At 42.4% G+C, this 256011-nt stretch overlaps 1 protein-coding gene across 1 annotated transcript; it reads right to left on the bottom strand.

Annotated features, from left to right (window-relative positions):
- Positions 1 to 23267: 23267 nt before the first annotated feature.
- robo1 (roundabout, axon guidance receptor, homolog 1) lies at positions 23268 to 179370 on the bottom strand (the record flags this gene model as incomplete). The annotated part of the gene is made up of 30 exons (XM_079225397.1): positions 23268 to 24491; positions 25245 to 25438; positions 25525 to 25800; positions 28218 to 28379; positions 28479 to 28981; positions 29651 to 29881; positions 30170 to 30314; positions 31491 to 31607; positions 32378 to 32764; positions 34787 to 34941; positions 36697 to 36739; positions 38278 to 38304; positions 41204 to 41404; positions 43396 to 43567; positions 45177 to 45298; positions 46088 to 46319; positions 47949 to 48070; positions 48182 to 48348; positions 48444 to 48612; positions 48825 to 48906; positions 50802 to 51007; positions 52686 to 52857; positions 53059 to 53183; positions 58178 to 58305; positions 58423 to 58561; positions 59831 to 59951; positions 64783 to 64940; positions 131199 to 131525; positions 161281 to 161370; positions 179244 to 179370. The coding sequence occupies 30 exons, from the start codon at positions 179368 to 179370 to the stop codon at positions 24477 to 24479; spliced, it is 5115 nt and encodes a 1704-aa protein (XP_079081523.1). The 3' UTR covers positions 23268 to 24476.
- Between the last annotated feature and the right edge of the window lie 76641 nt (positions 179371 to 256011).

Here is a 256011-nt window from a genome sequence, read left to right as displayed (position 1 = left end):
CGTCAGTTAGTTGCAGGTGATGTCATGCCCCCTGCTAACTGAACTTGTTGATCCTGGACCTTCAGCATACTGCTGCAGCCTTTGTGCCTCTATATATCTCCGAAAGAGCTCATATCCATCTTTTTGTTGGCACGACACCTACAGTGGCTGCTGCTGATGACATCAGTTCTCCCACACCTCCTTGTCTTCAGAGTAAAAACTCTTTCCATCCGTCCTCACTCCCCAGAAACACAATAGTCCTGTTCAGCATTCCAACAGGCATACTGACCAGGATTCTGCCAAAGTGATAAAAAACCCACTTATCAGCTGGAAGCGTCCGCAGACTCCAGATATATCCAATCTTTACACTTTTGATGCCAGGGTCACACCAGTATGACTCTGCATGGCTTACTGAACCCCCAGTGGTTACCCGCTCAAGCTCAAGATCTCATTACCAAATGGTGTTACTTCCTAATTAATTTTTCTCTAATCGTGTTATTTGTAAGTGTCTCACACTATTTTGGTTGAGATTGTTCTCCCAACAGGAACGAAAAATGTCTCTGTGGGATTTTTTTTCTTCATTTTTTTCAGAAAACAACTATGCAATCCATATTTTTTGTGGTTGATTTGGCAGTTTATTTCAGAGGCATCTAATAGGAATCTTAGTTGGTTCAGATTGGAAACAGTTGAGTGATAAAAAGCATGTGGTTTTATTTTCATTATTTATTTATTTCCTATTTAAAGGAGCCAAAGCCACAGTGGTAAATTAAAAGGTTTTTGCCTTCCTCCCACTTGACTGCAAGCTTCACGTACTACCTCCCACCTTGGGGTTGATTGCTGGACCTGTTAACATTCGATCATAAACGTTGCACGTATGTCATAAAGCTTTTGAAATTGTGCCTCAGTAGCATTGTTCTAATCGCTTTGCAAATATTGCCTCGGAGGAATAAAAATCGCATCACGCTTAGATCCAATTTGTGCTACACTCACCAATTACTTTCACGGTCCACTTCCAGTCTAATACAGAAAGGCCAGATTATCCGTTGAATGTCTGGGTGCTGCACACCCTAATTACAAACACAAATTGGAAAAACGCAACTTGTGACAAAAAATGTAACATGCGATTTGTCCTCTTTCCAAGAAAAATATTTGCACTAATTTACTTCGACTCTGTGTCCTCAAGGAGATAACTGGTTTTCTGAACGAAAAGTCCCACTTATGTATATTGTGAAGAGTGTTGATCCTTCTATTGGTCTTGTAATAAGATAAAGCTGTAGCATGGATGTGCTGTGTCTAATTGGGTTGATGTATAATTAATCTCAACAGTAAAACCAGCGTAGTTCATTACATGACTGATTAGGAGGATATACAGAGGAACAGACAGGACATTAGTTTATCAAATATAGTGTGGTGCTTTGAAGAGCTGTGTAAATCTACAAGGACTTAGAAGTAGTTTGTGCAGACTTTAAAGGCACCGTAACGCAGTGTTCCACTTACAGCTTGTTTTGCTCTTTACTGCTGCTGCACATTCTCATTCGAGCTTCGCCGTTTCTGCTGGCTGCACACATCTCATGGCTGGACTCACAGAGGACGGGGGTAGCGAGGAGGTCAGGGCCAGTTGTGGTGGAACTGAAAAGTGAACTAGTAACACTGAGTACAACATTAATGCCTGTGAACTTTGAGTCGCATCCAATGGATGCTTTGTTCTTAATGCTGCGTCTAGCTGAGGGACAGGTCCAACCAACAGAAGATGAATCTGTGACACAGGGGACTTGTTGGGATGTAGTGGATGTCAGATTACATATTATGATGAATGCATTAAAAGATTTCAAGAGATATGCCATTTTTTCCTAGTTTTTAAATCACACGAAGGACATTTAGGGCTTCAGCTAATTCTGTCTATAATTTTTTTTACCCCATTACCCATTTGATCATTTAAGTGTCAGAAGAGAGTAACAATAACCATTGCAATTGCCAGAGCCAAGGAGAATTCTTTAAATAAATCCAAAAATATTGAGTTTGCAATTATTTTAAACAGTAAAAAGCAGCAAACCCTCACATTTAAAAAGATGGAACCAGATCACGGTTGGTACTTTTTGGTTGATTAATTACTTTAATGGATTATTCAATTATTTAGCCAGTTTTTATAGAAGTCTGAGGAGTTAGCTCTATGCTTCTCATTCCACATAACTGAGTTCACACATGCCAAATTCAAAGCAAACTCTCATGAGGCAAAAGTGTTCAGATGGAGCCACAGAGGGCCCAGGGCTGCAGGTAAGACTGTGAGCGAGGCAGGGAGATGGTAGCGACAGAGCCGCACTCCTCAGCCATCCAGGAGATAGATGCGTCCTGCCACTGCATAAATTGGCTGTCGGAAACATTGTGCGAGGGAAAGCGGCAATTTCTGGGAAGTTACAGGCAGAGTGACAATGATGGAGAGATGAAAAGGAGGAAAAGATTGGGCGAGGGTCAAAAGGAAGGAGGTAGTGAGGTGAAAATGGAGAGAAGGCCGAGGTCAGTGTTACATGTTTCATAATGGGCTGAAGATTGGGAGGAGACTGTTTTAGAGCAAAATACCTTCTGAGGCATGACAATAAATGAGGATAAAGAAGGCTTAGATTCAATTGTGGCCAAAGAAAGCCACATGTAGCATGGTTATCACATTTATTTGTATACTGGAAATATATATATACACGTTTATATTTTACTTTATTTTTATTTTATTATTTGTATATATCTTTCATCCCTGTTGCTTCATTATATATGTTATCTTTTATCTTGTGTGTTTATATCTTCAAGTTGTACGGCGCTACTATGACAAGAAATTTCCTCTTGGTGATTAATAAAGTATCTATCTATCTATTTATCTATCTATCTATCTATCTATTCTACTGTACAGTCAACAACAAATGAATAATAAAGCTATAACTGAGATCATATCATTTTCATAATGACTGTTGTTTTCCCCCTGTGCCTTATATGCTTCAGTTGTACAGCATATTTCCTGTGAACTACATCATAAACATTACCACAACCTCAAGGCTGACCAATGACAGAACAAGAGAGGAAAGAGCCACACTGTAGAATAGCAATTATTCAACGATCTGGCAGGTTTGATAAAATGAATGAAACCTTATGATTTGGCAAACTAGCTTCATGGTTAATGCAGGACTTCCTGGATGGAGGTGGAAGTTATGGGAGGACTATTCCCCCTGCGGGATAGTAAAGTGATTTGGCTGTAGTCCACAGATGTCTGCCATATAGAGGAAGAGATAGTAGCTGTCTGCTGCAGGATGGATGAGATGAGGAAATGAGAGCGACATCGAGCAGGGATCAGCCTATGACTAGGATGCCAATGACATTATCAAAGGTGCAATGACAAGAATGGTGAGTAGAGGAAAGACGCTATGTTTTAATCTCCATTTCTGTTCCAGGTGCTGGCAATGCAGGATCTTATTTGACCAATTTAGAGGATCACCTTGTATAGACAGAAGATAAATTGGCATCCCTGTAATTGCCTGAACCTTTAACCTGGAGGCAGGAAGTGATCACTTTTCCCTGGGAGGTCTAACGTTTGGCCTCTATCATAGAACAGCATCAGCTATTGACACACTGCAGTAATGGCCTACCTTAGGGCTGGTAGCTTCACACAGAGTAATGATGACCCATGCTCGCCTGCAAGCCACTGCTTTTCTTCTCATCGATGCAATTACCTCACTGAGGCATGGCTGGCCCAAATCCCCCATAGCAAGGAGGAAGATCACAGTTCCCCGCTGTTCCTCTTACCACCACTCCTAAAGTAGAAAATACCAAAAGAACAACACTGCATTTTGTTGCAAGTGTGAAGCTAATTGATAGACCTGTAATATTGAAATGGATATGTGAGATATTCTGTGCACAGGTTGGCGTTATGCATTAATTATTGTTGACGCTCATGCACGTTTAGCCCCCACCAGTGAAAAATGAGATGACAAAAGATGTAATTTCCTCTTTCTCTCAAGATGGTGTGTAATTGTGTGAGTTACAGTGAGAGAGGAGGGGGGGGGGGGGTTATATGTGTGAGGCTTTTCCCTCCCCGTTCCTTCTGACAAAGACTTTAATTCACAGTAATTATACAGATGGATTGAAATATACAGCAAGACAGGGAATCACTCCAATTATGCAGAGTTGATTAAAACTTGGACCCCATGCAGGGTGCTGCAGGAGCATGGAGGGAGTCGATATGTGCACCATAGAAGCACGGAACACATACGACCACTGAACATCTGCATTGCGAGGACCAAAACACATACGAGTATTTTTGTATCTCTTGCAAGAGAGAGGGGTTTCACTGCCTCCGACCAAGCTGAAATGTAAGAATATTCAGTTTGATGGTGTGGTGCATAAGGAGTCTCCTCATGTTGAAAGCTCACCACCTCCTAATGAAGATGGATCAGTGCTATTCATTCACTGGCAAACGCACTGGGTGTGCAGCACAGCCCATCTCCTGTGTTGTGTCACTACATATAGCTACAGCATTTACAAGTAGTGGCGAGGATAAGTCCTTGGCATCTGGAGACCATGGTCAGTGGAGGAGAACGAGGAAGAGACAAAGGGAGGGATGAAAAAATGCGAGATGGAGAATAAAAGAGAAACAGACGTAGAGTCAAAGAGTATGAGGGGGAAAGAGAAAAAGATCACAGATAGGGAGGAACAGAGTGAAAAGGTCAAGACATTTGTCACCCTTTCATACGGGACCATAGGAAGAAAGAACAATATCATTAATCTCCTGACATTTCAATATTGTATTAACCTTTCTAGTGGAATTCTTTGGGCTCATTAGTCTTTTTTGATAGGGAGAAAAATAATAATCAATAGAACAAGCTCTGGACACGATCTAGAAATATACGGCAGTCAAATAACATACAACCTCAAGCCAGTCATATGATTCTGCCCTGTCTTCAGCAATCACCCCCAGTATCTACTTTAAACTAATTGGTTAGCATACAAACATATCAAATAAAAAGATAAATGGTGCAGCTGTTGCTCTCAAGTAGGTCACAGTCATAAAAGAGAAAAATGCCGGGGCTGTAACAGCTTAAGATGGCAACACAAGCTCATCAGCCATCTTATATGAAGAGAAAAAAGCCCCAAGGCCACACAAAGCGTGATGAACATCTTCGCCACTCAGTCAGTCAGCAGGCTGTCAGCAACAGAAAAATAGAACAACGAGCGGTTTGTATGGAGGCAAGATGGATCCTAAGGTGCCCACATCCTTTTATACTACACCGCCACAATCCTTCCCTCCTTGTGATACTTCTACAGACGGCTCACCCTTGTCCTCACGTTCTGTCTATCAATGCCTAAAGAGCACCAGCCATTCAAATCACCAGCACTCCCCAGGTCATTTGACTAAGAAAACACCCTAATTTATCCCCATTATGCGCCCTCGCTGAACATCAAGCACCGCCAGGCCTTTTGTCTATCATCATTTACATTTAGCCTCTATGATTGGTCGTGTCAGTGTTTTGTTGAGCGTGTTCAGCGATGCTGTTGAGCAAGGAAAACATGTCGCTTTTGAATGGTGTGATTTTATGTTTGCATTGGGCATTCCTGACCTTGGGGAGGAGTGGCATGGGTTCAAGGGTTATTTCAATACTGTCATTATAGGTATACCGAACACCTTGTCGAAGACAAGGGCCTACTAATGTGTTTCTTTGAATTAACAGGGAGCTGTGTGGGTGGTGGTTTTACACACATGCATTGTCTACATGTGGAAGGCTTTTTTGTGTGTGTTGTATTTCGTAATTTAGCAGAAATCAATTGTATTTGTAATTGAAGAAATATGGCTCTAGACAGGAGCCAACAACAATCCACAGTGGGTAGACTAAAGTACATAAACGCCTGATTAAAGAGGTATCGAAGATTATAGGGTTATCGATGTAGATATTGCTGCACATTCTATATCTATCCTTGTTTATTGTTGGTTATTTTCATTGTAGAATTTTTGCATCAATGTGATGAAGTTTCTTATCTAATATTTAATTTACTGCTTTTATGCAAAAGCAGACATTGCCATCCGGTTATTTCTTTCAATTGTTTCTCAATAAAAGTTTTTGAAAATGTGCATACATCCTTACGGTATCAAATATTATTTGATTAGTTTGACAGACAAATAATTACTTAAAATTTTGATCATCAATTGCTTACGTTATGTAGGCCTATTAAGCAAAAATGCAGCTAAATTACATTACATTTCATTAGCGACTTACAATAAGTGCATTCAACCATGAGTACAAACTCAGAACAACAAGAGTCAAGAAAGTACAATTTCTTCAAGAAAGCAAAACTAACTACAAAGTGCTCAAAGTAAGTGCCATTTAAGTGCTACTAAAGTGCTACTTTCTTTATTCAAGGTATAGTCGGAAAAGATGTGTTTTTAGTTTGTGGCGGAAGATGTAGAGATGTCAATGGGGAGCTCAAAATATCTGCGAGTTCCCGATTCTGACATGTGCAGACTTGCCGGTTTTCTTTATTCTGTATCAGTGTAGTGTTACAATCATATGGGAACGCTTGCCAGGCCAAGAAGACTTTTTTATGCCAAAATTAACACCAATTATAATACGGGTTGATCAAATCAAGCATTCTGATTGGTTGAGAGTGAGTCACGAGGTGTACTTTATTCAGCCATAAAGTACTGTACAGCCTGTTTACATTTAGAGAGTTCCATATCAGTGCGCACTTAAAATAACAGGTAGATTTAAATTGCGCGACCGTTAGTTGTCATTTCAAGCTTGACAGTTACCAAACATGTTCGTGTAAACTTTGATATTGTAACGTCCGCAGTAACGACTCACAGACGTTGGTTTCCTTAACTTGCAGGTGTATTGCTTGAGTGTTCACAGTATTGCAACGGGGCTCTTCGCTAACAGTAACGTTAGCTCAAACGGAACAGCTAACAAGCTCACTTAGCATCCCCCACACTAGCATAACGATCGACAACACACACGTCACTTCCTCCCTAAAATGAGATGAGGAATGAAAAGGGTTTGACCACAAAATCATGATAATTTCTAGTGAGAGATAATTACGTCGGTAATTTCCCGACGCGAGGCAAGTTCTCTAAACATCATGGAGGAGAAAAATGACGGAGAAAAGACGGACAGAAGCAGCAAAAGCACGGTGGCTGCATGTCATCCTCCACCCTGCTTTCAACCGGCCTGGTCAGACCTGGCAGTCAGTTTTATAGTCCCGTATGTGCGTCCCGACTATTTTCTCTGTCGCTGAAATGCGATACACAACGTTTGGTGGCTACAACTATTTTGTGCTGAAAGGGAGCTTACTATTACTATTTATAAAGTCACAGGTACCCGTATTATAAAAGCAATAAGGTACTCGAGGCAGTACTGTGTCTACAACAATGTACAGTTCAAGGGTTTGCCGGCCCTCCGCTGCGTGTCGGGCCTAACAACACCCTTGAACAGTACATTATTGCACGACACAGTACTGCCTATTGTACCTTATTGCTTAAATATTTACCCCAGTGTTTCCTCTATATTCAATCTGCAGCTGTGCACTGATGTGAACTGCAGAGAAGCACTGAGCACTGAGTCCAAGAACGAGTAGGGATGCACCAATTAAACTTATTTAGTTCTGATATAGAGTGCGGGTCCAATACCGAGTTACAGCATTTGTCCAGGGGGAGCCATTGTTATCCATCGGCTGTATGAGCGCTGTGTTGCTGTACTGTGGAAAAAGAAGAAGTTATTTTCATGCCCGAGTTGGTTGGAGTTTTGAAAAGTGTTGTAGTGTGTGTTAGTCGTCAGCTGGTCTTGTTTGTTAGTGCTGAAGTTATGTACTCTTTTAATCATCATAATCATTTTACATTCTTTTCTGAGAGCTGCACCTGCAATTTAGCCACAGCTGATCGGCCACTTTGGATTTCTTTTTGGTGTCTGATATTGCTTCTTTAGCTTATGAGAGTGCTGAATATAAGAACTATAGCAGTGAAGCTGGTAAATGTATCCCGCTAATCAAAGGGCTTATAACAGTGTTAATAATTATCATAAGCACCTTTATGGAGACGATAACTCATTGGTGGTATTAAATGTTAGATGGTGAGATCAGCTTACAGATGCAAAGAGGACAGCAACGAAAAAAGCTGAGGGAGGGAAGATTCCAGGAGACGGCACCAGGAGGCCATATTCCTCTGGGTTAATTGTGCGGACCCCATCGGCACTAAATAAGGATGGTTAGAACGACTGGCTAAGTGACAAATGGATGTACAAATCACCCAGATTACTTCTCAGTTATTACAAAAAACCTTTATTTTGGCTGGCTTCCACACTCCCTCTCTCTTCTCGTCTGGCAGTATCACCCCTGACGGATATTTTTTACAATAAGTCCTCTCTGCTCATTTTTCACAAGTTGAAACAAGCCAAAGCGTTTAACATTGATTAAAAACAACTTTTTGTAATGATGTGAAATTGTGATGAGTTGGTTGGTGAGATCATTAAACGTAAATGAGTTTTGATTGAATGTCTGAAGAGGTGGCGTTTGACCTGCAGCTGTAGTGTAAATGGCTGTGGAGAGGTGCTGGTAAGCTGTCTACACGCTGTGCACCTGTGATGGCGGCGGGTTCCTTGCTGGCGCTCTCGCGGAGGATGGCGACAGTACGAGGAGTTGTCAGACAGTGCACAGCTGTACACTTAATTACCTCCTAGTTTGGGAAGGAGGTTAATGAAGCAGTTTGGTGTTCAGAAATGAGAGACAGCCTGAATGTGCACAAAAGAAATTAGCTTCTGGCTGCTGCAAACGGGTTGGAAGCAGCAGCAGTTCAAATTATCGATTTGGATAAACTGAAACATTGATGGGATAAAGAAAGAGGATGCTTGAAGAGGAGTCGGGGTTACTGTGGATTACACATGTGTACATGTTTATTTCTATTGAGAGTAATTAGGCCTCGTAGTGACATTTGTATATTCGACCCTGAGTGAATTCTTCAAATGTTCTTCCCTCTGAGAAATTAGACTCATTCACTGTTCGTGGGAAGTCGGTGCAATTTTGAGCAAGTGGTATTTTCAATGCTCAGAACCTGTACAATGTTCTTAAGGAAAAGGCTTATTATTTTTTAGCCTCCTTAGTGCAATCAGTGGTCCACTGAGGATCGCTAGTTCTTTTGAGGTTTATTAAGATTATTAAATAGGTTTTAACCGAGACCATGATACATTTTAATTTTAATATACATTTATTATTATAGTTTAGTAGAGCAATATGTATGCATCCTCATAAAATGTGCCAAGAAAATGCACTTTTACAAACTTTACTGAAGCAGTCTTTAAAAACATTATTGCAACCAGTTGGTGCTGTAACTTCATTTAAATGATTGACTAATCTGCAAATTATCTTCTTAATCAATCCTCTAATTGTTTGGTTTTATATAATGTCACAGTAGTTAAATATGTCCCTAGCTATTTCCTAGAGCCCAAGGTGATGTCTTTTTTGATCCAATGAATAGTCCAAAACTTGAAAACAAGTAATTAGTTATTTAGATAGGCACTCATTGGTTTTAGTGAATTGATTAATCAACTAATAGTTTTAACTTTATTACCAAGCATTATACTAAATGCACACAAACACCACCCTCTTTTTCCATTCCATTCCATTTCCTTCACCCAGTTTTACTGCTGTAGACATGGCACTACACTTGTGAGCCTTCCCCAGAGCACACAGGTAGAGTAACTGTAAGGACCAGACCAAAGACCATCCAGCCTCATTGTGCATATTCATGCCATTATGGGGTGAATAACTGTGGCAGCCAGTGTATCCGCTTAATATCTTTAATCACCTGCATCTCATTGTGGGGCCTGGACACACCCACACTCATTAAAATGATGGATGGAAGCATAAGGGGATGCTCTCCCCTGTTCCAAATGTGTTCTTGTTTAGAAAGGTGCTTATTAGTGAATACCTGGGGGAATGAAGGGGGAAGGGAGCTCCAAAAGCTGGGAGAGAGCAGAGGAGGAGGGGGGTGGGGATTCTGAGACCACAGTGTCTCAGCTAAACCATAGAAACATGACTGAATTATACTGATATGTTTTTAATTACATTTTTTCTCAAACATCCAATGCTAGCACTAATTACATCATTTCATTTCTAAAGATAGCAATGCATATCAGATGTAAAAATGCTGTAAAATAGGTTGTTACGCTTCTGATTAGATTACATTTGTACATTCCTTCTAAAGTGTTCCATTTAAAAATTGACATCAATAATAATAGTAATACTTTAATTTTATATAGCGCTTTTTCAAATGCTCAAAGATGCTTTACATAGGACAGAGACAAACAGCACAGAACAAAAATAGAAAGACAATGGAGCAAACAGAACAAACAAACAGAAAAATGTTGATAAAAAAGGTAGGGAGCAGGGGTTAGCAGGTGAAGGCGAGTTTGAAGAGGTGTGTATTGAGGGCTTGCTTGAAGAATGATAGTGTGGGAGCCTGACACAAATTAAATGTATTTTAGAATGGACAATAATATCCACGAAGTATTGCAATACATTAATTCAGTGGACATAGAATCTCTCATCGCCCTGATGGCTTTGAGCAAAGGAGTTGGAGCCGTGGGTCTCTTGTGGCTCCAGGATGTTCAGTTGTGCAGCCAAAGTCATTAGCTTGTAGAAACAGAACTTCTATTCCAGTTCTTTGAGGCTCAGGAGGAAGTATGAAGGGGAGGAACTGTCTCTCTTTCTTCATCACTGGGGTTTCAATAAGCCAGACAGACAGCGGTTCACATTAAAGACTCCCATAGGTCAGGTTATTGCTTCTGTGAGAACAAGCAGTAGGCAGGATAGATGTAATAAACTGGAACACATTTCTTTTGGTCACTAATTAGGATAACTTTTCTGTCTCCAATTCCCTGTGTCATTTCTGATTTTACGGATATTTTGTTTTGCTGCGTCAGTAGTAATCCCACCTGTATGACTGATATTAAATAAGATGAGTACTGTGTTTGCGCTCTTATGTAACCTCATTGAAGCCTCCTTACGCCTAATTGGCAGCAATCTAGGCCTGTCAAATTGAATATAATCCCTTCACCATTAGTTTTAGCTCCTCTGTATGGCTCCAAATGCCTTTACTGAATGACATGGGATACTGATATTGTGAGTAATGGCTAACACTAATGGAATTGGCATTAGGTAATGCATTTGAATAGCTATACTGTACCGAACAGAAATGGCTGTTTAGCCTCTGAGCCAAGGATATTGATAGTTACCTCCTCGACTGTTGTTATTGAAGTACATTGTGTCCTCTCAGGTGAGGCCAGGTAGGATGATTTTAAATCAGAATGCAGTAGATGCATTGACATTGAGCTTTATTGTGATGCTTTTCAGTTAAAGCTATCCCACATGTATTTGTACAGTACATGCATTACTTGTGTGAATAGTTCCACAAATGTTAGTGTCATGCACTTTTGTTCTAATGGTTAAGAATGACCATCCTGCTATATTTTATATTGTTTACCAATCACATTAAAAGATCCAGATATTGCATGTGTGACCAAAGCCATACAGCTTATTGTGTGTCTCTGTGTCATACACCTCCATTGTTGTCAAAAAACACATTGATTTGCCACAGTTGCATTTGGTAACATGTTCTTTCATTACCATGAACATGGGACAGGTTCTTTTTGTTGTCAACCCCCTGTTAAATGCCGCAGGACCATTTGTGCATGCATTAAAAACTTTTTCCCATGCATTAATTGTAAGTCTATTTTGATATTAGTCACATAAACTAGATCATTGATTACTTTGAAGGTTATCAATAGGAGTGGATACCACTGGTAAATATACATGGGATACATTAATGATACAGGCCCTATAAATATCAGCTGCTTTAGCATTGTCGTAATGCCTCGCCGATGCAACACAACCTGTGAAATTGATACGTCTATGTCATCCTTTTTATTGACAGGTCTAAGTATTGCTTTTCAAACAGGTGATTAGGGATGTAATGAATTCATGGTATGGCTGACATTTTACCCAGTGAATGACAATGTGTATGCATATGATATATATCTGTAGTCAACCGTAGAGTTCCTCCAATGGTGCTATAGTGCCAAGAGTACTACCAGTGCAAACAACAGCAACAGTGCTGACAGAGATAACAGTGTTTACCTGAGGGGAAACCATAGGGTGGGCGCTACACAGTCACAACGACGACGTCGGGACATCATTATGAGCTTTAAACGGCATATCAGAGCAAGAGGGAGGACGGGAGATCTACTGAAGGGCTCACTAATAAGCGATACCGTTGTGTCCGGACTTAGACCTACAACCGGATTTATAATTGATAATTACATTTTAACAATTGCTTCTATTTTAACCAGTGCAGCTTTTCTGGCCTTTACGGCACACGTTCACTGGTCCAGGAAACACACAGACCAATTACAAGCGCTGCATATCGTATCACGTGATGCTACTCAGCCAATCAAATATATCTACTACGATTAGCGTTGTAACTCCAGTGACATATACACACACACACACACACACACACACACACACACACACACGCACACACACACACACACACGGGAGGGAAGAGAGAACCAACAATTAGATAAGCACGTGAGTCGAGAAGTTATTTCATATTATGATGTTCTCCAAAAAGAGGAATTTGGACAGCAAGATCAGAGTTTTTAATCAAGAATGTACATACTCTTAAATCTTCATTCTTTTCTACAGTCATTCCTACACCCAGTGTGTCTCATAAGTTCAGAGACCGTGATGATACTTAGAAGCGGCAATGTGAAGTGCCACTACGAGGTGAAGCACAACTCTTTTGAGCAAACGTAGCCACTCAAATCACAGAAAATAAACCTAAGAGCCCAAAATGATCAGAATCCTAACACATTAATTTACTGCCCAACAATGATGTTAACAGAGGATTAGAGCTGAAACACATGCTTGCAATAACCACAGATAAAGTCCCTGCACACAAATTGTTCTTATTAGAAGATGAGGGGAATATAATATCATGGCTTTTTGTATTGACCACTTCACACCGGCATTCACTCAATTTAAAGCTGCAGGGTAAAGAATTCTGTGAAATTAATGTTTCTAAAACTTTATTTTAGGAGTCACATTGTTTAAAAGCTTTCTATTATGCATTTTATAATCAAGTCCTTATTTGACTTGACATTCATTTATTATTATAGTATTTTTTTTTTATAATTCATCCAGTTCAATTTGAAATTTGACAATAAATATGGTTGGATACTATTCAATTGAACTTTCTTCATTTGATTTGACAAATAACATAGCATACGGACAACTGCTAGGCTACTTTAATATATATTGGACTAAATCATAGCCCAAGTTAGACATTACTTTGATGTTCCGGACCGTTGCATGAGGAAATTCGCTCTAACTGGACCTCGCTGAATTTGAATGATCTACTGGTCAGTGCCTACGGTGCCGCTATCGGCTGTCCTACACACCCTTGGATGTATAGACTGACATGCTCTGCAGGCCCTGGCTTTCCTCTCACCTGCCATGACTGCCTCTCCAACCCTGGTAAAGCCTCTAGAGAGTAGAGGAGGGTCATAAGCACACCCAGTAGTCAGTTTAGTCTCTCTATACATCCAATAATAATGTGTGATTCCATATATAAAGGCAGGCTCCCATGCCAATCTGGCAATGCAAGCACATCTGGTACCTACATAAATGTATGATTAAGTGATTGAAAGTCACCTAGCTGCTGCTATAAGCACTGTCTCTTCTCTAGCACGTCTATTGTGAGTGATGCCAATTAACTCTTTGTGTTCCCGCTGTCAATCTCTTGCATGTAACATGAAGCAAAACATTGCTTCCCTTTTGGTGTGAACACAGCACAAGGGTTGAGGTTAGACAGGGCTTCCCTAGATTCCTAAATGGAATGAAGCAATCCAATAGCAAGTACAGTAGACACAGAACCAGAACAGGGTCTGCCTGAAGTGACAACTTATTTGTAAATTACTGAGTAATTTCAAATCAAAATGCCCTAAAATGGCTATTAAGTATAACAAAAGTAAAAAGTGAAAAAAAACTGTTTTACCCATAGTTAACCATGTGCTGGTTATATGTGGCCAACAAAGTTGCATTGAATTTGAGGGATGGTGAAATTTTTTTTTGCTGCACTCCAGAAGGAAGTTTCAGCCTAAGAAAGCTATTTTAAAAAAAGGATGTGGTAAAGAGAAGAGAAGATCAATAGAAAGCTGAAGAAATATCAAGTAAAGAAATAGGCTCTCTCCATTTACTGGGGATTTGAAATAATTTATGTTGTGGCAAGAAGGAGTAAATAAAGACTATGGAAGCAACCAAGCAAGCAGCAAAAGCTTTTAATTGGACAGGGAGGGGCTTCGAACCAGGCTGTGCTGGATCTCAAAATAGGTAGATGTGGCCACGCCACAACGTCTTAAGCCACAAAAAAACCCCAAAAGGAAGAAGACCACAATCCTCCAAGTACCCCAAAAATGGTCCTGGCACAAATCCAGACCTCACCGCTTTCGCTGAATACCCCCAGGTGCTTGAGCCAACACCACTAAACAAGACTGATGGCGAGATCTTGGTCCATCACACTTTCCAGCTGTGGCCAGCCAAGGACTCTAGCCTGAGAACACTAGAAGCAATACACCAATTGATCCTTATATATATATATATATATATATATATATATATATATATATATATATATATATATATATATATATATATATGCCAATGGTCAAACCCTTTTCATTCCTCATCTTTAGGTTTGGGAGGAAGTGAGTGTGTTGTCGATCGTTATGCTGGTGTGGGGGATGCTAAGTGAGCGTGTTAGCTGTTCCGTTTGAGCTAACGTTACTGTTAGCGAAGAGCCCCGTTGCAATACTGTGAACACTCAAGCAATACACCTGCAAGTTAAGAAAACCAACGTCTGCGGGTCGTTACTGCGGACGTTACAATATCAAAGTTTACACGAACATGTTTGGTAACTGTCAAGCTTGAAATGACAACTAACGGTCGCGCAATTTAAATCTAGCTGTTATTTTAAGTGCGCACTGATATGGAACGCTCTAAATGTAAACAGGCTGTACAGTACTTTATGGCTAAATAAACTACACCTCGTGACTCACTCTCAACCAATCAGAATGCTTGATTTGATCTACCCGTATTATAATCTTGATTAATAAGCTTGACTATTATCCGTTTCATGTTTGGCTTTTCATACTTTATTTATGATGGATTCCCCATTTGTAAATTAAGTAATATACATTACAAACAAATTAAGGACTTATAGATGATGTACTAATGGTTAACACGTGTTTCATACACTTTGTTTTAATACTGCAATTCATGATTAATTCAGGTAGTTACTAGTCGTTAAGTATTAGTTAAGTATTTTGTGTGACTTTATCTAAAGTGAGGATTATCTATGCTTTACAACGCATTAATAAATTACATTGAAAGGCCAGCTAACACACATCTGAAGATGACCATGAAGTCTGATCCATCTTGTCTCTCACTTTTATCTGGAGTAAACTCAGATCCTGTGACAAATATTGAAAAGACTAATAATTCCTAATTACTGTAATTATAATAAAATAATAATAATAGCTGAACTGAAGCTAACTGAAGCTAGCTTGAACTATCAGTAAAAGTAACACAATATCAATATATTACTGGCAGAATAATACAATCAATAATACAATCAATACAAACAATGTCTGGAGGCAAAGTTCCCACTGTGAAGTACAACTATGTTTTTTCTACTTCTACTGTACTACAGTTCGAAAAAGAATACTGTCCACTTTACTTCACTACACTTATTTGACGGTGAAGAAAGTTACCCAACAATACATGGTTTATCATTTATTTCACCTGTACAGCAGGCTACATTTAAATACAGTTTATATGTTGATGAATCAGTATTCCATCCATCCATCCATTTCCATCTGCTTAATGTTGGGTCGCAGTGGCAGCAGGTCCAGCAGGCTGACCCAGGCTTCCCTCTCATCCATGGTCCGTGGTTCGGGCATCCGAATTAGATGCCCGAACCACCTCAGCTGACTCCTTTTGGCATGAAGAAGTAGAAGCTCAACTCCAAGTTCCCTCCTGATGTCCAAGCTTACCCTTTCTCGAAGAGGAGGAAACTCATTTTGGCCATTTGTATCCGAGACCTCGTTCCTTCGGTCACAACCCAGAGTTTGTGACCATAGGTAAGAGTTGGTACGTAGACCGACCAGTAAATTGAGCCAAACCCTCTTCACCAAGACGGCCAGGTGCAGCGACTGTTTTACTGCTGCAGCCGCACCGATCCGCCTGTCGATCTCCCGCTCCATCTTACCCTCACTCGTGAACAAGACCCCGAGATACTTGAACTTCTTCGCTTGGGGTAAGCACTCTGTCCCCACCCGGAGGGAGCAATCCACTGCCAGAGCACCATGGCCTCAGATTTGGAGGTGCTGACTCTCATCCCCGCCACTTCACACTCAGCTGCAAAACGCCCCCGTGAATGCTGGAGGCCACGGTCTGAGGAGGCAAACGGGACCACATCATCTGGGAACAGCAGAGAGGCGATCCCGACTGGTTGAGCAAACTCCCAGGACCCCTCTAGTAGTCTTGTAAGGGTAACGAGCTGGTCCACTGTTCCATGACCAGGACGAAATCCGCACTGTTTGTCTTGAATCTGAGGTTCGACAAACGGGCGGAGCCTCCTTTCCAGCACCATGGCATAAGCTTCCCCGGGAGGCTGAGTAGTGTGATACCCCGATAGTTCGAGGACACTCTCTGTCCCCCGTCTTGAAGATAGGAACCACCACCCCGGTCTGCCAGTCCAAAGCACTGTTCCCGACCCCCATGCGACATTGAAGAGGCGTGTCAGCCAAGACAGCCCAACAATGTCCAACGCCTTCCGCATCTCAGGGCGGATCTCATCCACCCCCGGCGCCTTGCCACCAAGGAGCTTTTTGACTAGCTTAGTGGCCTCTGCCAGGGATATGGGTGCAACCACCCCCAAGTCTTCAGGCGCTGCCCCCTCTCCAGAGGACATACTGGCTGGGTTTAGGAGTTCCTCAAAGTGATTTTTCCACCGCCCAACGATATCCCCCGTCTGGGTCAGTGGTTCCCCTCCCCCGCTGATAACATCCTGGGGTAGGCCCTGCTTTCCCTTCCTGAGCCGTCGGATGGTTTGCCAGAACCTCTTTGAGGCCAACCAAAAGTCCTTCTCCATGGCTTCCCCTAACTCCTCCCATGCCTGAGCTTTAGCATCCGTGACCACCACAGCTGCAGGCCTTCTGGCCTGCCGGTACCGGTCAGCTGCTTCAGAAGACCCCTGGGCCAACTAGGCCCGAAAGGCCTCGTTCTTCAACTTGACGGCTTCCCTCACCCTCCGGTGTCCACCACCGGGTTCTCGGGTTACCGCCACGTCAGGCACCGATGACCTTACGACCATAGCTCCTAGTGGCCGCGTCTACAATAGAGGCTTTGAACATGGTCCACTCAGATTCCATGTCCCCAAGCTCCCTCAGGATGTGTGAGAAGTCCTTCCCGGAGGTGGAAGTTGAGGACCTCCTGGACAGGATCCTCCACCAGACGTTCCCAGTTCACCCTCACTACACGTTTGGGCTTGCCAGGTCTTTCTAGCCGGCTCCACCGCCATCTGATCCAACTCATCACCAGATGGTGATCAGTTGACAGCTCTGCCCCTCTCTTCACTAGAGTGTCCAAGACATACGGACGCAGATCAGATGATACGATTACAAAGTCGATCATTTATCTCCGGCCCGGCCAGTATTAATAATCCAATATTATAAAATATGATATAGAACTTTGAAATGAGCCAATCTGCATGATAAGTATTCAATTGACAGTTATTGTACTGATAATACTTCTGAAACTTAGTTTCTTTACTTTATTAAACAATTATTTAAGGTGAACAATTTGACAATTCACAGACCAGAGAAAATATGTTTCTGTAAAGTTTAGAGAGATAATAAAATCGACTTCATGAGGGTCTAACTTTAACACATCGCTACATGGCTAATAAGCTGGTTGAGTCCTTACCTTGTTGTGCACTGACGCTTGAGTTAGGTTAGCTTGCTAGCTTAGTTGTTGAAGTGGTACAACAAAGGCATAGCACAAAATGCCCATTTTATCAGTAAACTGAATAGGGGTTCATTCATCATAAATCAAATGTTTCATGCAGCACAGGTTTTGTTTGAACCTGGTATGTCTGCACAGTTGGAGATAAATAATAAGATACACTTATAGTATTATTAGTAGAATTAGAATCCCGTTGTGACGGCTTAGGATTGTTTTCTTGTGGAATTCAAATACTTCCCAAAACTACAGAGCGTTGTAAAGTATAAAAGTGATAATTCTTTGAAATATATAGATTATTCACAACATGTTTGGATCTAACAAAATAATCTGCCTGAATCTTTGTTGTTGTTAAGCCTTTCAATAACCAAATGTTCACTGCAAGTCTGTAAATGAGGGCGCCATTGTGTGTAGAATTGTTTCCGATTCTTGTGGTAAGGACCCAGACGCAATACAACGGAGACGGGGAAGATGGCAGGAATCTCGTGGCCAGGGACAGATGGTGGTTATCAAGGAAAAGGCAAGGTGGAGAAGTCCAAACAGGCAGGGTCATACCTGGGGAAGGGGGAAGGTGGGGAAGTCCAAAAAGGCAGGGGCGTACTGGGGGAAGAGGCAAAGGGAAACCAGTCTGAGGAAAAAAGTGCTGGATGGTCTGGCACAACACAGATAACCATCTGGCAGTGAGTGTGAAGCTAGGGCTTAAATACTGAAGTTTAGTTTAGTTTTAGTTTATTTACTGGATCCCCAATAGCTGACGCCTTAGCGGCCGCTAATCTTCCTGAGATCCTCAGAAAGGACAAAATACATACACAAATGTGCAAAACATAACGTGAAACAAACAGTTAAAAATAATACAAACATAGTAAAAATAAAAATAAAAATAGTACAGTCAGATACCTGGTGCAGTTCAACCATATTTTATACAATACAAATCAGATGACTAAAAAGCAAAGGAAAACGTCAAGTGATTGATGTCCTTAGGTGCGCCTTGAATTGTTTTTTGAATGACAGAGTATTACCAGTATGCGTAAAATGAGGAGGTAGTGAATTCCAAGCAGTAATTGCACGAAAAATAACTGTATGTTTGAAGTAAGCAAGTGCAGGCGAGTGGACAGCTGAGTGTGATAGAGCGAACGAGGTGGGTGTGACTAACAGATGCACAGCGTGAGCTGACAAGGTTATATAGAAGGGAGTGAGTGCAGGTAGGTGGGCAGGTGAGAGTGATTGAGCTGACGAGGTATGACCAACAGGTGTACAGAATAAGGTGATGAGATGGGTGTGACAAACAGGTGCACTGAATGAATTGATTAGGTGCATGAGAGAAGGGAAGCTGAACTGTGACAGATTTGTGTGATCTAAACAATTCCAACCACTCCAGAGCGTTGCAAAGTTAAAAAGTACATAAATCACCATCCATCAAATGTATTTGCATCCAACAACTTGAAAATCCATCTATAGCACATTATTAAATGAAAAAAAAGGAATCCAGAGATGGGATCTGTTGTCGCAATTTTATTTTTAAGATAGAATGTCACAAATAAACTAACAAAGACACAAAAAGAAATGTACGAAACGAACAGAGCATTAAAAGACTTAAAGCACTCCCTACAAAACACGCAGACCTCACAAGACCAACCTATTTACACAGACTGTGATGAAATCAATTAATAAATAATGAAATGCCACCAGTGTTACTACAGCATGGTACCAAACTCAGACCGATAGCATATTTCTTGTCACAACTTGCCACAGAGCAACAGAGCTGCTTATCTGCTATTGCAGTGGCAGAAAAGGCCACTATGGCATCTAGAGACTTGGTAGGCTCTCAGAACCTCATATTGCTTTTACCACACTCTGTCAATCATTCTGTTGTCAAAATGTTCTATTCCTCTGCATTATGAGAGAGTTGAGATATCATGCCCTGCTGTTGGAAATGTCAAACATTACAATGTAATGATGAACTGTACCTGACCCTGAAACTCTTCTCTTTGTTTAAGATGGAGAGCCCCTTGCTTAGCTTATCGAGCAGTTGCACACTGACACCAAAAGTGTTACCAGGTATTGTGAGAAAAACTGTTTTTGACTGCAAAAGGGAAACCTTTGGCACATCACAGACTTGTAACAGATTTTCTGGATGCTGAAACATTATGTTGAAACATTATCCGAACAGCTGGTCATATGCAAATGCAGGTTGCATACAAATAACACAAGACTCTGTCTCAACAGGAAATGCAAACTACCTCCTTCTTACGGATGCTGAGCACAGACATCAGCAGCTGATTTCAAAGGATTACAAAGTGGAGCAACACCAGATATGTGAGAAAAAACAGGAGCAAAAACATGATAAATTATCTCTTTCCCTTCTATGTTGTCATATATCAAATCAGATTTTGTGCTGATAAGAGTCTGATTAAGGACTGAGCTGGACAAAGGTTCTCCACCTAGAGAGCATCAGACCCAAAAATAATCACAGTCACAATATTGGAATATTGCGCAAACTTGTCCTTTGTTCTTAGTCCACTAACAGGTGAAAGCGGCCCTACCTTAAGAAACAGGAAAGTTAGCTGGTGAAGACTTCAGTAGGAAAAGCTGGAACAAACCCAGGTGGATAAGACCAAACTAGGTTCTCTTCACCATGGCCTCAGCGGTGAAGATTGCAGAGAGGGCCACATTGGTGCACGCCAGCCACTGCAGACGGATCCCAAAACAAGTGGATGCCTTTCACATCAGTACTTCAACAACACAGCCTGCAGGACGAGCCAGAGGCCAAAAAGATCCAAGGACAGAGGAGGACCAGTAAAAGGATGCTGAGGACGGCCAGAGCAGCACGGGCACAAACTAGCCCATCTTGAGAAAAGGGATCTCCAGATCCTGCTCAGCCGATTAACTATTTTTGCATCAGTGGAATATGATCATATCGACAAAGAGCCAAAAATAATGCTCCCTAAGAAAGGTTGTGCAGTGGCAGAAGCTGTGGAGCTTCAGACCTCTTAGAAAGGATTTAACTTTTTTTTTTTTTTTTTTAAATAGTCTTAATTTGAGAAGACTACTTTTTGTAAGAGACTTGAATGTTGCAAACGTAAAAGATGCAACCATTTCAAAGACATGGTAAATCTGACATAGGAGACATGGGAGATATTTATGGAGGATGTTCTTAACATTGACCTGGCAAGTTCACTTGTTGTATGTTTATTCATGGCCTCCTAATTTTCAATTTTGTTAAAACTTTATCTCAGACTCACAAGAGTGTCCATAGCGATAGGAGTCTGAGTGCCTCAGAATATCTCCCCCTACTACTGGTAAGGCACAATGGTCTTTTTGACATTTGGGGGGGGGGGGAGTAAGTTTGTTTCGCTTACCTGTGACTGTGACTGTACCTGTGATCTCTCAGAACTTTTTTTAGCGACTCCACTTCTTTCAATCATCCTTAAAACCGGCCATTATCTTATTTTTTATTGGGGTGGGGGGGTTAAAGCTTTTTTACTTATGAATATATCATACTGTCTCGGCCTATCCATCTTTCTGCCTCCAGCGAAATCCAGCCTTTGGCTTCCCTGTCATTCTGTCAGAAGTAAAGTCATGCAAGCTGTGACATTCATCCTTCGGCTTCCAGCCAATGTCGGTTGATTCCCAACAGACAGAGGCAGAAAGAGACACTCTAGACATGAGGTCATGCATTTACAGACAAAATATGTGTGTTTAACGACAAAAAATATCTATGAATATCCGTATCTAAACTTCATTATCTCTCTCTTGCCAGCCAGCTGGGAGGTCTGGATTTGCAAATGTGTTTTATTCATGCAATAAAGTGCAAAAGGACAGCCTTGGTCTTTGTTCATTTTTAAAGTGCCACCACAGACACAAACTCTGCGAGGGGTCTTTTAACATTGCCTTATCAAGAAAAGAGACTCTTCTTTTCCAATTACTGACCAAGGTGAAAACAAGTGTAACAACCTGTCCTTTTATTTCTAAAAGTGGCAAGGAAAGCAATACAATAAAGCCTTGGTGGGCTGAAGTGAATGAAATGAGATTAACGAGTAACCACCCGTCAGGGACGGACACCCTAGTAAAGCAAACGCACCCGCAATGAGGTGGGGTCATTTAAATGCTCAACACTATACCTAACATTCTATTGCTTGAGGAGTTTTGACAGTTATTGCTTGAAAATAATCCAAGAGCAGTGAATAAATCTGAGAGCAGACGTTTCACAAGCACACAGAAGCAGCCTGAATGTGTGGAAAGGGCTGAAGCTGGCGCACAGGAAATCTGTTGCGAGCAAGCATAGAATTAAGTAGAAACAGAATAAATCCAAGCACAAGCAGCGGCTATTTAAGTATCAGGACAGGGTTTTGAGGGAAAGTATTACAAAGTCTGAACATGAAATTAATAAGTCGTGGTCTCAAATAAAAAAAATATGCTCTTGAATAAAGATAGGAAGAAAAGTTCCATACTAAGAAAGTCCAACTATCAGTAAACATGAACAACTCTCTTTCAAATCCCAAAACTAGAGAGCTCAAATTCATAAGAGACGTTATATCTTGCACTGAGAGCACCCAGGGGAATGTTCTGAGCATGTGGGTATATTTTCTGTTCCCGAACTGAGAACACTATAATAGAATAAAGCTCATTTGGGTTTGAAAAATAAAACACCACAAAATCCGTCTTCCGTTCATTGTTTAGGGAGCAGCACCGGACTTGATACTTACTTTTTGGGCTCCTGGCTTTAAAAGAAAGTTACTCTGTTCACAAATATTGATAGACTTTTCCTAGGCCATGGAAATAAAATATTGGAATTGCTAATTGATCCAGTTTAATGTCGAAGGGCCAGATAAATGTTCTTTCCCATACACAACTTGGTATTTCCTTTTTTTGGAAAGATTGTTTTGATATTATCCTTGATTCATTAGGAGCAAGCATCAGGGGTGACTGGGATATCCCTGGTGTGGTCAGGTGCACGTGATAAATGAATGATAAACGCTCTATAAAAAGCCACATATCTATGTATTGGTCGAACATTACAGTTGCGCTAACACTGCCGTAGAGCCTCGTTGTAGAGCACAACGTTCTTTTTTGATGACAGGCTTTTGTAAGAAAACAATATAATCCTGTTCCTCTCAGAGAAGGTTGACACAATACCAAAGGAACATGTTTAGTTTGATTTTTTTATTCATCTTTTTTTATTACTTCTTTTTACTTTTTTTGCTTTACGAAACAAATGCTTGCAGATGTCCTATGAATAAACAACAGCACCCTTCCTCCTTAAAAACAGGGGTCCCTCACCACTGCCTTGTCAAGAAAAGAGACTCTTCTTGTCCCATTACAACCTCTCCAGATTCCCAAAGTGACTCTTATTTCCTGTATTTGACATTTGTTTAAGTGCATTAGTAGACAACATAACCATTTGGATTAATGTGCAATAGCTGAGTTTATGGTCAATGCGAAAAGATATATACATTGCAGCTATGACTCACATTAACTGTCTTTCAACACTTGAGCTAGCGTCAGAACTGGAGAGGGAGACAATCACAACGCAAGGAGTCTCCTTTCAAGCCCGGCCTTCGTAAACAGCAACCTTTACCTACAACATCATCATCATCATCATCATCATCATCAGGATTAACTAGACTCTTTTGTCATACCTGTTTTCCTCCAGTAAGACAAAAAGGTTAATAGATAGAATGGTTTAAAATAAAGTTTAGTGATTGTGCTTTTAAAACCAAAGTAAAACAAATAACAAACATTGACATCAACACGAAACATAACAGTGCATTACGAAATACAAAAGAAAAGAAAAAAAAAATCCCAAAGTGGCACTTTCTTGGGGCAGCTAAATAATATAGCAATTTACAACATGGATGGAAATGATAAAATAATAATTATATTTACTGGCATAATAAAATTAGAATTCACAAAATAAAAAAAAGGAAGACAAATTTGAGGTACCACAGTGGGTAAAACAAGAGGACATCATGTATACACGTATATTTACAGACAGTCCACCCCTCTATGCTTGCAGCTATTTCACTACAGCAACAACTGACTGCATTGGCTCTCCAGAGTTCTTGTTGAGGCAAGCAGAGTCATGTCAATGTCTGGAGTAAGATTCGACTCCATATTGCATTGGAATTAAACGTAAATATACCACTGCGTATTTTGTTTTGAATGCACTCTTTATCTTCAGACACTCTTTCCTTTTTTTAAATGGACATAAAAAATGATACGGTAGAAAAAAACCCCATTGGTCTGTTTTCCAGATGTAAAGAAACACTACTGATGTACAGCATAATGGCAGCCAACATGATGGTGAAATACTGAGATATTTAAAATTGTAAGAGAAACAATGGTGCTCCACTCTTGGAAAATTCAGGACAGTTCCTCTTTTCCTCCTGTGTTCTTCAGCTTTCTACCATCTATGTGAAAAAGAAAACATTTGTGTTATAGATATTAGCGTATTGCAAATATATCTCTATATCTGTACATCTGAATCAATACGTAACAAGAAATTGCAGTATAGAAATGTGAGACTGGTTTTGAGGTAATTTAGAGACATTAAGTATTAGATCACATAGTTGGACAACAGAATTTCTTACAATGTAAAATATCATGCTTGTACTTTAAGTATCGATTAAAGAACCATTTCATTGATACTTAACTTTTCGATGACATTTTAATACGTTTTTATGACATTCTATGACACTTTTTCCGACATATTATACTGGGACTTTTTTCAATACATCTTTATGGCATGCTCTAATATAACTTTTTTTTATGACATATACGCTGATTTTTTGCGGACAACCAATACTAGGAAATGTTTTTATATTTCTATGAACAAACTACACTATGACTTATTTTGTGACATGTGACATCTAATTTACAATACCATTACTTTTCCATGATTAGTTTTATATTTTTATGCCACACTATAACTTTTTATGACATACAATACTGTGATGCTTTTTGACATACTATAATATAATGTTCTGGCTATATTCTGGCTTTTTCATGACAAACTACACTTTGATGTTTTCATGACATTTTTAAGACATGCTCTGTCATGACTGTTTGATGTTTGTATCACTGAATAAACTTTGACTTGATCACAAACAATACAATGCCTTTTAATTACATTTGAATCACCTAAGATACTTTGACATGTTTACCTCAAGCTCTTCATCTCCTGGTTGGAAGGCCCCCGTGGTGCTAAGGCCCATGTCTGCAGGGTTCCTGCGGCCTCCTTCTCCTCTTCGCCGACCCCCTGAGCCCCTCGAGGACATGGAGCTGGAAGAGCTTGGGTCCCGGGGGCTGTTGACTGTGGGGAACTGTGGTCGGCTATAGGGCAGAATGTCCTCTGAACCTAGGGACAAAGAGCAGTTGTAGGAGGACTTTAAACCACTGCACATTACATTGAGGGAAACCCTCACATTGTTGTTGTCGTTGTACCTGGGTGTTGCCGTGCCTTGTTGACGGTGATACCCTCATGTTTATTCCCTTTCCCTCCATGAGCAGTTTTTTGTCTCTCTTGAGCGTCTTTGCGTTCAGATGAGCTGTTTCTGGGGTCCGAGCCCTCTCTGGGCCGATATCCCCCCGTTCCTCCTCTCTTGTCTCGACCCTCCCCTGCTTTGGGGGAAATCACTCCCCGGCCCTCCAGGACTGCCTTGGAGGGGTGTGTAGGCGACTTAAGCCCTGCTGGAGGTGGGATGGGCGGAGGTGGGAGATCTGAAGGATAAACACAGGAAGAAAGAACATTAACCACAAACATAAAAAATAGGGTTTAGGTAGACACAACTGAGTTTTTAAACTTTAGTGTGTATCATCTTTCACTCAGACGTCTCAGACCTGCAAAGTGATACACAAACACAGCTGCCGTGTGTGTACATACAGTGCACTCAGAGCTGTACACAGAGCTATGCCGAACAGAAACTCCTCTGTACAGACAGTAAACAGAACAGCTGACATTAGAGAGGCCGAATCTGGATAGAGGCAAAAGAGGAGGAAGAGGTGAGCGTGACGGTCAGCAGCTGGCTCTCTGACCTGCTCCAACTCCCCTGTCAATGAATCAATGCTGCTCGTCCTTGAGCCATTATTCATACGAGGCCGGGCAGTGGGCCGCCCGGCCTCTCACACATCACACAGCCAGCTAAACAAAAGGCAGAGAGAGAAAAGCCTTGGCTGCCTGCAATCGATGGCTTTTCATCTTCTCATCAGCTTCCGACCTGAAGGATGGTTTTGTCAGCAACCACACTCATAATCCACACAGGATTAGAACGCTAATACATGTATCCGGTGACAACTTTACACTTTGCTTGCATTTCGACAGCAGCCTTAGATTTTTTTTTAAGATTGTGCAACACTGGACTTTGTGGAGAAGCTTTTTTTTTTTTTTTTTCAATAAAGGCTCATGGAGCAGGTGATGTCTTTGCTGTGTCTTGGTAGTAAAATCAGGCAGCTTCAATACACTCTTCTGATTATCCTACACCTCCATCCACTCCTCTCGAATACAAAAGGGTGGCGGTTAATATCATAAAGCAGAGAGGCGTCTGCAGTTTTTTAATATCTCTCTTTCCTCCTGAGTCATGCCTCAGTCCGATCAATACCACAGTCTGTGAGATATGCCTCACTACTAGGGAGGAGCAGAGCGCCTGTTCGATTTATGAGTGAATATCTGCGAGGACAGGACTCAGGTCTGAAAAGTGTCTCTGGGCTTGCCAAGGAGGGTGTATTGGAGTGCCTGGTGGTTAATTAAGCAGACAAGAATGAGACAGATCAAAAGAGACAGGAAAGGGTTAAGTACAGGGAGGAGGTAGACAAAGGCATTAGAGTCAAATTCAATATGAATCATGAGGGGATTTTACTTTGAGAGCATCCGCATCCACTGTGCGAACGAGAGTGAAATGAGTAGGTAAGAGAGGGGTATGGGGTAAGGGAGACTGCTGAAAACAAATTATAGAAACACATGTAGTGTGTGTAGTGTGTGTATTACAAACAATGTCAGGGTTATATTTCTCTACTGTCCTCCCTTCAACTAAATGAAATCCCATTCCTTCACCACAGCACCAGTCTTCCAGACCACAGAATGTTGGGGTGGGGGGATAACCTCCAAATGAAAAACAATCCATTCAGATCAAATGCAATCAGCAGGAGAACTGATGGACAGACAGAGCTGCAGAGCTGTCAGTCTACCCCCTTACAGCTCAAACAAAGACGGAGGAGAGGGGAGCTTGGGAGAAGAGGAGAGAGTGGAAAGGGATGGAGAGATCACTCCAAAGGGAGGGGCAGCGAATGGGGAAGAAGCCAGGATATAAGGATGATGGCAGGAGGCGGAGGTTCAGGGTGGGGGGTTGGATTTTCTGCAGTGATATAGCTGGTCTGGCTCCCACGGAGTTGGATATTAAATCTCCCTGTCAAGTGCTTCCAACACTCAAGGACACCTGACACTAAGAGGAGAGCCAGCTCTGGGACAGCACATAGTATACGTAGCAGAGTGAGTGCAGGTAAATAAATATATATATTTCCACACCATCAAAGCTGAGAGGAAACAGGCAGAAAAGGTGTTTTTCCACTGGTAGGATATGTGCTGTAAAAAGTAAATTGCTCTTTTGCTTAACAAGGTTAAAGCTTTTCCTTCGGTGTACAGCTGCTCCGGTATTTAGCCCTTGTTTAGTTTATGTTCGACTCGGACCGAGGGAAAGGTGGCACTTCGGTATGAGCCACAGCACCTGGATCAATTTCATTAGTGGCTCGAGTGGAAAGACATCACAGTGTCAGCAGAGCCAAGCTGGGCAGAGCTCCCCTGAGACAACCCCCCTCCACTCCTCCCCACCATGGCCCTGGCCTCCAGCCCACGACTCACCCGATCTGTTCAGCACTGCACAGATTACGACTAATGCGATGTTTGCATGTGCATAAACACATAAGAGAAGATGATTCAAGCTCTGGCATTTATAGAATAATAATAATTAATCATTATAGAAGTGATATTGCTCACTTGATATGAATTATCTGGATCAGAATCTATAACAACATGCAGTACATACTCCACTTGCATGAGTTTACAGGATATCTTCCTTTTTGAAAATATTTTTTTTATTTAATCTCTGTATTTTTGGTTAATACTGCAATTCATTCATGTGTACCTTCATTATAGGCTTCACGTCGCTGGTTCCCTGGATGAACTGCAGGATGCTGTTTCTGCTTCTTAGGAGGCCTCCTGTGTACAGCTGCCATACTCATGTTACTGTCTGAGGACACCGGGCTTCCAGGACGGTGTCCTGACGGGTTTATTTGGCATTTTCGTGCTGAGGAAAGCAACAAAGAAATAGTTTAGTTTGCTTTACCATTCTTTACATTTTTTGCAGTGACGTTACTTGTGGATGCGGCGACTATTTCAAACATACCGGAAGCTCCTCCAACTTCGTGGCCCAGTGTGTTGGGATATTTGGCCACCCTGACGCCTGAATACTCTGCAGCTGCAGCAACCGCTTGAGCAAAGTCAGCATCAGTGAAGAATGATCCGTCTGATGAGCTGACGGCACTGGACCTCCCTGAAGAGACATTATCCTCTTCAGAAGCGGAACCCCATCCGTTGATCATGGAGCCGGTCACCGAGCTTTCCAGGTCGCCCATGCTGGACGCAGGCGTCTGTTCAAGCCCTCGTAGCAGCAACCTTCGAGGGTGCATCTGGGGATGATGGGGGTGTGTGTGGGGGTGGGTGTGGTGGTAGTGCATCTTGGCCACCTCTGCATCTGTCTCATCGCCCTCCTCCTCCTCTTCCTCTAATATATCCTCCTCTTCCTCCTCCATACCATCAGTGTCCAAGGCCAATGGGCTGGTGATGTACCCATATGTGTGTGAAGGAGAGAGGGGCCTTGTAGGGGCTGGAGGGCTCACAGTGTGGCGCCTGCAACAGGTAAGAAATACACAGTATCAGAAACCAATCATGTTTTGAACAAATTATGTATAAAAAGTAAAATATACCTGCCAATTATCATGGGACAAACTGCAAATCACGTGTCATTTAAATTCATTTGAATGATTTTCTGAGGTACGCACAATAAACACTATTTGAGAGTTTGTGGCAAAATTATCCTTTTTCAGAACCAGATAATGAGGACACAAAAAACATATATGCCAACAATTATGTAAATTCTTATATTAAAATGGTTTCTGTTTGGCCGTTTAATCCTGAATTTATGATGCCTTCATTTCTTTGAGCCCTAACAAGGATGAATTCCTGCTCGCAGCTGGTTTACTACAAAAAAAATGACTTTCAAATCACTGCAAGTAGATTTATATACTGTAATGAAATGAGCTGAAACAAATGGCTCCCAAGAAGGTAAGAAATCAATCTAAAACCTAAGATATGTTTTTGAAAAATTGCCAAGAGTTTTGTGCAATACAGGCTTTGGAATTAATGGGCTAAAACATGGAAAACAGTTGTGCATTTAAAATACTTGGGATATTGTGATTCTCTATGAGGCTTCAAGGAAGTGATTTATTCTCTGAACACCTTTACACAGGCTGGCCACTCTCCTTTTGCTACTTATCGCTAGTAGACATGCAGCTATACCTGCGTTCATGGCTGTCAAGTGTGTCCTGGAGCATTGGCTGCATCTCCTCCAGAGGTGAGGGGGTGAGTGTGGCTGTAGACTGGTGACTGTAAGATACAGCTGCAGGGGAAGAGGCTGCCCCTCGGATAGGAGGGGTGGGGCCCCTCTCCATCTCCTCTTCCTCCTCCAGCTCATCAGGCTGCAGGTACATGTGAGAGTGGGGCATGGGGCACTGCATGTCTGGTTCACAGCTGCCAACGGAGGGAAACAAGCCTCGTTATCGTCATATCACTCACAAAAAGAACAAGAATGTGTTCATATACTGAAGCCAGGAAAACATAAACTGAATATTCATGGCACCCTTCTATCAAGGTTTGACATGAGCCTAGCACTAATAGATAGGAAAGCCTTGGGGCAAATGCTTCCAATAGAAGCGAGAAATAGCAGAAAAGGCAAAAAGAATGAACTCATATTTAAATACAGTGTGTGCATGCCTGTCAGCTTGTCTGTGTCTTTGTGTCTGTGTAGACATGTCCCACCTTTCTTCCATCGACAGGGAGTATTCCTCTGTGCTCCGACTTGGAGGTGGGTTTGCAGGGGGAGGGGGCAAAAGGTCAGCCCAATTCATTGTGCTCTGTTTGGGTAGTTTGGGGGTGCGCACTCCTTTCTTCTGACCCTGACTCCCTGCTCAAAAATGAAAATTAAAGCACTGTCAGTTACAAGACACCTACAGACACACATACTTATATTCATTCTGTCTCTGAAAAGCACATACATTATTAATGTTGAAGAAATCGCAAGGTAATGAGCAAGGAATTGACAGCAGATAAAATACATTAACAAGACTGGCTAACAAAGAAAAGATCATTTTACATGCAAGGGTGCAAAGGCTAATGCAACCCTCCACTTTTATGCAAGTGTGCACACATACCTATCAGCTATTAAATGATGGGAAATACTATAAAACACAGCCATTTCCCAGCAGCAGTATTAGCAAGTACCAAGAGGAAAGGTAGGAAGAAGGGGCCCAATTAATACCAAACTATTAGAATTGTGAACCAATGAGCTGTGAGGTGCAGCGAGCACTAAAGGCTTCTCCTTAATGGCTTGAACTTCAAATGCAATATCAGAATGGATACATGGCATTAAGGTGGCAGTGTTGCATGCCGTCTGCAATGTGTTATCATTTGTCCTTGTCCGCAGACAGACATTGAGGGCCTGATGAAATTAGGCTGCTCCATACTGGAATTAAAGTAGAACCAATTAAAAGAGAAACCGAAAAAACAAACCGAATAAATAAATAAAAAGGGTTCTTTTATCAAATTTGCTTTAAACATCCCTTGGAGGAAGTTGCACCCAGAAAACAAAAAAGGTACAACAAGCAAATGCCTGGCGTGGTGCTCATGTCGTTGTTTGGAGTCTTTGTTATCAGTTTCCTCCTCTCTTTTTGTTCTGCAATTTTCCACAGGCCTCTCCCTTTCAATTTCTATTTAATGTAAACTGACATGGAAATGAATCAAATGACTATTTTAAAGCATGCATTATTAGCATCTCAAAGTGATTTATTGCTTTTGAGCAATACTGGGAGTTTCACATAGAGCTTGGGGCTGTGTGTGATCATATGGTTCAGAATAACAATAAACTGGGAAAATGTGGCGATTAAATAAAAAATATTAACCACAAAACGCCAAGCAAACTAATTTAGAGAAAGAGTCACATGTTGATTAAAAAAATATAGAGAAAAAAGAAAAGAAATAGCATACAATATTAATAGTTGTATTGGAAAACTATAGAATTAAAAGTAATATTATTTAATTCAAAAGTTGTTCTCCTTTTTCATTGATGCCATAACTTTCTTACCGGAGGTACTACTGCTGCCTCGGTCGGAGCTGTTGTAGGAGCCTCCAGTGTGGCTGTCGTGGGTCTGGTTGTAGGGGATGGTGGCTGGCATTGGGATGTCACCTCCTCTGTAGCGGTCTGAAGGTGGGAAGAATGGAGTGTATAGTTAGTACGGCCCCAGGTAGACACATTGCCAACTGAGAAACGTTCAAGCAAAGCATCCAATGTTAATGAACAAGGAAATGAAGGATGGTATTTCATCGGTCGAACAAAACTATTGCACAATGGAAAAGTTAAATGCAGTATACCATGAAAATGCATCACACTGTGTACAATGTTACACACGACAAGAAGCATGCAGTTGGAGCTTTGTCATTTTCAGGTGAGTAGGTGAACACATGCAGCATCTGCACAAAAATCTCAAAGCTATCACACCAGATGTGGTTCCCTTCTGCAGGTACAACAAGGCGATGATAGCTTCGTTCAAAGCGGTTAAATATCCAAGAGCTATCTTTGTCTTTCCTTTAGAAATCCGACATCAAAGATAATCACTCACACCTGCTTTCATCACAAAAAGACAACCCAGATACCATACGACGACAGCGATTCAAGCCTAGCCCACATTTAGTGGAAAAGATTGAACATGATTGCATGGCGGATGATGAGGGGTTACATGAGTGCCATACAGACAGCCAGAAAGAAAGAGGGATGACGCTTATGTTGACTGAAAAGGAGCGAGAGACAGAACCGAGAAAAAGTTGAGCATGGAACTCTTCTCCAGGCTTCCACAGTGAGGCTGGAAGAGCCGGAAGAGAGAGGAGAAGAGAGAGGGAAAAATCAAGTGGCGGAAGATCATGGCTTGGAGATGAGCTCTTTAACCATGACTGCTGAGTAGTCCACACACTCACCCTTGTTCAGCTTGTTTTGCTCCATGATGTTGTACTGTAGCTGGGAGGCCATTTCCTGTTTCTGCTGCTGAACTGAGGTGGGCTTCCAGCTGTGTTTTTCATTCATCTCTCCTCCACCCAGGAGTCCTCCTCCACTCCCTCCGGTTCCTCTATCCGAGTTAACGTTGTTTCCCATGATGGAGGACTGGATGAGCTGGGTGGTGGCGTATGGTGTCGGCTGCCCCCCTGGACCTACAAAGCGGCCATCTTTCAGGTTTGGACTGTTGAAGGTCTTCATCTCATTGATCTTGTTGGACAAGTCAACGTCTCCATAGACTCCTGACTCTGGCACCATGAGGTTGGTCTGCTTGTTTTCCATCTGGTTGTTATAATTGGCGATGCAGTCGGCTGGAGAACATGGGGAGGTTATTTAGTCAATCTTGTCTAAAGCTGATGAATTTAGGAGCAGTATGCCAGTTTGGTAAAAGGTTTGAAACAATAGGGCATCTTCTGATCTACTGTGGAGATCAAAGCATTTACCTAAAGGATAGCAAAATATATTTACATAATAATTTCAAGCTTTTGAAAGAGGGACACTAGAGGGACATTTTTATTTCCTTTTAAAGTCTCAGTTTTATTTGCCAAATGTTATCTACTTTAGGTGACTGACACAGGTGGTATTACACCTCCTCATAGTCTCATCCATGACTCAATGTGGGTGTCATCTCTGATATTTTCCATCTGACGGTGGGAGCATCTTTGCTCATTGAGAGGGACAGAAAGACATGTCTGTATCAAAGACCTGGAATGAGGCACGCAGTAAAAGCACAGCTCCACTGACAGATCCAATTTTCCCTAGCTCATAAAATATTCAAATCCTCCGGCAGATCTAAGAGCCAGCCTTGCGGTAAATACCAAGGACGGCCATAGGTGCACGGCGCTTGTGCCACGCGCCTCACATTTCAGCAGCACGGAACAGTTCGACACTTCAAAGGTTGATGTGTGAAGGCGCCCCTATGGCTGAGATAAAGGGACATTAACTCCTATTTCTTTGCACTGTCACCTAGTCAGTGATCCTCTTAATGTTCACAGAGTTTAGTTTGGCACACACACAAAGCATGCGTCTGGCAAGCTCCTTAGTGTCATACAGCGGGGTGTCATGCGAAGAGTGAGGACTGCCTTTAGTCTGTTATTTCCAGTTAAACATCTTACACCATGTTAAGGGAGGGTGGAACACTTCAACCTCAGACAGCTGATTAGACCAAAGAAAAAACTAAACTTGATGGCTATAAAGTCGACAAAATGAATTATTAATCCTCATTGGGAAAGGTTTGAAGTGGGGAGAAACTATTGGATGGCTGGATGGATATTAGGCAGAACAGCTGGACAGGAATTATGGGCTGCCCTTAAAGGCATCGTCCCAAAGTGCATAATTTAGAACATAAAGCATTTCATTACAGTCCAAGTTTCCAAGGAAAGGGTTGTTTAAGACTTGGGTCACAGCTGAAAATTAATAACTAAGTCCTGTGTCATCCAAGCTGATGTTTTTGGCAGCAAGTTTTACTCTGCTTCTTTGATGTGATAGGCCACTTTATATGTGTGTGTGTGTGTGTGTGTGTGTGTGTGTGTGTGTGTGTGTGTGTGTGTGTGTGTGTGTGAGTGTGTGTGTGAGAGAGAGAGAGTGTGCATACAAAATTGTATACAGAAATGTGCATACAATTTCAAGGCCACATTTGTTCCTACACTAGTGCTGAATACATTAAAAGGCCACCTGGTGGCGTTCCATAAGTCACTTTCCCTTATTCCCTCTCCATCTATCCTACATTCTCACTCTCCACTCACACATTTCAGGGTATGTTTTAGCATGTAGGTATTCGTCATCACTCCTTTTGCCCCCATTCCATCTGGTCTTCCAGGTGCACATTTCTCCCTCTATCATTCTCTCTTCCTCTGCTTCTGGCCACCGTCTGCAGTACAGCCTTGACCTCTTCGCCCGCTGCACATTTCTTAAATAACTGAGCACTTAGGGGAAATTACATTACCGGCTATAACAACAGTATGGAAATCAGCAGAGCAATTCGATTAGCAACAGAGTAGAGCCATAAGCCCCTCTCAGTGTGCTCCTTTTATTTCCTGCCTAAAACAGCTCTACTTTAACCTCAGATAAATCAAACACACAAGCACACAGCCTCTCTTAATCCTAATATTTCTTCAGGTCTTTTTCTTGTGGAAACCTATAGAAAGGAGCGATACACAGAACAGCTCTCCAGGGAGGTAACCCAGATATCAGATTTTGCTTCTTTTTGCACCGTGGATTCCCCCAGCTCCTCCATTTCTTATCTCTACAGTTATTTTGTCAAGGACTGCGTCATTGCGTTTGAGGGAGTGTTTATTTTGGTTGTCTCCCACGTAAGTGTCGGCACTACATACCTGGGCGGCTGTACGTTGCCAAGTTGCTGTCGCTGTTGCCGTTGCCGGCAGAGCAGCAGTTGATGCTGCAGTCATTGTGGTTGGAGCAGGAGTTGGGCCATGTGTCTGCCAGCCAGGGCTGAGTGGCAGATTCCCCAATGTTTAGTAATCCAGGCCTGTAAAATAAATGGGACAAAATGGTTAACAACAGTAAGACACTAAGCCAACATCACAATAACATCCATCTGAATGAACTGAAACATCCACAGTCACACAAGATTTGAAAGGGAAGATTATGTGAAATTTATTTATCCAGCAGATGAGAATAGGAAACATCCCGCTTTAGTACTTTTTGCCTTTTGGACACACACACACACACACACACACACACACACACACACACACACACACACACACACGCACACGCACACACGCACACGCACGCCTGGGGAGCACATTAGAAAAAAGCCCAACTAAATAGATTGTGTGTGCTTGACATGCACATAGCCGATGACACTTTCTCTAAGCCTTCACGAGCATTAGCGAACTGCATGGATTAGACAGTCAGATAAAATTCACTCCCAATGTTGCAAAATGTGCATCCTGAACAGCCAGTGAACCACAAATGCTCCCTGAGTAGATTATATGATGTCACATAACATCTCTATCAAAAAACCTTTGTTTAGCTAATCAGGAGGAAACCTGAGCACCAGAAGAGAAACTCATGGGGACCAGTCCTTCACGTCATCACCTGGCCATTCGTCTCTATTGCTCCATGTCTTGCTCTCATTTCTTCGGCTTTATTCCCAACACAATACAAGATCACTTGTTCAACTGGATTCTACTGTACAACATGACCTCAGGCCAACCACTGTGTTAAAAGGGCTGAGAATAAATAGTCTTCTATTGCTCATGAAATGAATCAATCTAGCACACAAAGAGAATGCAGTCTACTCCACCAGGGCCGTATAATGTTTCAGTCTTCAAATGTCCACAGTATTACTTCCAGTTTGCATATTCCAACATGGAATTAGCATTGAATTACGCTTCCTCGTTCCCTCTCAAATGACTCATTTCTTGGATTCATTTTGGGTAATGAACACATTTGTCTTGCACAGCCAAATACAATCTCACAATAGCTCCTCAATCACTTCGGCAGTTGTATGTTGATATTGAATGCCCATTGTCTTTGTGCAGAGCTGACACAGCCATGCTGCATATGGGATTTAATCATAAAACTGGGTAATATAATGAATATGGATTTACTGCTGATGGCTCCAAGCTAACTATTTATTCACACATGAACAACGCGCACACTCATGTACACTTACAGTCAATACTGTGTATTCTGGACTGTCAAAACAGGGCAACAACTGAATACATATTTCCTCTTTTTGTCTGCATACTCAATTTTCACTATTTCCCCACTGTATGCAAACATGCCGAATGCCATAGAGTGGTTAGACAAATGAATGGTAGCAAGATGATGTAGTGTTCGCCATGTGCACAGTTTAAGCATTTGTGCACAATGCACCATTCCATAACATGAAGAGGTGTGTCGTTACTGCTATGTATGAATGCATGTGTATCCATTCATGTTTTAGGGTGACGCTTTGGCACAGCCTTGTGGTTGGATGTGGCTCTCCACCATATTAGATGAGGATGAGGATGGGCTCCTGGCAGACTACATGGGGCTTTGTTCCTGTTATCACAACATATTTAATGCACCTCCTTACCCCTCCTCAGCTCTCTGCTGCTTAAGAAAGTCACAGGACTCCCCCTAGTGTCCGTTGAAAGAAAGTACACTCGTCCAACCCTACTCATCTGTTCAGCAGGTTTAATATCTGTATGCGTTTGCCAGTAATCATCATTCAATTTCCCAAAATGTGGTTCACATTTTAAATATTATTAAACAATAAATAAGCACTTACCTTCCAGCGCTGCTGACACCTTCTCCTCCTCTCTGATATGCCACTGAAAGGAGAGAAAATACGTTTCCGACATGATTTTACCACAATTGCCACTGTCATCACATCATCATCATCATCTTTTCCTTCATCAAAAAAGGTCCAATTATTCAATTGATTTTGAATAGTCTGTTTTGTGAGGGATGATGGGACTACTTCAAGTGCGAGTTATTGTATCAGTTCAAGTGAGCATGTAAATTAATGTGTGTGGCATCATTTTGGCTGAGTCACACACACACACACACAGCAACAGGAACAGGAGAAGGATATGTAAGAGGCTTATGAAGAACAGAGATGCAGAGCTCTTTGGTTGTCTGGCTCGGGTTCAGTGTGTTTGAAGCTCCGCGCACTGAAAGTTGGACTCTTTCAAGGAGCTCTAAGCTGCCGGTGTGTGAAGGAGAGATAAACTTCCAACTTTAATTACAATCTCTTCCCTGAGAGGAGAGGAGGTGGAAGAGGAGGATGCCGGGCCTTAGTGTCGATTCCCTGTCTAATTTTCAAAACAGGAAGTGTGGCTTTGGCCTCCGCATGCAGACAGAGAAGTTCTTAGATTAGCTCTTTGATGCAAACCAAAGCATCACAATCTAATTCTAGATTAAAATCATAGCATAAGGCACTGCGAGGTCCTGGTTTTACACTGGCTACCAGCACAGGGTGTTTCTTGTTGAAGAGGAAAAAACTAACCACACGTGCAAGGAGTGGGTTTCACCTGAACGATTTCCAGCAGATCAAAAAAAAACAAGCTTGCAACTACAATTATTCTTCAAGTCTCGAGGCAGTCAGAAACAAAACTGCTACTGTTTATACATGACCTCTGCACAGACAGGATCAGCCAGTGTAACCACAAACTGTACAATATTTTCTCTTTCTCACTCTCCTTCTCCTGCTCTCACCTTTACTTCCTCTCACCCTTTCACTGTTTCACATTCACCATTTCCCTAAGCACTGCAAACACCCCTGACACACCTCTAAGGAACAAGAACTTCAGACGGATGAAAGTCCACGAGTGGAAGGAAAAGGTGGACGTTAAATACAAACTCACACAGAGAGAGACAGATAGAGAGGCACAGGGAGCTTTTCTTTTATCTTTTGCACTGTGTCACTTCAATTCAAAGATAACCTCCTTAGCTCCGCTACCGCTTGCCTATCTAATTGGTATGTTTGAGTGCTGGTGGTGTGTCATTCTCTTAAATCCCATCTGAAGTTGCCAGCAGCCCTTTGATCAAGTTACCACTAGTTTTAACAGCCTCTCAGTAGTGTGGCCTGCTTCTCTTGAAGCATTACGCTCTGACATGACCCAAACATTTGGTGAGACATTTATTTCTAGCAGGTAGCTCTCTAAACTGTGCCGATGTTTGACTTGTTTTTTTGGTGCACACCGAGTGTCCCTCGCTTTCTTTTCTACAGTTAACGGCTCTCATCAATGAGGACTGTGGCTGCTCCGGGTCATTAAAAGCAGAGATTCACATATGTAGTGTGCAGTGAATTAATTGTAATAGACATCCCATATTCTATACAAAGTAAATCAAGTAAGAAAGTGCTTACCTGTTGGTGTGAAAGTAAAGGATGGTACTATAGGGACAGAGAAAAAGAAAGAAAAGAAAATCATTGATTGATTGTGCATCAGCAGTGTCCGGAATACGTTCCTGGGACTTAAATTATAAGCTTCATCACCAAATGTTTTCTTTGAAAGTACACAAATCCACAAAAAGTATTTTAGCCTGTGTTCACACGCTACTCGCTGGCCCCAAGTCTTTGATCCCTGCAGACATCACTGGACCCCAACTGGGGGAAAGTGAGTGTTGAGCCAGCTGTTGGTTCAAATCCCGGCTCAGACTGTCAGAGGCCTGCTGGGCAGGGGTCACACACTGGGGAGATATCTGTTGCTATCTCTAACACTCACATCATCACCCATACAGCTCAATTACTCACACTTTGGCATGGAAGGGGCCCATGTGCAAAAGAGTAACATACAGTAGGCAGATTTAGATTCTGTATCATGGCGAGTTCGGGCTGTGGGTATCTTCTATAAAATACACTTTGTTTGTTGCTGCCCTCTTTGAAGAAGTGAAGGAAGCTAAAGTATGCAGCTGATTGCAGCTGATGCAACATTGCACCATGCATGCTGGTAGACATCCAGTACGCTGCCTTAAATATGTGCATTTTAGAAATGTCGCTGTCTGTCTTCAACCTACAGAATGAGACAACGGAGATGAGACACGGCTGTTGTCACATTTTCATTTCTTCAAACAATTCATTCATACAGTACCTTTGCCAACAAATGTCCTCTAAATGCCACAAGCTTCCTATCATGTTTGAATCTCTCCTCTTGGTGCTCAAACAAGTCTAAAGATATGAGCAGTTGGATGGCTTTTCTCTGTTTGATGAATGCCTTTGAAGAAGGGACAGACTAACACTCCAAAACATCGGTGAGAAATGCAACCGTGATTGAAATATACAAACTGGGTTATATTCTGAGAATGTCAGAGGCTGAATCCCAGACTAGATAGAGCTTCAATTGAGCTATGCCTCGTTGTTAAGTAATAATTTGTTTACTATACATTTTTTAGCTGATGCAGATTGTTTTTCAGGATTTCTGCAGCATGGCATAATACAAAATGTAACGCACTGTCAGCATATGAGCACCAGAAAGTTTACATGATAATTATTGCAAAGGAAATGAGAATAAATCCTCTTTTTAAAGTTCGCAAATTTAAATATTGATAGAGGCAACACGAACATACACTGTAGCAGATGAACACACACACATAAGTCTCAATCCAGCCAATTTCACCCTGAGTGCAGATTGTTGCTTCATGTGGTTGCAATTATATTCCTTTCAAAACATTCTTAGTAACCAGTTCCAACAAAGACCGTGGCCTCTTGTGGTCTGGGTGCAGGAGGAGGAGAAGAAGCGGGGGGGGCATGTCTGCCTACTGTGCCCCTGAAGAGCTTTGTGAGTTTATGTGAGTTAACATCAACATAAAAAAATCACAGAAAGTCAGAGGGTAATATCAGCCTCTAGTCTTCTCTGCCACCTGGCCATAGATAAAAAATGTCACTCGTAACGTCTTCAAAAAAGGTACTATTCTATATTAGCGCGTTGCCTCTGAATAACCCATTTCTGATTTACTTTGGTTAAAAGAGTACTAGTATTGTCTCTGAGGCTATTGGCTTGGATGATGAAATCTCAGATTGCACAACATTTCTTCCCATAGCTACACTAACTCTGTAACCAAACAACAACATCCAACAACATACAAGCATCAGTGTGTTATCAGAAAATACGATAAAATCAAGACATCATTTGAAATGTCATATTGGTCTTAAATAGGATGTTCAAAACAATATATTTATCATACCAAAATATGGAAAGCTACAGTTGAGACCAAATATAAGTGGACAAATTCTGAAAGACCACAGAGCTTAAGGAAGTGTCTCTCGCTTTCACATGACTCACAACCCCCACTTTTATCAGTGGACTCAGAACATGTATAGACTGTTTTCTGTATAACAGCAGCAGATTACAACAGCTACATCAGTCCATTGTCCGCGTGCGTCGAAAGGTTGGAGGGCGGATCTCCTCTAACCCTGGCAGTCAGCAGTAAAGCTGAGCCCGGGAGTAAAGACGGCGCAGGTAGCGCTCACAGGCAGCAGCTGCACAGCCCAAGGCCACACATTAAGCCAGCTCACACATAAATGAGACTCAGAAAGAAAGGCTAAGAGCTCTCAAAGGCTAAATACTCAAACTATTGTGGGCAAAGGTTGGTCATGTCATGAGCCCTGTCACTTTGACTCAAGTCAGGTATAAACCGACTGGGCTACTTTACAGATTGAAATGCAGCGTGGGTATGGATTCCTTGATTTTTCTAAACAAAATAAGTTGACACCATTAACCGGGTTGCTAAATGCTCAACTCCTTCATGTCTAAAAGTCCCTCTCAAAAAGGACAGTGAGAGCACTTCAAGCATGTGCAAATGTCAGCTTGTCCTTGATAAAGAGGTATTATGGTAAGACGTTCTCTCTTTCCCAACACAGTCAGAGCGGAGTTGCTAAAAGCGGAGTTGTTGGACCTCAAAATGTACTTTACCGAAAACACTCTTCACACACCCTTGCAGAATCAGCGTGACAGAAGTATGAAAAAGAAATAAAAGGCGTCTTCGTGCAGCACTCTCAGCGGGAGCTCACATCACATCCTAAAGCACCCTGTTGGACTTTCAGTTAGACTTCACCTCGGGCACTCTACAAAGACATCTCTGTGTGTGACAGGCAGGATGTGAGGTAGGATGGCAGCATTTGGGATGCAGAAGATAGAGGAGATTGTTTTTAAATAGAAATGAACACAGTACCACACCAATACATATTGCAAGTAAGAAAACCTCATCTCAGCCCAAACCAGCACTGCAAATCAGAAATTGAAGTAGATATTCCTGATAGTGTGAAACATGTACTGTTGCACTCATGTACTGACCCTTGCGTATGCCTGCATAGCTGCTGGAGAGACCATTTCTCTTCTTCCTGTGTCTGTACAACCAGATGCTGAAGACCATGAGGATGATCCAGCAAGCGGCTCCGATGCCTGCTATAAAGGCCGGCTGCTTGACCACATCTGAGATCTGCTGGGACAGGGGGTTCTCCTGGTTTAAGGTCTCTGTCATTCGCCCAGACGCATCTGACGATGGGGAATGGAGGAGATGCAAAAGCATGATTAGAAAGGACAGGAAAAAAAGGTACATTTGTTGGTAGAAAATTGGATAGTGTGAGTGAAATGGGGAGATTTAGGAATGTGGAAACAAGAGAGAAGAGGGAAAGAAATGTTGTTTAAAACCTAAAACAAAGTGGAAAAGCCTGAAATAGAGAAAATGTATTTGAAGTCAGCACAGTACATAAATATGAACATTCCACAAAAATATTGTTCATCTCAGCGGGTGTCTATGAGGCTGGGTTGTGGAAATGGAGTCGTTTCTCTCTATTATTCAAAAGGCTTTCATCTCAAATCCCAGTCAACAATGGCAGGTGAGCAGACGAAAGCAACCAAGACATTCAAACAGAGCCTGTGCGCCACAAACCTGATGGAGCCGGATAGGAAAACACCGAGAGGCACCGCTTACAGCGAGCAATAGTGGATTCATAATCATATAAATAAATCCAATGAGATCATCCTCAAATACAGTAATTAGCTAACTTGGGCACATCCGTGAGTAGCCGAGGTGCGAATGCCTTGAAGCCGTTTCTGCTGTGAAATGCACAGTGTTAAGGCACCGTCTGTACGGCTGCTCACAACAACTCACTCTCGGTCTGTTTTTCTCATCTGTCTATTCTCTCTGTGCTTCTCCCTCATGCGTGATACATGAAAGACTTATTTCGGGTTGCCCCAACCCCCGCCATTCTGAGATTTCTTCATGTTCGTGTTACTTTGTCTTCATCTCTTTTGCTCAAGCCTTTCATGTTGTAGCCACTCTTCTCCACCAACTCTCTAAGCCAGAGGCAACACAACTTCCCCAATGAAACCAGCTCCCTGCCTTTGCCTCTCCACATCCCTCTGTCTGTCTTTGTCTCAGTCACTTGGCCTGTGTCTCTATTCCGCTGCCACGCTTCTCACTCTGTCTTCCCAATTTGTGGCTCTGTCTGGCCAAGTGAACGAAGCATGGCAATGTGACTAAGCAGCCCACAAGGGACTGTACAGGTATCTAGGCTGGGATGACGCGTACAAGCTCAGAGTGTGACAAATGCATTTGGGCGAAGCGCTGGTCCCCGAGGCACATTGTTCCACTCCAGTGTTGGAACATGGCAACAATCACCACAGGAACTCTTCAAGGGAGAGGAATTGCATCAGTCACAGCCGATGCTTCTCCGTGCCCATCCCATCCCACTCGATCACACATTTAAAACCAGATGGAGTTCTCTCTCTTTCTCTCTCTCTGCCTTACCATGTTACTCATGTGTTTTACGTCTTTCTCCTGAACAGGACAGCTCATAGATTTGGGGAATAGAAACTGACAAAACATCTCAAAATATCGGTCCGTCTACTCTAGAAGGAAAGAACAAGAAGCACCACTGCCCTGTGTTTCTTAGTATTAATAACATGTCAAGTCCAGAGTGAAGGATTCATTTTTGCTGTTGCTAAAGGATGGAAATATTGCATCCTTGACTGGAAAGCAGAGCAGGGCGGGGCAGCGAGCTCAACAGCTGCCACAAAGGAATGCAATGTGCCCGCGTTGATCACACTGCCAGCTACCGGAGCTAAAAGCCATTTGCGTGCTCAAAAACTGCAAAAGTTCCCTTTCATTCAAACTCATCATACTCTTCCGTGGCAAGTTTGATGATGTCTCAATAACAGTCATCACTCCAATTGCTGTTTTTAAGGATCGCTGTTGATAAAGAAAGGGAAGACAGGCAGAGGCTTGGACATGTCCATTACAAAGAAAGGAATTACATAATTATCTGTTTACTTGGCAGAAAGTAATATTACTGAAAAGCTCGTCATTTGAGAAGGACTGGATTAATGCCGTGATTATTTGTCAGATGATTGGGTTTCATTCTGTGTGAAAGAATTGCCGGAGGACAAACGCATTGAAACACAGCAAATGTATCCACCGAAAGAAAAAGAAAAATAAGCTCATGACCTCCTGTGAGAGAGGACTAAAGGTTGTTTCTACCCACCGAGCTGGAAGAAGGTGACATCGCTCTTGACCCCTGGACCCGCCCCGGTGCTGGCTGCTACTTCCACGCTGTAGCGGATCCCTGGGGCCAGACTGGGAATCAGCACGGATAAGGCTGAGCCGTCAACTGTACGGTTGATATGGTACCTGCTCTCATTCCCCAAGCACCAAATCTGCAATAACAAAGACACAGAGAAAGTGGAGATTGAGGCAATGTTGTGACTGTTTCTTGACAACATTGAGTTTGTTAGCTGCCACCAATCTGTGTCCTCATAATTGGTTGGTGGTGCTATTGCAACATGTCGGCACACTGTGGGTATTGTGTTACATCTCTGAAGTAGGAAAACATTTTACAAAATGGCTTTATGTTTTACAGGCTGGGCTCAACACGGGGTCAGTATTAGCTGAGGTAGCCATAACACGTCTCAGTGTAGCCTTAAGCCAATGAAAAACAAATGGAGATCAGTAATCACCTCCATAACCCAATTTCTGCAGAAGCTAAGTGCTGTCACTCCCAGGAAGGAGAGTGGTCTCACAGGCTGACTCGAACCTAGTCCACAAAGAGAAGCATACATTCGCCTCAGCATGAGGCCTGAAGACCTCCACATCCTGAACCCCTGATATTATGCTTTCTTTACCCCACACCTCCACCCACCAGTTAACCAGGTAAACATACACACTTCCTCGGGTCTGTACTATACATCTACACGTGTTTGCACTTCTGTGATGGAACTACAAAGCCCTGACATTTTCTGTGTATCTTAAAAATTGCGGTAAGTGGAAGCGCCGCTAGGGAACAGAGCCCGGTAATGAGCAGGGAACGCTCTCGAGCTGGACTTAAAAACCATGAAATTACTCTAAAGCCCATCACCAGAAAACATTTACCTGGGAAAATAACAGTGGCTTAACTTTTTCACTGGCTCTGCCTCATCCCCCCTTCTGCCACTAACCTATATTTCCTGTGACGCAAAAAAGGCTTTCCAATTAAAGTACAGGACTGCCACAGCATAACGTGTGAGTGGATGCCCTGTCCAAAGTGAGGTCATTACAAAGGGAGCATACATTATCAACTAAGGAGGAGGAAAAGGGGACTCATTATCATTCCAAAGAAATGACTGGAATTATAATAGAGGTCTGTCTCTCCTTGGTCATTATTACAGCTTGTTACCCTTCACTGGATACACTATTACCTATATATGAATGTCTCCACGGAATCATATAATTACAGTAAAGTTCACCTTTATGTAGTTGGTACACTCAAAATAGTGCATTATCTTAATTTGCATTTGTATCAGTAGAAATACATAGTTAAAACAAATGATATGTATGGAACATGCCATAGGAGGCTGAAACATTAATCTCCACTAAACACAATGATCTTTAATCAGCAGGTACCGCCTCACTACCATGAGAGGGAAACAAATAAACTATCACTAATTACCACAGATATTTACTATTCACCTTTAGATGGCCACAACATGTGTGGGTCTACTGTCTCCACCAGATAGCACTGTTTCACCAGAGTTTCCACCAGCTCTGTGTTTTTGACTCCTTTCCTCTCTTGTCACTGAGCCTCTGTCATCACACAGAGGAAGAGCACTGGGGAGTACAAAGATGCGCCTCAACCAGGAATTCATTCTCTTTCCATGTCTGCGCATTGTTTCTTTCTCTGTTATCTGCTCTGTCGGCATCCCTGTTTGTGTCTTCTTTGTGCGTCTCTACAATACCAGTCCCACTAGCTAAGACCTGAGGTAGCTGCTGGCTGTTTTGTTTTTGTGTTACCTTGTACTCCTGGACCACCCCATTCTGCTCCTCTTCTGGAGGGGGTTGCCAGGAGACCACGATGGCGGTCCCATTGTCCCCGCTCTCCGCCACTGTAACCTCGCGAGGAGGGGCACTGGGGGCTGAGGGGAATTCACAAAAGATAAAAAAAACACACCTTCATACATCAGACATGCATGCAGTCTCTGCCTGTCTCCACTTTTAGCTGAATCTCTGGGACTGAAGCTGTGGTGAGAACAAAGGATGAATAATGAAAATTACGATACAAGCGCCTTTTGGGGGGAAATTAAAGCAAATAACTGTTTACTCAAAACAGACAGGGCTTTCTGATGCCGGGGCAACCTGCGGTCCAACGGTAATTAAACTGAAATAATTATGAATGCAACATGAAAGACGTAATCACAGCGAGAGTGAGTGCTCAAAAAACAGGCAATTTTTTGAACGCTTATGGGAGAACAAACATTATGTTTAGAGCTCGGAAAACAATTAATCAACAGAATTGGGAACAAAGGAGAAAAAAAAAGATCAAAACACTCCCACAACATGCAGGCACTCACAAGCAAGCGCTCACATTTCTCTTAACTGGTCGCTACAGATACAAATTTGCAGTTGGTTTCAACCAAACCTCATGAGACTGCCACAACCACACCCTACAAGACTTTAGTATCACACTTGCACTGAAGTGTTGTATTCGGGTTTCCATAGGGCCTTTTAAAGAGCTAAACATCCACCATGGCATGCTTGAATACACCACATTTGAACATAACATAATCCTGCCCTTTGCCTGCTGTGAACAGCTGCTGTATGCTCTCACACATGCAAGCTGTGCATACACAATTGTGTAAACATGAAAACATGCATGCACACATGCAGGCACTAACGCAAACTCGCACACATTCACATCCCCCCACCTTCTTCCAGCGTCTTGCCAATTTTGATATCACTGTCTGTTCCCTGGAATTCATTGAAGAAGGGGCGGATTTTGAAATCGTATGTGACTCCTTTCCGAAGCTGTGGCACAACGGCGCTGTCCTCTCCAGGGGTCCGCACCTCGAACACAGCCCATTCACTCCTCTGCAGCCCCTCCGGCGAAGGCCTGTACATCACCTTGTAGCCCTGGATGTACTGTGACTGTTGCTCCACCTTGTGAATGGCACAGGAACACAGACAAAGACAGTGTCAGCTTGACTTGATTAGCTGCTTCACAGTTCAGTGGAAACTGACACAGTAATGGAATAGAATGTAGCACGACCGGAAAGCTATGGATTTATGCAACTGATACGGCAGACACTGGGTTGAATGGGATGCTAACTCATCACATCAACCCTCTGTTTATCCATCCACATCTACATCTCTCGTTTTGACTGTCTCTCTATGCGCCATTTGGAGCAGCAGCGATTTGTGCGAACCGCAGTATGAGGTCATTGGCCAGAGGTTCCTCTAAGTCTGGAGCTGGTTAAATAGGGCCCAGGCTCCCAGAACAGCCTGTCTCATCCTGTCCTGCTCTCCTGTGTAGTGACTGGATGCTGAAGTCAAGGAAGAGGGGGAAAAGTAGGTCTTTGCAGAAGTTGAGTACAAGTTTAACAACATCTGCAGCAGCTAAATAAAGTGCTGCTTTGTGATCCAGCATGGTTGGAGAAAAGAGTAACGGCTACCTCGTATGCTTACATCCGTACGACTCCCCATGGAAGGCAAGCAGGACAAGCTAAAGATTTTATCCCATTTTTATTCCTCCCCTGTAAAACATGCTCAGGTGGTCTTCATTAGCCCGAAAACTGTGCAACCATTTACCACCACACAAAGGAAAATGTAAAAGCAAGAAACTCCACATTGGGAAAAGATTTAACCCCACAAAACAAGAAAACCATGGCACTTAACTGCAATGTCAAGTCTCCCTCAAGTCACGTTTTTTTTTTTGGAACATTCCAAGGAGACAGGGTAACTGGGCAGTAATGTTTTAAATCAGTCTTGACATGTCAGTATCCTTTTCACGTTTCCTCAGTCCCATTCATCACTCACTATGGCACTTAATACCTGGGAATGTAGGGGTGGCCTTATGTCAAAAGGCACAACAGGGACTGTCCTTCCACAGAACAATATCTACTATTAAAAAGATATAATTATATTTTCTCATAACATGAAAAAAGATACATGAACCAAATCCATCGCAGCTGGACTTTACATTCAGCTTGTACCAGCGAAGAAAAGCCACCAAACGCTTCCATTTCTACTTCTACTTCTTCTTCTTCCTCACCCACCTATCCGTTTTAACATCTGTAATCCATTTCCACTTAAGAGCATGAGTTGGCAGCCTCTTCTCTCTCACTTGTTTTATTTTAACAGCCTTCGAGTGTTTTCAATCGGGCACAGGCTGGCACGCCACACACTGCTATACGGTGCTACATGACCGGCAGAAGGCTGGACTCTGTAGTCTGGCTTTTGGGCAGTTGAGTGGTCCACTGTGGGCGAGGCCGAGAATTTTGGTCTCTGGCCAGCAGACCAGTTCAGGCTCATGCCAGATGGACCCTAAGAACACTTGGACAGTGTTCCAAGCTGCTCTGTAGTGTCCTTCCTCTGAAGGGTGCTAGGGTGTTAGAACATTAGCTCGGCTGAGTGCCCTGACAAATTGACCATAGGGCATATCACTAAACTAACCTCGGAGCTTTAGCGACCAGCTATACCAGTGAGCCATATGGCCATCTGTAGCTGGCTGCAGCTGTCAGAAGAAAAAAGAAGTGGCAATAGTGCATTCATGGAGAGAATTATACTCACTGTCCACTGCACTCTGACAGATGAGGAGGAGAGAATGGTGGGGTTGTGCAGGTGGATGAGGACTTCTCCCAACTCCATTTGGATCTGTCGATGGTCGACACCCTGACTGGTGGGAGGGATATCTGTATGCAGCAGCACAGACATCAAATATGAATCATCTCGTCCTAAACAACAGAAACACCATACCATTGCTTATATGCGTATATCAAAATCAGTAAGAAGGCAGTTCCCACCTTGTGTTTTCACAGCTTCAGTGATAGGACTGGGATCACTCAGCCCATAGGCATTGGCTGCCCGTACTAGGAAGAGGTAGACTGCACTGGGCTTCAAGCCCTTCAGTACAAATGACTCAGTTTTCACATGCTCTGCCAAGGTCTGCCAGCTGCTCCCTGATGCATGGCTGTGGACACACAACAGAGATAATCAAGATTTAAAAGATTGCATTAACGGCACGCAGTTATTTTGTTTACTGAGCGTTGAGCTGATTTGTTTTACCTGAAGGCCTCTATTATATAGGAGGTGGGTGTGGCTCCAGCATTGAGGTTAGGTCTCCAGGAAAGGGAGATGGAGGTCCGGGTAACGTCAGTGACCTCAGGTTTGGAAGGGGCACTAGGGATCAGGTTTGGGTCAGTAGGCCTGTTTGGTTGGACTGGGACTCCAAACTCTTAATGTGGAACAGTAAAAAGGAAAGAAACAGTTCAGAATGTCGTTTATTGCTATTTCCCAGGAAACATACAAAACATCATCAACCTTTACTACCTCTTTTATTTTACTTATTTTTTTCACAAAGGAAGATAAGACTAGTTAAACATAACCAGCAACCCTTGTCGTTAGAAAACTGATGGACACTAAACCTCACTATTGGGTAAGTCTTACCGTGGACCTCTAAGAAGGCTTTCCATGAGGCCTCTCCACTGGGCGTGGAGGCGATGCAGGTGTAGGTACCAGTGTCAACAAGCTGGAGGAAAATAGAGGAGGATACTTGGTTAAATGGAAATTATTCAAACATGTGCCACCGTTTTGTGAACTGGTGGCTGTCTCTTCCCTGTTTCTGCCTCTTGCTATCTCCCCCCCACTCACACACCACCACTGTTCTGCTTATTGACATTCTGATGGAGTCTGTCGCAGGCAGCTGTCATTGCCTGATAATCTCGATATCATCTCTTTCATTGCAGAAACTGAGGGGAAGCAGCTGGAAAGGCCAAGTGGCAGACCATTCCTAGTCAAATGGAAAAGATTTTCACAGGATCATTGACTAATTGGAGACCTTTTTCTCGGTCTACCATCCCCCCGAGCACCAAACATGGAAGCCACTCCTCTGTGCAATAGATGTGGTGACAAGCAGTACGAAAGATATAGGACCTTGACTATTCATACACTTTTAGTTAGATATCAAAAGGAAGTTCGGAAAAGTTGGGCTCATTGACGTTTTAGAGTGCAGTGGTGAACTAGAGTGTAGTCATTTGTAGTGTAGTTACATTGTAGTACAGAGATTACACAACACCCAAAAGCACTTAGAGAGCTTATACTTCTCTTTCTCTCAGGCTAAAGTTCGTTATTTTTAATAATGGAGAATGTAATCTGCATTAGATAGACAATAATGTGGCAGATTGTGCAGTAGTACTGTACATGAGAAAAAAGAGCTGGGAAAAGGGCCTTTCTCTCACAAAATTCTTGAACCAACACCTGGATTTTGGGCTCAGACCAATAACACATCATTTGTTTCTTGGCTCATGGTCTTTTAATTGAAATCAGTTTGCATGTTTTTGAAAGGGTCTGCTAGCTAACCGGCTAATAAGCAAAAAACAATATATGGTGCATTTGCACAGCGCTGAATTAAAAAAAAAATATCCGCTCTATCAACTGCAGTCAAAGTCTGTGGGTAAGAAAATTAATTCTGTTTTGGTTTGGTGGTGATGGATACTACGCTAAGGGCTACTGTGCTGGTGTGTAAACAAAACAAAGAGAGAAAAACATTGAGATAAATTGTTTAAACAACTGAGTGTGAGCATGTCCTGCCAATGACCCTCAAGGTGCATATTGTTTTGTCTGGCAGGCAAGGACATGTATTGAAACTCAGTAACGATAAAACGCACGCGATCACATGAATAAAATAAATTACCCCACACATCAAAAACATCTTCATTCAAATGTTGTCAGGGAGAAATGACAAGTTCATTAATGCAAAGTGCCTGCGGAGTTTACTCGGCTACAGCAAGAGATGGATTCAGACGCATCCCCTCCTGCATGCCTCGCACTGGCAGCCCAATCATACTGCAATTTTGTCACCACAAGACTGCCAGCATTCATCAGAACACCGCAAACTGACGGAAACTCTGACCCTGTGACGCCTCCATCTGGAAGACACGTCAGCACCCCTACATGTCTCTCCCTGAGAGTGTGTTCAGCATCGCGCAGCATGCCATGCCATCACATCACACATATGTGCTCACACTCAAAATTACACACACAACCCACTGTGCTAGCTGACTGACAAGAACTACGGACTGTTCGACTTCACAGACTCCATTTCAAACCTGCGACAACTGACTGACAGCCCACTGAGGGCTGTCTGCTGGCAGGGAACACATGCTGTATTTACCAACCAGCGGGGGTTTGACGAGCACATTATGGATGTGGTATGGACAACTTTGAAGTTTATTTAAATAGGTCGACATTAAAAGAAGCCAAATAAAGATAATCCTTTATTATTCTAAAGAAATAAAAGGCGAGTCCATCATCAAAGAACTTCAAATGCCACGAGCATGCCTGGGCCCTGTGTTGTAAATGTACCTTGGTTGATGTTAAAAAGGGATCCGAGCATGTTTGTACATGTGAGAGCAGGTGTCTTACCTTTGCATAGCGTATCTGCAACGCACTCGTGTCCAGCTGTTTGACCCTGGAGTCATGTGTGGAGACCAAGACACCATCCTTCCTCCACAGGATGGTGGGGGTGGGGTTTCCGGTTGCCACACAGTTAAGGACCACTGTGCCGTCCACAGCTACTGTTTGATTGGTTGGGCCCTGACGGATAACTGGGGGCGGGCGGTCTGAGATAACTGTGGAAGGACGTAGGAGAATGAGCAATTATGTGTAGTGGTGGGGTGGGGGTGGGGGTAAGGGGTAACTGGGAAGGTGTTCGTGTAACAGGGGCAGAACAAACAGTGGATTCAGACAAATACAGCTTGTGTGAGAAAGCACACAAAAGGCAGAGAATCTGCCAAACTGTATGTAGCAATGTAAGCATGTGAAAACTGAAAGGGTTGTGGGAGAGGAACTGAATCCAATTTTAGGAACTGGAAACAATTTTCTAATCATTCAGCAGCAGGAGTCAAACTTAGCCAAATAAAAGCAGCGTAATTACAATTAGACAGCCTCAGATACTTCGTTCTTCTTGCTACAGCTCTAACAGACGCCTGGCAATACCCATATGAACGCTCGCGGCCAACAATCCCCTGGCCCATCCCCCAACCATAAAACACAACACAGGGGAGAAAATGCACAAAAAAAACATCCACCCAGAAGAGACAATGTTATTAGCATGAGGGCGTTTAAACTCCTCCTCCCTGCCTCCCAGCCTGTGGACCCTGGGTGTTCAACGAGTACACAAAAACAACAAAGACATAGCGAGAAGGCATGTATTTGACAGACAGAGAAGGGCTGCAATGTGCTGAGAATAGAGAAGACGAGGAGGCACAGGGAAGAGCTGTGAGAGACACTGCAATTACATGCACCCGATAATTTTTCCTTTTTTATTTGGTCTCTAATGCGCTATTTCCTCAAATTCCTGCTATAGGTTGTCTGCCTCCCTCGGATTATTATTATCATTCATAGCACTATTGATGGCCATTGCTGTCAGCCCCACTGATTTAGTAGCGAGTTATATTCAGTGAGGAACAATCTAATTAATTCCTAACACAGTGTAACAGCAACACATGATGTATGTATGTGTTCATAGATCCTCAGAGCCATGCTGCGGTGTAATCTATTGGCCGCTTTGTCTTTGCTTTTGTGCTGGGAATGGCGCAATTACTAAAACATTGTCAGCATGACCTGTAATTACCAGATCTGCCTGCAGAGAAGTGGTGGCCTCAGAGTGGCCTGCTCACTTTAATAACTGTTATTATTATCCAGAGAGCTTGACAGAATGAGAGAGAGAAGAGGAGAGCGAGATGGAGCATAGCATTGCAGGCCTGAAATGAAGACGGATATTTGGTAAATGAAGGGATGAATCTAGGTGTGTCGTAGAGAAAATAATAGCTGCCCAGATCTCTGTGGGAATGGTGGAAATTAAGCCAAGGTTAGTCTACCAGGCGGACGGGTATTGGCTAGCAGAGTAATTAGAGGACCCAATCCAAACCTCACCACACAGCCACAGTCTTCCAATGGTAGACAGCAGCAAGCCAGCTATGGAATACCGAAGAAGACATTAGCCAGTGTGAAGCCAGCAAAGCCAAATATTGAGACACAGTCTGGGTGCACAGGCACCAGAGAGTCTCTACCTCTGACAGGAACACATTGAACAGGCCAGACCGAACCTCACCAACCTCAATTCGGATATTAATATGCTCTTCGGTACAACTACAGCGTTTCAGATGAACAGCATTATCCGCATGAGCCAAAGATTATCTGTAATACCAATATTTATCCACTTGAGTTTTTTTTCTTCAGTATTCCTCTAATTTCCACCGAGACTTTGCTGTGCGCTGAAACTGTGTCTAAAAGACGGTTGCTTACCATCAGTGATCTCCAGCAGAGCCTTGGTGAGGACACTGCCAGCAGTGTTGATGGCCTGGCAGCTGTAGTATCCCATGTCTGAGCGCTCAGCATCAGTGATGGTTAGGTCCCCAGACTGAGATACAGAAAGCCGGCTGGAGGGTTGAGGAGGTTGGTAGGAGAAGAGAAGGTTCTATAGGGGATTAAACACAGATCACAAACAGTCAGACTTCTATTAACAACAACTTCACTCCGAAATGGCATAATGCATGCAAGCATCTGTCTTAGGATATCAATCATCAAGTGAACTATGCCTACAAAATAGTTCTTCCCAGAGCTTTAAATGAGTATGCTAGCGTGTTTTCCAAATCAAATAAAGAGCGTTCTCATTTACCTGACTGCCTTCTCGCTGCCAGAAAATGGCTGGCTGAGGGTTTCCGGTGGCCTCGCACTGGAAGGTGACAGTTCTGCCAACCCCAACCACCTGGTTCCTTGGTCTCACCACAAATGCCGGGGGCACTGGAGGACAGCCATGAGAATGGTTAGCCATTGAATACATAAACACAGCATAGCATATTATTTTAGAGATCATAATTTTACAGTTACAAGTAGTCATTACTATTATTAGGTTATTTGAATGAACGACAAAATAAATTTGACTGCAGCTACTGCCAGCATTGAAAGGAAGACTGAATAATTCAGTCTTCCTTTCAAAACTTTGCACGTGTGTTCAAAGCAGATTAACCAGTACACTGGTCAAATTCTAAACACAGGCATATTATAGATGTAATGAATAGACAAAACAACGGTTTCTTCAATGCCCCCTCATTTGCATGGGCAAGGGCATAGACCGTTAAAATTTACATGGAAATGGGGAACAAATTTAAGCCATCTGTCCATGCTGACACCCTCCAATAGTGCAGGCATCAACCAGGATGCAGTAACCATGCATCTTAATGACAAATTCAATCTAAGACTAAGTGTGGCGTCATACCCCAAGGTCATCCAAGCAGCTCTGCCGTGACACAAGGCCTTTCTGGTCTACTAGGGCATCTATGTGAGGACCCACAGAGGCAGGCCAGTTTACACCTTGACTCTGGAAAGGTCCTCAAATTTTAATTTGTTCAATACAGGGGCAGTGTTTTACATAAAATCAGGCAGTCTGAAAACTGTCGTCTGAAATACAGAAACAATTTGGCCATGAATAAGATGGGGTGTTTGGTAATGCATAAAAGGGGGAAATAATAGAATGTAATGATACGGTTTTACCTTGGAGGCCCAAGCTGAGCATAATTTTTACCCATTAATGTCCTTTTGTCACTGTTGCCCATGACAACAGAAACATGATTGCTGATTGGAAGGTGGAGAAGTGATGGGAGGAGGATGAGGGGGGTTGTGACAGCTTCCTGTCTCGGTCAAGGCGGTGAATAGGTGACATTTCAACTTACCAGACAATACTAAAAAGGAAACAAAAACACAACAAAAAACCCAAAGATGAATAAATAAATAATAAACAGCATGACACAAAGAGGAGTGATAAGGAAAATAACAATGTGATGTACATGGATACAAATAATCGTTAATATTAATATTCTATGAGTAAAAGACAAGTCATATATCACCATCGACTCAAACCCTAGGGACCACATGAGACACGGAGTAAAACAATTAGCATGAGTGATCAGGAATGCATTAAAAATGCGCACACGCGCACACACACACACACGCACACACACACACACACACACACACACACACACACACACACACACACACACACACACACACACACACACCTTAGTCTTGGGACATATTCAAAGACAGGAAAAATTCTGGATTAGGTACAATTAAATTACAAAAAACGGTGCACAAACAATATGAAACACACAAGACAGATGTTTTATGCTGAGCAGACGTCCTGTTTTTTTTTTTTTTAAACTATTTTCCTCTCTTTCCAGGTGTGTGAAAGTGAGCATCCCTCTGTCCTTAATGAGGTTTAGAGCACCCTGAGGAGCAGCTGGATCTTGGTCCCTCTACACAGCCTTGCAAATGTAAACCTGGTTCATAAAACCACAAGGTGAATGTTAACTGTCACTCTTTGGACATAAATCTCCCCCAACCAATCAGTCACCTTATCTAATCTGTCTGCTTCAACAGCTCCCACGGAAACATAAACGCTGTCAGTCAGAGTAATGGCCGACCCCTCCCTCCTCCCCCTGCTGGCCTTTTAAATGCAGATAAGACTTGCATCAAGCGTTCCCAGAAGAAGACGCTCACTACTATCCATGTGCGAGAGGCTCTAGAAACACACAATCATGAGAACGTACACAGCCACAAACACACAAACCCCCTACAACACCTACACACATCCATTCATGAGCGTCTAAGCCTTTAATTAGGTAACCCTACCTCTCCCATGCCGTTGTGATCACAGTTGTGGACCTGGAGGGAGAGGTGAGCTTTAAATCTGATCAGGCTACTTTGTTGTAGACTTTCCGCTAGCTTACAGCGCAGAAGGGAGTCTCTATTAAGAAACCGATCAGAGGCCTCCAACCCAATAGGAGGCAGGCTATGTACCACAGCAGATATATTAATGGGGATTTCAGCAGTGTTGCTGTTCAGTGGGCCTGACATCAACACAAGAGCAGGACTGTATGCAGACGATTTAGCATGATTAATAGTGGCTCCCATTGGGAGGTCTGTAGCATGCTTTAAATTATCTGTCCTTCTCTAAAATTTTCTATACTGTACTTCAACTGAAATGTGGTTCTCACAACTTTGCGAGACAGTGAGTAATACACACTGAGGGAATATATGAGGGTTAAGATAAATCAAATGCAGAGATGCAGAGTATCTATATTACAGAGTAATAAAACGCATCAGTTCTATATGTGGCGCCTAACTGTGTTTTGGTATTTATCGTCACTGTAACAGCACACGGTGGGTTGAAAGGAAAGTTCTCTCTTTGGCACCAGTTCCAAGTCTCCTTCCAGACCCTTTCCATGGGTTATTAGCAACGCTGCTCTGGGGACTACCATTCCATTCAAGACCATTCTACACATAAATCACTGCTCACAGCAAACTTAACCAGCTGAGAAAAAAATAACACCCTGATTTTCTTAATTCTCTCCAATACAGTCTGATATAAAGCATTTGCCTTTCTTTTGGTGGAAGTTTAATTAACAAATCACTTCATAAACATTATCTAAACACACCAGACCCAGATCCAAATGCCTTTGAGTGATTCTTTAATCTTTAAATAACACCCACTCTCACATGCAGACTTCAGCAGACCAGCCGAAGAGCCCATCTCACTGCTACATTGTCACGTGACTTAGATTAATGATTTTGACGATGGAACTATAAATGCGGGTGGTGACTTGACCAATTATGCGTTTCTTCCATCAATCAATTCCATTTTTTCCTAAACATATTAATAAATCCAAAAGGAGGTGTCGTGAACTGACAAACGTGTGCAAGACAATAATTCACTGATTAAGTCGTAATGAGAGCAGAACACATTGAAAGAAAAATAGCCCAGGGCACCACTTCCACAATGTTGACATTGTTCACTGACAATGTGACCATGAAGCTCTGAAAATCCCCCCGTGTCCACACGGAGCTGGATTCTTCTCATTAACTGTCCAGCTCTTATTCGGGACGTGCCTTTCAACATATCTTCAAAATGGCATGCCTTGCTATATTTTAATTTTCACATATTGCAATAATAAGCAAATTGCGTAATGACACTGCAGGGAATTACTATTTGTAACCAGTGTTTTAAAGAAGAAACAATTCTAATATTATCAGCATTTTTGACAGCATTGCCCAGTAAACCCACAGATTAAACTCCTGCCCCGCACATTACTGTTGTATTCTCGTCATCAGCGTCATCTTACTACCTATGCATCGTTTCGCTACTTTGGACTGTTTAGACCTACAATTAGACGGCCTTTCTTTCCTTTCCTGTGCCCGCATCTGTAATTAGAAGCTTGTCATTTCCGGGCGTGGGACCTGCTTGTCTTTAATTAGCTGGACTACTCAGTGCCCACAGCCTCGCTGGCTTCCTCATGTCCTGGTCTGGATGACGCTCAGGGACCTGAAGGATGGATGGCAATGGTTCTAGGAAGCTTGGAGGTTCAGGCATTAGTCCGATCTAACCATGAGAGTAGAACGAGGATTCCTATTCTGTTCTGCCTTTAACTGCATTTTACACTCCAAGAAAGCATTGACATTTGTCCCCTAAATCCATGGCAGAAGTTCGTTCTCCATTCCTCTCTAACTCGTATAACATGGGGGTTGAAAGGCATAATGCATGAAAAGAGGGCTAGTGCCATACTTCTACATGCAGGCAACAGGGAATCGACCTGAGGTTAAGACATTTCATTTCCACTGAGGACAAGAGAGGTTTTAGCATTTCAAAGATGATTCTAAGCCAGGGGAACCGCTTATTGAACCAGCACATCAATGCTGTTCCCTTTCATTAACTACGCGTTCATCAGGGAGAGGGAAAGAGTGAAAGAAGGGGAGTAGATATATTGATGGGTCTATCGGCAGGTGTGGCTAATCTTACTCTTCAACCAATGTAAAGATTGCTGTGTTGAGGAGAAAATCAAGAAATAATTGCAAAGGTTAGCCATGTGATGATGAAGTATATGTCTTTGCAAGTGGGGGTTGGAAGAGGAATACAATTGCCTTCTCTCTTTATATCTATGCAGCATTGCTTGCTGGAAGTGACACTAATATGACTGACCTAACCACAGAAAGCTCTCTCTCTCTTCCCGTCTATCCTCTTCACCACAATTGCCCCCGGCCCTAATTCCCGACCTGTTCTGCATCAGTGGCAACCCGCCACCAAGACCAACATATTCACTGTCCTTCCATCCAATCCCCATCTCCAATGCACGAAGCCTCCTCCTTCCTTCCCTTCTTCGCTCACCTGCCTCCCTACTATTCCCATTAAATGGCCCCTGTGTTCCTCTGATTCTCAGGAGGGTTTAGAGGTGATCCCAGGCCCCAGTTCCTCTGAATGGTTTCTTTCTGAATGTTCACACACTGTGACCGGCTGCTTTATATTCCAACTGTGTTAATAAGACATTTGATGGAGAGGGCCACAGGAGACACAGAGATATTCCATAGGTTCAAATATAGTACTGCTTGTCTTGAAACATGACGGAAGACAGGCCTCCGGAGAAACGCCACTTGTATAGAGCAAATTAAATCGATTGCTGTTGAGCTCCCATGTGCACAACTCTACAGCTGTTATGGATTTTTGCGTTTCTTTTTATTAGAAATCAATCAGCTAATTGAGAGAGAATAGTTGAAAGTGATGACCGTGTAGTACTAAAGCTGAGGGCTATTATTGCAATGTGGCTGGGCTAAATTGCATTTGAATCAAGCTGCACAGTGACCCAAAATGGACATTAATTCAGAATAGCTGTCCAAGTGGCTGTACATGTGTTTGGCAGACTGAAGAGTGTAAAACTAACCGTCATAGCAGTATTCTGTCTTACCGTGGACGGTGAGCGTGGCCGATGCCTCCGCCTTGCCCACCATGTTCTCTACCACGCAGGTGTAGGAGCCGACATCAGCTGAGGTCAGACGGCGGAGCTTCAGGGTGTGGTCCTCACGAATCTCATATCTGGATTAAAACAGGTATCAATGTATCTAATGTTGTTACATACACAAACACTGTATTTACACAGACACAATGTGTCAGCTGACGACAAAAAAGAAAGCACCGATTGATGAGGCATACCTTCCTTTGGGCAGGTCACCATCGTCTTTCCTCCAGCGCACGGTGGGAACTGGGTCACCACGGGCCTCACACCTGAACTCTACACTTTGGTCCACTAACACCACCTGGCTGCCTGGGCGACGTACAAAGCTGGGACGCTCTGCATAGATGGAAACAGCACACACATGTATAATCAGAGCAAGGAACGGTGGTAGTGGAATAATGTTTTGATTGAGTGAAAGCCATTAGAAGTGCTGCTTTGATATACTCAATGAATCTCGGTCCTGTTCTTTGTTGTCAAGCTTTAGAGCTAAATTGGAAATTAAATTGAGAAATGAATGAAATCCATTTTATAAAGCCACCTTGAAGTTTTAGTTTTAGGCCCTTTGAGGTGTCCTGGAATGGAAATGATGACATAATGTAATCAAATTTAGTTTTTATACAGAGCCCAAAAAAAAGGACAAGGTAATTACTAATTTATGTTTAAGGACATAAGTTAAAAAAGGCAAAAATACAGTCTAGACTACATGGACTACACAGTGCACAGAAGTCACAAGACAAGATTAAGAAGAGAAAACAGTTACTATTTATGCTACAGTATATGCTTTTAATTACACATGACAGACACTAAATGATTTGAAGACTTGACAACATGCCCTGACACAGAAAGTCTAACCTCTTGTGTCATCTTGTTAACCCATCACCTTCAAGTCCAGCTCTGACCCTCTCTGGACAGCAACTCAGTACAGGGTCACCAATGTTTATTTTCTATATTATATAAGGTTAGATGCTAATCCTTCTCTTTACTCACACATACCATGAGACTTACCATGGTGGTTTATGGTTAACCAGAGTTCCTAGGTAACGGTGTTCACTCAGATGGCCTCGTTTAAGCCCTGATAGTAATATTTCAGTACTATTCTTTATCTTCATGAAGCCAGCTTTTTTGTTGTTCCTTCTAACAGATTATAAGAGGTCACTGAGGACAAGATGTGAAGAAGGTAAAAAAAAAGAAAGATGCCGATAAAATCAGGAGTCTGGACATGCTCTCTGCTCGGGACACATGAGAGTATCGGGGTCGGAGGTCATTCATGATGGAATAGGGTGCAGCTGGTCATAGAAAAGAGAAGCTGCTGGGGCCAGCGTGGGATTCATAGTTAAGTGTGAGATTGGAGGTCATCTCACACTCTATCTGATAAAGGTCAGTGACACCATTTAGATCCCTGGGAGATTGACAATCAAAGTTTAACATTTGGATTGGGTTTCTCACTGCAGACAAACAGAAACAAATGTGTGTGTGTGTGTGTGTGTGTGTGTGTGTGTGTGTGTGTGTGTGTGTGTGTGTGTGTGTGTGTGTGCGCATGTTTGTGGGTTGTTTGTGGACAGATTCGAGAAGACAGCACAGAGAGAAAAAATAAAGATTAATCACCAAGCACTGTAAGTTCAGCTATTTCACTCTCACGTTCTCCGACCATGTTTGTGCCGACGCACACATACTTTCCAGCATCACTCTTCCGGGCATTTGTGATCATCAGCTTGGCTCCGCGTATCTGAGGGAATAAAAAGAGGAGGTGAGAGGCTTATCCTGGAGAGGAAAAACAACAATAGTAGAGTGTGAGAGACACTTGGGGCCTCTGGCTGACACAGAGAAAACAGAAAACAGAAAACGGCGTCGCTCAAACATCACAAAACATTTCCTGATTGCATTTAAGAATGGCTCTGAGCACTTACTTTCCAAAAAGCCATTACAGCATGATGATGAGATGTACTCACAAACACATAATGGCTTGGTGCTAAAGAGGGCTTTTGCTCTGAGCTTATAGAGATAAAGATAAACTGGACTACTCTATCTCTCTAGCCGTTTTTTGCTGTTCCCACTCAGCTTCCACTTGAAGTCTAAATCACTATCAGCCTGTTCCTCCTCAGGGTAAGCTGAGCCAAAGTACGCTTTCCCGATCCAACACAACCACAGCTCCCTGAGGGAACACCTGAGGCACTGCAAGACTGAGAACAATTTTCCAGTTGCCTCAAAGAGCTGCAGGACAGTTTGGGCTATTATCGTGGGGGAATGTTTTAAAGAATAGGTTCTCTGGATATATTTTTTCTGTCTGTGCATACAACTACAAGTGAGAGCAAGTGAACATGCATTCAAGCACACATGAACAGCACACGAATGTGTGTGTTGTCCAGGTGAATGTCATGTCTGTTATTTCCCAGGGCTTTGATTACAGGCCAGAGGAGGTGCTTTGTTCTCAGGCAGTCAGAAAGGCAGCCCCGGCCCCACACAGGCCCCTCAACCCTTCTCTCAGCTCACAGCCATGCCAGTCAGCGCAGACACAGACAATAGCATGGCGCACCAATGATCTCTTAGCCTTGATGGGGGCTTAAGGTTTTAAATGCACATATCAGCCTGCGAGACCAGGACCACCACCTGCAAGCATGTAATCGATACCCTCATTAGAGTGCCACTGACAGAGAGCTTGACACACAATATTGCAAATGCGTGACTACCATGATAAACTCAAGCCCTCCCACATGTGTGTTCACTTGAGAGCTACGTTATGATACGTTTCTGTAAATCTCCATCGCTGTTCTTCACATGCAGCCAAGTTTTCATCACTCACATGTGACGAACAAACTTGTGTGTATGGAGTTTAGTTCCTTTAAAGTCGCCAGGCTAGGTCTAAGATTCTTGAAGGACAACTTTGCAACCAGAGACATTCTTCTGGTTCACAGGCATTCCTCAGCCCTTCAGCCCTGTTTAATATTCATGGTAAAGCAGGAGGACAGAGGGACTTGAAGAGACGGTGGAAGGCTGGCTTATTTAGGGCACCCCATGGTGCTGGAGGGGTTTGAAGTATCATTATGTTACTGTTTGTTTGAGGAAAGGCTTAACAGCTAAAACACTGTGACACTCACAAAGGCCCAAGGTCAGGGCAGACCATGCAGCAGAGAAAGAGGGGGGTGTACTGTTGGGTCCACAGAGCTTTGACATGAGGTTCCACTTAAGGCCGTGTCTACTCTATCTATATTCTTACTCCTGTGTGTCTGTGGCGGTTTCCCATTCTCTGCAGAAATACTTGGAGTGCCAGAGCAGCGGGGACTCCGAGAGCAAGTAAATGAATGCAGCAGCGGCCCACTTTTTCTCTGCGTGCATATCCTCTCCACACAACGCAGCAAAGCACACAGGCGGCGGAAATCCTCAACAATCTGACCATTATCCCTGCATTACAGAGAGATGGCTCTATCCTGTTGCCTTTTGTCTCATGTCATTTGGCAATGCTGATAATGAAAAAAAAAGCCTCTATTCAACATGCATTCTGTTGGTATTCACACAGCAGTTATTTTTACAGGCTGACAATTAGCCACAACAATTACACAAAAGGAGGGTGGACAATGTGCTGCATTGAGGTCGTTTATGATGTTGCCAACAGACTCTTGCTCTAGGCAGACAATGGTCTAGATTTGAATACTGGCATTTTTCCTGTTTCCGTTTATCTATCCTTTACTCATTGTTCCTGAAAGACCTGTTTGACCAAAGTTGAGAGGGATGAGGCCAGCTGCTGCTCGTGGCACAGCAGCATTACAGGGTAATAGCCCTGCCTCTCCCTTTATGGCGCGGTGGGAAACTTTTCAAAACCGCCCCACATGAAGTCATAAATATATGTGAGATGACACACAGCATGTCACTGTTTTTTTACACACAGCTGCCTACAATGAAAAGAAAACCGAAGGGTTTCTTCTGATGTGTCTGCCGCTCTCTGAAGTTCATTCCCCCCCTCTATGCTGCAGCCACCAAAGCCAAGCCGACCCATCCCAGTAAAGCTCAGTACAGAGAGAAAATGGTTTAGGACCTCGCTCTGATCACCAGTGATCACCAAGGAGACTGCACGTTCCAGCATGTTGCGCGGTGGGAGGAATGAACTGAACCAAACAACAATGCAGGCTGGATGAGGGGGCCCATTGACGAGCTCAGCTGTTCATCACATTATAAAGATTCCTCCCTCTGCCTCCCTCTCGAAAGTCACACTAAAATGTACTATACCGTAAACATCGGCCCATGATCGTCCTCTTTCTAATACAACTTGATCTGTTAACATGTATCCACGGGAGACCGTCCAGACTCCTATCTGTCACCGCAGTTGATTACACATACTTACACAATAGCATTACATGACGTCTAGCGCTACTTTAAAAGCGGTCTTTTGGGAAGACTCGGTCAGTGAGGTTTCGTGGCTGACAGGAAGTTTACAGTGAGCAACACCAGCTGGTCCACGCAGCTCTGTTAAATCTACCAGACCCTGTTTTCAGTTCCACAGAAGGCCCAACACCGCTGTAGGCTACATGGACACAACTCTGCTGCTTCAATGCAGGCTAAATGACAGAGCCTTCTGAATGTTTACTTCAAGGATTTCACCAGTCAGTGCAGAAAATCACATTTGCAGCATTGACAATAAGTCATCACTTCCGCCATAAAGTAGGATGCATGTTTTTGCAGAAATGATTTATAAACAACAGAAACATGTGTGTGTGTGTGTGTGTGTGTGTGTGTGTGTGTGTGTGTGTGTGTGTGTGTGTGTGTGTGTGTGTGTGTGTGTGTGTGTGTGTGTTCAATGGGGATAAAATGGAATTATGGGGAAGGACATGTTAGCGAGAACCATGCATAATACTGAGTTGAATCAGGGCTGCTGTGCTGTGTTAACAGCATGAGGTAGTTTGCCATTAGGTGATGAATAAAACTGAAAAGAGGTTTTTCCTAAATATTGGGCATTTGATCTTGCTCCTCTTTAAAATATAATATATTATCTCTTTTCAGTTTTGTTCATCACCTAATGGCAATGCTGTATTGTTTACTTTTGCCTAAAATAAAGTGTAACAGTAGGCAGGTAGCCAGGTGTGAATGCAGTAAATACACAATACATGCATGATCCAAATGTGTGGAAAAACAAGACAAACAGTGAATTCTAAGGCCACACAAGTTCATTTGTAGCATCGAGGTTCCGTGCTTATGAGTAACTACTGACTTAACTCAGGGACAGATATGATTTGATTCCCTTTAAACTAGATTATGCGCTCGTTTCTTTCAATTATGATGATCAACGGCCAGACACGGACTCTAAATCTTCTCCCTGTGCAGCTTAGAATAAAACACAGAGGAATAATACTCACGCTGTTTATGAGTTAGATTTTGCAATCAGGGCTTAGTGCATGCAACCTCAACTGGCCCTCGCTGAGCAAAACTGCGTTCAGTCATGTGCAGGCAGCCAACAGCGATAAATCACTGTTTCAACTTACCCAGTAATGAAAATGTATTGTGCACAACTAGTCCAACCCGGATTTCAGCATTATGCTACAGGCATATAGAGTTGAGCGTCTTTATTAGCATCTTGTATTATTAAAATCGGGGAGAATCTGCTTGTCCGTGACTGTACTGTGAAGTTCGCCATCGTCCGCATTTGCGGGGCCAAACCATTTGACTGCTCAACTACTTCACAATGAGCAGCCAGAACCTTAAAACCCCACCAGTCAGATTGTGAAGACGGGTTCCCGAGCCACAGCTAAGCACTCTCTCCTCACTACCTGTTTATGCTAGCCGACTGCTGAGTCAGCCTGGACTGTACTTCCCCAAAGCACACATCCAATCAGTACTGATGTCTAATGTATGCACCTTCCGCCTAACAAAATTCCTCGTTTGTGCAAACATTCCTGGCAATAAACGGTTTCTGATTCTGATTCTGATACAGTCGAAGGAAAAAAGTTTCCTCCTAGTCAAGGAAAACAACTATGGACCCAGAATTGTGTTTGTCTAAGACAGTTTGGGTTAGGACTATTCAATCCCTTTGGTAAGCAAGCATGTAGAGCTGATTGATGCTTCTGTGCCGGCTGTGCTGCTGTTCTAATTAAAGCTGAATAATTGGTGGTTTGGTTGTAAATCAAATGTAAAGTAAAGAGTTGTTTGGATCGTGCAGGCACTGCTGCTGCTTAGTGCAACTTTCTCCTCTTTGATTTCGGTCAGCTCATTCCTCCTTCCTGATCTACGCTTCTCCTGGTTGATTTCATCAGCAGGTCATCCCTAATCAATGCACTGCTGCTGACTGAGGGAGCGAGACTGATTCTATCTACCTCGGTCATTAGAGGTTGTAGCCACTGAAATGGAGAGCTCTGGGTTTTGGTAATTGCGATATGTGAATAATGAGGCAAACAAATCAATCTTTCAAGAAACACTAAAGTGGTGGGAAGGATTTAAACCGGCATCACTATCTCATACATTTAAACATATCATCTGTGTCTACAAATCAGTCTTCAGGCATTGAGTAGCCTACGTGTCAGCAATTACAATGTTAGAGTTGCACTTTGCATGTTAAAAATAAAGAGTCTTACAGTGATTCTCTCATCTCGGTCGTCGATGTTTATTCCTTCTTTTTTCCATGATATAGTGGGTTCGGGATGTCCACGTGGAGGCTGACACTCCAGCACCGCCGGCTCTCCTGCTGCCACAATCACATCTGCAGGGTTTTGTCTGAAGTCATCACGTAGTACTGCAGGAAAACAGAGAGAAGAGGACAATAACTAATTAACTAAATGTCAGTATATCCTCCTTTTGGGAAAACAAAGCAAATTGACAGTAAAAAAACAGAGATCATTTAAGAAACTAAAAAAAAGAAAAATGTAACACCTTAAGCTGTTTCTACATTTAGAAAACCAAAAGGCAGCTCGTAAAGCAGCAGGCCAGATGTTTTGTAACACATAATTAGTCCTGCACAGATGAGAAAATGTTAGGAACACATTACTATTGATTTGCCATGAAAGCAGTCGAAACCACCACAAAATGTGTTTACAGCATATAACATTGCTAAAAGAAAAAGGTTTGTATAGGGTCGGTACACACTAGGCTTAAAAAGTTGCTATTCAATGGCCTACTTGCTTACATATCCTCACTGTCAATAAGCTTAACAACAGCAATAGTGAACCAATATTTGTGCCCATCAACATCTCTAATAGCAATGCCCTTCCTCTTTGTTGATCGAACCACACAGACCTTCATGTAATACCGCACACGCACGCACGCACACGCACACACACACACACACACACACACGCACACTTCAGTATACAATGATGAGCACCTCTCCATCATCAGTTCTTCATCTCTCCCTGATAGTTCATATTCATCCCCACACTCATACACTCGCTCTATCTTCACTTTGATGAAAATCTAGATCTAATCCACCATCGCTGCCTTCCTAAGGACTTTGGTATGATGTGATTCTTATTTGCATTGATTTTCTCCCTTGGAGGTGCATTGAGAAAAAAAAAGACGACACAGCCATAGATTTTCATTATTCTACATAAAATATTCCTCAAATCCCTAGTTCTCATTTGTTGGTACAAATTTGATAGTGAATAGATGTGAAGGTTTAAATAGATGAACTGAGCAATTCAGATTTTCATTTGGGGCTTAATGCAAAATTACAAAACCAGCCGCACATAAAATCAGAAATCTTTCCCTGCCGGCCTTTTTCAGAATATCACATCAATATCATTACTAACCAGTAGTTAGTTGCATCAAAGCAGATCAATGCATATCTATTTTTGGAGGGGCAGAACAACAATATATCTCGGGACCCCATGTCTCCAGTGTTACAGATAAACTGAAGGTTTATTGATAGGGGAGCAAGTAATGAAAACGCCACAGGCTCCCTTCTGCAGACAGTGTGCCAGTAATCATTCCCCCAGCTTCTATACGTATAAAAACTTATGAAAATAGCGCTTGTAAATTTCAAGCTGAAATTCAGGCCACACACAAAGTCTGCAAGGTCAGTGCAGTGTGTGAACTGTTTTTACGTATAGAAGAGTAATGTGAAGAGGGTTGTGTCTGAGTTTTGGGGATGAAGCCGAGCTTTTGCATTCTATTGCCTCGCGCTCTTCAGCTCGCTCTAAAGTCACCGCAGTCACAGATCAAAGTCAGGTTCACCCCAGGACCTCTTACCTACTGACAGCCAACAGATTCCTGACTAAAACCCCTTAAGCACTTAATTGCACAATGTTGAGTCCAGATATTGCCCTCTGCCTCTCGTAACGTACAGTGGGAATTCTGTTCAACAGTAGGAATGAGGTGGTAATAGCTTCCTCAGTCCATTACTGCTTAATCACACACACACACACGCACGCACACACACACACACACACACACACACACAGCTGTAACATTACCGAGCCTCAATTCTTTAAAATAGGAACAGTTTGTACCAGAAACAATTCAAAAGGATTCCTCCGGTATTTTGCCACTCATCCACCCCCGTATGAGGAGGAGGTACAGATCTACAGACACATGCACAGATGAATAACACTTTAATGTGTGACCCCCTAAATCTTCTCTCACACTCACTCTGATCCAAGTCAAACTCAGCGGTGCAGCTGCGCGGTGTGTGAGCTCATTTGGTATGGTTAAAAGCAGATACAGTCATGCAGGAATGCAAACGTAAACACCAAACATCCGATCCCTGAGAGCAACAGCTCCATCTGAAGAAACACTGTCTCTATATGCATCAGCAATGTCCACCTGTTATTTAAATAGTTGGCCTTGAGAGTCAAGGTGAGGCCAAAAATGAAGATGCCAGTCAGCCCTGGATCATGTCAGATTTAAAAGTGCATTTTTTTTAATGTTCAAACATCTGACTTTCTTGGTTGTGAAAAGTACACACATTCTACATCGTCTGTTGACAATATCTGAGCAGAATCCTCTTAATCAAGAATACCTACACTGTAGTGAACATCATGACATAATTAACTTTCATTTATTCATTCATTCAATTTGTCCAGCATGGCTAATGCGGAGCTTGTAACATACGCTTGGGTGAGTGAGTTCAGTAACTTTAACTGTGACATTGAGTGCACACGGTCTCCTCTCAGTGGGTATCTGCCTCCCCTGCTGGCCTTACTGGAACCCTTTCATCTAATATGCAGATGCATTTGTCCCTCTGGAAAAATAAAAAGGGATGTGTCGGGAGGAAAAGAGGGAAGAAGGGATGCTGTATCGACTGGCTGGGGGCCCGAGGGATAGCTGGCATCATCCAGTGTTTACACCAACAGCGCAGTGAACTCCACCCCTCCTTAACAGCACTAGCTCCCTCACCTCGCTGCCCTCTCTCTTCCTCCACACCAACACCTCTTTGTTATAAACACAGCTGAGAGCGGTGCGGCAGACAGCCCCGAACATCTGCGTTCTGGAAAACAAAATCCTCTGGGATGGAGGGAAACCGAGGCAGCCAGACAGTCTGTCAGAGGGTCGGACGGACACGGATCTGGATGGGGTACAAAGCCCCAACACTTCCATCAAAAGTCCAGATCCGGAGCTGTGGTGGAATCGGTTGCCTCTGGCCCCCCTGGTTTAAATAAAGCATCCAGCCTTCCTCCTTCCTGTATACATACTGCATAAGGCCCTACTCGCCTGCCTCCAGAACTATTCCTGTTCTAGGACCCAGAATTGGGTGAAAAAAATGGGTAGAGTCTCTCTGCGTGCTGTCCTAAAAATGTGTGTGTGTGTGTGTGTGGTGTAGTCTGTGTCTGTGTTTGGGATAATGAGCCTACTCTGTCTCTCTAGTGAGCCTGCAGCTGTCCCTTAGCAGATAATATTTCCTACACTATTAACAGGGGGCCAAACTCAATGTGTGTGGATGTTTGTTTACGGAGAGATTTTCAGTTTGTGGCTTAATATGTGGAAATGGGCCGGAGTCACAGGTCCCAGCATGAAGACGCCTCTTTGTCCGTCCTGGATTTGCTCTAACATGCCACTGATGGGATGAAACAGAGTGAATATCCGGACCTGGACGGATATCAATACCCTTTGTCAACCTAAGGGATCTATTCTGCATTGCATTTCCTCTTTTCAGTCGGCCAAGAGCAAAACGCATCCTATCTCATCTGGCTGACACGCCTCGCTGCAAGACAAACCGACAACCGTCTTAAAACAACCATATATATCAAAGCAGAGTTTTGGTTTGCACTGGCATACATCTGTTGAGCCCTGCCAAGTCCAGTCTCACTACAATCCTCAGTACAGCTTAATAAATCACTCCTCAGGTCCACAGTAGCAAATTGGAGCTGTGCTGAGGCTAACGCAATTAGCTGCCATCATTTCTTACATCCAAACCCTCCGTTAAAGGTCAGCTGAGATAGCTGCTCTCAGCTCTGAAAAAAAACTCCCAGGTTCATCACCCCCACAAAGTATCCCCTGTGCAGCGCACACACACACACACACACACACACACACACACACACACACACACACACACACACACACACACACACACACACACACTCTTTTTCTCAGGAAATTGAAAACAGATGTTTAAATGTCAAATTAAAATGAGATTCCCGTGCTGCCCCTCCAACATTAATGAAAATGAAGACTTAATGCCACACACAAGTCTGGGTGGGAAGATCAGATGAGCTTTGTTCTGAGGAAATTAAACCAAGTACAACAAGCTTCCCCTCAAATCTTTGGAGGGATACAAAAACAGACCCACCAGGGAATTAAAGATTTATCAGAAGGCACCGGGAGTCAATCCTGCACAGAGACGCACAGCATGGGTCTCGCCTTTGGCTTTGGATTTTTCCTCGAAACAGAATGGGCATGGCTCGCCCCTTGAGGGACACAGAATGAATGATAACAGCAGGGAAAAGGAACCAGAGAGAGCAAGAAGAACATTAGAAGCAAGAGAATAGAAAGAAGCTGCTGCATATGATGAAAGATAATCTATCTCTCTTCCTTTTTGTCTCTCTTCCTGGTTTCCGGAAAATCGTTCTGCTTCTTCTAAACTGATCAAATTCCCTCTATTTGCTTTACAAGCTTCTACAATGTCAGGCCTCAAACATCATCAGATATTACCTGAGGTCGTACGACAGGGGTGAATGGACGGTGCAACAAACACTGAGGAAATAGCAAACGGCTAACCAGCTCCATATGTGCATGGATATGCGTGAGCCTCAGCTGCAATGGAATTGCTCTTTCTCTCCCATTCAAGGCTTCCCTATGCAGGAGACGGGTCAACGCCTGGATAACAACTAAATATAAATGAACATTTAAGTAAAGGGAATGGATGTTTCAATGCTATTTCGATGTAAAGAAGACTGTCACATGTTCACATATTATAATCTGTCCATTATGGCCCAGTGACACATGTATTAGAATAAGGCTTACATTGGCTGAGCTCCCCTCCAGTACATTTCTGCTTACTGTCCAACACAAATCCTCTTCCCCTTCATGTGTGTTGCTTATGCCATAAGCAAAACTCTGCCTTATTCACAGCGCAGCTAAACCCTCGCATATTGATGCCGCTCACCTTACCTCCAGCTCTGTCCTGTGGGACAAACACCTCTCATTCTCTCCCCTCCAGGTATCTCCCACTTTGTCTCTACATTTCTCTCTCCCCTCTCAGCATTTGACCCCTTATCTCACCGCTCTGACAGCTCACATACGCTGAGCAGCTTACATCAAAAACAAGCTCAGAGAGATGGTGCGTTAACCCATGCCACTCTATTGCAAAGGCTGTTGCAGGTGATTTGCCAGTGGCGTGCGTACAGTCTCTGTGTGTGTGTGTGTGAGGGGCTTAACTATGTAGTTTTGCTGGTTGGTGTGAAGCCGTAACAGGACCTTTACTGTATTTTGGAGAAGACTGCCTGCCTGCCTGCTCCTCCTCCTCCTCCTCCTCCTCCTCCTCTTGCTCCTTCCCCTTTCCCCCCCTCTGACCCCACCACCAGGGGGATGAGATTGGACACGGCAGGCTCCCCTCTCTTTCTCAATCTGGCTCTCGTTCCTAGGCTCTGAGCTCATGCCCTCCTGCCCACCATGCAGACACTCGATCCTATCCTGCAGCATAATACTGCCTGGGATGGATGATTATAGATATAAACTCCACAGCTCCACACATACACTAATACAGAGACCAAACTGACACAAAGGAAAGTTGTAAATAATAAAGGACAATCTCAATAAAGCCTTCATAGAGACACTCTCCAATCCAAAATGTTTTGATCTTTTAGAATTGAATTTATAGATTTAGAATTTACATCCAACTATTGCATTGATAAATCATGTAGAAAACAATGGCACCTTTCTAGACAACCGGGACATTCAATATGAGGTCACATCTGCAGAGTCACAGCCTAAGTGTCTGGTTCACCGCAAGACACCTTGTGGACACCATTAAATATGTCAACAAGAGCAGACAGACTATTACCCGACTGGCCTTTAGGGTTTGCACCTGCAGAGCCCTGAATGCCATGAGGTCATCCTCCAGATTTAGATGTGACATCATGTCACTGGACCAGACAGGATGCCCCTATTAGCTTCTGTAAACTATAGGAGTCTAGTAGTGAATAAACAAAACGCAGACATACATGTGCTCTCAACTCGTCGTACTTGGTATAAAAATTGGAAAAACACGATGTTATTGAAAAATGACCGTATCTTGACCACCGTTGCTGATCAGATGAGACCGTGACAGAGTGCTTTGATCAGCGTCCAGAACAGCCCATGTGCTACTGACTGCAGATGTATACAGATACAGATGTAAACCACGCCATGTAGGGGAATGAATCACACAGGCCCTGTTGGTGTGCGGATTAAAGCGCGGGTAAGGCGAGGGGGGGGTAAAGGCATTCACACTGAGCTGTGCCAGGTGATTACGGTCTATACCTGGCACTCGCACCAAGTACAGATGGCTTTGTGGACCTTTCGGTGGCACAGCAGAGGGCGTATCTGCACTCACTGCGGCCCAGTGAGGCAGCAGAGAGCCGAGTGCAGAGGGTTCAATCTCAGCGCTTCGGCCTCTACGTTACACACTTCGAGACACACATGTAGACCTCATGCGCATAAGTATCCAACAGCAATTATGCCTGTACATAAACAAACACAAACATGCACACACACACACACACACACACACACACACCACATAAAGGAAACCATTCCCCCACAGCCGCACAGACAGAGAGGCCATTGAGTGCCCGTGTTTGTTTAAATGGTCATACGTCTTTTCGTCAGGCTTGGAGAGAGAGAGAGAGAGAGAGAGAGACAGAGAGAGAGATGGCGTTTGGTGAACACGGCGAAAGGCACAGAGGGCAGCGTGGAGGCAGGTTTATGTGAGTGACTGAGTGAGTGAGTGACTTGGCACCTCATAGTTCAATAAACAGTGCCTGTGTGATTGGAGTGCCGGGCGAGCAAGAGTTTGACTAAAATAAAGAGTGTTTCGAGTGCTGGGACTGCACAGGCAGGAATGTCGGAGAAAAAAAAGAAACACAGAGCTTGAGAACGACTCTGTTCAAAAAATAATAATTGAATCCCATATAATTCTAATAGGAACACCCACCACCACAATGCAAACTGTGTAATACACATCTGTGTGGGATTATCACATTTAAACGTAATGACTGAACAACATAGACGAGCCACTTATGGATTAGTCAGCTTCTGACAGATCAGATCGTACACGCCGTCTGCATAGGAAAGTGATTTCAAGGCTGCTTTGATTCCGAAGGAGAGTGCGTTACCTGTTGTGGAAACACGGCATCAAGTTTTGTGGTTACTAAAATGCACTCAGACATTTATAGTTTTCTTATTAGCGGCAGGCTAAGCTAAATCAAATATTCCGTTGACACAGCATAGAGCTGATGCCAATAGAATACACTCTGTTTCCATCCAGTTTCACAATGCTGTAAAAATAATGAGGGAGGTGGGAGAAGCAGGTAAATAAACACATTTTACTACTAGAGAGCTGCCTTTATTTGCTGCACCACCGCAACAAAAGATGACTTAATGACTCAGGTATTGCAACACTGCAACAGTCAACACTGAAGAACATAAAAAGGGTATCTTTATGTCCTCATTTGGCAAGCCAGGTTGGTTTGGGCTCAAACTTCGGTACAGAGATGTGAGCTGTACGAGTAAAGCCTTCCGGTGGTGTCAGTCTTGTTCATAGGTGGAACTCCCTGAGGACGAGGAGGCTATGAGAAGCCCAGAAACATATCTCTCACCACTCACCGCAAAGTCTCTAGCCCGAAGGTCTTTTCATAGAGATACAAAAGGGCAGATGTAACACTATAGTGCACACACACACACGTACACCTGTACACTATGCTCTCTCATTCTCTGCCTCTTTCTCCCTTTCACACACGACACAGACCGAGGCAGTGAGCCTCTGATCTTAGCCCTCAGTGCCGTGTCAAAGGAATAAGCCGCTTCCTATGTAGATACACAACATGAAATGTGGCTGTGGCATCCAGACAAATCTAGAAGGCAGAAGAAGAGTCATTTTAATCAATGTAATATACAGCGAGTAGCACATCTCCACATGCTAAGCAACATTCTTCATGTCAGGAAAATGCAAAAGCGCTCTCACAAGCTATAATATGAAAAAAAAAACAAGTGTGTCTAATACAGTCTGTCTGCATGTTGTTTGCAACTTTCTTTTGGCATGGTGCATGTGTTTTCCTAATCTCATCCTATCACTTTAAGGACAACATTGTACTGAAAAAAATGTTCCCACAGAACTGCTGACAGTGTGTGTTGCGGATTGTCCAAAGTAATGGGAAGATTGATTCTGGAAAGAGAAGTTACTGCTGCATTTTTGCCCTTAAATGTAATTATTCAATGCTGGGAGCACCATGAACAACATTCAGGAGGTCGAAATCTCAGAGATGGATATCTCAAAACCTGGACATAAAACCAGCTATCAGCATGCACTTGGGGGAAGTGGGTTTTTATTTTATTTTTTGTATCTTTCTTTGCATCTAAATCTTTCACTCTTTTCTCACTGCAGTTCTCTCTTCGCTGTCTGTGCTCAGCGTTACTAGACTGTGGTAGTCTGTCTGAGTCTTCACAGTGTAATAGGATTTCACACAACGCAGTATATGCAGATCACACATTTGTCACCATAGAACGCTCATTACAGTAAATCCCTTTACCTCCAGAAAAGCAGGCATAAACACACCACGAGCCGTGCAATATCTTTATCCACTCGTGCCTTAATCCTGCTACGTGTTTTACACAGCTCAGTTTAAATTGTGTCAGTTATGTTTGCTGACAATCTCTCACTGTGAGCCGCCCTCCCGTCTGTGTGGCCCCACAGGCTAACCCTCTCCCAGCATCTGCAAAGATGAGGGCTTATTAAAACAATCTTCCCAATTAACATTCCAAGCCCCTGGAGCCCCACCAGCCCTCCCCCTGGTTCTCCTCCACGTCTGACCCCTCCTCGGCTCTGCAATGACAAAGAGGCTGTGTGGGACCAGCCACGGGACCCTTGGATATGACTGGCCTGAGAGGGGGATGTGAAGCAACTTGTTTTTCTTCTCGAGGAACCAAAATCTGTGTGGTTATCTGTTTTTACATGTGTGTTTGTTTCTGTGTGGCGTCTGCGTGTGTGAGAGGAAAAGAGAAGGTAGAGAGATGGATGTTACATGACTGGATAAATGAGTTACAACCAGCCAGGGCGGCACAGTCATCACAAACGGTCCTAATTTGATGTGACACGCCATGGTATGGGTTCATTTGCACAGGGTGGATAGCACATGATCCCAGGCAGGAAGGAGTACTGTAAGAGGAGCCTGTCAGCTTGCTAACTCACACCATCAGAGAAATTACATTCATAAACACAGCACACTTTCCTGCAGAGTGCCATTTGACCTGGCTCTTACCCCCATCTGAGCATTTTCGAACACACACACATCTGCTGCAGATCTTTTCCCTTCTCTATTAGCCCGAGATCTGTCGACCAGATTACAGGACGCTCCCCAGTCCCTCGCTCATCTTCCCAAAACAAAGATGTATTACCGACAAACAGCGGAGACTGATACAGTGTTATTCTATGGTGGTGCTGTGCAAACAGGACCAGGGCTGGTGAGGAGACCTCTTACAATGACTGGCTTCGCTTCATGTCAGAGATAATGTAAATCAAACACATTACACAGCTATTGCTTGCCTGGACCTTCCAGTGTGCAATATGTGGGTATGTAACATTGGGGAAATCAGCAAAAAAATTAAAAAAAACATTTCATTGATGCCAACTCTTTTTCAATAAAAGTAGCTCGCAGCACAAAGCTCTAAAAGCAAAATCTAGGGAGAAAGTCGGCAAACCTTCATCACTGTTCCTTCAGGCCTTCCTCTTCATGTAAACAGCATCACCAGCTCGTGGAAGACTTTGGGAGCCGCACTGAGTACAGGGGCAGAGTGCGCGTAGGTTGGCTGGCAGGTAACAAGCAGGTTGCTCGTCTGATCTTTTTATTTAAGCAGAATAAAATGATTGGATGGATTATTAACAGGCACAGAAAAACTTTTTTGTCACAGCATTTTACCCTATTGATTGTTGTTGGGGTGTAAACATAATTTCAAGAAAACAAAACAAACAAACAAAAAAAATTATATAATTATATATATTTTTTAAATATAGTAACCTCCCTAACTTTACAACAATCCCTCATGTGCAGGCAGGCGTGTTTGCTTGTGTTTTAGTTCCCTCTACTCAATACGCTGCCAGTCTGTTTGGGTTACACTTTATTAATGTGTACTTAATGACATCCAGTGGATGTGAGGTGCAAGGAAGTTCTCTGTAAAATATGTAGGCTAGTAAGGTCCTTTGCAGCAGCCTGGGTTTAAATCTAACCTGCAGCCCTTTGCTGCATATTGTCCCCTTTAGAGTCTATCTTCAACTGGAATTTCTAATACAGGCAAAAAAAAAGCCGAAACATAATCATAAAAAATAAAACTAATTCAAAGCGTAAGAGCTTCATTGTAAATTGGTGTAATGGAAATCTTAGCCTAATATATGTTGTTTCCAATGAAAATCTAATTTGAGAGAGGTTTCGGAAATAGAGGAGTGAGCGATTGTTGTAGAGAACAGTGCGTCTCAGTCGGGACGGGGCCATAAACTAGGATTACATCAGCGGCTGTTGCGGAGATGACTGAGGAAGAGTAATACGATAGTGCCTGTGTGGAGGGAAACAGGCAGGCACAGAGGAAACTGGGGAAGGAAAAAACACAAGGGGATCCAATGTAATGTTACAGCAGATCCCTCAGTCTTTCGTCATGGCCACTTTCATTTCCACCACGCTGATCCCTCTCCAATCACTTTACCAGGCACAGGGGAGACAGGGAGAGAGGCAAGGAAGGAGGAAGAGGGACAAAGGAGGAAAAGGTTGTAATGGTTAACTAAAAGTGTGTGTGTGTGGAGGGGGTCCTCCAGAAATATAGGGCACATGAATGTTAAAGAGAGGTGAGACAAAGCAAATAAGGGTACTGGGGTCCAAACATGTGCTGCAGCTCCAGAGGGGCACATCTTTCTCTGATCAGTTGCCGTCCCCATTTCAATGGTTTCCACATGGAACCTAACCTCTCACAGATGGACCCGAGGAGATGAAAAGATGCCCATATCCCTATCTAAGAGGGGATCTGTTACAGTGGCAAGAGATACGGTGCGAGGGGAATGCCGTCACAGATAGTGTGCCAGGAAGAAATAGAGAGGTGAAATATCATCTTTAGCACTTGCTCACCATGTGAGTGTGCACGCCTTCATGGTCATTGCCAAACACTTTGGTGCTCGAGCTTTTCACTACATTTGTCAAGCAGTCCAACATGCAATACCAAGCATGGCTGATGCCAAGGAGAAAGTGTTGTAAGTGTGCCAGAAATTACCCTGATCCCTGTGAAATTGACACTGTGTAAGGTTTCAAGACTGATACTAAGCCCTGGATTTTCCATCTTTACATTTTCATTAGATGAGGCACAGACACAAAAAAAAGGTTCCTTCATAGTTTTTTCTTCTTTGTTTTATTGTATACTTTGCTACTGTTAACATGGCTGAAACATCTTGGCGAGCTGATTTATGATCCCTCTCCCCAGGGGACAAAGCCAAGCCAAGCAACAGGGGAAATTTAAGGCTACCGCACCAACTCTGCTCAGAGAGGACTCTAAAATATCTACTAGATTTATAGAAGTGGGAGAGAAATATTTTCCTTCTCCGAAGTACTGCTTTCCTATTGCTTAGACCCCCTGAGTTCATGCTTGGCAGCCTGATGAATAGAGAGGAGTGTCAAGGTCCATATACTGTCTGTATGGTGATTTTGTTTTTTAACTGTATTTCGGTTTCAGCATTGACATGGCCTGGCCATTCCAAATCAATCTTCTCCATTGTTTGACCATTGGCGATGCTCTACTTTTTTCAATATCATTCTCCAGTCAAGTAATTTCTGTCAGATGAAAAGCAACCATACAGCTATCCATTGATATCACATCTTCTGAAACCATTTTTACATTTATAATGTAGTGTTATGATGTCTGTATAATGTAACACAATATATCAGAGAAAAAAATACTAAGAGATGGTGGACAACTGCTGGCTTAACTGGGACATATTTAAAGAGAATATTAAATACTGGTCTCACATCTTTTCAATCCCACCCTCGGGTGGCTCTCTCTTTAATACAGTTGGTGATGGATCTGCAAAACATTGACATCTGAAAAATTAATATGTGAACACCTAATCACATTGAAGACGCTTCCTCTGGCAGCTAATCCTCTTGGGAAGAAGACGCGCTCTGGCGAGGATGGTATGAAACCTATCAAATGTACAATATAATGAATTTATTAAAGATCAGCCGTTGGCATGTTTCAATTTCATTTTAATAAGGGCAACTTATCCTTCTGGTTCTACTTTCTATTTAATTTTGTCTTTTTCAATCCTTGTTTGCCAGTCTGCTGTGGCTATAAGTAGAAAACTCATATTTATTCCGACAATTATATACAGTATATGTTCATTTTTATTTTACAACGTACAAGCTTTGAACCCTGACCCTCAAATCTTATCTCTCCTCCTCTTCTGCACTGTTTTGCTGAGCAGGTGTCTGCAGTGACAACCAACAGAAGGAGCAACCTCTAGTTCACCCCTTCATAAAAAAAAAAAAACATACTCAAACATGGATGCCACTCCCAACATCCACAGGCATGTGGTCAGCCAAAAGCCCCTGTGAATCATAGACAGATTACTCTGAAAGGAAAAGAGGAACCCATCTGGGGCAGAGCAGGGGAGGGGGAGAGGCAATTTAAGAAATGGAGGAGAAAGAACTGGCTGGATGATTTGGAGGATAAGGGAATGCAGGGTCGAGTGAGTATTGAGTGAGTGGCAGATGTCTGAGTTTTTCGACCAAAGAGGAATGAGATATCTCTTCTACTAAATTAAAAAACAATGAAAGCATCAGTATGATGACACATAACAATACCATGCAGACGTTGGCTGCTGGGCGCTTGGCTGAGATAGCAGTGTGTGTTCACCTCCAAGTTCCACACACAGTTTTGAGGGAGTGACGGGTTCCGTGTGTGTTTGAGGTCAGTGGCCGTGTGTACACACACAGCGGTGTGTTAAGAGCGGCTGGGTTGTGTGGTCAGTGGTACATCTGATTAGCACCTGCTGACCCAACCGGTTCACCGCATTCCCTCAGAGCAGCAGAGCTGGGGGCGTACAACAAGCAAGCCTGAGAGCAAACATGAAACACTCTTCTGTGCCAGCAAACAAACTGTCTCCTGGCTGAAAGAGTATGAGATCAACAAGCAGGGGAGGAAGCCCCCAAAACCATCATCCTCTCCCTCAGTATCTCTTCAACAAATTGAACAACAGCACAGATAGGTCAGGACGCAGCCAACAGATAAACTCGTCCTAGCTCTCCTGAGATAAGACATGCCTAACATGGCCAGACAATTTACCACAAAATGCTGCCACCGCCTCCCCTCTGAGCAAATCATCAAATAAATCCATGTTTAGTTTATCCCCGTCCCAAATATGCCAACAAAGCCATGATAAGAGTGCGTGCAGCTAAAACGCTACATTGTGCTTAGCAAAGGGGAAAAAGCAAATCAGAGAGAGGATGTGATAGGACTTGTTGCCCTCTGGAGCAGAACATGAGGGTGTTCAGTTTGTTGTGGAGAAGAGCAAAATAAAATAGAGTTCACATCATACGGGTGAGACCTGCCTGGGAGCACAGGCCATATGGGTGACATCTAGATGACGTCAAATGTTCCTCCACTCAGTTGAGCTTAGTGTGATATTCTGCCGGGTTGTAAGGGACTGAAAATATCCCAGCATGCACGCAGTCTAAGTCTAATGTGGCGATCAGACTGCACAATATCAGCCCGATATCGGTCGTGCTGGTCTGACACAGTGATGCTCTCAAAATGCTGAAACACATTGTGTGGTTTGATCCTCAACACAACCCAGATTGCCAGACGTTTGACAAGCTATTGGAGTTTTCATTCCACCTGAATTGCATCTTTTTGGAATACGGGTGGAAACATGTGCACTCAAGCCACATTATGCCAGATGAAAGACTTGGCTAAACACTGCACATATTTAAACTAAAACACAAAAATGACATTCCTCTACAAGCATTTTGATCTGAAGTTTAGCAGTGATTACAAACCCCTACCTCTCCACCCCCTCCGCAATACCAGAGTCCACATGCCTTCCATTGTCTGAGTCCCCACCATGTTGTCTGTATATGGGAGAGATAGCATCTCAGCAAGCCCTCTCTGTGGCTTTTCTGAGACCTTCAGCGCCTGTGGGAGGCAGCACACCTGCACACCAGACAATAGCAGTGGCTCGCAAAGATTCTGCTGGTCTTTGAAGTGGCGATGGATGTGAGCTCAATACCTCAGCCCCCCTCTTTCATCACGCATCCCCCTGTGGTTTCAGCATGCAGCCTGTGTGACGAGCGATGGCTTTGAGATGAGTCGACCAGAGCTTTTAAGGACGTTCAAGTGTTTGGTTGACCAGACGTTCTACATAAGAAAAGGTGTTCATGTGAGACGTACACAAAGCAAAAGTTACGAGGATGTCTGAAGGGTGTACATGCTGTGGTACACTTCCACTGCGGTCTGATCTGCCAAAGTTTCATAGAACAGTTAGTTGGCGTGAGGTCAGGTATCAAAAATATACATGTGAGGGAGCGACAGATCATGGAAGATGACCTCGAGGCTACTGTGTGTATGCAGTTGAGTTGGGGAAAGAAAACACCACACAGACTTCACAATGCCCTCCAGGGTATCACAGCCACATCTAATATCGCTTCCTTTAGTCTGTGGTGTCAGCCCACTGTCTAACAGGCCTCATAAGCATAAACTAGCTGTGAAATATGAGATCATAAAAAGCAGTGGCTTTTTCGATTATGAACTATCTATGAATTATTCAGAGGCAACTGATGGCAATATTTCTTCTCCCCATCCTCCTGCTTCCATCTATGTCTCATAGTTATCTCTGTTTTTTTTTCTTTTCGATATTACTTCTGCTCTGATTTTCTCTATATATCAATTTATTACTCCTCATCCCTCTCCCTCTCATTTCCACCCTGTGGGATGAGCAGTGCTACTGTTTCGGGAATATCTGGGAGAAAAAAAATAGGAGCAGTGTCTGGAAAACAAGGGAGTGTAACGGTGTGATTGACTGGCGCTAAAGTGGACACCTCACCTCTTGACAGGGCTACAACAAAGTCAAGTGAGCGGAAACCTTGTGTGTAAACAGGGACATCCCAAGCATGCCAGACGCTGTTCCAATGGCAGCTATGTCATCAAGTGGCTAAAAAAGTGTGTCTGTGTTGTCCTTACAGTCCCGTCGTCTGACCCTCTATCTGTCACCATATATTTAAATATCCCTCCTTAACTAAACAACAGCACAAGGTCTTAGAATAATAACTCTCTTACTGTACATTACAGTGGTTTAGTTTGCTTGCCTAAGCGTAGTACTGTAGGGGCACTGGGGAATGAACCAGTCAAAGAAGTGCATCTCCCGTCAGTGGTGACAGACAATCTGTCTCTGCATAGTGACGAGTAATGCTCTCCCTGGGGTTCTCTGCGTCGCCACATCTCATACATATATGCATGAATATGTTTCACTGTACATACGGCTTTATAGCCATACAATTATGTGAAAAGAAAGAAAAGCAGACAGTTCTTGTTAATGATTCAACTACGTAGCCTACTGCTACTGTAAGTGCTCCATTCAATGGCTACTACAGGACCTTAAAGGGTGAGTGTGTAGGATTTGGTGGGATCAAGCCATGTGGTTGCACATTGCAACAAACTGAATACCCCTCTGCTCACTCTCACTGCGGTAACGAGAGCCGTAAAGTGTACCACAATATCGCACCCTGCGGCTCACATTACCGCAGTTTCATCAGGGGTTTTGGAGCTCTACTGTGGCCTAAGGTGAAAGCATGGAAGGGTCTATCTGGAGCCAATGTGTGGTTTGTCCATTCTGGGCTACCCTACACACATGCCGGTGCAACATGGCGGACTCCGTGAGGAGGACCTGCTCCCTATGTAGACATGAAGGGCTCACTCTAAACTAACTAACACACAACTATTTGTTTAGGTGATTATACACCAATGAAAATACAGTTTTAAAATTATATTCCATTTCTGCTAATAGATTCCCCAGAATGCTACACACTGGGCATTTAAAAAGTTTAAATTTAAGGCTGATTGGAATCAAGGATCACTTTTTAAACTGACTATCGACTGACAAATCTCTCAGTTGTGGTCAGTTTATAGTGTGAGCCAAATGGCCAAAAGGTCGAAGTTTGGATATGTGCTCCATTCTCAACACACATTTTACATGCTTGAACACTATTGAATATGTCAAACAGGCTTTTGCTTCAAACTTCTTAAAAGGAAGATAGATGCAAACACTATGTTGTTTTTGGCATATGATCTGAGATCAGTGAATATTTACTTAGGTCATCTAGGAAAAGTGCATTATATGAGGTTATCAAACATTTGAGTTTCCAAGTTTTCTCTACGTCTTCCTTCATATGGTGGAAGTGAATACTGGGCCAGAGGTGGTTGCCGCTCTTGAGTTGACCTGAGTTGCTCTCTCCTGTACCCTCAATGAGTTGCATCGTGGTGTGCCAGTCCAATATACACAGACACGGTGCCGTCCACAGAGAGAATACGATCCATGAAAACTTAATTTCCTGATCCAGAGCACATTTTTCCTTCTTTTCTGTAATGACTCCAGTAATGAGAAAGAAAATTAAATAACCTCGAGGAATAGATGAAGCATGACATCCATTCACCAAGTAGGCCACATGCTCTGGTTTCCCCTCTATTTCATCCAGACCTTCACACATGCACATTCAAGCATGCAGATACTGAATTACAAACGCCAGACAAGTGCTAGCAGGACACTACTACTGCAAATGTACTCCAAATTAAGTGCTTTAAATGAGTCATGACCACAACTGCCAAAATCCATTGTTTAGAATGGATGAAGAAAGGACTGGCGGTGATCAACCTGAATGGAGTAGTAAGAGCAATCCACGGCCACTCCACATGAGATAGAAAAGCAATGCCCAGGCTGAAGAGGCCCTCCACCTTCTCATCTGTCTACTAAAAGCCCTCTGTCACTGCTCCACACATGCATCCTCACCCACCCACGCCTTGCATAAGCCCACAATGAGCCCTGGGCTAATGCATAGAACAACACAATTAAAGCCAAAATGGACAACTCCCCACTCCAGTAAGGGCATGAGCATGCACGAGAGCACTCACTGTGCTGATGAGCTTGTGCCGAGTTTGACCACTCGTGCATGCATGTTGTGTGCCTCTGTGTGTCTGTGTGTGTGTGTGTGTTTTCTAAGAAGCAGAACAAAGTTGACAGCTCCAGCCAGTAGCCCTTTGACCTGTGGCCTGATGGGCTAGCGTAAGAAGGCAGCGCTGGTTTGCAGTAAGTTCTTCTGGCACAAAATCCTTGGCAGGTCACCATGAAACACAAAAGCCACAGGCACATGGATCGGGTCCAGGATGCCACGCTTGGTTTGGACTCTCACTTTACAAAGAGGAAAAAAATGATTTCCCTCTAGAAAAGCATGGAAGAAAGGGAACTGAGGAAGCGTTCAGCTGTGTGCTGCACTGTAGTCAAAGGAATATGAATCAGATTTCCGCTCTAACAGGCCAACCTCAGCTCACAATAATGGTCTCACAAGCAATATTTGCTTCCAACTACAATGTGCATGTTAAATTGCCTACACAATGGCCCATTTCGAATAGCCCTAATACAGTTTTCTTCTTCTGTCTATTTCCTTTTCTTTGGACCAAGAAGAAAAGCATTCTTGGTTTTTGTGCTACCTTCCCCAGTTCTGTCACAGCTATTATTTCATGAATTCTGACTCCTGGTGTTCTGTTTCTTTTCAATTTCCTTTTCCGCAAAGCCAAGCATTCCCTTCTCCCATGTCAACCACCTCTTAGTGCACAGCGAAATGTGCCAAAAATATCTCCGTACCAAGAAACAATTTTAAAGCTACATTCATTTAAATTTGCAATTCCATTTCAAAATAAAAGGGAATGAGCCTTACTTTTTCTCAAAAACACAAAGCCAATACTTTTGGTATTTCAGTCTGCCTTTGTTCTACTAAGCGGTAAGTCCGTTTATTTACTCCTCTAAGAGTGTTTGTCTTTGAGCAGCACTTGTTTGCGACAGACAACATGAGCTCAACAGTCTACCAAAGAGTTCCTGACAGCGCTCCCATCATTTCCTTTCCCCAAAGATAATATACACTCTAATGTAGACATAGAAAGAAGCTAATTGACCTCAATTTAAAGCTAATTGTCTTCTATTCAGCCTCTTCCTGTCCAAGAGCAGTACAGACTGGGGAAACATTCCCTGGCCCAACTGACAAAATACCACCAACAAACAAGCCTAATCAGCAATGGGAAGTGTAATACTGGACTGAATCTGCACCTGCAGGGCGTAGTGAACCCCTGGCTGAGCTACTGGCTACAGACGCCCTGACCTCTGTTTGGCTTCATGCTGCAGGCTTGGCTGATGGATATCTCTTTTTCTGGCAGTTCCCACCATAAAGCATCATGCCATACTTCATCGCAAGAGTTACCCTGAGACCTGCCCCCAGCTCCCCGTGGATCTTTTTCTTTCCGGAAAACACTTCCTGCTCTGTGTATGTGTGACTGCATTTATTCTTGGGAAGAGAGGGGTACAAATAACAGCCACTCTTTTGCATCTTTTCAGGAAAATATTCTGACATCAATATGTTTTTTTTTATTATAATAAGATTGATACAGTTTCAATCTTTGGTTTTATGAGTTCCTTTTTTCTCTCTCTTCTTTGTTAACAAATCATCCAGTTCATTGCCCCCCCCCACCCCCCCACTCCTGAAAGTAAACTTGTGCTCTATTGTGTGACTGTTTTCTCGATAATGAGTCTAAGGCCCAGGGAGAGAAGTTGATTTGATGTTATCTAAGCTCCACGGGTGCAGTGGAATAGGAGAGACAAAGTGGAGCAAGATGCTCAATTTGATCTACGAGGTACCAAGGCAGAAAATTCACGATACACAGTGATGGATAATACAACAAATGAAGCAAGACTCAAATGCTGCTTGCACCACCGTGGCTACAGTACATGACCTACATCTGTAGAGCGGAGGAATGCTGATCCTTATCGAATGTAGGATATGGCCTGAGGACAAGACAAGTCATATTGGCACACAAACCTCTGTTATTCACTGTAATCTTCTCATGCACAGCGATTTTCAACGGCAGGAGGGGGCTTCAGAGTCGGTGAGTGTGTCGCATTAATTGATGCGGCGATAGAGTCTGATTCATGTTACATTCTACAAGGAGAGCCATGAAGTATCCGATGAGAGCCTGGGCAGGGTTACATTAAAGGCATTCCCGTGAACCCTCACCACTCCACAGCACAGGATCCCAGTCTCTGTTTCTCCCTTCCAGACAGATGCCAGAGTCATTGTTTTTCTGAGCCTGCTTTTCAGAGAGAAAACCCGATCTTAGTGGCTACCAGTGTCACCAGTGGCCCCCCGTCCCCCCCTGTCATTCAATCCCATATCTCCTCCTTTCAGGAATGCACTTCAGTCACTCTTTCTTATTCTCCCTCCCTCTTCTCACCGGACCGTGGTGCCCTAGGCAGTCTGGGGGCAGTGTGTGTTTGGTTGTCCCAGAACTATTCATCCTCCCTGGTGAAACGGGATACAGTGACCTCCTCTGTGTCCGGTGGTCTCCATCCCAGGCTCCTGTCTGGTAAGTGTCAGGGATTGAGGACCTGTGAGGGGAGGGGGAGGTAACTCGATGGCTGGTCAGGAGACAAGCCAAGAACATGAGCCGGTCGGGCACCACAGAGAGATGATACTTGACCAGCAGGAATGCTCTGCAGCGAGTTGATGTTAACTGTGCCTCAACACTCAGAGCCGCCTGTTCTTCTGTCATTGTTTGACTCCCTCAAACAAAGCAGAGGAGTGGATCCAAACCATGACTATCAAACAATGCTGGACTGTTCCTCAGCAAGGGATAGGATATGTACCTAAATGTGGTCCATTTCATTTCTATCTCAACACCCGGTGACATACTTTAGCGCTGCGAGGAAACTGCTCGCGTTCCATTAACGAACAAAACTAGGGGCAATTACAGGTAGGGTTCCTCCATTATGGAAGGGGAATATATGACACCCCCTACCTCATGAGATATGACAACCTCTCTGAACCTCAAATTAGCATAATGTACGTTTACCACGTGAGCCGCAATTTGTCTGGAAAATCTTTCCCCCCACAGGTTTATTATCGGGAGTGTGTCCATTAAAAACAACTGAATTACCATCTCAATTGGCTCGCCATAAGGCTCAGTTTTGGCAGTCTATGAAAGAGTAATTGGATCTATTAAAGCAGGAAAAAATGCGAGCGACTGTAAGATTCATGTTCTTTTGTCTGCACGGTTTGTGTCTGTGTGTTTGTGTGCGGGTATGTGTCAGGGGATAGCTGTGTAAATGCCAGTGCATGCCAATGCTGCAAGAGCAGAACAATTGTTAATTGGGACCAATTAAGATACAATTTCAGGATTTTATTTAATATTCCTTGCATCGTGTTCCGGGCGGTAAGAACTAGCAGATAGAAGACTTTCTGTGATATTTATGTAAAACCACTTAGAATATGCATTCTCAATGTAGTTTTACATCCAGTCATTTCTATAAATTGTCTTATAAATCAAACTCTTATAATTGTATTGTTTTTGTGATCAGCTGCTGTGCCATTACCCAGTGAGGATTTGTATCAGGGCAATCATGCAGTAACACACTTGTGTTATCCGCTAGCTTGCGGAGGAAAAAAAGTGGAAAAAACAAGAGCTGGTAGATCCACGGGTAGACCGGTCACCTGTGTTTAGCAGCTTAGCGATGTGAATCACTTCACAGTTTAGCGTTAATAAAAAAAATCTTTTCACTTTGCAGCACCTGCAGCTCTGTACAGCTCATCTCGCTGGTAAAAAAGCCGAGCAGGAGTTGTGCTCTGTGATAAATCTGACCACAGCCAGATAAAGGCTCCTCCAAACAGACCTCGCCTTATGATAAATGAACAAGCCTGCAAGAGTCCTTGAAACATGGGGGTTACTAGGAAATACTACAAACCTATCCGTCTCAATTGTGTTCAACGGCCTGTGATTTCCATGGGTCCATGCAGGAATGTGTGTGTGTGTGTGTGTGTGTGTGTGTGTGTGCAAAAAGAATGAATGCTGCAAAGCCATTACCTGTCTGAAATGGTGGCCCAATTATGACAGTCTCCTTCAGCATGCAGCCTTGCAAAACCAAACTCCATGAAATTGATTACCCCCACACCTGGACCTCATTTGTGACTATTTTTTTTTTCTCTCTCTCGCTCTCTCGCTCTCTCTCTCTCCCCTGTCACTTACTCTCAGCTGGGCCCTGTTCATTTCCTCCCTACAGAAAATGCATTTGCTTTAAAGATGCATGCATATAAACTAATGGAATATTTAATCCTAAACACCAATGCAACAATTGTGTTGGGAAGCAAAAAATGAAGAGAATTAATTTTTGCTGAGATGTGAGAAAGTCCAACAATAGCTTTTTTTTCCCAGACCCATTTGAGACAAAGAGAGAGAGAGCATGGGAGGATGAGGAAGAGAGATAGAGAGAGCCAGAGGGGAAAAAAGAGAGGGCAGGAGATGAATTTCTAGATATTGAATAATCACCTTGGCTCCCGGTGTTGCCCTCCTTCCTGCTATCATTAGCAACCCCGACTCTTTTATTCCCTCATTGTATTCTGTACTCCTTCTTTAAAAGCTCCCCAACCCCCCCAGCTTCAGATTGACCTCCTCCATTAAGCTCAAGGTGACTGGGGCGAGCACAAGGGCATTCCTTTGAGAGAAACAGGAACGCTTGGCTGCCACTAAATAAATAGAGATGTTTTATGGGTGTGGGTGACAGTAAAACTGTAGGAATGACAAATCTGCCAGTTACGTTGTTCTTAAAACAAACAAGGGGAAAACATTGTACTGCTGAAGTAAGGATGAAGACCAAGAGGTTGTTCAATGCTGAATACATTTTTCAAAATATCCGATTGTTTCCTGATATTGTATTCATTAAAGGATGGGAATGGTTCAAATATCAGAGCGAGAGTTGTACGATATTGATTCAGCTTTAAAGCCTTACAGAATACACTGGCAGCCAGCAGAAAACCAGCGACCCAGCCTTTCACCGTCTAGCCCCTGGCTTTGGTCTTAGTGCCTCTCCTGTGCTTCGCTGTGGTCGGTTATAATGAGCTCTCAGTTCTCGGTGAATGATCGGGCAGGGGGTTGGATGAGGAGGGACTGTCGTCTCCCTCCCTCACAGCTCTTGGAAAAAAAAGCCTATTTGTGTTCTGCTGTTGACCTCCGTCTCTCAGTGGGAAATCTCTGGGGACTCCCTCCACTCTCCATCTCTCCATCCTTCCGCCTGTCCATGCCTCCCGTCATCGCTGACTGCCCGGTAGCTATGCATTTCTGCTGGTTATGTTACAAGGCTTTTTGCCTCACAGGGATATGTTTTCGGGAAGCTAGATGACAGCACAGTCAAAGTCAAATTGCACACAGATGGCTTGTATCATTGGCTGTTTTCAAGAATGCACAAATGTTGAGTTATTTTTCTCCGCGTCCAGGTTCTCTTTTTTTTTCTGAGATGAATTCAACATGCGCTGATACACTACATACGGGAAGACAAAGCACATTTACTAACAGAACAAAACTCTCCAGAATGTCATGCGGTGGTAGCATGAACTATAATGGGGAAAATAAATGACTCCAATACAAAGCTTTGACAGGGGATGTGTCAGATCTGTTTGGTTTTGTGTGTGTGAGGTAAGACAAGTAGTCGCGTGGTGGTGGGTCCCACATAGCAGTAGCTGCTGAATAAGCAGGGCTTACAGCTGACTGGGAGGCGACCTCTCCTGTCTCCCCTGACTGTTGTTTTGCATTCTTCATAATTAGAAGCGCCCAAGCATGCCAGGCATTCCTAATAGAGGTGTTTTACACTAGCGGCTGACACCATCACTCAATCTAAAGCCAATGGTCCTTTCCCAAAGGTCAGTAGCTCAGCCTTCTCCTCCTTCGAGCTGCCTCCTTCCCAGGGATGGGGGGGCCCACTCGTCAATGTGACAAAGCCACACGCCTCCTTCTTTTGTTCCCTCCCTCCTGAGCCTAACTGTAAACCCTGACAACCAACACTAAGACTGGGTACTAGATAAACCAAGGCTGACGGATGACTCCTCTGCTCCCTATACCAATGAAGACGAATGCTAAGCATGAATTATTAAGGGCCAGAGCAGAGCGGAATATTTTGATATTGAACCCCATATGAATAATTCCAGCAGGGCTACCCCAAAAAATGAATTACCTTGTTCTTCATGTACTGCAGAAGTATATATGCTCTTCGTCTCCAGGGGTTCTTGCAGTGAAGGAAGATGTTGGATGCAATGTTATGGACAAAAAATCCATCTCATACTTATAGTTAGTATTGTGAGCGAGGCGAGAGCCGCGATAAGTTTGGACAGTTCAGGATGGTATATTCTCTTTGATGTAGTGGTCAAAGACGGGTCCATAGAGAGACTCGCACTGGGATGAGAAGTGTGTGGAATGCAGAGGGTCTGGAGAGAGCCAATGATTGGGATGCGAGGATTGGGGTTGCATGTCCAATTATCGAGCAAGCATGGCGAGAGGGGAGCTAGCCAATTAGAGGGAAAGGGGAGAGACCTTTGGTGCAGACCTAGAGTAAACCCCCACAGAGAGAGACAGACAGGCAAGCACACAGAATCGCCTATAGAGACACAAGGAAGATAAAGTGGAAAAAAAAGTCAAGTCAAGAACGAGAGCGAGACAGTAATACAGATAAAATGTATTTCTCTCATGAGGTGAAGAGACAGAAAGGTGATGATAAAAGGAGTAGTAGTGATGTTGTACATGATCCTGGTGCTGCTGAGTCTATACAATAGTACTGACTACTGTATTATGAGAGGTTCATGCTATTACAGCCTTATCTTTGCATGATTTGGTTGAATCTGGGTAACATCCAGGGGTAAACAAAGAAGGCGATAGAGTCTGCTTTTTACTAAGACAATGCCATATTTAATTATTTTTTTTAAAGATATTTCAAGTGTGAGTCCTTCAGCATATCTGGAGCGAAGATGAATGAAACAATTAACAATCATCCATTCTCACCTTCTAATTAAGAAGATCAATAATTCATTGACCTTTAGAACATAACTAATTGTTCAGGTTAATGGTACTTAAACTCATCGAACGGCTTCTAATTTAAGGTAATTTAATTTGTTTGTTGGAAAGAAATAGGTTGGATTTTGAAAGGGTGGATTTCAAAGATATGCACTAAGGATGACTCCGTTTTGGTGCACAGGCATGAACAATGGAATCATGTATTTGCTCAACTAACTTAAGTAATTCGCTCAAAACACGCATGATTGAAATCTCTTAAAAACCTCAAGAGTTACCTTAATTCTTGGATAACTTTGTTTTCCAGTAAGCTCTATCAATATTGGTGGTAACCCATAAACCTGTGGCCTACTTTAACCATTCCTCAAATATTTGATTACATTCTTCTCTCAATACAAAGTGATCGCTCACTCACTTCAGGAATGTCTGGTGACTTCTAAATGTCTCATTTAAGTCAAAGCAAATTGAGGGGTTTTGAGTTAAACCGTGGCCAAGTCAAGTCCAAACAGCAGCTTTTGTCGTTGAAGACCGGGTGTATAATTTCTGACACCACAGGAATGGAGCCACAACTATAAACTGAAACAATGCTCACTCACTTTGAAAGAAGACGAGTAATGCCGCCCTGAGGTCTGGCTGCCATTCCACTATCATACACTGCAATACGGGGAAATGGTCTCCACCACAGTCAAGAGCTTGGCTTTCTCTCTCCAGGCATGTGCGCTGCAGATTATCATCTGCTTCCGAGACTGGAGGACATGCCCAATCATCATCAAAGCAGCAGCCTCCGTTTCTGACCTTCAGGAATGCTCCTCTCTGATACAGAGAACATTTAGGGTCTGCAAACAGGATATTAAATACCTTAGTCCTCTAGTCTTAAAGCTGGTTCCCAGTACAAAGGCTCCTGCGAGCCAATAATTAGCCACAGGTCCACTTCACACGCTCGCCTTGACCCCTGACCTTTTTTACTCACCACTGCTTCCTGTGAGCATATTTAGGGTCCTGTTGTAAATAGCCCTTTGATCAAGGAGCAACACAGATGTTTAATACATGCAAATCCATTAGTAGTCTTTTGTGCCTTAATACATCATAATTTGGCGTTAAGCAGACAAAGGCCAAGAGGGCACTCCGGCCCTGACCTGGGAAGGCCCTCAGCGCTTGATCAGTGGTCAGCGATTAACAAGCCGGCAAAGAGAGGGGTGGCAGGGGGCTGCTTGGCGATGTGCGAAGTAATACAATTTACTCCACATCAGAACAGAGATTAGAAGTAAATGGGGAAAAGACAGGGTCATCAGTCTTTTAGCCCTCAAGCCCACACCCCCTTTTTACATGACCACTTCCACAGCTGCTTTTGCATAACTGCGCTGAATAGAAATCATACAGAGAAGGAGCAGAAATTCAGCCTGCTGTCAGTCTGTCCATATGAACTTCTGGTGATGTGCATACTCATCGGCCGTAACCACAAACAAAGATGTTTTATCTTCCCCTTGATTTTCTCATTTCTCGACACATTCTACAATTTAGTATTATGGAAAACAAACTAATGTTAAATACTTTATAAATGAGACTAAATACATAGATTTTGGAGGAGTTAAGAGGCTCTCATTTATTCAACTGTCATCAATCAAACAAACAGAATATACGGCAGCCTTTTATATCAGATGCAATGTTACAAGTAGGCTACAATTATCAGAGCAATACGAACATGCAGGCTCCCTGGAAGAAACATGGAAGAAATTCTGCAAAATGATTTCACAAACCTAATAAGATCCAGCCTTGGGAATAACTGATTAAGGGAATACTGTTACAGGAAGGGCATGTAATGGGCCCTATTTGTTTTAGATCACATGAATAAAGAGTTGAATTATTGGAGGCAAACAGATGGGTCCAGCGTAAATCATCAGAGGAGCAACACTTTGTTCATTGTGCTGATGTGGATATCAAATAAGGACATCAATAAAAATTACTGCAATGTCTGAAAGGACATTATGCTTTTAATAAATCAATCTATGCTGTGGCAAAATAAACATAATAAATTAATAAAATAATGAATACAATTTATCTGCAAAGCTGCATGGAGGCATTCATCATCAAATACTATGATTCATGCAGAACCAAATAGCTCGAACAATTCCAGCCCGTTCCCCGGGCACTCAAAGGACACTATAAAAGCTTGACACAGATAAAACAAGATGTATTGGCAAAGCGTGTGGAATGGGTTGGGAAGATTGCAGGCTGGCATCTGGACAGATTAAGATGCAGGACTTTTACAGCCCCGCATCTGTCTTTTGTGTCCTCGGGCTTAAAGAAGACCTTGCACTGCGCATCTTTCTGATTGAAATCTGCGGGTGACCGCAATCAATGAAGACTTCTGTTTGCCAGATCAATGGAGGGCAACAGTAGGTGACAGGAATGTATCATGTTGGAGTGGTTTTGGGTGTGTGGGTACGTGTGTGTGTGTGTGTGTGTGTGTGTGTGTGTGTGTGTGTGTTACGTAATCACAACGCATCCTTACACACTATGAAGGCAGAAAAAAAGCCCCCCATCGCCACTAAACTGACTGACTGAAAGAAATGAAGGGTGATTGGCGATCGTCTCTCTCACTAATCACAGCCCTGGAGCTGCATCCATAATCATCGATCATGAGCATTCATGAGCACAAAGGCCCTTTTAAAACAGAACAAAAAGAGATATGCAACACAAAATGTAGTATACTGATCACATATTTGATTGATTTTGTGTATTTTTAAGTAGTGTGTGTCTCCAGATCACATCATCCATGAAGATGTTCAGGCTTTTGCCTCTTTTTTTTATCCAAACCTCAAACAACTAGATTTACATTAATTTCAAGGTTTTTTGGCAAGTGCAGTGAAAAAGCCAGAATGACTGTTTGGAGTCAAATAAATAGTCAAGGAGCAATGAAGGGAGTCCTGTCCATCCATAAAAGGCTGGCCTCCAAGAGATGAGAGGAGAGAATGTAGGTTACTAATCCTCCCAAATTAAAGGCATAAAAGAGATTATGTCCACCAAAGCTCTCACTTCTAGGCCAGTACACTCCAACCCCCTCTGCTCTTAGCTGAACTTATTCTATCCGTTTCTATCCCACTTAAGTTTTTAGCAATCAATGCAAAACAAAGAACATAGTGCAGATGTTTGTAGTGGATACACAGTAATGATCAAATCAAAGGGACAGAGACATGAACTGCACAAACACGTGTGCGCGCACACACACACACACACACACACACACACACATGCGCACACACATTATGCACACTCACCTAACACCACCATGCACTGCAATTTGCATAATTAACTGTTTAGAAATTGCCATAGAAAAGACACTGTTGATGATTTACCAAGGGAATATAGCCCATGGAATATGGTGGGTTCACTGGAATACTGGTGTAAACACTACTTAGACACACTTACCTCCCTTTAAACACCTGTCTAAATACAGCGCAACATTCAAATAGCTGTTTATGCTCCGGCGTAACGCCACTGACCTTGCTTTCCTCTTTGGGAGGATTTTTAAATAGAAAACCCTCATCCAGCTCGTACAAATGTTTAACACACATGCACATTGACCTAGCTTCAATGGCAAGCGCGCTTTAGAACCAGCTATTTAAGAGGAGCTTTAGCGTCAAAATGTGGAAAAGAACACCCCCACTGACCTGACTATTTTAAGTCATGAACTCTCACCTTTAGACAAGGACATGTCAGACTTTGAACCAAAACCAAACGCTAACTCACCAAGCCTGTTTTAACAGCAAACTTCGCAAGTAGAACACTTAATCCGACATACGTTAAAGCAGCCATTAATCACACAGTAATTACATCTGACTGATCAATTAGCAGGCTACGCATTCCTGTATCATATGCGGACCATATCTAAGCGAGCGAGAGAATGCCCCTCCAGTCTGCAGAGCATTGGCAGATTATTTTCATGTAACGAGGCAATGCAATGCAACTGCTCATGGTGAACAGTGCACAGATGAATGTAAATGCCGTTCACTCGTGGCCACGTCTGCCCGCCTCACTAATGGAGCAGCGGAGGGAAAATAGAATGCCAAGACCAGGGAGCAGACAACCAATAGCAGTGCTGCTGTAGCATGATAGTTATTTGCATGCGGGAGAGGAAGGAAGGGAAACTACAGAGTGCAGAACGCGCCATGAACCCACCTCTGTCCCAGGTAATGACAGAGCAGAGCTTCAAAATGAGTAGGTGGGTAGAAACATGTGGAAAGACAAGTGAGTTGAATAGGGGAGAGAGAGGAGGAAGGAAGAACTCACAGACAGATATTAAGTTGTCAATTGCTCTTCTGACTTTTTTATCTCAAGAGGAAAAGTTACCCAAAGTTTCCCTTTTAAAGGAAATGTTCAAAAGGAGGACATCTTCAAATGTCTGGCACTCTCTCATTGTGAGCCTAATTATCACCAACATATCTGTCAGAGAATAAGGCCTAAAAGTAGTGTTTTGTCAGAGGAAATACATAAACGATGAAAAGAATTGGGAATAGAGGAAATATTCACTTTGATGAGCCCACATTTACGCTTCTTATGGACGGCTCTCCCCGTGTTGTATTTCCATGGTCCTCCCTCGTGTTCGCTGAGATTTTAACGGTATTCTGGAATCTCCCAAATCTGTGTCGGTAGGAGGGCTGCTTTGAGAGCAACCACATCTCAAAGGGAAATGTTTGACGGGAATGCTTTCATCCTTCAGAAACCTGTGTCTCTCTCTCTGTATGAAGTGTATCATAACACCGCTGCTTCGGATACACAGAGAGACTGCCCCTGAACAGTTGGCAGGGTTCAGACTCTTCAGAACAAATGGATCGGTTGGTTCCCAAGGGGTGACTGTTTACAGGTCGCAAGTATGGAAGACATAAATTATTTTCTGTAAAATGCATTACTTCTGTTGATAGCACAGGGCTCATTAACAGCAGCACTATCATCCTGTATGATCATCTCGGGCCGTCTCATCCTTCACCCTTTCACCCCAGATTTTCAGAAAGGTTAAGTGGAGAATGATTTGTTATAAAGGGAGGATTAATCCAGCGGCCTTACTAGCACTTGGCTGCAGGACTGTGCTGATAATGGGTGCCTTTGTGCACTATGTTGACATAGACAAATTCACAGTATCTATATCCATTTATCTGGTAGAAAGGTAAGTTCAGACAGGAGAAAAACAATGCCACACAGATTCATCTTGTGTGAGTCCACTTATTTGCTATATTGAATAATACAGACAGATAGCTAAATGCACGTCACATACAAACACTCGGACCTGTGTAACATGTGCAATACACAGAAATAGCCAAGTACACATACGCTCTACTCACAGCTGACATGGAATCCCTTTATATGATAATTTTCGATGGTTGACAAGCTGGAACTTAGATAAGCCAAGTCAGGCTGGGAAGATAAATGTGACAGGGTTGGCAAGGAACCATGGCGAACATATATGGAGTTTATTTGTCAGGACATTCTGGCGTGAAAGTGAGGATATGGCCCAGTGCTCTTCCTTGTTCCAGGTGAGGGCTTTGACTATTACATTTAGTTTCATTACAGTAGCAGCAGCTGACATCCAAGCACAGAGATCCACCGCAAAGATCCAAAGCCAACTCACACAGGTGACAGTTTTGAATTGGTGTTAGATCACAATCTGACAACCCGAGAATATTTCTTTATCGAGTGGAAGTTGACTGGGCATGCACGCTCACGTTAAGCAGTGCTGTCACATTCACACATGTCTTTCAACAGTCTGTGACTATTGGCCATTGACCAGCACCACTAGTGTAGCTGAAAGTTAAGCACATCTCAACAGCAGCTGTTGAAAAAATGTAGGCGTCAGTGTAGTGGAAACAAAATCAAAATTGGCATGCTCACAGTGACAAAATAGCCTGTTTTCCTGCAGAAAGATTGAGGGGCTCAACCATGGTAAAGCGAGCCAGAGACTCATCTTTATTCTGATGATGATGGGTCAGCAAATACCGCTTAGCCTCCAGTGGTGAATCCCGCCGATGTAAGTTATGTGACTGAAACTGTACAGCCAGGTCATCTACTGTAGCAAGAGTGAATCATTACCCACTATGGATAACTGATGGCCACATAGCGCTCTAGTAGAGATGGCTCAGGTCACAAGGCCAAGCCTGGCATCCCATTTCACTCCTACATATGTATCAGTAAAAACAGGTTTGTGAAGAAATAGATGATACGGACGGATAAAAGGGTCCATGAGCCTGTATTTACTTCCATAGGTGGATTCCGCCATCAGTGTGTATTTTTTCCATGTCCAGGGGACATTTCACTGAAGCTAAGACATTACAGTCAGGAATAATGGCACGACAACAGGCAGGCAGGGAAGCTCAACGATCTTCTGTTGATAGATGGAGAGACTGTCAAGTACAGTGGACCACTGCTGATATGCAACTAACTGCAACCAAAGGGGACCAATTAGTTACGAGGAACTACAATCATTCACACTTACCTGAAGGTAGTGATTAAGCGTCTTTCCCCTGTTTGATCTCAACGTTTGTGTGTGTGTGTGTGTGTGTGTGTGTGTGTGTGTGTGTGTGTGTGTGTTTGTGTGAGATACAGAGGGAGGGGGAGAGGTTGCACACACATCCCATCAGAGCTTGAGGTATGGTGATGAAGTGTGGCAAACAGACCTTATTAACACAGAGGAAAGCTTTGAGGCCCTCTTTGCCCCATCTCCACCTAAACACAACAAAACAAACAGGGCGACCCCACTTTAACCCCGGCTCTGTCCATCCATCACCCCCCCCACACACACACACACACCCACACACACACACACACACACACACACACACACACACACACACACACACACACACACGCCACTGAAGCACATATCTCTTCCTGCATTGTCGACATTAGCCCTACCCTGTGGAGAGATTCATGCTGCTTCACGCCATTAACAGTTTTAGCTCACACACAGAGTTCACACCATGAGCAATCCAACAAATCTAACAGCTCTCACATATTTGAACAGGTTCATATCATATTTTTTCATTTATAGAAAAAAAGAAAACTGTTCAAATAAAGAGCCGAGTTTTTAAACTTTTAGATTTAATAGCTTTCCACCTGCTTGTCAACAGAGTTGGAACAGTAAATCCTCATTTCCTGGAACACATTTTGACAGAATTTTTTTAAACAACTTTTTTCTAAAAAAGGAGAGAAAGCTATAAAAATCTTCTGACAACCAACCAATCTCTTCAACTTTGTTTCTCAATCTCCGTTTACCATATTTCTAAACTATGAGTTTTCAAGCAGGGTAGATGGTATTTCTCTTCCTCAAGACACTAGACCGACAGATAAACGATAAGGGCTTAGACAGTCAGACGTGGTCAGTAAGGCAGAGGAAATCCCCATCATTTGTCTCAGGCCCTGCAGACGTATGTTCAAGCTCAAGTCTCAACCCCCCTATCTCCCTGTCTTCGCTCGTCTCTCGCTAAGGTTCATGTGGAGGTGAGGTGAGGGTTACCCCCCCTTTCCAGTGACCCCTCACCCCCTACATGTCTCAGAGCAACAGACCCCCTCAGGGATCGACCTCTTTCCCCTACAAACAAAACACACATACTACACACATGTTGCTTTTATGTGCTCCGCAGGTGTTGCTACACACTGTCAAGCATACACATTCTCTGCACATGCACACAGACACACCAAAAACACAGACAAAGGCCCACAGACAGAGTGATGGTACGGGCATTGTTCCTTTTCAAGAACTAAAAGATATCAAGTCTGGCATTGCTCTTACTATGCATGTTTTTCAAGTTGATAAGACCTCATTTGTCAATACCAATGCTGAGACTGAGTGAAAAATCGGGCCCTCCTCTCCCCCCGTTCTTTTTATTCAAATGGCAGGTACGGTCTGTACCCTATTGTTCACAAGTAGTGTATTTAGAGGATTTAGACCGTGCTCCATGTTCCAAAACCTTTTAAGAGGATGTAATTATTGTAATTTGATCTTGAATGGTGCAACAACAGAAGAAAACCTTGCATTGTTGCTTGGTGGGAGGGCTTTACGGGGCAAGGGGCAGACAGACCTGGGATGACCCTGATGCAGAGAGAGAACGATCAGTCAAAATGCCAGAGTGACTTTAAATCAGCAAACATTTCACTGCTACGCCTGTCTCTTAACACATGTGATGAGGGATGTTTCACAGTACTGGCCAAGTCGAGCGTGTATTCCCAGTTACCTCTCACCCATCCCCTCTGCAAATATATCCTGGTTTTCTGGGCTGTTCCCAGTCAATAAAGAGCTCCAAAAAAACAAACTCAGCAAAAATGTGTGTCATTGCGACAAAACCTGGCAGAACCGAATGCCACTAATGGACTGATAAATGTGTGCCGCCTAAAGCTGCTAATGACCAACCAGTCCTGAAACAGGAGGACACACTGTTACGCTATAGCTGCACATGAATGTACACACCGATACACACGGATAATGTTATGCTGGGCTGAGACACTCGATCAATTCCCATCAACATATAGTCAGTAACAGACAGCATTAAGTTTGCTCATCCATGAAAATGAGATGTGACTTTTTCACCATATATCTGGGTGTGATTGTGAGCAGAGCACTGTGGCCTGACCCATCTGATTCACCTCTTATTGCCCTGGCAGCACCCCCAGGCCCGTGGTGGTAATGAGAGGGCAAGGGGGCAGGCAGCCTGGGTTCACACATGGTGCACATGGACCAGGGGGCAAGCAAAAGCGGCCAAAGGATATGCAGGAACTGAGATGCATACTAAAAGGCATCAATTACAAATTCCATTGCCAGCATTCTTTGTTGGCCCCATCGCAGCTAATAAATTTGCCCTGTGATCCAGAAACCCTGCTGAGCAAAGAAAATCTAGAGGGAGACTTCTGCATATCTTAATCCCTCCGTCAAAGGCAACACATCTCAACATTAACGGCTCTTGTCACCTTTAGTGGGGGATGGTTGATAGGAGGAGGGGATTTCTTTCCATCATGGCAAAGGAGAGATGAGCAGAAGAGATGCAACTCATTTGAATATGTTAACATACAAAAAAGAATTAAAAACTGCATGCATATTCAACCCTAACATACAGATGTTCGCGATGGCGAGGAAGAGAGTGTGTGTTGTGTGCTTTACTCCTGCAATTGCAGTGGGGGTAAGTGACAGCTTGGGCCCATCTCGAAGATGAATGGTTCTGTCCAACACAAGGCCTTTTAATTAGCTCCACAAGCCTTTCATAAAGAGCACACGCACACACACACACACACACACACACACACACACACACACACACACACACCCGCACACACGTGGTGTTATGCACATGTGTTCACAAACATGAGCCCACAAGCCAATGCAAGGACACATATATCAGAGCACAATTTTTTGTTGTTTTTTGGGAAGTTAGATTGGATAAATATTTTTGTGAGATTTTGTCACTGCGTATTTTAAACACAGATACACAAAAACAAAAAAATACATGAATGATAAATAAACCCAAGCACCCATCTACGTATACACAAAACATGTGGGCGTTCAAAAGTAATTTCTGCTGAGTGCGATCAATCCATCATCATTTTAATGGCATAAAAAAAAGAGGGGGGATGTAGCAGTGGTGAATTGGGGGAGGCACCGGGAGAGGGACCGGAGGAGCGAAAAGCCTGGCAACCAGAATGGGTACCATCAAGACCGGGACAGGAAGCAAGAGATCACACTCCTCCTCCTCTGGCTCCTTCTCATTCCCTCCCTTTTCCCTTCTTCTGTTCCTGCAAAAATCTTCCTCCACACATGGTTGGGAATGGAGCGCCCCATCCACCATTAGAGCGGGTGGGGTTATAACAGGGCCCGGTTAGGCTACGACGAACCACCAGTGCTGTTGCAATTATAGACTGACTGATACCAGATGATGAAGCTTGCGGCATCTCACATTAACATCCACCATATCCGCACCATCTGCCCAGATGAAGGGCTATGGAGGGACAGCGAGTGCAGAGCAAATACAGTACCATCCAATTAGTGGGGCTGCCAGCTATCCAGCTTCATGTTGGTGGACGGAAAGAAAGGAAGACTGCCCGAGTGGGCCTCCGTCAAACCTGAACCACTGAGCAAAGAAGCAGTAATTGTGGTACGTGCTCTCATTAGCAAAAGGTCCTCTGTTGGATTGCTGCAAACTGACATATGTGTATGTGTGTGAGATCAAAAGAAAAATGGAGAGTCATGAAGAAATAAAGAGAGATATAGACATCATTTTTTTGTATTTGATTCAGAAATTAATCAAATACATGAAGAAATGGCTTGATCTGCCAAGCTCTTCCTCTGGAATGTTCCCCATTTCTTCCTCCTTGCCATACCCGTTCAACCACACACACACACACACACACACACACACACACACACACACACACACACACACACACACACACACACACACACACACAGAGGGAGAGAGAAAAGTAGCAAAGGGGCATAGAGTACATCTGTCACACTGCTGGGGCAAACACCGTTAGCCTCACAAGACACCACCAGCTGCTATGGCGCCTGACTCAAGGTTTGTTTAAAGCCCATTGTTTTCTCTGCTCTGTCTTTCGCTCCTCAATTTCAATTTACTCAGATACACACTAACAGAAAGGAGGGCAGTGTGTCAACGCCCACAGGCCTTTGAAGTGCAGGATGAATGTAAGTTTAGCCAACTGAGAGCAGTTTTGGGGTGAGTGCGCTCTCCCCTCTGCTCTGCACCAATTTTGCAAGATATAGGACAGTGGGGCTACATCCCCACTCAAATATTTTCGTTTGCATCTCCACTACTTCCAACTTTTGAAAACAGTGCTGAACCCGTTTTAGTTCGAACACTCTGAGTTTTAGTCAGGACAAGCTGAAACACGATGACACAGACCCGTCTTCAGCCATGAATTGTCTTTCCCTGACGACTGGTGACTCTTTTCCGGAAGAAAAACATCAGTCTTGACTATCGGTAGCTAATTCAAAATTAAATACTAATTAGAATTAGAAGACATGAAGGTGCAAGATAAGAATCCTAATTGGGCGAAAAAGTCAGGAAACACACAAAAAATAGGCACTAAAATATGATCTACTGTGTATTGAACACATTGGAGTAGTATCTGATTCTACCACACCTTTCCTAACCCCCTCCTGATGGAGATAAGATTCTTAATAAAATAATCATTTTTATCTGATCAACTTTAAATACTGACAGCCCTATAAATCTGTCAGGTGCACTGTGACTGCATTCCATTCACTCGAAAATGGTCATAGCTGCCGGGCAAGTCAAACAGATTTGATTTCACTCATATCTAGTAACAGTAAGTTTTCTTTCTCCTGTACTGTCTGTAACAGAATACGCCTTGTTCCCCTTGGCCTCGGGAGAAATCTTCTGCCTAGCAGAGCTAGAGATGGACAGAGCAAACCCTGACTAACTGTGGCTGGCGGCGGGTCTGTGGGGAGAGGGCTCATCAGCATTCTATTGGAGAGGGAAAGAGGAATGGATGGATAGAGAGGAGGGTCATGGGAGGTAGGGGAGGGATAAATCAATAAGCCGGCCAAGTGTATGCTTTCTGTGGTATGAGCTGGTCCAAATTTCCCTTTTTCCCCTTTCACATAAAGGGATGGTTCACAGCCCTCCAATCACAGAAACAATCAGAAAAAAAGATATCTTGAGACAGATATTATAGACAATCTTGGGAGGACAAAGAATCCAATCATACACCCAGTAAGTCGACAACTTTTCTTAGTTTTCACAGCAAACAGCCATCTCAAACTTATTATTGTAAGAAAGATATAGTGGTATATATATATCTACAGGCGTAAAAACACACCAAAACCAATATTACTGAAAGAGCCATGGGGTGCTTCTCCGAACACGTCCATATACAGCACTCTCCTAAGGGGGATTTACTCATTTAATTAAATACACAGACTTTCTCAATTGTCTTTTGTTTCCTCACATCGGCATGTCTTGCAGTGTGCATCTAATCCCTCTGTCTCCGAGTTGTCAGTGTGTGGAAAATATGGAGTCTTGATTATGATGAAATATAGAGGGGGAGTCGTGGAGGATGACGATAAAAGACAGCATCCCCTGACAAGTGCCCCGACACCTCTGTGGAGACAACTCAAGAAGACAGGAAAGAAGAGCTCTTTATCCAACTTATTCGGCATTTCAAGCTGCAATACACCCGTTTCTGACAAATTCTGGATCGTAATCCTACTTGTTGGCTATGTGTTCTCTGTTACCACCATCATTGAGAGAGAACGCATTAATCAAGCCGACATTAGGACACTTAACCTCTGCCCACAAAGTCAGCAAATGGCCTAATCGATTCCTTAAGATCAGTAAAGAATGGCAAACAATAGCGGACAATGACTATGAGCTCTGTGCGGAGGGCAAGGCTGAAAGCCTCTCCCACAAGGTCAATATTGGAGCCACTACACTGATAAGAAACCAATGGGTGATAAAGAGAGGGCAGAGGCGGTGAACAGTTGACACTGTGGTACTTTCCAGCTGGATTCATAAAGAAGATGACCTCATATCCTGTTCATTGTTGTCCTTCTAGCCAGGTTCAGCTTCCTGTATCTAGGTGGATGGATAGATGGTTCAACTTGGGCTGAAAGAGCTTTGACTTGAATTTGATAACAAAAATAGAGGGCCATGGAGCTGCCGAACACAACCTAGATCTCCAAGGCGGCAGCTAAAATCATTCATCCTGACTCCTGTCAACAAAACCATGTCACTGTTATTCAGGCTTCATCTATCTGAAAGGGCCATGTCTGATGAAAGGACAGCTGTCATAGTGGGGGACCGGCATAAGTAGTTTGATGACAGAGCGATGCTGAGAGAAAAAGAGGTCATGTAGTTGAGAGGCACTTAGGAGCCATGGACTAAGGGGGCCAGGATATTGTTCGTCAACACGACTAAACCCACGGGGCTCACACAAAACAGTCTGGCTCTCATTTAGCCTGTCCCTGTCTCTCCAATTGGAACCACAGGACAACAAACATAACAGCACATACAAATGGATATTCAAAATAGAGAGGCGCTGATATGCTGCAGGTTGTTCATTCCACATACGATAGGTGATAAGGTGATAAAAATCACGAGCATGTTGATAATAACTGGACGATTCAATCATTATCAACCCAATCTGCAGATTATAAAGCTTACATGACCATGAAAAGATGTAACTCAAATGGTCTCCATGGAGACATTGTGTAATATTTGTATGTTTACACCATATGAATGGGCCACAAAATAATCTAATTCAGATTTGTATTGGATCAACATCTTAAATGGAAACATCTGCTTAAAGTTGTACCAGACAATTCCTTGTGTGACACTAACTAACAGAATTCTACTGACATGAGAGAAGAGTCATTCCAACTGAGACGCTGCAAATGTAGTCTGTTTATCAGAGTAAAATGCATTTGTGAACGTTCTCTGCTCACAGGAGGTGACTAATAGAGACACAAACTATTTTTCTTCTTAAACAGAAGCCTCAAGTATGCCAAAAAGAGCTACAGTCCCCAGATACAGTAAAGCACCACAAACTGGTTGTTAAACATACACATGCTATCTACAGTTCACTGAGATTTTCCTGTCAATATTTCTGGGCATATATGTTTCATTTTTCCACTTTTCACTCACTACTATTTGAAGCAACATATATGTGAGTTGGCTAGTGTACCCTAAAGTCTAAAAATAGAGGACATGTGGAACGAGCCAAGACATTGAAATCAAACTTAGACAGTAGCAGAAGGAAACAAAGCAAAAAACGGCGTGTGTCCTGTTGGTTTAGAGTAGCATGCCATCAACTTGTTTTCTCCTTCTAATCTTTTTCCCGACAAGGGGTTGCAAACAAAACCGCCTCGTTCGAACAATAGAGCGATGATTATTGCGGGCATGAAGTGAAACTTATCTGTCATGTAGCCCTCTTCCTGTATGCAGCACCGAAGCTCTGAGAAGGAAAAGAAAAGCCAGAAAATGTCCTTCTGGTACAATGGCGGCCTTTGTCAAACTTCAGGCTGATATATAGCAAACAAAATGGTAAATGTTTGAGCAATGAAAATGAATCCCTCTTCGTGGTTCAAAGCAGGGTCTAACCTGTTCAGATGTTTGGCAAGCTTTTTATGTGTCTGGGGAGAGAAGAGGCGAGTAAAAGAAAGTGGTGGAATATACAAAAAGCCTTTTTAATGCTTTACAAAATGCTAAGCAATAGAAATGCTTTCTACCTCTATCAACTATATCACTATTCATTTTGTCTGGGGAATTGCTATGCATGCATTTGAGTTTTTATTGCTAACCAGATGAATCTGCAGTATTTCCACATTTAGTTCTCTGGTGACCATGTTTTTGCCTGTTTGTCATGTGCTTTGTTTGTTTCAGCTGGCCCATTGAAGGACCCTAGATTTGAACCTCCAACATGACTGGACTTTGATATTTACCTGAGGAAAGCCAGACCATTCTCCATATCTCAAGGGACAATAATTTTGTGCCAGTCTTTGACATACCGTGTTCACTCACCCACTGAGAATATCCAGATTTATCCTCTTTCACAAAATCTCAGGCAGGGATACAAATTGCACGTGACATCACATTGTAAAGACGTTGAGCAGAACTGCGGCGTGGAAGGAGGCATGGACAGGAGGAAGGAGAAGATGAAAGGAGGCACCAGGATGTCACAGTGAGTCTATTGTGGATTTTTTTTCAAGACCCAACGTGCCCTATTGTAGAGGGAATTCAACCATGCCTTCCTGTGCATGCCTGGTAATGAGGGTGTCCAACCAAGCTGACAACTACCACCCGAACAGACCAACACACATAGCCAACCATGCATTGTCAAGACAGTTTTACGACTGAAAGCAGCTTTGCTTAGTCTACTTATTCACATTGTAGCCCTGGTCCATAAATAGATGTAGCCAAATGGTGCAACGTAAACTTAAGACCGAGTTGTGTCTCTCAGCAGCATCTGCCACTGAGTAAATCTGCCCACAGCCTGCAGCTGTCAACAGGAAGCCCAGAATGACCTCCACAGACACACACACACATGCTCAAAGAGTCAAACACACACACACACACACACACACACACACACACACACACACACACACACACACACACACACACACACACACACACACACCAGTCTTTCATCTGTCCAGGATTGGCCCAAGTCCAGAATTATATATCTGTTCCACTCTCTTATAATAAAAGTACATATTCAGCCTTGTTCAGCACCGCTCTGGGTTATTATTACAGGAAGATGGAGTTAGTGAAATATAGTTTGTCAGGGCATCGTTAGAAATAAGCAAATTAAAGAGTGCTATTGGACATTTTGTAAACACATGCTATATTTAACTGCAGTGCCAGCCCATATAACCCGTAGTAGAGACAAATGCACGTTCTCAAAGGAGGGGAGGGTTTCTGCTATTCGTCAGTGCAATAGCTCCTAGCCCCTCAAGTGCTGTGTCTCGATTGTCAATTTGCTCACATTTTCCCCCAGCGTGTTGGCGGAAAATTTACAAGAACGTTTTTAACTGTTTGTTATTTCATGGGCTGGCTAAGTTAGTTTTGGTGAGAGCCTTGTAAATGTCTTTTAAGACCTCCGATAATCAGGGGGACTATAGGCACTTCACAGAGTGTACATGAAAGTAGCAGTTTCCTATAATCTATCACAGAGAGACAGAGGGAAAGGAAGGACATTGGTGTATGTAAGTGTGTGTTGTATGTGTGTGACCCCCACCCACCCCCCTTCAGCCTGATTTCGGAAGCATCATGTCAAGTTTAATCATTTTCAATGTTTCTCATCAAATCATAAAGACTACTTGGGCTGCTGCAGTATTTACTGTACAGATGGGCTTTAGAAAAAGTGTTGGAAGTGACAGCTGAAACAACTGCACTGTATATCACATCTTTCATCAGTCTTCATTAAATAGACAACTGAACTGAACAGAGTCAACTCCCTTGATGGAACAAAAGGACCAGAAAACATGTACACATACACACGCACCCTCACGTGCACTCTCAACACACACGAGCGAAGCTAAGGCGGACCAACAGCGATCCATTAACAGTAATGAGCGCATACTAGTCCATGGGCTCTCAGGGTCTGACAGCGGTAGAACGACTAGGGGTGTGCACCCTGTTTCAGTGCCAACCTGCCATCTGCGCCCAGTGCTGACTGAGTTAATGAGGGGATTAGGCCCACATGCACAGCCCTGGGACAGGGCCCCATACCCGCCACCAGCAGGAGCCCACCACACCACCACTTCAATATGGAAAACATGGCAGAGGCAAGGTGGGCTACGGAACACATGCAGAGCAGAAACCCCACTGACTGTCGACGTGCAAGGGCATGTGGGTTGTCTGTTTGGCCAGTCCTTTATGGATAAGATTGTGTGTTTGTGTATGTGCGAGGACGTGTGTGCATTTGTGTGATTATGTTTTGTGGATGTACTAATAAAGGACAAGAAATCTGAACATGATGCAAGAATAAGTCTGAACAGGGAACACTGGGGATCCCGGGGACTATTTCCTCATCTGGCAGAGACAAAAGAACTGCTTGATTAAAGGAAACCAGGAGGCAAAATAAATGTGTTAGACTAGAAAAGATGAATATGAAGAGAAAGGGATAATCTGTTGAACCGAGAAGGAATATGTTAGCAGCTCTGTTAAGCAGTGACCCCAGCTAGCACTGGGAGCACATCACTGTTTACACCCAACACACCTCCAAACCACCAGAGACTGCATGTCCTGAGGCAGGCAGCGACTTTACAACGGCCCACAAGGAACACAAGGGCCCTCAGGTCCTTCCGGCTTGTGGCGACACCTTTATGTGTCACTGGATTCTTCCTCACGGACATCACCACCTCTGCTCAACCCGTGATGCTGAGGTTGTGAGGAGCAGCAGAGGAGGTGAGGAGAGGAGGCCAACGGCAAACAGCGAGATAAAAATGACCTTAAACAGAAAAAAGGCTCATTGCAAAATAAACCAACAGATAAACAAATAAATCCACTGTCGTTGGGTGCAATTAGCTCTTAACTACTACACACTGTGTGCCCTGGGAGACATACATTAATTAAAAGAGGCTAATGGAAGGCAACAAGGGAGGCTTTGGGCAGGAATACCTTACCCAAAGCCTTCCTCTGTGTGAAGAATGCTGTGTATATGTATTGTATGTTATTTTGTGAATATTTCTTTTCGTAAATATTTACTGTATGTTCTTGGCTTTTGCAGTAAATTGTCTGCGTTTTTATTTCCTCTTAATATGATTATTATATGCACCAAAGACCAAGTCAGTGAAAAGTCATTCTGATTCGTGAGTATGGGGTTGGTGAGCTGGGAGAAACAAAAACAAAAAAAGTAAGTATACACCATGAGAACAGAAAGTTGGCATTGTAACCAACGCTCAAACCTCATGACGCTTGCATTATATTATTATGGGTTTGGGAAGTAATGAAATGTGAAATCACAAAAATACTAATATGCCACTAAAAATGCCTGCCATTATAGGTATTATCCACAAACATCAACCAGCACTCGCACTGGACATTTTATTTCAAACCGTTCATGCCCAATATTGCCTTCTGACCACAGCGAGGAAACTTTAACGAGTAGTCAAATTGGGTCTTGGCAAAAATGTTAATTTGCGTTGTCCCTCTCCGTGTCTGAGCTCGTTTTTGTCCACAAACTGCTGCTGGTTCTGCTCCCGCAACTGAGATGGACGTTCTTTCCTTCTTATGTCCTTTACGGCTGTGGAAACATCATTATACCGTGGCCACTACCCACGCTACAGCACTCCTTTGAGGGCAAGAACAGAGACAGAATCCAGTCCGCATACACATCCAAGGGTCAGACGTAAAACCATAAGCTCTAACATTTAGACCACAGTCGTTCTTTTTCCCCTTTGTGCCGTGCGAAGCTACAGCAGTCTTAACGATTGAGTGCCAGTCTTCCCATGAAACCAACGGGCAATTATGTTTATGTCCAGACCGTCCCTTTCTCCTCCCCCTGTCCTCCTCCGATCTACCCATCTCTCCACACTGGCTGATCAGGGCCCTGGGAACCCTGTAATAACACTCTGTTTAGACACTCATCACTGATTGTCAATTAGAGCCTCTGTCTCTAGTGACCCCCAACGCAGAGACTTTAAGGGCCTGTTGACAGGCTCAGTCGTCTCTACCTGGTTAGTCTCTGAACTGTTTAAAGCCCCCTCAAAACATCACCAAACTGCTGAGTGTCTCCAGAGCCGTTGTGACAGATCGCCACAGAAACAGAGTTAGCAGGCAACCAATAGACAGTGAAGCTACGGCCTGATGGCTGAATGCAGCATGTGTTACATGATAATAAAATCAAATCACTGGCACTCTCAGATATGAAAGGGGCTGTCACTATTTAACCAAAGCCTAATAAAGAAAAACAGAGCCCAGAGTACACTGACATGGAATGAATGGCATAGCTTTTCTATGCCTCATACACAGCCTATCGGACCACTGGCAGAGCTGGAGGAACATTGTCCAGCGGTGGTGGTTTATTGGAGGCTTGTATTTGTTAATGTGTCTGGGCTCCTGCACTGTTGAGAGAGAAAAAGCCGAAAACAGAGAGGCTGTTGTGCATGGGTCTGGCTGAGCTCCACTGTCCCTTACAGCCAAACTACCTTATTCACACTTTTAAAGCCTTATGAACTGGGAGCATTCTTTGTGGGTGAATAGTCACTCTACCTCTTCACACACATAGCTCTTTTTTTTTTTTTTTTAGAGTTCACAGTGTCAGCTGAGCTGAGAGCAATTGTTCAAATGAGAGTGCTTTTGCTTTACTTCCTTCACTGTTTCTTACCCAGCCGTCCTCTGTGTGTTTCAGGGTTATTGAATAGCTGCCTGCACCCTCTCTTTCATGGTGCCCTCACTGTTGCTGGAACAGTGACGCTTAGGCCGGGACTGGGTCTTAAATAAGGGCTCAAGGCCTGACACATGTGGCCTGCGAACTGACAGCAGCTTTGTGAGGCGAGGGGTGTGGGAGTTGGGGGGCCAGGGGCCAGGGACACTCAGGGAGGAGAGACAAGCTGAAGGAGCCCCTTGAGAAACAGCCGGGGCCAACAACCACAACAACACCTTAACAAGGGCTCCAGTCATCCACTGGGTTGGAGCTGGAAGGAAAGGAAGACACGGAACCACTGCTAGATGACAACAGGAATCAAGAGACTCTAAATCAGAGGGATAAAAGGGACACTAGGGCTGAAGGGAACCTGCAAGGAGGACTGGACAGATGATGGACTGGGGGTTGGAGAAAGGGAGAAAGAAGGTGAGGGGGGAGAATGGAAATAAAGAACCATATTGGTGTGCTAATAGCTTAAACAAAGTGTAATGTTATATTTGTCACAGAAAGGTATAGCTGGAATACATTCTGAGGTAAATAACCTGTGTGAAGGCAGCGTAAAAAGGGATGCTGTGAAGAAATAGGAACAGACAGGTGAGACGAGAGCAGCATGAAGGAGCGTTGCGTGTCACAACACATTGCTGCATATACAATATTACGTATTTGTGAAAAGGCCAGCAAGGAGATAAACAACTCGATAAAACATAGATGAAGAAACAGCCAGAAATAGTTTAATGGGACAGCAGGGAGTTGGCGTAACAAAGATTACAACAAATTACAGCGAAACAGCGGAAGAGAGTCCCGTTTTTAAAGCGAGATGAAGATAAGCAAAACCTCTCTTATCCTATTGGTTATCACCTACAGGATTCCAGCAAAAGTTCTATTAAGCTGAAAGAACTTCATTGCGAAGGAAAAAGAAAAGGCGAGGAGGAGGAGTGGGTGGTTTTCCAGAACAGCAGACAAAAAGAAAGACAATTACAGAGGCTCGAAAAATCCATTCAGTGCATTTTTCTGGGAACTGTTTCTCTCTCCCTCTCTCTCTCACTCTCTGAGTCACTGTGCACTCCTCTGGCCCGATCCCGGCCTAATCCTCCACTTTACCTCCATCTCAGATGATTTCACAGTTGTCACTGAACGCTGAATTTCTTCTTTCTTCCCACAGGTTTTGACTGGGGAACCTGGCAAGATGGCGTCCAGATAGTAAACTGGATAGAGGAGGTTGGTCTCTCAAACTGGCAAAAGCTTCCCTCCCGTTTGTGAGCATTCTCCACAGCAGAATGTTAAAACCTTCGTCAAAAGACCTTCACACAGCGGGGGCGTTTTTTGTGCAATTCATTCGCATATCAGAATATTACTGCTTCAAAATAACTGTTGTTTTTGTTATGAATACTTTCACTTTTCCCCCCAACAAGGTCAATTTAGTTTTTGCTTTTTGCCCCCCTGAACAAAAGCATCAACCAATCATGTTGTGAGTGTATCTTTTATAATAATTTTAAAAACAGCCACACGGACTTCAGGCATTCAAAACCACGACGGCAAACTGTATTATTCTATTCAAGGCTTTGCATATCAGATTCACTCCCTACGTTCTTAACTTCCACAATAAAAGCCCTACACATAGAATATATATTCAAATACCTTGAAGCTCATTTTCGCAGATGTGTTTGTTAGTTTTTTTTGCTCTTTCGTGTCCTGCCCCCAGTGCGTGACGGCCTTTGACGGTGTCTTTTAGCATGTTAAAACATCCAAACTGGAGTCGTTGTCTTTAAAGAACCAGAAGACGGAGAGCAAAATTTGCTTCAGTTAACATTAGAACCATCAACATTTCACTAACGAGACAACAGAGCCTCTGTGCTGCCAGAGATCCAAGCCAAAGGACTCCTCAGAAAGGCACACGCACACGCACACACACACACACACACACACACACACACACACACACACACACACACACACATTTAGCCTGAAGGTCATGATGACATCCCCACCTGTCCCCAACCGATCAACTCATGTCCACACATTGTGATGGAAGTCTGTGGCTGGTTTTGAAGGACTGAGCTGGAGCAGACTCCCTGTCTAATTACGGTGAGAGAGGTCACTGTCCGTCCTGCAGCTACTGTGGATTTACTGACACTAAATCCTGCCTTAACAAACCATGGAATCTATCTGACAGAAAGAAGAAAAAAAGAAAAAATTCAGCTGTGCAGCATACTTAAGAAGACAAGAGATGGTAGCTAATGGTTTAAAATCCCGCTGAATATTAAATCCCCTCTGTCATGTCCACAATTGTGCCCATTGATTCCCTTCTACAGCTGCAACTTGTTTTTCGACACTTCAGATCTCTCGAGCTTCATGCCATGAAGCTATGCCTACTGGTATGCGACTACCGCGGGCAATGGAGTGAAGAAGGTCTGAAACGGGGTCAGAATCACTACGCTGGGGCAGTGTTCTTGGCATAGACAGCCCCATGTGCTGCCCTGCTGGTTACCACTGCACACAGAGGAGTGAGGTGTGGTAAACAGCCCAGACACAGGAATTCACAGGGCAGTAAAATGCTATACAGCGCCATTCATCACAGCACCGATAGCTCAGCAGGGGCACAAATATCAGTGTTTCCCCCACACGCCCCGTTCCCCAAACAGATTTCAGCATACTTTCAGTCTCCCGCTGACTATAATTCTCCCCCATGTGCCTTACTGTCTATAACTGACTGTCCGACATTCTTGCCGTCTGTCGCTGACGTGCTTGTCAGTGTTGTCAAGTTTTTTTATTAATAGCTCTGTGAGTAAACCATTTGAGGTTTAGCGTAATGCCGCATAGGCCGTGGTGGTGGATGCCAGAGGGGTCACCTCTGGGACAAAACCTCAGGAAATGCCTCTTGAGTGGAAGGGCACAGCAGCTGAGGATTGAAAGTGTTTTGCATAAGAATGGGAAGCAGAAAATGTTTTCAGGAAGAGACAACTTCACATTGAATGACACTGCAATAAATTGCACTGCATTGATAGGCGATGATGATAATATATGAGTCAACATTTGTATGGACTAGCCTGGCATATTCAATAAAAAGTAAGTGTCTGTGACCAATGAGAGGAGGCGCGGTCCATATACACCGCTATGGATCATTTAGTCCAACATCAACAGAGTACAGCGGTGGAGCTAAAGCATGTGTGACATTCAGGAGTTGGAGGTGTCTCCGTGTGTGTTTGTACCGTGAGTGTACAGGCGAACCCAAAGCCTTTGGTGATAAATCCAAACATTTCTGTCCAACTTAAACACAACATAAATCCGTCCTCCGAGCTTGTCAGCAACAAACAGCCTCAGGGATAGCCTCATGTGTGAAGGCGAAAAGCAAAGAGTGACAGCCAGCAATCTATTCTCCGCTCGATGTGTTCCCCCTCACGACAAACACAATCACCGTTTATCTCACTTTAAGGGTTTAAACTTCCAGTCCCCGCTTTTTTTTTGTTTCCTAGAAGTCACCGCTTGGTAGACAACCGAGCATGATCCAGACAATCCTTTATTTGTAGGCAGGGATTCCCAAGGATATTGGGAAGGCAAATTATTTAACAAAGAGCTGGGATTAGAACAGCGTGGAACAAGGTGCTTGGAGCAACAACAAAAAAAAGGAAACAATAAGCGATAAGGAAGACTGCACGGGGAAGAAAATGAATAGCTGCGTCAAATAATACAAGCGGGAACAGTGGGACCTCTTGTCCTACTTCTGCTGCGTATTACGCAGACACAAAGACGAACGCACATAAATATGGGGGAGGAGGAAGAATTAGAAAGCAGTTCCAGAAGGAATTTACCAACAGACTTCCCCATAAAAAATGTCTGTAGGAAATAAAATATGAAACAGCCCGGTTTGTTGAGAAAGAAAATGAAAACAGAGTATAACTTGCAGACAGGAACATTCATACAATAATGATGGTGAAGCCAGTCACCAAAATACTGGTCAAACCGTGGTAACTTTCAGTGATGTGGGGGTTGGTTCAGGGATTTTGTCTTACAAAGAGGGTTTTGGGCTTTTATAAGTGAGGCTGTGTCAGCTAATCGGGGCCACAACGGAGACAGACATGCCCCCAAAAAAGTGGACAGAGCCAAACGGTCTAAGAACTATTTATATGGAAATCCTGAACACTATGTTTGAATTATTGATGCAAGTCAGACCAGGAACAATTATATATATATATATATACATATTTGGCAGATAATGAAACCCGTTCCAGAGGTGCATTTTTACTATAAAATGTGTAAATTATTTTTCCAGGAGGATTGCCAAAGTGCCTTATTTACGTGGTAGGTAATTGAGAGCAGTGATGTGAATAGACTGTCGGATATGGTGAAGGCCTGACTCTCCCCTCAGCGTCAATGTCTCTCCGAGGCCCAGGAAAGAAGCATTGTTCCATCAAGGGACACAAAAAAGGGATTAATTTGAATTTGGTTTACAATGCCATGCCTTTCAAGTTAATCCATCTGGCCTGTGCCCCGGAGTGGCCGGCTACTCCCTCCTTTCCCCATTCACTCTGCCAGTGCTCTTTGTCTACAGTAGGGGTAAATGTCAAATCTACCACTGCTTGGACAGACAGCCCAGAGAGATACGGACACAGAAAGAGAAAATGAAGACAGAAAGAAAATAACCCAACAGTTCGGGGGAAAAAGCTGTTTTCTCATTCATGAAGTTGATTTGATTTACTAATCAGGTTCACTTTCACTCCCAATTTGTGCTACATGTATGTTTATGCAATGCAATAATGAGAATATATCTAAATGTAGAGGAATTGTTGTAATTTGGCTTTAACAGATGGAAGGAGATCTGGCATTCAGATTCAGAACAGGCTGTGTGAAAAAAAAAGAAGTCACGTCCTTCCTTCCTGTGCAGTTACTAAGTGGCCCGAATTATCTGGCACCCCTGCTGAGAGTGTTAAGATGATTCTCCCCATACATCCATCATGTCTGTTTTCTTCCCCTCCCCCAGAAATACAGATTCTACCAAACTACTATAAAGGGTTGCTGAGGGACATTTCAGTTTGGTTGTTTCTTTGCTTTAATTACTTCTTTGAAAATGTAGTTTCTGCCATTTAAACTATCTCCGTCGTTGACATTTTCCAAATGCTGTTGCATTAAAAATGTAAAGCACGGCGGTGGAAGAATTGTGCCCCTTAAAGACAGAACTGCAATCGTTCATGCTGTCCTTTCTAAACTCACTGCTCACATATTGTGGTGGTTTGAAGAGAAGCATCCAGAACGTTTTATATATCGCTGGTCTACAGTATTCGGGACCCAAAATCATAAAATCTAATTTTACTGCAGAGTGGTTTGCAGAAGAGTGAGAGGGTGACTGTGAGGCTGCAAAGGGAGAAGCGTCTACAGGGAAAACTCAAAGGCACAAAATGAAAGACGTTTTAAAACAAACCTCAATACCATCACTGGCTAAAATAATAGCAGTGCCTTCCTTCACTCTCTCTCTTACTCTCTCTTACCCCGTGGCTGCTGCCAGAAGGACGGCCGCACCGCTGACCTCACAACTCCCACAACGCAGATCAACTGAGGACAAAACCGAACAGTTGCAGCAGACATCTGCATGCCGGTGTGATGTGGAGAAATGACTGAAGGATCCAGATTGGGCTTTTTGAAGTCTCTTGGCTGTTACCTAGTTAACAAGCCTTTCAATTAGCAGGAATGGAAATCTACAGCAACAAATATCACTAAACGCAGAAAAATGGTTCATTTGGAGCTGAACTTAATTAATGCAATTCATCTTGCTCCCAAGAGAGCCAAGTAAAACACAGATAATGTATACAACGAACAACGGAGAGCGAACAGAGATTTTAATTAGAAATGTTTTTCAAACAACTCCGCCGTCTCAGCTGATGTCCTCCTGGCGCCGTTTAAATAGTCTCCTGCATAAATCAGGAAGCTCGCTGCAGAGTTCATTATGCATAGAAATCAGTATAACGGTCCTCAGATTCTAAAACATGGTCCCAATTTTCTACTTTTTCTCCCTAACTTCACCTCCAATAACAGTACTTCTTATTGTCCTTATTAGAGCTGCAACTAACGATTAATTTAATAATCGATTAATCGATTGATTATTTTTTCGATTAATCGATGAATCGGATAAAAAAATGTTTTTATCAAAAAAGCGTTCATTTCCAACCCTTTATTCAAAAACAGAAGTGACAGTGCAAAACATCTTCAGAAAGTACACAAACAGGTTGCTCCTTGAACATCCCTGAGCTGTTAATTAAAACAACAAAATGGACTAACACTAAAAACATACACATCTATGCTTTACATCTGCCAAATGTGAGCCCTTTTTACTGTAATTGATCCCTCCAGAGGCTGCATTTACATACCCTGCTTTATCAATATGCATGAAATACTGGACAGAGGGAAGCTGTACTGCTCCATATAGAGCGTCCTATTCCTTAAACTCTTTCATTCTGGGTCTCTTATGACCACGACGTCACGTTGTTGGTTAAGCCCAACTACGTGATTTGCTTCATTCTACTTTGAGTCAAAAAAAAAAAAACAACCTGCAGCCAGATCCGCCGGTGTGCCGGTTTAACGTTAACGAGTGACAGCGTGAACTGAACCAGACCGGGGGGTTACGGCATGTTCCATCACGTTACGTTTTTTTACAAGCAAGACTGAACTGTAATGGAACATAACGTAACTTTAACGACAATACACAACCAAACACGTTAGCTAACGCGATAGCAAGCTGACTAGCTTCCATTAACAACAAGTTTGAGGAACATGAAGACGCTGATTGGCCAAGACTCGACTTGTCAAAGATCTTCTATTTTTGAGAACATCACAACCTCAGCTTTTCTCGTGTCTCACTCCAATCTCAGAAACGCTGGCCGGCCAGTTGCTCTGCTCCGCGACTTATTGCCCGGCGTAATAATCGCGCGACACAACGAATCGATAATGAAATTCGTTGCCAACACTTTTGATGATCGATTTTTATCGATTTTATCGATTCGTTGTTGCAGCCCTAGTCCTTATTAAAGCAAAGGGATTCATTTTTAAAGTAGCCTATAAGACAGGCCGAGCCACGGTGGAATAACAATTAACAAGTCCGCTCTGATATATTATTCATACGTAGCTGTTTGCTGCGCACAGAGATGTTCAAAGGGTGCAGAGCTAATGATGCCAGAAGATCTCTGCATACATATCAGATTGATCCCAACTTAAAAGGTATTGTCATATTGACTGTCAAAACATTACAAATGTAAGCAAAGCATCTTTAAAATACATCCAAAACACATGCAGCTATATGTCTGTTCCTTGAGAAGACCTTCCGATGATAACTGAAAAGAAATGAAGAAAATAAATTGGATAACCAAATTTAATTAGGATGAATACAAAAGCACAAGGCCAACTGTGATGCCTAAGGGGAGCACTGTACTACTCCAATTACAGATTTGTTTTTTTGTAGGTCAAATCTCAGTAGTATGGCAAGGATTTAACTAATATTCAATTACACAGTGGCTTAGTTCTAATATAAGCCAGTAGATTTAGCTGTCAGTCAAAGGTTGACAGCATGCAACATTTAAACTATAATATATGGACACAGTGTGGTGGCCACGACAGATGTGTTTAAGCTACAAAGATCCTGCATCCTGCTTGGACTTCCTGGTACACAAGCACACTGTCAACATTGTTTATGAGAGGTCTTTTTCACATGCCGCAAAACGGCTGTGTTCTGGCCAGTGTCAAAAGTGGGATTCATATTGCACGTTGCATAAACTGCACTGAGATTTCCACAATGCTGCAATTCTGTAGTGCTACATTTGAAAGTGAAAACATTGTGAGGCTTAGAATTGGAGAAATGCAGCGTGCAGAGCCCCCCCACACAGTAAAGAGGTGTATTGAGGTAGACAGCTCATACCACCCGCCTCCCATATAACATTAGTCCTGGCTGTGTGTTGCACATTCCAGCCCCCTTGATAGTGTCAGGGAAGTGGGGCCCCTCCACTGCGGATCCATCTATAGTGCTAATCCACCGCTGGGCCGTGCAGGACAGGGGACGACCAAACATAAATAAATGGGTCAAATCTCGGTCTACTTTTCCCATTTCAATCAAGTGCTTGGATGGAAACCAGACGGCACGGTCACCTTCAAGGGTCAGTCCTGGCTCAATTAGAAAGCCCCTAACTGAAGAAAAGCAAGTGATTATTTTTAAGCTCTTAAAGTGTCTCTCCCTGCTGGCTGAGAAGTGGGGATCAGGAAGATAAAAAAAAATTCCCCCAAATCTGCCTTTCTCCCCACACAGGCTGTCGAAATGTATGAAGTTCATAAACAGAGACGGACGGGATTAAAAGGTGCAAGGAGGGAGGTCAGAGACAAGCGAAAGGGAGATTGAGGACCCCCGACGACTCTGTCGGACAGATACCAGTCGACTCGACGGCCAGCGCCGAGCTGAGGCTCCACACCGCTGCAGGAAAAAAACACTGAGGACTACAGGACAAGTAATGTCTGGAAACGAAACCCTACTCTATTTATTAAAATAAAGAGTGGAATACATGGTGGGGTTAGTGGTCTCTATACCCAGGAAGCATTATCATGTAAATGGTAGTTACCGTACAGTAAAAACCCTACTTTTACAAATGATAGCAGCTCGGCCTCAGAGAGGGAGGGCCACATTCTACACATAAGTGCTCTTCAGGGACACTATCCCTGCTTTTTGTCTGCTACTCCAAAGAGAAGCAGCTGAAGAGCTTCCATTTCCATTGCTGAACACTATGCACTTTGTCTATGAAACTTCCATATCGCTTTCTCTCTGGCAGTATCTGTGTGCATGCATGACAGGTGCGTGAAAATAAATGAACCCCTATATCTGCTATGTCTTATTTCCTATTATTTCACAGACTAAGTCCTCAGCACAAATTGGCTTCCATAAATAACTGAGGAGTTTTGTAAAGCGGTGTTCTATTTGTGAACTGGGTATTTCATTAAAACCCTGCTTGATAACACAGTTCATTTGATTACCTTGATGACATCCAGCTAGTTTTATGCCCTACAGCTGTACCTCCATCTACTTTCACTCATCACCCAAAGTGCAATTCCACTCTGAGCAACATGCAGAGCACTACTAGATATCATTATCCAATCCCTGTAATTTGCGCAAATATGGTGATGACACTTCTTTGGATCGGGAACAAAGCAATAATATTGGTAAGAAAAAGACAGCTAGGGGCAATGGTAGTTCATCAATGCCGTAATCCTGGTGAGCGAAAATGTAGCCCAAGAATCTTTCCAAGTTAACCACTGTTTACTTTCTACGTCTCACTGTGTTCCTGACCCAGGGGTCATACTGTGGCGATGTCCATATCAGACTGAATACCTTCTCTTGGTCCAGTGCGGAGACATTTAACTCTTGTCAGCCATTTACAGGCCGAAATGCTGTCAGCAGGACGGAGTGATGCTGAAGCTCTCTGATGAATACAGGCATGGAGAGGATATACATCGGTTTCATATGGAGCATGTTGATACACCCAAAGTGCACATACAAGTACACACACATGCACACTTCCACACATCCACACCCGCACACATCACTGCTGAAAGATTTTTTCCTTGGGTCTCATCCGTTACACTTTGTTCCACAAACTCACTCACGATCATTTGCAGAAAAGAGAAAACCTTCACGAGCATCTGTTTAACTTAGTTCTGCAAGAGTGCATCTGAACAGCCTTTTAACTTGACATCAAAGCTGACCGATGAATATAGTCCATACAGTACTGAGCAACTATGAGCACTCAGGACAGTTCAACTGGAGATATGGGACTAAGAGGAACTATGATTACGGCATGGAAAAACCTGACAATAAGGAACTCCATTGTGCACTTGTGACCGGGTTCCCATAATGGCCTGGATGTAATAATACATGATTTTTCATAATTAGAATGAATCATTTGTAAATGTATGATCTAAAAACTGCATTATATCCTGTTTCATCCAAAGCTCTACAGTCTCCACTCCAGTCGCAACATCTAGGCTCGCTGAGGAGAAGATTGCCATCCTATGAAAACAATTGGAAAACACTGATATATTATTGTTACACATAATGAAATATGGTTTGACACTCCTTTACCTGTCCAGGAAATTCATCAAATATATCGACATTGGTCTCTAAAGATATTCTGAAAACCCCACGACCAACAGATAAAAATATTTTCCTATTACTTCCGAAAACCCCGATAGTCATGGTAATGCAGGGGTGTATTTAATGTCGTCCACCATCTCCATCCAGCAAACCTTTTGTCTACAGGACGAATAGATGCTCATTCTCCATCTGTGGATGAGAGGATTAACATGCAGGCGAAGGGAGAGTCTTATCTCACCTTGCAGAGATAAATCAGGCAGGGATACGACGCTGCTCTGGAGAGCAACAGAGAGGGAGACGGAGGCATTTAAACAGAGAAGCCACATAGTCTGCTCGCCAGACTGTTTGTTTAAAACCTGCTTTAAGGGTTTATGCTTTGCTCTGCCTGCCCTTAGGAATGAGCAGCCAATGGCCGTGGGCTCCAGGGTTGTTTGGAATGGGCAAAATGGTCACCTTGATCTCTTCTCCTGTGACAGTTTCCAGACAACGTGAGGCAGAAAAGCTGTCTGCTGACAACTTGGCCTAGTTTTTCTCTACAGCTGACCAAGCCCTGCTTTTTCACCTTTCTTGGGAATATCCTGACGCCTTCTCCTGTATGCTTGTTTTGTGGTAGCCAGAAGACACGCTTGTTTTAACAAGTCGGAAAATAAAAATCTGACCTGTGAACAGTCTTCAAATTCACACATGAACATCACTTGTGGCAGCAGCCAACCAGAATTGCTCTGCCTTCTGATTGCCATCCGAACTGTGACACACTGTTCTAATACACGTGTGCACAGACTTAAATAAAAAGATCAGAATGTCAGAAAAAAAATCAAATTATCTTGCGCCCAACAGTACATGGCAATGCAAACGTTATTGGACTCCTTACAGCTTTATGGTCAAGATGAATAACAGTTGATGTTCAAAATGAATATATTTATAGTATAGAGGACAGCTATAATAACATATGTGTGTCTGGAGGACAAAGCTGACTTTATGTGGCTTTGCCTAAGGGGAAATACTTGGAATCTTGTGCGGGATGAAAGGAAACCATATTTGCTGATACAATTCAAGCCTGAGAGGGCTGCAGCAGAAATTCTTTGTGTGACAAAGTGAACAAAAAAGAATCCAAGTAGTGGGTGATCCACAGGCATCGCAAAGGATTTGTTCTTGCAGCGTTGCTTTGCCACAGCCATTACTGCCATCTTTGAGAAAAATAACTTCTTAGGAAGGACAGACACTGAACATATGCCTCAAGTACAGGAGGAGACACTACTTAATGCATCTAAGTGGTAGATTTTACACACTATTTAAAAAAAAAAAGTAGTGTGTATGCGTGTATGTGAACCACCTAAAGCAATTAGAAATATAAATCTGCAGGATGGTCTCACCAATCGTTAATTACAAAGAGCTTCAGTAAATGAATACCTGAGAGAATAAACCATCAGGAATGTTGGTGGAGTCAATGTGCATAAATGATGAAATACATGTGCCTGATGGGCTGAAGATAAGTGTAATTCTAATTCTGAAGGGATATTCAATGTCCTTATGGGACTACTTTAACAACTGATTAGATCAGGACAGGAACACACTCGCATCACAAGAGTCATAGTGGAGGCTATAGCTGATAATAAAGACAGTTAGGTAATGGTATTTTTTTTTTTTTTTTTTAAAGTGGAAAGTGGATACAGATGGTGCTGGAGAAAATAGTTCTTTCATCTGAAAATGCTGTCATTAAGTTTTGCATATAAAAAAAGTTCACCGCCACAAAGAAGGCATCCTCGTCAAGGTGACCTCTGGGGGCGTGAAACATCAATGGCTCAGGTGCAGGCCAACTGTTCTATTGAAGGTGGGAAGCTGAAAGGAATCATAGCAACTTCAAACAAACCATTGGCAAGACCAAGAGAAAAAAGAGAGCACTTGTAGCAGTTGACATCAATCAATAACGATTTGGGGAAATGGATTCCCATTCTGTTGACCAAAAGCAGTGCTGGAGGGGAGAATAAAGATTCGGAGCCTCAACGAGAGCACGATGGCCATGAAGAGTTTAAGGGCATGAATTACATTTAAGAGCAACTCGCATTGTGAACAAACACTGCAGCGCCAAGGGATGAAAGCCAGCTGTCAGGCCACAGTGGCAACTGAGTGCTTCACCGCTGAGGACAGTGTCTGTTTGCCAACAGCAAATAACCGCCTATGGCCCATTTAGTACCATCTCTTTTTATATCCTGCAAACAAAAGCAGTCTGCCACTGAGATGATACAAGCTCTTCTCAGTGGCTAGTATGTGGAACGAGCCCAAAGCCAACACAGTAAAGTACTCTGAACTAACCCCAGTACATGAACACTGCATACTGCCAGGCCAACTCAGAGGAATTCTAAGTCCCTTCTGTTTTGGCTCATTTGTTATCCTGGCATCTGCCTGCTTTGCATGGAAAAGTGTTCATTGGTCAGGCATCAAGTTTAAGAGGAAAGCAAACGTATCACACAAAGACCAGTTTTAAAGTGACACAATTCCTGATACAATATTTTAGACCGGAAGTCATAACAGAAATATTAACATTAGTCAGTTCAACAGAACGTCCAAAGTCACGTTAAAAGGCTGGAAGGTAAGCAACAGACCTGGGTCATAACAGGGATCACCCTTCATTGCTGAAGCTCTAACATAGAGGAGGAAAAACCTTCTGGTAGAACAGACTGGTGTAATATGGCCCAAAGCCATGGGGCTGCCAGTGATTGCAAAAAAAGAACAAGGAAACGAGTAAAACAAAAAGAAAAAATAAGAGTTGAGACTTTAGAGAGATATCTCAGTTGGCAAGTGCTCAAACAACCACCGAATGCAGGCACATGTAGCTATAAACACACACACACGCTCACAAACAAATGTCACACAAACACGCACATCACACTCTCTGGGACACGCACACATACATTCTATGGCAGCGTGCTTATAGAGAGTTGCCAGCTGTCGGAGATCTTTGAGAGAACAGAACACCACCTGTCCCCTTATCTTCCCCTCAAGAGCCAAGAGAGCGTCTCCGTCCAACTGGAGCCACCTCCATCTACTCTCTCATCCCGTGCTTAATGGCAGCTTGTCCTCTATTTTCTCCTCAACAATTTATCCCTGTCTTTGTTGTTCCTTCCCATCTCTCCTCCTGTGCGTTTGATCTCAAAGCACTACATTCTGTGCAGTTCTTTTGAAGCACATGAAGGCTTTCTACAAGTGAGTAATCTCAATGTTGTACCAGGAGTCCTGGTGCTGATGAGGCCTGATGTTTGAGGTTTAGATTCAGGTTAGGGAGACATTTTCGCCAGATGTTGCTCCTGTTGTTGCCAGATAGGAATCTGGCCATCAGGTCAGTGACAGTGTGTGTGTGATGGGGTGCAAGGTCAACATTTTTCTGTCTCTGTGTTTACATTTCTCACTCTTTCACCTCGGTGCCAGTGTTTTGCTTTTGGCTTTGCTGAGCGTTTGGGTGAAGATAGACTGATGGAAGCCAGGCCAAAGCTTGGGCCAACTCCTACCATAGCTTTGCTGCGTTCTGTGTAAACACTACTCAAGGTGATACCCTCACTGAGAGTAAGCACAAATGATAGCAAAATCAGTCCTGGCTCTGGGGTGAAAACAGACTTACCAGGCTCTGCTACAGTCCATTTACTAATCTAGAGCAAAGTGTTAATGGAAGTTTTGCTCGTAGCAGTTAAAACCGGAGAGCTTGCTCACAATCTGTGTTGACAGCTAGAGGGACGCTCATCAAATAAAAGCAGCATGTGCAGTTTCCAGGTAACCAGCTGTGGTGAGAATGTGTGTATGATGGCAGTGCTAATGGGCCAGAGTTCCTCTAGGAAACAAACACAGACACACACACACATGCACGCACAGAGACCTGCCTGATCATACTGTACACACAGCACAGGAGCACTTTAGCCTGGGGAAGGCTGGGGGAAGAAATGAGTGATGGTCCAACCAGCCGTCTGGAAAAGATGGTCTGACTCGTGCAGGCCGGGCTGATGCTTTTCAGTCAACCTGAGCAGCACTATAACAGATGGAGGTCACCACTGGGTAGCACAGCTAAAATTAACCCAGCAGTTTAGCATGAATTAAGATGGGCCCCTGGGCAGGGAGCTTGCATCCCACAGGATTGAGGCGGGTGCTGGGCAGGGAGTACCAGGCCGGCAGGGACCAGACCGCAGCTGAGGAAAGGTTTCACGAAAACAGCAGGGTCGCTCTGTCCCAGAGCAGTCACTCCAACTCCTCTGAGGTTGAATGTGAATTTACATGGCAGTGGTGAACCTTGGGTAATGTGATTAAATCCTGGCAACACACTGAGCGATGATTAACTTATTCTCTCCCCTCTCTGTGCCCTTCCATGCTGCTTTTTGCATCTCTGTCAGGCAATCAATAAGCTATTATAGCTCCAAACAGTAGGGTAAATTAACTTACGGCTCCACCTGCAGAGTCGGCACTCTCCACTAATCCCATTGGCAGGGAAAAACGAGACTGGACACAAAGGCAAGGCCCCCAGATCATCTGCTATTGCACCTTGAGTATCGGCATGATGCTCACATAGAAACAGGTTCTGAGGACCAGACATGGCACGAGTGGTTACATTGGAGAGTAGGGGCGATTTGCAGTGTCTCATATGAGTGAGTACTGCACCACGAGTACAAGAAAGGGGTTGTGTGAAACACTGTGGAGACTGGTTAAATGTGTGTTGAAAACTGGTATATGTGAGTGTAAAATCCTACGCTATTTTTAGAGAGGTGAAGAACTCTGTGAAAAGGACAAGCTATATCCTGCCCGGTCACTGAAGGCTTTCTATCCCATCCATCAGATTGGAGCCAATCGGCTAAATAGAGCTGAGGCACCTCTGACAGATTAGAATCTGATATGAGTGCAAGACAGAAAAGGAGGGAGAGAGAGAGAGAGAGAGAGAGAGAGAGAGAGAGAGAGAGGTCTGCAAGGGAGAATAGAAATGTCACCCCCAAGCCTAACAGCAGCACTATGGTCATACAATACCAGGCCTCACTGAGTCAGATGTCAGCTATTTCAAACTCACCCACAGCAACCTACTACTGTTTGAATTTTGAATGGATCCTCTCCACTTCTCTCCTTTTACACATGACGTCCCCCTGTCTGTCTTTTATCCAACCCTCTGCAGTATATAGTTACACGGAGATCCTTTTGTATCCTGACCACACCCTGTTCAGAAAGGTCACGCAGGCACAAAGAAGAGGTGAGGGTGTATTTGTTCTATTCATCGCTTAGTCAGGCTGCCCTTCTCCTTATGCTCCTAATTAGACTATTGTATACGTTTACATACACTCCATTGACAATTATGTAGTTAAGCCTGGGGTGCGTAAACATCATTCTGGAAGTTAATAAGGAGAGACAGATGTTTCAAACTAAATCTTTTTCAGATACGAGCTGCTTGCTCTGTGCATCCTTTTCTTTTCATGCCCTTTGTCATTAGTGCATCATTACTGTGGTAATGGAGTCAATCCATTCATTTGTAACGTGAGACCTCGTAGGCTGAATAGCTGGGGCTTAGAAAATGAACTGCCGGCACTACAGAGAGGTCAAGAAAACTGAAAGCTTGCATAACACCGTGATAATGAGCAACAACACTTGCTTATACCAGGACCTATTTTAGGACACGCTCTTGTATCTATGGCACGGCAAGGAGAGACAAATTTTCTCCCAATTGTTGCTTTAATTATCAGAATAGCTACCACAGCAACCAAGGACAATTAGATGTCAATTGAATGTCATCATGTATCGCCTGTTGCCGTTTGTCATTGAGTGATGGCGGGGCTGTTGCTGTCCACAGTCTGCAGCAAGTAGACTGTATTTCCTTTGTAGTCAGACAGCACAGGGTAGATCATTATCAGTGTTTGGCGCTGCTGCTTACCTAGCCAGCTCTTCCTTCCTGTCTTATTCCAAGCTCAGCAACATGCTACAACTCTGATAACATTTCAGATGCCAACCCCCTGTTCCCTTTGTCCGTCCCTCCTCCTTCGCATTGGCCTTGGGAATAAAGCCTGTTTTGCCTCGATATTTTTCTCATCACGGGAGACAGTGAGGGAAAGCAACACAGTGGGGAAGAGGGATGAATATGAATAGAAAGGAGAGGGAAACACGAGATAGCATGTTGCGGAGAGAAGATATCAGATAAAGGCTGCAATAGCACAAGGGTGTGACAGACTCGGTTTCCCATGTTATCAGTTCATTGAACCTGGCTCCTGTTAAGCAACAAAAACTCCTCCACAAACCCAACAACTCGACAACTTAGGGATACATTTTATGTTAGGGATAAAAAAAATATACTATATGCCAAATTGTCAGGAATATCCAGAACCTAGTATGTGATTGTTACTGTGCCAATATACAGATGAGCAGTATGTCGACTCATGCTGGTTCATGGTACAGTGTACCATAAATTGCTTTGTTTCACTTTCACAAAAACAAAATAAACTCAGTATTTTTGGAGCGAGCTTGTCAAGTATGTGCCTGACATTTCACTGCTCTTGTTTTGTACCATTGCTGTGCTTTATTTCACAGCTAGATGTGTGCACTGTCTGCTGAGAGTTAGAGCATAGCTGAAAAACTATCAATAGGTGGCCAATTGGTGGTCTGTCTCCTGGGAGTAAACAGTGAAGATGAGGAAAGAACACAAAAAAAGGCCATCACAAGGTCCATGCAGGCTCACCTTAAGTGGACTAAGTCTTGAGCACATTTTTTTCCAACTTTGCCAAAATATGTGCCCCTTGTGCACATTTCTTCTAACTTCGCGAGAATGGTGTCTGAAAATCCCTGAAGTTCCAGTCTCCAAACCCGTTAATCCTCCCTAACTCCATCGTCTCGGATCGAGGAGCATGATAGAAGGTTTCAAGTGAGGGCTTAACCCAGGTTTAATAACCAGAGCATGTCCGCGGAGCAGAACGCCTTGTCATATGACCAGACACCAGAATGCAAGCACGCACAAACTTCACACACACACACACACACACACACATAAACACACAGCCTCACAGGCCACAGGAGTGGCTCAGACCAAGAGGAGATTACACCTCAAAACAAGAGTAATACCCAGGTCTCCGCAGAAGAAGTGGAGATTAAAGTCAGCAGCATACATTCATCTGGTTCTCACAAGCACCGACACTCAGCTTACCACCAAGAGCATTTATCACATAAGGAGCAAAACCAAAGACACATCTCAGACAAATATGGAAACAAGTTAATAAAAGATGCACATGAAAGAGAAAATACACTTAGTGCACACACACACAAACACAGATGGTTTTTAAGAGGGGCGAAGTGAAGGTACTCAGGTGCTATCAGTCGAAGTACAGGACTGCTGGACTCAAGTGCTTGCATACTGTATCTTATCTGCCCTAGACTAGCACTTCATAGTATTAATATCATACTTCACTATCCTGGGAGCCTGCATCCATCCTAGCCATGATCCTGTTCTGAGCTATAGCCAGAGGCAAGGATTACATAGAGATGAATAAGCAGTCACTGTGGCGACCAGAAAAAAAGAAAAAAAAGCTCTGACGCACACGAGTCTCGGGAAGTGTCCAGACACCCAGACAGAAAGCTGCGCAGTGGCTCTGCTTTTTCAAAGACATCCCGAGATATCTGGACAATGTCAATGTGAGTAAATGGACGGACTGCAAAAACCTCCACAGAAACAAGAGAAGAGGGCTTTAAGTGGACTCCATAAGTCAGCGTTCCCTTCCTCTTTAACGGAGACGCGCCATTTACTACATGGATGCACACTGAGAGAAAATCTGAAAAGGCAAGAACAAAAAGGACGTCAATGTGAACAGGCTGTGTTTAGCACATCTGACACATTTTACTGGTTATCTTTATAGAGAGAGATCAAACAGGGAAATATCAATTCCACTAAAGGGACGGACACAAGCGACGCCTTCTGAATAAGTATTTTACGTTGCGTTGAAAACCCTTGTTCACCAATGCTCTGTGTTTATCGCTTTGTGGTGCAATTTCCTCCCTAATTCCACCCGTTACAAAATGATAAGATGATAAGATACGGAGTGGGAGTCACCGGGAATCACATGGAAATCAAATTATCTCTCGCTCTGTTAATTTGGATCCTCCTTGTCTTCATCCTGTGTCTTCTGTATGAAGACAAGAGACAGACGGAGGGATGACAGGGGTTCTGATGTACTTTTGGAGGCCATGTCCCCCTCGTCTTCCCTGGCCCAGTGGGCTGTCAGAGACGGGCAGAGCACGAAGTGATTGATGGGACTTTGGGCAGGCTGCTTTACCCACGTCTGTACACCTGCCCCTTTAGCTCATGTACAGACTCCTTCACACAACACTCTGATAGACATTGTTCACCAGAGTGTAGACACACTGACACATTGATGGAATCAAACAAACATACGCACACAACTCACGCACTCCCCAAACACAGCAGGTCTTGCCTCACCCAATCTTGTTCTTCATTCTGATAGAAACCAAACCATTCATACTACTTTCTCTCACTCTGCAGGATGTGTGTTCTCTTTTGGCTTGCTGCCAGTGTTTGCTGTAAAACAACACAAAGCAGCTAAAACTCTGTCAAAAAGCTGCCCTGCTTCCCTGCTCTGGCTCTCATTCGCTGCTACACTGCACTCTTTCCCATGGTGAGCGTTTTGAGCTCTTGGCCTCGCATCTCGCCAGCAGTATTAGTGTTTGTAGGGTGGGGGGTGGGGCGGGCTACGCGTGGGCGAGGTTGTGCTCGTGTGTTTATGTATACCATGCTAAAACAATCCCCAAATCAGTGTGACATTTGACACATTTTTACATGACTGAAAGAGACATGAGCATCGTCTTTCTCTTCACTGCAGGCTGCTGTCAATGCAGCGAGGGACAACTGCGTTTTGGGTCAATTATGTCAGCCAATATCTGCCAGGACGTGTCTTAAGTTTTAAGGCACGTATCCTGGTCACTGAGTGCAGTATGGGATCAAAGGCACCACACATTTGTTTTGTAATGCCACACTTTGTATGTACGTAAAAATGTTGTATTCTATAAATTCTGCATTTTAGTATTGACCAAACACAGCAAATAGATGCTGCAGGTTTAATTGCATGGATTGCATTGATTATGCAAACGGCCCGAAGGGCTAAATATGCTAGGTTCAACAGACCACACGCAACATGCATGATAAAAATATTTCTCTGCATATATGGATTGATGGAAGACTAATTAAAATGCATGTGTGGAAAATATCTTCCCTGCTGCACTAACAGCATTGGACTTAAATAGCCATGGACAGCAGAACACACGCAGCAACTGTTCAGAGGAAGATACACACAGCAATAAACCATCATTTATCAAATTATGGTTACATACAGGGATTTTCTGTGAAGCCAACACATGCCAAACTTTTTACACTGGTATGAAACAGTTTTCTTAGCAAGACAGAGTTCAGCTTTGATATCCACACTGACACACACAAACACACACACACACACACACACACACCATTGGGATTCGAGATTGTAGAAGGGGCCTGCATTCCAACATAAACCAGATCGGAGTGGAGGCCAAGGAAAGTCTGTGGTGTGGAGCCCACGCCTCAGCTGCCTGTTGACTCATGAAGCAGACCCTGGCTGTGCCGTTTGCACCAATTTGCTCAGAACCTCCCTGAGACAAATAACTGCCACGGAGCTGTAACACACTCTGCCTTCAGTCCCCTGGCAGCTTGCCACCACACTCAATGCTGCTTCTGCTGGGGTTAGCCGTCCTGATTTGTTCTCCTTCTGCTCTTGCTCTTTCTCTCTCCTTGTCTTTGTCTCTAACTTGCTCACTCTTTCTCATAGTATCATTTTATTATTGGATATTGCCGAGCAGAATAAGGAGGTGAAAAGGAGTCCACATGGTACCCAAAATGACAAAAACAGGGAGAGACGTGAGCAAGTCCATGAATAAAAAAAAAACTACAAAAAGAACAGAGAGCTGATGCACTAAACTGCCACTCTTATAATAAGTTAATGAAAGGCACCATGACAAATACATAATTACTGTGACACCAGGTAGTGAAAGAAGCAGTTTCAGTCACGGGTTTTGCAGTGGAGAGATAAGGAGGAGTAAAGAGGAGAGTTAGGTGAGGGCAGGTTCAAATTAAAGTCAGATGTCATGTGTCAAGAGCATCGGCCTAGGTGTTTTTTTTTTTTCGGGGGGTGAATATTAAGACTCGATTCTTTGAGAGCCGCATTTCCTGCGAGAAAGACAGGCGTGTCCTTAGATCAGTGGGTGGTGGCCATCCTGCTTTTCGACTGGCGCATGCCAGCCGACTGTCGTCCGCTCTGCGGATGACCCCTAATCTGTCAGGATGACCCCGACCTCCTTCAACACATCCGGAGCCCCGACCTCCCCCGAGTAATCGAACGGTCAGGGACGCCAGCTGGCTGCACAGGGTGACGGAGGTTTCACATGAGCGTCAAGATCAATGAGATTCGGAGATAAACTTGGCTGACTGGAGTTATATGCAATGGGCCACATTCAAGTAAACACCCCTTTCGCTTCTGTTGTTAGTGGCTGTAAAAAGTAAACTCTGCCTGTGTATAGAGGAGTCTGTGTGTGGATTCAAGGCCTACAGCCAAACGTGTGCGGTCAGCACTGTGCAGTCAGCCAGGCCACTAGACAGCAGGCCCTGAGGTTATCGCCTGCTCAAGTGGAGCACTGGGCCGTCCATTACCTCACTTTACTATCTCTGCATCCAGGAAAAGGGAAACAAGCTATTCAGAGAGCTTCTCAGGGGCCTCCTCCACCGTGCTCGGTAAAGGACATTACTGTGACAGTTTACAGTGTTCTACACACATATTGTGTCAGTGATTACAAAATAAGTGAGTGCATTCTCCATTACATTCTCTAACAGATTGTGGGTTTTGGAGAAAACATGAATAGCATCTAAAGATGCACAGATTATGGAAATAAAATCCAAATGTTTCAAATACTTTTTTCGTAATAATTTCAATGTGGCCTTTCTGTTTTTAGTTATTTATCAACTGGAAGTTGTTGAGCACAAAGGAAGTTCATTATTTGATGTTGATATCTCTAATAAAAAAAAAACAATCACACAAAAGGAAAATAATCCTATTTTAAGCCTGTTTGAATATACAAGTCAAACAGGATTCATGGTAAATGCATTAGCCTAGGCTTTGGGCAAAGAGGCTGAGATAGAGAGATTGTGTGCTGTACTGTGCATGTGGTTAATGATAAACCAAACAAACTGGGTTAGCTTTCCTAGCCTGGCAAAACAGGACTTGTTGAAACTTGGATTATGTTAACAATCACTGTTGAGTAAGGGAAACTGTAAAAGCCAGGCTCTTAGAAGAACATCGACAAAAAGTTGTGTTTTTAGCTTTTATAGTGAAAACGTTAGAAGCGGAGGACTAGGCAAGGTAAACAAAATTAAAACCACAACTTCCTTCTTTGGAGTTTCATTGGAAAATAAAAGCCATGTGGTTCCCTCAACTTACACTGAGTAAGTAAAACAAGAAAAGAAATGTCTACAATGTTCAACTCATAGGGTATGACAAGCATCCTTATTGACAACATAGCATCCAAAGGGCATTTAAACTTCTCTTAATGAGCCGGATTTATGTTTCTTCACTCTGTAGTTTAAATGAAGCCCTGGAAAGACAACTTCTGTGTTTCTGGCCTGTTTTCTACGGCCTTTATTCTTTGGCAGGGTTCGATCCCGGTTGCTCCGACAACATAATTATATGTAGTTAGGCATGAGCTGCAGAGACGGGAGTGAGAGACACCAACTAAGCGAGAAGGAGAGAGAGGGCTGGAGCACAGTGGCTTGTCATTATGGGTCTGTTTGAACCTTATACAGAATGGGCAGCCCAAACCTGAGACTGAGCCAATGGTACTCTGGTCCTCACGAGTCTTGCCAAGTGTCGCTTTTTTCTACTTGAGAAACCCACCTAAACACTGTATATCATGTACTATCAAGGAGAATACGTTTAGCATCATGGACAGTTATTTTGTATTTTTCTTTTTTTGTATTCACAATTCATACTCATTAATTTGCCTCTAAGGTAGTTTGGATAATTATATTTAAATGATGCCAAATTGTAATTGTTATTTTGAGAAGTTTTGCTGGCATTAGATATTGGAGGACATACGAGGACACCTAAAAGGAGACAGCTCATGGAATACATTATAAAAACCCATATTATTATAGGGAAACCTGTAATGGTCTCTAATCTAATGCTTTTCAAAATATTGAAAAAAGCATTAAGAGCAGAGCAGTTTGTGGCGTCTGGACTCTCCAAACACCTTTCATAAAAAAAAAACACAGCACGCAGCTCACACACACACACACACACACACACACACACACACACACACGCACACACACACACACACACACACACTTCTTTCTCTCCTCATCTTGATCTGATTACAGTGAGCGGGTTGGTGACAGACTCTGGGCATGCTTGAGGGGCGGCTGATATCTGAGCGCTCCTCCTCAACCTTCACTCTCAGCCAGTCAAGAGAGCAAAGAGATAATGTGTATGAAGAACTGACCTCACCAACGACAGCAGCCTTTAAAGAATAATGGGAACAAATTTGTCAACACAGGTCACCACTCACAAAAAGACTAAATGGTTTAGAAAGATTATTTTCCCTTCCTTCATCGCATACCCGCAGACTGCCAAATATACTCATAGCTAATATGTCTCCCCGACTGCTTGTTGACACTAGAGATGCTTAAATCCACTTTACATCAAAGCCAGCCTGTTGTTGCATGAGTGTGGCAGACAATAAAGGGAATAGCTGATACTTCAATGAAATGAGTGGGAAAGCTCCTTATTAAAAGATGACAAAACACAGATGCAATGATTGCATTCCTTTCGATAAATAACCTCATATCTAACTCTCGGACAAAAAGCAGAAGCAGGGCCCAAACAGAAAGGGCTTTGTTCCCATTGTAGCTCCTGACCACCTACCATGGGCCCTTTAGTGAAGCGCTCACCCTGGAATGATCAGGCCACTTCTCCCCCAAGACTCCGCAGCCCTACTGAGACCGCTGGGCCAAACACATCCTGCCCATCTCCTAAGAGATTATCCAACTCAATGAGCACATTGAGCACATTGAGCACATTGAGCACAGGAACACTGAGGGAAACTGGAGACTGCTATTCAGCGGCATCGAAACCCCAACTCTTCCATTCACACCCACAGTAAGGTCAAAGAAGAAATAAGAGGATGTGTTGCACTTACTGGCTACTTCCAGCGATGCGTTGTGGCTCACTGCCTCTCCCAGGTAGTTGCGGGCAACACAGATGTAGGAACCTTCGTCCGGTTTGCTCCGTCGTCCGTGGACGATGCGTAGAAAGAAGAGGGAGCCGCTCGGTAGCAGCATGCGCTGAGAACGGGGATTGTCCCTGTCCGTTTCCACCCGCTCTCCATCCTTGTACCACTCCACTGTCGGGGTCGGCCGCCCCTCCGCCTTACAGTTGAGAGTGGCGGGCTCCCCCTTGGAAACAATCAGGTCAGATGGATGCTCCACTATCCGGGGTGGAGAGTCCTCTTGGCGCAGACGGGATCCTGAGAAGAAATGGCAAATATGAAAGTTTATATCTGGGCGGATACACCATTGGATGGATTCCAAAGTCCTCATTTAACTCTGTTATGATGACATATGTTACATAGGACCTACATCCATTATCGTGGACTCTATAGGACAGTTTTAAAGGCAACTATAACATCCTGTGGATATATGTTATCAACATAGCAGGCATCCTTGAAATACCCAGCAGAAATGTTTGAGTTCAACCTATATTCATGTTCATATTCTAATTATTGACTCTTGGGAGATCTTTTTTTTTTCTCAAAATGTTAGGATGAGTATTAACGTACTATATATATTGATGCTCCACAAGTATGTATGCTTCTTCACTTCTCCACAAAATATACTAATAAACTATATTAATATATTTCATTTCCATAAAGACAATATCATTTGAAAGAAGTGGAACGTATTATTTCAGGCCCAATAACAGGTACTGCTGATGTCAGTAGTAGAGACCAAATAAACTACCATTCTGTGAGATAAGTAACCCTTTAATTACAGGAACAGCTCCTTTATTTAAACTTTGCACTGCTCCAGCTATGCGACTCCATCATTTCTCAGATCAAAGAGCAAAGAAGAAGAAAAAAGGAGGCAACAGTAAACAGGAATATGACAGGCCATTAAGGTAAAAGGAAATTAAAAGATAAATGATAAAATATGGATGCAGTGCATATCTTTGGGACAAAGAAGGAGCAGGAGTAGAGATTACTCTGTTGAAGAAAGGCAGAGGGGCCAACAGCAGTGCCAAGGGGGTTAACACCCCAGTGCTATCTCAGGCCATTACCAATGCTCTCCGACCAGTCAGCTGTGGCTATCAAACCTGCTTTACATGCAAATTAGCTTCCTGTTGTTAATTCCTGCAGGGTGGGACTTGATGGCTGTGAAGGCATTGTGTGCCTCCACACAATAGTATGTATGTGTGTGTGTCTGTGTGAGGGTGAGGGTGAGAGAGTGAGAGAGAGAGAGAGAGAAAGAGAGAGAGAGAGAGAGATAGAGAGAGAGAGAGAGAGAGAGAGAGAGAGAGAGGTTTTCCCCCACTTGCCATATCTCCCAGCATTGGCCTTTGGAGCTCATTCAGGACCAATTAAAAATGAGTCTGGTGTAATTGGAGGCACAGGCCTCCAATTAATTCACCCAGCATCCCGTGAACTTGCCACACTGCCTCATGTCGGTGCCCTCCACCCATCCCCCGCTATCCTACAAAACCCCGGTGCTGAGAAGGCATCTTCTCATGGTCGCCATATATTTGAGCTAAAGTCAGCATAATCAGTGACAGCTCCGTGGAAAGATTAATCGCTTTAATGCAAATGTGTGGTGTGGTCAATGGAATGTAATTAATCCAGAACCCCAATGAAGGACATCATGATCAAGTCATTTTTAGACTACCGTTTATGACAGGGCAGACGTTTTTTCTTTTTTTTACTTTGGGCACGCATCTTCTACACTGGTTCTTCCACAAATCTCATGCACACACTGTGTTTTCCTTTGAGCCTTGATATAGTCTCCTTCTTTGGGAGAGACTTTCATGTGTATTTCCTGCACACATCTTTTATAAAAAAAACTATTAGTCACAAACTGCAGTCTGCTTGTTGGTGAAATAAAAATAAAAATAAAATAAATAAAATAGCCACTCGTTGAAAATAATTAATGAGATGCTGCACTCACGATTGTGGAATATTACAGATGCAGTGCAAAGGATTTTACGCCACAGAACACTGTTTTCAAAAATATAAAAAGCAATTAGACCAAAGCTAATGACTTGGTGATTAAATATTTAGTGGCAACACATCAAATAAGAAATCCCGGTATTGCTGCCTGTCATTCTATAGGTATTAGAAAAGCATATCTGTAGAGATTAAAGCATTTCTGGGAGACAGACAGAAACAGATGGTGAATTAGAGAGAGCGGCATATCAAGCCTTAAGCGGGAATGTCTGACACTGAATAAAGTTTATAAAAAATACATGTCTGTGCTTCCTGGCTATTGGAGCTATACCTGAACCACTACCAGGCTAATTAACCTCTATTTGTAGCCGACTCCCATCACAAGCTTCTGAACCTACTGATGATATTGGGCTAACAAGGCCCAGCCCTTTTGCTTGGCAGCATAATGGAGCACAGAGCTGAGCTAATACTCTTCACTATGCTACCTACACAGGCCCATTACCACCACAGCGCCTGCACCACCACCCTTTGTCAGACAAGGCAGGCTAATATGTTTTATTAAAGAGGACTTTGAAGAGCTACGCCACTATCTGCTCAGCCCGTTCCCATCCTGATTTAGAGAGCTCCTCTCTCATTTGAACTGGTCTGAAGTTTGGTGTTTTATGGGAGGGAACCATTAACTATTTATTTGTGGCCCACTGTAAGGAGAGCTGTGCAGCAGGGAGCGCTGTGTTTGATCAGCGTCTGTTTACTGTACGATTACACCGGATCTGCATGATCAAGACGCAGACTGAAAATACAATAAACAGGTTACAGTATCCTGTTACGGGGAAGCTGGTAAGAAAAAGCAGGTGTACACACATTCAGCAGTTCATGCTGAACTCTAATAAGTGTGGGATTCCTGCGAGTGAGTGTGTGTTTCGAGTGGTGAGTGTGAGAATGTATCAGTTACACAATGCTATTATGCTTCCCTTGATCCGGATTTATTTAATTGTGTGTGTGTGTGTGTGTGTGTGTGTGTGTGTGTGTGTGTGTGTGTGTGTGTGCACGCACATTGCTGTGCTGATCCCCATATAGACATTTTGAGTGACCTCAGTTTCTTGAGCTCCATTACCCCTCACCAGGGGAAAAGAGACGCAGGCGGCGTGATGATTCTGTCATGATGGCACACACTCCCATGTCCCCCTCTACAGGTGCATTATTTCAGCAGAAGGCCAACCAGCTAACTTCACTCCTGCCCTACAGCACGCTCTGAACACCAAAACAGAAACCAGAGAGGAGCACACTTCACTACTGAGCCAAGCTGTTCGGCTCTCTTTCTCGCTTCCCCTCCCTTTATTTCAAAGCACTGCCCTTCCTTCTCCTCTGCTGCTTTCAACCGCCCACACTCCTACTCTCTATCCCCCTCTCCTCCCCCCTTCCTCGCTTCCAGACAGAAAATGTGAGATGAGCTAATGCAATACACAGCCTCACCGAGGGGAAGCTGGGACTTCTATTGCAAAGATCTGATCGATTGGTGCCTGAGGCAAGATTCTCCTTCTCCCTGAACCCTCTCACTTGCTAGAGCACTGTCTTTCTTTTTTCCAACATGTATTCACACACACACACACACACACACACACACACACACACACACACACACACACGCTTGAGGGAGTCTTTGCTTGCTGTGGAGGTGATTAAAAAAATATGTTTTCTCTCAATGCTAAAAGCAATCTCGGTAATGAACAGCAGCAACAAGCACACTGAATTGAACAGTCTCAGACCCATTCACACAGCCACCGCAAGGGTCCAGACCCAGACACTGACCCGTAGACTCACACAGTATCTGTATGCATCCTGGGATGCCTACAGACCTCTGGGGTATTTGCCCACTCTGAAAAGAAGGCTCTTTCCCCAGTCCAATCATTGATGGACAGGTCATGATCGTGGGATTTTCAGGGGGTTCTCAAGAAGCCAAGGTCACTCGACTCGAAGATCACTGGGCATACATTGCATATTAACATTATGGCTACCAGCTACATATCGATTCATACGTGTCTTGGGGCTAAACTTGATTTTCACCCAACAACACAAGTCGATTTCCTGTGGATCTATACTCCACGAGATAAGCCTGCTCCCTCAATCTGACAATGACATAATATGCAGAAGAGATGAACTGCTGCTGATCATGGAAATAGATCATAATGTGGTCCACTGAGCAGGGCACACATACGGCACTGGACCTCAGTGGGTAAACTATTAGATTTGGGGGCGCTGTGTAAAGACATTGTACTAATATCAGGTGATGTAAAAAATCAATTTAATTCTATAATTTATTCAGTTAAATGTGTTTATTTAAGGAGAGGAAGAGGAGAGAGACAGGGCCTGGACACAGGCGGGAGAGATGTAACTGTAGACGTTATTGTAGTTTATAAAAATGCAGCGCTCACTGCGCAGGGCACAAGGATATAACATTTAAACTGCACATTCAACCAGCTGCAGTGTCGATTTTACACTATGACAAGAGCTCCAGTATTGATTGTCTATAATTACATAATGCAACAGTTAGTATTGGAAGAATTTCACTGAGAACATTTACTGTCAGAGAAACAGCCGAGATGTCAACTGCAAGAAAATGCAATAAAATCTAGTTTGTGGCTCTACAAAGCTTACGAGTCTGGGACGCAGCGATCGATCCAACTACTCTTACTGAAAGCATTAAAAGACGACCCGAGAACTACAACCTAGACTCTGAGCAGCCTCGGGACAAGAGACAGATAGACAGGGTCAGCTCTGTCAGAGCCAGGGTCATTGCTTAAACACAGCATGTTTGCCCTATTGCAATTAAAAGCTCATGTGACCCCACAGGCGACATCACGAGTGCAGTATTTTTAGTACTAATCACTTTCTGCATGAAGATGATTGAGAGAAGCAGAAAGACAGGCCAAAATAAACAGACAAAAAGCATCACCTAGTGGAAGTAATAGGTCCAGGTCCAATTATTTCCCTAGCATCAAAAGCCAATGTCCCTCTGTCTCTCACAGCTCATTTCCTCGGCAGAGTGTTAGGTAGAGGAAAGCAGCCAAGCCACCTGCCCTTTACCCCAGGAACTCACAGGGGAGAGGAACAGTGAGGCAATTTAGATCTGTTGTCACTCAGGTCCCATGGGGTGTAGGGAGATGGGATAATGTGTCTACTTCCTTGAATGATAAACCAAACATCACAATGCTGGGTCATTCAGTCCAATCCTCGCTATAGAACAAACGATCCGCCTAGGATTGCATGCTTTTATATCGTGGTAAAGTTTCATTGCCTCCATAAAGATTCTCAAGGTAACAGAATCTCAAAAAGGCCGATGCTGAAATTGGGAGGTGTTGCCGTAGCCTGAGCCGTATCATCACACCTTATATCAGATGTCCAGCTGAGCAATGGAAAATATATGGAATATGGGTCTGTGATAAGGAAGGCCAAGCACGGTAGGACACTCCCTATCTACAGTCACATTAATCCATGATTAGGGGACTTAAGAGGGATTTATGGCAGAGATAAGAGCAGAGGGCGTGTCCCTCGGGGTAGCCAGGCGGAGACCGGAGCCACGCCTGCTCGGGACGCTGCCTGCCAATAAACGACTGCAAGCTAAAGAAAAGGCACCCTTTTCTGTTGAATTAGAGGAGATAACGGAGAGAGAGGCCAGAGATAAGAGGGAGAGAAACAGAGGGAGAGACGGAAGCGGCGCAAATAAGGCCAGGCACCTTACTCCTGCTGATCAGATGACATTACCAGGAAGGAGAAACTGAATCTTTTTCTGTTTCAACATCAGGATCCCACCCTGGAATGCTCTGCATCAATGACTTTGCCAGTTGCATCAGATCAGACCAGTTTTTATTGTTACACAAGGCTATCACTTACACTCCTGAGAGGCAGGATTAGAGCCCCGTGTGTGAGTGTGTATGGGGACCCGGAGGTGGGGCGATGGAGGGGGATGATGGATATCTTTATGGCCTCTTTCTTTCCTCATCTCTTTGTCTCGGTTTACCAAACAGAACCGGGTACGGTTACCTCGCTGATACCACGGCAGCATTTGAGAACCGATATCAGTTTTAAAAAAAATAGTACAACCATCCAAATTTGTCCTTTAATTTTTTTTTTTTTTTTTTGATCAAAGCAAACCTGAAACTCACTACCTGAGAGTTTACACACAACACTGCAACCCAGCACTAAACTGTTTGATTGTTTATCTGTATTTGCTGTTTCAGAAACTAAGTCCACACACTCGCAGATGATTTCAAAGCTCCTATTGATATTTGAGTGAAATATGACTTCTGCAGACTGTAATGCAAACACGACACAAAGCGCCTTTGTTATGATTAAGGCTGAGCCATTGAACAAAGTATAGGAAGTAATCAGAGCAAAACCCACAGACTGTCGTAACTCTGCAAGGCTCCAAACACAATTCAATCATTTCTTCATTTCATTTTAAACAATAGGAAAGTGTGATACACAGAGAAGTTACCATTGGTTAAAAGTAGATCAATGACTTGTAAAACACAAAAGTTGCTTCTGTTTTCAGCCGTTCTGTATATGTGGACTAATAATATATATATAAAATATTAAGATCACTGCCATTGCCTTTGATTGTGCTGATTCTCATTTGTCATATATGACACAGAGGTGGCGAATCTGCTGACGTTACCGTAAACAGGCAGCACTCCCTTCTACGCTTAGGGCCACAGGTTACCAACACGCAGACCTTCTGGGACTGTGGTATAATTACTGTTGCTCATCAGGATGGGATCCAACAAAGGCCCCTATGGCCCTGAAGCACTAGCCCCAAAACTGTCTGTGTCAGCTGGGAAACACATCTCTGACTCTCCCCTGGCAGGCCAGGCCGGGAGTGAGACAGCCCCAGCAGAGTGTTCCTTTGGGAGGCTGGGGTCCATCCTGCTATGGGGCCCCCATCTGGAGCTCTGACAATGGGAGCAGTATTTCCACTCCAGGCTTTCCCAAACGGGCTTGACACATTTGAAAGACACCAGGCGTGATCACAAGTATGACAGGAGGCGCAGTGATGCTCATGAAACACCTCTTATGTCAACCGAAGACAACAAGGACGTCTTTGTATCGTCTTCTATGGGAAAATCATCTCTTTTTTTGTAAGATTCTACATCAAAGTTATGAATGTAAACTCCATCGTTAAACAGTGGTTGATTCATTAGCAATACGAATAAAGCTTTCCTCTCACACTTTAAATATCCATAGCATTCTCACATAAATTGTAAGCAACATAACAACAGGGAGTAACTGTGAAAAGACATGACAACGAGAAGATATACTATACAATAATGAATTTTCAACAGAAACCCAGGGGACACAATTGTGGATGAGTTGTAGCTCCTCCTGATGCCAAGCAGCCCCAGTGAGTGTCATTAGACACCAATGAAAGCTGTCAAAGTCTGCAGAAGGCCATGAGGGCAGAATTCATTCCTGCAGGATAAACACAGTGCCGATGCTTTATTATATCCATTCACTGAGACAAGCAGGAACGATGTAGTGGAAAAGACTAGGATGCTTGTTAGGAAGCTGCCTGTCAAATTGGCTCCGGAGACCATGCAGGCAGACGGGCTGAACAGAGCGGATGCATCCAAAGAGTCGGTCTTTCTGTTCTGCGTGTATGCCAGTCTGTCTAGTATCTATCTATCAGTTTATTAACGTGTCTGTGTGTGATTTTGAGCAGCCCCCTCAAGTTGACCCTGCGTATTCACAGCGATGACCTAAGAAGAAAACTTGGTTCGAACTTCTTATGAAAGAACTCCAACATCGGTGTCAAGGAAGTCATTCCTTCTGTGGAGTGGAGATCCCGGGAAAGGAGCGGTGATTAATATGTGCCATGCTTCGACCCTCTAATAAGAAGCCTCTGTATGCGCCACAGTCAAGGTTCGGATCATAGGTGGGGATTACAGAAAAGAAGCACCAGGGAGCGTGACTGGGCAATTACATCTTGTTTTTGTTTTCCAACATTTCCAGTTATTAATGAGGTTTGACCAGTGCGTTCTCAGTGATACATCAAAGCAGCCTGGAACAGCAGGAAAGGAGAAGTAGGGGTAATTGAATATGCTGGTACATTTATTTTCCCAACAGGGGACAGCAGGAGTCTCACTGCGTTGAAACCCTCAAGAGAATAATAAATTGTATTTCAGCAAAAACGTTTTTTTTTGTATTTTGAAAAACAAATATATGGTTAATAGTGTGGATTATAAACATAATTATTAACACGTGCATATGGGTACGACTCTGTTTCACTACATTATGCAATGATTGCAGAGGAATGGAAACAGCACTGCAGGTTTCATGTAAACAAAACTGTATGCTTAATTTATTTCAATCTGCCGTGTCTGCTCAGTTCTGCGTCCATTAAATCCGGTACGATAGTCTGCTCCTCCCAAGGTCAGTCTCGGGACTGGGGACTGAATAGGTGGCCGGGAGTGGAGGGGCAGGCAGGGCAGCGGCTGGTAAACAGTGAGGAGGAGGAAGGACCAGCACACTCAGCTGGCACAGCCCAGCCAAAGGGAGTATGGCATTTGGGCTTGGTGCCAAGAAAAAGAACATCTCTGAAGAGATGCCAAAGTGAATCGGGGGCCGGCACGGCCAAAAAGCACCTAATGCTTTTTAAATGTTATTTAGTTGATGGCAGCGTCTGATACCACTCTCCCATTGGACCAGTGTTGTGTTACAGTCCCTGAGAGCAGAGACGATGACCTTATGTAGGCTATTCCAAATGTTCAGCCAAACACATTCTAAAGCAAATCTCAGACAGCTGGGTGTTGAAAGGGAATTTCAGTTACAGCATTCAGACGAGGGTACAACGGTAATGCCTGAGAGCAGAAACTTGGCACATTTCCTTCTTGTGCCCTTTAGGTTAAAAGGGTAAGCACGGAGCACATAACATTGGACCGTCAATGTGTGAAAGCTTGCGTATGCACATGCATGCACATATGAGACAGTGCTTCATACAACTGCACTGGAGCTGGGGATACACGGTATTATTGAAGTGAAACGTGGCTCCCAGAGGCATAGCGTAGGTTAAGACTCAGTGGAGCCAGTTTCTCATGTGGCAAGATCCCAGAGACACCAGCATGGCCTGCTGAGTGGGGCATGGCCCGAGTCCAGACAAATGGAACACAAATCGCCCCAAACTATTCGAAACCTGGCCTGGAAAAATGAGAGTGGGATGTAAGGCATGCCATGTGATGCACAGTAAATATTTGGTCAAAATTAATGAAGGGGCGAAGTCTGCCAAGAAGCCTTTTTCTAGACGTCCACAGAGGGGAGACTGTGCCCAGTCTGGCATTAAAATTAAATTTCCTTCTGCAGACCACTGCTCACTGGCATGTCTGCTTTCCAGCACTCACTTACCACGTCCTCTCCTCAAAACACACACCAACTGTCCAGGTACACGGTGTATCTTAACAAAATACTGTTTTCTTTCGTCCTTTAACTGGAATGACTTGGTCATGAATGTATTCCTTAATTTGCATCTGTCAGTTTTCTACATCTGACAGCAGAAAAACTGTCAACGTCTGATGAACGTTTCTAAGAAAACCTGTTTTCCTCCAGAGTTGGAGACGGCGGGGGGAGTCAGATCTGTGCGAGACAGCTGCGATGACAAATGCAAGAGAGGAAATATCCCTTTCAGTATTGTAAGTGGAAATAACCATCCTGAGGATATCGTTCTCCTTCCACTGACACTGAACTGCAATGATTTCCCCAACTTCTCCCTTCAAAAGTGAGGCAGCCAATAAAGAGACTTTTAAATCCATCAATTATGCTTTATTAGAGTCAAGGGTGACGTCTGCCCTGTCATACGAGAATGCAAAGAAAGGTGGCATGAGATCAGCTCAATCAAAGTCAATGTGTAAAGAAAACACTTTATAATTCCGGGTCTAGAAGATGACGAAAGGCTAGCCATCGTTATCACTACAGCATTAAGCAGAGGTGGAGACAGAAGTGAGTACGCTCTGATTAAAGGCCATAATAAGACAGGATAAACACCGGCTGTCAAGACTGAATGTCAGAATGAATCACAACAGTCAAGTCGGATAGCAGTCATCACAGAGCACCTTCAGACATTTGCAACAATGCCCTCTGAGTCAAACAAAGGTGGATTACGGAAGCCAAGTGCATGTAGGGAAATGAAGGTGTGGCTCTAAACCTAAAGTGCATTTTTTTTTTGTATAGTTTGAACTATGGGGCTTCAGATTAAGACCTGGTGACTGACACGAAGCAAAATGCAAAAGCAATTGTGTGCTTAAAGCCTGAAGAACCGGTCTCTCTCCCTGAGACTACAATTGTTATTCAATTAGAGCTTCCACTGTATGGGCGAGCAGAGCCAACGTGGGAGGGAGAGAGAGCGACTGCATAAGAGGGAGGATCGTATAGAGTGGAGGGATACTGAAAAAGTGGAAGGATTGATAAAAAGCTCTGCAAGTCTCAGGAATGGAAAAGTACAGTTTAAAAGCTTTTGAAAAGGTGAACATCCAGAGCCTTTTAGGATGAGTCGAAAGCATTGTTCCTGTTCAAAGGGTTTAATGGTGGTGGCCCTTTTTACAAACCGAAATGGCATACACACATTATCTACAGCAAAAAAAAAAGTTGTCTTAATTTCATTAGTCACATTAGATTTAAAGGAACATGTCAACAATTTGCAGAAAGAATGTCAATCTGATAATAGATCAGGATTAAACTGAATCTTCCGACTGGGTATTTACATGTTGAAATCCTCCTCACCATGGTTACAGCTGAATGGTGGGAGCGGCTCCAAACGCAGTCCTATAATAGCGAATCTCAAGGTCACTTTCTCATTAATTATGTTTTCCAGCACTTCCTCTTAAATAGAGCGCATCCTTCCTACTTTTATCACCGTCTTTGTGTGACAGAATCAGCCCCCGAGGAACACGACATGAAGTTGCTGATGTCGCTCTGGAGGAGAGTGGCTTTTCAACATGAATCTCCTCAAGCAATCAATCGCACTTTATGGATACAAATGAATATGTTTTGAGATTTTTAATAAACAGGAAATAATGTTTGGGGAAGGTGAGCCTTCCCACCAGAGGGAATGTTAACTACGACAGTATCGGTAAGAGGAGGAGGAACCAAAGACATGAATCAACTAATTAGCAGTCTCTCTTTTAACTGCTAATTTAATCTATCCCTCTCAGCCTCTTTTAATGGTATTTTTCCCTCTGTCAGTTATAACCAAAGAGAGGTTTAGCATTTCAAAAGTGTATCCAGGCCTTGCAATGAGGGGGTAGTAGAATGGTCAGAGATGCTGGGAGGAGGCCTGAGCTCAGGGAGGGAGAAAGAAAAGAAGGATACCGGGGAGAGGCTATCCTCAATGCCACCTCTCAGTCTCCCCAGTGGAGGAAATAAAAGGGAGGGAAGTCTGATCCTTTTTTTAAATGCACAAGGCAGAGCACCCAACAATAGCATGGCTTCTCCGCCACAGCTAACGCCAGGGCCGGGTGGAGCCTTCGGGGAGTTCCTGAGCACGCAGAATTAAGATCCATCTCGGGATGGTAGCCGTGCTCCACCAAACCATAACCTCAATGCCACACTGGAGCTTTGCACCAGGATCACGTATTCACTCAGCACTTTTACACATCAACCTCACCTCTCCCCAGATGTCCACCTTTAAAAGAAAAAACAACAACAACAGCAGTAGCCTTGCCTCGCAGTTTTCAACCACTACCACCCAATCAGCACATTTGCTGCCACAAGGGACCAGTGAGAATATGCAATGTGAGCACAGAGAGCCAGATCAAGAGAATTCCCAGAGCTGGTGTATCATGGTATGTTTGACTGCTTCGTCCTCCCGTTCGTCCTCCGCTCTTCCCCCTCCATCCCCCTTCCACACCCTGGGGTAGCCTTGCCTTTGTGTAGGCGCCCCCCTCCCTCGAACGCTCCTCACACACCCTCAGTCCCTCGTGAACCATTCTCTTCCCCTCCTCCATGCCTTACAATCGCGACACAATGCGGCCTCTGCAAACCCACAGGCCTTTTCTGCGTGTCAGCCTGCTTTAAGAAAGGCTCTGCTCTGACCAGCCACAAAAAAAAAGAGGCAAGTCTTCAAAAAAAATTGGGCCAAAACAAAAAAAAGGGAGGGTGAGATGGGTAAGAGGATGAAGAGATTCCTTAAGCCCCCTTTCGCCACCCCACACATACACAAACACACTCCCCACCTCTCTGCATTTCCTTCTCATTCACATCTATATAAGTGGAGTCATGGGGAAACTAATCCACGGTGAAGCTAGATTAAGTAAACATGCATAATATGCGATGTGGAATCAAATGTGGATTAGCATTATGCAATTTGCTTGTGTGTTGCTGTGTCTGCATTTCTAACGCTATGCATTTTTCACACCACGGAGCAAAGCTGCGGGAAGTCAAAGTGTGCCATTTGTGAACTGAGACAGAAACCAGACAACACCTTTCATCCCATAAGGACATGTCATTTATCACTACCGCACCGACTGGCAATAGGGCATGTTTGTCTTCCACGTCAACTGTCAGAACAAGATGCATTTACTATACCGACTGACCGACCAGTCTAATATCCTGGAGACGCCTGCTGCTTTCCAGTATCGGCCAGCTCCAGACTAAAAAGCTTATATGAAGTTATGTTCCGGAGTATTCTTAGTGCAGGCGGCTTAGCTCTGTCTGGCTATACGTTTGTAGAGCTTAGACTGACAGAATATTTGACAGACAAAGTGAGACTTGCTAAAATAGTCATAACAACATTATCATCAAGCGATAAGCATAACTCTCCTCAGTTCCAACCGTCTAAACCGAAGCCTGGTGAGACGTAGCAGTTAACTCCTGAGGAGTTTGAAGCACCAGGATGCATTGGGATGTATCCTCAGTTTTATAAAATGAATTAAATCCTCTGGCTCTCTTTGCAGACATGCATATCAGTCAAGCTGCAGCCACGGCAAATTACAAACTATTGATGTCAGATGGATTTGTTAATTAATCCAATTAAGCAGCGCTTTTAGGTCATTAGGGGAAAAACAGTTGGGGGAAAGCAGATCATTAAGAGCCACCGCCTAATTATCTGCCCTAAAACAAACTGCTTTGAAATGTTTATCTCGTCAGTCATTAATGACTTAGACACAGTTCTCATGAACAGGAAGAGCACACGGGCTGCCCTCCCACATTCCTCCATGTGATTTCACTAAGCCAAAATCGGCCTAATCCTGGATCTTAGGGTGTAAAACCCTGCTTGATTTGGATTAGGATCAGATTAATGTGAATTAGTGGAAGTTATAGATATATAGCTTCATGAGCACTGTCACCTCGCGCAGGTGTGACAAAGCAGACCTGAGGCTCTTTCTACTGCCCTCACACAACATCTGTTCAGAGAGTTAAACTCTCGAAAAAAAAAACATGCATTGGTTGGCCATTTAGAATACCGCAACGCTATTTCACAAAACGGAGTAGAAAACAGCTGCGAGAGAGCTTTAAGGGAAGAGGCTGGCTTTAATGAGCAGGTTTTAAGGCCAAAGGAAAGGTAATCGTAAAGAAGACAGGAGACAGAGATGGCTCTCACCTGTGGTCTCTGCTCATTAATTGGCCCTGAATCCTGCTGTGTCCTGTCATATCGTCATGATATAAGAGGTGGAAGGGCTCAGCAATTCATCAGCACTTACGAGTAAATTTGTCAAACCTCAACGGGTAGGTGCTGCCGGGGCTGGGGCTGATTACCAGGGAGGGCACCAATGACTCCCACAGCCCTTATATGTATCAGCACCGGCACATGCTCCCACTTACACACAGTGCTATGCTCGCATATGACCACCCAAAGAGTTTACAACCACATGGATGTACATTTTCAAAAAAGAGTGCTGATATTTGCCTTGAAATGATATCCTGCCTGTTAATATATGTGATTTGAATCTCTTGAAAAGCAATCTGGAGTGTCAGTTAGAGTGTGAGGCGCTCAGCTACCTTTTGCCCTCATCTGAATGGTACCTCTGAGGTGAGTAAAAGGTCTGACTGGCACATAGAGGAGAGATAACAACCATTTAGTGTATAGCAGATCACCTGATAACATAACATGACGGATGGAGGTATCAATTTGCAACCTTCAGACGGAGCAAGGCGGCAATAAGCATGTCAACACAAGTTTGACAAGGACAAAGGTCATCTCGTCTATCTCCCTCTTTATCACACATACAAGTGGTATAAAAATACTTTTACAATCAGGCCAGCAATGTAAAAATGATTAGAGATGTTACTAAACACCATTACGAGTTTGTTTAGGAGACTTGATACCTTCCCTACAATGAAGCTATTACCCCTCCAATTAGCAGCAACTATGAAATATTTTCCTGGCAAGTGGTGCGTAATCCAATTTTCGTGACACGAGTGTCTAATCCACGACCAATCCTTTGAGTATCTGCTGTCCAGTCCGTCTCTATTAGCAGGTCCTATTCTCACGCCTCTCCCAAGAAAACCTCAGACATCCCCACAGCCGGGCGTAATTGGAAACCCTGGTGTCTGACGGTCTTTCTCACAGGACGGGGCCATTAGCGGCTCAGCCTGGACTCGGGATCCAGCCGAGGGCGAAGCAGATGAGGAGCCACCTCCGAGCTCGAAACCCTCACCTCTGACCCTACTTCCTGTTATCGGTGCTACAGTGTTTCCTCAAACGACTGTGGTGTTACAGGATTTCCCCATCGCTACATCTCTGCCTCTCTATATGAAACAAAGACCCAATTCAGGAAACCAATCAGGAAGCACCAATAACGTTTGAACATGGATGATGAAAATTCTGCAGAAAGTCAGTGACTCTAAATCTGGACGAACACAACGACTAGATTAATAATTGAGATACATAACATGTATAGTCGTGCAGAGAGACCAGAGATCATTTTTAAGAACAGCTAGACACAAACTAAGAACAAAATATGATAAACAGTAAGTGTAAAGTATTATTATTTCAATAAATAAACATGCTTGTTTTTCTTAAACTTCCATTAGTAGGGGTTTTGTACAAGCTTTTCTTTGTGTAAAATGACCCACTTGCTGCCATTCAGGGTGCACTTTTCCTAATGTCTTATAATGGGGTGGCAGAGATTTGCTTCCTCATAACTCAGAAGCAACTGACCTGGAAAACCCCAGCTATCATGATCCTGGAGCTCTATAAAGACATCCATGTGATGGGCGAGGAGGAATAATGTGTACGATAATAAGGAACGATTCAAGCAGCGTCAGAGGACAAAGACAACTGAAAGCAAGCAGACGGATCTCCACACAAAGCTGAATAAACAGCACAACACTGAAATAAAACAAGACCAACAGCCAAATGAAAAACAAGAGATGTTGCATATTTTCATGAATAAAGAAATGCACACAGAATGTTGCACTCAGCAATAACATTCATGCATGGGCAGCATGGTGACATACATGGAAACATGGTCTCCACAGGACGTGTGCTGTCTATATGACCGATGATAGCTGCTCTCTCCATGATCCCACATGGCTTCAGCACTTTATGTGTGATTTTCTTTATGTATGCTCAGCTCCTAAAAGTAAGACAGCCTGAGGTTTTGCATGTGTTGGTCAAGAAGGGAAATGTGATTGTTGTGAATCAGATTTGCTAAAAGTGATATGTTATACATATGTATGATGAAAGCAACGTGAAAGTCAAATTCCATGTATGTGTACACACACATGGCCAATAAAGCTGATTCTGATTCTGGTTGAGGAAGTTGATGTCAACATTTTGTCATGGAAGGCATATATTATATTAGTAAGTCCTTTAAATATTTGTTTTTCAATGTTTTTAATTGATCTGTTTTGTTTTGCATGTAATAGTCCAGTTTAATTGTTGTTTAAACTCTGTAGCATCACAAACAATGAAAGAGATTTGTTTTCACCTTTGACTTTTTTTTTCTAAATTAAATTTGCAGCTAAAATACACATGAACTGCTTTAGGAGGATCAGTGACTTACCTGAGCACACATGGACAAATCCCAACAGAAATACAAATCCAATAGAAGTTGGAGACATCATTCAACGCCTCTCTTGTGAGAAATGGTCTCGTGTAATCCAAATTATTCAAAACGCAATTTAGGGATCCGCTCCGTCATGTCAAACTGCAAAAAAAAATAAACTAAATCTTAAAATCCAGAGTTTGAACATGTAAAACACAGATTTTTAGTTTGAGAGTCCGGGAGCAGCGTATCAAGAGTTGGAGTTGGCTTCTTGTTCTTGTCGTGGATAAGTGGAAGGCTTCAAAAGATGGAGAAAAAAAACATAATACAAAAAACAGTTCGCAACAGTTTTAACACAACATGTTAAAACATCTGAGCAGAGAGGACGGAGAGCCTCTTCTTTGAATTCATCCCGCCGCTGCAGTGCGCTCAGACCTCTCAGGCGATCTCAATCAACCCTTTTGGTTCCTTTGTGCTAAACAAAAAAAGCACAAAATAAAAAATCCACTGTGACTAAAAGTTAAGTGAAAAGTGAGTGAAATAGCGCGAGCGGTCGCTGTAGTCCACGCGGAAAGCCTCAATCCTTGCAGTCACATTATCTCAGTCCAGTTTTGAATCTGTCACTTGAGATCGGAAACTTTGCGAGTTACTCCTGTCCTCCCTCATCCACCAGATCCAGGCACAAGATCAGCGCAACTTTTCCATCACTTTTCCCCCTGGTTCTCCTCCGCTGCAACTCCGATTGATCCTCGTGCGCGTCGCAGATCCCGAACCTCAGGCGAGAGGGGGGAAATACGGATTCATATTCACAGCATTTCATTCAAGGAAAGCGGAGTGCCTCGTCAATTGGTACGCGCCTCTCTACCCCCTCCATAGACCCGACTATGTTTCCCTGAGAAGAAATTTAACCTCTTCCCGCCTGGATCCCACCGAGCGGCGCAGTGAACGCAGCGCAAGCCGACGCGCGAGGCTCCTGTGTTTGCTTTCACTTTGTCCAATAATAAGAGAAACCTTATCAAAGTATTCGGACATGTTGTTTTTATTCTTTCTGCAGTTCATGGTTAAAACTAAAAGTAACAGCCTCTTCCAGTGATATTCCTAAAGGGACTTAGGAGTATGTTTTTGGAACTTAACAGTTATGATATAATGGCTCTGCCATACTTTAGGGGTTCGTTTTGTCTCCTGTGGTTTCATAGACCATTAATATTCCAGTTTTACAAACTACAATAGCTATACATGCTATGTTTATCCTTCTGAAATGTAGTACAGAATAAACAGAAAGTAAATTAATCAAACTGCCCAAACATGATATATTGTATACATAGGTGCATGTGCCATTTTCATTTCACTTGTGTTTTACGTGTAAAGCCTCTGGTGTCCATGCAGGCCTATATTGTGTGTTAGACTGGACACTTAATTAATGTTTCAGAGCAGCAGCCCACTTAAAATATAACTTAAGAATGCATTGTAATCTAAATCCCAAGTTTACAGTGTGCAGTTACAGTGCATTATTCACGATGACAACATATGGTTGATTCAAATCGGACTATTTATCTGGTGATCCATATGTTCCTAATTTAATAGTTTCCCATATGTGACATAAACTTGGGACTCAACCACATGAAAATGTGTTTCTCATCTTTTTTTCTTTCTTTTTTTGACTCAAGACTTAAATGAAACCGAGTTTCTCTGCAATAATGGGTTCACTTCGGCCCACAGCCCGTGAAAATTATTTGCACCTCTGAGTCATAACCGACTTCACAAACAGACTGCTTATGTTAGATTGTGCAAGATCAATTGCTGTGCAAATTATCTTGCATTAAAATCTCTAAAATGTGAGGGAAAACATGAATGACTAAAAAAGAAAAAAGAACAGCTGAAAAGACTCTCACATTTCCGCAACTCAGAGTTTATATGTGGCGCCACTGCACATTAGTTACCAAACAGCGCCCTCCAGTGGAGGCTGACGGAACTAAACCAGGAAGCCCTGTTATCGCCAGGAAAAAGTCCATATGTAGGCCTATCTCAGCCTGGTGACACATTAGTCATCAACACTTTTCAAAGTGTGTCATGTTTCAAATACTTCCCACGCTTAATGACGATCTTGTCCCAGAAACAAAAAATAGCCCTAATAAGCATATATGTTTCCACCAGACCACGATAACACTCCATTTAGCACATTGTACAGCGAATACACAAATGCAAGTACATCAAAGATATCATTGAAGTCCAGGAACAAGTTATTATCATACAAATACAAAGTGCATCATCAAGTATCATATGATTAGTTCAAAAAGCTGCTGTTCACCAACAAATTATGCTGTTTATCAACAGTCACGGTAGAATCGGTACCCTGCTGTTTGCTCTAAATGTATCTATTTTAATTAGTTGAATATTAAAACCTTTAAAAAACCTTTGGATCCCCTTCAGTGACCGTTGCATGTCTTCATGTGGAGTCTGCATGATGATGAATGCTACCCGACTGACGTATTCAGACAAAAGTCTGCCTTTCAACTCTGAACGTGATTTTATTTCTCATTTATCCATGTGTCTATTAAATTACAGTTTTACACACTCCATTCCCACTTGTTCCTCATGTGCCCTGTTTTCCTGAAAGCTTTTACCGCTCTGGATCTGTAAAGTGACTGTTCAGCTGAATACCACCAATTGAAGAACACAATTTCCTCTAGTCAGCAGCAGGGAGCTGAAACATAGAAGCAATTATCAACAAAGTCCTGAACAGAACAGGAGGGTGTCTGTTAGGGCTGATTGCTACAAGGGGATGTGAGCGTTTTGAACTTTTGATCTAGCACAGCAAAGAAAAAAAAATGCAAAAATAAAACTGTGTCGCACAAAACAGACATTGTTATCGCGGGGTCACTACAGGGCTCTAATCGCTCTTTTTCTCACATTATCTGGAAATAATATGACAGGCTTACCTCTATGTACACATGTTCATATTGTAATGTTGCATCAAACCATTTTGTATTCAGGTGTGGTTTCGCCCTTCTTCTGTGGTTGTCAAAGAAAAGAAAAAAACGGAAAAAAATCCCACAGTAAGCACAAGTTATGACAGCGGAGCTTAGTGAACAGAAAGGCTCTGTGTCCTCTCTCCTTTCCCTCCTTTGCAACCTTGATCAGACCAGCAGAGGCAGGAAAAAGAGACATATTGCCAGGGCTGTGACGGCAGCGGAGACAGCAGAGCGCTTTTAACACCTCGGCCAAATCGTTTTCACACAAAACAACTTCCAAGAATATACAAGGTACAGAAGGATACAATTACCCCATCCCAAACTGCAAAGCGCTCCAAGGCTTTAATGCTTTAACAACCACAAAGTTTGTCAAAATCCACATGTTTTTATATATGGTGCTTTTTTGTGTGACAAATGTTTAGTTAACAAGAGAACCAAAACAACGTTGGATGCTGTCAAACATTTGTTGAGTCATTAGTTTTTGGATGACAATTATGTAATCTAGCACTATTTGGTACTTACTGTGAAAGAACTGGTTACATTTGTGTGGTTTGTTGTGGGAGTGCCTCAACATCTGGTGGTTTTGGTAAAGTCCAAAATTATAAGGCAGCCTTTGGCACCAGTGAGACTTCTGTGACCCGGCGAGGCGATGGGCCCTGTGTGGACCCTTATGGTCTTTAGGGACTCCCAGCATGACCAGCATGGCAAACAGCACCACCAGAAAACACACAATCTGCATGGTGATGTGTGTGGACAACACACAGCCAGTAGATGTGAAAGCATAGAGCTATCATAAAACAAAAACACACTCAGTTCTTGTTCGTTCAGGAGCTGTAGGCCGGTGTTCTTTGAAAAGTAGCGAATAATTCAAATCCAATTCAAAGATCCTCTTGAAAACTCTCAAAAACTGCAACAAACTGCAAACATTGCCGAACTTCCCACCAAGAGTCCTTCATGCTGCGACCCTTGAGATCTGCCAAATACATAAACTCCTGCAGTCTTGGCGGGTCCCCTAAATCCAGAGACAACGTCCCCCCCCCCCAGAGTACGATGGGATCTTAATGAGGGCAACTCTGTACACAATGTGCATGGGGAAGTTCACACCCCTCTCCATCTCACCATGCCATCGCTCAATGGAGAGGACTGCCTCTCATCTTCCCAACCTATTTCACTCGGATAATTCTCCTTTTATTAATATTCAAAAGGAGTTTGTGGACGGGCCCGTCTTTTCTTATGATGCTTCTATGCTTGCAGCCGGGGGATCCTGTAGGCTGCGTGCTGAGTCCCTTTTCAGATGTGCTGGACTCCCATCCCATCACCTCCATGCTGAGGGGACCAACAGGTGGGGCACGGCGAAAGAGCCTGCTTTCCCTTTTCCCTGACTAAGACTATTAAATGGCTTTCAATTCCCATCTCACCAGCGCACTAAACAAGACAACATGAAACCAAACTTTTCTCTTTCGAAAAGATACTCCCTGTTGAGAGGCGAACAAAACACTTTCCCAGAAGACAGACATGTAAAGACACTTTTCCATCCTCGGAAAAATGTTTTTGGGGGTACATTTCACAGTACACACTCTGAAGTTTTTCCTCCTGAATATGTTAGGAAGCAAACAGAAAGTTGGCAAAGTTTCAGTCAGAATCACCTTGGACAGAATGTGGCCAGGTACCGTATGTTTAAGCTCCCTGCAGGCAATCAAGTTGGATGGTTTATACTTCGCTTGCCTCACATTCACTATCGCCTTTTATCATTCATGTCCTGTCCTTGAGGAGCCATTCTTTTATTTATTCATTGTGCATTGTGCAGTAGTCTTTGTGAGTTGGCAATGGACAGCGCATCTCCAAGGTGTTTTGAAAAGATAAACACGAATAACATGAGGTACAAGGGCCGTGTTTCGTTGAGCTCCTTTAGCATTCTCCAGAACGAGCAATAAGCTGCAGGGTAACTTTGTCCAGCATCAGTATTTGGGCTGTGATTCATTTTATATCCCAGGCCCTGCATCACAACTCAGGAGCAGTATCTATGATGACTGAGCGAACCAGTCAGGAGGGCAAGGTCCTCTGACAAGAAAGGACAAGACTCCCAGGGCAGCAGCTTCATGCTCATACACAGAGTTGCTGTGTGAGTGAGGAAACACGATAAAGCACTGGCTGATCAATGGCATCAATTCCCATCATTCTAAAGCTCTGTCCATGTCTCCTCACCAACCTCAACAGAGGATCAACGGCTTAAAATAGAGTAGTGTAAACATATAGGATTGCATTTACTTAACTGAACCAACATTTATCTCAATGTCTTGAAACATCTGGAAATCTTGTACTTTTAGAACTTCCTGGAATACATTGCATGATTGATAAGTGCGGTGGCACTTGTCTGAAGGACGTATGGCATTAAATAAAGACTGCGTCGTCATGCAGTTGGCCCATGAGGAGGAGCTCTCCATGCTCTGACACGGATGGAGAATGAAATGATTTTCAGGTGGGCTGACAGATTGTCCGCATGGGGCCGACAGACAGAAAGGATGGGACACAAGTGATGTGAGGGAGAAGAGGAGAGATGACTGGTGGTCCTGAGGAAGTTATTGGTGTTACTGTGTCACCGCTAAATGAGGCAACAAATCATTTCTGATTGGTTGCTGAGGGAGTGGTGAAGCTCCAAGAACACAAACCATGCCACTGCTAACTGCACAGGATCCTGCCATCATGAGCAATGTTTGACTTGAAAGGATTTCATGTAGCGGTTCCTACTGCAGAGCAGTCAAACATTTAGATTCATGTCCATTTAGAAAGACTAACATGGCTTGTGATTAAATATAAAGACTGCCCAACAGAAATAACATAGATACATTAGTAATGGGCTAATGTGTAATACACACATCATCAATATTTGAACATTTGTCTTGAATAGGGCCAAAAGACTGAGTGAAATTCAAATCACAGCTGGCGAGTCAGACAAAAATCCACCATATTTAGACCTTGACACATATCAGCAGAGACTGAAAGTGAAGCACTGAGTGCTGTCTTGTCATATTTCTGGAACATCCACAACAGAAACCTCAGTGATTGTTAGACCATTTCTTCCGTCCTGTCTGCTGTGGACGGTACTGTGGCCCCTTAGCTCTACACCAAAGCCCAAGAATGTATAATTCTGGGCTCCATCCCAAAATAAATACAGTCAGCCCACTCAGAGGAACCTCAGAAACAAGCCAGACAGAGCTCTAAAAATCCAGAAAAGACAGAAAATGTCTCTTGTCACCATTATATTGAGAGTTTGCCAGAGAGGAGAGGAAGGGACAGGCGATACACAAAGCAAGTGAGATGCAAAGCAGAGTGTAAGAAAACATAAACAGAAGAGTGAGAACATTCCTCTTCTCACTATAGCCTCTCTGTGCGGCTTTCAGACATGATTAAAAAAAAAGACAAGGGTCCAGTGAAAGAAAATGACGGAGAACTAAACAAATCTGTTTCTGTTCAGTGAATGCCCCCATGCATGACTCTGCTGCAAGAAATGTGAGGCAAAGGGGAGTGTGTGTGTGTGTGGGGGGGCAGACACTGAGGAGAAAGAAAGAGGGGGAGCTTCACAGGATGCCGCGTCGAGGTTTGGAGCACAAAGCAGGATGAGGCGATAAACAGGCTGTTGCTTTTCCGCTTGCCTGCGCACACTGAATCCCTCTTTCCCTGTGTCTTTTAATGGGCCTCACATTAGCATCTGTTTAGCGTCAGCCTCGATATGGCCTGTGGAGGCTGATTAAAATAACCCAGCTATCACATAACATCCTGGCAGCGACATCAAAATACAGTCAGATGCTGGAAAAGTTGCAGCAAGAGACGTTCAGGAGGTTTGAATGAGCGTTCTGCACTTCTGATGTCAGAAAGATGTTTAGTAGTTGCTTCTGTTCAAACTCTCCTCCTGTGAGATTATGTTCCACGGGGAAAAGATATTACGTTCATTGTGTTAGTAACAAGTAGTCAACATTAAGATTACAATGCAGCACTTGAGTGCTACAACATCCCATGTGTGCATTTTCATGTCTGACTGCACTAGTGTAATAGGAAGATAAGATTTGGCAACGATTAAAATATTAAAGTTATCTCTGATAGTCCTTGGATTGCTCTTCTTTCATCCGACATAGGTTGTTGTGTGACCGCCGCCTCACTCCTTCCCACATAGAAATGCACAATGGCAGACACAAGCAGCATTGTGTTTCATGCTTAATTGGCTGAATTTGTTTAGAGAAAGAAGAGCTTTAACGAGTGACAGTGGGCCGCGGGGTAACTGAGCCAAGAGATGCCTTTGTTCCTATCGCTGCTGGACCACAGCTAATCACATGGCAGCGAGATGCAAGACAAGACGGAGTCTGACCAAGAGTTGAGCTCAATCAGAGCAACATTCTGACCATTATTTAAGTGAAAAATAAACAGCAATTTCGAGGTTTTCCGGGTCAAATCTCTTCACCATGTGTATGTCATACATTGCAACTGCATTGATTTGTAGCTGTGAAGGTTTAGCTTTAGCAAAAGGCTCCTCTGTTGGCAAATGTTTTCTCAGTCTCCAGATTTGACGGCACTGACAAGGATACTCGAAGCAACTTAATTAGTGTCAAATCAAAGAGAACCAGTTGCACAACCAGGACACTGTCACCAGTGTGAAACTATGTATACAAATCAAATTATCAGTTCCCTTTTCATTAAAAAGACATTTTGTATTTTGAGACTACAGCACATTCCTGGACAAGACTAAGTGTTCAACAATGTCTGTTGGTTTTATCCTCTGGGGACCATGGATTTCTGCACAAACTTTGATTGCACTAGTATTTTTGTCTGGACCATAGTGGTGGACTGAATGACTGACGCCCATCCCTCGAGTCACATCTAAAACGCGTGGCTAAAAAGTCAGTCAGGGCCCAGATCAAAATTCTTTTGTGGCAGTTTTTGTGGGCTATATAAACATTCCTAATTCAAACTATAATAACACTTTGGTTTTCTACATGTTTTCTGTCATATTATAAAAAAAATCAATCAATCAAAAAAGCAAAAACACAAATTGCTCTCGCAATATTTGAGACAAACCTAAACTGCACACCCAAACTGTCATAGAGCTGAGAATTGATGGGATGCTAATAATCTTTTTCCTCAAAGTTATTTCTTCCAGAAACTTTCCAGAACTGTACTTAGGATATCATTCTGCAGTAGTTGTGGTTTCAGTGGGGCCCAAGAGCCAACATCAGTGACTGATCTCTCTCTGAAGACCCCGAGCAGAGAAAAATGCAAAGACACTGCTCATGCTAAAAGTCTCTCAAATAAAAAGCCTATTCTTTCAGCCTTTCCCTGGTGCGATCAGCTGCCAAAACAAACTGGCGCTGTGATGAATGTAATAAATATGATCGATGGGATATCAGGCGCAGCTGACCTCACACCACGCGCCAGAGTCCAAGGAGCAGGTGCTGCCCAGATTTACAGCCCTCCCCCCAATCTCATGACCACATCTCCACAGCCCCCTACAGTTCACACTGAGTCTTGGAGAAACAGGCTTAATATTGGCTGTGACTGAACTTTATGTACAACATGACGATGCACGAATCATATCACCGCCAATAAAACCAGCAATGATTTTACACATCATCAAGCCTTCAGTCATGGCTGACAGTTATTAGAGTAATTTCTGCTGGTAGGAGCACACAGGGCTGTAAGTGTTCCTTATGCATTTACTCCTAAAGATAAGCTAAATCAATAAAACATAAAAAAGCTAATTATTCCGAAGGCAGCGGCAGCTTTGGAAATGAGCATAAACTAGGGAAGGTGTTTTATCAAATAATAGCTATTAGACGCTGCTGTGGGTGGATCACTAAAAAAAGCTCTCATTTACCAGGGACATACAGTAGCTCCAAAAGTACTGTATATTACTAGCAACTCCTGTAAATGGGCAATGTTAATTACAGAATGGTCAATCTTATCACAGTTTTTTGTACAATTTAGATTGGATTTAACTCTCAGATTCGTAGAGCGCACACTTTAAACTCTTAGAACGGAAATCGTACTGTGCACAGACAGATAGTTTAGTACTTCACCCTTGGAGTGATCAGAATGTGCACTTAACACTCCTGACTCTAAAATATATAAAACAAAGAATAAAAGACTGCTTGGCGGATGAAGTTGTGACTGAAATTCGACAGTGGCTCGGATTTTATGAAGCACGCCTTATGTGAGCCGTCCAGAATATCCGAACAGCTGAGAAGCTACAGCTGTTATACAGCTAACATTATATTAGTCTTGATTGGTGTTGTCCAAGAAACAAATTACCTAACTCCTTGCTGTATATTACAGAGCGGTTGCAATTACTCTTGGAAGATAATACTACTGAGTTTTTAATACAATATTGATGACAGGTTGTTGACCAAAGCTGTGTTATGAAAGACTAGAAACCTCGTTTGGAAGTTGCTAATAGCAGCAAAAAAAAGCGGCAAGTATGTATTCCTGTAAAGTCAGAGGAGCCACAGCATTCCCTCCTCTCCACTTTGAGATGGTGACCCATTTACATCCTGAGAAAACACTGATTATCCTTTCACTGAGAAATTAAGTGTGTTTGACGGGGCAGGAGCAGCTGATTATTAGCACTTAGCAAAACCCTATCCAATCTTCTTCTCAATTATCACGAGGACACTAGAAACATGGATCTGAATATCCTAATTTAATTCTCACCTCAAAGTCTTTGTGCTTTCAACCCTCATGCTCTCGTGCTAACACCCATCTCAAATCCCCCCCCCCCCCCCGAGTGTCTCTTGACCACATTACTCCACGTTCTCTCCTGACAAGAACGGCTAACAGAGCCATTTCCTGGGATGGTGCTACGCTAAGCTGTGTGGATCAGGGAGATGAAAAGAGATTGGACAGGGAACAAAAAAAAACTCAACTGGCCTCAGCAGCTCAGAGGCTGTGAGGAAGACATTAGTGCATGTTTATAACTAATTATATCTCAAGTGAAAAGCTTCCCCAGGCATGGCCAGACAGCAGTCTCTATTGTTGCGCTGGTACGAGCACGGCTGCTGCACTGGGGCTAATATGTGAGAATGCAGCTAGCTGAGCATGTAGCACACTTTCTGCTCCCATGATCACCACGGTACTAAGACTGATGAACATAAGAAATGTGCCACGCTGACGCTGTGTGGTGACTCTTGGGTAATATATGTGGCGGTGACACTGTGAAGGAAATTGGATTTCAGGGTGGGGACAGCAAGGCCAGCGAATCAGCCCAGTAATGAGAATGACGAATAAAGAGTAGGGCTCTCCATCTCTCTCATGGTAAAGCTGTCAGTGCCGTGTGCCCAGACACAGAGCACTCAAACTCCTGCATCAATGAAGGGGGGAAAAACACACCTGGGCTCAACCCGCTAAGCCTCAACAATATGAGAACAATCTGCAAGCGTCATCTCTGTTGTCAAGATATACTTTGTTCACACGAGCTAAATGCTGATCTTGTTTCTCAATGTAGTGTTGAATATGCTCAAGTTTACACAACGTTATGAAGATGAGCAACAATTTTGAATATGTTCTTTTCAAAACAGCTAGCGTCACAATGTACAATATGAAAAATAAAGCAGTATTTGATATGCAGTGATTAACTATGCAATAATCCATAATATCATTATTTATTCTCTTTAAAACAACAACAGTGTTGTGAGCAACAACTTGTAGCAACAAGCCCAGCACGTCTTAGTTCCTAATAAACCAGTTTAAATGTTGCCGGTAAATATGTGAACAGGACCTGGCAGCATGGTACTTGATGTGCAATGAGAGCAAAGCTCTCAGAACATTTCATTCATATTATCAAAAGTAAACGGCAGTGTGGCAGATTATGATTCAATTTAGTCAGATGCTAAAACAGCTCCCATACAAAGTTTCGGGGTCAAGGTCAATATCACATTAAGAGAAAATATTTCAGAGATAAATATGAAAAACAACAGTGCAAAGTGTTAGTAAAAACTATTTTCCTAGCTTTTTTCTTCCTTTGCTTTCAGGAAAGACAAAACAATATATTTCTTCCAGCGTAGGTTGGTCTCTTAGTTTATGCCATAATTCCAACACACAACGTACATAGCCCATTGTTCATGAAAAAGTAACAATGAACAAAAGTTTGGCACAAACCTTTTAACCATTCAAATCTCTCTGAACTGTAGAACTAAGTACCACCGAAGCATTTGCACCTTTGTAAATTGCATTTTCTGGATGTTTTGACAACTTGCCTTTGCCTATTCTCACCAGTTAAAGTCTTTCTCCATTAAGAATGCCACAATCCTATCACAGCTGTGACCAATAAGTTCATAACACTCCTTACTAACATTCAACATTAGATGTGTTTATTGTATTTGGTGGCATGCTGGCGGAGACATTGAGCCTGAAGCATAAATAAGGCTTAAAGCTAATGTATACTTCAGTAAAAATGTGCCATGTGACAAAGTGTCAGCTGACAGAACTGTGTCACACAACACGTTCACGTTTACAGTTCAGTGATGGTATGAGTTCTTAGGTCAAGTGAAAGGCATAGTGTGTAGGATTTATAGGAACCTATTTGCAAAAGTGGAATATAAAATTCACAAATGTGTTCATAAGTGTATAATCACCTGAAACTGAGAAGTTCGCCATGTTACATCGCAGTGTTTCTACAGTAGCCCAGAATGGACAAACCAAATATTGTCTCTACAGAGAACAATTCACGTTTTCACATCACGTGCCGGAGAGTGTAAAAACCGGGGTGTCGCCAGCCGCCATTGCTCCTAGTGTACTTATTATGGGAAGGAGGACCTCTGATTGAGGTGAACTGGTGTGTGGTGATTGCTATTCTCTATGCTCATCTGTACATCCATTAGCACAGTGAATGGTTTGCTGTAGGGGTGGCCACTTAAAACACGGTCTTACAGTAGCCCTTTATTCTGCAGCCAATCAGTGGTGACTATTTAGCAGCCTAAATTTCCCTCACCTTTCTACTATCTTTATGTCCAAAACCTGACGAATAGAGCGACTCTCTGAAGTTGCCGTCCTTTGTGATCTGAGACAAATGCAATGGTAGCTGTCAGCGTAAAGGGAGGATATGAGTGCTGATGTGCTCTCTGAAGTCCCGCTCAGCCTTTCATGTCGAGGCAGAAGAACCAAAGGCCTGTCTCCTCTCTCTGTGTGTGTGTGTGTGTGTGTGTGTGTGTGTGTGTGTGTGTGTGTGTGTGTGTGTGTGTGTGTGTGTGTGTGTGTGTGTGTGTGCTGCAAAGCAGCGGCGAGCAAAGTGTAAGTGCGAGAGTTTTAGCGTGCCTTTCTAATCCACTACCTTCACACAGGTCAGTCTCATTTATTATGAATGTGAAGTTCTGCACAAAGCTCTTTGATATCGGGAAACAATTTAGAGCTGGCTGAGAGTCAATGTCTCGAGAGACCAATAAAACACACTTTTAATGTATTGCAAACTTCAGGTCTTCAGCATGAGTTTCCTTATAACAATTACAGTAGGCTTGATTGATCCCAGGTGACTATACCATAATAGACATCACCGTGTCATTGCCTAAAACCGTGCAAGCTGTTTTTAGTTTTAAAAAAAAGGGTCAGGTTACAGTATTAGCCACATTGATGTTAAATTATTGACTCAACCCAACACAACTCTTTATTTCAGAATGTAAACCTATAAGTAAATGAAGAGACTTCAAGGACACACCACCCTTCTTCCTCAGTGTCATGTGTAAGTGTGAGATCAGGCAAACAGTGAAATGTACTCATAAATCAATGAACCTCTTTCTCCACTTTCTCCATAAGGTTCACTGAGCTTACTAGCAAAGACAAAATCCAACAGAACCAGGCACCTAAAGACTCAACACTATAACAGTTGACGGTACACTCCATTTTTACCTGAGCGAAAACTGTCAACTGTCAAGATTATCCTCACGTTCCCGCCACAGAGGCACGCTCTTTGAAAATGAAGTCTTTGGCAGCCGCCCACTTTGTTCAATCAGCCGTAGACTGAGGTATTAGGGCACATTAGTCTCATTTCCAATTCACTGACTGGGCCAGATCGATTCCTTTCATTTTCATGCACAGATGGGATTAAATGGCCAGATTAAAGATGAACTCCTGGCACTGTCCACTGGACAGATTTATCATTCTAAAGATGAACCCAGATGCAGTGAGGCAAATATAACATGATTTCCCCCTTTAAGCCCTCATTCAAAGCATGCCAAGTCTGTTGAAAACTGGGAACCTTGAATTTATGGTTTACACAGAGTTTAAATTGAAATATTTCTGTATTATAGTTGTTTGGGCTCAAACTTTTTAAATGTCGCTGGCAAAAGGAGCGGCGTGATTCTGATGATAATGGTTTTGTCAGTTATTGTGTGTATTTCAAGGAACATAACAACTAGAGCTGCCAAGCTGCTGCACATAGCGGTTCTGGCAGATCATTTGGACTTCTCTTTTCTGCACAAGATTTCCTGAAGCTGTGTGAGGTCCAGTAAATGACCTGGGGAGGGAGGTCTCCTCGCTGGGACAACACACTGAGAACACTTTTTACCCTCACTCTGGGGTAAAGGGCTTAAAAAAACACATGCGTCATTTCTAATTTTCTCCAGACTTGAATCCTTTGTATGTGCTCATGTGTGTGTGTTAGCCAGTCCCTCAGGTGAGGACCCCATTTCCGGGTTTTCATTTCCCCACAGAGTTCTGCGGTCTGAGGAGATACTGCCTACCTCAACTGATGCATTTACAATGGCGCTTTGTGCCTCCTTTTCCCACAATTCTCCCTTTGCAACACTCAAAATTGGGAAAATCTAAGCAGCGGTCACAACATGAAGATCATGTTTTTAACAGATATGTGCCGTGGAAACACATGGAAACTGTTGTCTTACGTTTAAGCGTAGTATTTATTCAGTCTAAAGACTTACAACTGTGGGGGAATTGTGGTTTGAAAAATTTAAACATTGGCTCCCAAATGTGTATTTTGTAATGCCTTTGATTACTTTTCCCAATAAAGGGCTTAGATACACCAGGTTTGTATAATGGACAACACATGCTAGTAAAAAAGGATCACGCTGATATTTCACAGTGTATGCGAGGACACATTTAAGTATCATGAGAAAGCAGCAGCAGTACCTGTGTAGCCCAAAGAGTTGTCATCCTCGTGTTCGGTGGTGGGAGCTGGTGTTGCCCCTTCGCTGGCTCCATCCTGAGCGACTCCCGTCTCTGTCAACAATAACACCACAGGCACTGAGAACCCAGACGCATTCTGCCCACCTTCCCCGCCCACGGTCCAAACCTCAAGCCCTGCGCATCCTTGACACAAGCAGAGAGCGACCACACAAAGAAGTGCCGGGCTCCATCCTTGTAAACTCTGTCTCTGTCTGCAGAATCCAAACACCCACATTGCGGAAAACAACCCAACACTCACAATCCCAACAGTTGTGTATAATCCAAGTGTGTCTGAGGGAAACGCAATGATAATGACTGGTAAAAATCAATCAGTCGTTGGGTATAGATCCATCAGAATGATGTGTTGATGCAGTTTCCAGCTTTTCTTTCTTCTCTCTGTGCTCAGCAGGAGGTTGTTCTATGGTCCGGTGTTGGGCTTGAGTGTAAATGTGTGGGTGTAAAACAGAGTCATCTCTATCCTATCAATAGCCCTAAGTAGCTGCACCCCTGAGGGACATATGGGCAGGACAGAAGAGGGAGGACCGGGGCACACTCTGCATGATTGACAACGGCACTCTGAATGCACACGCACACACCGAGCACACAGTCCTGATGCAAATACAACGAAGCACCATTAATTACTAATCAGCTCCTTTTGATTCGGGCGCCTGTGTCCTGTCTGGAGTGACAGGTTTAGTGTGTGGGACAGGAGGTGTGAGGGCGGGACTGTGGGGGACGGCGAGAAAAAGAGAGGCCAATAGGGCCGGGGTGTATATGGCTTATGGGGGAGAAGGGAGGCCAACTGTGCCCTTATGATGGCTCTGTGTGACGTAAATCAGACTCAGCCATGGCCATTCTCTTTGTGGCCCCGCTGACAGCCGGTTAATTTGGGCCTGGCGCTTGGGATGTGGAGGTAAGAGGAGTCATAATCAAAGTGCATCCAACCCCTTTAGCTAAGTGAGTGGCAGTCTGTCGGAAGTATCTGTTTCCTCAATGAGATCTGGCGTTTCTTCTGATAAACAGCAGACGGGCAGACGGAATTGTTCATCGGAGAGTGCTTTAGATCAGCGGAGTGTGGAGAAGAGGGTGACCCGTCACTTCATCTGCCCCTCCCACCGCAGGAGAACTGACAGAAAGAAATCTACGCCGCCTTTTTTAAAACACAGTGATGACCCCAAATCCCACTTTACAACAGTTATGGACTCATCATTAATAGTAGACACAAAACAAGACATTTAAAATGCAGTGATCATGCCCGCCTCCCTGCTGCTCCTGTAGTGTTGCAAATGAATGTGACAGCAAAAGGGCCTCACGCTGGGCCGAACCTATTATCTGGCACTTCTCTGCCTGTCTGTTTATCCAAACAGCAGCGTCTGACTGACGACGCTACAGGAGAGCAGGGCCTCTGAGTCACACAAAAATAACCACGTAGGTTACTCGGAGTCATGCACATGAATGAAGTGCGATGATACACGTGAGGCATGAGATGGGAACATGACATGATACAAACACAGACATCAAGCAGAAGCCGGCACACTGTCTGACACTTACAGCATGACACCAGTCAGATATATGTAGTGTTTTCAATTCAAAACAGAGAAATAATTAAAAACAAACGCAACAACGCTGCCTCTGTGAATAAAGGAGCTGGGAACAAATATCAAAACACAACGCTGTTCAGAAACAAGGAGTCTTTTAGATGTGTTTTTTCAAAAAGTTCAAATACTACCAATAACAACCATGTACAAACTAAATCAATGTAATGCCTTCCAATGTTTGAACAATAGTTTGACTCACTGATTGGCTGGATATAATAGTCTTTTCAAAATTGTGCAGACATTAAGAGTATAAGTATAAATGGAGAAAGAAAGTTAATTCTTGACAAACTAAAAAAATAATTTTGTCAATATGAATATTACCATTACAGTTATTAACAAAGACTTAATGACTCAATCTATCTTGCCCCAAGCCTTATATACTGTATCTGCTCTTTATGTCCCTGTGTGGTCCACAGTCAGAGGTCCAATTAGAGACCACTTCAGAGTTCATTAACAGGTGGAGTGCCCCGCTGCCCCTGGGGCGTCAGAGTCAGGACCTCGATGTCGCCTCACTACCCCCTTTTAGCCTCAACACTGCATCCAACTCCCCTGTTGGCTAATTAATGTGGCACATGTGCAGATAACTGACTGCTCACCAAACGACACAAAGGCAAAGGCACCCCCTACCGTCATTCCTCCTGGGCCCCAGACAATAAGTACAGGCCCCGAGCCCTTCAAACATGAGAGCATGTCCTCTTTTCTGGCTCGCGTGCCGTTCTTCAATCCATGCCAGCTTCTGGCCCCGTTTCTATAGAATATCCATAAATGATGAGGTCGACTCCAACTAGATTTGACTTGAGTGGTTGTTTGCAACACTGTGGTTGCTATGTCCACCAATCAGCACAAGCCCCTGTGCAACCTGACATGACAACTAACCTGATGTCTAACTTATTGCCACTGTGGTCAAAGGTTGTTTAGTTTGACAAATGCTGCAAGCTCCTAATAGATGTAGGAGAAGCAACCGGAGAGGCTTGCTGTCTCATTGTCATCTTGTCATGTATTGGCAGCAGCGCTCTGGCCCTGGCAGCCCGTATATACAGTGATGGATGGGCTTAAAATGATGAGTAAGGAGTCTGACTCATTAACTGGACTGACTGATTAGTTGTTGTACTGTAGGACAAGTTCCTTCACACAGCCTGATCAGGCGGCATATTTCTGTAACATGACCTCAAGCAATTTCAATGATGTAATTATTTTGTTGGAAAATGTTCTCCCCTTACATCTGTTTACTTTTTGATGGCCAAGAGAACGCTAAATGTGGGCCAAAGTGACCTAGATTTCACTTTTTTCATAGCATTCTTTCTGTAAATGAGGTCACTGCTCCTTGATGCATAACCCATAACATCATCTTTAGAATATCTTCTTCTTTTTTAACCTGGATTCAAAAGCTCTGACTATTATTGAAGAAGGACAAAAGAAGATAAACAGCACAAAAAGAAGTCTTTTGAGCAGAAGCTAGTTTGTCCGCTTCATCTGTTTCCACGGCCCTGTCACACTCATTTCCATTTTGATTACACATTCTTTGTTTTCTGCATGACTAATGGAGTTTTAATCAGGCCTTGAGATAATACATACATACGCAGTTAGCACACAAAGAAACTGGAAAATGAATCGGGCAAAGTCAATGTGGAGTAGATTTATAACTCTTAAAATAACTCTAAAAACAAAGCAACAGCGCCTGAAAGTCAAGTCTAGAGATGAATAACACGCTGTGTCAACAAGGTGATCTATTTATTAACATCTACCTCTTTAAATGTGTACCTTTGTAAATTTGTAAATATGTAAATTGATTTAACTTTGATTTTAACTCCAACAATTGTCATTGCACCAGATATATATAACTAAAAATGTATTATTCTGATCGATCTGATCAGAAAAATCAAATAACTCAATGTAATGTCAACAAATTATCATTGCATTGTAAAACATATGCATATATGATAAGAACGACCAGTGGAGGAAAGTAATTACACATAACTGCATGATGACCAACCAAACTGTTGAGAGAGATGCCTTTAAAGAAGATGTTGTAATAATGCTGATAGGCCTTCTTACCGAGAGTTAGGTGAAAAGATTAATATCACTTACAAGAGAGATATCAATCTTCTCATTGAACTCTTGCCAAGAAAGTTAATTAGAATTTCCTCCAAAATGTAAAACTATTCTCAAAAAGCATTCATACTATTGGATTTGCAGTTTTAAAAACCAAGTCAAAAATCACTGCACTGTGGCTGTTGTGAGAGACAGAAGCAAATGCACACACATACACACGCACACACGCACGCGCACTCACACACACACACACACACACACACACACACACACACACACACACACACACACACACACACACAATGTTCTAGCAATGATAATGACAGTGACAAACTGCATAATTAGAACTACATTAGTTCCCATGGGGTAAACTGCAGTGAAAAGTACATTTTAAGTGAACGTTAACAGCAAATGATTTTGCAGATATTTTCCACAAAAAGCCTCTGATGTCCCTAACAGTCACAGCTTCGTTGCTCATTGCTGCAGCTTGCGGGAACATAAGTGAAATTACAAACAGAACCATTTTGATCACAGAGTTGGTGAATGACTGGCTGCACACCAGATTTCGTTGTTGACAGTTACTCCTACAGTTGTGTGTTTTGTCTCTATTTCCAAATACGGCTTCGTTGGTTATAAAACCAACAGCAAATACATGCACGTCAAACCTCAAGGTGACTCATCTCTGAACCCACGGTGGTTTGATTGCGGTTAAATAAAAGTGCAAATTCCAGAGCAGGAATGTGTGGCAATTGACTTACTGATAGATTTGCTTTGAGGGCATCAGCAAACAACCACAAAAAGAAAAACTGAGACACAGTTCCCAGACAAATAGCGATGATCAGATTAAAGGGTGCTAAATATTGCATGTTCACTTAACTGGACTGCTGTGCACCTATATGTCACAGCTGCTGTTGGGGAAGTTTTATCCCTTGTGAGAACGTTAAATTGGAAGAAGGGCTTTTGAGAAATACTAGTCTTCACAGATATCTTGTTGACACCTTTACATTCTGCAATGCGTACTATCTAGCCCAGTGATTTTCAACCACTGTGCGTTGTGGTTTGTATGTTTTACCCCCCTTCAAATTACAATCCAATAGCCTATCATCATACTTAACATAGGGCACTAGGACCTTGGGGAGGCTGCTGCGCTGGCTTTCTCACTCTGCCAAGTAACATCTCTCATCAACCACAGCAGGATTAAACCGAGGAGTTTAGGTTACAGTAAATGATGCACGGAGGGAATGTAAGTACAGGTAGTACTGAATGTGGCTATCTGTAGTTGTTAACGATTGTTACCTGCTTATATTTAGGTTTACTTGAGGCAAATGAAAGGGAATACCGATAATCAAGATGTACTTGAAATGTGTTTTTTTAAGTTTTGTTCATGTTTTTTCTCCATTCAATGGTATATTTGACACTGAACTAGTTCATCTTTATCTCAGTGATAGTGTCCAAATGAGCATAAAATATCAGTGGTTTGTAAAAAACTACACGGACAACAAAATAGATGTAAATGTTGATCAAAATAGTATTCCCTTCTGCTCAAAATAACTCAAAACAACTCAAAAAGCTGACAGTCAGGTCCATTCTCCATCCATTGGATTTGGAAGTGACGCGGCTATGAAAGCTAGTTTATCCGTCTTTCCCTTACAAGCAGGAAAAATATTTCTCTCTCTCTTTATTTGAGAAAAGTTCATATTTGTGTTCACTATGACCCTGACATTCTGTCTCTTCTGTTATCATATACTGAATGAATGCAAGCAAAACTACAGAGCAAAATCACACTCTTTCTGATTGAACCAATCTATGAACTGTCTGAAACAATGGATAACAGCGGCGCCAAATGGGCCCCAAAAAAAAGTGTGTTCCGTGAGAGATCATCAGGTGTGCCGTGGGAAAATGTCAAATTTTACTTAATCGGTCCCAATTGCAATTGTTGAGTGTCTGGGCCTGCAATATAGTAGCTGGCCTAGTAATGAAATACTCGGTGCAATACTTACCTACCGTATATGCTGTATTATGCTACAATTTGACATTTTGTAATCTTTTTGGTTGTTGGTATGCCGCAGGCATTTTTTATTGTAAAAAAACACTAGCCTACTTGATACTTTGCTTCTAAGCTTTGTTTAACATAACTGGTGTCTAAGTTCGAAGCCTGCGAGGGAGTCTAAATTTACTGTCATCTGGCCATTTGGGAATACAAAAAACATACCATCGGGTACGCCATCATTTTTTAGGGCCCGAGTTAAGATCCAAAGTTGCCAGATTTTGTCGATCTTGTAGTATTTGTAGTACTGGGAAACCAAACCAGGTTATCCCTTCGAGGGATATAACCGAGGGAATAACTGAGGGAAGCATCCTCCAAGCTGCCAAAAGCCCAGATGTCCATCTCTGTGACAGTGTAATCCTTTTGGTGCCCATAGAGAGACAGATTGAAGGAATGGGGACAGAGAGAGAGTGAGTAAGATACTTCTCTTAGTTAAGAAAAAAAAAATCTTTCAAGGATTTAAAATGCTGTAGCCAAGGTGAACCACTTCTGATTGTCTGTTAAGTATCAGTTTGATGTGGCGTCTGCAGCTCATGGTCATGACTCATTACCAACTTGTCGGCATCCGCACCGCCACAGTCGCCAGACTATGTGACCTTCTTTGACTTCTCACTGCAATACCTGCCTCTTGCAAGAACTATACCTCACAATCCCTTCGAATACCATGAGATGTCTTTGCATGACGGGGCAATCTGGCTAAGAGACTCTGAGTAATGACAGTTAATGCTTGTTTGCCTGTTTTTCTTGTCCTATATCTGGGAAAAAATTCACCAACCTTTTCCACCACCACAATTACAAAGAGGCCACGAGACAAAAGGAGGAAAAAAGTCATGCATATGAGAAACTGGAGGGAGAAACTGGAGGCTTCTGACTATGGGAAAGGAGTTTAAATGGCAGTGGAGCAAATAATTCAGACCTCATTTCAAGGCTGTGGCACATTAATGATGAAACTACAATGATGCTACCTTCCCCTGCTCTATGATTCGCTTAATCAGCCACATGTGCTCTAAACACAAACACACACACACACACACACACACACACACACACACACACACACACACACACACACACACACACACACACACACACACATTCGAAGGTTAAAGGAAAGAGCCCTGCAACTGAATTCACATATGTTTTTTGTATAATCTTTGAAAATTCCATCAATATGTTAATGTGAACAATTCTTTCCCAAACATAGAGACCAAGAACGAGGCCTCTAATCTGTCATCCCTCCCAGGAACATTTGCTGGAGCTGCTCCATTGACAAAGCCTGACTTTCCAGGCATCAGGACAATTTCACTTGAGCTTTTAGACTCAAATGTGATGCATTCCAAAGTAGTATTAACTGTTTTCAAACCGAAAATGTCACCATAACCACTCCACTCATGAATACAAAAAGTGATTTGGTTGGAGTAACATCATGCTACTTTTGTTGAACAAAGATGTAAAGACTTTTTAGGTGTTTATCATCCCCAGTTCATCTGTGCCGGCAGTGGCTGGTAAACGCCTCGAGGCTGTTTGTGCCATCAACGTAAATCAAGGGGAATGCTGAAAGTTTTTAATTAGAGATACAGAGAGGAGAAAATATCCACCAGCAATGAATAACCTTCAGTCTTTGATGTGATGACACCTGACTTTCACTTCACACGGGGCACACCTATTCATCTCTTTCTTCTCTCCAGCTGTGTTATGGTCACAGCAAATGAGCAAACACTAAATGCATCCTGGTTTGGCAATGTTTGCTGAATAGCTCCACTGACGAACATTTATAACTTCACACCGTGGCTTTTTCCTGACCTCTATGTTGTTAAAACACAATAGACAATCGAGGCGCTGTTTAATAAAGGCTATGCCCATATTTAGTTACGATCCAAAGAATTGGAGTAAAGAAAAACAGTGCCTGATGATGGCACGAGATGAAAAGTTGGGGATCATCAAAGTAATAGCAATTCATGCTGAGAAGAATATGAATGCCTTTACCACATTTCATGACAATACATGCAATAGCTGTAGAGCTATTTTACCCAACACCATGAATGTCAACCCCGTGGTGGTGTAAGGTAAAAAGTCAAGGGATAGCCAAAATCACTTGGGGAACACGAATGTACGCATGCACAGAAATGTATGCTAATTCATCCAATAGTTTATGTGATACAGTATTTCACGCGGAATCCTAAATGTTAATCTCATGGTGGCGCTAGATGAAGTTGTTAGAATTCATCATCTGGAGAATATGCATGTACATATGCACACAATTTCATGGCAATACCTTCAAGAGTTCATCAGATATTTCCGACTGGATCGGACTGACCAACCGACACTGCCATCTGAACAGCTAAAAAAAAGATAGAGCCAACAAATAATTACCTGTTTCTTGTCAGTGATTCTTAGGAATTCCAATTAAAGTCACTTTCTAATGGAAGAGGCTGAAACTAGGGCTACAATTATTTTAAAAAACGATACATAATTTGCCCATAGCACATCTCTGGTTGTTGTTTAGCAAGATGCAGACAAGGTACTTGGCACACGGCAGTTTGCTAATGACTTCAAGGTAATGATTCTGTTCACTTTTCTGTGATTGCCTATGTCACAGTTCAGTCGCCATCTGATCTGAAGTCGAGGAAATTGAACAAACAGCAGGCACTATCTTGCTTTCCCAGCCTCTCTCACAAACTCTCATTCTACCCACGATTGGTGCTCGTCAGGGAGGAACATGTGTATGCTAATTTGCTGGAGCACACACTAACTATTCACAGTCCAATGAGAGAGTGCAGATAAACCAACTTATGCTCTCAATATGTCTCGTTCTGATTAGAGGAGATGGAAATGAGGCCCTGAGAAGATGTGTGGTGAGGACATTGCAGGCAACCAGCCAGTTTCTCAGCACCCCTGAAGAGAAAGCCAATGATCTCAGTCGACAGCCAGATCAATACAAGCAGCTTAGGTCGCAGACGTTGTGCCAGGATCTCGCTGCTCTTTGCAACATGATGTGCAAAGAGCACAAAGTTGGTGAGACCACAAGGCGACCATAAAGACGGTCCAAATCCACAGGCTAACATGACAAACATCACCCTTCTTTTGTTGTTCTATTCTAAGTTACAGTAGTTTACAGCTGGGAACGAGGATGAAATGTCAGAAAGCCTGAGGCTCGGCTTTGATTGTGGTCTTTGTGACACTGGATGGGGCTACTGAGACACTTTGCAAGCAGTCACACAGTCATGTACAATTTGTGATATCATTTTTAGTCCAGAAGACAGTGTTTCAAACATCCACCAAGTCACTGGAAAGGAATGTAAAATAAGTTGTTGGGAAGCCAGCTGAGATTATACCCATTCAAGGTCTCGTCTGTTGTTAAAAGAATGCCTTTGGCACTGAAATGCGCTAAATGAAAGACAAATGATCTGTTCAAATATACAGAAAGGCAGTAGGTTGTCGGGTGAAAAAAGGCTTACGATGAAGGAAATGTAGTCCGTATCACCTAAGGCAAGTTCCGTGTTCAAATTCTTCAGGATGAAGGCTGGATCAAGATTTACAATGTGAGAACTCGCCGTGTGCTTTTTCTGACAGGTTAAGCTGTACATTTTCCTCATGGAATTCAGAGAAGCACTTGTAAAGCAGTCAAGTGGACTTTTTTGGGGGGGAAATGTCCAGAGGATTTGTAGATAAAAGATATCAATCCAACCAGCCCTCAAAGGTAAGAAGATGACCTTACCTTACCTTTAAAACAACATCCTTCCAACTGTCACCTCATTAAATCAAAGCTTGTTTCCACCTGATATCCTGCCAGCGGGCGTTCACGTGACGACATAATTATAGGCTATAAAACAATTCATAATATTTCATTACGCATTTGCTCCAACTCTATTCAGTACTTAACCATTTTAAACCTGTCACATAGATTTACACACACTTCATTCTGAAGAAAATATATATTTCAACGTATTTATAAAACGTCAACTATATATATCGTTTAATTATGACGATCATCAATGTAAAATGAGTTGGTTTGCATTTGTGAAGACGGCATTAAGTGTTGGCTGAGTTTTTGCATTCGGCATATGCTACAGAATGAGTTATATGCAAGCGTGTTTATGGAAGAGGACGGATACCAGCTGTGACATCCATGCCCATAATTCATATGGAAAGACATCAACAGTGGCCTCATGTGGTAACATATAAAGTTGTGTTTGTCAGCTTGGTTAACCCTCAAATCAGTAAGTCCTAAAATATAGAAGTAATTGCTCAAAATACACAAAATATTGTTTTATATTATATTATATTAAACATTTTCCAACAACTACTAGAGTCATATAAACCCTGTAACGGGCTTCTCAGGCGTAATGATTTCTGTTCGCTACAAAGCAGTGGTGTCACATGACACAAGGGAATGCCGAGACACCCGAGGGCCAGAGGCTGTGAGAAGCAGATCATAAATCCCGAAAAGGCAAGAAATGCAACAAAAGACACAGTGCAACTCTCCACACCTCCTGTCGAGGCCTCATGCAGCCCTCCCTCCTGTCACCCCTTCACCAAGCAAAATCAGCCAAATTTATTAGTGGCAGGTGAGTCTCTGGATTGACTCTAGGTTATGGACTGATGTGCTACACGGCAGTGTATAACTTTGCCATCTGTTTGTGTTAAGCTTGGACACGTAATGAAAAAAAGTGCACTTTTATTCAAAAGAAACAAGACACTGTCCTTGAAAGCTGAGAATGCAATTGGTGGCACACAATGAAATGTATTATGCAACTTTTCCTGCTTTATCGCAGTAAATCCACAGCATTGTAAAGGCACCAACAACATTTTTGCTAAAATCATGCGTTCAAGAGGGCTATGGAGGGGGAAACCGAATGCCATGGTGTCAGACATCTGGTGATAATATGTCCAATAGTGCCTTCATGTGGTGTGGGACTACGTTTGTGCTGTTTCACTTTTACCCTGCAACAGTGCTCCTTTCTCAATGCTGAAAAGGCTTGTTTCCAGCATTAGAGAAGAGAGCACAACATTAAGTATATGGGGTGAGATGGGTCAACAAATTCAGAGGAACAGACATAAGCAGTGGCCAAATCGTTAAATGTTTGTCACTTTAGATAATCAGCAGCCGTTTTTTAACCAGTCTTTAGGAAGATAGAAAAGAGACAGTAACCCTGACCTTGTCTCCTCCAGATGTCCAATTAGAAAATGAATAAGAAGGGTTCCTTTTAGGTTTCGTGGGGTGAGGCTCCACTGTCAATCTTCATTAGTGCTAATTAGTGCCGCTGCCATGGCTGGCCTCGACTGATTCATACATTGTGGGTGATTCGTGACTGTTACTCCTATTCACACTGCACTCATAAAAGTCAGCAATACATGTATCGTCCTATCTTGATATTATAGAGTTGAGCGTTGTTACAGCAAAATTATACTTAAAAAATGCTTAAATCAAGATTTTCATGGGGACTTGTTTAAGATACGATACCTTGAAGTGTAATTTTCTGAGCCTGCCACATATGGTGAGAATGATGCTCAATTTAGCATTGGCAGTGAAATCTATACCCAACCATGCATTCTGCATCCCTTTCAGTGATGCCAATTGACGTCAACTTCAAACCCAAAGGAAAAATCTCTTTTCTCTGTTTCTGAAACAGATGGCAAGACTATCACATAGATGCCAACCGCAACAGTAAACCAGAGTTTTGTGAGAAAGACCGTGATGATGCTGGTGGACAAAACTGGGGATTGTTTTGAGGAAATGATGTGTGAAAATGCTGTGTCAGCTGGGGAGGGATTCTGATGCGAAGACCTTCTCAGTTCCCACCATAGAAGACCAACCACAGACACATCTGGATTGTGCTCACACCGACGTGGATCTGCCACTATGGAAGCCATGCGGACAGGCAGAATTGGAATAGCTATTAAGCTAATTTCCAAAACCACGCTCTTGGAGAAAATACGTTCTTGTTTAGTCAGTGTTGTTTGAAAGGGTTCTACTGGTCCAAGGACTGAGCAGAAAGGAGCCACACAATACATGTTTTTCTTCACAGATAGATGAGGTCTTCCATTCAAATTGTATAGTATTGCCATCTTTGATCCAAGTGCAACAGCCACACAGCAGGAATTTCACAGCTCCTTTTTGTTGCTCAAAAACAATCACAATCACTCTCAGCCATGAGGCCTCTGGTCAATGGAGTGACCACAATGCATCTGAGACAGGCATAACAACACAGTGCCTTAAGAGTTGGGATGCTCTGAAGGTGTGAGGCCTTTCCTGTAATTACCACTTCATCAGAGAAGTAAAGGGAAAACAGAGGTCCCAGCAGATTCTTGTATGGGATGGCAAACAGCTTGCCCCATCTTTGCTGTGGTTGGCTGGTTGACGTTGCTGCTGTCAGCCAGACAGACTGGCTGCCCTATATGCATGCATTTATGTCTGAGTGCCATACAGTATGTGTTGCAGGAGACCAAAAGAGAGGCTGTCTCATCAGCAAAAATGGTAATGAAAAAGCCGTCAAACTGTACTTTAAATTGAACTCATTCTGTCAAACTTGAATATTTGAATATGTAGTCTCAAGTATTTCTTTTGAACAATGGCAGGTAGACTATAACACATACAATCTGGAGATTACTTTTTGCACAACCATAAGGGCAATATAGGGAGTGTGTTCTCATTTTTTTTTTAATCCACATTTGTACTTTTCCCCTTTACCCCCTAACTTTGCTATGACCAATTATATTGTGCTGTATTTCTTGCCACTGCTTAATAACCCTTTGTGCTGGTGAGGGCGAAAACAACTACGCTTCTACTCTGATACTCAGGGTCTTGGTCTTCTCATCGCTTTAATAAGAGGCTTATACAGGTAGGAAAACAAGTCCAAAGGTTCACATCATTCTGTCCAGATGAACCTCCTCGAGTGCATGAACCTTGACCAACCAGTATGATTTATTAGAGCAGCAATGAACATGATCCTTATCCAGCTTCCTATTCGTAAACGCAACTGTTTCACATGAAGATCATGTGACTGTGGCATACAATTCATTTAAGAAAGTTAATTGTTTTTAGTTCAATGTGTTTTTTTTTGTTTAAGTTATTTATTGTGAATATAAGCTGAGATAAAATGGTGCAACCTATGAAACTGTGCTGACCAAACATCAGATACCCAAAATACAAAGCATAATATTTAAAAAGTAATCCTTGATACCTCATTTTCATCTTAATACATCACATTACACACACCTTACTATACAAATCCACTGTTAAAAAATCCAAACATCAGTTATTAAAAAAATGGCATTATGATGATGCATTTTCCCCATGCATTGAACTTCACACACAACCCATTTGTGATTCAGCAGCCAGAATAAATAATATATAAAGAAAATAGCAACCACTTAATATCATCTCCACTATTCATATTTTTAATTGTTTATGAATGTGTTCTCATGCTGTTATGCAAATGGATCGCAAATGTGAGACACTTTCTCAGCATAAAACAGATAAAATGCCCAGAATGGTTCAAGGTCTATGTGAACGGTTTCAAAGTAGCGGGTGTCAGGACTAAAACAGAATACAAATGACCAGTAAAAAGCATGTGGTTTTTTTTATTTCATATGTCATTTTATATGTCTCAGATCCAGATGTGGAAACCAGGGCAATTTGTATGTGAAACATTTGCTTGTAAAAACTGCTAAAGTGAAAGTGGCGTGAAAAAGGAGAAATAAAACATCAAGCAGCGGGGGGAGTGGTACCATTTAATTTTTAACCCTGTCCCAGCACTAGATGACCCTTGACCCTCCCAGATCCCTGTGCTTTCACTCCGGCCCACGCCTGTCAGAGACCCATATTTATGGACCATGTCTGATCACAGTGTCCACCTGTTTTTTCACTTTCTGCTAAAACGTTTCAATTTTTCTCATAATTCATAGACGTTTTATTCTTTTATGTGAATGCAAAAAGTACTCAAGTTGGGATTCTCAGCTTATTGATACATAATATAAACAATGTTCCTTAGATATAGAGAACCGGGAAAGGTATGATGAAGAACAGAGCTCAGAGGACGGACAGTAAAGAATGGAAAAATACCCATCTGGTCCCTGGTGCTCATTAACACCTCTCATTGTGGTTTAGTAGGTGAGCATGAATTATTTTTATTTTTGAGTCGTATTACATTGTCGGATGTTAGTTATGGAAGAGTAAGTGATCGACATATTGCAGTAGAAAGAACGATTTGGACCCGATGCTCGAAGGATTCATCCTAGATATCATACATTCCTTCTATAGGCGTGTGGAATAATTGTGCATGCCTGGGACGGTCTACTGCTTTGGGCTGTGTTTCTGATGACAGTGTGTCTGTGGTTACGACTGTCTGGACTGCATCGTGCCTCTGACCCAAACCACAGGATTCAGTCCACAGCTCATTCCCTCCAACTCGACCAAGCTGCATGTCACTGTTGCCATCTATTGGATACATGAGTTCATATCCCTGCATGTGCAACTCCCATGAAAAATAATTAATGCTAGCTACAGCAAAAACTGATATTTACAATGGTTGTGTTGCAAACACAAGGCAGACACAAGGAGGACTACAGACTTATCCATGCAGAAACGCACTGTACTATAAGCAGGAAAACACAATTGCACTACACATTTCACTGCACATTTATAGATAGACAGTGTTTTGGGCCCTAACATTGTTGTCATACAAATTACAAAACATATGTCTACTTCTTTATTTACTTTTCTTGCAGTAATACTGAAAAAATATGCAGACATCCATCCATGCAAAAGCTTTGAATACACGGCAGATCTGAAAAAGATAATAGTCTTGTACTTCTGAGAAGCAGCAAGTCATATTTCTGTGGCTTCTATTAGCACCCAGTGCAGAGTAAATCAGCCGTAAATCCCATAATCTTCCTCATCCATCATAAGGATGAGCCTATGTCAGAGAGGAGAATCAAAACCTCAACAAACAGCTCGAGGCTGCCGGTCCACTTTGTAGACTTGCAAGTACAAGCTGGTCCAAACTTCATCTTTATGCATGAATACTGTAAATATACCGTATTAATTATGCACATTGATGTCATTTTGAAAGAGGGTCAGTACTGCTAGCAGCAACACAACTAACCCACTCCTGAGTTGTCTTTTAACTTGTCAAGCAAAGTGTTGTATGAACTCAGGAGGAGAAGATGTGAAAAGCAGGGAGTAAAGTTTCAGGCGTTAAGGAAAGGACTGCAAGTAGGGACATATCTAAGATCTGAGGACTCGAGGAGACAACTTGTCACTAAAAATAGAAAATGTGATATTTTATTTATGCACGCTCACACTGAAATGCGTGCACAAATCCCCATCACTTGTATGTATTAGTCCTCCTGTGGGTTCATGTACTGGTCAGTGTGTGTGCGTGTGTGTGTGTGTGTGTGAGAGAGAGAGATGTTGGGACAGAGTGATACAGATTGTGTGCCTACGTGCACTATAAATGTGCACATCTTGCTCTGTCAGAGTGAGGAGCTCTGCCTTGCACAGCCTTAGTAGAGATTCAGTCTCAGGTAGCACATAATAGCTGTGACATAATCACTTATATAAGCAGGCTTCCCGCATGCATATACATCACTGTGTTATTTGTGGGCGGCCAAATGGAACTTTTGTATGCAGACTTCAACATGGCACATTCAGCAAAAAGGAGACGAGTGACATGAACACATTTTTAAAGGTAACATTTCCACGTTTTAGTGGTTATTACCGATGAAGCATTTTTTCTAAGTGCTGGTGAAGGTGACGAGATTAGAAAATACAAAATATGATCCTCTGCCTCAAGAGAAAATGTTCTATTATAACATGGATTGTGATGCAATACAAAAATGGATAACATTAAAAATAGGACACATTTAAATGTTCAAATACTCCCTTCTCCATCCAGTGCTGTGTGTTAACCAGAGCAGCATCTTCCAAAATAAATTTGTATGTACGGTTTAACACGCTGCAAATTAATAAAAATGAATGCATACAGACCAATTGAAGACACATTTGACAGCATTTAGAAAACACCTGTAAGATTGCATGAATAATAAATAAACAAAAGGCTAACGCTAGGTTCACAGCAAATATCTGCAACAATATCACATTGTTTGAATAAGCCCCAAAAAAACCTACATTTTTTTTAGATAATTTTCCAACACCATTGAAAGCTGTTTCACTAACTTCCTAATCCGGAGACGGCTAAAATAAAGGCTGCTTGTCTCAGCCGTGTGTTTCACTGTTATGTGTCCCCTATCGGTTTCCGTTGTGGTGCGAGTTTCTATAATTGCAAAGCTGTTGTTGCAGTGAGTTGAGCTCTCAAGGCTTGTATTTATACAAGGTTTAAGTTCATAGAGATGACTCACTGCTGCATTTATAGACAACATTGATGAGAGCGGGGAGAGAAGAACAAATGTGTGGCTTATAGATACAACATACTTAATGTACACGTAGCCATTTGATCCATTGTTAATATAGAAATTTGAATATAGCAGCTTTAAATAAAGTTGAAAACACCTACTAGCTAAAGTTGAACAATCATTGACCAGGCCATTGTTAGAAAACAGTGCTATGTTTGATATACGTTCCAGGATTCAGAGCCCTAAGCCACAGCAACACTGCTGTATTTCCAGTGAATGTTTACTGAGTGAAACATATTAATGTAACTGTCATGAGTGTGAGCGTCTCCGTTCCTGGTCCACAGCGAGATGTTGGTTCAGATAAAGGACGGCACAGACATAGAGCTTTATCAATAAAGCTGATGACATGAAAATGTACACCAGCTTTTTGTGTTAATTGCTGTTTCTCTGGTGCAAGAGAGTAGAAGTTGGTGTAAGAGTATAGAACGACTCTGAAATATGTACATCGTAAACAGTGTTTCCCATATTTTATCAACAGCTAAAAATCAAACTTTTACATTTGTTATATATTTTATGGGGAGCACAACAAGAGTGCTTGCCGAAGTGGTGCAGATTTTTGCTAAATAATGCAGCTCATATTATTTCCAACTTGTAGTCTACCAGCACAATTTACTACGGGCGGGCTGGACAAACACTCAAAACACTTCCTACTCATTTCAAATATGAAAAACTGTCTTATCAATTAAAAATAATGTAGAATACATGATTTAGTTTTGCAGCAATTTTTTATCAAATTCAGGGAAACTCATCTATTAGACTTGCTGAGTTAAACATTCTTAACAGTGAGATAATAAAAACTGGGATTTCAGACAATTTCACAGGTTTAGAAATCGTATCTTCAAGTAGCTAAATATAACACCAAACATGTGACTTCCACTGTCATTGCAATCAAAACCTGTCAAAGATATTGCGTTTCATATCACCCTGAGAACAGTTTATGTTTCCTTGGGAAAGGCAAGTGACCTGCTCCAGCTTGACTTAGTGCCTCTTTCATCCCATTCCAGTCATTTAATCTTGGAACGGTATCAAGATAGCGATCTCCCTTTAACCTCCACCGAGGGGACGGACACAAAGGGACAAACTCCCCACTTCATCACTCAGCGTCAAGCAGTGGTGGCATGCCAAACAATCCCATTAGCCAAAAGCCAAAAGCCTGGGGACAGCAGCTATGCCCTGAATCAACCGCAGCTCACTGCTCAATTTGAACATCCTCTCTCCTCCCAACATCCATGCATTCATGTGTCAGCATATTTAATGAACTCACTCAGAGCTACACTCAGCTTTTACTTGGAGGAAATAGGCAGTCCCATCACTCTGAGTAGCTTTTTACAACTCAACACTGATCAATTAATGACTACGAATGAGACCCTGAGAGATATTCATACAGGAATATTAGAGTGATGTTGAGAGAAACAGGAGAGCAGGGAGAGGGATAATAAACGCAGAATTGCAACTCACAGCAAATCCAACAGCAGAGAGGCACTTCCACAGTCGCACACATATTGATACCTCTTAAAGCTGGCAACACATGCCAAGGTCGTTGCCCACATATAGACGATTTATTTCACTCTCATATCCAGGTGCCTGTCGCAGAGAAATCAGCGGACTCTCAAACAGCAACCAGAGCAATCAAAGTGGCACATGACATTTAGTGCTCTCTGGATCTGACTTCAGGAGTCCAGGGAATGAAAAAGTACAAGGTACAAAAGAAGTCTGACACTATTGGTCTTTTAACATGGGGAAAGGAAGATGGAAAAGAAGCGATGAAGGAGGAAAGTGAATAAAGTGTAGCAGAGGGAGGAGGAGTTACTCACGGCTCCTGTCACCTTTCCACCTCCAGCTTCCCTTGTACTTCCCGGAGCCGTCCCCAGGTACACAGACTCCACTCAGCACCTCCGCCAGCACCACCAGCAGCAGCAGGGGTGTCTGCCCGCCGGCCATGCCTGCCTCTGAAGCTTGCATTGGGGCTACGGCAGAGAGTCGAGGGCCATGGGGAATGCTATCCCACAGTCATATCTCGAACAGCTGTATGGAGAGATCCAAAACAACAACAGCACGTCCTCCTCCTCCTCCTCCTCCGCTTCCCCTGGAGCGTTAGCCCTGGGCCGCGACACCGGCGCCCCAGAGGGGTCAAACTCCCCACGCAGATACGCCTCTTCCTCCCCTTCCTGGGGGATTGGAATGATACCCCTGAAGGCAAGAGCCCAAGAGACCAGCAGTGGCAGGCAAGCAAAGTAAGCCTGGATTTCTGGAGCTCCACTCTGAAATATTGATCTGGTCTTTTTTTTCTCACTGCACACTTCCTCTTCTTCAGCCCCTCTTGGAATTAGGGAGGTACTTATTGCAGTCAAGGCTCCTTCCTGAGTTCAGTAGTAACAGCTCCCACGAGCAGAGATAGCACAGGAAGAAGCAAGTCGTTTTCCCTCTTGCTGAGCAGAACCACTTCGGGTCACAGTGTGGACCGGTGGCACTGATGGCGACACATCACTGATCCACAAGCAGCCAACTCTCAAGTCACTCGTAACAGGCGGTGAGTGAGTGTGTGTCCAGGAGTGTGTGTAAATGCATGTGCGTCCTCCTCTCCCTCTCTCTCTTCGTCCATCTATCACTCGTCTCAGATCACATGAGCGAGTGTTGATATGAAAATAAGGAATAAATCACAGAGATAGTTCACTACAGAGCAGCCTTGACTTTGTCAACAGAGCGTCTGAGAGAGAGAAAGAGAGGGGAGAGAGAAAGAGGGAGAGGGAGAATATATCTAGCAAAGGAGGGAGGGAGGGAGATGTGGAGGAGAGAGACTGAGTGAGACATGCATGGAGGGTGTGAATGGCAATTTCTCAAGTGCAATGGCTCTGTGCTTTTGCACGCCCATGATGCTCGTTCATGAAGGCATTTTCATAGTGGAAAACATCACAGCCTGACTGAGCTCCAACCTGTGCAAATATATGTGTTTGTAGGTGTGCTACTACTGAAGCAGATTTACTGTGATCTAATCTTTCCCAGATTTAAAAACAAAAAATGCCCAACCAACCGGCCTACCCAACATGCACCTGTAAAGACAAGTGCACAGACCAGTTTGACTGGGTGTTTGAGTTCATGCGACGGTAAATCGTTTAATTGCTGCAAATGAATACCTGCAACACAGTTTGGAAACAATGTCTGAACCGCATCAATTTTACAGTTGAACAGTTAGACTGCAATGCCCAAAACTTACAAAGTGGTCTCTACATTTTTGAGCTGACAAAGGTATTACTTGTTCATCAACGTGAATAATTTGAGGAAAACAGGTGAATGCCCTTACAGTTCATTGTTTATATGATTTTCTTTGCAGGTTTGAAATGAGCCGGAATTGTGCAGTTGTCACCTGTTAATGGCAGTGTGTCAATAGGTTGGACGAAAAGTAAGAGTAAGTTTAAACAATTTGTATTCTTTATGAAATAAATTAATCACATTCAAGATGCAGACCTGCAGAATCTTTTTCGTAAAAAAAACAACTAAATTCTATAACATGTTTTAATAAAGCCCACAATTTACAGTGTAATTGCTTCGTATGAATTAGCTGTCACAGAACTACTTACCAGCTCCTACTAACTGAAGTACAGAGGAAGACAACAAGACTTTGGGGAGGAAGGGAGGAACAATTGGCCATATTTGAAAGGATATGAGAAATAAATTATACACTATTAATTATATTTTTTTGTAAATACTGGGTGCAGCACTGGAAAACAAAACAATTACATTGTTATACTCCACACAGTTGTGTAGTATATTACTGTACATAATTACTTGATTTCCCCCAAACCTTCAGTTTTGTATTCCAGCACTGTAAGTAACAAGTATTTACAAAACATATATAAAGTATAATGTATTACTTCTTTCCTCAAAAATTCCCAATATCTACTCCCTTGTTCTTGTCTTAGTAGTACTTTATTGGTACCTGACTCATACAATAAAACTACACTGTAAATCACGGGCTGTATAAAAAACATGAAAAAAATAAATTAGATAATAAAAAAATCTCCCACGAAATATCACATCTTTAGGTCATTAAAATAGCTTACAATTGAATACTGCACACACACACACACACACACACACACACACACACACACACACACACACACACACACACACACACACACACACACATCGCAAAGACTATTTCTGTAAAAAAACAAGCTCAGCAAGTCTGGGTTTTGAGTTACATCGCTCGTTTCCTCTGCCTGCGCGGGTTGTCAGGAGGCAGGTGAGTGCAGGTTAACGTGGGAAACTGGAGGTGTCAGCAGCACCTTCCCCCTCTGCCCTCCCCATGTCTCTCTCAAATGCCCTTCATTACCTTTGTGTAAAATGCCATCACCGTGTAGGCTGTTCCTAAACAAACAAAATGCAATCCACATAAATGTGATCACCTGACGGTGGTATTTGGTTGAATGGTGTGGACAATGTCCTCCAAAAGGGTCATGTAATCCTGACGTAGTGGCCCTTAAGGATCATGCTCCTGTAGATGTAATTAATCGTGTTACATTAGCCACTGATGAAAGTCTGATTAAAACAGCTCTCTAATGATTAGGCCTCTGGAATAATTACCACTGCAGTGAGGACAGGCCACTTCAACCCATTGGGACACCAATCCAACATCCCTACTACCTGCAAAATGTCACTGCTGATGCCAACTACAGATTCGGACAATGCAATGTAGATTCTATGCGGGGAGAATAAAAAGCTTGGTGATTAGAAAGGCAGCATTTATTAACTGTCTATAGGTAGCAGAACACATTTTTGAGGTGAAGTCCATCTTTGTTAATATGCAGCCTGAGAAGGAGATTACCTTGGTGTTTACTCAAAGCCAAAGGGTAGAACATAGAGGGATAACCTTGGTCAGGTTTCATAGAATGAATACACTCATAAAAGATTATTACACCATCTCTCAGCAGTTATTTCAGCTCATTTAGTTGTGTGAACTGAGAGAGAAGAGAGGCAATGTGATGCTGACTACACTAAGAAACTGTCATATTATGTTATGTGTGTGTGTGTGTGTGTGTGTGTGTTTGGAAGATAATATTTGTAACTGGTATTTGCAAAAAAGCAATAACATATAATATACCAAATAAAAAGGACTTAAACGTACTCACATAAGGACACATGGTGACAAACTCTGGCACAACATTACAATTATGGGCAAATTCTACAGCTGATTACTATGAAAGTACTGCCAATCTACATCTAGTTTTCAACTTGAGGTAATTTTAACCACCCATCTTAAAAGCAATGGGCAAATGTAAGAACAATATATCTGAGAAACATTTTTCTCATTTGGTAGCTGATTCATCTGATACTTCTCTTACAGCCTTTTCTATCAGCACCATGAATCCTGTTGATCCCGGTTGATCTCTGGCACCACCCTGGACTTGTTTAACTTCTGCATTGAGCAGAATTCACAGGTCCTTCACACATCGTGTCAGTTGTGGAGCCACACAGGGTCAAACCTCTTATCTTGTCTTCCTCTACACATTCTCTTGTTTAGGTCAACAGTGAGGCATGCTGTATGCTGATAGCTAAAAGTAATACATATAAACTGCTCCACATTGATCAACCATGTTGTGTCTCAAAAACAGCCTGAAAGATGCCGAGAACCAGGTCCAAAACTTCCCTGTGACCTACTCCTCCTATTATTTTTGTATCAGAACATTCCTTCTCCATCTCCGTTGCACGTCATGGTGTACGGTTTGATGCACAATTAACCTTTGAGAACTACATCAAAAACCTTCTAAAACCTCCTTCCTCAACAACCTTGCCAGACTCCATCCACTAAACATGAGTTGCAGGGGAGACAGTCCTCAATGCTAAACTGTTGTAACTCTTCACTGGGATCATTGGCTCAAGTCGGCAGAGACTCCAATAAATCCAGTGCCACACCACTAAAGAGCGTGAAATCACTATCACACCACACCCTTTGAGTTCCAACTACAGATGCAGCTACAGACTTGCAGCTCCCTGCTTGGAGGAACTGCTAACCCTTGCAATCCCCATGACCTCAGATCAAATGACTACCCTCAAGACTAAGCCTGATAAAATGCTTATGGTTAGAAAAGTATCCAAATGATAAGTTGCGTGTTCTGGCTAGAAATTGCTGGCTTATGGTGTTAAATAGCTTTAGGAGCTGAAGGAAGAGACCCATGTACACACAAACATATCGTCTCCAAAAGCCACGAGTCATTCTCCGTGTGTCCTTGTGCATTAAAATGATTTAATATCCTGCGCCTTGCTGTATGTAATAAACTCTGGTCAAGGTGTTGGCTTCTTTATTTCAATCCCCATTTTACTCATTTTCTCTGTAAATGTCATCTTAACAATATCACTGTCTTGAATTTAATATTATTTTGTTTTTCAAGCAGAAAGAGGACAGAGAACCTGTAATTGAAGCTTATTGCATTGCAGTGTTTCAGAGCATGCATCTCATAGCCTCATATTATAGCCTTGGAAATGAGCGGCCCCCTGTATGTTGTGTTCCTCTCTCCCTCAATCAGTATGGTATTTATGAGGCTCACATTCTGGCCAACGTGATGTGACAGCAGGGTTGATGGGTGGCACAAAGACACCCAGCAGGGATGAACAGGCGACACTAGTACACAGCTTGGAGCACAGCAAGAGATTGTGAGGGACTGGCACCCACTTTCTGCCACTGATATATGCACTCACACATGCAGGAAGAAAGAGGAATAAGCTGGCTCATGGGAAGACGAGCTACAGATGAGTCAGACATTTCTTTTTGAAAACTTGAAGCTTCGACTTTCTGTTGTTGGACTTGACACGAAGAGAGAACGTTCCTCGATCTGAACATTTAGCCTTACGACACAACACATTGTATCCTCTGACAAAACAAACACTATATGCTTAATTTTCTATTTAAAGTTAATCTGTTGCAGCAACCCTACTTTTAAATAGTTTTTACCGTTGGATATTTATATTTATATATATTAGCATTATTATACACTATTATATACAGTTTTCCCTTGTTTCTATGCTAAGCTAACCAGCTGAAGGCTGCTGTGTCATATTTAACAAACAGAGTAGTATGAATTTTCTCACCAAACTCAATGGAAGAAAGTGAATAAGCGTATTTCCAGAAGTGTTCCTTTTAGTCATTAGCACACATAGCAGTCCACATTTTTCAGCTCTATCATAAACTACATATGTATTGGTAGTATGCAGCTTGCAGGACCTGCTAATTTATTATAGTAATTTCACAGTTGATGGCAGAATAAGTAGGATTTGTTCATTGCAGGTTTGTTAAAACATGACAGGAAGAGAAGTGACAGCTGGAGGCAGAGGCAGCAACACAGCAAAATAAAAAATAAAAAAGGAGAACATGTGGGCAGGGGTCAAGGTCTCGACAGATACAGACCCAACCACACACTTATTGTGGGTCATAAGAGATGATTGAGCAGGATTATTTTAGTATGACGTTTTTAAAGAAATGCGGTTCAATGAAGTGGAGTAAATCTTTGCTCTTGTAACTTCCTAATAGAATAAAGTACAGCAAGTCTTTTTCAGTGCATTTGATTAGAATGTTTATTGTATTGCTTTGGAGGGAGGCAGATGGAGCATAAATTAGACATTTGGACGCACTAAAGTGACACTGTGTGATGACAGATTTTCTTTCTCTTTTTTTCAACCTGCATACTACAGTGCCAAGCAATTCATATTTCATCACTGTCTCAACCTCTAGAATGCAAAGATAAATAAGGATCCATCCACATTCATAGAGATGGGGTGAGGACCTGAGCAAAGAATTACTGCTTGACACGCTGCTCGATGACATCTAATCTGCAGGTTGTAAATACAGCTCAGTGCGGGATCTGTGATAACACAGTTCTGTTCTTGGAAACACATCTCAATGCATCTGCTGCAGAGCCCCTGCTGCTTCTGAAGGAGCTATATGTTCAGCATGATGAACAGGACCACGCCCAGCATTCCTTGCACGGCCAGGTTACGACGGTCCTCTCAATCAACACCACTGTCCAACCCACACCTCCAGCCTGCTATCTGTCTACTCCGACACACACACACACACACACAGTCTCCCCCTGCGACGCCACTCTCCAATCAATGAGAAGTCATAGGAGGAACCTGGCTGAAGGTTAATATGTGCAGGGAAAAACACATGTTATCACTTACAAAGACATGGAGGGAAAGAAAGAAGTCGTAGACAAGTACGCTTTAACCTGAAACGTGTCATTTGTTTAAGTTCTCCCACATACTTCCCATGTTCCCTCACATGTCTTACAGTAAATGTGCATTGGAAGAGGTTGCTCTATTTGTGTCACTATGATTGAATCTCTCGCGAAGGTTTCCTGGAGGTTGTCTGTGAGTGCAGCAGTCAATATACGCATTTGATTTTGCTACAGCTTTGGAAGAAGAAAACATATTTATGAAATCTAAAGTAGGCATTTTTTTATCATCATGACATTAACAGTTAAGTGAAAGACAGAATGACCCAATGCAGCAGGTGTATTGTTTTATATTGTATTATTTTATGATACCGAGCTGCTGTGCTGAAGCATTTGCTCTTTTTTACAGACTTAGAGGGCTAATGTCATTTACCCCCCCCCCCCACACCCTCCACTCCAAAGTTCTGGTTTCATTCCCTGTCATCAGCGGTCTCACCTTGCAGTGAGATTTCAGTGTGCAGCACTATCGTCCAGATCGCACAACACACTGGGATTTACAGCTGCTGTTGCTGCAGGGCCATCTGGAACATAACCAGTCCTGAATACTCAGCATTAGTCTCTCTCTCTCTCTCTCTCTCTCTCTCTCTCTCTCTCGGCTTCATTTTTTGCCATATCTCTAATTCCAAAACTCTCTTCTTGGATCTTCTTTGCCCACGTGCCCGTATATCTAGTACGAATATAATGTTCACTTTCTCTGTGGTATCGAAGTGTAACTGGATTCAAATGCATAACAAACACTATATTTGTATTGTTACTACTTGATTCAATTTTGAGAATTTGTGAAGAAGATACATGATATTGAAACAGTCTTCATGTAATGTGGCACAAATAAGAAGTGTTAGTAACTCACTTTTCCCATGTGCGCTAACTACAACACATGCTTTAAACATAGAATAGAAAGTAATTGAAGTCACTGAACATATTCACATCGATTACTTCTTGCATAATACATGGACAGTACAATTTAATCTCTCTGTCTCTCTCCTGTAAATATACTCACAGAGAAAAGGTTCACACTCAGCAAGGGCACATTTGCTCATCCTTTTAAAACATGGTGCTTTTGCTTGCACAAAAGGAAGCTGCCAGGAACACTTAAGCTGTAAATTATGTTTAATATGTGTGCGTTATGAGTGCAGTGGATTCCCCCTTCAGTGACACCTGCACTTTCCACAGTGTAGAGTCTCCCGCAGAGTCCACACAAAATCTGTGGGAACACAGCAGACACACTTACTGGCGTTGGCTTTCCCCCAAGTACACAGGCGATAATCACATAACCCTCAGTGTAAATGTGCCTCATTTATGGTTATGAGAGTGTCATAACTGTGGATCTGCATCTTTTAATGCTCCGCTCACCGGATTCAATGCGTCTCTAAAGAGCCTTCTGTTGCAGTTTGTGTTCACTGGAGTGTGTGATGAGAACCAGGTGAGACATCTGGCATTGTATAAAAGGTGTTAGCATTAAGAGCAGAGCCTTACAAGCTTCAAAAGGAGCAGCCAAATATACAGCAGATGTAAAGAGGGTGCTGTTGAGGTCAGCTGCTGTAATATGATAATCACCCAGCAGGGGGCAGTGTTTAATTCAGTCAATATTAAGGTGAGCCACATTAGCCACAGATTCCACCCTAGGGAGATCAGGGTTGAGGTATAGAAGGAACACCTGGCAGCTGGGTCCTGAATTTAGAGTCTTGAAGATTAGATCTGTCAATCAGCCGCTCTCTATCTACAAGATCACTTACACCACGGATTGATTTGAATTAATTATTTACAGATCATATACATGTACACAAACCTCTATCCTCTAAGAATGGCAAGGACGACCACTTTCTCAGGTCGGTCCGGTGGAGGAGAGGAGCACATGAGTCACACAGTGGTGTCATTCACATAACTGTGGTTTGATTTGTTATAATTAACCACAGTTATGTGAATGACACCACTGTGTGACTCATGTGCTCCTCTCCTCCACCCCATTACAGTCACATTCAGCACACAATGCAGAACACAAAAGTACTAAACACAAAAATATGAACTGCTTTATTTCTCTGAAGAAGTCTGAAACATGAATCAGCTAAAGATTACAGGTTTTCTTTAGGTGTGTATCATTCTTCTGCTATTAAAGAGCTTTGGACAGACAGGCACACTAATGCATTTTTTAAGAGGCCAGCAGTGGTGTTTTTACTTTTATGATTACATGTATTTATTTCTGGCCTTAAATTTACTTCTGCGAAAACCTCAGCAGAGTGAGTATATGCAGATTATGCACATGTAGGACGTGTACACACACACACATGTACACTATCTCATTGGTGTGTGTGTGTATGTATAAGAGTGTCTTTCCTATTCAATGTTGTGTTGCACAAAGGGACACTTCAAATAAAACTGCATCTCACTAGCTTTTGTGCTGCAGCTAAGATATTGCATACGCCAGGAAAAAATCTCCAAAGGGTAGCAAAAGTTGTCCACATAAAACCTTTGTCATAAAATTGTATGGGAATTCACTCAGGAATAAATTTAAAAATATTGAAGCTATATTTATTTGTAAATCACACTTTAGTACCATCTGTTGTGTGAGGCAGAAGATAATAAGAGGAATTTATGTGAAATACGTCCTCTGGCCAGGAGGTGGCACTCTTTTACAGCAAACACACCTAAACCTTTAAGCAGGATCTGAGACCCACTGACTGCTAATATTAATCTGGTGGCATGTTCCAACCTCATATGGTGTCTTCTGTTGATTTAAGTTCAAATTGAAACTTCTTTAAACCTTTTAGTTTATAACAGAGTAAAGAAGAAACCATTTGGTGAAAAATCGACAGCATCGATACAAAGAACACTGATTACGAGAAAAAGAGAAGAAATCAAAGTTGCAGTTGGATACCAGTTCCTGGTATTGATGTTCGGCTACAGCAAGCATGTAATTTAAACAACTTCATGTGCTTTTGCTTTTGCAAGGTTTGAGGTTTAAAACATCTTCTATTGCAGTGGTTCTGAAATACGCGAAGGCACTCCAGGGGGTACGTTAGATTTGTAAAAAAAACGTATTTTAAATTAACATCCATTAAAAACCCTTTAAAAATAGTTATTTCATACATTTTCAATACAATATAAATGTAAGTTAATAAACTGAATTGTATATATTCTATATTAAATCAGACACTGTGATGGTACAGTGCTGTGTATTACATCTTTTTTTCAACAAAAAATGCTTTTTGCTGGTTAAGGGGTACTTGGCTGAAAGAATATTTCACAGGGACTAAAAAAAAGGTTGAGAACCACTGTTCTAATGTTCCATTGTGTCCATAAAAAATCTCCAGACTGCTGTAGTTCCAGTTTAGTGGAATGTGCTTTCCAGTTCCAAAAGAGGGCAGTAGAGTCTCGTGTTGTGAGACGTTCAGGGCCACAGCTTCCTCACAGCTCTGATTACTCATGCAATCCTTTCCTTGAGCGCATCCTCCTCACACTGTTTCATTGGGACTAATTATAGTGTCCTTCATCAAAAGCAAAATGTTAATGATTGATCTGGTTTGTTCCCAAATTGATGCCAAAATGGCTGCATTGTGTAAGCGTTCACTAATTGGCCAAAGTAAACACACGCATACATACCTAAAGTATATGCTGACATAATGCTAGTAATACTCAAGTGTCTCCCTCCTCGTCTCCCCGGACCTCCCTATCGGTTTTATTTTCCCACTCCTTTGCACTGTTTCCTCTTTCTCTGAATTGACAGACCAATAAGCCTTTAATCCCTTTAATACAAACTTCCGACAGAATCACTTTTTAATTGCATGAAATAAACAGTGAATGCGTAACCAGATCTCCTCTCAGGATAGATTTAGTTTGTCTACTGACGGCGGATTAAGTTGAAAAGTAAGCCTGCAACTTATTTTGAGCGGGGGGAAAAAGGATGAAAGAGCGGAGAATAGCACAGGATGTCACAATAATTCCTGTGCAGCTCGGAGTTAGCCAACATACAAGGAGAATAATCATATGGAGATGATGGTGGTGGCTCTGTGATTAATGGGCCCATTTTCTTTGCACAGCTTGGATAGTGGGCCTACTTGGCCCCATTAAGAGAAAGCCTAAAGCCACCCGGTTTCCCTGTATGCCATTCATCAGGCAGATATGAGCAACAGAAAAAGGCTTTCTCCTCAACATCCATGGAATACGCACTATGAAATACACAGAAACACATTCATCTACCTCTTGTATGCCTCTATTTGATATGATCTATGCATCTGCGCACCTGTGTCAGAGGGTATCATGTCTCTAGTATTCAGAGTGAGACGGGAAAAGGAGACGTGGCCGAGCTTCTATCTTCGTAATTGGTTCTTCCTGCTGTGCAGAAGCGGAGGCAGGAACATGCTTGTGTATTTCCTTCCTTATTTGATGGACTACAGGCAGGGCGAGAGAGGCAAACACTGGCCAGACAGCCACAGAGACATGCCAGTGCCCCTTTTAGAGCGGTATGCAAAATCCACTGTTAAATTTCATTTTTCTAATCCCTTTAATCAGAAACAGGGGAATAAAGCCAGCTGGTAGGAACCGATGTTAAGATGTAATTAAGCATCTGATTGAATTTCAGTGCATACCAGAGAGTGTGTGCCAAGGCGAGAGCAGGAGGAGGAGGAGGAGGGGGTAGAAGCAAGACTGGGGGGGATGGGCACTTGTACACCAGATTGAGCGTTGGGGTTTGTGGGGGGACACATCGCCCGGCAACGGGGGACCCGGAGCTCGCGGCGGGCTCGGTGTTTTCAAGCATGCTCCACTGCATGAGTGAACAGCGATCAGAAGCACATTTTTATACATTACTAGGAAGGCTCCCATGTCAATCATCTACCTGCTGGCATTGAAATGTTTTTTCTGCTGCTTGAATCTCAACATAAGGTCCCAGGAAAAATAGACACGGACGCCATCACTACAAGTCGGCTCTATCAGCAAATATGGGAGGAAAAGCAGTGCAGAGGTTGTTATGGTACATTGTTTGCCTTTTGAGTGAATTCTGACACAGCCATTTCCTCTTCCGTCTCACTCAACATGGGCTTGCCATCCCCACGCACTACTCTTAGGGTCAATGTTGACGGTTTTACTGCATGCACACATTCTGCAGCCCACCTGGGAACTGGCCAAACACGCATCGTTATCTCGTTGTGTGCGAGAGACCACAGACACATGCATGCGAGTCTGTAATGAAATGTATTCACTCGAAATGTATTCATTTCCAGACAGAGACAATATAAAGCCCAGTCCGGGGGGAGGGAAGAGCTGTCACACCAGTTTAGTTGGGCCTGGATACAGAGAAGATCCATTACTGAGGCCTTTCATTACCAAACATTGCGTTCCTACCTGTGGGGCTCTGAAGCAAAGCGGGAGTAACGGAGGGGGGTGGGTCACAGAGACAAGAAAGGCACACAAAGACAGGCGACAGAAGCTGACAGGTCATCATGCGTGTGCCCTCCCACTGTCCTTTCCCAGTCATCCTTCACCCTTGCTCTGTGCTTTGACTGTCAGCACCCCAAGGCCCATCTGGTGAACAAGCTGCCTGCAGATGAACAGGGTTAACTATACCGCCCTGACCTCAACCGGACTAAATACAATGTTATCCATAATTAGTCATGCATATAAAGGAAATCACAACATAATTTCAACTCGTACAAAATGTCCAGTCAAAAATGATAAAAGGGAGAAAAATGTCTCGTATGGACACGAACAAATCGTGATTCCGTGTATATATTTGTGTATTTTCTTACTTCTGGACTTGATCTGCACACATAAACACACACACATTGTAACACCATTACCTCAAGCAAGTTGCTTTGTTATGGTAATAACGTGTGAGAAGAGCTTGCGACGTCGAAAGCCAACAAGAAAAAATATATATTTTCTCTTCCCGTCGGCTCCCTGACAGATTTAATGCTATGTTTTCACTTCCATTTACTGTTTGTGCAAGCAACTATAGATTGCTCTTTGGCCACAAACCGCAAAGAGAAGTGGAACTACAGTGCTTGTTTACAATTCATTGTTAGAGATCAACAGCCTCTTTCAGGGAGACAAAAGGACAGGGGTAAGCAGTGATTCCGAGAAAGGTGATGTATGATGAGACGTGAAAGCAGTATTGATTTACCTCGATTGTGTTTGCTCCGTTTGCCACTATTAAATATGGATTCTGCGCAACTGCCTTCTTGACTTTGTCTTGAAATTGACACTCTCCCCATGAAGGGCTATAACGTTCTCGAGAAAGACCTGTGTCAAGCGAGAGATCGGCCTGACACTGCGCGTTTGATTTCCTTCAGAGGCAGCACATCAATGCCACAGCGGTTCAACTCAGGTTAAAGCGCGACAAGACCAACAGCAAGAAAGAGAGTGGGAATGTGAGGAGGATGTGGAGAACGTTGTCGTACAAAGCGCAGCGCCTGCACGAACACTATTATTGAAATTGTGAACTCGCCATGCCCATGTGGTGATGTGTGCACACCGGCACATGTTGTTTAATGACAGAGAGGTTATGAAGATAACGGCCGTGGTAAATTCTCCCCCTCCAAAGACATGCACCAAAAATAAACACACGGGTACCAGCAAGTGGAGGAGATTAATCTTTGTTAAATTGTGCTATGGTGCTGCCCCAATCCCCCAATGATGGTGACACTGTTTCTGTTTCCCACCCACTCCTTATTTACTGTAGCTCAACTGGCCTTCAGCGTTATGAGGAACAATCTAGCTGAGGAAGGAAAGCAGGAGGATTATTACTGATTATATATATTTTTTCAACATAAACTACATTTTTAGAGAGATGAAATAAACAGGTCCGGAAGTGAAATAACATTCTGTGTCAAAGGATTGTTTTCCTTGTGCGTTAGAACAAAAGCCAATAACACATACACCAACAGAGTGTCCATTAACAGTACATTCACTTAAAAACTATATCCCGGGGTTAAAGCATCATTGACTGACTTCTCTGGAGGAGGGGCTTCCCTGTGAATTGTGGCAGTGGCCATGCAACGAACACTGTCTGAAGCATCCATAATGGCCAAACATCCCATTACTGCTGTTCCCTCCTCTGTCTGGATGAATAAATCCAAGTTGATCTCCATCTAATGTGCTGTTTAAAGCCATTGCCTGTGACAAATTGCACATTATCCTGGATGACATGTCCTTGTGAAGCTGTTTCTGTATTGTAGCATCTATTAGATACATTTGTTTGTTTGATTAATTGAAAAGCTACTTTGACCATTAACACCCATTCCAAGAGCAGGTGCTGCTCAGGGGAGGACGGTTGACCACAAGCTGCTAATAACTGTGTATTATTTGAAATGTATGTGTGTTTGGGTATGGCAACAGGGGTTAGGGTTAACAATATATGCAAAAATCAGGATTTAATTGGAAACAAAAAGGTAGGTCACCAAATATGAATATGAAACGCTTTGCACATGCAATTTGTTTTGTCCGTTTTGTATACTTTTGGTCTGGTCCTGTTTTTATGGTTAACCCCTACTCTTCCTTAAATTTAATTTCAAAACTCACTTTTTCAATCCCCCTCTTAGTGTGAATGATGCACTACTAAATAAAAAACATTGTCTTTGTTATTTCATACGGGAGATTTTCTTTATTTCTTACTTGTTCTGTTCTCTCCTCACCAATTTAAAATGGCAGGATTTAGTTAGAAAAAAAACGGGATGTCACCAATCAGAATTCTTCAGTATTTTAATCAAAATGGAATGACAGTTGTGGGATTGTTTGTTGACAGGCAGTCGTCAATCAAATATGTTCAAACCTCACCCACAGGGCCGATGAAGCAGATTATCTGAGTTTTTGACAGGTAATCCATCCATAATCATCACATTAAAAGGTTTTCAACGATAAATGCCAAGTTAGCAATGGATATTTAATGAGAAATTGAAATGAAATGATATTAGAAGTCACCTTTTGAGAGTGTTTAAGGACTATCTTAGTACAACACTAAACAAGTAATCACATTCTAAACTGGAAAGCCTTCTTCAAAGAGTGGTTTTAGCAACAGCAATTCAATAAATCATGTATTGGTGTAATTTTTAGGTGTCCACTTACTTCCTGCCATGTACTGTGTCAATCCTAACACCAGGCCCTCTGAATGTGTTGTTTACATGTGCTGTGTTTGTAAATCCATGTGTATGTCTTTTTATAATTTAAAACAACTAAATGCTTTAATATCTCCTCAAACTGTAGCCTTCACTGGTTACAATCTCATGGTAAAAGCAGTAAGCAATGTGTTTGGCAACATACTAGATGCACAATAAAGACCACATATTTTGACCTTTAGATTGGTAAATATAGACTCACATATGTATCCACACACACACACACACACACACACACACACACACACACACACACACACACACACACACACACACACACACACACACACAGGTATGTTATCCCTACAAAGCCAGTCTCATTATTCTGTGTCCCCTGACATTTCAGCACTACGGAGAGCTCCAATATTAATCTTGAATTGTGCGTCTCCTGTTCCCTGCACATTGCTGCCCCTAATGACAGTTTTATCACAACTTATTACTGCTGTTCTAAACTTGAGCGGAAATTATGTAAATGCTGCATGTTTGGTGCAGAAAACATCTTTATGTTTTGCTCAACGGTCGCTCAAGCGGGAATCTAATTCGGCACACCGACAGCCTAAATGAATCGGCTTGTTACGGCTTGAATAATGGTCTAAGCAGCGGGGTCGGCTGGCTGAAGGTTGAGAAGGAGAGACCCACTTAGTTAGGTGCCCGCCTTATCGGATTGTACCCCCGCCTCATTCATTACCTTCCATCACGTCCCTCATTTGCAATAAGCAATATCATTACAGGATGATTTGCCTCAAACGTGGGGTTGAAGTAACATCTCGAGGCAGAAATAACTGCTCCAAGATTTGTAATTTGGGCTGCAATATCAGCCGGTAATAACGCTTCAAATTCACTCTCAGCCTCACACAACCGCTCTGCCCTCATTGTTTTGCCTCTTTGTCTCTCTTCGTCTCGCACACACACCCTGACAGGCAATAATGTAGAGAAGAACACAATACACCTCGGTCTTAATAGGATTTTCCTGAATGCACTACATCTTAATTGCCATAAAAGCATTACAGGTGTCCAAAGTCTCTGCTTCTGTCTATCTTTCTGACTTGCCGACTCTCAATTTGTCTCTCTTTCTGTCTCTCTGTCCCCTCCCCCTCCTAACAGGCCCATTTGCGATGGCACCAAACTCATCTTATTTATTTAGGTAGTTAACTGAGCAGTCACAAAAGCAGCAAACCTGATTTTCGATTTGCAGCCCCTTCCTTGATGTGTGAGAGCCAACAAACCTTGAAGGCTACGCTGAGATTATTATGTTCAACATGAGCGATCTCCATTCAGAGTATGGATCTATACATTGAAAGCTTTCTGCCCTCCCAGTTATCCTTCCATGTATTGTATATTTGACAGTCTAGAAAGGCTCAATGTAGATTAAGTTAAAAACCAACTAAGCAGGGGTTCAGCATTTTGACAACTTGGACTGGTTTAGCAAGTGCATATAAATCACACACAGTGGGCACAACTGGAGTCACATGTGCAAAACTCTAACTACAGTTCATGTGGACCAAACTCTAGTTTGTTTTTCATTGCTTGAACACAGTTTTCAAAACTCTACACACTTATCCCATGACTTTAACCACAACCTGCACAACACTGTGGATTTACAGCACTTTGTTCAAATGCTAACACACTGCTGTCAAAACTGTGAACCACACATTCAAAACGGAATAGATTTCAGCCTTGTGCCTTTCAAACACTGCTGATTGCAATTTCAGCTGAAAGGCTAAGCAGGTGTCTTGTTTTGCGACTTGTTAGTGAACACACACACGCATATATATATACATATATATATGTATATATATATATACATATATATATATATATATATATATATGTATATATATACATATATATATATATATATATATACATATATATATATATATATATATATATATATACGTATATATATATATATATATATATATATATATACACGTATATATACACGTATATATATATATATATATATATATATATATATATATATATATATATATATAGGTAGAGCTCAGAAAGACTCATTTTGGAAATGGAACAAGGAAGATGGGTTCGTGGAGGGAGAAGGGTGGCAGGGAGAGGGTGGATGCATGGAGGAAGACAAAGAAGACAAAGAGTTATTATTTCAGATGAAATAAGGGCTACACTTATAGACCATGTCGTGAACCATGGTCTCTCATTGAGAGAGGCAGGGTTGAGGGTGCAACCCAATCTTCAGAAATCCACAGTGGCATCTGTAATGCGAATTTTCCATCATACAAACAGGTGAGAGTTACATCCTTACAGTAAATGAAAACATTACAGGAATCTATTTTGTTTTGCAATTATAGAATATTTACACAGATATATATTACAGTAAGTTTGACTGTACGTTTTTCAGAGAGTAATGGAGCTGGAAGCACTGGAAAGACCACATTTATTTGTATTTATCGATGAAGCTGGATTTAACGTTGCCAAAACACGGCGCAGAAGAAGGAATGTTATAGGTCAAAGGGCCACTGTGGAGGTTCCAGGCCAAAGGGGGGGGGAAATATCACCATGTGTGCTGCAATGGCCAATGATGGTTTGCTCCTCAACACACCACTCATTGGCCCATACAACACAGAAAGGCTTATAGCTTTCCTAGAACAGCTCTATGCTCAGCTAGTGCCAGCAAAACAGGGGGAGCCAGTAAGAAACCCCCAAGTTTTTGTCATAGTTTGCGATAACGTTGCTTTTCACCACTCTGCAGCTGTCACAGATTGGTTTGCAGCACATCGCAGATTTATGGTTTCGTACCTGCCTGCATATTCACCCTTCCTCAACCCAATAGAGGAGTTTTTCTCTGCCTGGAGGTGGAAAGTGTTTGGTCACCACCCACATGACCAAATGTCTCTTTTGGAAGCCATGCGTGCCGGATGTGAGGACACGAGTCCAGAGGACTGCCAGGGATGGATAAGGCACTCCAGAAGGTTCTTCCCCAGGTGCATGACAAGAGAGAACATTAGATGTGATGTTGATGAAAACCTGTGGCCTGATGCTAGAGAGGCAGGATTAGCCCCTCAATTATTTGTTCGAATTACAGTATGTACTTTTAGTTTCTACCTTTTTTTTCTCATTACTGTAATTCCGTAAATTACTACAGACTATTGAAGCAAAATGCTAATTTTCATTTACCTTAAAGAATTGTTATGTTCTAAACATTTTAATAAATCATGTGAAAGAATGTCACTCTTTTCTTTGAAGAAAATATTACTTTGCATGAAATCACTGAAATTGCTTAAACTGTAAAGATGAAAAGTTTGTATTTTTTGTATTGGTGTTTGATGCTAGTGTTTTTACTCTCAGCGTGTTCTGAGTGACAGTGTGTGTTATCTCAGTGAGGGTTGTGCATAGTGTTTGGCTGCACTGAGCGTGTTTTGAGCCATGTGTTAAGAGTTGTGTTGCTTGGAATGAGTTTTGCAGGTGATGTGAACTGTTTAGCTCAGGTGACTGTTGGTAGTGCAGACTGTAGTTAGAGTTTTGCACATGTGACTCCAGTTGTGCCCACTGTCGTTTAGCAATTGAAAAAAACTGTAATGGATCCCAGTTGATGGAATGCAATCTTCTGTAATTAGATAAATGTCCCCTAACCACCGTTTCAGTGCATGGTAGCACGGATAAGCCCGTGACTCCCAATAAATTAGCAGCTTGTGATAAAATTAAAAGGATCACAGACCTATTTTGAAAATGAGGATTCCTTCTCTATCAACCATCACTCACATAGCATGGAGCAAAATAAATTGAGACAAGAATATAAAGTATAACTGTGATATGCCTCTCTGGTTGACATTTAGCACCTCAGACTTTATTTTCAGTCTTAAAATGTCACTTGAAGAAATTAAAAGTTTCTAAATCCTTGCCCTTTGCGGGGAATTTGATGCTAAAACACATGGTGTTTTGGGGATAGAGCTGGATCAAGAAGAAATGAGATGAAGAAAAAAATCAGTGATGCTTATCCATGGTTAACAATTATACAGAGGCACATAGAGCTAACATATATATGTATAGAGGTAAATGCTGTTTAAGATTGAGATAATAATCACTACTGCAAAAATAACACACAGTCTCACTGCCCCCCCTCTGCCACATGATGTTGTGTGTGTGTGTGTGTGTGTGTGTGTGTGTGTGTGTGTGTGTGTGTGTGTGTGTGTGTGTGTGTGTGTGTGTGTGTGTGTGTGTGTGATGGGGATTCAGTGCTTGTGGGTGTGGGCTGTAGGGGCAACAGAAAACAGACAGAGAGATATAAAGAGAAAGACAGCCAGCCAGACAGAAAGAGCAGCACACCTGCATACTTGTCAGAGTAGGAGTCATATAGAAGTGCACGTGTGAGGAGAATTCCTCCCCTTTCGTCTGCATGGTCATCGATTGTGAGACAGCTGAAGATCGCCACAATAGCCTGCAGGCAGGGACAGATGGGCCGGTGCCGCTGGAGCACTCCGGCAGCACCGACTCGGTCTCCTCTGTTGGAGTCAGCCGATCCCAGATGGGTGGGAGGACAAGGGACATTGAATTATGAGTGATGCAAAAACACTGGCTAAGCATGCACGAACATTTATCATGATTTGGGCAGGTATGTGGCTATGGGAATGGCTTTTCAGTGCAGGGCAGCACACTGAGTGATAGAAAAATAATAAATAAATATATATATTTGTTTTGTTTTGTTGACTTCAAGGTCGATTCCCCTACATTCTCAGGGAGATGCTCCAGTCAGGTGGGGAGAGCAAAGAAAGTCTTCTGAGAGAGCATTTCAAATCATATTGAATTTTTAGCAATGCTTGTTACATTTTAGTCTTCTTGTTTTCCAGTTCTGTCTAAGACATACACTGTTCTCAAACAAATAAACAAAGAATGGCCTCTCACCTCTCTTGGCACACACATACAGTATACATCCTCCTCTCTGAACAGGAGGCAACTTCGTATTCTGTAGTTGCGTCTGTATATTTAGGGGAATGGAGCTGGAGTGCTTCTCCTTGGCTCTAGGTCAGGGGCTTTGTCCGCCAGGGACTCCGGCTTCTACAGGCTTCTCAGTGCTCTAATGGGGCACCGAGGGAGAAGAGGTTTCAGCCATGACCACCTACCTCCTGTGGCAGGCTTAATTGGGTATAAAGAGATGTAGCCCACCCTTCGCCCTCCACCTTAGGGTAAACCGTATGATATGTTTAAGTAAAGGCTCGAGACGTGGTGTGCAGGTCAAAGCTTTCTTTGCCTGGAAGGGAAGGAAAGGAAAGTGCCTGAGTCTTTGTATTTTTGTAATGTGTGGGACATTACTCTCAGATGAGCCGTTTTCAGTTTTTCCTGATGACCACAGTGGTGCACTTAGGGCTCTGTCGGAATTACCCCGGTTTCAAGGGGAAACTGGCCTTTACATTGATGAATGGAGTGGGATGTCACTGCTCTCCCGCTTTCTTCAATTCCTTCTTTAAACAGATAAATCTAGTCAGAGGCCATTGGATGTGTAGCAGCACTGGGGCATTTCCAGGGGTACTACTGAACATAAAACCACCGCACACTCAGAAAAAACAATCCCAATAAAAAGGTGGATAAATCACTTTGAATCTGCAGGTCAATAGTATTGGACAATAAACGTCTTCTTCACCATTCCTTCATCAGTGGTCAAAGGAGGGCTGGCAGGAGGGATGTGGTCGGGGTGGGCTCAGCATGGAGGGAACTGTTAATGTGTGTTAATACACTAAAAGCCATGGGGCCCTTTCTAAGTGATGGATTGTCACTACTAAATTAATGTGTATGACAGCTCTAGTGCTGTGCTATAGGTCAGGGAAGAGCTGCCACCAATGGCAGGTAAAAAAAAAGGTTATATCCGTTAAGTTTAGGTATATGATAAATGTAAGGGAAGGATCGACTCTCCAAAACATATGTTTACAGTTCAGCCCAAGTGAAACATCACAGTATATGCCCCTACATGTCCATTAGTTTAGCAGTACGAAATTTAGTTTTACGAAACTTTCCCTTGGGGATTAATAAAGTATATATTCATTCATTTTAGCTTTGGAATATACATCTTATCCTGGATAAGCCCCTATCTCAGTTTTGAGAAACCTGGTGTAGGACAGGATTCTGTGACATAAAAGTGAATCCAGGTTTCTAAACATTGTGTTCCTCATCGGGTGTTACTTTAGCAGTCAGTCACTAAAACAAAATAAATGATGATGAACAATGTAACATGACATACTCACTGAATAATAGTGAAAGTTTGACACCAGTAATGAGGGGAATGAAATGAATAATTCCTTCTGTCTTCCATTACTGCTGAATAGCTGAAGAGGGCAAATCAAGCAGAGCATTACTGCTCTGGAAAATGAACAAAACTATCCTCAAATAATCCTCACATAAAAATAAAATACTGGCTGAGACAATGGCCGGCCAATAGAGGGCCATGGGGCCTGGCCCCAGCCACCTTGAGCCACCAAATAAATATATTGTATTTCACTCATTTATGTCTTTAATCAGTGAATGGCTAAACTGCTTATGAGACCCATATTTATTATATATATATATATATATATTTATGATTTGTATATATATATATTTATAATAAATATATATATATATATATATATATATGTATATATATACATATATATATATATATATTTATATTTATAATAATATGGGTCTTATAAGCAGTTTAGCCATTCACTGATTAAAGACATAAATGAGGGAAATACAATTTATCCAATCAGCGCCCTAAAAAAGATCCACGGAGGGACCACTCTCCCAGTTATCTAGTCTCTCGAGGCACCACTCATTTTAACAACATGACAATGGCGAGTGTGAGTATTGCTCTTCAAAGGAGACCAAACGCTAACTCGGTATAATCTGAACACATGAGAACACTAGGAGGACACATATGGATAACTCTGTCAAGCTACTAAGCTAGCATATCAAGCTAAGTAAACATCACTACACATGGACACACAGGATTGCAGTGAAGAAACACAATGAGGTGGATAAAAACTTGCACATTCATCCAAAATAATTGATTGTGTGAAGTTGTGTGGGGCTTTTGAGTTGGCCTTGCATGACAGCCATCATTTTTAAAGGCACGTCAAAGACGGCACAAAACGAGCTGTTTGGCGGCATGCTGTCGGTTATTATTTGATATGTATGTAACCCAGTTTGTGTTCTGTCTTTAGAAACTGTTTGTCAATCAATGTTGTTGTTTTTGTTGCATGTGTTTTGCGTGCGTTAAGCCAAATTCATTTTGTTTCCTGTAAGATGAGATGCTTTTATTTTGAAGGCGGCTCGCAAGGTTAAAAAGGAAGTAAATTGCAATGTGCGCGGATTGAATGTCAAAAGCTACTGAAAATATGGTCAGTGTTGTATACAAATTAGAAACAGTAACAGTATTAGCACTCAGTAACAGTATTAGCACTCCTATATATATATATATATATATATATATATATATATATATATATATATATATATATATATATATATATATATATATATATATATATATATACATTGAATCATACTGAAATTTATTATATGGCCTTACCAAAGAAAAATGACACCAGCCGCAGATGCATGTGGCCATGTCATCTGGACATCTACTTACTATATGTGAGACATTTTCTATTGAATTCACATTTTTAACCATAAATTACTGCCAGTTGTGGCAGCAAAAAAAGTGGAACATAAAAAAAGTGGAACATAAAAAAAGGACCTTACAAGACCTGGATAGTATTCCATGTAATCATCAACAGTGATAGGAACAGGTTTATCATGTTCCATGCAAATGTCATCTGCTGAATGTGATCATAACCATGACTTCAGTGTCTATGAAAATATGGAATAACTCAGTGAATTTGATAAGAGTCTACAACCATGCGAGCAGCTCTCCAAGGCTTTGCAGGTATAATATTTACCATGTTCACTACTTCATTATTTAACACATTAGTGCCGAACACACAACTGAGGCTAATAAGAGTCATTAGTTTCACAGGTATTTGGACATAAAAAAAGAAGCAAAGAAGCACATTTTAAATTTGACCTGATGATGGTTGTAGATGAGAAGTTAACTAAAGTAATTGCAATTCACCGTGAGGGGAACACACATTTCTGTCCAAGATTTCATGGCAATAGTTGTTTAGATATTTCAGGCTGGATCGAAGTAGACTGACAGACAGGCCGACACTTCCAGCCACACTGCTTCAAGGGTAAACTCCCATAGAGAAGAGATAGAGCTCTGTAAAATGCATAATTGTACATAGAAACACTGTCGTGATACAACTTTGACACACAATGGTGCATTACAATACCTCATTATCTATCCATTATCTATCCATTTTGCTTCCAGCTATGGAGAGTATTCCTCAATGCTGGACCCAGCATCACCACATGACTGATGTTAAGTCAATAGTAAGCGGCATGGTTCTCATTGAACATATGGCAGGAGAGCAGAAACATCTGGAAACGATGTTGAGACTTCTGAAAGCTTTGGTAGTGGAAAACACCACCTCATACACCAGCCAATCGACAGGAACAAATACAGTAAAAAGCTGACCTAGCTAGAAATGGCACAATCCCAACAAAGAAAGTAATGAAAGAAGGAAACCAGCATAAATCTTTACTGCAGACGTCTGTAGCGCTGACGCGGTATAGCGGTGAGGGCTTGGTGTTTGACGGCACATGTCAGATGTACTGAAGACATGTCACGCAGGAGTGATGAGAGCCCTGTCAGCTCCTCACTCACACCCCGTCCCAGAGCGCTGCGTCAGCTACCTCACTATTGATTGTCAGGCTTCTTTGGGGAATTTGGCTTGATTCGTTGTCGCAGGAGCAGCAAAACCAATTGAATAGAGAAATCAGATGTATAAATAAGCAATGTTCTGCATGAGGGCGCCCAGGAACGACACATTGACATAGTGACCTTGACATAACCCTGCAGATCCCTCCCGGAGCAATCAGCATTGGCCAATGCTGTAAAGCCCTTCCACACTGACACAGTATTTCTTAATGACTATCTATGTGCTTTTAAATAGATAGAGTGCCAGTGTCTTTCACTGGGCACAGTTGGAGTTTCTTTTTTTTTTTTTTTTTTTAAATTGCAGGGGAATCTCTCTATCGATTTATATTGCTACTATAAAATTATAAGACAAGTGTTAAATCTGTCATTAAAGGGCTCATTAAGGTCTGTAATTGCTAAGCTGGATACATTTGGTGCTGTTAAAAAGAGAGTGTCCTGCCATTCATTATTATTACTGTCATAGGGTATGTGAAAGTATGTACAGCACTTTGCTCAGTGGTGACCGGCCTCTTGTCATTAAGTATGGAGATGGAACTTTCTTAAAACAAACCCCATTTCATCTATAAAGAGCAGGCAAGGGACAACAATCTTTGCATATGCTTTGCCTGCATTTCCTCAAGTTTCTTCGAAAATGTAATTGAAAGTGACAAAAGAAGACGGATGAAAGATTAAAACATAGCATTCATTAGATATGCACTTTCAGGAGATACAGCTTTTGCATAGTGAAAAGAAAATGTTGTCATTAATTTCACTCTGAAGCCAAATCACACTTCATCACAGCTCATAAATAACGTTCTCCTTCAATTCTGTAATTCATCTCCGTGGTATGATAAGAACAGGGCTCTTTCCGTAGAGCAGCCAAGTTGACAAGAACACATACAGTATATGAAAAACTGAAGGGCATAAATTAATGTGAATTTCTGTGACTGTGACTCAAGCACTGTTGAGTGTTGTGGTCCTATTCCTATCACAATGTTTTGCTTACTGCTGTTGCTTGCCGGGTCGGGAAGCATGAGCTCAGCACCTTGGCCTCCCCCTTAGACATGCATAGAATGGCCATGTCAGCACGCTGTGAGGGCAGTTTTTTTCCACAGGCCACTTGTTCAGCATGCAAAAACGTTTATCATGTTTCACTGTGGCTGGACAGAAATTCAACATAATTTCATGGTATACTGTCTAACACACAAAGAGCCCTTAGGAAGACCAGAAGTCCGTGGTGCAACATGTAAGCTCGACACCCTGTGTAGTTTGGTTCTATCGTACTTCTACTTCCAATCAGTAGCAGGTAAAGATGAGCCAGCCCGTGGGTCTCTTGGGCCAACCTCTACTCAGCGCACTCGTCATCAAACGCGGCTCTGATCAAGTGATTAGATGAGTGGTGTACGGGTGGAAGCCTCAGAGAGCCCGGCCGCTTTTTATTCTGCACTCACAACCCCGGGCGGTCAGGACGAAGAGAGAGAGAGGGGTGAGGATGAGGCAAAAGATACTTGGAATGACAGTTCACTGACAGCAAGATTAATGACCCAACACACAAAGGTCTGGAGCAGCGCTCCCTTTGATAAGGCACCCTGGAGCCCCCACCGCCACCTGGCCGCAATCTATATAAATCGAAAACTTGTAGATTCCAGTCACCAATTAATGAGTGGCCCTGGAAAAGGACACTGTCCCTCACACCCCCTGCCCCTGCTAGCACTTTATCTAGATAATCTGATACTTTATCACAGACAGAAAGAAGAAGAAAGAACTGTCAGAGGTTGTGAGGGGCAGTCATCTATGATAATGTGCTGGTTTTAGGGTGGCGAGCGGAGTGGAAAGTGTGTGTAACTCTGTGTGTGCACGTATATCGGCGTTGTGCAATTCATGAGCAGAGGTAAGTGGGCAGGTTGAAGGCCTGCTCAGCGCTGTTGTTCATATGGAAATGAGAAGTAATGAAGTCGACACTGTCAACTTCACATCTCTCTGCATTGTCATAGTGATAAAGGTCACTGGAGGTAATTAATTTCAGTCAAAACACTGGATGGAGAATGGCAGGGAAACAATGTCACACTGAGGAGGCCGTATTGTGCTGTTGTCAAGTTTTATGTCCTCACTAATCAGTCAAATCGCTCACTAGATTTCACAACAGAAAGTCTTTAACCATTATTAACTGTCCATTAATCTATGCAAATGCAATAGAAGACTGCTAATATCACAGTCTAGGATGCAAAAAAACTCATAAAAGACAGAACAGGTCTGTTTATGCACAAAGGCAGCGTATGCATGCAGTCACTGCACCAAATGTTTAATCCCATCATACATATTGTTACACAACTCATTATAGTGAATTCATTGTCTGTCATTGGGAAATGATGGACATGTGGAGCCCACGTCCACAGTTAATGTTTATGCTTCCTTATTTAACCAGTTTGGACATACACCAGACTCATTCAGTCTTTCATCTGGCATAGCAACGTACTTTAACACCCAAAAGCAGCCTTTGTGTCGTTACCTGGAGCTATTATGCATCAGCATATTGTGAGTCACAGCAGCCTAGTGATTGATGACACATGGAGATTTATAAACTGATGTATATCAAATATATATATAAAAAAATAATGCTCAAGTTAAGTTGGATATATATATATATATATATATATATATATATATGCATACATATACAGTGGCTTGCAAAAGTATTCATACCCCTTGAACGTTTCCACATTACACCCCACAAACATAAATATATTTTATTGGAATTGTATGTGAAATACCAACACAAAGTGTCAAACAATTGTGAAGTACAAAGAAAATTATACATGTTTTTACATTTTTTCACAAAAAAAATACTGAAAAGTGCAGTATGCAAAATCATTCAGCCCCCCTGAGTCAACACTTTGTGGAACCGCCTTTTGCTGCAATTTCAGCTGCAAGTCTTTTGGGGTATGTCTCTACCAGCTTTGCACATCTAGAGACTGAGATTTTTGCCCATTCTTCTTTGCAAAACAGCTCAAGGTCAGTCAGATTAGATGGAGAGCGTTTGTGAACGCCGGTTTTCAGATCTTGCCACAGATTCTCGTTGGGATTTAGGTCTGGACTTTGACTGGGCCATTCTAACACATGAATATGTTTTGTTTCAAACCATTCCATTGTAGCCCTGGCTTTATGTTTAGGGTCGTTGTCCTGCTGGAAGGTGAACCTCCGCCCCAGTCTTAAGTCTTTTGCAGACTCCAACAGGTTTTCTTCCAAGATTGCCCTGTATTTGGCTCCATCCATCGTCCCATCAACTCTGACCAACTTCCCTGTCCCTGCTGAAGAGAAGCACCCCCAGAGCATCATGCTACCACCACCATGTTAGACAGTGGGGATGGTGTGTTCAGGGTGATGTGCAGGTTTCCGCCACACATAACGTTTTGTATTTAGGCTTAAAAATTAAATTTTGGTCTCATCTGACCAGGGCACCTTCTTCCACATGTTTGCTGTGTCCCCCACATGGTTTCAGGCAAACTGCAAACAGGACTTCTTATGGTTTTCTTTTAACAATGGCTTTCTTCTTGCCACTCTTCCATAAAAGGCCAGATTTGTGGAGTGCACGCCCAATAGTTGTCCTGTGGACAGATTCCCCCACCTGAGCTGTGGATCTCTGCAGTTCGTCCAGAGTCACCATGGGCCTCTTGGCTGCATCTCTTGTCAGTGCTCTCCTTGTTCGGCCTGTAAGTTTAGGTGGACGGCCGTGTCTTGGTAGGTTTGCAGTTGTGCCATACTCTTTCCATTTCCGGATAATGGATTGAACAGTGCTCCGTGACATGTTCAAAGCTTGGGAAATCTTCTTATAGCCTAACCCTGCTTTAAACTTCTCCACAACTTTATCTCTGACTTGTCTGGTGTGTTCCTTGGACTTCATGGTCCTGTGAACCTCTGAGGCCGTCACAGAACAGCTGTATTTGTACTGAGATTAGATTACACACAGGTGGACCCTATTTAGTCATTCGGTCAACATGCAATCATTCAGCAGTCATCAGGCAACTTCTGAAGGCAATTGGTTGCACTCAGAGAAAAAGGGGCTGAATAATTTTGCACACTGCACTTTTCAGTTTTTTATTTGTCAAAAAAAAATTAAAATCATGTATAATTTTCTTTGTACTTCACAATTGTGTGAGACTTTGTGTTGGTATTTCACATAAAATTCCAATAAAATATATTTATGTTTGTGGCGTGTAATGTGACAAAATGTGAAAACGTTCAAGGGGTATGAATACTTTTGCAAGCCACTGTACATATATGTGTGTGTGTGTGTGTGTGTGTGTGTGTGTGTGTGTGTGTGTGTGTGTGTGTGTGTGTGTGTGTGTGTGTTATCAAGTCTAAATACTGCTCATCATCTAAAATGTGCTAAAAAAAAAAATTCTCAAATTCACTCAAATTTCACACTTCCGTTTATACATGCATGGCGTAAATCCTGTTTAGTGGAAGACACTTCTTCTTCCTAGAGAAGAGGTTTTTTTTTAGGACTCACATAATTATATGTATATTTAAGTTACAGTTGATAACTTGCTTGTCATATTTGATCAAACTGTTACTATTCTGACAGAGATACATAATAATGATAATCTGTGAACAAATCTGGTTCCTCTTCCTCTTATTCGTGCTACTGATGGCATTTGCAAGATTCAACCAAACCCGAAGAAAAGCAACCAATCAGAGCCGAGGAGTCTCTAACGCAGCTGTCAATCAGTGCTGGTGAACTCCAATTGGAACTGCAATACTCGGCAGCACTGATCAAATATGAATCGAGAGAAAGTTTGTGACCCCGCCACCATACTGAAAACATTCTAGCCAGAATCAAGCACTGCCCTTCGGCCGGAGACACGTTCTCTTTTACAGCTAAACAGTCCACTAAAATATTTTAAACATTTGAGAGAAAGGTGTTGCTGTGTTTATTGTTTCCTAGCAATGAAGTAAAATTCTCATTCTGTTATTGAGTTCACACCATTCACAAGCAGTGATTGTCAGGCTGTGTTGGAGACCCTCGACTCTGATGGTTTTGTTTTTATCTTGGTGCGGTGGTATTTTGCAAATGCCATAAGAAGCACTAACAGCAGGCCGAGGAATTCAATTCATTTTCGACAAACTATCTTTCTCGTCAGGATATAGTGACGGTTTCAGCAAATATTACAAAAAGTTATGTTTTATCAATGTTGCCAATTCAAATAGCTTCAACCGGTAATCCTGGTCTGTAATTCTCAAACAGCAGCAATTATCTAACCATCAAATATATCTAGGCGTAACAAACTGTGTCTAATACTAATGTTATACCAGCAAAATGGGCATGAAGGATATATCAATATATCATTTTGAATAGCTGCTGCTCACGGGGCATTGTAACCTTCAAGCTACGCCTTGTGCAGTCAACTCCACAGAGCTGGTAAAACAGTACAGTACACAGCTGCACTTGTGCACCAAAGCCTGAAGGTGTGACAGACACAGGCAATAAAACTCAGCAAAGAATGGCGAGATGGTGGAGGCAGCACTGTTCTCCCTCGCCCTCACTGTTGGAGACATGACATTCATTTGAGACGGAGAGAGTGGGGGGAAGTGCAACATATGGATTTGAGAGGAGGGAGAAAAAGGAGCGGGAAAGCTGACAGAAGTCACCTGGAAGCTGTTGGGGTTCTACCAGCATCAGCGTCGTCATCATCACCATCACTAGCAAGCTGTCTATACAAAACAAATGCGTGAGAATGTAAAATGGGTGGAGTCTGTGAGGTGTGGGAGGTTATTGTGTCTGACCGAGAGCATGGAGGTATTCCCTTTTCTTAGATATTGTGCCACAGCTGTGTGTGTTTAACCCCCCATACCTGGCCCTGCCATAGGTCTCCTCATCCAGGCAATCACATGACAGAGGCCAACGTCCTCTCAGCATCCTTGAGCGCCTCTGATGGGCACGCAGCCAGTGACTGAATGCCCGCCCGTTGCCTCTCGTCAGCACTTTCACTCATCCAGCTCATCATCAAAGCTTCGCGGTAATAAAACCAATGTCATTCTGCTCCTTGTGAAGTTCACGTGGAGAGATAAGGGTGGAGAATCTGCACCTGGCTTTTTGTTTCAAATGAATTTCCCACCGTCTTTGTGTACACCATTTTCCTGGGTGGCATTTAGTTCTGACAGCGAGCTAATCTCATGTTTCCTCGCCTGATTTCAGCCGTCATTAGGAACATTTGCTGCTTCAAAGTCCATTTCCATTTGACTTTTATCGTCGAGTGCGTGTATATGTGTGCTTCTAAATGGAAATAATTGATCAGGTGAGGTTATTCTGGAGCAACAGTAGCGCCTCTTTCGTTAATTAAAGCTGCATGTGGCTGCCGTAAACATTAGGGAAATGGGGCTGTATATCAGGCTTATTACCTGTACATGATCATCAATGCGAGGACTTTGTCCAGGGAAATCTCTTACAGCCCATCAAACAGAGGCTTTGCTGCAGCTAGGACCACCTGGTTTGTCTCGCTCATGCTATCCAGGAAAAGAGAGTACGATCCTGTGAGTTACGTATCCGAGTTTAGGGAGAGACAGCCATAAAGAAGGGAAAACACAGAGGCAAACGTTTCGCTATCGTCTGACCATAACTCAACTTGGAAATCTGAATTTTTGGTTTTTAAATCTCTGAACATTTCTTATCCAAATCATTATGTGTGCCCTAGCAGTGTGTTGAAACTGGGCGAATAGTGTGAGTGAAGATTGTGAGGGTGCAGTTGGGACAACAACATTAAGAGGAGATAAGGGAAACTCATAAAATAGCGGCGTTTCATTTCCTAAAAACACAAGTGATGCCGGGCTGCCTGACGGACTACTATCAGCTGGTCTGTAGAATCATAGCTTGGTTATCGTTTCTCTGAATGGAAAGGTAGACCAGGACCACACAGGCAGCTATGGCTGGAATGTTGATACTGACATGCAGGCAAACTTGGATGTAGTATTGTCATGAATGAGTATTCATTCCAACAAAGTTGTACAATTGTGAGAAGTACTCTGTGTGGAAGTGAAGTTACTAAATCCTGTTTCCTGACTTTTAGACTCCATCCATATTCTCTCCATGCACCTGACCTTCTGCTTTAGCACAATGCACATTAATATTTCATATCACCAACACAGATACACATTTTGCCCGACACCTCAGCGTTGGGAAGCCTCCACAGCGCAGCATACGGTACAGCCTGGCTACCCCCCTAGTGCTTACCAGTGCATTCACACAAACAGACACATTCTCTATACACAAGTGTTCACCCCCTCCCCCCAGAAGCATGTGTGTTTTATTGTTGCAGATGTTTGAATCAGGCAGGATTTAATGTGTCATTTTCACAATGTACACTGAACAACATACAAAAAGACAGATCTTAGTTTGTAGTTGAGTAGAAAACAGCTCTGTGCATTGTAACAATACTATAATAATATACTTCTATTGTGAGAATACAAACAAACTCAACTGGTGGTTGCCAGGTTATAAGACCAATGCACTAATGATTAGAGGTACTTTGCATGAAGTTGAACCTTTTTCAACTTCCCCAAGTCACGGTTTATCTTTCGTGTCTTTTAATAGTAGTAGTCAGTGGCAGCAGCATGCTTTTTGTATGGTTAAATTAACAATGCATCTGTATTTAACTATGTATGTGTGAACAGGGCATGAGTCTAATGGGGACGAGGCAATCTGAATGTACTAAAACAAGGAATAATGTGAATTATTTGTTTGTGGTGGTTGATTTAGTGTTTGCATGCTTGCCCTATAAATATGCATCGACTTTTAGCTCAAGCACCTCAAACAAGATTTTACTTGGTGGTCCACAATCTTTACATCTTAGACGTTTTCTATTAAAAGATGGAGTTAAAGATCAGCCCAATCTTTCAATCACTCTTCGTTATAGATGGACAATGAGGAAAGCGCCTAGATGTCCAAGCCCCTGAGCTGTTTTTTTTTGTTGCAGTTTTCACTGAGAAAGAGGTTAGACAAATGACCAGACCCCCTCCTTCCTTGTCTCATCTCCTCTTCCTCATCGATTGTCTGCATGTCTGTGTCTCTGTGTCCCATGGCAGCAATAGCCAAAGTGATGGCGACAAAAGGCAGTTTGGGTATTAATTCAGCGCTCAAGTCTTCTTTCAGAATCCTTTCAGATGCAAAATGCCGCGCATTGGGCAGAAGGGGACGCTGACAATTACAGCCTCACATTGAGCCACCATCGGAGACTCACTCTTCAGACTGATTGACAAATGAAAGAGCGATAATAGCTTCCTTTTAAAACGGCCACTTGCCAGAATAGGGGGATCATCTCCAATATCTTGTCTCAAATAGGAAAGGGAAAAAATGAGCGTGCATGGGAAATTGAGCTTGCAATTCAGTTCTTTATAAAGGCCATTTAGGCTACATGCACAGAATACCCAGTGGTACTGCGGAGTCTTTAAAGCTCAAATTCAATGGATCATCAAGATAAAGCAGCGACTTTCTGCAGGGATTTGCATCCAACTGCTCTTTCCCCTAAATCTAAAAACTTTTCACGCTGTGCTAACTAATCCACACCCCTGTACACACACACAGATGAACATAAATGAGGAGTGCACACAATCATACTCTGATTATCCCAAATTGCCTTGGCTATGAAGCGGAAATCAACAAATATGTATGGAAATCTCTGTATGTGAGTTCTGGGAGGACAAACAGAGATGTTCATTGTCTTGCCAAGCAAGTAGACAGATAGATTTCCAATCGCGGCTGTTGCTCAGCTGGTCTGTTATTCCCTCAGTATACCAAATCTACACAGCATACAGCATTCAAATCGACAGTTTGTGCAGACGGATGCCTGTTGAGCGCCTCATCACATGTTAAATCAGAACAACATGGCTCCCAAGTGTGTGGAAATTGACAATGTTTTCTTGTTGAGACTAACTGTGAAATATTTAACTGTCCTTGAAAAAAACTTCCAATTAAAATATGACTGAATAAAAGTGTGCTGGAACCATAAAATAAAAAACATAGATTTGCAGATTGGTAATAACATGGATATTTTTTTTAGTCAAATATGTAGTAGAGGCAGAATAAATATTTCTGTTTGAGTTAAACCTCGATTAAAAGAAAGCAAAGAACCAGAAGAATTATACAATATGAAAAACACAAAATGCAATTAATGTGATGTTATTGTGTTTAAATTGTATTATTACTGTTTGGATATGGCCAGTGGAAATATACTCCGTCCTTCAAGTGGCTTAGCCTGCGAGAAAGCTTCCGCAGTGTTTCGACAAAATCTGAACAAAATCAATTGCCTTGAGGGCAAAAAGTAAGTCTTAAAATCCTCCCTGAACATGCATGAACAGAAGTTAATTTTGAAAAAAACCTGAATATGGCAAGAGAGACATATATATTGTGTGCATGAGATGCAGTATAGCCACACGGCACAGGTATAAATAACAAGTACTTGTGCGAGAGCACAAACAGCTGCAGGGGATGGCCGCGTGCTGCTGTAGGAGCACAAACAGCTTCTTTAATGGAGAGAGGGGTGTGAGGAGAAATTAATTTGTGAGATGACACTCTCCCGCAGCCCCACAGCACAAACCCTATGAGAGGGATGTTGTGGGTCGCAGGACGGGGTGTGGCGACGTGGGGGAGGGACGGGTAAATTAAGGAACGGGGTGCCTCTGTCATGTCTCTATGGAAATAACAGCACAACATATCACACATGCATACACATGCACACACACACACACACACACACGCACACACACACACACACACACACACACACACACACACACACACACACGGAAAAATGGCCAGCGATTCTGTTATTGTATTATCTGCTCACACATTGCTTTGTATTCAATTTAAAAGCAATGCTGTAGAAAGGGAAGCGAGTTCATTGTATTTTTCTTTGCCACATTCAAACACATCAAAGGGAATTTTTATCCATAAAATCGTTATTTTAACCACTCGCTATATTACTGGTTATATTGTATGCATATTCAATAGACAAAATGGTATGTTGCTGCTTGAACGATGCTCTGAAATAGATAGAATGGCTTAACTTTGAGTTAGAATGCCTAAGAGGGTGTAAGTGTATGTGTAGGTGGTAATGATTACTTAATTAGTCAGCATATTTTTTGATGACATTACATCTTCAGCTTTTTTTTGTTGATCTTGCTTAATTAAACAGTTGGCAATGACTCAAAGCAGTTGATATTATCAAACTTTTGTTCAGTCTAATTAGAGTTCACCTTGATATCTTACTTCTTTTCTTTTAGAAGAGTCGTCTTTTGGTTCCTTACAGAAAGTGCGACCTGTCCTAAATCTCGCTGTCCCCTTGGACTGACTTTGTTATGGCTTCAGCCCTAGCACTGGATACATGTGAAGCTGTAGCCAAATGTGTGGAATAAAGAAAAAGCACACTCAAGCTAAGGACAGCCTGAGAGCAAAATATGAAGAAAAAAAAATGAAAATAAACAAGCCGGCTGTCTACAAAAACACCCCCTGACACACGCAAACACACAAACCTCCATGACAAAAAGAGAAAAGCCCAGAAAAAAAAGAGGTAAGATAATAATAAAACAAATGCCCAAACCTCCTGGAGCAGATTTTTCATCATTTAATGATGGCCTAGGGGCGGAGGGAGTATGATGAGGAAACACTGGCCTGTGCCTGCTGTGTAATTAAATGGTGGCCGGATGGAGTGAGAGGCAGATGATAAGCACTGAGCTCTGTATGTGCCCCAGGACTGAGGAATATTGTCAAACACTATAAACAATACGCTAATCTGTGAGCAAAGTTTTTAGTTTTTGCAAAACAACAAAGATGGCCAACAGATTGTTTCTGTTTCCTTATATAATTAATGCAGCCTCTCTCTAAACAGATATGCAACAAAAAACAAGTGTTTCCATAAAAAACAAAAACAGAACAGAATAACACAGAGCAAAAAAAGTCCAGCACATTTAAAGTGTGTACCCTCGACTATACAAAATTTGCTGAAATTAATAATATAATGTAATAATTATAAATGACATACCATTACAAATATCAGCATGTGTCCACATCAATAGCACATGATATGTATGGAAACATTAGTTCCAAAAACTTCTGTTATGGTTATTAGTTAAAATATCTTGTAAAATCAAATTACCTCTCAAACACAAAAAACAATATCGAGAGTCTGCATCAATGCCAGCAGCTCTGTGAGGTTGTACTACAGTGGTAATTCAAGCAAAAATGCTAATGCACTAACATTCCCACAGCTAATATACAGATTATTTTCTTGGTTTGTGAACTAACTTTCACTAATTAGCAAAAGACAAAGTACAGCTGAGGCTAACAGGAATGGCAATGCAGGTATTTGATTAAAAAACAATGTTGATGGACGAACAAAAATCCTGATAATAAAATAATAAATTCACTTAAAATTACAAATGGCCTTTTGGCCTTAGAGCCAATGCATATAATAGTAAAATAGTCAATCCAACAGTGAATCATTTTCATTTTAGTGAGAGGAAATGGAGAACATCTCCAGGAAGTAAGGCCTTCAGATCTCACAGTGATTGGTCCTGCACCAAATCGTAAGTGTGCATAACAATCTACATTTCAGACATCGTCCACATTCAATCACTAAGAAGCACAAAATATGTCCTGACATTCAAGCTGATTCAAGCCTTGCCTGCAAATGCACAACAATGACTTTTGTTCCGCTGGGAAATATTGCATAAACATGCCTTGTTTTGATTCCATTTAACACAAACACTGCTCCCTGAACACATATACTACCATATATCTTACTTAATGGTGTAAGTAAGATATAAACCACAGATTAAACCACACACAACATAGTCTTGAATACGCAATAGAAGAATCAGTTACAGAAGGAAAATAAAAATATAAAGTAATGCATGGAGCGACAACTGGGATAAGCACATGTGCAATTTCAACTGACAAGGATAAGATTGGTTTGCTTTTAGAAATCAGTATGGACAGTGCTCAGAGAAAGGGCCTTTAGTCTAGCCTTTTTTTTTGACAAAGCTTTTTAATATGTCTTAATGGAATGAATGGTGTCACTAAATTGTATCGTTCGCCCAAAAAAACTGTCAGTCGCAAGAATTTCATTATATGAAATGCCAAGCTTTCAATCCTTTTCCTTCCTAAATAATGGCACAATCTCCCTTGAGAGAGAAGAATAAAACACAGTGGTGAAATCTGGATTTTTCACCTAATTACAATTACAGGGCATTTTGCAAAGTGCTGTATAAAGCAATCAGGAATCACTCTTGAAAGTTGGCAAGGAGAGAAAAATACTTTTTTTTTTGTCAGGATATTTTATTTTGACTATTTCATTGGTAAAAAGCTTTTGTCTGCCCTTTGCCAAGCAAATGTTTTTGTACCGCTGCCAGTCAGGCTTCAAGTTCTCTCGATGGGGATTGAAGATGAGTACAGTCATCCCAGAGAAATGTCTGTGACTCCATGGACTGGTGCGACTGATGCCAAAGTAGACTGCTTCATTTTTCTGGCTTTATCTTCAAATTAGATCAGACATCAGAAACGACCTTCAGATATCAGCAAAGCAAATATGCTGACAAGGATCCATGCGACAAAAAAGCCAGTGATCAAGATTTATGGAGTGAGGCTACACTGTGTGTCAAGAGTGATACGTGTCTCATCAACGGTGAAATGAAAACGAGTTTGTGTGAGGGCGCGTGTGTGTTTTGGCTTGTCTGCAAGAATGCACTCGTCTAATGGCTGTTTGTACGCAAGATTGAAAGACAAAGAGACAAATAATTTGCTGTCCAATGAGACCCAAAATGAAAGAATGAAGGGGAAAGCGTGAGTGTCAAATAGGGTGCTTATAATGCAGAACACTAATATCGGTCAGCAGGACAGCAGCAGCAGATCCATTCTCCTCCGGGCTCCATCTTGGCAGTACCTGTTATAAACTTCCTCTGCTGTCTTGCACAATTGGTTCTGTAATTTAAAAAGGTCAGCATGGCTCTTGTGTAATTCAATACTCTCATGGTGCTGTATTAACCACATATTTAATCACCCGCAGGGTGGTGTGCAAACTGAATACTGAACGTAAAGGGAAGAGGTGGAACCCACAATGCATCACGAGGCCTAGCTCTCCCAACTGATATGTATGACTCACAGGATGGAGGAGGAGGAACAGTATCTCTGAGGACGGCTCTGGGTTTCCACTTCAGTTGAGAAAGCATCTGGAAAACGCAATTTTCTTAAATAAGGAATTTATGGCATGAAATAAAATTGGATGGTCTGGGGAAAAGAGTTTGTTTTAAGTTGTTTGAACAAAGGAAGAAGGGTGAGTAAATAACATTTGTCTGAGTTGCACTGTGGGTATGAAAGATGCAATATCTCGTGATATGGAGTTGGGTTGTCTTGACGATCAAATTAAGGGGCAGGTTCACCAAGGAAAAAACATCAGTAGTATGAAGTAAACTAAATTCTCTATCATGAGACATACAGAGGTATACATATTTCAATATGTTTCCAGCAGTATAATTATGCTGCAAAAGAAAAGATCTTAGAAGACTGAAAACACTATAAGATACATCATTTTATTAACTCGACAATGCAGGAAAAAAAAAAAAAATTGAGCAGTTGAGCGGAATATAAAACAAATCTATTGCTGTAACTACCCACCTCCCACTTGAAAAATAGATGTGGCACTTGTTGAACTGAGGCTGACAGAGCATTATGGGAAAATGATGATGCTTTGCACGAGAAAAGCAATCTCAAGGTAAATGAAACTGGTCGAGAATGCAACATGAAGTGAGAACAAAGAGTAAAGGTGAATGAATATGCTTGAAAAAATAGCAGCCATTTTACCCTGTATTTCCCGCCTTAAATACCCTACTATCAGGGTTCATACACATTCTGACCAATGCATTTCCATGACTTTTCCATGACTTTTAACCAAATTGTTTTAACCAAACATTTAGTGAAATCTGGGTGTAAACATGAAAAAGTGAGAAAATGTAGTATTTAAACTAACAATGAGAATACAAAGCATACAGTAAACCTTAAATGACACAAATGAATGACAGACAATAGTTTGATTAAAAGAATAAACATTTATATAGATGCCTGTATGTATGCCTGCTTATATTTTGAGCGTCTTTCTTTTAAAAGCATATTAATTATTGCAAACTCAGCGTAAATGAACAACATGAACACATGAATATAACACATTTACATGACTTTTACAAAACTTTGGGGATTTTATTTTTTTCAAGGACTTTTCCAGGCCTGGAAATAACCATTTTAAAATTCCATGACTTTTCCAGGTTTTTCATGACTGTAAGAACCCTGTACTATAGACAGCAAAGATGAAAGATGTCAACATGCAAACTAAACTGGGCATAAGGTAAAACAAATCACAGACTGAAGATTTATCAGAATCAGAATCGATTATTGGCCAAGTAAGTTGCACATACAAGGAATTTGACTCGGTGAAAGGTGCATAACAATAGATATAGGCATAGAATAAAACAATAAGAATAATAAAAACAATAAACATAGTGCAATAGATAAATATGGTGAACAACAAACAGATAACAGTACTTTATCACACATATATTATTAAATACAAGTGGCAAGTGTATTTTGTTATTCTGGTCAAATGAACATTGAAAGCCCTCAATCCCCAGACAAGAACGTAAACACTGGACGATTCTGCAAAACCCACAATTACGTTCAATGTTTTCAGAATTAACACTTTTTACAATATGAGGAGGGTTAAGTTTAGTTAAATATTGCAGTTATTGCAAATAAAGGATGTTTAAGTTAAAGTTAAGGTAAGTCTAATAAAGCATTTTGATTAAAGTTAGGGAAAAATCTTCATTAATTGCAGAGCTGTGACTAACCCTGCCTGTTGAATGTTGGCACTGAATGCAAATTATAAGGTGCGTAGTTGCTAAATATGAATATAATTCTGAGCATAATGGGCTGTATGTTTGTTTCCCTTCAGTGAGAAAGTGAACACAGGATACTGGCTCATTAGTGATGAACCTGAGAAAGTTAACAAAGTAGCTCAGAAAACTCAGAGGAAGAAAACGATAATAAAAAGGGAACAGGCAGCCATTGCTTTTGGGAACTGCCGCTATTTACTTTAAGGCAGGAGAATTAAAAGAGCTGTCAGTCAGCAAGTATGTAAATCAAAGAGATGCCTTGACATTTCTCTCTCATTGAGAGACAATATGAAAGGAACACACAGGGTCCTGGTGGAGTTCGACTTTCCCGCATCTAGATATTTATGACAATTTTTTTATGCTGACACATTTGCAGAACGTACAATCCATGACTCAGATCTGACATCCCTCTCTGGTTTGGGTGGATTGTCGCTGAAGCTGAACGCTTCGCTTGCGGCGCCAAGCGCCTTACATAAGAAAGGATATCTATTTTCAAATCTTTGTTCCCAACTCCAATACGCTTAGACTTAGATATGTCATTCTGCACTTGCAATTCTTGTGGGCATCACCTTGTATCTTTACAGCTATAACTAGAGCAGAATATCAGTGAGAGGAGCTCCTGATAAGAAAAGCCCTTGGTTAAAGCACTCTGATGCCGTGAGTGTTAAGCAAAATGCACTACGAGCCGAATTCAATCCTAATGCAGCTCTAACTGCTGCCTCTCAGAAATCTTGCTCCCAGTGTGTGATTGAAAGCATTTTTGCCAAGGTAGTGATCCCTCACCTGTGCACACACACACATGCTCACGCACACCTACACACACATACAAACCATTAAATCAAAGCACAGGGAGCTACACACTGCCCTCTGCTTGACAAGTAAATTGCTTCCTACATCGTGTTGGCGAAAGAAAATGTGGTGAGAATGAAGATGGTCGCATGGACATGGAAAAAGAAAGTGAACGAGAGGTGAAAGGCAGGAAGAAGCAAAGCAGCCAGAGTAGATAACGGAAAGCAGCGAGTGTGAAATGCTCCACTAAGCAGGACGGCATGGACCTGTCGTCCTGTCTGATGGAAACGATGGTGGAAAAGAAGAGAAATCAACACCATGTTACTGAGATGACTGTCAAGTGTGGTGACAATAACACCCATATAGGTGATCCTCTTACTGCATCTCCGACAGGGAGACGTTTCAAGAACACGACCCGATGGGGGAGAACAAATTATTTCGTCAAAGGTCCAACAGAGCCGTGTAAAAGCAAACCAATTTAAATCATGAGCAAGTTCTGAGTACAAGACAGAGAACAGAGTAAAAATAAAGGAGACGGAGAGGTCTGTATCTGGCAAAAGTAAAAGACGACTGTACACTTCCACAAGACAATAGCCTAATCTGGAAAGTACATAATCTGATCTCATTTTAAAAAAATCATGAAAAGCAACAGTCAATTTAATGGAATGCCATCAACACACACAGTACTGATTCGTATACAGTTTCTTATACAACAAGAAAAAAGAAAAAAAAAGTATCAACATGGACTGTTGCCTACGAGCTGAACTGCGAAAGTTGAGTAACAATCCAAGTTAATACCTGTAGCTCCCAAGCAAGGTTCCCCATTTCTTAACTCGGGATGCTGAATTATCTGAAATGAATTAATGACCTTCTAACTTTTTGACAGAAACCACAGAGTGCTTCAATAACACATTTCAGACTTGATGCCTCTGATAAATGACCAAAACTACTAAACATGATACACCACGTCTTTTCCAAACTCTCCTCAGGTTAGGAAGCATCAACACATTTTAGTCCAACATCTGCAGCACTAGAAACACCCAGAGGATGACTAACATTAAAAAGGACATTTTGTTACACTACTCATCCTTCTCCACATCGGCTGGTTTCTGAGGTTGGAAACTAGTCCGACACACACCGACAGAACTGACATGATTGCTGTCAGAGCATTCAGGCCACAGAGGGCTCACAGTGGATTTTCACAATCTGAAATAGTTTTATATTCAGTTTTACTCAGTAACAAATGTCCCAGATGTACTCCATTCATTCTATTCTTTATATCCTTATCGGGATAGCCTCGAGCCACTCTCAGCATCCAACCGGCGCATGGTATCTTCTAGCCAATCAGAAAGCAATAAGCCATTTCTACTATTGTACTGCACTGCAGCTAGGTGAGTTTTCTCAGAAAATCCCTTGTTAAAGACTCATCGATCTAAATGTGGATTGTGCTAATAGCAAGATTGCAATTCTGCTGCCAAGCTGATGCAACTTCTCAAACTACAACGTTTACGTGGCAATAATAAATCATTAAAGTTACGGCAAAGGTGTCACGCACACAATAGTCGGACAATTACACATACACACCGACAAACCATGATGATGGAGCCAGACAATGAAGTCTTCATGATGAGAAGACATGCCGGTGCAAAGAAATATGACATTTCTTACCTGGGACTAAAGGAACCTCTTGGCCCTGGCCCAGCCTGAGCAGAACCATTATGAGGAGGAGGGGCGTGGCCCCTGACCACATGCCACGCATTATGATGCTCACTGTCCTGGCATCACTGGGTGTCAATCTGGGGAAAGAGGTAAACAGAAAGCAGTTAAAGACTAATTGTGTTGCTGAGTGTGTACGTCACTGGGTTAAAAAACAGGAGAAAAAAATAGATTTTTTATTTCTTGTGCAAATTACAATAAAATGCAGGAGAAAACAGTAATTATTTTAACAGCGTGACCACAATACATAATATCTATTGCAGCTTCCATGACAAACAATAAACAATGCAAAGGAACTAAATAGGTTCCTTTACATTGTACAAGTATAGCAGTTAAATCCATAATTTATAATCCTAAGAGAGTTCAGTCTTAGAATGTTAAGCAGATTGCAAATCGACTTTCTCTGTTGCTAAATTCTTACTCAGTATCTCCTTTTGCACACACACACACACACACACACACACACACACACACACACACACACACACACCAAATGCCTTTGTGTCATATTGATTTCAGACAGGTGAGACAAAAGTGTCGGAGTTTAGTGGTGTGTGCGAAACAATGCCGCTCTGCTGACATCACCTGCGCATAGTGACAGGCACCGTATGTAGCATGGAAATAAATAGGAGGATTCTCCGGATCAGCCATCTGTGGAACAACCTGTTCACCCTTGTTTGATTACATCCAGCAGACCAGGCAGTCTCGGCTGCTCTCTCTCTCTCTCTCTCTCTCTCTCTCTCTCTCTCTCTCTCTCTCTCTCTCTCTCTCTCTCTCTCTCTCTCTGTCTCTGTCTCACACTTCTCGCTATACAATATGATTTTCTCTTCACAGCCCGTTTTCGTCAGGCATGACATACTCCTTGAATTGGATATGCTTCAACTAAAATATGATGGACTTACTTTTATCATAAATTCAGTAGCGACCGAGTCTCTTCAGGCCTTGCATCTTTTGAGATGATGAAGAGCATTAAGCGTCGCCTCCCCACAGTAAAAAGCTGAATGCATGTGATAATGAAAAGAAAATGCTCACCAAGCAAAGATGCTCAGAAAGGTTTTGCACACCACTTATTTTTTACTCCTGTGCTAAGTTCCACTTCCAATCATGTGTTAAATGTCCCTGTAATTCTTCTAAACGTCCATGTCTTTTTAATTCATGCAACACCAAATAGACTATTTGCCACATATTGCTTGCAGCTCTTTCTTTTCTGAGGGTTTTCACCCTGTTCTTCCCGTCTCTCTCTTACTCTCCGTTCTGTAATAGGTTTGCAGTAGAAAGAAGGCACAAGCTTCTAGCTTTCTCTCCAATCTTATCTACAGGTACTCAGTGAACACTTTTGAACCCCTTTTTATGCAGTTCCTGTTCTCAAATTAGAAGAGCCTGTGAAAAGGCTGCCTGTCAGATCTCAACCATGAGGGAGCTCATTGTTGCAGTGTGCGTTATCGTCACTGCTCATTCCGCCAGTGTCACAGCCGCGCCAAAGAGTTATGTGTTGTATTTTCACAATTGCTCCATTTGCATGTGATGATGACAAGCGTATTCCCAGCTAAATGTCCGATAAAGAAGTCTCTGTGGTTAAACTAAGAGATAACAGCGCTTTCACGCTGCCTGGCCACCTGAACTAGTAGCAGCTTCCTGGAAGAGCAACGGACTTGGGTCCCCCATTCTTCTTGATAATTGTGTCAGATAAACACTGCATCAGCTTCTTGCAGGCAATCTGATAAATACCCAATTACCAGTCTGAGGATGGCTGTGACAAGTGGTCGCCAGGGGTCTTTGGTTTGGGAATGTGGGATACACGCAATTACGATGGCCTCCTTAACCAAGAAGCAAGAGATGGGCAGCTGGACTCGTAATTCAACACCCTGTTCCATTTGATTAATGAATGGCCGGATAGGAGATAAGGGAAGATTTATTTGAGCCATCCTCTCCAGAAACAGCAAACAGATATGTGAAGATGCATCACAGTCCAATCAATGACTATTCCTCTGTACTCATTATTAAGCCTGCTCACATCAAAGGAAATGAGCATGTTTTACAAGCCTTGTTTCAGTGGCTTCCTCTGCGTTGTCTACCAATTCAGTTTGAGAGCAATGAAAGATCCTTATTGTTACTCTCTTCATCTGACTCATTCATGGCTGAATGTATTGAAGCCAATTAATCAGGCATCAGGCAATCAGACAAGAAGCACTGCTGCTGGCTCAATGACCAACTCCCACAAAAGACAGGAACCATCAGCTGAACAGTCACTGCCCCTAAATGGATTTTCGGATACCTACTAAACCAAGGCGATGTGATTGAAAACCTGTAGTTTCTCATTGTGACACTTCTACAAGACCCGAGCACTCAAACTCAACTCGTTAGTAACGTCTTGTAACTCCAGATTCTATGCATAAAGGCGCAGCCCTTCCTGTGATGGTCCGAAGTGAGAACAAAGCAAAGGAAATCTGGCCATCTGCTCTTGCTGGTAGACGTCTAAGAGGCCGTGAGCAGGTGCATGTTGTGCTGCCGGCATTGTGAGGCCTCTCAGCTCTGCCACCATTGTTATGATGCCCGGCAAGTCCTGAAAGCAAAAGGTGCCTTAGACACTGGCAAATTATTCTGTCCCCCCCACAGCTCCTGTCTGTCTGTGGGACAGAAGAAAACCCGCACTTGAGATGCTCATACCCCTCAGAGTCCGCCATGGAGTCGCAGGTAGACTGCCCAGCTGCCGTCCCGACACCTTAAACACGAAACGCAGTGAAGTCTGCTGCTCTATGGCGTAGCTCCACCAGAGGCAAGCAAACACAGACACCGACAGGAGGAAGTAGCCAATCTGGCAGCCGGTACACCGACTGACACAGCTGGACAGGGCTGGATTTCTTCATCTTCTCAACTTCTTCACTTGTTGACTGCTTAACGCTGAAGACAAAATGGGAGCAGAACTACACAGGTATTAATAATAGAAACTGCGGCCATAAGAGAGGCCTGTGCAGGACACAAGGGCTTGAAAATAATATTCACAGCAGTGCATGCGCACAGAGATAAACCCAATAGCGACAGCTCTTACAGAGCAAAGCCTATATGAAATAGAACAGACCATGTGGATAACATCTTGGATACCATAGATGAAATCATGACAAGGCACAGGTGAAATGTTTTAAAGGAGCAGAACATTTAAGGGGAAGCTATTTGGAGGCCTCTGAAAATAAGAATGAACTTCTTATTACTTCTGACTGGGACCTCTACTCCTGACTGCTTAATCTGTTTCTCTTTCATCTTCTGCATTTGTGTTTCTGAGAGACACTGCACATCCTTACCCTGATAAACCAGAGGTAAGGCAGAGCAGGAAGAAAAGGTATATTACATCTTGGTGGAGGGTATCCTGCAATATTCTTGTGTATATTTGATGTGTGCATGTGTTACTGAATGTTGACTGGATACTGTAGCTTGAGTGCACATATGTCGATATATTGTACGTATATGGATGGACTGTGTACTGCTGCTCTTGAATGCCTAAGGGAGACAATAATCTCTACACCTCCCAATGTAATGTAGTCTAGTGAAAAGAATTCACCTCAAAGATAAATATACAATCAAATTAACCCATTTGTGACAATGTCAACAAAAACAGAACATTATAAACTTCATAAATGTAGAATTTATAACAGAGCCGTTGCATTGAACTGTAATAGATTGTACAGGTGAAACTAATAAAGTGGCCACTTAGTGTATCATTTGCAACATACCCCTTTGCAATAATGATAATTTGAAGAAGAAAAAAAGAAGCAGCAAACCTCTCCTGTGGAAATGTATGAGTGAAAAACAAATAAATACATATTTGTTTCTTGTCCATCTAATTCTGTTTCGTAGTTACGTTTTCTCCAAGACATCATGTGGTTCAGTTCGATGATTTAAATCAACTCATATTAGCTGAACCTTATATAAGGCTTCAACAGTGTGATTTTAGTATATTTAGTATGAAAGTATTCCCTCCCTGCAGATGGGAAGGCTGCCTCGAAAGGTTCGGTGCTAGCCGTGGTGCTGAAGACGCATGCCAACGTGCCATGCTGTGTGTCCAAAACCTGAGTCTGAAGACGGTCCTGTCGGGAATATCACCACCAACTTGTCCCGATGGGTGGGAGCTGGTTGATGATTCTTAAAGGGTCGTAAAGCCCATCTTAAAGGATGAAGTGCATGCTGCATTGTGACTAGTGTGTGCAGCGGCGAGTCTAGTTAAATACAGGTTCCTCATTTCAGTCACAGAAGTTCCGATAAAACGGAGTCGCTTAGTGGGTGGTTTTGATGAGCAACTTTTTTACAGGTTCTGGAAATTCTAACAATGCATTTTGCTGCACTACTACTGCTCTCCCACACACAAGAGAGTTAAGAGTATTGTGCAATTTGTATCAACAACAAAGTTGCTGATCCCAGAGTTCAGCATTAATGTATGCCCCCTACACATTTATTTAAGAATCTTTTATATACTTCAAGCAAAAAAGAGAGGGCACAGGGATTACACACTCTTCAATGAATCATTGGCTTTCATTCACAGATGTAGCATATGCACTTATTAAACTGTTTTGTTGAGTAGCTAGATGCAATTGTGTTTCTATGGGAAAAGGACTGGGTTGTGCTAGCTATTTGTATATCCATGACTAGGTTTGCGTGTAGTCTTTCCAAAAATAATTTGCAACTGCTGGCTAATAAAATCCTTCCACCTTCTTTACAATTTGAGGCATATCAAGTCACAATCTTTGATGTTGGTTTTAAGTTTTGTTAAGCTTGGCAGTGGAGCGTGCATATAGTATTTCACTATTGTACTGTAACAGTTTGCTGTGGCTACAACTGTCCCAACTGGCAGTTAGCCAGTGGTATTATCGTCATAACTATGCCAAATCTAAAGCTACAAACTGGTGCAACAGACGACTTCAGGACGCTGGTCCAAAGTCACACAATAGCATGCGGATGGTATAGAGCAGTAGAAATAAGAGGACTTTGTCTTGAAGCGTAGACAGAAATGCAAATCTCCTTCTCCAGTGGGTGCTGCTGTGTTGTGCTATGTCAGCGTCGTGTTTTGATGGATAGTTCCTGTGCCTCTCAAGCACTCTGTTCTTTATGTCACGATGGCTACTCCTTCCTCATAAAAATGCCAACACTGGATTAAGCATCTCACATTCACAGTACATTATGCTTCTTCACTTCATTACAATAAAAGGATTAACCTGCCTGGGATCAGTAAAGTGATCGGTGGGGAGGGTGGACAACATGTGGCTGAACTGTCCTTCCCCCTTAGCGGAGATCACATCTCTTGTGCTCCTCCAAGTCATGCTACTAATCATCCTCACTCCTGCGGGGGCTGGACTGTGGCAACACACAGGAACCAGAAACAAATCTGAAGCCATTAGCACGCCCTACAGTTGACTTACATAATAGCATATGCTCCATCCATTCCACAGGGAAAGACGCTGCTTCACTGTCCCACTTTCTGTTCATTGCCACTGTATGTCATGTAGTGTAGGCTGGTAACGAGAATTGTTCATAATGGTGGACGCTAACTGTTCGGTGTGGCCTAGATGGAAGCTTTATATTCTGGGAAAGATGGTAAAATTGCTATAATTTAACAAGGGTAAAGGGTCTCTTCATTTCAAACTGGCAAAATGATGGAGATATGAGAAAAACCCAAATTAGAATAAATTAGAAAAGCCGAAAGCACTCCAGCATGACTGGGGAGATGGGTCTGGTCACACGTGGCCTCCCTGCAGTGATCCGTCTTCTCATGAATGTGATCTGTGATAAATTAAAAGCTGATTATTTCCTGAAGGGAGAAGCCAAGCGCTTGGCCCCAAGCCCCCTCGCTGGCGGTGATGGATTAGTCCACGGTCTGCTCTATGGACCTGTCCCCACTGACTGCACAGCCATGGACGCTACAGGCGCAAGTGCCTCCTATCAAGATCCCATCTCTGACAACTCTTAATTTATTTGAATAAATGCTACTCTTTAAAAGGACAATTCCATTTCCATCACGAGACAGATGGGTGGTTCTATGATTTTATATTTTTAAGTAGTATTACCATACAAACAATCCAGTCTTATTTAGCACTGATACACTATGAAGCATTTTTAAAAGCTGGGAAAAAGTCAGCTAAACCTACAAACAATAACGGTAATTTACTAAACATCAATCCAACTCTATTCTATCTGAGCAACCGGAGCTTATGCTCTCCCAGGTTTTGTGCTCCATTTCTAAGCCATAATATAATATGCACTAAGAGCAACACAACAGAAATGTTTCCCCCTGGACCAGTATTATAGCAGTCAGAAAGCACTTGGCAGCTGTAGGTTCTGTGTCCGAGCTCAGGTGCACAGTCCACGAGCTTCCACGTGGTTTTCACATTACAGTCCCATTCTCACGTGTCTGAACCGTTTTCCCTGGGTCGGCATCATTTGGACAGCCTACAGCGCAATTTGTCTGCAGTCATTGGGTCTGCCTGAGCGGGAACAAAAGCGGTCAGTCTGGCTATTGTGTCCTTTTGTGTCCCATATGTCAGAAGACTGCTGCCCAAACAATGCAGCAACTGCAAAGAGCAGTCATTATCTTTAGTAGAATCGCTGTCATTATCCTTCTGCAATCATAACACTAATTACAAAAGTTGCTTTGTAAGCAGGTAGATTATGCAATGTTCATTATCCGTGCACAATGCTGAAGGTGCATGTTCAAATGCCACTCACTATTGTGTCCTGCACAAAAGCAGCACACGTTTTACCCTCTGCCATATGCAAAGCAACGCCCGGTCCCATGACGGTTGGTTTAAGCCCTCATGGTGCAATCACAGGCCTCTTGGCATTAATAATTTCTCATTAATAATATATGTAATTAATCACCCTTAAGTAGATTATCTGACATAAACCAATATGTCTGTGTGTGTGGTTCTAATTGATGAATCTCATCCTATAAACTACTTAATCTCACCTACAGCAGCTAAACTGAGTTTGAAGGTATTTTACAAGACTTTCGACTCAAACAATTGTGTATTTTTTTCATTATCAAGGTACCACTTCCCTTGTTCCTGCATATAGATACTCCATTGACCTTGTTCCTAACTCACTGGGCTTTAAAATCTGGCATGTCCACCATACCACAGACATGCAAAAACATACTGAGGGTATATCATTTAAAACATCTCTAGATAAAGAGATCAAAAGTTGACTTTGGCAGGCTAATCATTTGTACTAACCTTGCATTTCATTTCAAGGATATTGAAAATAGATATGTCCCACTTTCAGGGCTAAATTCTTTAATGCACAAATGAAGCTATGGTGTTTAAATTTGCATTGTGTTGCAATACACAGCAGAAAGATAGACACATGATGCTTTTCCCCAAGCATAGTGCAGCAGCCTTTTTGCATTAATCGCTGTAAGGGTGCACTTTACCAACCCACTCTGGCAAATTAAATCCTCAGAATAATATCTCCATCATTGCTGTATTTCTGTGCTCTGACACTAGCATCTATCTGGCTTTGGAACGCAGCGCAGAAGAGCCTGCCAACTCGGCAAGACCTGAAACCATGGGGCAATAAAAAGTGACATCAGCAATGGGAAAGTTAATAGTGTGTTTCAGATGCACTTTCTGGAGGACGGGAGTAGCAAAGGTTTCATTCACTGTAAGTGACAGTGGCTGGCAATCTCCCTCTGCCTTCCATATGCCCGTATGAATTTAAACCTGCTCTATGTAATAACTTATAAATAGGTAAGGCTTCCAGAGGGGCTCATGTGACAGACTATAACGTCTGGGTATCCTCCGCATTTACAGTCAGTGTACAGATCATAGTAACAGCTTGTTTTGCTTATTCATCTTTTCAATGTGATGTTGATGATTGCAGCTGGCAGTTCCTGAGTATTGTATATTATAGGAAGTGTCACACTGGTTGTTGTGTAAGTCAGCTTTTTTTACTTCAAATGAGCCTATTTCTATAACTTTGAGGAGCTCATTTCAGCACAGCTGTCAGAGAACGCCCCAAGCTGAATAAACAGAATATAGAAACACACAGACAGACTGAAGACAACATGTCTGCAGGCGTCTGTTTCAAATTGGGCCACAGACATATTTCCCTCCTAACGTTTCCTCCGCAGTATATCTGCTTTCGCTCATTTATAATCTGACATACCTCTTATTGTCTGTGAAGTGAACAATAACGTTTCATTTATCTTTGCAGGTGAAGTTAATGTCATCACAGCAGTACTGATGCTATTCTTGCAAAACAACGCTGGACCTGTATTTATCAAACTTGCTCAGCCTGGGAGCAAAACAAAATCAACAAATCAATAGTGAAGAATGAGATACATTTATCAAGTGACTTTCTCCGACTTACAGCAAAGTGTAGAAGAAGCAGTTCTCAAGGGATCACATGATTATTCAGGTGCACACTTGTAACAGGAATGGCCATCACAAGAATTTAGCCCACATTTGCCCCATGGTTTGTACTTAAAAGCATCCCTACATTGTATTTAATGTGATCAAAAACATGTGATAATAATTAGACAAAGGTATTTTATGTAAAATCTTAAATATCTCCAGTAATGATTAGCATATGAAATATATTCAACCCAATACATGTATATTACATAAATATATGGGAGATGGGAACATGGCTGGAATAAAAACTAAATTAAAATTAAATGGGAAAAAAGAATGTCGTACCACTTTGACAGATCCAGACAATGAAGAGGGATGGGGAGGGATTGGAAACTAATTCAATGCTTTATTCTTGTGTTTGGTAACCTTTATAAATGTAACCCTAACATTACATTTAGTAGGTAAAAAAAAAAAAATATATATATATATATATATATACTTTGGATTAAACATATTGTCAAGTCAATTTTGTTTTATATTGTGCACATTCATATAGCACATGTCTAGACTCTAGACATACTCTTTAAATGTTTATAGCTTCATTTAATCCTGACAAATGCTATGATGTAGTTAATCCCTAGACAGGGAGGCAGTGTGTCTCAGAAGATACGTGCTCACCTCCGTCTCTCTACTGCAGCCATCTATAACTCAAACAGGACATACTTAAAGGGGTGTCCAACAATGTAATATATAAAGCGCAGGTTACCTGCTGTGATAACTATTATTTAGCCTGTGAAAGCAGCTGTATAATGCCTTTCATCGTTGTAGGAGATCTTCGCCAAGTATGAGAAAATAACCCTTGTGATGTCATGAGGCCTTTTGATGTCGATAGGGTTACTGGCCTTGGGCTTGGAGAACAAAGCGCTGTGTTTTCAACCAAAAGGCTGTGTTACAAACTGCTACAAACATAATGAAATCAGAGTTTCATGCCAAGAAGAACAACATTCAATCAGTTATTTCAGCAGTTCCCCAAAACAACATCTGTCGAGTGGAGGGAGGAGGTCTGGGTGGAGGTTTGGTTGAACAAAACACCTTTAACTCCAAGACAATGAAGAACAGCTGACCTTAATAAAGTCATTTTAGTCACTTTATTGTTTAAACCTAACCAAACCTTCACCATAATGTGGTCATTTCATAAGTACATTTTGTTTTCAACAGTGATTTGTCACGGCTTTGTAAAGCACCGACAAATTATGTCATCTTGCCAGTCGGAGGCGTCAGATCAGAAAACCCCACCATCAATCATCAAACATATTGTGTATTTTTTCATTTAATTTTGAGGAGTTGTTGAATGAAATATAGTATTGTGTTACATTATGGAGCTTTGAAAGCTTGACTCAAATAGGAACTTAATAAGTCTATAGTTCAGTCTATAGACTTATTAAGTATGAATTTTACCTTTCTGTTTTTAATATTATAAATAAGAATATTGTAAGTTTTTGTCAGTACAGTACTAAACCACTGGAATACCCCTTTAACCTACTTGAATGGGTTATTGTAAATTGAAGTCAAAAGACACTGTATACATGTTTTGTATTCCTAAACGTGAGAGTAGGAGTAAACCCTTCAAGTGATACTGTGGAGATGGACTAGTTTAAAAAGCTGCGGAAGTGGAACAGCTCTTCGTTCCCCTTGCAACATTCAAACCCCTGGCCTGACAACTCATAGTGGTAGACTTTCATGCTCCAACAAACAAGGATCAAATGTGTGATATGAGACATGAAAACTATACAGGGATAAACAGCTGCAGCTGCAAAGATCGCCCCAGAGCAGGAAAGAAACTCAGGTAGATAATGAGAACACAGTGGGTTTGTTCTGTCTCTGTGCTGACAGACAGGAGCATTGGTCCTGAACATGTACGTGGTTCAACAAGCCTCTGACACGGTGAGCCCTCCTCGTCGGGACTGTCAGCCTTCAGCAGAGCACATCATCTCTCCATGAGGCTTTCATCACATTAGCCTAAGCCGGGCGCACAGATAGGGGCAGCAGCAATAGTGTATCATCCACAGGCAGCCACACATCACCAATTAGAGCTATCACGCACCCTGTAATTAGCAAGAATGACTGATTTGAGCTTGTGTAAAATGTATTCATATTATCCAGATTAAAAATAAGCACATTCATCTAATTAACTTGCACAGCTCACAAGCTTTATTAAAGTTAATACATTATGATACACCAAAATCCAGAGATTACAATGCTCCAAGGTTCTCGTTAATTAGAGATATTCACATATTGACAGGCAGGGATCACAACCCCCCTTTCCCTTAGCCAATTACATGTCAGGGTCAAAGTGGGCAAAAACTTTGTTTCTTCAATGTTTTCCCTGTGATTCTTTTATAAACATCTTCTTTTGTGAATGTGTTCAAGGTCATTTTCTTCCTACTACTGAACAATAATGCTCATTTGCCAAAATAAAATTTCCCTTTGCCAACCCTTCCTGTCTGTGCTGCATGAAATGATACTACAAGCCAAGTCAAATTGTCAATTACAGAGCCTGTCACCAACACTGCTCCGCCTTAGTGATTGTTAACAGAACGATTACAGAAAGAGGCATTTTACAGATTCCTCCCTTTGTATTTATCTTGTGACTGTGGCAGGCAAACAGAGAGTACTGAGTTGAATTGTCATTGTAACACAGTGGACTTTCACACTTCTTGAATTAACTATGCACTCACATGCTCAACGAAGCAGCATTAACATAAAGTAGCTCTTTGCAGTATTGGATGGCAGTTGTGTTATTAATTTGTTGTCAAGATCTGGGTATGAATCAGAAAGAGCAGAATACAGCCTCCTTGATGTTGCCCTTGTTATCGTAAGTCTTGTCCCTTCATGAGCGTGTAACACCCACATAGTATTAAAACACACGCATGACACTTGTATTTGTGTGTGTAATCCATACAAAAACTTCATTACATATGACTTTTTGTGTTTTTACAGGAGTTTATGTGCCAGTCTTTTTCTTTGTCGGGAGCAGTGATTTCCTGGTGTCTCACCACTGCCCACACACCCACTGCCTTCGGTCTTAATGCTAAGCTAAGTTAACCGTTTGCTGGCGGTAGCCTCACATTGACACATTGAGTGTTCAATCATCTCAGATAACTCTTAAGCGTTAGATGAGATGTTTTAAAGCCATTAAATACAAGAGAGTGTTTAATGGAAGTGTTTTCCCAAAATGTCAAATTATTCCTTTAACTGTATCTTTGTCATCAGGATGTGGATTTATGCACCTTTCCTGAGCCAGACAGTGACTGAGAGTGCGCAATTGGGATTCACGGACAGAGACATGTGGTTGAGAAGTCATATCTTTCTATCTTATGGTTTGACTATACTGATTTAATGCTTTATTTATTCACTATCAAACAGGAACAATACACATTGATCAACATCGCTGTTGCCCATGTTAGCAAAGTGGATCATTTCCAAATGTTGTCCCTTGACTGGAAAACACAAGCTGAAGTATAAAGCAGCTACAAAAAGAAAAAGAAAAAACTTTAAGAATGACTACTGGACTACTGGAAAAAAGCAAGACAAATACCTTCATCATGCAACTGTCTCTTGTTGCCATGTCTTTTTAAAACTCTCATTTTCCAAGCGAAATTTGGGAAAACAGTGAGGAATACATCCTATAATACTGCCTATAGAAATGGCTATTTCTTAAACTCATTAAAAAAGTATGACTTTAAACATAACTAACAAGGTGCCATGGTGAAATGAAATGCCAATGAAATGCCCATAATATCATGGCAACGGGGGTCATGAAAAGTAAAATAATATAATCACTGAAGTTGGATGAACACAGAGTGATGAGAGAGAGCGATCCATGATATTGAAGAGATCCAGAGGACTGTGGGAGTTTCTAATCATTTAAACAATCATCAAAGGATCTCAACTAATACGTTGTGAAATGTTACAAATAAACTATTTGCAGACGGACTAAATCCTCCTCAACCGCCCAGAGTCCTCCCTCAGTATCAATGGCATTTCCATCTCCTGGTTCAAAGCATACCTCTCAGACTGCCACCACTTTATTAGTATCAATCAATCCAACTCAAACATAACCCTAGTCTCTCAAGGTGTCCCCCGAGGCTATGTGCTCGGTCCCCTCCTCTTCATCTTCGACATGTTTCACTATGGCCTTTATTTCCATTATGCCGACAACATCCAACTCTACATCTCCACCAAATACTGAATTTACCCCCCAAAATCCCTCGACAAATCCTGTATACTCGCAACGGCATTCTGTACGGCACATACACCTTAATCCTCAACAAATTCCAATAAACTCAGATCCCTGCCTGCTAAGCCACTCCTGCAGCAGAGATCATATCACTCTTAGCTAATAGAGGCTGCTCAGCACTGCGCTCATACGGCGGTTACCATGGCCTACGGTTCTCCCTCAGGTAAACACCATCAGCTATGTCAGCACTGTTGCTGCTGTTTGTCCTGTTGGGGCTGTTAGCACCGTTAGCTGCTGGTCCTCGACTCAGCTGTCACCATATTGAGAACTATACCATATTGTGTGGAGGCAATCCCTCATTCATAGATATGTTCTGAATTTTTAATATGGCCCCACTTACTTTTTTCTGAGTTGAAGAGGTGTTTATGCATGAAATGGGGACGGAAATATAAATTAAACTGAAAAAAAATGTAAATGTACTAAAGAGGAAGTTTTACAAGAGATGTCCCACTCTCAATTCATGGGGGATGGAAACAATGTAAAAGATACCCGTGGTTCAAGGCAAACAACGAAAGATGCCATGTTACTAGTCGTAAATGAAATGTATGAACTGTAGATTTAGTGTACATTAAGTATAAAATCAGATCAAGTTTAGCTTTTTGGCTTCCACTAACAAAACTAAAAGAAAGAAACAAAATAATCCAACAATATTTAGACCAGTGTTCCCACACACTCACATACACAGACATGAAGGAGCACATGTACACACAGACAAACACAGACACACAAACTAGCAGACAGACTCAGAGGGCATTCCTGTCTTCTGCACCTTGATGTAGATGGATGCACCTGGCTGCTGAACCTAAATCTACATTAGGTCATTACAATAAGCAGCGTGGTCCAACGCAGCCCGCAAACTGGAGAAAGCAGAAAAGCTTGGGAGGAGAACTACTCTCCCAGCCCTGTGGGGAAACAACCTTGACACAGTCATCTGTCTTAGTTACACTGGATTTAGACCTACTGACACACACAGAGAAGAGCCTGGACAGCCCTTGCAATACCTGCTATGTTGTTATGATACTGCATTAATGGAGCTAATAGAGTGCATCTAAAAATATTGAAAAGATCACATGGAGAAAAAGAGGTTTGGCCGAAGATAATAGATGACAAAAGTATTATGGTGTCGGGATTCTTGTTTCTTGGTCAGCTGCTTGCAAGGGTGCAGCAAGGTTAGATATAACCTTGCATTACCATCGGTGACTTCTGACCCCGACAGGTGAAGGTAATATGGGGAGGTTGAGGGTTGAAGGGGTCACGATGGAGAGACACACAGAGATGAGAAGTCTGGGGAGGACGGGAGGAGGTGGGAGGAAAGGCGGGACAAGGGCGTCACTGCAGTGAGCTCTCACTCAGTCACCCCGGGGCTGGCTATGTTTACGGAGCTGTCAGTCACATGGGGAGGCCTCTCCCAAGGGACACGGGCCACCAGGACGATGAGAAAATAATAGCTCCTTCTGTCGGAGCTTCGAGGGACGGGGCTGATGGACACCACTGGGAATTAGAGCCAGCCTCCCGGACACATCCCGTCCTACACTTAAATACTGGCAAGATAGACACTCACACAGGACGAGGTAAAAACATACCAGTATCGCCAATAAGATCAACATTCATGCTAAGAACCCTCAATATTTGTGATGTCCTTGTCATATCATTGAGATGCCTGAGGTAAAGTTTTAGGACGTCTTTGTCCTTACCACTATAACATATTTTGAGAAGGGCTTGTCAGAATGTCTTTATTTTCCTGTGGTAATGTAGCTGTGATCAAGGACTTTTTTGGAATACTGAATAAAAAAATGCTCATGAGTCCTCTCAATAATTGCCCATATTTTGTCTCCTGGGTGTGATTTTAGAACAGAATAGCTTGTCAAGGCAAAGCCAGCCAACTCTCAAATAAGCAACGTCCAAGCATCATTGAATGCATCAACAAAGAGGGTTTTAAAAGTGCCTGCAAGTCGACTTAATATGGGATACCATTCGGGCCAAAAATGTGAGTGATAACATATTTCAAAAGATCTCTGAAAGTTTATTTTCATATTGGAATACAATGAAGAGCGATCAATGGCTGCCTGGCAGTAAGGAGATCAATGTAAAAACAACTGGTTTGCTTCTAAAAAGAACAGTGTCAGACTCGACGTGAGGCAGGGAGGCAGACTTGCCCTCAACTCCACGTATAAGGATTGCAGTGTAAACAGTCACACTGCATAACACAGATTCAGTATATCCCTCGGTGATGAGCAGGATCGGATACCACCGCTCCATCCATAAAATGACTTTAAATCAGGCTGAACCACCATTAAAATGGTTGAAAGATAGCCTATGTGAAGCTCATCATTAGTACAAACACTCAGAAATCATGGGGTAGCATCTGTTTTTTGCACATCCTCCCACATCAATGCTAAGAGCAGGAAGCCTCAGGGAAGGGGAGCGGCAGAGGGCTATTCCCCCGTCCCTTACCATGAATAACAATCTCTACCTCCACGTAATTAAAGGGGACAAACGATGTCCACGGGGCCACGCCAGCCCATCATTAAGCAAAGCAACTATTGCAGAGAAAATGTGCACACACATGAGGCGAAATAGGCTCTTCACACAGCAGTCCAGGACACATAATGGCCATTGATTTGAAAAAGACATGGAGAGAGAACATTTCACTCTATCTATTACACATATTAATACATTTTTATCTCCATGGCTCAATGCTAACGCTGCACATTTTATGCTTTGTTCTCAGCTGCTTCAAAGAGGGCATCTACAGCCTTTGCCTTCGGGAGCTGAGACAAGAGGATCCTTTACTGATGACCTGGCCTCTGTTGTGGGTAACCACTGTTCCCACAGACTGCCTTATGCTTTACAGGACACACTACAAAGGCTCACATAGGCTCACAAAGAAGTAGATGCGTATGCATTCTCAATGACAGATGATTCACAGTCATGTATGCCAGAGGATTTGTACAAACATCACACACAAAAACGTGCACACATGCACAGAAAACATTGGACAAAATTAGAGCAGCACAGACATCTGAGACACAGAAAGACAACACACAGCAGCCAACTGTGTACTCGTCCTCGTCCCATCTGGAATTGGGTATTGACATCAAACAGAAAGTCTCTGCTGTGCATGCACAAACTTTGCCACAATGTTTAAAGACACTGAATGAGACAAACAAGAGCATGCAAATTGCAGCGCACAAAAGTGACCTTGCCGTGTGCTTTTGTGGACTTGATGGATCACTTATCCAGTCTCGTCATTGTGTTGCACCATAAAAGGCACATTATTCATGATAGAATGCATGGTGCAGGTAACATGGAGCATCACTGAAGATTGAGGGACTTTTGTTCCCAGCAAAATAACTAGAGTAGTTAGCTAGGGATCAGTGATCTGGAGAGGAGAAGGCAGAGAGAAAAAGAATAACGACCGATGACACTGCTTTGTTAAGAAAAATGCATACTGTAAAGTACTGTAGCTCTTTGCTGCCTCATTCCCACATTTAAAGCTGCCTCCGAGTACAGGACAGTCCAAAATCAAAAGGGACTTAAAAAAACTGGGGAATGAAAAACACCCGAAGTACAGCTCAGTGCCTCCCACTGGGATCCAAGCTGTTTTTATGACTTGAGAACCTGTTAAATAATGCAGCACCTTACATCAAGAAGGAACACAAAATAATAGACCGCGGACATCCCACCAAACGCTGGGACTGCCTACCTACTGATGTATAGGGAATGCCCAGAGTTAAATATAGAGTTACAGCAAGTTGAGGAAGGAGAAAAACTACATACTACATTTATTGCGCACATTCTTTTTGCCATTTTTCAGAAGATGATGAAACCGTCTAAGCTTCAGACTTTTGGGAGGCTTTGACTGACATTTGAAGCCGCGTTGCTAGGAGATGCCATAGCTCTACGAACATTCTCACAAGTGTCTTTTTTTTGTGGTTTAATTCTATTTTGTAACAGCACATAGCTGGCAGGCTAGTCTAACCAGCTAGATAGCTTAGCATTCTATCATCAGCATTGATTCCCACATGTTTTGCATACATTATTTCAAGACCTGCTGAGTTGCCAGCTCCTGAACACCCAGTGTGATGTATGTCCCATGTTGTAAAAAGAAGGGGTTATCCACAAATTTGCCATTTTATTTTTCATTGGTCCAGTGATGTTAATGACCAGACTGTCTAAACATCACAGCAAACCGTAGTCCTTTGACCTCAGAACTATGTTACTCAGTGTTTTAAATCAGCGTTAAAAATGATTAAAGCTCATGTAGGGGCCCCTCTTACAGCAGATAACTTAAATCTGATCATTGCATTGGTAACTTTAGTTACACATAAACCTTAGTTATGATCTAAAAATACAAATATAGTATGTGCTGTCCAGCAGCTTGGGGTTGACAGTGAACAACAGAGGCTTTTTGCATCCACCAAACGGTTTGTGAGTATTTACATTTGCCTGTAAGATTTTCAGGCGTAGGTAAGCCTTGTTCATGCTGAGGCAGCTCACAGACCAGAAGCTTATCGTCCAATGCAGGGGCATGAAACAGCTTACAGCAGGTGTACAACACAAGCCCCTGGATAGGACAGCAGTCTGTCACAAAGGCTTACTCCCAATACATTTCCTTTAATGCTAAGTGGCAGGCAACTAAGAATTGGCTCTCATTTTGAATGTATTTTGTATATTTGTTACAGTGAGGCGCGGGACTGAGCGTCTTAGTGCCGACCTCTTCTGATCAAAATCATCCTTTATATGGTTTATATTACTGTGAGTTGTGGAGTAGTAAATGCACAGTTATCCCGTGACAAATCATAGAGCCAAAGCCACATGTTCTATCGCTTCCATTTCACACTTTATGACATTCCATATTTGGGGACAGAGCAAATTCCTCTTCCGTGACGGTGTGTTCATACAGTAAATACAAACCGATCAGGCCCAGCAAACTGGTATACCTGACAGTTGGAAATCTATGACAGCCCTCATTAATACAACAACAGCCATCAGTATACCCATAGTGTAAGATCTAGTTCTGCCATGACAAGAAGTGGCAAGTTTGAATAAGTGCTTGAGAATGAGCATGAGCTATTTGCAAGCTATACATGCGCCCACACACACACACACACACACACACACACACACACACACACACACACACACACACACACACACACACACACACACACTATGTTATGAATATTTCTTTTGGAGAGCAATCTTCCAGGTACTTAGCAGCATTAATCTACATGTGGTGCTGCAGATTGTCTGTTTGATTTACACAACATTGAATCTCCTTGAGAGGCAACCGAAGATATCTTAATCCAAGTCTTTGATTAGCAACTCCTCTATCCCATTCCCCACCCTCCTCTACTCATTCATCCTCTTCTCCTCGCCCTATTGGTGTTGATGATGATGAAGTCACAGCATATTACTCTGCTGAAGTCCTTGGTGCATTTGGAGTCTTTGATTCAGTGATTTCCATTTGTCATGCTGTTAAGTGGAAACACAATGATGTAAAATAAATAATTAAATTATTTGTAGAAAGGAATAATTGTTGAATGAAATTAAAATTATACTTGGACCTTCCATTGCCTCATGACATACAGTAAGTATTAAAATGTAATTATAAATTGTAATCCACCTCCAGTGTGTCCCCACCTGCAGATGAATGAAAAACTCCTACCAGCAAGCGTACCCTTTCTCCCTATAGATATGGCTAATTGACTTGCCACCATGGGTGACTGACATGCCATCCAGAGGGCACCATAATGACCATGTCATGAGGGAATGATGAGACCTGCCGACAGCTAGCAGCGCTCGACCTTTTGCATGTGAGGTCGGGTGTCAGAGGGAACAGGACCTCCCTGATGTCGGACCCGCAGCCTCAGGGCTCTGTGGGGATGAGCCACAGACGACGGGGAGCTGGAGCTTTTCAATCACGCAACCTTGCAGGACAGTGATTTCATTCGGAATAGCGTTGGAATGAAAAATAAAAACAATAAAACAGAAATCAATCGTCAGCAACCTCAGGGCATTCGAACATCTTCAGGGTGGAGGGAAGATGGAGAGTGATGGTTACTTCCTTTATCATTTTCCCCTAACAAAAGGTTATTACAGGGTTTTTTTTCTCTGTTTCCACAGCAGCACTGTTTTCTGTAGTAGAAAGGGAGTGCAAGGTTGAAGAACTCGTTAGATATCTTTCCATTTGAATGGGGGAGAATGAGTGTTTTCACAAACAGGAAATGTGATTGCAAACAATCATAATTTAGCAAAGCGGTTCGAGGGAATTTATGAAACAAAAGTCTCCGTGCCTTTCAAATAATCTTTATTCACACTTTAGTTGGTGTTGTTGGTTTTGCTCACTGGGTATTAATGTCTTATTCATTTTCATTTCCAAATATCACTAATCCTGTTAGATGAAATCTATTAATGTTATGCTTTGGCTGCCACACACACAATTCCAAGTCTGCCCATAAGCCCCAAACTTGTCATGAAGGCATATCTGGTCCGCCTCCCTGGATTAGAGAGATTTACCAAACCAACCAGAGACGCGTGACCAGCAGTTCACACTGGGAAAAGTCACCCATTCCTCAAACAAAGGCAGGAATAAGCTGCACATAAAGTGATTTTCATTTCTGCTATTAGTCTCCTTGAATATGCCCCTAATTTCTCATTAATCTGCATCTGATCTCAGTTTTTAGACTTAATTAGTGCCATTTTGATCCAGTGTGACGCTTCATATTCAGGATGTGGTCATGACAAAGAAAAAGAAAGCGTACTGACGTGTAGACCAAGATGTGCAGTGAAAAGGAGAAGATAGCAATGTATTAAAGCAATATATGATTGTTGAAAAGCATTTTTCTTTGTAATGTAACAAATGTAAAGCAAACAAAGGAATATGCATGAAGAATATTCAATTGTATTATTGTCAATAATAATCTATTGTTTGACGTAAAAAAGGGCTGAAGCTCCAAAAATAATTCCACACAATTCTAGCTTGGAAGCAAAGCAAAGTTGGCCAGTAATTGTGGCTGCGATATAAAATGAAAGCAAAGCATTGATTGGGAAATCCACACATCCCCCCAAATATTCCTTCCATCACTGCAACTGAAGGACCAATAAGATAAAAAAAGAAAAGGCTCTTCAGTTCTCTGGGAAAATTAATCAATCTGGAAAATACCACTGAGGCAAACTCTAGCCAAGACAGGTAAGACTCACGCATTATCACTACATGACAGGGAGCAGGAAGAGAAAATATGAAGCGACGCCACAGCAGCAGCGTGGCTGGAACTCCTGTCCACAGAAATCCTCACGGCCGTGTTGTAAATCTCAGAGGCGTGCAGGGAGTCGGATTAATGATAGTAGCAATCGCAACGAGGAGGCTGCTCATAGTGGGTGACAGGGAACAATACACAGCGACCTATACCCCCCTGGACGTATCGTTGACCACACATGAAAAAGTCTTCGTATTTACTTTGGTTGGCAACGGGAAAGTTATGAATATTATAGAAACAGACATGCAACGCAGAGTGTTTCTCTATTGTGTGCAATGTATTTGTTAGAAGTTCATAATAGATAACACTAGCAGGTCCTAAAAAAATGAGAACTGGTTTCACCTTCATTCTGCTCCTCTAACTTGAACACAATTCACAGTCACACAATAACTAATATTCTCTTGAACGTTCTTGTCGACTGTACATTTAAGAGAGACACAGCCTCTTGCTGGCTTTTCACTAAAGGGACTTCAGTTTGAATGACCTTCTACATTCATTCAAATTGTATTGATTCATCGACCCTCACTGTCCAGTGCAACCCCTGCTGAGACAGCGCTGGCTGAGTTAGGCTACGTCCCCCCCCCCCCCCATCCGCACAAATGGTGGATGCCTCATTGCCTGCAGGCTGATAGATACATTGCCATCAAACAAATATGATGTTTTCGAACCCTATTCGTGTCCCTTTCTCTTTGATTCGACAAGCCATGTGGCCGGTTAGGAAACTTTCAGCACTACCGAGGCGGGGACAGCTCCGCCAGAGCCGCACGAGCTTCCTGTCAGTCAGCATGTCAACAGGCTGCTTTGACAGGTAACAGGCACACCTGTCGAATCACAACACAAAAGAACACTGGCTGCGGAAGGAGCGACTGTACATTATATGATATAATATATATGCGTGTATAGTATGTCTCGTCTTGTGCACTATGAAGACGTAAAGTCTGTATACTCCGGATTTGCGTAAAGGCGCCGTGCTGGACGCATAGCCTCATGCGAGCTGGCGTGTCTAAGCAGTGTCTATAGTCAGAACAACTGCAGCCTAGCCTGTTTGAATCAGACAGATAACACTGCACAGCTGCAGAAAGAGCAACGCGCACCATTCTTTCGCCAAACTGCTGCGCATGTCGCAGCACTTGCTGCATTCTTTACAGACACAAGTGGAATCCAACTTACCCTCTCCAAAACGATGCGAAGGCTGCTGCACTTGTGTGTCCCCTTAAAAGCAGATGCGATCCATAACGGCGAGTGCGTGAAACTTTTATTCTCTGCGCACGTTGCAGAGAACGAAAACCGTGGAAATGTGCAGCCTACAACTATGGTGATCGAGCGACTTTGACTGGGCGCTTGTTATCCTTTTCTCTAGAAACAAAACACTGGAAACTCGAAACAAAGCAGCGTCCTTTCCTTCAGGGTGAAAAAAAAGAATATCCTGAGCCGTTATGTATGGAGCAGTTAGTGCAGCGGTGTAGAGCCAGCGCATACAAATCTGGCCATGCTTCTCCTGCAGGGAGCAGCCGCGTCAGCCTCCCTGGGTCCTAAAGCTGCGCTAAACTAATGACACCGGTATCCCACACTGTGCCTGTCAGACCGCTTACAATGGCGTTACACGCCACACTGTGTCCCAATCACTGTAACGAAAATGGAATGACTTTTTTTTAAACTGAAGTGTTGTTTTCTCACAGAATGTTGGCTCACGTGCCTGTCTACTGGGTCTAATCAAAAGTACGGGAAGTAATTTGGAGCGATCAGGTATTCCCACTTGAATAAACACGCGGGTCATCAACCTTCTCAAGAACAAATGTGTGGACACAGTTCCGTTTCGTGGTCTGGCAGTCAGCGCAGCGTCATCTTGATGTTGTGTCACTCTGAGATCACGGAGCGGATCAACTGATGACTTAGTCGCTTGGAAGTAACACCAGCTTGCTCGTCTTTCCTGCCAGATGAGTGCAATCACTTCTCTTCTAACACAGTATTATAAGTTGATAACGTCGGCTGGTCGCAGGTTAAAAGTGCGCAACTTGACAATTCACACAGGCTTTTCCTCTAATTGGTGTCTCCTAACACATTTTAAGTAAGCGGCTGTCAATGGCGCATGGCGAAATTTGCTCACGAGTGTATTACCAACGTAAGAGCTGTGTACAAAGGCACACACAGGATAATTGTGTGTGCTTACTCCTCGTTTGCATTAATAGCACACACACAAACACCCCCCTCCCCACACACACACACACACACGCCAATGTCCTTAAAACATATACAGTTACAGCTTTAACTACCTTGTGCCTCTTCCGCGGAGTGCTAATACCGCTACTGTTTCTAATTTGTATAGAAAAATGACCATATTTTCCATAGCTTTTGACATACAATGAGACTTCCTTTTAATCGTCGCGGGCCACCTTCAAAATAAAAGCATCTAATTTTAACGCAGGTAAAACACATGATGCAACAAAAACAACAACATTGATTGACAAACAGTTTCTAAAGCCAGAACACAAATTGGGTTACATCAATATCATATACCGACAGCATGCCTTCCAACAGCTCGTTTTGTGTCGTCTGCCCCACAACTTCACACAATCAATTATTTTGGATAAAATATGCCCATTTTAATCCACCTCATTGTGTTTCTTCACCGCAGTACTGTTTGGGTCCATGAGTTGCGATATTGACTTAGCTTGATATGCTAGCTTAGTAGCAGTGCTGGGGGTAACGAGTTACAAAGTAACGGATTACAGTAACGTAATTACTTTTATAGGTAACGAAGTAAAGTAACGCATTACACTCAAATTGGTAACTACACTACTTTACTAGACCTCAGTAACGCGTGTTCCTGCGTTACTCAAGACATTTGTACCAGTCCGAAAAGTTCTCTTTTAGCGGCGCGCGAGTCACACGACACTTCCTGCATGAACAACCTATCACAGAACTCCATCTGAGTGATTTGAGTGACGTAGCTGCTGGTGCGTAGAAGGAGGGAAGCGGGAAATGGATGAGACGGAGACGGAGAGCCCGGATCCAACTGGGAGGTTCTCTCCAGGTTCCCTAGGATTAAGGATATTTTTATCAGTTTGCAACACTCCAATACCATCAAGTGCACCTGTCTGTAATGACGTGGACCTTCTAATGAGGACAAGACACGTCTGGTATGAACGGAACCACTTTACTGGTGAACTGCAGTATTACAACTGATAAAGCATTGAGAACGCGCTCTTGCACCCGACATGTTTATATTTTCCACACGAAACATCAACATTAGTTAGCGTCAACAAGCACGTATCATTGTACTTTCTGCCTTCAAAGTAAAAGCACTTCCTGTTTACATGCTCTTCACAATAAGAGTAAATCATGTAATAAAACAAGTTACAACACTGTCAAAAGGCTTTTCAGCCTGGGCAGTATTGTTAAACCACTACAATGATTCCTATAACAAGGTGGTTTTGTTCTTAGGAGTCGGCCCCCATTTGGTTTAGTGGGGTCTCATGTTTCCAAAAGCCTGTTTTCAACGTGTTATGCTGTTTGACCTGAATGTCCCCACCATACGCAGCCTCTTGTATCCTGTTGTTTGTGGATTTTAAAGTGAGGCATATTTCTTTGGTCAGACAGTGTGAACAGGGTTAATGTTCGTTCAAGTTAATGGCTGAGTTTTATATGTCATTTTGTTTTACATGTTTACAATACACTATGTGGAAAGGCTAAGAGATGCCCTTTATTGAACATTGAAAATAAAGTGATGAAAGGGCCATGATGTTTGTCCATGTATCTTTGAGGTTAATTTGGACATTTGCTTAAAAAAATGGAAAGTAAAGTAACTAGTAATGTAGTTACTTTTCAAATGCAGTAACTAGTAAAGTAATCTAGTTACAATTTTCAGAAGTAACTAGTAACTTGTAACTAGTTACTTTTTCTGAGTAACTACCCCAACACTGCTTAGTAGTGTGACGGAGTTCTCTATGCATGTCCTCCTGGTGTTGTCATGTTTTCTTAATTTTTCGGACAAGTGTTTCATGCCCCTTACTCCCGTATCTGTCCATGCTGGATCGGTCCACGTTGATTTAAAAAGCAAGCATGGAAAGTAAAATACGGCATTAGCACGACTGCATCCAGCAGCTAGCTTAGCCAAACCTTCCTGGTGTAGCTTAGCCATCTCTACAGAAGCTGCTTCCCTTTCACGCCAGTCTGCGGTCTTCTCTCAAACAGGTGTTGGCGGAGAGATTATACCGAGTTAGCGTTTGGTTTTCTTTGAAGAGCAGTGCTCCTGCTCGCACTCGTCGCTGTCATGGTGTTATAATGGGTGGCGCGCGCCTCTACCCTGAGGAGGAGACATGGGAACACGCAGCCTTGGGCCAACTGAGAAGTCTTTTTTAGGACGCTGATTGGATAAATTGTACGTCACTCATTTATATCTTTAATCAGTGATTGGCTAACCTGCTTATTAGACCCGTCTTTCTTGGGCCAAATCGATCTGGCCCCAGCACGTGCACGGTGCAGCAGAGACTGCTCTAGCGGAGAGGACAAGCAGGAAAAGCATATATTTTGCGCAGATATCCTATTTTACAAATGTTACCTTCTATTGGCCGGACGCCACTGATATTCATACTTTTCATACTATCAATATTTCTATCAGTTTGCAGATATGCAGAAGTGGATGCAGTTACCCACAAGTTGAATGTCAATTTAGACAACAGCTAGACTGGTGATCCATTTTGTTCACAACAAAGTGTGTATCAGTGTTTGGAAAGCGATCATTTCGAAAATGTAACCACTTTGGAAGTATACAATGTAGACTCAAAAAGTGTCTTTTTATCCCACGCTATCAAAGGGAAATCTCACTAGGACAAAAGATTGTATTTGCCTTCAAAATTGAATTTCTATATTGATGCATTTATGTATTCCATCTCCCTGTTGAATCAGTCCATCAATTCATACATTATGCTTCCCATTTATTTTTTTCTCTCTATTTGGCTATTCAATGCCAAGCCACTTTCTACTCAATATATATATTTTTCCCTCCACAATCTGTATTTCTTTGAGGGTAAATACGGATGTAACCTCTCCCCTGTCAATCATTACTGAGCTGGCTTTTTGAAATGGATTGAGCAGACATTCAGGTGCTCCCCTTCTCTTCCTGCATCTTAACAGGCCTGTCTGGTGCAGCCAGAGAGGGAGAAAGGTCATGTCCAGAGGGAATGGAGTGCGGCAATCGGTCCTAATTCATCCCCACAAACTCATAATCCCACACATGGACCTTTAGTGGGCCCCATCGTCTCCACATTGCATATGGTGTCTGTTAGGAAGGAGTGCCAACTGGGTTGGTGTTTCATGTCTAAATTAATTTAAATACATCGAAGAAATAAGAAGTGCTGTCTGTTCAGTTGTTTAATAACAATTATGGTTAATTATATTTCAGGGTAATTAGTTTCAAGGTCCTTGGATGGAGGTTAACATGACAAATGGCTGTCAATATTGAATTGGACAACTGCAAACTGCTGAAGTAAAGTGGTTTGTTGCAACATCTCACCAATAAGCAGCACAGGTGTTAAAAATAAATAAAAAATGTTAATGTACTTCTATTACTTTGTGAACAATGCAAGCCAATATGCCTTCCACCTTCAAACATCTCCTAAAAACAAGGCGGTCGGTAAACCTAAGTTACTGCAAATGCTGGATGGATTCTGTATTCTTTTTTTAATTCTTTTTTTTAATATTTACAAAAATATGGATAAAAAGAAAACATAATTCAGTTGAACATATGTGCCAAATTCGTTAGAAAATGTGGGCAAAAAAATTACATTTAAAATATTCTTTAATTGTATATGCACTATTTAACCTTCCTCTTGTGTTAGGGTCGGCACCGCCCCGTTTTAGGTTTTAAATGCATTAAAGAACCACATACATGTGTTTATTGCATCAAGACTTTTTGACTTTGTCAGGAACCTCTATTTCAACAAAATAAAACCCAAACATGTTTTCACTAAATTATAGAATGCTCTGGTTGAAATGATGACCTTTGTGTTAGGGTTGGTTTCAACCCAGTTATGAAAATAAGATTTGCTTCATTGGTTGTTGTTGTTTTTTACCTTGTTTCAAGGTGTGTTATGACTTGTTCTGCTTTTCATTTTGTGTTTGTATTAAAGTTCTATTGCTGAAAAAAAGTACTTTTTAGCCTTTTTCTTGAAGTATATATATATATATATATATATATATATATATATATATATATATATATATATATATATATATATGGGTCAAAATTGACCCGTAGCACCATAAATGTTACTATAGTTAATAATATTGAAATAAAAAAATAAATAAAACAAATGTGTTTAAGAGATGTGTTCTAATAGTCAGGTAACACAACAACCTTGTATTTATTTATATGATTCACTTGAGCAGGCCTGGCCAACTCGCATGCGGCTCTTTGCCTGGTTTCATGCGGCTCTTGCGTTCATATCGAAGTTTGTGTTTTTTTGTTTTTTTATATCTTTTTATTGATTTTGCAAATACTTTAGACCACTGGTGTCGAAATCAAGGCGCGACGGCTTGAAAGCCATGAAATCGCGGACCCGTTTTCAGTCATTCGCGGACCCGTTTTCAGTCATTCGCGGACCCGTTTTCGGTCTTTCGCGGACACGTTTTCAGTCCGTTAGGACGGTCATTTTACATGGGCAAAAAAAATAAAAAATCCTGTGCTTTTATTTTGAAGGGATTTTTTAATGCGACAGAGTGCAATTTATTAAATTTCAGTCATATTGATGTCATGTGTTGTAACTCTGTTACGTTGTTCATTCTGGTCACATGACGTCTATTGCTTCTGTCCATCCGGGGAGAGGGATCCTCCTCTGTTGCTCTCCTGAAGGGTTCTTCCTGTTTTCCCTGTGAAATGGTTTTTACTATCTTTATTTGGGGAGTTTTTCCTGATCTGATGTGAGGTCCCGGGACAGGATGTTATTTGTACAGATTGCACATTTTAATTTGTGATTTTGGGCTATATAAAATAAACTGAATTGAATTGAATATTCACACACTCCTCAATGCTGCGTTCACAACACACTTTACTTGCGTGAGTTTACACATCGGACTATTCGTGATAGTTTGCTTCATTCCCAACCTTTTTTTTGTTATGTTCAAAAAGGCTGAAGTTATAACATTATTATGTGTGTTGTATTACCTTGTATCCTTAAGAAGCACTTTTGGGGTTTTAAATTGAGTGTGAAAGGGAATATTTCTGTGTTTGGCATACTGTGATACTATCTCAGGTTCAAACCTAGGTGCCATATTTTCATTAAATCAAATTGAGAAGTTGAAAATGTTCCTCGCTTTGGTCGCGTTCAGGGTGATGGTGGGTCCTGCAGCCAGATCAGTTAAACCACTGCCCCAGACCACATGCATGTTCTTAGAGTTATGTCCTTCTCAACTGTGACAAAAAAGCTTTGAACAAAGTTAATATAATAACGTGTGTTTAATCTTTGACTTTGTTATTTTCATCTGTTTTAAGTTTGATCTTTGATAGAGTAATGTGGGTTTCTTAACCCTAAATTAAATGGATTTATGTCGTAGTAACAGAGACATTTTAATTGTTGGCTCACGGGGGTGGGGGGGGGGTTGATGTGGCACTTTGCAGTAACAAAGTAAAAAATGTGGTAAAAAAACTTAGTCTCTGACTGGTTGTCCACCCCTGCTCGAAATCGAGGGGTATGCTGACAAAGAAAAGGCCCAGAGGCCCACAACAAAAATATTAAAACATACAACAACATTTGCATGGATAAGGAAGCCTAACGAGGTAACCAAGAGATGAGAAACACATTGGATGATAGATAATTGTTTTTAGTGTATTCTACAGCTGATTTAAGACCGACCCGTTAACACAAGAGATGGTAACAGAAAGCTAACACAAGAGGAAGGTAAAGGAAGGTAAAGAAGCTTAAAAACATTGAGTGAAAATGTTTCTAAATTGTTTACTATTGAAGGCAGAAGGACGGGCTCTGGTCTAAAATGTCTTCAAATCCATTCAGATTACAGATGTAACTTGGCCAACTAATTAAACAATAGTGACACACAACAACAAGCATTAAGACATTCCTGGACTTAAAGCTGCAATCGTTGATATCGTTGGCCACTTGGGGGCAGCGGAAACAAACCATACTCAACATTATTCGTTATAGATCTAGAAATTATTATTTTGCAGTCGTGTTTTGTCCCCCTGATGGATGTAAGTCCAATATCTAATATATTGGCTGCTAAATGCTCCACTACATTCAGCAGCTAGTGACTAATTTTGTTTGCCGTTTCGGGGTCGGTTAGGTACCATACAGTAACATTATCTAAGCCCCTCCCTTAAACAACTGCCTCCTGCATTTGGAAATGTGGTTGATGAGAGCTGCAGGCTGGAAGACAAAAACAATGAACTAAAAGAAGCTTAAATGCTGCTTAGCACTGAGCGCAACTGCCTAGCAGGGTGATCATTCTCTTTGGAATTGTTGTTTATAGAAATATTGATTAGTGCAGCTTCAACATTAAGATGTTTTATGACACAACATCTACATTATAGGTTAGAATCACAACTCTTTACATTATCATCACTACCATTGTTGTTGGACAGCACTTTGATCGACATGGTCTGTTTGAAATGTGCTATATAAATAAAGATTATTGTTATTATTGTTGTTGTAGTTGAAATCCATGTCACGTCATTGTTTAGTCTGTGACATGCCATTGCGCATATAGGTCCTGCAATATGTCAGAATGTGATCTTGAGAGCAGCTAAAGTTCAAAACCATTTACATTCACTCGGTGTGCCTGGATGGAAAGGAAAACTGAGGAGTCAGCTGCTGAAACCATGATTGATATGCAGAATAAATGCCTACATCTGCAACTTGTTAATCATATAAAACCAAAAAAGCAATGACACGCAATGAGGTCAAGCATCAATCTTAAATAAGAGAATAATATTCCATAATCTTTTGTTCTTTTATCGTTCAAGCACACAGGTGCTGCTGCAGAGGAGAGCCATGTACGATTCAGGTATTTACCATGTTCAAATATTAACAGATGGCAGATTAAATATATTACAGTGTTCATAATACCTGTTCATGAGATTGAAAAAATCTGCCATGCTTGGTGTGATTAACTCATGCAAACCACTGTCCCACACATTGCGTTGAGCTGCTGGCGGTGCAGCTGGTTGGTGGGAGAGTGGGAGATTAAACTTCCACTGATTATAACAAGACTTTTAGCAGAGATCTGATCATGGCGCCTTTTCATTTTTATGTTTTTTTGAAGATGATGCACCACGGACCATAACTCCCATCAGCATACTAAGTCTACATTACACAGGTGCTTGATGAAATGAAGAATGTGATGGTGTTCAACTACCTTGCAGCAATACTTATGATGTTATGATGGAGTGTGTGTGTGTGTGTGTGTGTGTGTGTGTGTAGAACAGATGGAGAGGAAACAGCAGCAGTTACAGATGGGCATCGGTTGACTTGAACATTAACTTGTAAACAGACCGACACAGGTCAGCTTTCCAGGAGGACGGCCACATGTTCCGCTTTAAGCAGCCAAAAATGTCATGCTCCTATTTCAATGCTTACCTCAATACACACACACACACACACACACACACACACACACACACGCACACACACAGAACAATGAGAGCATTACAAAGGTTGTACGTACATTTGCAATAGTTGAGATACCTGCTGGGTAAAGGGTGGCGAGAGGGAAGAGTCAGACAAGGCAGACTTTGGAAAAATGGATGTGAAATGTAACCACACTGAGGTGAAAGGAGGCAGAGCTGGTGCAGTCAGTTGAAAAGTACCAATTAGATTTAGTTGGAATCACTTCTGTTCACAGCCTCAGCTCACGACAGCGGGTGGTCTCTCGCCTTGTTAGGACACGTCGAAGTTGCGATGTTTTGGACAAATTCTAGTTGTGGGGAGGAAAACTCTGTTGTATGTGCACATTTTGTGTGAAACTACTCAATGAACACTCAGGAAATCCCTAAGGACCTACCAACCCAAAAAGACACTGGTTTTTAATCAGATAGACAGCACACTACCCACCTGAGATAAACAAGATACAGTGTTTTCTTTCAATGTACTAAAACACAACACTTGCTGCAGAGAGACGGCACCTCCGCTCCGCTCAGCTGTTCTGTTTTATTCTGCACGACGCGACATACGACCATGTGCTGATCAAGAGTACACAGTACATACAGAGTACATATGTTGTTCTGGTTCTGAAAACTGTTCTTGAAAAAACTAAACTGAAACATGCACATTGTGTAAACATTGTGAATAGTTTGTTTTTCTATAGTACATATTTTGACTCAAATATATTGTAAATATTTTGTTTGAAAACAAAAACTGTTGAAATATACATTTTTCATTTGCACACACCCCATGAAGTTCGGTCTGTAGTATGAAGTCATTTCTCAGTCCCATTTTATCTCAGTCCCTCTCTCATGTTGATGAAAGTAGTGACAGACAACACTTCTACTCAAAAAACGATAATACAACATTTTGTATTAGACATTTATTTAGATGCATCTACCATTGTATTCATATTTTCCACTGCTTTTGTGAACCTAAGACCTTTGGTAAAAACAATTTCCATCACCAAAACATTTCGTCCACATGAGTATAGGTATGTTTTCACAAGATATATGAAGAATTAACTTTTTTTTAAGCTTCAGGGCCATATTATCACTTTACACTGCATTATGACAATTGTGCCTCATTATATAGAGAGCTGAGATTGTCCTGCAATTTTAGATCTATATATATCATATGCAAGTGCATTAAAAGGTGAATTTAAGAAATTATGTAAAATCCAGAAAAAGGCCTAAGACCCTGAAGGGTTAAACATTGTGTTGACATGCCATATAGTGTACATGTATACATACAAAGCATAATAGTGTGCATTGATTGAGTAATTGATTGAGTAATTTCCACACAAACAATATTTATTTTTGTTCTGAGTGAACGTTTAAATAATAAACTTGAGTATCCTGTTTAACACCTGGGCCTGTTGTAGTGGTCTTGTTTAGACATTGCGGCTGACTAGGAAGAGCGGTTGACATATGACATGCTGGAAGGATTACAGTACATCTCCCCAATGTCCTGTGAGCACACTGAGATCCTTGCGTAAAAGGATGTTCATTGCTTGTCCCGTAGGCCCTTAACTATCGGATGACATCCAAATTTGCAAGCAATTATTATGTATCAAAACATTAGTTATCTTGCTGAGATGCTGCTGCGTCCTCGTCAGTTAAAGTTAAACTACCACATAAGCCGACCATTTTCACAATTGTTGTTTGTAACATCAACGCAGCTTTGTTCGAAGCTCTTGGGTTTAGTTATGTCATAGTTTTGACTGGAGAACCTTTTACAGCCGACATCATCACAAATATGTGTGTGCATGTTGGCGACAGAAGTGGGGTTTTGCTCCAGCCGCCCAGACAAATAATCAGGACTAAAACATTGAATTAAACCGGTAACACTATCGTAATGTCTGGTTTGGGTTTGTTCAGTTGGACCACTGACAATTGGCATTATTTGAAGAGTTAAAGTAAGACCAGGTTGAATGGACACAGATGTATTTAGATATATGTTGATTGCAGGCTTTAATGAGGACACCTGCATGTGTCGTTTGCGTCTTCAAGCTGGCGTATGGCTGCAAGTTATTAAATGTGTTGAATACCACTGGACTGATCAAAAATGCTAATTTTTGTAGCATCCATTTAAAAACTAGATAAACTCAAAACTCTGAGTCAAAATGTCATGGTATATCACATTCTGTACCACAGATGACCGCAGAACATGTAGTTGAAAGCATCCAGTGACTTGTGTGCTCATGATGTCTCGCTGGAGTAATGCTGATACGTTTTTCGACCAAATACATGTAAATATTGGGCCACTTGCTATTGTATTCTACCAAATGACTTATTCTTATAGCACAAAGATCTGGAAGGTCAACTTACTTAGGCTGTTTTTACGAACCTCAATGATCTTGATTTGATCATTTTATTGTACTTTGATGACCTTTTGCACTCCGCTACACTTCTGTACAGCGTGCATGCACCATTGCTTAAAAATATCACTTACTGCCGTCCCAGCATCCATGAGCCGTAGAAAGGACACAGCTCAGATAAAAAGGTGAGTGCTCTGAATGCCTGTTGGCTTGCTGCTCAGCAGGATAAAGACATAAAATACAGAATGTGTCAGAGGTTTTCATCTACCATCCCGTCTTTTTTGAGCAGTGTGTAGTTGTGCGATGAATTCTGTCCTGGGGTGGTCTCCTCTCCTATCTGACTGTGGTGTATCGCGAAGAGAAAGTCTTGCTCGCTCCTCTTTCCGGCTCACATGTGTTTCCGTCACAATGCGAGGCCTCTGAGCTGATTTCAGACTCCCTCACTTTTTACCACATTGCTAATTGCCTGGCCCACTTATGTCTGCGAGGCTGTCATCTCACCTCATCTTGTGTAGCATGACAAAAACACTTTTTTCCCCTCAAACTCCCGTCTCCTCCTATCCCAGTGCCATGTTAACAAAATAACAGAGGTAGTTCTCACAAATTGATCATAGAGTTGACAGCATTGTGTTTATGTGTTTTTTCCCACTTCCTTCTGCCTGTGTAAGTCTGAAGCATTACAGTGGAAACTGCCTTGTTTGTTCTGTAATTATTGTGGCTTTAAAACATACGTGCTGCAGGCCACAGTTAACAGACGTCCCACATTGTAAATAAATAAATAAATAATACTTGTTTTAGCATACATCTCACAGACAGGATATGCAAGAGATTGTCTCTATCATAGTATACGTACACACATTTGAAATGATGTAATAAATAATCTCCATATAGGATCTTGGTTCGGAGAGTTTTGATGAAAGGTTGATCAAGCAGACTAAGAGCATATAACCATGCAAGCAGATCTGCAAGGCTCTACTTAGACACAACCATATAATTAAAATTCTGACATGCTGAAGTTTTCCAGGTAAAATATTTACCATGTTTTACATCCTAATACATGTTGTCATAATATGAACACAAAGTACAGCTGAGGCTAATAAGAAGGTAATTATTTTTTTAGGTATTTGGTCATTAACCAAAGTATTGGAGAAATTAAAATGTTGTCTTGATGATTGAGATAAGTGAAGGGTTCAGGGATCACAAAAGTTATTTCAATCAGGAGAGACTGGTTACCGAGTTTTAACCATAATTTATTACAATTGCAAACAATCAAATTGTGCAAAGTCTTTGGCGATTGGACTCCATCCTGAATTAAGATAAGCAAGGGGTAGTGATGCTGACAACTGCGCCCGCAGAATCCCCCCCTGGAGTCCAGACACTGGTGGTGGTGAAGAAGAAGAAGACGACTAGAGTTGCTGTACCCGTCGATGAATAAAGCAGGACCGACTGCTGACTGGCGGTGCCCGGGGTGGCGGAGGGTCGCATCGGTTAGAGCTGAAATGACAACTGACAGCCCTGCGGAGAAACTATTTCAAGTGAGACAACAACACTGTGATTGGTTTAGGGAATTGCTCTACCAGGCTGGTTCATTCAACATACACGCCCCCCAATCAGCTGATGGAGTCATCGCTGTGAGCCTACCGACTGGCTCCTGAATGAACCAGCGGGTAGCTAATGTCTTCCTTACTGAACTTGCGCTTGAGCTTCATTACTATTCACCCTGAGTTAGGACATCAGAGGGCCTGTACCAAATTTCATGACAATCAATCCCATAGATATTTCAACAAAACATCACAAATGTGAACCATGTGTGCATTTTTTTCTATCCAAATAATTAAGTGAAGCACCTCTAACAAGCATGCTTTCAGTAAAATAGACGAGGCACTGCTTATTTTGTTTTGACACAACTTCACCCACTTCCAAGATGCATGAGAAGGAAAAGGTCTCAAGAGGTCAAAACTTCAACAACACTAATAATTGGCAATCAAATTCACAGCAGGTACAAACACACACACACACACACACGCACACACACACACACACGCACACACACACACACACACACACACACAAACAGAAACTATTTAAATAAACTTGTTGGAAAAATAATTTAATATACCTTGCACACTAGAGTAAAATAATATTTCCATTCATGAGACTGCTTCCTTCAAAAATGTTGAGACGGACATGTTTTGATTGTTCGCCACACATGTTTCTCCTGGCAGACATTATGTCACAGCAAACACAGGTGTAGCAAACAATATTAATAAGTGTTGCATTCCACGTGGCTGTGCCACTGCTAGGGCATTTTGTACATGCTAGCGCACTGGCATGGCTTAGTGAGCCACCAAAATGGAAGTGAGCCATCATTAATATTACACCTGACAAGTCAAAATGTCTTCTGTGAGAAAGGTCTATTATTATCAGTATGTTCTAAGTCTCGCAGTGCAGCAGTCTCCATAGCATTAGCTGCAATGGTAGAGGGAACGGTACTCATTTTCTATTGTGATAAATTCTCTTTAAAGTTTAGATTGTTTTCCAGTATGGTTTCCACAGTGCACACAATCCATAGGCATTTTGGTAGTTTATAGGCGTGCATCAAAGTTTTACCATTCACCCGGGATGGCCACAGCAGCACAGAGGGATATCCTACCGATCGCCATATCCACAGCAAATAGCTCTGTGTATTGAAAGTTAATTCTGCAATGGAATTAAATTATAAACCATGTCCAAACAAATTAACGTCAAGCCGCAAGCAGGTGCGTTTGGGGGCATTCATAATCTAACGCATGAACCCTCTCTCCTCTTTGCAATGGGCCCCAGCTTCCAAGTAATACACACAGAACGCCGGCACCCATCCCCCCACCCTTCCGTCCAAATCCCATTTCAGAAAACCGGCGGTGTGGAGGCACACGGGGGAGAGAGGTACTATTCTGCTGAGGGATATATTAATGTGCCATCCAAATGTGGGTCTATGGAGAGCAGGTTTCATCCATGTTCCTAAAAGTCAAAGTAGAAAATATTATCGAATATCTCACTGGGGGATTTACCTGTTAAAACATTTATTCTCACTTTCAATTACAATTTGGTTTCTCATCACAGAGAGAAGAACATTACCGTGTAAGATATTGCCATGGGATATAGAGATAAATTGAGCCTGATATCCAGTTTGATGTTGCTTAGCAAATAATCCTGATACGAGCAGAAAATGGTCAGTGTGCTTTTTCCCATTTTACAGTATTGAGCTTCATGTGATGAATGTAGATTGATAGCAGGGCTTTACGCCATAGTGCAGTGGGATACCACTGGTCCCTGCGTCTGCTCCTCTGGGACAACACGCTCCCCAGAGGGCAATTATTGATCTAGCATGTTGAAATATGGAGGAATAAGTGTTTAACTGATGGAACAAGATTTTTAAGTCACTTGAATGTCATGTTTTGATCAAACGCACAGAAGAGTTTACAGGCATTTCATTTTGCACAATTATACATGCGCTGCTCAGTTTGGCTGCTGACTGCTCCCTTATTATGTTGGTTATGTACCCAATATTTTGACTAAAGTTGTCAAATAACCCACATAACCCCAACTATGTTTGGAAGCCCTGCCTCCACTTTCCTTGACCGCTCAAAAACATACATAAAATCAACTTTCAAGCTTGATAACCTGTGCAGTTAAAATGGGGCCTAATTGACTCTAAACACATGTAACTTCATGATGTAGGATAGCATAATGAACATTTGTTTGTCCATTATGGCAAACAAAATAATCTATATTCACTCATGCATAGCCCATATAGCATATGTAGCATGGACTAAAAACCAACAATGAAGCGTAAAGTATTACAATTACACAGAAAAATAGAATTTTCTACCAAACGTGGTGTTTGTTGTCAAATCGAAAAGCCAATCAGATCGTTGATCTGGCGACAGCAAGGCGTTTCCCATCATGCCCTGGGTCATTAAGTCGGTGAAGAGCAACTGCAGCCGCCTCAATCTCGTGAAGTTATCGTTGACCACGTGACATCTGAGCAAGTCGGGATCAAGTCGGACACAAATCATGCATTGTGCGACAATCGCCGGGGATCGATTCTGCGCAGGACTGACTCATCTTGAATGAGCCTATTGTGAGTGTTTATGCACTGATTCAGGTGTTATTTTGTTCTACAT

Source organism: Taurulus bubalis, assembly GCF_910589615.1.
Source record: "Taurulus bubalis genome assembly, chromosome: 10".
NCBI lineage: Eukaryota > Metazoa > Chordata > Actinopteri > Perciformes > Cottidae > Taurulus > Taurulus bubalis.
The sequence above is the reverse complement of the archived record's forward strand: the minus strand, read 5'-3'. Positions and strand labels throughout refer to the sequence as shown.